The sequence below is a fragment of the Ascidiella aspersa genome, chromosome 4, assembly GCF_963924565.1.
Source record: "Ascidiella aspersa chromosome 4, kaAscAspe10.2, whole genome shotgun sequence".
In the NCBI taxonomy this organism is placed as follows: Eukaryota; Metazoa; Chordata; class Ascidiacea; order Phlebobranchia; family Ascidiidae; genus Ascidiella; species Ascidiella aspersa.
The window spans coordinates 20,486,246-20,774,603 of NC_139450.1; the positions used below are offsets into that span (position 1 = coordinate 20,486,246).

General features: G+C 35.7%; 7 protein-coding genes and 1 non-coding gene across 10 annotated transcripts; 5 read left to right on the top strand and 3 right to left on the bottom strand.

Moving 5' to 3' along the window:
• Positions 1 to 12,129: 12,129 nt before the first annotated feature.
• LOC146148611 (uncharacterized) lies at positions 12,130 to 13,251 on the top strand. Its single transcript, XM_083388074.1, has 3 exons — positions 12,130 to 12,258; positions 12,773 to 12,862; positions 13,198 to 13,251. Exons 1-3 carry the CDS (start codon positions 12,130 to 12,132, stop codon positions 13,249 to 13,251), a joined length of 273 nt encoding a protein of 90 aa, XP_083244200.1.
• A 17,796-nt stretch (positions 13,252 to 31,047) lies between these two features.
• On the top strand, positions 31,048 to 149,635 carry LOC146148612 (disks large homolog 1-like). Its single transcript, XM_083388418.1, has 25 exons — positions 31,048 to 31,209; positions 44,528 to 44,659; positions 45,323 to 45,480; positions 84,587 to 84,706; positions 86,877 to 86,924; positions 86,994 to 87,118; positions 88,109 to 88,207; positions 89,800 to 89,906; positions 95,134 to 95,270; positions 95,340 to 95,553; positions 106,875 to 106,983; positions 107,187 to 107,346; positions 111,770 to 111,872; positions 132,263 to 132,424; positions 134,018 to 134,094; positions 135,796 to 135,921; positions 137,331 to 137,433; positions 139,384 to 139,428; positions 142,264 to 142,308; positions 142,390 to 142,491; positions 142,561 to 142,733; positions 144,834 to 144,943; positions 145,053 to 145,144; positions 147,541 to 147,650; positions 147,862 to 149,635. Exons 1-24 carry the CDS (start codon positions 31,191 to 31,193, stop codon positions 147,648 to 147,650), a joined length of 2,676 nt encoding a protein of 891 aa, XP_083244544.1. The 5' UTR covers positions 31,048 to 31,190; the 3' UTR covers positions 147,862 to 149,635.
• On the bottom strand, positions 32,276 to 33,351 carry LOC146148613 (protein FAM200A-like). Its single transcript, XM_083388419.1, has 2 exons — positions 33,285 to 33,351; positions 32,276 to 32,721 (listed from the first exon to the last, which is right to left on the bottom strand). The coding sequence occupies exons 1-2, from the start codon at positions 33,349 to 33,351 to the stop codon at positions 32,276 to 32,278; spliced, it is 513 nt and encodes a 170-aa protein (XP_083244545.1).
• Positions 33,442 to 34,020, bottom strand: LOC146148614 (zinc finger BED domain-containing protein 5-like). The gene has a single exon (XM_083386762.1). It carries the CDS (start codon positions 34,018 to 34,020, stop codon positions 33,442 to 33,444), a length of 579 nt encoding a protein of 192 aa, XP_083242888.1.
• An 11,158-nt stretch (positions 149,636 to 160,793) lies between the features above and the next one.
• LOC146148615 (ceramide-1-phosphate transfer protein-like) lies at positions 160,794 to 187,783 on the top strand. The gene is made up of 7 exons (XM_083388649.1): positions 160,794 to 161,301; positions 161,359 to 161,393; positions 162,940 to 163,109; positions 178,052 to 178,232; positions 183,704 to 183,852; positions 183,909 to 184,085; positions 187,506 to 187,783. Exons 1-7 carry the CDS (start codon positions 161,115 to 161,117, stop codon positions 187,531 to 187,533), a joined length of 927 nt encoding a protein of 308 aa, XP_083244775.1. The 5' UTR covers positions 160,794 to 161,114; the 3' UTR covers positions 187,534 to 187,783.
• A 16,381-nt stretch (positions 187,784 to 204,164) lies between these two features.
• Trnaa-agc (transfer RNA alanine (anticodon AGC)) lies at positions 204,165 to 204,239 on the top strand. Its single transcript has one exon. It is a non-coding gene; the product is annotated as a tRNA-Ala (tRNA).
• Positions 204,240 to 210,485: 6,246 nt separating this feature from the next.
• LOC146148617 (protein FAM200B-like) lies at positions 210,486 to 210,914 on the bottom strand. The gene has a single exon (XM_083388075.1). It carries the CDS (start codon positions 210,912 to 210,914, stop codon positions 210,486 to 210,488), a length of 429 nt encoding a protein of 142 aa, XP_083244201.1.
• Positions 210,915 to 215,283: 4,369 nt separating this feature from the next.
• LOC146148618 (uncharacterized) lies at positions 215,284 to 278,361 on the top strand. Of its 3 annotated transcripts, none has more exons than XM_083388412.1 (20): positions 215,284 to 215,656; positions 229,888 to 230,168; positions 230,238 to 230,413; positions 230,491 to 230,711; positions 230,787 to 230,944; positions 240,013 to 240,101; positions 240,167 to 240,437; positions 248,000 to 248,287; positions 251,996 to 252,109; positions 252,233 to 252,305; positions 252,387 to 252,565; positions 252,769 to 252,972; positions 253,116 to 253,250; positions 255,837 to 255,962; positions 256,218 to 258,633; positions 259,474 to 259,535; positions 259,836 to 260,050; positions 261,681 to 261,939; positions 262,054 to 262,150; positions 276,599 to 278,361. In XM_083388412.1, the coding sequence occupies exons 1-20, from the start codon at positions 215,395 to 215,397 to the stop codon at positions 277,462 to 277,464; spliced, it is 6,492 nt and encodes a 2,163-aa protein (XP_083244538.1). In that variant the 5' UTR covers positions 215,284 to 215,394; the 3' UTR covers positions 277,465 to 278,361. The 3 variants fall into 3 exon arrangements, with proteins under 3 accessions (XP_083244538.1, XP_083244539.1, XP_083244540.1); XM_083388413.1 differs by having other exon boundaries at positions 256,218 to 258,615; positions 259,456 to 259,535; XM_083388414.1 differs by having other exon boundaries at positions 256,218 to 258,615.
• The last annotated feature ends 9,997 nt before the right edge of the window (positions 278,362 to 288,358 follow it).

Below are 288,358 nucleotides of genomic sequence, written 5' to 3' on the forward strand. Positions count from 1 at the left end.
AACTACAGATTTAAAGCCTGTTTTAACAGTGATTGCTCGACCCAAGCCATGGTAAAAAATTACCGAGTAAAAGTTTGCAAAAGTATAACCATAGGCGTTGAACCATTTTTAGTCTTTAAGAGAATAATAATATTTGCTTTTCAAACACGTAAGCTGGTCAAAATTTAATAAAATGACCATACGCATTATCTACGTAAATTCTATTTATCAAATATATGTTTCGATCATTCCCCAAATTCTACGCCATATTTGAACCCCTTTCGCATCAAAGGCATATTTTAAGTTGGAAGTTTTCGGCCCATATCTGTTTTTGCTTGCAGAAACAAGTTAAGGAAACTAAAAAACAAAATATATAATATAAAGTACCACATACAAAATATTAAAAACAAAAAAAATAAAAAAAATAAAATAAAGTAAAAATTGAAAATAAACACTAAGCCCTGAAAATATACCCCCTGACAAAATATACAACAACCGCACCTCCGTCTAGTTCTTTTTTGGTTTCCTATGGTTTCCTATGGTATGTTTCAGACCGATTTTTTTCCGAAGCTTTATAGAAAAAGTAGACATCGTAGAACCTTCAAATTTTCAGACATGGCGTAGAGTGGTATGTAGGTGTTTGTAAAAGTTTATGAGGCTGCACCCCCAGGGGCCTTTGCTTGGGGAGTAAAAACCTGAAATATTGCGTTTTAGCATTTTGTAGCTAACGACTGCCATCTAGCAGCAGAAAAATTTTCATACCGAATTCGTTCATATTCGCTTGCTTTGTCCAGCTTGTGAAGTGACGAAGCGACTTACCGCCTGCTGGGCTTTATTGTTCCGCGCGTGAGACTTTCATTGTGCGAAGTGGCAGGTCCAAAATTGGGCTCGTGCGACTTGCATTTTAAAACGAGGCTTATCTTTAGTGAAATTACTTAATGCTGTTAAGCAACAACTTATTTTACCGCCGCAAATTTAAATGCAAAATCTGGTGGCAACTCTAATCCAACATATCAACACCAGGCCTACACAACTAAAAATGTGTGTTGACATGTTGGATTGGAGTAACATACTATACAGGTGCAAATAGCAAATATTCTCCAAATACGATTTTTCCAATATTCTCCAAATCGTATTTCATCGTATTGTCGCGGTAATACACAAAGAGGTAAGGCCATGAATAAAGTTTCACCCACCGTACAATTAACGGAAGGGAAGCATTGCGAGTAGAGATGTTCAAAGCAGAATATCGGCGAATCATTTATAATGCTTGCTTTCAATGCGGCGTCGGGCGACCAATTACTTCGCGATAATCTTCGCCTAATAATTAAGTGTCAATAGGGTGTATTTACCGCCGCAAGTTTAAATGCGAAATCTTAAGGCAGTCTACGCCTCTCTGTTAGCACCTGTCGTGCATCTTGCTCCAACCAGCATACTACCAACATCAGGCCTAAACATCTAGCAAAACTTTCGATTTAATAGTTTGCGTATTGAGAACATAATAGTGTTTTTCATATTGTTTAAAACTACAGATTTAAAGCCTGTTTTAACAGTGATTGCTCGGCCCAAGCCATGGTAAAAAATTACCGAGTAAAAGTTTGCAAAAGTATAGCAAACCATAGGCGTTAAACCATTTTTAGTCTTTAAGAGAATAATAATATTTGCTTTTCAAACACGTAAGCTGGTCAAAATTTAATAAAATGGCCATACGCATTATCTACGTAATTTCTATTTATCAAATATATGTTTCGATCATTCCCCAAATTCTACGCCATATTTGAACCCCTTTCGCATCAAAGGCATAAGTTAAGTGGGGAAGTTTTCGGCCCATATCTGTTTTTGCTTGCAGAAACAAGTTAAGGAAAATAAAAAACAAAATATAAAATATAAAGTACACAATACAAAATATAAAAAAAAAAAAAAAAAAAAAAAAAAAATAAATTAAAAATTGAAAATAAACACTAAGCCCTGAAAATATACCCTCTGACAAAATATACAACAACCGCACCCCCGTTTAGTTCTTTTTTGGTTTCCTATGGTTTCCTATGGTATGTTTCAGGCCGAGTTTTGTCCGAAGCTTTATAGAAAAAGTAGACATCGTAGAACCTTCAAATTTTCAGACTTGGCGTAGAGTTGTATGTAGGTGCTTTGTAAAAGTTTCTGAGGCTGCATTCCCAGGGGCCTTTGCTTGGGGGGTAAAAACCTGAAATATTGCGTTTTAGCATTTTGTAGCTAACGACAGCCATCTAGCAACAGAAAAACTTTCATACAGAATTCGTTCATATTCGCTTGCTTTGTCCAGCTTGTGAAGTGACGAAGCGACTTACCGCCTGCTGGGCTTTATTGTCCCGCGCGTGAGACTTTCATTGTGCGAAGTGGCACGTCCTAAACTGGGCTCGTGCGACTTGCATTTTAAAACGAGGCTTCTCTTTAGTAAAATTACTTAATGCTGTTAAGAAACAACTGATTTTACCGCCGCAAATTTAAATGCAAAATCTGGTGGCAACTCTAATCCAACATATCAACACCAGGCCTACACAACTTAAAATTGTGTGTTGATATGTTGGATTGGAGTAACATACTATACAGTAGAGATGTTCAAAGCAGAATATCGGCGAATCATTTATAATGCTTGCTTTCAATGCGGCGTTAGTTTTTTTTCGGGCGACCAATTACTTCGCGATAATCTTCGCCTAATAATTAAGTGTCAATAGGGTGTATTTACCGCCGCAAGTTTAAATGCGAAATCTTAAGGCAGTCTACGCCTCTCTGTTAGCACCTGTCGTGCATCTTGCTCCAACCAGCATACTACCAACATCAGGCCTAAACATCTAGCAAAACTTTCGATTTAATAGTTTGCGTATTGAGAACATAATATTGTTTTTCATATTGTTTAAAACTACTGATTTAAAGCCTGTTTTAACAGTGATTGCTCGACCCAAGCCATGGTAAAAAATTACCGAGTAAAAGTTTGCAAAAGTATAACCATAGGCGTTAAACCATTTTTAGTCTTTAAGAGAATAATAATATTTGTTTTTCAAACACGTAAGCTGGTCAAAATTTAATAAAATGACCATACGCATTATCTACGTAAATTCTATTTATCAAATATATGTTTCGATCATTCCCCAAATTCTACGCCATATTTGAACCCCTTTCGCATCAAAGGCATATTTTAAGTTGGAAGTTTTCGGCCCATATCTGTTTTTGCTTGCAGAAACAAGTTAAGGAAACTAAAAAACAAAATATATAATATAAAGTACCCAATACAAAATATTAAAAACAAAAAAAATAAAAAATAAAAAAAATAAAATAAAGTAAAAATTGAAAATAAACACTAAGCCCTGAAAATATACCCCCTGACAAAATATACAACAACCGCACCCCCGTCTAGTTCTTTTTTGGTTTCCAATGGTTTCCTATGGTATGTTTCAGACCGATTTTTGTCCGAAGCTTTATAGAAAAAGTAGACATCGTAGAACCTTCAAATTTTCAGACATGGCGTAGAGTAGTATATAGGTGCTTTGTAAAAGTTTATGAGGCTGCACCCCCAGGGGCCTTTGCTTGGGGAGTAAAAACCTGAAATATTGCGTTTTAGCACTTTGTAGCTAACGACTGCCATCTAGCAGCAGAAAAACTTTCATACCGAATTCGTTCATATTCGCTTGCTTTGTCCAGCTTGTGAAGGGACGAAGCGACTTACCGCCTGCTGGGCTTTATTGTTCCGCGCGTGAGACTTTCATTGTGCGAAGTGGCAGGTCCAAAACTGGGCTCGTGCGACTTGCATTTTAAAACGAGGCTTATCTTTAGTAAAATTACTTAATGCTGTTAAGAAACAACTTATTTTACCACCGCAAATTTAAATGCGAAATCTGGTGGCAACTCTAATCCAACATATCAACACCAGGACTACACAACTAAAAATGTGTGTTGACATGTTGGATTGGAGTAACATACTATACAGGTGCAAATAGCAAATATTCTCCAAATACGATTTTTCCAATATTCTCCAAATCGTATTTCATCGTATTGTCGCGGTAATACACAAAGAGGTAAGGCCGTGAATAAAGTTTCACCCACCGTACAATTAACGGAAGGGAAGCATTGCGAGTAGAGATGTTCAAAGCAGAATATCGGCGACTCATTTATAATGCTTGCTTTCAATGCGGCGTTAGTTTTTTTCCGGGCGACCAATTACTTCGCGATAATCTTCGCCTAATAATTAAGTGTCAATAGGGTGTATTTACCACCGCAAGTTTAAATGCGAAATCTTAAGGCAGTCTACGCCTCTCTGTTAGCACCTGTCGTGCATCTTGCTCCAACCAGCATACTACCAACATCAGGCCTAAACATCTAGCAAAACTTTCGATTTAATAGTTTGCGTATTGAGAACATAATAGTGTTTTTCATATTGTTTAAAACTATAGATTTAAAGCCTGTTTTAACAGTGATTGCTCGGCCCAAGCCATGGTAAAAAATTACCGAGTAAAAGTTTGCAAAAGTATAGTAAACCATAGGCGTTAAACCATTTTTAGTCTTTAAGAGAATAATAATATTTGCTTTTCAAACACGTAAGCTGGTCAAAATTTAATAAAATGGCCATACGCATTATCTACGTAATTTCTATTTATCAAATATATGTTTCGATCATTCCCCAAATTCTACGCCATATTTGAACCCCTTTCGCATCAAAGGCATAAGTTAAGTGGGGAATTTTTCGGCCCATATCTGTTTTTGCTTGCAGAAACAAGTTAAGGAAAATAAAAAACAAAATATAAAATATAAAGTACACAATACAAAATATAAAAAAAAAAAATAAAAAAAAAAAAAAAATAAAAAATAAATTAAAAATTGAAAATAAACACTAAGCCCTGAAAATATACCCCCTGACAAAATATACAACAACCGCACCCCCGTCTAGTTCTTTTTTGGTTTCCTATGGTTTCCTATGGTATGTTTCAGACCGAGTTTTGTCCGAAGCTTTATAGAAAAAGTAGACATCGTAGAACCTTCAAATTTTCAGACTTGGCGTAGAGTGGTATGTAGGTGCTTTGTAAAAGTTTCTGAGGCTGCACTCCCAGGGGCCTTTGCTTGGGGGGTAAAAACCTGAAATATTGCGTTTTAGCATTTTGTAAGTAACGACAGCCATCTAGCAGCAGAAAAACTTTCATACAGAATTCGTTCATATTCGCTTGCTTTGTCCAGCTTGTGAAGTGACGAAGCGACTTACCGCCTGCTGGGCTTTATTGTCCCGCGCGTGAGACTTTCAATGTGCGAAGTGGCACGTCCTAAACTGGGCTCGTGCGACTTGCATTTTAAAACGAGGCTTCTCTTTAGTAAAATTACTTAATGCTGTTAAGAAACAACTTATTTTACCGCCGCAAATTTCAATGCAAAATCGGGTGGCAACTCTAATCCAACATATCAACACCAGGCCTACACAACTTAAAATTGTGTGTTGATATGTTGGATTGGAGTAACATACTATACAGTAGAGATGTTCAAAGCAGAATATCGGCGACTCATTTATAATGCTTGCTTTCAATGCGGCGTTAGTTTTTTTTCGGGCGACCAATTACTTCGCGATAATCTTCGCCTAATAATTAAGTGTCAATAGGGTGTATTTACAGCCGCAAGTTTAAATGCGAAATCGTAAGGCAGTCTACGCCTCTCTGTTAGCACCTGTCGTGCATCTTGCTCCAACCAGCATACTACCAACATCAGGCCTAAACATCTAGCAAAACTTTCGATTTAATAGTTTGCGTATTGAGAACATAATAGTGTTTTTCATATTGTTTAAAACTACAGATTTAAAACCTGTTTTAACAGTGATTGCTCGGCCCAAGCCATGGTAAAAAATTACCGAGTAAAAGTTTGCAAAAGTATAGCAAACCATAGGCGTTAAACCATTTTTAGTCTTTAAGAGAATAATAATATTTGCTTTTCAAACACGTAAGCTGGTCAAAATTTAATAAAATGGCCATACGCATTATCTACGTAATTTCTATTTATCAAATATATGTTTCGATCATTCCCCAAATTCTACGCCATATTTGAACCCCTTTCGCATCAAAGGCATAAGTTAAGTGGGGAAGTTTTCGGCCCATATCTGTTTTTGCTTGCAGAAACAAGTTAAGGAAAATAAAAAACAAAATATAAAATATAAAGTACACAATACAAAATTCAAAAAAAAAAAAAAAAAAAAAAAAAAAAAATAAATTAAAAATTGAAAATAAACACTAAGCCCTGAAAATATACCCTCTGACAAAATATACAACAACCGCACCCCCGTCTAGTTCTTTTTTGGTTTCCTATGGTTTCCTATGGTATGTTTCAGACCGAGTTTTGTCCGAAGCTTTATAGAAAAAGTAGACATCGTAGAACCTTCAAATTTTCAGACTTGGCGTAGAGTGGTATGTAGGTGCTTTGTAAAATTTTCTGAGGCTGCACTCCCAGGGGCCTTTGCTTGGGGGGTAAAAACCTGAGATATTGCGTTTTAGCATTTTGTAGCTAACGACAGCCATCTAGCAGCAGAAAAACTTTCATACAGAATTCGTTCATATTCGCTTGCTTTGTCCAGCTTGTGAAGTGACGAAGCGACTTACCGCCTGCTGGGCTTTATTGTCCCGCGCGTGAGACTTTCATTGTGCGAAGTGGCACGTCCTAAACTGGGCTCGTGCGACTTGCATTTTAAAACGAGGCTTCTCTTTAGCAAAACTACTTAATGCTGTTAAGAAACAACTTATTTTACCGCCGCAAATTTCAATGCAAAATCGGGTGGCAACTCTAATCCAACATATCAACACCAGGCCTACACAACTTAAAATTGTGTGTTGATATGTTGGATTGGAGTAACATACTATACAGTAGAGATGTTCAAACCAGAATATCGGCGAATCATTTATAATGCTTGCTTTCAATGCGGCGTTAGTTTTTTTTCGGGCGACCAATTACTTCGCGATAATCTTCGCCTAATAATTAAGTGTCAATAGGGTGTATTTACCGCCGCAAGTTTAAATGCGAAATCTTAAGGCAGTCTACGCCTCTCTGTTAGCACCTGTCGTGCATCTTGCTCCAACCAGCATACTACCAACATCAGGCCTAAACATCTAGCCAAACTTTTGATTTAATAGTTTGCGTATTGAGAACATAATAGTGTTTTTCATATTGTTTAGAACTACAGATTTAAAGCCTGTTTTAACAGTGATTGCTCGGCCCAAGCCATGGTAAAAATTACCGAGTAAAAGTTTGCAAAAGTATAGCAAACCATAAGCGTTAAACCATATTTAGTCTTTAAGAGAATAATACTATTTGCTTTTCAAACACGTAAGCTGGTCAAAATTTAATAAAATGACCATACGCATTATCTACGTAAATTCTATTTATCAAATATATGTTTCGATCATTCCCCAAATTCTACGCCATATTTGAACCCCTTTCGCATCAAAGGCATAAATTAAGTGGGGAAGTTTTCGGCCCATATCTGTTTTTGCTTGCAGAAACAAGTTAAGGAAAATAAAAAATAAAATATATAATATAAAGTACACAATACAAAATATAAAAAAAAATAAAGTAAAAATTGAAAATAAACACTAAGCCCTGAAAATATACCCCCTGACAAAATATACAACAACCGCACCCCCGTCTAGTTCTTTTTTGGTTTCCTATGGTATGTTTCAGACCGATTTTTGTCCGAAGCTTTATAGAAAAAGTATACATCGTAGAACCTTCAAATTTTCAGACATGGCGTAGAGTGGTATGTAGGTGCTTTGTAAAAGTTTATGAGGCTGCACCCCAGGGGCCTTTGCTTGGGGGGTAAAAACCTGAAATATTGCGTTTTAGCACTTTGTAGCTAACGACTGCCATCTAGCAGCAGAAAAACTTTCATACAGAATTCGTTCATATTCGCTTTCTTTGTCTAGCTTGTGAAGTGACGAAGCGACTTCCCGCCTGCTGCGCTTTATTGTCCCGCGCGTGAGACTTTTATTGCGCGAAGTGGCACGTCCAAAACTGGGCTCGTGCGACTTGCATTTTAAAAAGAGGCTTCTCTTTAGTAAAATTACTTAATGCTCTTAAGTAACAACATATTTTAGCGCCGCAAATTTAAATGCGAAATTTGGTGGCAACTCTAATCCAACATATCAACACCAGGCCTACACAACTTAAAATTGTGTGTTGATATGTTGGATTGGAGTAACATACTATACAGGTGCAAATAGCAAATATTCTCCAAATACGATTTTTTCAAATATTCTCCAAATCGTATTTCATCGTATTGTCGCGGTAATACACAAAGAGGTAAGGCCGTGAATAAAGTTTTACCCACCGTACAATTAACGGAGGGAAGCATTGCGAGTAGAGATGCTCACAGCAGAATATCGGCGACTCATTTATAATGCTTGCTTTCAATGTGGCGTTAGTTTTTTTTCGGGCGACCAATTACTTTGCGATAATCTTCGCCTAATAATTAAGTGTCAATAGGGTGTATTTACCGCCGCAAGTTTAAATGCGAAATCTTAAGGCAGTCTACGCCTCTCTGTTAGCACCTGTCGTGCATCTTGCTCCAACCAGCATACTACCAACATCAGGCCTAAACATCTAGCCAAACTTTCGATTTAATAGTTTGCGTATTGAGAACATAATAGTGTTTTTCATATTGTTTAAAACTACAGATTTAAAGCCTGTTTTAACAGTGATTGCTCGGCCCAAGCCATGGTAAAAAATTACCGAGTAAAAGTTTGCAAAAGTATAGCAAACCATAGGCGTTAAACTATATTTAGTCTTTAAGAGAATAATAATATTTGCTTTTCAAACACGTAAGCTGGTCAAAATTTAATAAAATGACCATACGCATTATCTACGTAAATTCTATTTATCAAATATATGTTTCGATCATTCCCCAAATTCTACGCCATATTTGAACCCCTTTCGCATCAAAGGCATAAGTTAAGTGGGAAGTTTTCGGCCCATATCTGTTTTTGCTTGCAGAAACAAGTTAAGGAAAATAAAAAATAAAATACATAATATAAAGTACACAATACAAAATATAAAAAAAAAAAAATAAAATAAAAATTGAAAATAAACACTAAGCACTGAAAATATACCCCCTGACAAAATATACAACAACCGCACCCCCGTCTAGTTCTTTTTTGCGTACATTCTAACAGTAACACGCCTTTCAAAAAGTACAGTAGGGTCCTAAGAAAGTGTCACGCAACTTGTGATAACCTTGTCTGTCCTACCAAGTCAATTTTGTAAACAGAAAACGGTTTAAATTAGGACTAGGGGTCATTAAACAACAAATTACACCAAAAGCGTACATTTTTATAACAGGCTTAAATGGAAAAGATGATGTTTTTCTTATTGTGAATCAGACCGTGACGGCGGTCGAAAGTAAAATGCATTGCTTAAAGGCAAACTAAAAAAGGCAAAAGTGAGAGGTTGTCCTCATGGTTATAATCTCTTTGCTCCGACCTAATGAAAATCGTTTATCTGCTCCTGGCACGCATGTAGTCTGCTTTGTTGCCCATAAAGAATATGTAAGAAATATTGTGCAACCTTGGACAACCCTGACTTAAGAAATCAAAATCACTGAAAAGCCCAAACAATTACCAGTAGGAATTTGTGTAAAGCAGTGTCATATGTTATCTACAAGAGAATAAAGTTTCACATTAATTAATAGGCTGCTTACAGCACAACAAATGGTAAAAGGGGGGAAAATTTGAAGGAATTTATTGTGTTTTACTCTTTAAATAATCTGCTCATTCTGTGACCAGAACTTTTTAAGTGGAGGTTCCCAATCAGTTTTCCAACCTGTATAATAGAAAAACAGTGTAACATACTAAATTAAAAATTTTTTTTAAATAAATAAATACTTTTGGTATGTTAATGGCAAATTATGTAACGCACATTATTTCAATAAATGCATGCCAAAGCAGACATCGAGAAATGTTATTTTTTAAACTGTTAAACCTAGGGGGTCAAAAAGTTTAATATAATAAAAGAGGTCACAGCCTGAAAACTTTGGGTAGCCCTAAACTAGATAAACTTTACCCATGTACAGTTAGCAGTTTAAAGTTTTGTTTATAAGTAAAATAAATACTCTGTTCTATAATGGTTTGCATTACACTATGATCTCATTGTCACGATAATCTTACCAGAGGTTTGTTGTATCTTTAAGGAATAGACTGACTATTTTTTTTATTTTCCCAGTGTACTGTTGATATGTCTTTAAGCAATGTCCAACATAACGTCACGCAACTTGTGATAACCTTGCCTGTCCTACCAAGTCAATTTTGTAAACAGAAAACGGTTTAAATTAGGACTAGGGGTCATTAAACAACATATTACGCCAAAAGCGTACATTTTTATAACAGGCTTAAATGGAAAAGATGATGTTTTTCTTATTGTGAATCAGACCGTGACGGCTGTCGAAAGTAGAATGCATTGCTTAAAGGCAAAAGAAAAAAAGAAAAAGTGAAAGTTTGTCCTCGTGGTTATAATCTCTTTGGCCCATATGAAGCGTTTCAATATCGCTTGGACCAAAGAGACTTTAACAAATTCTCTTTGCTTGGACAAGTCATAGAATAGTAATTTAGTATTCTATGGTTAAGTATTATACCCACTGATCTCTATGAAACCTGGATAGCGCAACTATGGTAGGCACTTTATGCCAGTAAATGGGAAAAAGGCACTGATCTCTATAAAACCTGGATAGCGCAACTAGTGGTTGAAAATTGAAGTCAATTAGAACGCTGAAACTCCATCTTGAAAAGGTCCTAAAGTGCGTAAATTTTGCATTACGGCTTATGGAGGAAGGTGCTAGTAACAGCGTTTTCCGACTATTTATTAACATTTGTTACTTAAAATTAATGGTTTCTAAGGCTGCAAGCCATACTCTAATCATTTGGAAGAGAAAAAAACCTAATACTGTATAATTAACGCAAAAATCGGCATTTTTAGAACGACGAAACCTGTGCCTATATATATTCAATATATAGGCACGGCGCTGGTCTAGAATCCTACCACAATTATTAAATCAACGCACAATATTTGGGTTAGGGTGCGAGTTGGCCTTTGGATTTGGGTGGTTCAGGTATTATTATATTCATTATTGACCCACCCTAACCCAAAACGCTAACGCACACCCTAACACAAATTATGTGCGTTCAATTCAATTTTATTATTTTGGCACATAACGTTGATCAACAACAAATGCAATAAGAATATTATGCCAGGAGGCACCGATACAACCAACAGGTTTACCAGTCAAGGTGCCCCATTTCACTATATATAATGATTTTAAATTGATATCAATATTTCCCCATACCACTGGTCCTTAGTAGCCAAGTGATCTCTGCTCTAGTGATGTGTTTGTGCGAGGTAAAAATAATTGCCTAGTATCCTTTAACCTAGTAACATGATCGTGTATATCAGAAATTTTAGTAAAGTAAGAGCTAAATGTGGGAGGTAGAGCATTGCTGTGGAATTTGTGCATAAATTTCCCAAATTCTAATTTATATATTTCTAAAATTTTAAGTAATTGCAATTCCTTAAAAAGTTTTGTCGGGTCATCGTTGTGGTATAGTTCTAGGTCAGTATGATTTTTTTCCCACTTCAATGCCACCCAACCTTTCAGCTTAGTTTTTGATTGAGAAGCTGCTGGTAAAACTCTGGAGTATAGACAGTTACCGGCCAGAAATTTATTAATAGTAATTTTGAGCACAACGTGAACAGATTGGCCATTTTCTGTCTATTTTTTTCTTAGGAGGCACTGACAGTGGCATGTATATAAATACTTTTGAAGTAGCTATTTTTGACAAATTCAAACTAGATGGGTAACACTAATTTATGGAAAGATAAATGGTCGGAACGCTCACAGTATTCTTATTAAATATAATAACACTTGACCCACCTTCACCCAAACGCTAACCCCCACTGTAACCCAAATATTGTGCGTTGGTTTAATAATTGTTTTAACTGGGTAACACTTAAATTATTGAGCATTCCAACATTTCCGACCATTCATCATTCCGTAAATTAGTATTACCCAACTATAGATGGGTAATGAGAATCGACTGCTGATGATAATATTTGAATATGTATTGCAGTTGACCAGTTTTGCTTTAACTATCCAAATAAAGTATAAAAATGCCAGGCATGCAATGCTGTGCGTTTGGTTGCCTAAAGCGCAAACGCAAAAAAGCTAGTAGAATTGACAGTGATGGTAGCTCGGATGAAGAAACAGTCCTAAAGAGAAAATTTCCGAGAACTTTTCAAGTATGATAATTATAATAGATGTCAGAAATATCCAGTTTGAGTGTTGTCTTACTGGTTATAAAACTCATAATAACTGTAGTAGTATAGCCAATCTTTGAAAATGGTTTTCTTGGTCAGTGTTGTAGATGTATTTCAATTTGGTACATCTGTACTATGCTGGTTGATAATACTGTTTTTGACCAACAACGCTTATAATCAGTTGGCCCTGTAAATATACATACTTTTAATAAATGCAGTTAGCTTAGATAGTTGCAGATTGAATATTAGTTTACCTACTCACTTAGCTAATTGAAAATATTAGTTCTTAATTTAGCTTAACTTTCAGTTACTAGTTAACTATAAGCTATAAGGACAGATTAAAGTCGTTAGTATTAGACAGGTTTTAATACTAGTAATTAGCATTTAGAAGTCACATCAATTTCTATATAATTATTACAAATCACTTCCGTAGAATTTTAGAAGTATTTCTCTATTATAAAAACATTCGATGGTGTGTTCCGACCATTTTGCTGAGAAAAAAATAATTCGGACTGGATATAAAGTGCGACTTGCCAGCGATGCGGTTCCGACCAGACATAAAAAATTTCCAAAATACTTAAAAAAGGTAGATATATACATTCTATATATATATATATGTATATAAACATACCGTACTGATAATATCAGAGCTGATAGACATGTCTAATAACTAAATTACTATACTATACTATAGTAGTTTAGTTATTAGAAACCTCGCATCAGCTCCAAAATTACCTGGATAGTCATTCTATGCTTAATTTAAAGAGCCGGAAACCCAACACAGATTATTAATTTATAAATTTCAAATATTCACTAATATTGAATATTTATTAACTAGGTATAAAAAAATTTCAATTAAATGGTTTTGTTTCATGAAATACACATAATAGTAAAGGACCATTTTTCAAATGTGTCCCTCAGGCCCAGGGGGCCACAAAGAAGTCTTCAGGGGGCAACAGACATGTCATATTTTAATTTTTAGTTAGTTAAACCATTTTGTTTTGGTTTGCGGTATGTCCAGAGACCTGACTTATAAAAGGGGGCATGACTTATAAAAGGCTGAGAACTACTGGTCTTTATGTGGCAATATGCCTAATAATATTTATATTTTGTACAAATGTATTGATTAATTTAATTACTTTCTTGATTGTCCTGTAAAATATCTAGCTATTTCTAAATATAATTTTTTCGAACTCATTGATTTAGTTTGTCAAAGTTAGACAAGCCATAAAAATTAAAAGTGCCACTATAGCTGGAGTCTGTTGCAAAATTATTTTCCCTTTGAGGTCTTTGATAGATAGGTGCAAAAATTTTGAAAAACTTTAAATTAAATGTGGAATGACCCATATAACAAATTAGGGTATTACAATGAACGACATTTATAGTTAAACATTAAAAAATACTATGTAAAAAGTAAACATTTGTGACACACCACTGTGTATCCTAAGCAAAATGTATTAAATATTATTTAAAAAAAACGAAAGCACCCTAAGATTGAACATTAACTACATTGTAAACTAAAACACACTTGAAGTTTAAATAAAGTGTAAAACTTTTTTTAGCAAACAAAAGAAAGAAAACTACCAAATGCCAGACTACAAGTGCTAGGATCAACCAACCAACTTAAGATTCCCAAGAACTACATAATACATGACCATCATTACTGCTTGAACATTTATTCGAAAAACGAAGAGAACAAATTGAAAGAAAGCAATGAAAAAATTATACGATTAAAAAAGAAAATGAAAGTTGCAAGACAAAAAGCGAGAAGATTAAAATTGAAGGTCAATTCTTTAAAGGGAATTATTAGAATTTTAAAGGATAAAAAATTAATTTCAACTCTCTGTAAAGACATGTTAAAGCAGTGTTTAGCAGAGGTACCATTTGAACTATTAACAAGAATCAAAAAAACAAAATCTGGCAAAGGATTTAAATATTCAGCAGCTTTAAAATGATTTGCACTTACTCTACAATTTTATTCCTCTAAAGCATACGAATTTGTCCGTAAAAGTTTCGATTTTTCATTACCTCACCAAGCCCAGATACGAAAATGGTACGGCAAAATAGATGCGGATCCAGGATTTACAAAACCAGCTTTTATTGCAATTAAAGAAAAGGTGAGAATCGCCCACAAAAATGGTAACAAGTTATGTGCTCCCTTATGCTTGACGAGATGTCTATTAGGAAACATATTGCTTGGGATGGTAAAAAGTTTTGTGGTTTTGTAGATCATGGAAATGGTCTCTATGATGACGACTCTTTACCATATGCGAAGGATGTTCTCGTTTTAATGGTTGTATGTATTAATAGTGGTTGGAAGGTGCCATGTGCATATTTTTTTGTAGATGGCTTAAGTGGTGCAGAGCGTGCAAACATCGTCAAAATATGTATTCAGCGTGTTTCATACACTGGTGCAAAGGTAGTATCTCTGACATGCGACGGTCTTTCTTGTCATTTCACTATGTTACGAGAACTCGGTGCATCTATGATACCAGGTTGCTTAACAGCAAACTTTAAACATCCCTCGAACAAAACCGAGCGGATTTATGTTCTTCTTGATGTTTGCCATATGCTTAAACTTGTGCGAAATACTTTTGCTGATTGGGGAATTTTGGTAGATGGAGATGGAGGAAAAATCAAATGGCAATACATTATTGCATTGCAAAAACTCCAACAAAATGAAGGTTTGCGTTTGGGCAACAAGCTTAAGCTGGCACACATCAAATGGCAGCAGCAAAAAATGAAGGTAAACCTTGCAGCACAGGCATTGAGGTCTAGTGTGGCTGATGCCATCCAATATTGTGCAGAGAATTTAAAACTAAAGGAATTTAAGGGATGTGCACCAACTGTCAGGTTCTTACGAATGTTTGATCGTTTATTTGACATTTTAAATTCAAGAAATCCCCTCGCCAAAGATTTTAAGTCTGCCCTTCGGATTGCGAATAAGTTTGTATGGGATCCTATTCTTTCAGAATGTTTTACTTACATAATGCAGTTAAAAACAACTGACAGCACTCCAATGCACATTTCCAGAAGAAAAACTGGTTTTGTTGGTTTTTTAGCCTGTATCCAGAGCACAAAAGGTTTGTTCGATAACTTAGTAGGCAAAGCCAAAGCTCCACTAAGTTATTTGTTAATGTACAAGTTTAGCCAAGATCACCTAGAATTGTTTTTCAGTGCTGTCCGAACTGCTGGTGGCTGCAATAATAACCCAACAGCACAACAGTTCACGGCAGCCTTCAAGCGTCTTTTGATGAGAAGCTGTATTAAAGGTACAAATGGTAATTGCTCCAACCAGGATTCAACAACAATTCTGGATGCAATAAGCGACACCTGTAAAACAAATTATACGGAGGTAAAGTTAACTGATGTGGCATTAATTCAAAAATATGACCTCATTGAAAGTCTGCCCATTTCAACAGACCATGATTACTGTGACAGTCCAAACATAAAAATTTTATCAGAATATAAAAAAGCAGCTATTACATACATAGCTGGGTATGTTGCAAAAATGGCAAAAAAACAAACAACATGTTTTACCTGCTCCTTGGCACTTGGTTTCCAGAAAATGATAGCACAACCCAGTTTTTTGACATTCAAAGACAGAGGAAGGAGGTCTTATGAAACCATCAGAAAGTGTAATTAGGGTGTGCTCTGACACCGAAAAATGCTTCTTAAGATTGTTGGCATGTTCTGGTGGAAAATTACCGATTAATACAGGAATTCCAGATGCCATTGCAACATCAGTATTACACAGTATTAATGCATCCCAATTATTTCCTGATTTAGATAGTCACATGTTTGACAGTACAGTGATGGATAATCATGTCTTTCAACTAATCAAAGTTGTATCGAAGTGCTACAGTAAGATAAGGCTGTACCATCTTGGAAAGGAAACCTCTGAAAAAATAGTGGGAGAAAAAATAAGAAAAAAGCTTAGCAAGCTAGTTTTATTTAACAATCAATAAGTTTTATTAATCACATGTTCACTTGTTGTTTTAAATTTGTACTATTTGTTTATTGCTACTGTTGTTAAATATTTTTCAATTATTGCGTTTTTTCCTTTGCTGCAAGCAACCAAGTTACTTTTAAAACCGACTGTGTCAGTCTATAGAAGTATATGCAAAAATATGGCTAACTTTCAGGACATCCAATAAAATGCATCCTTGGGTTTTTTAAATTATAACCTGGTTAAGGATATCCTAGCCGAACACGAGTTTTGTTCCATGTCTGTCTACAAAATAAAATAAAACTTAAATAGAAGCCTTTACATAACAAAAATGCAGAGCATTATTTTAGTAGTATTATAGTTTTAACTCAAAAGTAATCAACAAGCAGAAAGAATTGAACAAAAGATTTAATAAAAGATAAGTATAGTTGAGTGTAAAACTGTCATACTGGTTTAGTCTCGTAAAAAAACACAGAAAATAGGTGCTTTTAACGTTTTTTTATTTCTAAATAGTCAGATATTGGCTTGTCGCTTTAGAAACCACCAACTTTAAGTTATAAGTAGTCTAAAAATAAATGGGAAAAATACACTGGTTTAGTCGTCTTTAAAAAGCAGATTTTTGCGTTAATTATACAGTTTTATTTATTTTTTCTCCTTTAAATAATTGAAGTATGGCTTGCGGCCTTAGAAACCACTAATTTTAAGTCACAAGCATTCCTAAAGAGTCAGAAAACGCTGTCACTAACACCCTTCTCCATAAGGCGTAATGCAAATTTTGCGCATTTTAGGACCTTTACAAGATGGCGTTTCAGCCTTCTAATTGGCTTCAAAAACCGCTCACGCGTGCCGCTAGTTGCGCTATCCAGGTTTCATAGAGATCAGTGGAAAAAGGGCAAGATGACACATAGAATACTTATATTTTTAAGTATTCTATGTGTCACTCTGCCCTTTTTCGATCTTTTTTTAGATTTAAATAAAATATATATTTAAATAAAATACTTACTGTATCTATTGGATCCAATAATTAACATACATAATAGTGACTCGGAATTGAAATGAGTCGGTCCGCCAACAATTTTCAATGCAGCAGACAACATTGCTTTGTTCAGGCCTACCTCTATCGTTTCGCAAGATAATGCAAATAAAATGTATTGAGTACATTACAGCTGATCCTAGATATATACGCATATGCAATTAAAATAATGGAAAAAATACGAAACATGGTAGTCACATATGCCACATTTAGACCATCAGTATTTTGTGACTTTTTAGTGGCTAAGTTTTATTGTAAGGATATATTGTAATAGCTGAACTATTATTTAAAGGTAAGCAGTATAATACCATTTACCACACTTTAATTTTTTTTTGAAATGTATTTCACCGCAAAAGTAAATGTTTACACCTTATCATCAAACAAGTTAATTGCTTTAGAATTATTTATCTTAGTAAAATAAACATGATGTCACACATATCCCACAAAGACAGTTTTATTATAGTCTACTTAACAGCATCTGAAAAAATCAGTCAAAAAAATAATTTGCCAAACGGACACTTGGTAAGTTTATTGCACAAATAAAAAGGCAGATTTTCGAAAAATCGTAAAATATACATACAATGCACAAAAGGAAACAGCACATATAATATTTGCAAATAATACACAATGATGACTATTAGTGAGAGCAACAGGGAAGACCACGTGAAGGATGTCATCTCCTTCCCCAGCATGCAAACAAATATTTAAACAACTCATAAAAATAAATAACATAAATTAAACAAGGTGAAAAGTAACACTAACATGGGATAGAACTTTTTTATGAATGGAAGTGTTCCTTAATATATGTTATCGTATTTGATACACTAAATCAATGTTATTTGCACTATTTATTATTTTAAAATAATTTCATAATAATTTTTTTAATGTTCAAGCCACAGTAGTGACAAAAAGTTAAACAACAATGAATGAAACTGATAATGGTTGGCTCTCAATGAACTCCTAAAAATTTATAATAATATAGATAGACATCTATCGCAAATAAAAATCAAGGGACATGCAACATAACAGTAATTTTTCAAATATAAAAAAATGCAAAACACAAGCCATGCAAAACAACAACTTTTTTGTAATTTTTTTTGGTTACTAAAAAACAAAGAATAACAAAACGTGCTAAAAAACAGAAACCATGCAAAACAACAACTTTTTTTGTAATAACAAAACATGCTAAAAAACAGAAACCATGCTAAACAACAACTTTTTTGTAATTTTTTTTGGTTACTAAAAAGCAAAGAATAACAAGACGTGCTAAAAAACAGAAACCATGCAAAACTTTTTTTTTTTTTTGTAAAACAAAATAAATAACAGAAAAAGTGAATATCGAAAATGTCAGAATAATCTCCCTAAAAGAAATTTGGTATCAAAGGTAAAGGTAATAATCTTAGTATGTCATAGTAGGAAAAAGGTTAGAAATGGAGCTGAAAAAAACACATAAGCATTAGTTCTATTAACAAAATATAGTCCTTCATAAGTTTGTGTATGGCTCCAGTTAGTTTAAGTGCTTACATTGTTTATAGCGGTTTCTTCCATGCAGTTGGGAAAGCTATTACTGGCACATACAACTTCATTGACTGATCTGGTCAAATAAATATTTTTTATAACTCATTGAAATGTTATCCACATTGTTGTCCAGGACATAAAACAAAACAAAAGTGTGTTAATAAAAATACAAACTACTGGTTTATATTATATAAATAGTATTAACTACAGATGTCCGATACTTTACCAATACCCAGTATTCTAAACCAAAGGGAATCCTGATCATCATCAATAGGCACATGGGGGTTCTGTATAGACAAGTAAAAATCCAATCTGAAATAATACATGGTGTTTTTAAACTAATGTAAAATTATGTCATAAAAAACAATGTTTGCTTACTTTTAAAGAGATCTTGGACGATTTTTGTTTTTAAAGTGCTGCTAATTGACATGGAGTGGTTTATAGAAAATTGATGTTTAATATGTTGTTGATATTTGGTTTGATGAAATGGTTCAGATTGTCAAAATGTGTATAGGGGAACTGGTTATTCAATGTAATGCTGAGATTAGTATTTGCAGGCATTGGTATTTCAAGATTGCAGGCATGGAAATTTCAAGATTGCAGACATGGCTATTTCAAGATTGCAGGCTTTGGTATTTCAAGATTGCAGGCATGGAAATTTCTAGATGGGTGCTGGTCAATTCATTCATGATGCAGATTGCAGATAAAAAGAAGGATAGACAAATGGAAATATGAACATTATGTTACATTGTTGTTAGCAGAACACTGGCTTGGTGTTTTCCTCCATAGCAATAAATATAGTTACCACTGCTTCCAAATTATGAATTGTTAAAAAGTATCCTTCCTTTTTTCCAAATTTGAACTAAAAAGAGATTTCCGAATCATCTGACTGCAATTCCTCTTGTATCTACTTTTTTTACACTTTGTTTCGGACTGAAAAATAAAAATGTTTTTATTGTGCAGAGAAGCGCTTTCCAACCAGTTTCTAATGCTGAAGGGTGTCTAAAGATTTTTTTTCTGGGGTGCAGCAAGCAATAAATGTTGGAAACCACTGGTGAAGGGTTTAATTAAGTATGAAGAGATGTTTTTCTACCTAAACTGCTTAACCAGGAATGCAAGATTAAGAAACCAGACATCTACATACCTGATATTGTGGAAATATAGTTATTTTTGATAACATCGCACGAACACTTTTCAAATCGTTTTTGTAAGTCTTCTGGATTAAATTATAACCTTCTGTCTGGTGTATAATGTATGGAGCATACATTTTCTCATCCCAATAGATTTTACTCCTGGAAATATCTGCAAAAATTCAGTATTTAAACAATTATTATGCAATTTTCTTTGTCTAATAAACAAGACCTCAATATAAATATGTACTAAAATGTCAAGAACTTAAGAAATTTCGGATTATGTTACTGCTATTTGCATAACTTTACAATGAACAAACCATATTTTTCCGAATAAAGTAATTTTATTGTTGCTGTTGATTTTGACAACTCATCCAAATGACATCTGGCATTGTGATAGGACTGAAACCACTAAAATTGTATATCATGATAATAATTACAATGAAAACAAAGTACAATATACTTCACAAGAACAATATAAAAATGTGCAATATGTATACTTTATATTTTATATCAGACCAATGCTTGGTTCCTGGTAACAGCCCTGCATGGGAAGCTTCATTGATAGGATTGGAAACCACATTATTTTCTATATAAGGTTTGTTCGGGTCTGGGTGTAGAATCGGGCCTGGGGGTAAAATGGGTCTTGGGGGGTGTTACAGGTGGATCTGGGGTTGCCGCGCGTCCTGGGTGTTTAACTGGGTCGAATGGGACACAAGGTAGTTCAGTTAAGAAAATAGGCCTACGGTGAGGGAGACATGTCCGACATTTTCGATATTCCAAAGGGTCAAATTCGCCCAAAAACATCATTTTGAAAGTTTTCAAAACTTTGTTCCGTGCAAAATTGAACAGAGTATAAGGCTGAATCCCCACCGGACTTCAGACACGACGCAACGAAACATGTCTGTCTGTTGACTTGTCGCGTCGTGCCTGAAAGCGACTCTGTCCAATCCCCACCGACAAAGCGCGCGAAACTTGAACTGGTCAAAGCTAGGCGATATAATTCAGTTGTGATCATGGCGGAGGCAAATAACATGTAAATTTTACTCCTAAAGATAAGTTTCAAAAGTACGCAAGGGTGTCTTCAAAATTGTTTTTTTAACTAGTCAAGCTGGTAAAATCATACATGGAAAAGAAAGATACGAATTAAAAGGCTTTTAGACCTTTCCAGGAACATATTTTTATTGGAATTTTAAAAAAATAACCTGCTTAACCTTTTAAAATAACATTCCTAATATAAAACCCACAAAAACCCGGAAAAAACTAATGGTTTCTATCAAAAAGCATCTTCAGACACGGTTAAAAAGTAGTGCACGCGCTATCTCGCTAAAAACGCGTTTAGTCGTGTCTGTCTGCTGTGCGTAAGATTTGCGTCAAGTCTGGTCGGTGGAGACGCGACAACAAAAGAAATAGCGTTCCATCTCATTAGTCGCGACCAGACTGCTTTAAAGCGTTTTTGTCTAACCGGGGTGGGGATTCAGCCTAAGACTAAGCATTTTCGCGGGGAAAACACAATTAGGCGGCAAAAAAACATAGAAATCATTTAAAAAATATATAAGTATTCTATGTGACATCTTGCCCTTTTTCCCATTTACTGGCATAAAGTGCCTACCGGCAACTATGGCACGCGTGAGCGGTTTTTGAAGCCAATTAGAAGGCTTCTGCGCCATCTTGAAAGGTCCAAAAGTGCGTAAATTTTGCATTACGGCTTATGGGAGAGGTATCTTAAAATTGTCGTTATGGCAATATTTGGTGATTATTTTACCGAATTTTAAGGGATTAGTGATGTATTGGTATGCTTGGTACTATACACAATACTAATAAAGCAGAATAACTTAATTTTAGCTCCTGCTGATAGAAATATACTTCGTTTTTACTGGCACCAGAAAATATTTTTTTTTATTGCAACAAGGCAACGTCAAGTTAGGTAAAATCAACTTATATGATATACAAATCTTTGGAATGGCGTTTTTGATCAGTCTAGTTAATGTATTTATTATGTACATTTAACTATGCTGGTTGGTAACGCTGTTCTGACAACAACATTTCTTAGCATTTATTTTCGTATAATAGTAACAGCAGCAGGTAGTAGTAAGGTTTAATTGAAGCTATATGCATAAGTAGAATCAGGTATTTTATTTAATTGCTTTTAGTATCTCATGGATGTCCTGAATTAGTTGCTGTGTTTTATGTGGTGTTTGTCTGTGTCATCCACTAACAAACATTGGCCACCAGATTCCCAATCCATCACTAACTGGTGTTCAAATGGCAAAATGTAGGATAATATCACATTCCAGTGTACTTTTTGTTTATTGTCGTTACTCTGTTAGGAAAACATATTCGTGCATAAATATCTTATCCATAATACAAAATCTCTGCAAATAATTACTATTTTCCACACAGCAGCAACTCTGTTGTATTACAAATAGAAAAACAACCATAACTAAGGAAAGCAAAGTCAAATGACAATTGTAATTAAACAAGTAAATAAAAGGTAAATTGGTAAAAAGTTTTATGTTGCATTTTCTATAAAGTACCCTTATTGAATGTTGAAAATAAATAAAGATTTAATAATAATGTTAACAAAACGCTATCTATGTTTAATGAGTAATTCATTATATGTCAAACTACAACCTTCGGTGCTTGCAAGTTTATATTAGTTTTAGCCAGTTGTTGGGTGACAATATTGATTCAAAAAATGTAAAAATCTTAACAAATTCTCATGTTTTTGGTAAAATTTATGTTTTTTCTTGTTAGTTCTCATTACACATCACATATTCCATGAGACAAAAGTGGTCCAGAATGTATGTATTATTTTGTGGCTTGTATTGATTCTTGCTCTTTAAATCATTCCGATAAGAATATACCACCGCACGACAGCATTCCATCCTCAAGCGAACTTAAATCATTCCGATAAGAATATACCACTTCGCTGTTGTTCCATGTTGTGGTTTATTGCAGTTTTTTTTTTCACAGTACAAAAGTCTTCAGGAAATATTTACAGGTTAGCACACATCTATATTATTAAATCTAAGTAATCTGAGATACTCAAATCAGCAACAACAATTATATTGTTAGTTTAATATCAAACTAGTTACATGCAAAAAAGAAACTTGCACTGTTATTCATCAATATTATTATTTGTCATAAATTCATGCATTGTTGAAATTCTGATATTTAATAAAAAATAACTATACTCATGCAGTTTAAGTGGAATTACTTGCAGGCTTTACTCAAATGGTTTAGTGATGAATTCCAGTTAAAAAAATCTAGGTGTGTTCCTGCAATCAAAATTATTTGACTAAACCTATTAACAGTCACAGTGCGGACTAAACCGGTGCTGGTGTAGAATCCTACCACAACAAAACATTATTTGGGTTAGGGTTAGCGTTTGGGTTAGGGTGGGTGAGTTTTATTATTAAATAAAGAATATAACAATACTTGACCCACCCACACCCAAACTCGCACCCTAACTCAAATTTTGTGCGTTGATTTTATAACTGTAGTAGGATTCTAGGCCAGCGCCCTAAACCGGATTTGGCTTTGTCTTTCATCGGTAATAAACTAAACCATAAAAAGCCACCAAAATCTGCAGCCAGGCACATCCCAAAAAGACAAAAAATTACAGAAAAGGGCCAATTCATAGTCACCTTGCACCGCAACTCCTGTTTAAATAAACTTGTGGTCCTACATTTTGCCATTTGAACACCAGTTAGTGATGGATTGGGCATCTGGTGGCCAATGTTTGTTCGTGGATGACACAGACAAACACCATATAAAACACAGCAACTAATTCAGGACATCCATGAGATATTAAAAGCAATTAAATAAAATACCTGATTCTACTTATGCATATAGCTTCAATTAAACCTTACTACTACCTGCTGCTGTTACTATTATACGAAAATAAATTCTAAGAAATGTTGTTGTCAGAACAGCGTTACCAACCAGCATAGTTAAATGTACATAATAAATACATTAACTACAGACTGATCAAAAACGCCATTCCAAAGATTTGTATATCATATAAGTTGATTTACCTAACTTGACGTTGCCTTGTTGCAATAAAAAAAAAATATTTTCTGGTGCCAGTAAAAACGAAGTATATTTCTAATCCCTTAAAATTCGGTAAAATAATCACCAAATATTGCCATAAAGACAATTTTAAGATGCCTCTCCCATAAGCCGTAATGCAAAATTTACGCACTTTTGGAACCTTTCAAGATGGCGTAGAAGCCTTCTAATTGGCTTCAATTTTCAACGGGTGGTACTAAATACCGAATGGTACCGAATGGTACCGAATGCCAACCAAACTAAACGTCTGTTTTACTCCAATCTAATTTAATTCTACACTGAAGCATATTTTGTCGCATGAGAGTATTTCAAAAGGGTGGTACTAAATACCGAATGGTACCGAATGGCACCGAATGGCACCGAATGGCACCGAATGGAACCGAATGGAACCACATGGGATCAAATGCTAACGAATGCCAACCAAACTAAACGTCTGTTTTACTCCTAAATCTGATTTAATTTTACACTGAAGCATATCTTGTCGCATGAGAGTATTTTAAAACGTATGAGGCCTAAGGAGGGTTGCAATGAACATGGTACCGAATGAAACCCAAAATAACCCAATGTAACTCGTAGAATAATCACGACCCCAATGGAGCCCAAAAGATTCCAATAGGACCTAATGTAGCTCGTTCGACCCAGTGAAACTCGTAGGAGAATTACCGTACTAAATACCGAATGGTACCGAATGCCATGGTACCGAATGGTACCGAATGGAACCGAATGGCACCGTATTGAACCCAATAAAACCCATTGTAACTCGTAATAGAAACACTAAATACCGAATGGTACCGAATGGCACCGAACGGAACCCAATAGTACCGAACGGAACCCAATATAACCCATTGTAACACGTAATAGAAACCATTCGGTGCCATTCGGTGCCATTCGGTGCCATTCGGTGCCATTCGGTGCCACCCATTTTCAACCACTGGTTGCGCTATCTAGGTTTCATAGAGATCAGTGGTTTAAGTATCTACCGTGCATAAGGCGGCAAAAACATATCCAACTTCGCATATTTTTCACAGATTGGGGGCGCGATCTAACTAAGGAATATGATTTCAGTTTTGGTATTTTGGCAAACGGCTATAAAAAAATGTTTTTTCCCATTTCAATTTTCCGTTGAGATAACTGTTCGCCTAAAGTTCTACACATTACAGAGAAATATGCAAAGTATCATAATAGGGGAATATCAGAAAATTCTGATTGTACTGCAAAGTTTGGCGCTCGTCTAGAATCCTACCACAACGAACATTATTTGGGTGAGGGAGCCGGTTAGCGTTTGGGTTTGGGTGAGTCCAGTAATAGCGTTAAACAATATTAATTGACCTATCCACACGCACACCCAAACACTAACATACACCCTAACCCACATATTGTGCATTGCTTAATATTTATTTCAACGTTGTGGTAGGATTCTAGACCAGCGCCCAAAGTTTTAAGCTTAACGAGAATACTGAAATAGTAGTTTTTTTTACTAATTTTTTTACCGTTCCTATTTTCAAGGTCCAAACCAGGGAGAACAGTTCAACAAACGAAACCTCTCTAAAAATCTAATCTGCAACCATATACTTGTTAACCATAGTTTGCCGAAAACATCTTAATGAACGTCAATATATTAAGTATTGTGTGCTCTGTCTGTGGCACGTATGAAATTTCTTTGAAAGCAGGTTGTGTGCAGACTTGAATTTGGCACTATGTAAAGTATGGCAAGTGCAAAACAAAACCTTAACCCCCTAAAATGAGTATACACCCGATTTTCCCACCCGGGTGCATTTTTGACTGAGTTACACCTGGTCACCTATTTTTTTCGGCCGTGTACCCGCAAGATCTTCTTGATATCTGATATACTTTCCAGATCGGTGAATTAGTAACTTACACATCCAAATTCAACAAAATGGTTAAGTTTGTGCTAGTCTGGAAGGTATTGCAGATCTTGACAATATCTCTGGGGCACGGCCCAAAAAATCCAGGTGACTGGTTGCAACAAAGGTAAAAAAAGTGCACCTAGGATGCACTTTTCAATTTCCGGAAGTACCATGAACACTGGGGCATCATGTCTCTAACCAGATTGGAAACTTTGGATTTTGCAGCTTGAATTGCGTGGCAGTAATAACATTTCCGTCCATATTTGCGTGGCTGTAATATTGTTATTTGTAAAATTGGTACGGCTAAAAATGGAGTACTACACTGAAAACCGTTAGCGCGACATAAATTTTGGCCGTTTGGTCAATTTTTCGCGGCTGACCGCATTTTACGTTGATTTTACATGAAATGCATGGTGATCATGGCCGAGCGGGAAACTGCGCAGGGGATAAACTTACCCTTCCCCTGTGCAGGCCTTACTTTCCAACCTTGCATACTGTAGAGATTGAATAAACACAACTTTTTCGCACTTCGCACAAAAGCTTTGTGACCCTGTCATTTATTTTTACTTTATTTAAGTGACATAAAGAAGTCAGCAGATAATTATACATTTCCTCTGGTAACTTGTTTTCACATTTTGACATACCAGTGTGACTTTACAAATTTGCATTCCCATCAAAGATATTTGGCGTAGATTGCTTTCCCAAAACCACCTCAGTGATGTTATTTGGAGGTATATATCACTTGACTAGTGAATTTGCAATGACAGATAGGCCTTTTTAGCATATATATATAAAACAAAATTAGGGCCAAAGAAACTTTAATGGTTTACATATATATATCGGCCTCAAATTATGAAATGCAGTCTGCCCTTCGTATACAATGGTAAAGTAACATGGAGCTTACCATAAATATACTGAGAATATGCAAATTGTGTGACGTTTCGCTATTCATAGGTTATTTCAGTTTAAAAGCTATTCAACAAATCCTGGAGAGCTTTTGTACTAAGTTTATTCCAGAAACCTCAGAGTAGTCTAACAAAGTTCAGAAGGTTTAGATATGTGTGTGCTGTCCACTTTTAGATCAGAAAATGAATCAATCCTTGGTTCTTATTCAAAAAATAAATAAAATATTTTTTAAGTTTACCCCAGATGATCATCATGCTGTACATCTAATTCACTAATCATGTTGTGTATGTTTACTAATTTTGTTTGAAACGTACATGAGTGCAAGTAAAATTCTTGGTGTAATACTAGGCATGCAAAATGAGCTACTATTGGCTATCATACATAACCATAATTACTACGAAACATAACAGGAACTTACAGCAGGCTACAGGCAAGAGAGTGAAACCCAGAAGTTACTTGTTGCAGTTTCCAACCTTTTGTTTCACCACTAGGTATGTTTAAAGTAGAATGTTGAATCTTTGGATTTGTATCCAATTTTGCTGTTTATTTCTGGTATTTGGATCCAATATAATTTCTTTTACAGTGGTTTGTTGTGTCTAATTGCACCTATGCCAGTGTCAAGTTTGGATAAAGGCCTGTAGCATTGGAGAAACGATTACTGTGCGTATTTTAAATAATCAGCGAGGTTACGAACAGTGTAATTAAGCAAAATAATCTAGCAAAGCTAGCAATTCAGGTCAGACACATTAACCAGATCTTAAAAAGATATATATATATTTCGCCAACTAAGGCATCGTCAGTATATCTGAATAAAAACAAACGCAACAGTATAAGAATGAGTCAGAAACATTAAAGTTTAAATAAAACGAAGTAAAATAACTAAAATATAAAAGCTGTTAAATAGTAATGGCATCCAAGTTGCACAACCCCTGTACAGAAGCAATAAGAACGGGTCGAGAGAAACGCGGCAACGCAAAATAACGGCACAAAAACGGCAAGGCAAAAAGAAAAAATGGAGTAGAGGCGTAAGAAAACGATAAGAACTAGACAACTACTTAATTTGGGGCAGTACCATTTTTTGAATATTGATTCTGGCTTTAATTTCGTTAAGCCATCTATCCTCACAAATGTCTAACATGTGGAACGGTGGCTGGGCAACAAACTGAACAATATAACAGCTAGAAATTAACGGTCTACAATCAAGTATGTTGGGGTGGGATATGGCGTAGTGATGTTGCAGTGCGGTTTTGTCACTTAGACCATCGTGTCGAAATGCGTTCCATAACGAACGATGGGTAGACCAACGGGTGGAAAACTTATTTTTGGTTTGCCCCACGTATTGTTCTTTACACAACATGCATGTCGCAACGTATATGCCTTAATCGCGGCAGGTAAGCGCTTCCTTAAGCGGTATAGCATGGCTGCGTGTGGCTATGTGTGACGTTGAGCTCACCATTGCGATGTGTTTGCCGAAGTGGCCACACAAAGCGCAATGTCCGCACGGGTGGGATCCCGCAAGTAGGGTCGCTTCTTTTTCAACGCCGTGCGCGATTCTTTTATAACCTGTGAGGAGGTTACCAAATGTAGCCGGCCTCTTGTAGGTGATGGAGATGTTCGGTTTGAGGACCAGCTCTTTTTTAGTAGGTCTTAATAGTTGAGGAAAATTGGTAGCCCAAACATCCCTCACAACAGGCTCGTTCGATTGACTTGTTTGCGGTGGGAAGCGTTCTGTCCACATGCTTGCCAGGGTGATGATGTCTTCTGTCAAACCTTTAGGAAACCCAGAGCGCAGTGCCTTCAATTTTAGGTTGTAGAGGCTGTCAAGGTAATCCTGATGTTCCTCGTTGAGGCGTCGCATTCTGACGGATTCTCCATGAACGATAGATTTAAAGATTGACAATGGGTGATGTGAGGACCCCTGTAGGAAGCAACGACCAATTGCCGTGTCCTTGGTGTGATTGACCGTCTTGAATCTAAATTTGGATGTGGTAATCTGATGTTCGACATCAAGGAACACCAGTTTGCTTCCCGTTTTGCTTGTGTTGGTTTGCGCAAAGGTCAGCTCTAAACCAAAAGTTTTAAAAATGTTGGTAAGAGTAGTGATGACGTTAAGCGTAGCTTTGTCACCGAAGCATAAAAATACCATATCGTCAATAAAACGTTTAAAAAATTCTGTGCTGCTTAAGATAACAGTGGCTTGAAGAATGACGTAGTGGACAGCAATGTTGGCAAGGGAGACCGAATGGTTGTCTCCGGTGGCAATCCCGGTACTTTGTTTAAAAAAATTTTTGCCATGTATTATTTTCTAGAGTGAATTGCTAGCTTTGCTAGATTATTTTGCTGTTACTGATCTCAAGGGTCAAGGTGATTTCTATTATTCACATATTCAGTGCAACAGTGTAATTAAGTATTAGATACGCTTTGTTAGCTTCAAGAACTTTGTATTCTCTGCAGTGCATTATCTGACTGCTTAACAGATCAGTTTATAGTAAAGTAGAACAGACACACAACAATACTTTATATAACGGGACTGTATTGCTGAAGAGTTTTTTGTGTTAACTCTTTATGCAAAATATTAGGTTTTAGCAACAACCTGGTATTTGTTTTACGTTAAATTGTTTTGTTTTTTATTTAGTTATACATTACATTCTACACAACTGCTTTAAGTGGCAGTTGTGTAGAATGTTAAACATTTGGAAGATTAGTTTTTTAATTATTTATATAAACACATGTTAGCAAATGTTTTTTTTTTCAGGGTTTAACTTACCGTCCGAAGCGGCAATGTTTTAAATGTAATTAGGTCACGCATCGTAAGCTAATAAGAAACACAAAACATTCCCATTTTGGGTGGATTGTGATTCATGTATTGTAGACGTTTTAAACAGCGATTATAATTAGGTGCCTGGGCCTTTGCAAAATTGTCTTTGTGTTGCCAAGAAAAGCAGCGTTTCACCTCATTGACTAAATGATCAGATTGTCACATGATTTCAATTGGAAAAACACCATGAATTTGCGGTGTTAGAATGTCGTTATACTGTTGCCATCAGTGAAATAAAGAAAGTTTACAGTTTAAACGAACGATTGTATAGAGTGTAACCTAACAATCAATATACTTCTGCCAACAAATTGTATTAATCAAACAAAACGAAACAAATCAAAGTGAAACAAATATTTATCATTTTGGGGGGAGATATGGCCTAGTACCGCTCCGCGGCGCCCCAGGGGGTCCAAGGGCCATGGTTGAGAAACCCTGGTGTAGAATGTCAATTTTACAACTTTTAACACATTTTAGTAACAGCAATTAATTGCAAAAACACTTTGCTAACATAGGTGTGAATAAACATTAAAAATTCAACTTCAAAATGTTTACCATTCTAAACGACTGAAGCTGTGGTATAAACTGCCGTGCATAACTGCATGAAAAAAACAAAACACTAATATTTATGTGAAACTCTTCAGCAATTCAGGCTGTTTTATAAATAATTATTGTTTATCAGTTTGACTCTTTCACAAACATGATCTGTTATGCAGTCAACTATTGTGCTGCAAATAATACAAACTTACCTTGCTGCTAGTAGTGCATAACCAATAATTGGCATTACACTTACATCTCCTTGTTTAATGCCTGCTCGTTTTATGATGAAATGTTACTTTTCAACTTAACCCAATTGAAAATTGCAAATTCTGCTCCTGGCATTACACATTAGTCACTTGCCCAATAACACTTAATTAACAATTGATGATTAGGCAAAGGTTATCAAACAAAGTAATTGTTTGCCCTACCAAACACTTACGCTGCACTACCAGGCTACATTTGAAGCAGGCATTTATATGTGTCGCCACAACTAGGCTTTATCCAAACTTGCCTCTGGCGTATGTATAATTTGGCACAACCTCTGCGTTAAAAACAAAGAAATTATTTTGGTTCTAATTACCTGGTATAAACAACAGAATACAACCCTATTCGGCACCCTTGGACATTAGAAATAGCACCCCAGTGTGCCCTGCAACCTGGTTGGGAACCATTGGCTTAAACACTATAGTTGATTTTAATATTACTTTTAAACTGTTAGTTCTAAAATAGAGGTTTTACAATGAATGTTATTATGCAATGAATTTTATTTTTGTAAAAAAACATCTATGTCATTTATTGTAAATGATGCAAATTATCACCAGCATGTGGTGATCTCTGTGTGGTAAAAATGTCCTAAAGCTTGACTAAGGACAAAATTTCATTCCATATGTTTTGCTTTATTTACCTAATCCCTGACATGATTCAATTACTTTTGCCATATGGGATATTTGTCATATGCAGTGTTTTTAAAGTGGTAAAAATACATTTAGCCAATAATTTTTTGTAACTTCCATTTTTCAGTTATTTATATAAAATATGCTTACAAATTACCATAATATTTGTGACTGATGAGACATACAAAATGCCTGTCAAGAAACAAGGTAGGTCTACACAAATGTGTTAATTTTTCGTCTAAGTAATATCTCTATCTGTGGAACATAGCTTTCCCTAGCGAACAAACAAATTTTCTAATTTTGAACTGTCAAATTTGTCCGAGTTTCGCATTTATAGAATTTCGATTGCAACATTTAGAATAGCATCATGCAAAGTTAACATTTAGAATAGCATCATGCAAAGGAAAAAATAAGATTTGTATACTTTAATAGGTGGTTAAACTTAATGTTATTTGGATTTTATTTTCAATTTCTTTAATTTATTACCATATCCCATGTATAGAACCAATCAATATTGGATATCAGTTGGCAAAAACTTAATGAGTATTGGTATCGGCTCCAAAAAATGATAGTTGTTGATCGAAATAATTGTTTTGTCTAGTTTTTGTGCATTTGTTTTACGTATGTATCTTATTCTGCAGCTTTCCTGATAAAAGTGCTTATTGCACTACACAGATTTTTTTTATTGCTAATTTGTTCATATGCATACTGAATCTTTGGAGTTGTTTGATTGAGGTGATTCAACATGATACCTGAAAGTGATCATTTGTAGTGCCTATTGTTTCTTTTCAGCGAACTTCTATTGGCAAAATTAGCACTATGTTGCATTTATTTTACAGATGTGCACTGAACAAAATGTATAATTTCAACTTTACTTCGTTATAGTTTAATCACTAAACTTCTGCTTACAAATTATAAAATTTCTCAATAAAATGTATAAAAACAGTCCCCTGCATTTTTTAAACCAGTGGTCGGCAAACTTCAGAGCTTTTGAATGCCCACTAAGTTAAACCACTACAGCAAAAGTGGCGGATCAAGGTTTTATTTTGGTTTGGGAAGAACACAAAGTTATAACTTGACATCATGAAACAATTGATTAAAAACATGCTGTTCTTGAGCACATTAGTGCACAAATATGAAGCCTCTATGCCAGGGGTTCCCAACCTTTTTACGATCGCGTACCACTTGGACGCTCTGTACTGCCGCGCGTACCACTTCTTGCTGAACAACTAATTTGTGGAATCATGATTTATTCAAAAGAAACTAAATGAATTTAATGAGATATTTGTTTTTGTTTACTGTCCACCAATTCGTCGATGCGCGGTGTAAAGTTGCTAACAGCGCATCGAAAGTCGTTTCCGGGCGCACCTAGTCGGTTTCGATTTTTTGACTTGATGTTCATCATGACTGAAAATCCCTGCTCGCATTCCCACGTTGAAGGGAAAATCAGTAGCTGTGGAACAGCATGGGAAGCTAGCGTTGAATATGAAGAGGCTATTCTGAGCCAGAAATCTATTGGAGAACATTCCTTGTGTCTGGTCTTTGCTGTCTGGTCCTCTTGAATGTCAATCAACTCCTCTTGCTCTCCAGTCCCAACAGGTAAATCGACTGGCTGAACTGAGAAAGGATCAGTGATATAAGCACAACTTATTACATCTGGAAAGTAATGTGACATTTCAGCATTAAATAATGAGAGATGATGAATAATTTCCTGAGAAAAATCATCACTGATTTCCATTTCTAGAGCTGACAGAAACCTAAACATGCCATAGCGCTTGCTTTCCACATTTTTCTTCCATAGGTCCAACTTCCGAACAAAGGCTTTGAGATGTGAAATAAAGTCAACAACAGTGCAGTTTTTACCTTGAAACGAGAGATTTAAATGGTTGAAAGCTTCGAAAATGTCTGACAGGTATGACAATCTTGCGATAAATTCCTTGTCCTCTAAATCTTTTTGAAAGTCGTGATCTTTCTCTTTGAAAAATAAAAGTAATTCATCCCTCATTTCAAAAAGACACTTTGTTGTGTTTCCTCAGGAGAGCCAGCAAACTTCTTTATGATAAAGGAGAGAAGTGTGGTCTGAAACTAGGTCTTCACAGAGCACCTTCAACAGTTGAGTATTTAAAGCCGTTTTAACAAAATTTACAATTTTGACAACTCTGTTTAAGCACATTAACAACTTTCCAGGCAGAACCCTAGCGCAAAGCGCAAACCTATGTATAAAGCAATGAACACCTGTGACGTTTGGTGACACAGCTTTAACATGAGCTTGAAACCAAGACTTTCGGCCAAGCATAGATGGAGCCCCATCTGTTGTGCATCCAACAAGTTTTTCCCAATCCAATCCATTTTTCTCAAAGAAGTTATCAAGAATAACAAAAATATATTTTCCTTTTGTTGTAGTGGTCACCTCATGGCTCAACAATAATTCGGTTTTTACTATCTTGTTCTGCGTAAAGCAAACGTAGACAAGTAATTGACAGCAGTTAGTGACATCTGTCTATTCATCAAGCTGTACTTCGAAGCTCTTACTCCGGCAATCACTTGGTTGGAGATATCAACTGACATTTCCTCGATGCGGCGTTTCACGGTGTTGTTGGAGAGAGAAACATTCTCTAACTTTGCCGCCGCCTGCTCTCCAATTACTCGTCTGACCAAGATCTTAGCCGCTGGCATAACAAGAGACTCTGCAATCGTATGCGCTTTCATATTTTTAGCCACCAAGAAAGCGACTTCATAAGATGCCTTCACAATATCTGCACTCTGCTGCTGGATCTGGCCAGTTTTATCGATACGCTGCCGCTTTACGTTCTTGCCCAATCGCTGGAAGTAGCTTTGATCTCTGTTCGTTTTTTCAACGTGGTTTGTTTCCAGATGGCGTTTGAGCAGGCTTGGTTTCATAGACGCATTGGACAATGTTTTCAAGCAGACCACACACTGTGGAAGAACTTCTCCATTGTGCTCAATTGAGATGAAACCATATTTTACGTAATCGGGATCATACTTTCTCTTGGGCATGATGCAAGGTGGGGTAACAATTAACAAAACTAAATACAGAATAGCCAAACCTTCAAATGTGATACTCTAAAGTTGGTAACAAAGTGGTAGTTACAACTTTTTCAATTTGTTTCTTGCATTATCGCTGCTCACCTTCCTGTATTATCACCTTACCACCAGTATCGGTACTTTTATATAACTAGCCTAGTCCGAATCATAAACTACCTCTTCAAATGTAACTGTCAGTGAACATTTTATTACGAGGTACTTTTAGCTTACTATTAGCATTATTCAACGCTATTTGCAGCTTGAGTTATATAACAATAGATGATATATCAACAGCAATCATTTGATATAATTAACGCCCACTGTCCCGCAGCGTTGTACAGCTTTTCAAAGCAACTGTGCTCCTTGTTGACAATTCACATGACCTGTATTTTGAAGATCGCATTGTTTCGAAACAACAGGAATAGTACGTAACAATAAGAATAGGCTTCGGGAAAATTTGTTGTAAACAAAACCAGATAAACAAAATATTATAAGTTGTGAATCCAGGTTTTTGTGGAAAAAACGAAAGCTACTCGCGTACCACCTGAAACGCCTTCCTAGTGGTACGCGTACCACAGGTTGGGAACCCCTGCTCTATGCAGTCTAATTGCGAGTGGCACAAAAAAAAGAGTTGATTTGTTTTGAATTAACAACACTTTAATTTAAAGGCATATTACACATAACAAAGAGACTCCAATATTGCTGTAAATAACTGAATTTATAGTATGATTTAACTGGAATTAGACTTTGTAGAGTTTGTGAGTCACATGGTGCTTCATGCCATATAATGCAAAGCGCCAAAAAAAAAAAAAAAAAAATCTAAACTAGAGATATGACAATAAATCAGTTTACTAATGTTATCAGCCAATATTTTGCTCCTACTGATATATCAGAATGGGTAAACTTAGGGTGATTTTGTGACAATATTTTAATATTCTATTATGGACAATCAAATTTTCCCAATTAAGACCTCTGGCCAGCAGTGGAGCAGCCAGTGGATAGTTTTGTTGTCTAAGACTGTCAGCTCATTTTTCCCACTTGGACGATATATGGGCACCATAACACTATGTGGTATGCCGTCTGTTCCTCCGCACCCATTTGTTTATAAATTATGGAAAGCTACCAACCCTTGTTAAGGCGAGGCAGCCCAAAACCTGAAGATGTAGTGCAGGGGCTGGGGCAATAGTGATGGAGTGTGCTAGTCTTGCTGCCCCACTTATTGTTCCATTTTGTGGCCATCCATTCGGCAACACTATTGCTATCACTGTACTACAGCAAAAGTGCAGTCAGTAGAAAGGAACGTTGTGATGGTAGTGTTTGGTGGTGCTTAGCCTGTCTTGTGATGTTCTGTTCACAGTCTTCCCTGAGATGTTAGTTTTTGTAAACTTCAGTACCACCCGATCCGTCAGAAATATGTGCAGTTCTAAGCAAAACGGTCTCTGACAATTTGGGCATCTGAAGGATGGAAAACTCTGACTTTTAGACTTTGAAGTCTTGGACCATGCACTAGTTTGACTTAACAAATCTACTTAAGAAGATTAAATTTAATAATACTTGTCCACCCTAACCCAAACAATGTGCGTAGATTTAATAATTATTTTTAACGCCGGGAAAAATCCCAGGTGGGTCAAATATTATTAATTCTATCTCATATTTTTTTGTGAGTTTTCAGCCAATATTTTCTATTTATGTCTGCCGGGAGTTTACCTAAAGGTCCAATTAGTGCATTGCCGCGACCTCAAGGTCTAAAAGTCAGACTCTCCCACCCTTGGATGCCTTAATTGTCGTACAACTTTTTGCTTAGAACTGAACTAATTTCTGACGGATCGAGTGAAACTAAACATGCGGAAGACATAAGACACCGACATGTAATCATAAAAATTACTTTACAAAATATAAAATATTTATAGCAGTACTTGCGACACCCTGAGAATTTTGCCAGTGCTCTATTTTGGGGGGCGCCTCCCTTTGTTAAATATCACTTTTTTTTCACATATGTCTCAAAACAAACTAATTATAACACTTTTTTGGTCTTACATAGCTCGAATAAAACTAATTTTGGCACCTTTTTGGTCGTACGTAGCTCAAATAAAAGAAATTTGGGCACTTTTTGTCCGTACGTAGCTTGGATAAAGCTAATTTGGGCACCTTTTTGGTCAGACGTATCTAAAATAAAACTAATTTGAGCACTTTTTGTCCCTACATAGCTGAAATAAAACTAATTTGGACACTCTTTGTTCCGTACATAGCTAAAATAAAACTAATTTGGGTACTTTTTTGTCCGGACGTAGCTCAGGTAAAACTAATTTGGGCAGTTTTTTGGTTGTACATAGCTCCAATAAAGTTAATTTGGGCAATTTTTTGGTTGTACGTAGCTCAAATAAAAGAAATTTGGGCCCTTGCTGATCTGTTTTCATAGCATTAATAAAAATCAGGGGATGATTAGCCCGGCGGGGTGAAAATTTTTGGGCTGACTAGTTAGCTAATCTGCCCCTGTTAATAATTCTATATACATTTTGAGTAAAGTTGATTTCGATAATTTGTTGGTCGAGGTGGTGCATGGTAAAAAAAAGGTTGAGAACCACTGCTCTAAATAGTAGCTCACATAGTCCCCATTTTTTTACCAGTAAGCACCTAGAATTACACAAAATTACATTTAAAAATGACTAGATATTTTACAGAAAATCTAGAAAGTATTTTTTGAAAAAATAATTAATCAAATATTTGTACAAATGTAAATATCATTAAGCATATTGCCACATAAAGTTGCCTCAAGGTCTTGCTTAATACCCTAGATATTATATTTTCTATTTCACAAAACGAGACCATTTATTTGAAATTTTTATACCTAGTTAATTAGTGAAAATTAAAAATTGATGAAATTATTGAAAAAAATATATCGAGTTGTCATATTTATGCAAAAATGAAAGCAATTCTTACCATCATCATCATCATTGAAGAATAAAAAATAGTAATCTAAAACAAATATATATATAGATTGTAGAATATTACATCTAGAATCATACCAAAACATTTAAATCTAGATAGAAATAATCTTAAATGGCAGCCATGTGCTTAGGTCAAATTTATGCCGTCCTTCTCATTTGTTTTATTGGTCTCGATATGATGGTATTTGTTATAAACAATTTAATGATATATCAGTACTGTAAAAATTAAAACCTCACTACACTACATGGTATGACCTACACCACACTACCTTCAAACATAAATAACAAAATATATATATTCATTGTATGTCTGTAAAATAGTTGTACGTGAAGAGGCAGAAGGTAGCATATTAATAAATTTTAAAATTTGGCGCTTTTTATTGTATCATGAGGTGCTCAAATTTGAAACTTAATCACCAATTACAAATGAAAAATACCAAGAACCACTTTAGAAATTCCAAACACTATTTTGTCTAAAGATTATTTTGCCAACATAAAAATTGAAAACAAAACTGCAGAGAGCTTAGGAAATGACCCATCTCCGTAAAAAAATGACCCATCTCCACCTATTGGTCAAAAAATTCAAGATGTCATATTTTTGAAACCGCTCATCACAGAACGCTTAAATTTTTTGGCAATTTTATTTTTTCTTTGAGATCTTTAATTGCTTAAAATATGAAAGGATTTAAGAACATGGTTGAATTTAAAAAAATTAAAAAGAGTGCAAATTTTTTTAATTTATTTGATATATAATGACTTGAGGTTTAAACATGTAACAAAAGAGTGCAGTGGCCTGTCAGAGAAACATTTTTTCGGGCCCAAAATATTTTCTCTTCCTGTGTAGCACTGGCAAATGATTTTTCCTGAGGTGTCATAAATAAAATTCATTATAAAATCATACATTTGTCAATAAGTCTGCATATTGTCATATAGCAAGGGTCCTCAAATAGTGGGTTGCGAAAGCCTTAATATAGTTTAATAGTGTCCTATATTTTGTAAGTTTTTAATTGTTTCCATTAGTACACTGAATTATATACAAAGAGCTGTTTTACTTTGGGCGCGACTAGCATTGTCACGGAAGTATATACACTAAGCCCCGTAAAATGTTGTAAGACCTTAGTTTAATCTGTTGTAGGAGAAAAATGCTTGCAATCCAACACTATTTTGGGCCATAACCAAAACACCAAACTAATCTGCTTAGCCGGATCTGGGTTTACTTTGTAGTATGTGTTTTTTAAAAAAACTTTGTTTTACTTTTTGGCCTGTTTTCTTTAACCAAAGCATTGTGAGCACGTTGCATGTTTCTATACAGATCTGGGACACTACTTTGATGATAATGTAACCTATTTATGACAGAGAGAACACATATTGGTTGCTAAATCAAATTTGTCATCCGAATGAAACATCACACATAGTAAAACTTAGACTTCTTTTTTAGTTGTGTTACAAAACCCTTTCTCTTTAAAACCCTTAACACAGATTTGTCTTAATAAATAGAGACACAATAAGTTACTGTGTTTAGTTTTTTTACATTATTGTAGAGTTAAATAACACTGGTGAACAGCAAATTTTAAACGGAGATGTGACCAATTGATTCTTAATGTTCAGGATTTTGAAATATTAACATTTTAATTTTTTCAATGTATTGCTGTATTATTAACATAGGCAAATTGCGCACTGTGACATAATCCAACTATAATGTGACTCACACACCATTTTATCTGTTTTTTGCTGATATCTCTGAAAAAACAATATAGAAAAGATTGTTTATTAACGATTTTTGGAATTAAGTAGTTAATTTCCAAATGTAAAAACAGCGTCTGAGCTGAGTGTACATGTTGTTTGAACAACTTCTCATAGCACTACAGCGGAAAAAATCAAAATGAATAAATGTTAGGTAATGTCAGATGTTAATCAGTAATGTTGTTGTTAAGTATTACGCATTTTGAGCCATGTACTGTAGTCGTTTCGCACCCTGCGGCTTAATTACGTTATTCGCATTCTTGTGCTGATTGCTGATTGATTACAGTGCTATTGTGCTGCTATGCTAATTGATTTCTTTGCTACTTAAACCGTGGTTGGTTTCGTTTCATTGCCTATTACTTCACTGCTCTGATCAAGAATACAACATTGGCGACGAGGATATTTTTGCTTTCATTGTTCGACTCCATGCTATTGGAAATCTTCTTCAAGGCTGACGATGGAAAAGTTTGTCGAATTTATGCAAAAGCAAGTGGAAGTTCAAGAAAGACGTCATCAAGAACAGATGGAAGTTATGATGACGCTACTGAAGAAGACATCCTCAGATGAAAGTTCTTCTTCACCCCGTAACAGAGTGCCCCAAGCCACGCCTAATTTCTGCGCGTTCGATTCTACAGTGGAGCTGTGGCAAGACTATTTGTCAAGGTTTTATACTTTTGTCAAGGCCCATGAAGTTCCCGAGACGAGACAAGCACAAGTTTTTATGACGAATCAGAGCGGTGCTGTATACAAGCTTCTGGCCAACTTGGCATCGCAGAGTTCTTCACCCAAACAGGTTGATGACCTAAAGCTGGGCGAGATTAAAGCTGTTATGGATGAACAGTGCGACACCAAGCGTTTCGTGGTAAGAGAGCGTTTCAACTTTTGGAGCGATATGAAGCATAAGCCGGGAGAATCTATCCAGGAACTTGCAGCACGTATTCGTCAAGACGCTAGTACCTGCGACTTTCCATTTATCACCGACCCATTGGACGAAGCATTACGGACACGTTTCATCTGTTCTGTCAGGAATGAGGCTGTCCTGAAGGCTGTATTCAAGATGAAAAGTGACAAACTTTCGTTTTCGCGACAACCTGTCGTTTTAAAAACTCCAGGTGTAATTTTTGTGAGTGCACAGGACATTTGCAAGCAGTATGTCGCAAGAAGATGCAGATTTCGAGCGTAAGGTCAGTGGCATCTCTTGACTGTCAGCTTATGCCAAAAATTATTTATACACTAGTCGTCGACTCGAAATCGTTCAACGTAGAACTCGATACCGCTGCAGGTGGTAACATTTTGTCAACCAATGTTTGGAGAAGTATTGGGCGGCCGAAGCTTAATGACACAAGCGATCCGCTTCCGGCCATTCTCTTAATATTATCGGTTGCTGGTGTTTGAAGGTCATGTTCCTAACTCAGATGCCACCAGCATGCTCACGTTTTACGTAACGAAGCTAAGCAATTTATACATTCTGGGAAGAGATTCCATTCGTGATTTAAAGATTTCTTTGGACAAGATTATGTATGGAACCACCAAGTCGTTTCCCAGATCAGTGTCTGCAATTGAATCATCCAAAGATTTCCAAGCAGAATGTAAGAGGATTTGCATGGATTTTCCTAATCTCTTTAAAGAACAATTGGGAACCTTACAAGGCTTCTAATTAGAAGTGCAGTTTATGAAAAATCCAACTCCGGTGTATCACAAGCCAAGGCCCGTTCCGTTTGCTCTGCTCGAGGGTTTAAATCAAAGTTACGAGGCAGGAGTTCGAAACGGCACATGGACGCCTGTGCAATTTAATGAATGGGGAACACCGGTGGTGCCTGTGCGAAAGGCGCCATTACCAGGACAGACATCTGGTAGAGTTCGGGTATGCAGCGATTACTCTGTAACTGTGAATCCTCAACTCGAGACACATCGCCAGCCACTACCGTTACCAAGTGATCTAATGCAGAAACTTGGAGGAGGTCACGGTTTCACCAAGATAGATTTGGCAGATGCATACAACCAGAGGTTAGCCCTCAGTACTCATTGAGGCGCTTTTCTTCAAAATGTGTTACCTTTCGGAATTTCTTCTGCACCGGGCTATTTCCAAAAGTTAATGACATCACTCACGATTTACCAGGTGTGGCAGTATTTTTTAGATGATCTTGGTCAGCGGTTCTTCTAAAGAGAATCATTTGCAAAATTTGCGTCATTTGCTTCAACGCCTTGATGAAAAGGGTCTATGTTGTCGGTTGGAGAAATACAAATTTGCGTAGGAAAAAGTTGAATACCTTGGACATGTTCTCACCAAGGAGGGTATTGCCAAAGGTAGTAAAGTCGCTTATGTCATAAATATGACCCCACCAGAAAATGTGTTGCATCTTCGTTCATTTTTGGGCTCCGTGCAGTTCTACCTGATTTTTCAACAGTTGCAGAATCGTTATACCGGCTTACGAAGATGCTTTTAAACGTTTAAAACACTTCCTAATGTCAGACAATGTCCTAACACATTTTTATCAAACTCTGCCCATTGGAATAGCATGCAATGCATCCAGCGTAGAAATTAAAAGGAAGGGTCAAAAAAAAAAAGGAGGCTTTGGCTATTGTGATCGCTATTCGCAAGTTCTTTCAGTTCCTGTACGGCCGGAAGTTCATTTTGGTCACTGACCACAAACCCTTGTTGACAATCTTCGGTCCGAAGAAGGCTGTTGCAACTCTCGCAGCAAATCGTTTGGCGAGGTGGGCGCTTCTTCTCAACCAATTCAGTTATGATATTGAGTACAGGAAAACCTCCGACATTAATAACGCTGACGCCCTTAGTCGACTACCAGCGGGAAAAGATGCCACCTTTGATAAGGAGGAAACTACCGTAGATTCAGATACGGTTTATGCAATCACTACTTTGAGTAGTCAAGTGAAACCCGCTGATGCTATGGCTCTTGCAAAAGAATCTGCAAAGTGATGAGACATACACAAGAAGGGTGGCCACATAAAGGTTTTGATGTTGGAGATCCCTTGTATCGCTACAGTCAGATTGCGGATTCACTAAGCATCAGCTATCACTAAGCATCAGCTACACTAAGCATCAGCTAATGTTTGTTGTACGGCTGTTGACTGGTGATACCTGCTAAACTTCTTAAACCGTGGTTGGTTTCGTTTCATTGCCTATTACTTCACTGCTCTGATCAAGAATACGACAAGAAATGAATCGCTTAGACAACCTACAGTAGGTGGTCATTTTTGCTACAACAGTTGTGCAACCAACTGCATTACTAAGAGACTTAAGTACATATAAGAGCCTATAAGAGAACCGTAAGTGGCTGTAATAAAAAACGTTACGCCTCAAAATTTTTTTTGCTTGAGGAATAGAAAAATGGAGCTCTATGTTTAGCATTTCTCAACAAGTTTTCACTACTAAGCTAAGCAAAACGAAAGGAACCTTGATGGAACAAAATTTAGTAAAATATCAAAGGATGCACATTGTAAAAATGTGGAATTATGCGCTTGGCTGGCAGTTGGTGACAGTGCTAACTTAAGAAAATGCAAATTGCATTATTTTCCGTTCGGTGTTGATGATCTGCTTAGCTTAGCATATAGGCGGGTTATGTATGTCCCTCAAATTTTGTCAGTTAGTGACGAAAAAATTGACATTTTAAGCAATAAAACCCCATCACCAAGTATTAAATAGTTGAAAAGGGGGAAATAGTTGAAAATTCCATCATAGAAGTTCGATGGTGATGACTTGAGTTAAGTGTATAAAAAAGTTTTATGTCAGACGTTTTAAAAAGCCATTTATTACAGCTGTGCATTGTTTTCAATGTGTTTTTTCGGAAAATTTAAATTTGACAATATTTTAAAAATGTGATGTGCTAGAGAAAAACTAAAGGTATATTTGAAATCGGCGCGAAAAATACATCTAAGATGAAATACTCATAATTTTGTTTAGAAAAAAAGTGAAAATTTGTTGACCAGTGTAATTTAACATTAACCTTGGTTTTCTGGCAAACCTTAACCGTGAGTTATCTGTTTAATGATGAAAAACTACACAGTCAAAATTTACAAGAAGTAATAAGAATTATGTTTCCAAAAGAAGCAGCAATATCCATGACAAACACTGCTTTTTTAATTTGTAATGCATCTGTTGTAAATTGGAAGAAATGCTATTTATTATTACCTTCTATGTAACTAGCTAAACTTTGTTATTTTGGAGTGCCCTTTTTGCTGCCTTCATGCTTGTAAAAGTATACCACCCCACTGGGCTGGGTTGTAGGTTATGTCTATTTTGTTAAATATGTTTTACTGAAATTTTGACTTGCGGCCCTTAGGGGTCTGTGGTAACCTCTTGCAGCGGTAAACAGTTTCTCAATTAAAACCTTTTTTGCATAAGGAATAAAATAAAGAATGTTTAAGCACCCCACATTAACCTTTGAACTATTACCTGATTTTGTAATGTTGTCATTTGTCTGTGCTGATTTGGGTCTAGGTCAGTGTTACGCAACCCTTTTAAACTTGCAGCAAACCAACAAAACTTAAACAATTTTGCAGAAAACCTACAAAAAATTTGTTGATCACAAATGGACAACATCAGCAAATATCCTAGGCAGCCAGGAAGAGCGATTTATGATAAAACTTACCAAAGGCACCCGAAATTATACATTTCTTTTGATTTTGCAAGTTGATTAAAGAACAGAGGGCTTTTAATAGCTTCAAAAATATGAAACCTGACATTGGTGCTTTGTACTTTTTTTGTTTAACTTATTTTTTGAAACATCTGCCACCACAAAATGCCAATTATATATTTACAGTGATATGGTAATATATTTACAATGATTTTGTATGTTTAATCTCCCTTTTCATTTGGTGTAACTATATTTTAAAATTGGATTTCTGACGATAGAAGGTAACGTAAGTTTTAAAAAAGTTTTAAATTTTGTGAAGAGTTCATAAAATTACACCTTGATTATTGCTTATGGTATACCTGCTTGATGATCTCATTTTTCGTGTATATTTGACTAATTATTAAAAAGTACTCTTTAAACATGCAAGTAACAAACCTCTGGGAATGTCATGGCTCACCTGGAATGCAGAACACTGGTCTAGATTACAGTTGTACACACACCTGTGAATTCACCCGATCCGTTAGAAATCAGTGCATTTCTAAGCAAAAAGGTCTACGACAATCAGGGCATCCAATGGCAGAAAAGTCTAGACTTTTAGACCTTGAGGTCCTGGCAATGCACTGAATTGGACCTTTAGGTAAACTCCCGGCGTAGATAAATTGAAAATATTCATTAAAAGTTAAGAAAAGATAACAAAAAGTATGAGATAGGATTAATAACACTTGACCCACCTAAACCCTAACGCTAACCCAAATAATGTGCGTTATTTTAATAATTCTTTAAATGCTGGGGAAAAAAGCCCATACTCGGATGGGCATAAGACGGTTTCTCGTCCATTGTATTTAAGATTATTACGTCACAAATTGAGGTATTGGGGCCTGAAGCGTTATAATTATTAAATTATCGCACATTATTTGAGTTAGGGCGCTGGTTAGCGTTTGGGTTTGGTTGGGTCAAGTAGTGTTAAACTTAATCTTCTTATGCACATTTGTCAATGCAAATTAGTGCATTTGTAAGACCTCAAAGTCTAAAAGACTTTTTGATCCTTTGAATGCACTAATTGTCGTAGACCTTTTTGCTTAGAACTGCACTGATTTCTGACGGATGGGGTGGTGAATTACTACTTCTATTGTAAAGTTGTTTTTTTTACCTCCTGCTGTAAAATTCAATACTGACCCTGTGTATTTTAAGATGCTGCTAGAGCACTTTTATTGCTGGAGCAATACTACAACAAACTTGATCGTTCAAGTGACATACCACTCCGTGATGCAATAGACAAAGTAATGGCTATATTCAGAAGCCAACTTTTTCATGCTTTGCTAGGTAAGTTTTTTTTTGTTCTGGCTTAAGGCATATAGTGCAGTTATAATTACATTGACAGACCCACATCCACTAGTGGTAGCATTGCATATTTAGGTGGTATGCAAGAAGCTTTTAAAGTTTTATGAGGAGGCTAATTAAATGAAAGCAAGTCTTCATATTATTGCACCTGCTGTACGTTATGTGCTTTGTTTGCAACATTAAATCAATAAAATCTCAAATTTGCGTCTATTCATTGGAGATGTTTTTTGTAAGGAACAGTTAAATAGCATTAATTGATATGTTGGCCAAAAAGGTTGGTAGCCGCTGGTTTACATGTATCTCACAAGTCGCAAACTAAGTTCACACTAATAAAGGATGCTGTTTTCATATTTTGACAATATCTTAGGATTACTTGTTGACAGGTTGAACACATTAACATGTTTAGCTGTAGTACAATATTTAACTGTTGTAGCTTAATGGTACAAAGTTTTTGTCTTATATTTGTCAAATAACCTGTCTTTTTTATCTTTTGTTGTCATAATTTATTCTGTTTGTATTACGCATTCCACATGGCACTGTCCTAGACCAAATAAAAATTGGTTACCGCATAAGTCCTCATTAAAAGCAAATTACTTAATTTACAGTGTTTAGCTGAACTTATTCACTGGGTGTATAAATTTATAGATATACAAGAATTTTATGAACTTTCATTGAGTCAATCTCACCAATTGCAATACAGCAAGGATGAAGTGACTAAGGAAAAAGACTGGACCACAAATAAAGAATTTTCGTCCATTCCTGTTTTTCCTGCTCAAAAAAACAACAATGCAATTATGGATAAGGTTTGTCATTTTTGCCGTTTTGGTTTTATCCTACACCTGCTTCATAAAGTACAACTGGCTAATATGAACTCAATATCAACATAAAATTGTTTTAATTGATTCCATAAAATTAGAAAAGCTACACCAAATTAAATTTAACAAAACCAAAAACATAAATAAATATTCATGTATGTTAATTGTGCTCTTTGGTTAACTTTAAATCAAATTTTCTACAATATCAGAACTACAAAAAAAACTTTGTTTACCTTTGAGATAATACAAGCTTTTCTAATAAAAGTAATACAATAGTAATTGCACAAGAAATAGTAATTTGAAAACAGGTGCATTAGCTAAGCTTGTGTAAAAATTTATCTTTGTTCACATGATTATTAAAAAAATATATTCTCTAAATAACTAGTTTTTCCTGAAATGTTACATGCAATGATATGCAAGTATTTTGGTTTATTTTTTGTTATATTTACTGTTAAATTAGAATATATCAGGCAATTATCTTATTTTATATTACTGATTTACAAATTAAAAAAAATCTAATTAATGAAATGGGTTGATATTAGTTAAAACCAAAAAATTGCTGTTGATTACACAATAAAATATTTGTGTCAGTTTGCCTTGCCTCTGTTTGTCATTTTAAACCAGAGTTCCTTAACACACTTAAAAAGTACTTAATTATTAGCATCTACAAAATGAGATTTTTGCAAAGACCATCTAGTTATCCCAATTTGACCGCCTAAGCAAATCCGTACTATCTTTTTAATATGTCTATTGTATCTTGAATGACACAAATACTAATTTTGAAACTAGGTAAATCATTTTCCACGTAGTTGCTTTTATGTGGTAAAAAGTGCAGTTTTCATCATGATAAACTACTTTGTATTGGACAAAGGAAGTATTTATGTGTAAAATGGTACAAGTCCCATATTTCTTCATGCCATTAGACTTGTCTGCAGTTGCCGGTTTGCACTTCAGTTCATTGAAGAACATTAAGTGTTTCCAGGATTTAGCCCTCGGAGCAAGATTTAAATCAGGGATCGGCAACCCCTGGCATGCATGCCAATAGTGGCACGCGAGATGATATTCCATGGCACGCCAATTGATTTAATGCTCACGTTGTTATATCACCTTAAGAAAGTGCAACAATTACATCACTACCACATCATTACCACAACTATTACATCACCAACATTAGCGCTAACTAAATGGTTGCACACATTGCCAGTTTATGTCACAAATAAGTGTCTTCTGTTGTATTTAACATTATTTTTTGTGGGTGTTATACTTGTTGTTTACCACTAACCGATGTTGCACTGAATATGTGAATAATAGAAATCACCTTGACCCTTGCAAGATAAATGTCGACCTTAATTCCTGATCAGTAACAGCAAAATAATCTAGCAAAGCTAGCAATTCAGGTCAGACACATTAACCAGATCTTAAAAAGATATATATATATTTCGCCAACTAAGGCATCGTCAGTATATCTGAATAAAAACAAACGCAACAGTATAAGAAAGAGTCAGAAAACATTAAAGTTTAAATAAAACAAAGTAAAATAACTAAAATATAAAAGCTGTTAAATAGTAATGGCATCCAAGTTGCACAACCCCTGTACAGAAGCAATAAGAACGGGTCGAGAGAAACGCGGCAACGCAAAATAACGGCAAGGCAAAAAGAAAAAATGGAGTAGAGGCGTAAGAAAACGATAAGAACTAGACAACTACTTAATTTGGGGCAGTACCATTTTTTGAATATTGATTCTGGCTTTAATTTTGTTAAGCCATCTATCCTCACAAATGTCTAACATGTGGAACGGTGGCTGGGCAACAAACTGAACAATATAACAGCTAGAAATTAACGGTCTACAATCAAGTATATCGGGGTGGGATATGGCGTAGTGATGTTGCAGTGCGGTTTTGTCACTTAGACCATCGTGTCGAAATGCGTTCCATAACGAACGATGGGTAGACCAACGGGTGGAAAACTTATTTTTGGTTTGCCCCACGTATTGTTCTTTACACAACATGCATGTCGCAACGTATATGCCGTAATCGCGGCAGGTAAGCGCTTCCTTAAGCGGTATAGCATGGCTGCGTGTGGCTATGTGTGACGTTGAGCTCACCATTGCGATGTGTTTGCCGAAGTGGCCACACAAAGCGCAATGTCCGCACGGGTGGGATCCCGCAGGTAGGGTCGCTTCTTTTTCAACGCCGTGCGCGATTCTTTTATAACCTGTGAGGAGGTTACCAAATGTAGCCGGCCTCTTGTAGGTGATGGAGATGTTGGGTTTGAGGACCAGCTCTTTTTTAGTAGGTCTTAATAGTTGAGGAAAATTGGTAGCCCAAACATCCCTAACAACAGGCTCGTTCGATTGACTTGTTTGCGGTGGGAAGCGTTCTGTCCACGTGCTTGCCAGGGTGATGATGTCTTCTGTCAAACCTTTAGGAAACCCAGAGCGCAGTGCCTTCAATTTTAGGTTGTAGAGGCTGTCAAGGTAATCCTGATGTTCCTCGTTGAGGCGTCGCATTCTGACGGATTCTCCATGAACGATAGATTTAAAGATTGACAATGGGTGATGTGAGGACCCCTGTAGGAAGCAACGACCTATTGCCGTGTCCTTGGTGTGATTGACCGTCTTACCACTAACCGTTCGTATTACGTCACAATGCCATAAATTTGGCGTAACGTTTACTACGTTAAAGCAGGGCATTTTAAAGTGGTTCTCAACCGCCGGTCCGCGTCAACTTTCCTGCCGGCCTGCCAAATATATTACAAATTTATATCTCAATTGCAAAAAGCAAGATGTTGAAGGCGGCTTTTCCATCAAATTTAGAACTTAGCCAGTGCCGTAGTTTGCAGCATTGTGACGTAACATAGAGTTAATGGTCTACTTTGGACTTTATCGTATGTCACAATGCCACAAGTGTTGCTCCCAACTGTTTAAAAGTAGGCTGCAACTCGTTTAGGTGTTAAACTTTAAGACCGGTTGTATGTGAAAAACTTCAATAGAACCACGTATAACACGTATGATATCAAAAAGACAGCAGGAAATTTCTCATTACTTTAAAGTTTTCGTTATTTGCTTTTAAGTTGCATACTTTTGTCATAAGTACATTTTGGGTTCATTTCAATTTTTAAAGGCCACCGGTCCACAAAAATTGTTTTAAAATTTTACCGGTCCGTAAGCACGTGTGTTTTTGTGCGACTGAGAAACTAACAAAAAGCGAAACTGATAGTTAACACTTCTAGGTATCAGCTTAAAAGCATCAAAGTATATTTTAAAAAAGATACGTAAATTAGATGTCAGATCACAGTAGGGCTGCTGAGTCGGACTCAAGTAAGACACCCGATCCGTTACAAATCAGTGCATTTCTAAGCAAAAAGGTCTACGACAATCAGGGCATCCAATGGCAGAAAAGTCTAGACTTTTAGACCTTGAGGTCCTGGCAATGCACTGATTTGGACCTTTAGGTAAACTCCCGGCGAAGATAAATTAAAAATATTCATTAAAAGTTCGGAAAAGATAACAAAAAATGTGCGATAGGATTAATAACACTTGACCCACCTAAACCCTAACGCTAACCCGAATCCTAACCCAAATAATGTGCGTTATTTTAATAATTCTTTAAATGCTGGGGAAAAAAGCCCAAACTCGGATGGTTTCTCGTCCATTGTATTTAAGATTATTATGTCACAAATTGAGGTATTGGGGCCTGAAGCGTTATAATTATTAAATTATCGCACATTATTTGGGTTAGGGCGCTGGTTAGCGTTTGGGTTTGGTTGGGTCAAGTATTGTGAAACTTAATCTTCTTATGCACATTTGTCAATGCAAATTAGTGCATTATCCAAGACCTTAAAGTCTAAAAGTCAGACTTTTTGATCCTTTGAATGCACTGATTGTCGTAGACCTTTTTGCTTAAAACTGCACTGATTTCTGACGGATGGGGTGAGTAAGACTAGGTAAAACTTACCGAGTCCGACGTGTGCGCATGCGCAGTACCAAATGTTGAAACTGATAAGGCAGCAAACTGTAAATTGTTAAGGTGGAATAGCATATGCTCGTTGCATATTTTCCATGACCCTATGAGTGGATTGCGGAATATCCACCTTAATTTAGTTATGTAAATTGGTGAAATACAGAGGCTGAGTCGGACTCGGGACGCAATGAAACCTCATATTCAGCCGGAGTCGGACTTGGGTTGTTTTTAACCAACTCCGCAGCCCTGATTGCCAGTGCGAAACCAAACATAGAAAAATGTTTGGCACGCGAGTTGTTAATACTTTCACATTATTCATAAACTGGCACACTGCGTACGAAAGGTTGCCGACCCCTGATTTAAATAAACATCTTTTTAGTGTTGTTGGCAATAAAATCTAAAAATTAGTTCCAGATTTTACTTACATGTTTTTGTGGCAGTATTAGTTAGGCTATGAAATGGGAATACAGATTTTTTTCTCCTAATTTTACACCATTGATTATTTCTATAGTAATTTTTATTTTTTTTGTACTCTTTTGTTAATTTTTATTTGGTATATTCAACTTTAGATTTAGCATAATCTTTTTTTTAGTTTCAACACTTTTCTATATAATAAATAGAAGTGTTTTGTAACTTTTGTCAAATCAAATTAGGTTCATAAGTTACAACAGCGTGAAATTATAGACGTCATCTGTTATTTTGCATATCAGTTTGTTTGTGGTTGTATGTGTTTTTTCGATCTCTCTGTATATTCAACTACTATGGAAACTTAAACAGTACTGTTTGATCAATTCACAGATAAGTTTATTTCAAAATGAACATGATGTTTGTTTTGTTTTTTGATGTGACGGTGGTTTTCAACACTGGACTTGCATTGCCTCTGTTCTGTTTTTGTCAAACTTGATTGTTGCATATTAGGACAATATTGGTGTAGACCAGGGGTCGGCAACCTGCGGGCCGGATCCGGCCCAAAATGTAATTCATCCGGCCCGCCGCCTTTTTGACAAACTAGACACGAGTTCATTTCAAATACTTTTTGACTATTTTAACTACGAAAGTGCGAAAAAAATTTTAGGCCTTAATACCACTATTTCTTTTTAATATCTGTGTTTTGGATGGGCCTTATCTATTATGGGCAACCTACATTATTATTGCCATACACTTACTACCCTAATTTACAGAGTGTATTTCTCCTTGTTTCCTTTTCTTGAGTCTGCCTCAGAAATATATGTATATATATATATATAAACTTAGAATCAGTTAAATTAGGGTTTTTTTACACCGTTGCCCCCATTTGAAATATAAAAAAATCAATGGCCCCCTATTTTTTTCGGCAGTTCCCGCGGCCTAACACATTAGTTATGCTTCAAAGGGTTACAATAATTAAATTTGTGACATAAAGTATGTATAAATAAAATGACTGCTGTAAATGTTTTCTGCCAAATTTATTTTCTACCTTCTTCGTTTTATGTTGAGGCACCAGTTGTTCTTTAGGTAGCCCGATTGTTGTTTTGGCAATATTCTTTGACAAATGAGTGGAAATTACTTCAAACTTTTTAATTTGATACATAAGCTACAGGGCCTTTTAATTACTTTATTCACAAACTCCAATATATACTGGTAGGATTTCCTTTCAAAAACTGTTTGCCGATCAAGAGCCATTTCCAAAAAGTTAACAAATTTATTCTGAAAAAAAAATATATAGACTTAAAAAATAGACTTATTTTATGTGCAACAGCTGATTTCCTTGTAAATGCATTGACATTCCTTACTTGCTACCCTCAGAATTAGTAGTTTGTATTTTTTTGACTAATGTTAGCTAAATATACCAAATATTGAATCAAGAGTTTCCCAAATTTATTTCAATATAATCCCTGTAGTCATTGAAGATAACATTTACCCCAATATTTTACGTTGCTAATTTTTAAAAATTGACACTTAATCATGGGGTTCATAAACTGGGCGCCGCAGCACCCTGGTAAGCAGTGATGTAATGGAACATTAAAGCTTGAATAACTACAGAAAAGCAAAAACATTAACATACAAAAAATGGTTCGGTTGGTTTGCATCCATTCTTTCAATTTTTATACAGTCTAAGCAGCTTAATATATTTGATCTTATAAATTCAATAAACAAAAAAATTGTGTCCGGTTTTGCCAATTCTTTAAGTGAAAAAACTCATTGCAAGGCCCAAACTTGATTATATACTCTGTGAGCTCTGTATTCATGGCAGTATTTAACAAGCAAACGTTTAAATTGTTGAATTCCAAAAATAGCTGAATTCCAAAATAGGACAATGCTGGCCATATTGGTTTTACAAGAACAACTTTAAACTGTACATAGGTACCTGATCTTCATTGTACACAGCAAACATGTTAAATATAAAAAAAATGAGAAGACACCAGTTTCACAAGCTTGAGACAACTTTTTCGGCCCTAGAATTTTTGAACTAATATCCGAATTAAGTAATCAAGAATACCTAGTTTCATCAGAGAACTAAAGACAAACTATGCAACAATTGGGACACAAACAACTGGTTAGCCACAGCTGGCTAAGTTTAATGATATTGTGGCGAAGGAACGTAGTTCGCCGGTTTGAAGCAATACAAACTGCTAAATGACAAAGATTCCACCAGAAACAACAACTTATGATTTAATAACAATTAAGAAGGCTTTGTTTGTTGATATCTGTATTTATCTTACTCTAAATCTGGTGGCTCTGTTCCTAGACAATTGTATCACAATGTTGACAAGCTTTCTTACAAATGTGCTTCATAAAGTAGAAATACGCCAATTTTACCTGGTCCCTTAATTCGTCAAATCAACACATTAAATTTTCAGCATTTTTCTGGACACTTTGTGTCATTTGTGGATGGTTACAGACTGTGATCTACTAAGTCAAGAGACAGTTAAAACTTTGTTATAACCAGATTTTTTAGACTTGTACCACATCCTTTGTTCAATAACTATTTGACTATAGTCTACAGATGAGCACTTTGCTACATTCAGATCTGTTTGGATCTCGATGAAAAAACAGCAATTCTGAACAAGCCCACTTTGCTGTTCGAAAATTTACATTTCAAAAACACTAAGTGCAACACCAGAGCCAACATCCACAATGAAGAAGACCTAGTTACGCCCACAACCAAAATGGCTAAAACATCAAACCTATAGTAGTAACATAACACCCAAAGCTCCCAACACATTAATCGCATAAAAGTCGATAATAACCAACAATACAATTTTGGGTCATCAATATCTTCTTTGAAGCTGCTTCTCAGTTATTGGAAACCACGCAATATGATTTCCAGTACCACATAATGTGGGTTGATGCTTCAACCAACAAAAATCTTTAGTTGTTGCAATAGCTTAAAAGAGAAAGGTTAGTTAAAAAAGAAATTCATAATTTTTACAATGTTTTCAATATTCTATTCTAGCCTTCTCAGCCCGTTCTTTCGTGATTGCGCAACACTAATATTTAAAAAAAATGTATATCATATATATTTTTTTAAATGTAATGAATAGTACTCACACGCTGAAATCAATTCCTTGATTAAATTAACCTGAATTTTTAGTTGGTAAACAAAATGAAACAGTCTATCACGCTGTGTGCTCTTTATCACTATTGCATATTACGTTATTCTCCCGTAGGATTAATAAAGAGGCTGTAACGCATACGGCCCCCGACGTATATCGCCTTTAAGTTGCACTACATGGCGATACATGTTCGGTAAATGGAAATTTAACATATTACCAGAAGTCAGTACGCAGCATTTAAACGTAACGAAAATATGAATTTCTCTTGATAAGCTACCAATAACAAACTAATCAGCAAATTTAATAATTACGCGTTATAATTTCTCATTGTTTTAAAATCACTGAGCATAAAAGTCTCAACTTCGCAAATGTGATTGCTTTTATTTTTATTTTTACAGTTACCCAAATGCTGCGTCCAGCGTCAAACAAACCCGTAAAGTAACCCGTTTGACTATTTATTTGCCGCTGATTGCACCCGATCCGCCAGAAATTACTGCAGTTCTAAGCAAAAAGGTCTACCACAATTAGTGCATCCAGGATCAAAAAGTCCTACTTTTAGACTTTGAGGTATTGGACAATGCACTAATTTAAATTAAGAAATGTGCATAGGAAGATCAAGTTTGATAGTACTTGACTCACCCAAATTTAAACGCTAACCAGCACCCTAACCCAAATAATGTGCGTTGACTTAACAATGACATAAACGCTTCAGGTCCCAATATCACAATTTGTTACGTAACAATCCAACATACCCTGGTGGAGAAACTATTTTCAACGAATACTTTAAATTCATCTACGCCGGCAGTTTACCTAAAGGTCCAAATTAGTGCATTATCACGACATCAAGGTCTAAAAGTCAGACTTTTCTGCCCTTGGATGCCCTAATTGTCGTAGACCATTTTGCTTAGAAATGCACTAATTTACAACGGATCGGGTGATGATTGTTTCTGAAACGGTCTAACTTAATTCTTTCTCACAATAAGACTATCACCTTATAAAATAAGGTCTATGAAGAAGCTACATTAAATTGACTGGCGTAGTATGAATTATTATTATCGCTCTTATCTGCGTGACTCAAAAAATTAAATTAAATTTTTCTTTTTGTTAAAACTGCGGCAATAAACGCGGTATTTACCAGTTTAATTCTACGTGGTAAAAAATTATTGGCGTTCTTCCAGCGGTGTAAACCATTTACAACTGCAATAAGCGCAAAAGTTATCTATCTAAATGCGAAATCTATCTAAATTGTGTGTGGTTATGCAAAATAAAGCAACTTGTTATGATGTGGACTGTATAACTATTGCATATAAACAGGTCTGTTTAAGTTAGCTACCCTCATAAAAATTTGTTTGCCTCGTAGAGTGACCATGACTGTGAAAGATAAATGGCAAGTCACATGTAACCAAAAAGGGGTATTACGGATTCGTCAGGGGGGCGACCGGCCTAATAATGTAAAAATATATTTTCAACTAACATAACAGTTTTACTAATACCTAAACGTTGCACTACGTTGCGCTACACGTTCGGTAAATATAAATTTCATTTAGATTTGCATCTGCTCGGTATTACGCAACATACGTAGAATATCATCGCCTAGGTCAGGGGCACTTAACACACACACTTTTGCTCGGCTTGATTAAATATAAGTCTTGTACTTAGTTTAATATCGTCACGTTCATAACCAAAGGGCCTTAGTCATCTTTTACAGATTTTCAGAGTTTTTGCCTAAGTCACTCCTTCCGAAGTCTTTTTTTTGCACAAGCGCATGTGACCTAAAAATGACCTAAGCACAAGGAGTAACTGAAGCAAAAACTTCGAAAATGTGTAAAAAATGACTTAGGCAATTTGGTTATGAGCGTGACGATATATATCATTTATGTGCAACCCGAATCGTTTGTATACACCACTCGGGTTCAGACAGATTCTGTTATTCGAAAGAAAATTCTGTATATAAGTCGTGTAGATTAACAATTTTTACAATAAATGCCATCACGCTCTCAAAGTTTCTAAAATCAGTTGGAATTCACAAAACGAAATATAGGAACTAAGCAGGAATGTATTTTTTAAATGTGACGCCATGAAATAAGCCTCGTTCGCAAATATGCAACAGAAATAAAGATAAATACAGTCATGGGTTCGCGTAAGCTTCCACCCATTACTTATTTCTAATCTATTAGCCTAGCTTGTCAAAACAACGATTCTTTTAAAAGGAATCATACGTTGTATTATGTATATTAGAGATACTCTCGTTCGACACGGCCTGTCAAGACATTTTCTGTTTGTTATGCGGCTCCAGATTGTACGCGCCCGAGAACGGTAGAAAACTTGCTGCTAAGGGGGAAAGTAGTTATTTCGTCACGTTAGTGAGAGTGCTATAGCGATTCCATCCGATTTACCAAAACTCAAGCGTTTCACTGGCTCGGTTGACATGACCGTGGACAGCATGAAGGTATTGATCAGTTATGTTTAAACCAAATATATATTTTTTTCGTACTCGTTCGTTTTTTTTAACTTTAATGTTGTACAACCAACAATCAGTTTTACGTAAGTGTCGCGATTTAGCATTGATCATGTTCAAAAACAATTAACTGCTGTTATATTGCTGCACGTTTTGCCCATCATATTCCTTGTGGCTGATCAGTGCTTTCTGCTAACCAACTCGTCTATAATAAATGACGATCGATCGATCGCCAGCCAAGTTTCTTTTAGCGTGCTTTACCGCCTTGAACAGCACTGCAGAACCTGGTAGCCGTCCGTTGCATATATTATCTAGGTTTGTTAAACCGTACTCAACTACTTATTTTCTTGTTAGTATGATTATGCGAACCTTAAGAAGCAGATAATTAATATGGTTGTGCTAAAAATGGGATTGAATTTATTTTGAAGCGGTAACTTTTAATACGGAAGTTTTTCTTTTATTGCATTTCTTTGATAAACGTCACAACTATATGATGAATTTTCCTGTTGCAGTATTTTTTGTATTTTGGAGTTTGGGATTGCTCTGCGGTGCGTTTGCAATTTTCAATTGTTTTCTGTTTGAGAATGGCCTGCTTTTGTTTTTCGAAGGTAAGTAATACGACTATACTTCTGTTCATACATATAGCCTACTTCCAGTTATACAACTGCTGAAATGTGTACACTTATTTTTTTACTTACGTGTGTTAAGTTGCTAACCAGATTTTATGTTCTTGGTTATTTAATTGATTGCGTGTCACTTTCTATTTCAATGGCTTGTTGTACGTTCCATACGAGTTGAGTGTCCAAAATTGATTGAAAAGCTATATACCTTCGTATAGCTTATAACCAAATGATTATCGTTTGAATCAACTTTGGCTTGAAGTTGATCTAGTGCTTCTACTTAAAGACAAAAGTGTATATAAACGAGATCGGTTAATGACTTTCTTGAGAGTGCAGGGTTACGTCTTGGACAGGTGATAAATATAATGATTGTATTTCCGCAACATTTTTTTGTCGCTGTACTACATCATACTTAGCTAATCATGCCAATACACCAATGTCGCCTAACAAATGTTTGCTGTGTAATAGGCAATGTCAAGCCAAGCATTTCCACGTTGTGGTCTATTAAATTTTCACTTAAATTTAGGCAATTACTTTCGACATGTAAAACAAATTTAATTTTTTTCGTTTACAGAAAAAAGCAAACCCTTCGTTACAAAACATTGTCCTAAACCAGGCAAAATTACTGCTCTCAAACAAAACAATAAACGTAACAAAACAATACGTAAGCAATGCGATTGTTACATTAGGACAACCTTCCCGGCATACGTACACATTGGGAGGCGTGAAATCTAATGCATTGTAAAACGAAATGATGTCACAAACATAATATTAGTTCGAGGTGTTTGCTATTTATCTGTCGGACTCTTATGTGTTCATAATGATATGATTTCTGATATCGCTGTATGCCAAGCTCTGTGGCCCACTGAAAACAGCGTCATGGCCCACTACTGGACCATGGCCCATAGGTTGAAAACCTCTGATTTAAATAATTTTATGTTTGGGTTTTAGGCTTATTATTTATTAGAATAACTTTTGCTTCTGAATATCCTTTTTTATTTTCTGCAGTTTTGTAGGCCTGGATCAAATTGACACCACCAGTGTTTCCGTTAAGTGCATGTTTGGGGCACCTGCGCACTTTTTTCATAGAACTGCGTAGGCAAAAAAATGTAGTGTCATTTGTGTCGTGCACTAATGTCTTCTGGAGCCCAAACATCACTGTTTTTCAAGGATATTTAATGATATTACTTTCAGTCCACTGTTGCCTCTAATTTTTATCCGTGTTGCGCTGGAGCACAAAATCTCCAGTGATATTACCTTTTTAACTGTTGTTTCCTCCATCAAGTTTAAAATATGTGTCTAAATAGCCCTATTTAGGCACTCTATCGTTTTATATTTTGGGAAAGTTTGCACTTATTTGTGCTCCAGCGCAACGCGGTTAAAAATTTGAGGCAGCAGTGGACACCACACAAAGTTATAACAGTTTATCAGGGAACGAACACATTTGTAACGATCTAAATTATCTTTGCCAAACTATTTCCTGTCGTTAATTTTAATTTAGACCATTACACAGGAGAACATTTAAAAGTTTTTATTTGCTAAACTATGTGCATGTGCGTCCCAGAAAGAAGGCCCCCGTTCACTATTTTCCTTGAGAAAATTACCGTCACGATTGGTTGATGTGAATTAGTTCTACACCTACATATTACACTTTTGTATCCAAAGTAATAAAAAAACATTTTTCTAAAACTAAATGACAGGTTTTTTTGGGGTGACGTTCTCACAACTCTGGAATGTTCAACGTTTGGGCTGTGTTGTAAATTAAACATTTTTTCTAGCATTTGCATTAATTTACATGGTACTGATTGCTTAGTCCAAGTCTTTTTGTACCAGGCTATGCATTTCTAAATTTTTATAGCATTTCATTCTAGCAAGGCGTGCAAAACTAGAAAGATTCCACTGAGGTAACTCATGAATAATGTAACCATCTTGTCATTTATAATATAAATAATTCTTCCTGTCATTTTGTAATATAGATAAGTATCCCTAATTCTTATCAAACTGTGGCACTAATTTTACTCTTTATGTATTTATTTGTCTGGTTTTTTTTTTATAACAGGCAAAGAAAACAATTCTTTTGACATAAAATATGGTAATAATTTTTTAAATTTTTCGTTTATTCTGTAGTGTTTTGTTTGGTCCATAAGAAATATAACGGTGTAAATTTTTCTTTTATTTTTCCTTTCTGTTTTTCCACGTATTGTACTATGAGCGTTCGGTGACATTCGTCCTGAAGAAGACGATTTGAGTAGTTTGCCGAAACGTGGGTTAACAATTAAAACTAGAGGGGGGTACGGTTGTTGTATATTTTTTTGAGGAGGTATATTTCAGGGTTTAGTGTTTATTTTTAATTTTGTTTTTATTATTATTATTTTTTTGAGGGGGGGGGGGAGGGGGGGGGGGGATTAGTGGACCATTATAAATAGCGTTATTCATCAGGATTGCTTTTAAATATTATTAATTTGATTGTTTGTGGTTTAGTACAAACGTTGCATGTTCTATAGTTTCCTTAACTTGTTTCTGCCAGCAAAAACAAATATGGGCCGAAAATGACTTAGATGCGAAAGGGATAGTTGCCAGGGTGTCATTTTCTTATACGTTAGCTTGGCAAAGACTATGCAAAATTAATTTAAAAATCGTTTTGTAATCAAAATATTTTATTTATTATATGGGCCGAAAATTTATTTTCGGGACATATCTTGTTTTTGCCGTTATTATATGGGCCGAAAATTTATTTTCGGGACATATCTTGTTTTTGCCGTTATTCTTTTTTGGTTTCCTATGGTTTCCTATGGTTTCCTATGGTTTCCTATGGTTTGTTTCAGACCGACTTTTGTCCGAAGCTTTATAGAAAAAGTAGACATCGTAGAACCTTCAAATTTTCAGACATGGCGTAGAGTGGTATGTAGGTGCTTTGTAAAAGTTTATGAGGCTCCACTCCAAGGGGCCTTTGCTTGGGGGGTAAAAACCTGAAATATTGCGTTTTAGCACTTTGCAGCTAACGACAGCCATCTAGCAGCAGAAAAACATTCATACAGAATTCGTTCATATTCGCTTGCTTTGTCCAGCTCGCGTCGCGACGAGGCAGCTGCTGGCATCCCTGCTGCGCCCTATTGTCCCGCGCGTGCAACATTTGTGTTGGAAGTGGCTTGCCTAGTAAAACTATGCACATGCGACTTGCCTTTCATAAAGAGGCCTCTCTAAGTAAAAAAACCTATTGCTCTTACAACACAAAATATTTTACCACCGCAAATTTAAATGCGAATCCTACAGGCAGTGTACACATCTCTGTTAGCACATGTTGTAATTGTTGCACCATTCAAACATATCAACACCAGGTCTAAGCAAATATAATTATACAAGGGCCGCAACAACAAAAAGCTTAAGTTTAACGCATTCTTAACGACGACGTTACAAAGCTACGTCATAACATGGCGTCATAAATAAATAAATCTTGCGTTTATTGGATTTAAATTGGCAAAACTTTCAATATAAAACGTGGCTTATTAGGCACATAAACGTGTTTGCATATTGCTCAAAACTACAGATTTAAACTCTGTTTCAACAGTGATTGCTCAGACCAAGGCATGGTAAAAATTTACACAGTAAAAGTTGGAAAAAGTATAGCAAACCATAGACGTTAAATCATTTAGAGAGAATGAAAATATTGACTTTTTAAACATGCTAGCTGACCAAAATGTGATAACATGGCCGTAAGCATTATCTACGTAAATTTTTATTGATCAAATGTATGTTTCGATTATTTGCCAAAATCTACGCCATATTTGAACCCCCTTCGCTTCAAAGCCATAAGTTATTATATGATTATACACAACTTATAATTGTGTGTAGATATGTTGGATTGGAGTAACATACAGAACAGGTGCAAATAGCAAATATTCTCCAAATACGATGTTTCCAATATTCTCCAAATCGTATTTCATCGTATTGTTGCGGTAATACACAAAGAGGTAAGGCCGTGAATAAAGTTTCACCCACCGTACAATTAACGGAGGGAAGCATTTCGAGTAGGGATGTTCAAGGCAGAATATCGGCGACACATTTATAATGCTTGCTTTAAATGCGGCGTCAGCATTTTTTGGGGCGACCAATTACTTCGCGATAAGCTTCGCCTAATAATTAAGTGTCAATAGGGTGTATTTACCGCCGCAAGTTTAAATGCGAAATCTTAAGGCAGTCTACGCCTCTCTGTTAGCACCTGTTGTGCATCTTGCTCCAACCAGCATACCAACATCAGGCCTAAACTTATCTAGCAAAACTTTCGATTTAATAGTTTGCGTATTAGGCACGTAATAGTGTTTTTCATATTGTTTGAAACGACAGATTTAAAGCCTGTTTTAACAGTGATTGCTCGGACCAAGCTATGGTAAAAAATTACCTAGTGAAAGTTTGCAAAAGTATAGCAAACCATAGGCGTTAAACCATTTTTAGTCTTTAAGAGAATGATAATATTTGATTTTCAAACACGTAAGCTGGTCAAAATTTAATAAAATAGCCATATGCATTATCTAAGTAAATTCTATTTATCAAATATATGTTTCGATCATTCCCCAAATTCTACGCCATATTTGAACCCCTTTCGCATCAAAGGCGCCGCAAATTTAAATGCGAAATCTGGTGGCAACTCTAATCCAACATATCAACACCAGGCCTACACAACTTAAAATTGTGTGTTGATATGTTGGATTGGAGTAACATACTATACAGGTGCAAATAGCAAATATTCTCCAAATACGATTTTTCCAATATTCTCCAAATCGTATATCATCGTATTGTTGCGGTAATACACAAAGAGGTAAGGCCGTGAATAAAGTTTCACCCACCGTACAATTAACGGAGGGAAGCATTGCGAGTAGAGATGTTCAAAGCAGAATATCGGCGACTCATTTATAATGCTTGCTTTAAATGCGGCGTCAGCATTTTTTGGGGAGACCTATTACTTTGCGATAAGCTTCGCCTAATAATCAAGTGTCAATAGGGTGTATTTACCGCCGCAAATTTAAATGCGAAATCTTAAGGCAGTGTACGCCTCTCTGTTAGCACCTGTTGTGCATGTTGCTCCAACCAACATACCAATATCAGGCCTAAACAACTAGCAAAACTTTCGATTTAATAGTTTGCGTATTAGGCACATAATAGTGTGTTTCATATTGTTTAAAACTACAGATTTAAAGTCTGTTTTAACAGTGATTGCTCGGACCAAGCCATGGTAAAAATTTACCGAGTAAAAGTTTGCAAAAGTATTGCAAACCATAGGCGTTAAACCATTTTAAGTCTTGAGGAGAATGATAATATTTGGGTTTCAAACACGTAAGCTCTGGCCAAAATGTAATAAAATGGCCATGTACATTATCTACGCAAATTCTATTTATCAAATATATGTTTCGATCATTCCCGAAATACTACGCCATATTTGAACCCCTTTCGCATCAAAGTGGGGAAGTTTTCGGCCCATATCTGTTTTTGCTTGCAGAAACAAGTTAAGGAAAATGAAAAACAAAATATGAAATATATAATATAAAATACACAATACAAAATACAAAATATTAAAAAATAAAAAGTGTAAAATAAAAAAATATTAAATAAAAAAAAAAATAAAAAAAAAAAAATAAAAAACACACAAAAAAAATAAAAAATAAAAATTAAAAAATGAATATGAAAAATAAAATTGAAAAAAAATAAATAAATAAATAAAATCAATTTCAAAAAAAAATTAAAACTAAATAAAAATAAACACTAAGCCCTGACAATATACCCCCTGACAAAATATACAACAACTGCACCCCCGTCTAGTTCTTTTTTGGTTTCCTATGGTTTCCTATGGTTTCCTATGGTTTCCTATGGTTTGTTTCAGACCGACTTTTGTCCGAAGCTTTATAGAAAAAGTAGACATCGTAGAACCTTCAAATTTTCAGACATGGCGTAGAGTGGTATGTAGGTGCTTTGTAAAAGTTTATGAGGCTGCACTCCCAGGGGCCTTTGCTTGGGGGGTAAAAACCTGAAATATTGCGTTTTAGCACTTTGTAGCTAACGACAGCCATCTAGCAGCAGAAAAACTTTCATACAGAATTCGTTCATATTCGCTTGCTTTGTCCAGCTCGCGTCGCGACGAGGCGGCTGCTGGCATCCCTGCTGCGCCCTATTGTCCCGCGCGTGCAACATTTGTGTTGGAAGTGGCTTGCCTAGTAAAACTATGCACATGCGACTTGCCTGTCATAAAGAGGCCTCTCTAAGTAAAAAAACCTATTGCTCTTACAACACAAAATATTTTACCACCGCAAATTTAAATGCGAATCCTACAGGCAGTGTACACATCTCTGTTAGCACATGTTGTAATTGTTGCACCATTCAAACATATCAACACCAGGTCTAAGCAAATATAATTATACAAGGGCCGCAACAACAAAAAGCTTAAGTTTAACGCATTCTTAACGACGACGTTACAAAGCTACGTCATAACATGGCGTCATAAATAAATAAATCTTGCGTTTATTGGATTTAAATTGGCAAAACTTTCAATATAAAACGTGGCTTATTAGGCACATAAACGTGTTTGCATATTGCTCAAAACTACAGATTTAAACTCTGTTTCAACAGTGATTGCTCAGACCAAGGCATGGTAAAAATTTACACAGTAAAAGTTGGAAAAAGTATAGCAAACCATAGACGTTAAATCATTTAGAGAGAATGAAAATATTGACTTTTTAAACATGCTAGCTGACCAAAATGTAATAACATGGCCGTAAGCATTATCTACGTAAATTTTTATTGATCAAATGTATGTTTCGATCATTTGCCAAAATCTACGCCATATTTGAACCCCCTTCGCTTCAAAGCCATAATTTATTATATTATTATACACAACTTATAATTGTGTGTAGATATGTTGGATTGGAGTAACATACAGAAAAGGTGCAAATAGCAAATATTCTCCAAATACGATGTTTCCAATATTCTCCAAATCGTATTTCATCGTATTGTCGCGGTAATACACAAAGAGGTAAGGCCGTGAATAAAGTTTCACCCAGCGTACAATTAACGGAGGGAAGCATTGCGAGTAGAGATGTTCAAAGCAGAATATCGGCGACACATTTATAATGCTTGCATTAAATGCAGCGTCAGCATTTTTTCGGGCGACCAATAACGGTACTTCGCGATAAGCTTCGCCTAATAATCAAGTGTCCGCTGCAAATTTAAATGCGAAATCTTAAGGCAGTGTACGCCTCTCTGTTAGCACCTGTTGTGCATGTTGCTCCAACCAACCTACCAACATCAGGCCTAAACAACTAGCAAAACTTTCGATTTAATAGTTTGCGTATTGAGAACATAATAGTGTGTTTCATATTGTTTAAAACTACAGATTTAAAGTCTGTTTTAACAGTGATTGCTCGGACCAAGCCATGGTAAAAATTTACCGAGTAAAAGTTTGCAAAAGTATAGCAAACCATAGGCGTTAAACCATTTTAAGTCTTTGGGAGAATGATAATATTTGTTTTTCAAACACGTAAGCTGGCCAAAATGTAATAAAATGGCCATACACACTATCTACGTAAATTCTATTTATCAAATATATGTTTCGATCATTTCCCAAAATCTACGCCATATTTGAATCCCTTTCGCATCAAAGGCTTAAGTGGGGAATTTTTCGGCCCATATCTGTTTTTGCTTGCAGAAACAAGTTAATGAAAATGAAAAACAAAATATATAATATAAAATACACAATACAAAATATTAAAAAATAAAAAGTATTAAATAAAAAAAAAATGAAAATAAAAATAAAACATAAAAAATGAAAAATTAAAACAAAAATCAAAAAAAACTAAATAAAAAAAATAAATAATAAAAATAAAAACATTAAAAAATAAAAATATTGAAAAATAAAAATAAATAATTAAGTCAATCAAAAATATTAAAAAAAAAATTGAAAAAAAAAAAAAATTAAAAATTAAAAAAAAATAACACTAAACCTTGAAAGTATACCCCCTGACAAAATAAACAACAACCGCACCCCCGTCTAGTTAATTTTTATTTTTGCCGTCTCATAACAAGAGTCCCATTCCTAGAGACAATGACAAACTGGCACTTGACGCCTAAATACTTTACATTCAAGAAAATTTTCAGGCTTTTTTCACGGTCCAATCTGGCGACATAGTTCACGAACGTCATATAAATGAAGCTTCGAGCAATGCTTCTTTTGTTTTTTTGTCCCCCAATTATAGGCGCCTAGGGGCGCGGACTCCTAAACCTTAAATACGCACCTACATATCATTCTACGCCATGTCTGAAAATTAAAAAAAAAAAATCGGTCTGAAACATTCCAACCAAACCATGGCAAACCCAAAAAGACTAGACGGGGGTGCGGTTGTTGTATATTTTTTTTGGGGGGGGGTATATTTTCAGGGTATAGTGTTTATTTTACGTTATTTTAAAATAAAAGTTTGTGTTAGTGAGCCGTTATAGCAATACTTACCAGGGTTACTTTTAAATATTAATGTCACTTTGGTTCATGGTTTAGACATTTGTTGCATGTTCTATAGTTTCCTTAACTGGTTTCTGCAAGCAAAGCAACTTTTACGAGAGTGTCCCCTTGAAATCGACTTCAGTTGTACATTTGCGCACAACTCCCAACGTAATAATATGATCAAATTGCGTGAAATTGATATCCTTTTTTGGACCTGGCCCACCACAACCTTTTATGTTTCTCATGCGTACTGCGGTAAAAAAAACAAATGCTCACCCGGGTCACCCCTACGTTAGACGCTCGCTCGCCCAATAACACCTGATTGACACTTGAATATTAGACGAAGCTTATTGCAAAGTAATTGGTCGCCCGAAAAACTCTGACGCCGCACTACATACCGCATTTAAAGCAAGCACTATAAATGTGTCGCCACAGCGACCGGTCTGCATCAGAACTTGCCACTCGCGTGTTTAAGCGCAACTTTACGCGGTAAACAATAAATTATATTGGTTCCAATTGATATAAACGGCAAAATTGGATACCAATCCAGTTTGGATTGCGGCGGTAAAATATGTTGTTTTGTAAGAGCAATAAGTATTTTTTAGTAAGAGAAGCCTCTTTCTAAAAGGCAAGTCGTACGCGCCCTCCCAGTTCTGCTAACGCGAGCCACTTTGCATAATGAACGTTGCACGCGCGGGACAATAAAGCGATCACTGTTAAAACAGCCTTTAAATCTGTAGTTTCAAACAATATGAAAAACACTATTATGTAAAGTTTTGCTAGATGTTTAGGCCTGATGTTGGTATGCTGGTTGGAGCAAGATACACGACAGGTGCTAACAGAGAGGCGTAGACTGCCTCAAGATTTCGCATTTAAACTTGCGGCGGTAAATACACCCTATTGACACTTAATTATTAGGCGAAGCTTATCGCGAAGTAATTGGTCGCCCGAAAAAAAGCTAACGCCGCATTGAAAGCAAGCATTATAAATGAGTAGCCGATATTCTGCTTTGAACATCTCTACTCGCAATGCTTCCCTCCGTTAATTGTACGGTGGATGAAACTTTATTCACGGCCTTACCTCTTTGTGTATTACCGCGACAATACGATGAAATACGATTTGGAGAATATTGGAAAAATCGTATTTGGAGAATATTTGCTATTTGCACCTGTTCTGTATGTTACTCCAATCCAACATATCAACACACAATTATAAGTTGTGTATAATAATATAATAACTTATGGCTTTGAAGCGAAAGGGGTTCAAGTATGGCGTAGATTTTGGGAAATGATCGAAACATATATTTGATCAATAAAAATTTACGTAGTTACGGCCATGTTATTACATTTTGGTCAGCTAGCATGTTTAAAAAGCAAATATTTTCATTCTCTCTAAATGATTTAACGTCTATGGTTTGCTATAAGTATACTTTTTCCAACTTTACTGGGTAAATTTTTACCATGCCTTGGTCTGAGCAATCACTGTTGAAACAGAGTTTAAATCTGTAGTTTTGAGCAATATGCAAACACGTTTATTTGCCTAATATGCCACGTTTTATATTGAAAGTTTTGCCAATTTAAATCCAATAAACGCAAGATTTATTTATTTATGACGCCATGTTATGACGTAGCTTTGTAACGTCGTCGTTAAGAATGCGTTAAACTTAAGCTTTTTGTTGTTGCGGCCCTTGTATAACTATATTTGTTTAGGCCTGGTGTTGATATGTTTGAATGGTGCAACAATTACAACAGGTGCTAACAGAGATGTGTCCACTGCCTCAAGGATTCGCATTTAAATTTGCGGTGGTAAAATATTTTGTGTTGTAAGAGCAATAGGTTTTTTTACTTAGAAAGGCCTCTTTATGAAAGGCAAGTCGCATGCGCCTAGTTTTACTAGGCAAGCCACTTCGAACAAAAACGTTGCACGCGCAGGACAATAAGGCACAGCAGGGATGCCAGCATCCGCTTCATGACGCGAGCTGAATAAAGCAAGTGAATGAAAGCATTGTGTATTGAAGTTTTTCTGCCGCTAGATAGTAGTAGATAGCTGTTATGAACTAAAACGATGACGTAACACTTTTGTTTTTTGTCCCCCAATTGGAGGTGCCTAGGGGTGCAGCCTCATAAACCTCTACATAGCACCTTCATACCACTCTACGCCATGCCTGAAAATTTGAAAGTTCTACGATGTTCACTTTTTCTATAATGCTCTGGACAAAAATCGGTCTGAAACATGCCATAGCAAACCATAGCAAACCATAGCAAACCATAGCAAACCATAGCAAACCATATGCAACCAAAAAAAAATAACGGCAAAAACAAGATATGTCCCGAAAATAAATTTTTGGCCCATATAATTCCCAGAGGAGCTGTTTTTCATTAACTATATTGGTTAGTTTTTTATGTTTAATAATGTTTATTTTTTGCAGAACTGCAACTTTGTACGAAATAACCAACCAAATATATATGCGTGACAGAGAAAAACAGTGACAACTTTGAAGAATATTAAATCAGTTAATTGTACAATTCGTTTTAAAAATGTTAAGGCTGCCAAACGTAAGTGTTAGGTGATGGTGGACTCTTTATCACTATTGCTTAATACGTTTACCCTTTCAGTTTAAATTTGCTAACCTCGTGTTGTAGCTGATAATTCTTAAAAAAATGAGTGGCAATTTGCATGTCATCAAAAAATATGAAACACAGGCAGCGAGACCATATCAATTAAAAAAAACCTTAACCAGGTTGAGGCCACTACCTTGTCACAATTATGCTTTTGTGTGAAATAAAAAAGACGAAAAACAAAAACCTAACATAGCACAATCATAAGAAAGGCTAGACTCCAGAACACAATCACAGAAGGGCTAGACTCCAGTTGTTAACACACATGCGTGTACATATGTTTCATTGAATAAATGATATGGTACTGTGAATCCCCTTCAATATCAAGTTGCTTCTACTAACAGATTGAGAAAGCATTGGCGTATGGTTGTTTCTCGACTCGCTCCTCTCTGAGCCTGCATAGTTCAGTTGGTAGAACGACGGTCCCGGCTTGACCGGAGGTCGTGAGTTCGAACCGCACTGCAGGCTTGTTGTTTTTGTAGCCTGCTCTGCTTGCATCATTGGTTGACAGATTCGGTGAGTCTGCAATGGCTTTCAGTGTACTATGATATGTAAGCCGTAATCGTTGGTCGAAAAGCAGCTTCAGAAGGGCTAGACTTCAGTTGTAAACACACATATGTGTGTGCATATGTTTCATTGAATAAAATATATGGTACTGTGAATCCCCTTCAATATGAAGTTGCTTGTACTAGCAGATTGAGCAAGCATTGGCGTATGGTTGTTTCTCGACTCGCTCCTCTCTGAGCCTGCATAGTTCAGTTGGTAGAGCGACGGTCCCGGCTTGACCGGAGGTCGTGAGTTCGAACCGCACTGCAGGCTAGTTGTTTTTCTAGCCTGCTCTGCTTGCATCATTGATCGACAGATTCGGTGAGGTTGCAATGGCTTTCAGTGTAGTATAACACAATCATCTTAGTATTGTCTCAGTTTTTGCCTTTTTGACAACAAGAGCTTCTGATATTTTACTGATTTAAATCATTGCAGAGTACTTAAATACTTATAGCATGTGATTCTACTATTATACTGACTCACACAACCACCAAACTGCCTTCAAAACTAATTCAGATAAATCCTCTGTAACTATCCTTGTGCCTTACTCCGCCTTGTAGTTGTCACTCAAAATATACATTATTAACCAGCCCTGAATTCAAAAGTATTTACAATTTAGCATAAACCAATAATATTCCGTTTTAAATGGCATTTTGCATTTACATTAGAGGCAAGGAAATATAATTTCACCAGAAATGTACGTACCAACGTGTTAGAGATCCAGGATTAATTTGGATATAAACATGCACAGGTAAATTTTAGTTTCAGTTTAAAGTTATTCAATCAATGACCACGAACAGTAACCTTATTAAATTTATAACTTCACCCTGCTCAAATTTTGGCGAAACTCGGACAACAGGCGCATTGTTAGGTCATAACAATATTCATAAAAATTAAACCACGTTTCTCGCTTTAACCCCTAATTGCGTTTCCAGCAAAATTAAGAAAAAATAACGAAATAAACATGATTATTAGCTCAAGCTGGCAGACAATTATACACGCGTTACATAATTTTAATATAATGCAGTTATCACATAATTTACTATGTTAAAAAATACATTTTCATGAACGCTTTATCCAGAATTTATATCTCTGTGAATCTTTAAACAATAGTGACGGTTCACCTGGACCAGGTTGAGGCCACTAGAGCAGTTTTCCGCCACCGTTTGTCAGCTAGGCACACAAACAGGTTTATAAAAATTCGGCTGCACGCCTACAAAAATATACACGCCAAACGACAATTGGCACATGGACGACTATTCTAGGCAACCACAGCAAAGCGAATGTATATAATTAAATGCGCCAAAGATAAATTTTGTTCGTAAACTTTTCCCTTAACATTTAAAATTTGCATTTTCTCGGACTTCCTAAATAGTCCAAGCCCTTCAAAGTCGTGGGACTTGCACCGATTACTCTTTACGATAGGATCGACAGTTGGCATTTTTTTTAGAAAATGATACCGAAACTCCGGATTACCCCGCGGTACATCTGGCATGGTCTAGTGCGCCGATTGCGGAGCACTGTCCTAGAGCAAGGGTCTCAAACTTAAAATTGATCTAACGGGCTAGTTAACCCATGTGGATCAACCCGAGTGCCACAATACACTACAAAGTTACTAAGAATTAAATATTTATTTAATTGTTAAGTCAAAAAAGCAAGCATTATCAAAAGTTGTGCACAAATTAACAACCAATCGCGCGAAGCGCTAAACAAACTTTTATTTGGTTAAAATTGTGAAACCCTTTCATTTAAACGAGCGGTTCCTAAACTTTTTTTTTAATTTTGCAAGATTTTTTAACGGCAAAAGTTGCAGTTCGAGGTTTATTTGCGTCATTACGAATTTTGTAGTCCACAAAAAATGTGTCGCGCGCTTATTACGGAGCAATGGAAAATTGACTTTAAATAAACTCGTAAAGAAAAAAAACAAAACTATAGTGATCTTAATTTAAGAAAATATATTATAGTAGTATTTTTAGGTATGATTTTGTATTATCTTGTTTTTCTCTGAATTTCAAGTTTAAAAAAATGTTGTTACATTAAGTTTTTTTGAATGTTACAAACTTTGTCCAAATTGTTGGTCGAATGGCCATCGTTCTAATTTGTATTAGGATTCAGGAAAAATCTCGATCTTTCCGCTTTTATATTTTATAGCAGCCGATGTAGGGGGCACATTTTGAGGTTCAACACACTTCATCGAATTGCTAGCTATTTTCAAGTAGGATTTTCTGTTTTTTAATTAACTGGTTCAACGTTTTACCTGCATCACCATTATAAAAACGAGCTACTGGTTTGTACCAGCAGCCAATGACATCAAAAGAAAGACAATGTAGACGAATAGAATGTTAAGGCACAATCACGGAACCCTTTGTTTTTCTTAAACTAAGTCAACGCTTTCGGTTTTCCTATACCGAATCAACGTGACGTCGTGTCGCATCCAAGTATTGCGTGTAGCAATAACATACTGTGTGATATTTTTACGAGTTGACACTTTACTAATGTGATATCCAAGTTTTTTTTACTGGATGAGTTACTTTTTGGAGCAGGACAAAAATACAACTTATAGGGACTATCCTCATATACGTCGGCGTGGTGAATTAAGAGAACTAGGAGATTTGTATCATCTCCAACTACAATTGTGTTGGTTTCCTTACGTCGTTTGAACAATGAGGACATCAGCACCCCCATGAGCATAAAGAATATATTTTTTCTTTTAGTGAGATGTGACCTAAGCAATTTAATAAATTTTTGTTTGTTTTTAAAATTGTATAAAAAACTTCCTCGTTCACATGTTTACTTAGCATGTCACCACGGAAGTCGACAGTTTCTCCTGTAATTCTTCTGGCGTGTGTTGCCAATTCAGTTTAGAGTATCCCAGATTCGTAACCATCGAAAACAACGAGAACTAACTTATATTTAGTCACAACATATTCCTGATACGTTTGACAAATTTTATCGTAAGTGTGGATTACTGGGCTTCATGGTATTCTGTGAATTAGGGTTCTTCGATCAACCACGTATTGGACTTGTTTCACGTCATTAGGAATATCAACATAATCAGTTTCGACCTTGTCCATAAGGTTTTGCCAAAGTTGGTTTGCATACTTTCTGTATCACGAAAGGGGATCGATAGGGCTGGCGGATGAATGCACAATCAAACTTCAAACACTCTTTCAAAACAACTTAATCTAAGTTCTTCGCAGCAATTACCAAACGATGAAACAATCGTTGTGGATTGATGTGTATTTCATTACCAGCAAGTTTACACATAGACTTATGCCACATAAACCTTAACTGTTGATTTTTCCGAAAAACAAATTCTGAAGCATTTTTCTTCCAGGCAAAGTGACTTTGCTTGCAAAATGTTATTGTCAGCGTATGTCCCAGTTGCAATGTTGCGAAGCTAAGCTGTCGACAGAAAAGGAGATCGGTTTTGACGTTATTATTACGTGTTAGGATCTACCGTATATTTTTCCGATCCTTTTTGGGGGGAGTTCCAGGAACCTTTCTCGATATGATTCAGAAAAAAAAACTTCTGTTGCAATTAGTTCTAGGTTTGAGCCTTTTTTTGCCTAGATTTCACGGCCTATTACCCCATTCATCTACAACAATGGTTCCAAAACTTTTTGAGCTCGATTCAAATCTGAGTTTTATGAACATCCCGCGACCCAAGTTTCAAACATACAATTTTTTTTTTATCGTTTCACTCTAGAATAGGTGATTTTCGGATATGTAGGGAAAAGACAAAACGCAGACAACTAGTTGAAGTGTAACAGTAATTTGAAACAATGGTTTATTGCAAAAAAACATTATTGATTCAGTGTGATTTATAAACTGAAATTTTTTCTTCATTATATTTTTAATTTACGGATCTATTTTTCTGAGACCAGTACGTAGATCGTCACCAGGATCGAGGCGATTGCGAACCTTTAATAACAGTCAGTGCTGAAAATAAAATTCTTACTCGCACAGATACGTGGTCGAAAACGGGAGCAGACAAGTCTATGCTTCGTTACTAATTATTGGCTTTTCTTTTTTATCCGAAGTCCAGAATTGTCCAAGTGATGGTTTAAAGTTATGGATATAACTGGTCGTGGTGCAGGTCGATAAGCTCTTCTTATAGTCATGCAACATCCTGTGATACGTCGTGAGCCTTTCAGAAATGGTCAAGCCCACAGCCTGTGATAAGTCGTGGGCCTTTCAAAAACGGTCTAGCCCACAGCTGAGATACTAGATTTATATCCGGGATATAGCGATCGAACTCAAAGCTTAAGGTTTTCAAAATTCTCCATAAAGATTGATTGAATGACATTAAATGTTATAATTGCTTCACTCCTGTAAATATTGTTTATGTAACATACTTTGAACATCCACCTTTTTTTTAACTGAATGGCATGACGATGTTTATTTCATTGAACTGTAGCTCTGTTCATAAATCTTCTAGATGCGCAAGAGTTATCAAAAAGAAAGCCACCCTATATTGGAGTAGAATAGGAGACGATGTAATTGAGAACCGAGGTCAACACACTTCTGTTCGAACATGCGAGAATTGATAATATTGACTACACCAACAACCTCCGAAAGATCATTAGAGATTAACTTGTTTGAATCGTGCAGTCGAGCAGCAAGTATCGCGGGAGCACCGTCAGTGCATAAGCTGACACAGCTTTGCCAGTTAAGGCTTTTTTTGGTTGGAAATTGTCCACACCGGTTGCCATTGTTGTCAGTGCTGTACAAAACAGAAACTCTTCATGGAAATTCTTATCACCCGTATACCTCGCGTAAAACCCTGTCCATGTCAATCTCTCTAGCTATACATGGCGCGACTATGTACGATGCAAGCGTGGTTTGCTTTATTGTTAGAAGAGTTGGTTATATTGCTGTGTACAATCGGCTTTGTCCAAGTTCCAGTTCTCCATGCTTAAAAATAATTATTTTTTTTTACCAAATGTCTTTTTAATTTGTTTTTCTTCAGAGATTCGTTCGACAGCAATGCATAAAACAGCACAAATTGTGGTTTCGCAGCACAATGATCATTGATAGAATTTAATCCTAAATCCAAAAATTCTTGTTGTAGAAGTAGGTTTGGGATTTTGCACTCGGCCGCTCGCCAATGCGAATGCTCATTGACACTTGAGAAGTAAGGTTACTTATGAATCTCATTAGAACACTTTGCCTCGGTGAAGTTACCGAACTCATCAAGATGGGGGCAGAAGTTGTCGAAAGTTATTCATATCACTGTTGTATGATTGTGATACATGTCCACACAAGTTTGTCTAGGTATTAGGAAGCGAAGCATTTTATTCATTCAAAGCTCTTGCTTATAAAGGGGTTTTTGGGAGAGAATTCTTCATAATAGAAAGGCAATACAGGTAGCATGATATATTACAAAATCAATATCTATCTTATTTTAATATATTGCGTAGGCATAACACGTGATACGTGCGAGGCAACTTAGCGTTTTTCTTGACTCTCTCTTGTACACGGAAATATAATTTATATCCAAATATGGTAAAATTCTACAGAGGCCTCCTTCTCAATAGGTGCGGATGTCTGACCTGGCGATTACACATTTAAATGTTTACAGTAAGTCCTGTATGACGGAAACAGCTCAAAGCAAAGGGAACTTGGTCGGCTTTTTAGCTCAGCGGTTGTGAATTATATCTTACGACTCGTTTCGCAAGGCCGAAAGTTTTTGGTTATAAGCAGTGTTTTGCAAATTTTGCAAACTGCCTGTTTAGCGAATGTAGTAGGGCTGTAGTTAGGGGTAAGATGGCGCTTGCTCTGAAGACGAGAGCCGACGGATGCCTAAGTCTCTTACATGTCCTTGTATCTGATTCCAAAGGATCAGCCCGCTAAAATACCTGTCCTTAACCACTTCTTGTACTGAGACAAAGTCACTTCTCACTCAGTTATTGCTTGTTGAGTATATTCACAAATCTCAGAAATACACGGTAAGGTAAAGCGGGAATTCAATCCGCTAGTCTATAAGATGTATGAATTAGAATGAATGCGAAACGTTGAAAACCCACAGTTCGGCGTTTGGTCACACGTCAGTGGACAACGGTCACGTTCATAGTGACGTCAAATTAGGCAAAATCGAGAATATTGCATGTTAAATGCTACAGAATCCCCCTTCCAATGAACAAGCCAGACGTAGAAAGGGTTGTTCAATAATGAAAAAAAAGAGATCTGGAAGTTTGATCTTAGGATATGGCTTTGGTGCGTGTCAAATAATTGTGGGACATAAAGAGAAATAGCATGCAAAAGGTAGCGAGCGAAACACTTATATGGCGATATAATAAAACTATATATTTTAACTCATCAGAGCAACGTTTTATGGGTGTTTTTATAATTTTTGGGGGGGCGAATTTTGTTAAGATTTTTTCTGCAACTCATAAATGTGTACACAAACGGTTTAAAAATACAATACAGAAAGCAATAAATAATCGGCTGTTGATTCTATGACCACAGAAACTCAAATGGCGGCTAAAGGCTGTCTGTTTTCTTAGCATTTGGCTTATATTAGCGCTGTCAGACACCAACTCTGTCAGCAGTAACGCTGCGAGTATTAGTAAGTTAGTAATGGGTTTGGGTTCCTTAGAGGAAATAGGGTTGTTTGTGTTTGTGAAGGCATAGGGGTGTGTCGTCTAGCAAATATGTGTAGTCGACTTCTTGCTGGAAGAATCTCCAGAATTGTTTGAAGTTTGCGTCCCAGGCGGTTAAATAATATTTCAGTAAAACGACGTGAATTTTTTATAGAATTCACTGGATAGTGCAGTAGGTTGAACTTCGCTGCAGTAAATGTGTGAAGTACAATCACATCAGCTTGTTCTTTGAAGTTTAATGTAATGTTTACGAAGTGCATTGTGAGCGGCGTCGTTGGAGTAATCGCGAATTCCAACTGGTATAAATCTTGTGTGTATGAAACGCCGTGGAAATAGGTAGACTCTCGAGGACGTCCTTCGGGCTCATGGTTCGTCTCGAATATCTTATCGTCACCGATATTCCACTCGATATTTTGTCATTTAAAGTCTTAAGAGTTCAGCGAAAGTGGTTTCTTTCGAATCAGGAAGAATTTCGCTGCAGGGTTGACGCGCTAAAACGCTTGCGTTGTCAAAGTTGCACTTGTACGATGGCGCTCAGCTGTATTGGGCTTAGTAAGATTTGGACTTTGGCCTGTAGGTTATTGAGATCTCAAAGTTGATGCAGCCTTGGGTTTTAATCTCTAGGGGAGATCGATGTTTTCGGTGAAACTGAAGTAAGTCCACCAGGTCGCAAACAAAGTCGTTGTTTTGATACATTGTAGGAAACGATCGATCCTGCTTTATAGTCGCAGGGCTCCGGTGTATTGATGATCTTGGTTTGCGAAAAGTATGCCTTGTCACAAAAATGTAGATTTGTTAGCAGAAATGTGTTGTTTGTTGTGCAGAAGTGGCTAACGGCAAAAAGTTAAAAACAATTGAAGCACAAACAAAAATGCCGGTGAAGTCGTGGTCTGATGAATTGTTACATTAACTAATTACGATATCTGGCTGGGAGGCGAACGTTGCGTCCTCTCGATGTGGTTTGCTGCATCTGAGGTAGGCAGCAGCTGTCTTCATCTTAACATCTGTTAAAACGTCGTCGTTATTTAATGGCTGTCTTTTGGACAGTAGCGTAGGCGGTTTTCAAGCGGTCATTGGAAACGTTGTCGGGTTTTCCATTTTTGTCCAGCTTGAAATAATTGTCGCTTCTGGCAAAAACTTTATGTGGGCCATCTTCATATAGCGGGGGCAGGCTTGGTTTTGAAGCGTTTTTCTCACGTAGACGTGCGTGCAGGACTGCAGGTCCACAAAGCCGTGTCGGCTTGTATCGCTCTTTGTCCATGAAAGCGCGAATTTTCCTAGAATACTTCCTGCAGTTACCTCGCTTTCTGGCTGCGTAGTGGCAAAAACATCATTGGGCAATTTTAGTGTTTGCCCGTAGAGAAGTTCGTCTGGCGAGCACTGTAAATCTTCTTTCCACGTTGATCGCAATTGCAGCATGATGAGCGGCAGGTTGTAAAACCAGTCCTCTGCTGAAGTCTGTGCTCTTACACTTGATTTTAGAAATTATCGATTTGGCCGTTGCTTTTCTTGGATGAAACCAGGTGGTTGTTTTATGTTGTATCCCCAAGTATTCCATTAGTTCCTTCCACTGGTTTGATGTGAACTGAGATCCGCGATCTGTGGTCAAAGTGCAGCATATTCCATATCTTGATTCTTGAAATCCAGTTGTGTAGAAAAGCTTCTATCACGGTTTCGGTTGTTATGTCTTTCAGCAGTTGTTTTCAACCTTTTTCATACCGCGACCCATTTCAACAACCCAATGTAACTAACGACCCCCTTCCAAAAAATTGATTTGGGAATATGTAATACATTTGTGTATGCGCAAAAGGCAATAGAACAAAAAATGTAATTACAAATAACATAAATTATAACACCACTCTGTTGAAAAAAAATACTCATTTATTAAATTCATCACCAGCATCAGTGAGATGACTGGTGTTGCATCTTTGCGAGAATTAATTTTGTCTATGCGTGGCGCTGTTGTTGCCAGAGCACACCTTAGAACTGGCTCTACTTGTGGCATCATACCCAAATATTTCTCGTAATAATAATCGTTAATGTTATGCAATAACTAGTTCGTGACAAAACGGTTAATAGTTATTTTCCAGGACAGTAAACACTTGTTTAATATTGAATCTGAGGATAAACATAGCGCAATATAAATAATTGCAAGAATTACAGATTAGAGTTTTTACTTCGTTGTACAAGTTCTTCAGTAAACTGAAAAGTGTTGACTGTTTCAAAAAAGGTTACAAAAAAGCACGGCCGTAGGCTACCTATGATTGATAGCGGGAATTGAATAGCAAGCCTATCACTGTTAAAGTAATAGTTTATTTCGCAACTTGCTTCCTGGCTCCTCACTGTTTTAACATCCAACTTTTATTCAACTGTTTGAACTTAACTGTTAACAACATTCACTAATATCATTACAGATGTTTTTCAATGGTAATTAATTGGCATTCCTGAAATAGTGATTGGTATTTAATTGTCGTCTTCGCGACCCCCAGAGAAGAGGCAAACGACCCACCCGGGGGTCGCGACCCCCAGGTTGAAAACCACTGATCTATAGAGAATCGATCTATGATGGTGAGAATGTACCTGTAGCCTGCTGTTGTTTAACGGTCCCACAATGTCTTCGTGCACACATTCAAATCTCCACTGTACTTGTTGGAATCGTTCGATTGGAGTGAAATTGTGTCGTGTCACTTTGCAAGTCGCACATTCGTGGCATTGTCTGGCCCAAATGCGAATATGGTTCATAGCGTTTTGCTATCAATTCAATGGTGGGTTTGATTCCTGGGTGGTTCACGGAGTGTAGAATCCAGAAGATTTGATGCCGAAACCCTTGCAGTATGTAGCCTAAATTATTGGCACTGAGCCTGACGTGTCAACCATAATTCCGTGTTCATGGATGGTGGAGTTTTTGTAATGACATGCCAGTGCCATTGTCCAGTAAGGCTTTTAATTCTGGGTCTGATTCTTGCGCTTCCGCCATGGCTTTCCAGTCAATCGCTTCCGTGTTGAGTTGTACGTGATTGAGCGCGTTTATAGACAAGTGGTCGGCTAAGACGTTATCCTTTTCTGCTACTTGTTCCATAGATCTGCCGAATTCAGCGATGAAGGCCAAGTGTCTTGCTTCTCTCCAAATAATCCGGTCCGCATTTGACGTGAAGGCGTGAACTAGAGCAAGATGGTCGGTGAAGATCGTTGTTTCTCTGTTTCACCGTTAGATAAATGCCGAGTAATTCGCGTCCAAACGCGGAATACTTTTGTTGAGGGCCTTTGAGAAAAATGCCAAAGGTTCCCATTTTTGTTCTACACCTCTTTGTAGAACCGCACCGCATCCTAGGTTAGAAGCGTCGCTTGTTATCGACAGCGGTGCATCTAACAACGGATGGCATAGTGCAACGGCGTCAGATAATTTGTCTTTAGAGGCTTAAAATGCCTGCTTCTGTTCTTCGCTCCAGGTTAGAGCTTGTTTTGTTCCTTTCCGTTTTAGCATTGCATACAAGGGTGCTAGAGTTTCGCGCATTTCGGAGGAAACGATTGAAGTAATTTAGACTTCCTAAGTGCTGTCTTAGTTGCCTTTGGGTTCTCGGTAGTTAAACTTTTTGCAGCGCTTGAATTCTTCGTTCTGGTGGTCGAACTCCTCTGCCTGAAATCACATGTCCGAGAAATTACAATTCCCGTCTTGCGAGCTCACATTTCTTCGTGTTGACATAGAGGTTGTATTTGGCAAGTCTGCCAAGCACACGACGTAAGTCGGTTTCGTGCTCTGCGTCGGTTGTTGAAAATGATAGGATGTCATCTAAATATACTAGGCAATTTGGTACATTTTTGAGCATCACATCGTTCATGAATGTTGGAAAGCATCCTTGTGGAAGTCTCGTCCAAGCAAATGGTTTTCTGCCTGGTGCTATTGTGGCTGTCTTGTGCTGGTCTTCGCGCCTTACGTCAACTGAATAATATGCGTCTTTTAAGTCGAGTTTCGAGAATATTGTCGGTCCTCTGAGGAAATCGGTGCAATCCTGCATCATTGGGATTGCTTTGTTGGTGCTCAAATTTGTTGTGGCTAGGTTCAGTTTACGAAAATCCACTGTGACGCGATATTTGCCGTTTTGTTTAGAAACTAAATTTAAGGGGCTCGCTCACATTGACTCGATGGTCTTATTAAACCTTGTTTTTCCCAAGTGTCGAGTTGTTTGTTTAGGCCAGGGACTTGTACTTTTCTCGGTGTTAGCACCTTGGTTTTCCTATAAATGGTTTTCCAGTAGTTTTCTGCTTGATTTAGTATTTATGTATCGGGGGCTTGAGGTAATCTGGCTGGGAAGTCATCAGTTATGGAAAAGAACTGAGAATTCTGGCAAATCGTCGTTCGACCACGCTGTGTTGTTCCAGTTGGTCTGTTTGTATGTCAATGAGTTTATTCATCGATTTGTTACGTGAAATCGAGTGTGTTTTTGGCCCAAAAGTCACATCCAATAATTTTAACCCGATCCGTTAGAAATTAGTGCATTTCTAAGCAAAAAGGTCTACGACAATTAGGGCATCCAATGGCAGAAAAGTCTAAACTTTTAGACCTTGAGGTCCTGGCAATGCACTAATTTGGACCTTTAGGTAAACTCCCACTGAAGTTGGGAGAGCTCTTTTCTTTTAGCCTTTTGTCTTTTGTTCTAAATCGTCACTGCTGTCGCTGCTTATTCCACTGCTGTCGCTGCTTATTCCACTGCTGTCGTTGCTTATTCCACTGCTTTGATTGTTCCACTCGCGGGATTCCTTGCAAAGATGGTCAGATTTCAATGCTCTTCCCATTAATCCAGTGCTTCTCAACATTTTTTCGCCGCGACCCAAATATTAAGCGTAAGTATGACGACTGAGCTTTGGCGACCCAATTGGTTTTTCTTGTAAGCGAAATAAAAACTAGCTTCTTGTAAGCGAATAAAAAATAAGCATAAGCATAAAGAATTTCGAATTTTAATAATTATTCTAAGTAATCTAAGACATTATTTGTATTGCTTCCTTTATTTTCTTAATTGATAAATTTTGCTCAGAACCAATCTCAATTAGTATAAACATGTGACTACTGCGGTCGCGACCCAACCAAATCAAACAGCGACCCAAGTTTGTGTCGCGACCCATAGGTTGAGAAGCACTGCATTAATCCTTTGGGTTCGTGTTGGTTATGACTGCCCGTTGCCATATTGGGATTTCGTCTGTGAATTATCTGTTGACTGAAGCCATTATTTCTCGATCTTTAATTCGTCCTCTCCTCCTATCATGCTGATGAGCCTTTCAGCAAAATGGGATGGCAGTTCTTTTCTATGCTTTCTGTACATCCATCCTAATTCATCCTCGAGGTTATAAAAGCTTCTAAAGTTGCTTTTTTTTAGTGTTCCGTACTTGCCAGTTATTGCCTTCCGGCTTTCTTTATTTGATGTACGAGTGTCGAAAACATAAAACGAGGCATAGCTTCTGACAGTTCTTTGTATCGCTTTGCGTCGATTAGTTTGTGTTGGTCAAATATGTCGTCCATGAGGTCAAACCATTGGCTTACTTTTCCTTTGTTCATATCGAGCACTTTGTATTCAGGTTTTCGTTTCCTCTTGCGCATTAACGGCTTCTTGCTGGTCTTTGACTTCTCGTCACTCTCGTCAGATGAGGCGTCTGTTGTGTTGCACCTTTCGTGGGAGGTCTGTTTTTCAGGCATCAACTGCTCTGTTCGACTGGCTTCGTCTGTTTCAAGGCTTGGTTCTGCAATATTCTGCAGTCTAGATGTGCTTGATTGGTCCTTAAGGATTCCACCAAGTGTGAAGAAGCGGTTTAGAAAAGTTTGTGTCCGCTTTACTGCCAGCAAACTCTTCTCCATTAGTTCGTCCATCCGCCGTAACATAGCATCGGATTCTTTTCAAAGTTGGTCTCTTTCGATTTCTTCGAAGTTTGCCGTGCTTTCTCCGCTTGCTCTTCGCGTTCTTGCATCTGCGTTTCTGATTGCTTTACATCTTGGGGATTCTTGTCCAGTAACCGGATTTTTGTCTGTAAAGCCGCCTCCTTTTTACGTCACATCAGTTGATGACTGGTCGCTTGTTTTTGACAAAGTGTGTGTGTGTGTGTGTGGAGGGTAAGTAGGTTTAATTGCAAAAATAGTTAGTTAAGGTTAGGTCAGAGTTCGATTTCTGACAGAAAACAGAGGGCTTATTGTAAGCTACAGCGTTTTTAAGCCGGTTTAAGTTCGCGCGAACAATGCCATGAGAAACCAGATGCGCTTTTCGTGATAGCCAAAAGTCTGCTGTGCTTGCCTTAACAATGATGCTTAGTATACAACAGGACGCTTAATATACAGCAGTGTACTAAAAATATACAGTGCCAACACAACAATCATACAGCACAACGTACAATGGTCTTCAACTAATTATTGCGCAAATTACTCAATACTTTTGCAAAAAGATTCGTAAATTTATATTTAAAAATTCGAACAGCAAATGGTCCTTCCTGAAGTGTAAAGAAGCCATGTTTTTGTTGCACGCTGTTGTTTTCCAGGGCCGCAATGTTGTGATCCAGTTCATGTTGAAGGAAGCTTGAGTTACTTTAGGTTGGTGTTTGAAGAGTTGTCCAGCTGACAAATATTGACCGTATCCAATCTTTGTCGTTAAAATGCCAAGAGCTTAGATTTCTGTAAATTCGTGACAAATTCTCTGTGTTAGTTAGTTCTTGAATTGTGTCATTTAAGCTGCTCCTGTTGAATTTGGCATCTATTAAGGTCCTTGTGGTATGCCATGCACCATAGTAACTTCTATAAAACCTGTGGCAGAAGTGCAAACATATCATGTTGCCTTTTACTTGATATTCAGTGTTGTCTCAGATTGGAGCGTCCGATTTTTGACATTTTATTCCGATACCGAATTAATACTTTTGACAAAAACTATTGTGATCCGATCTGCTGCCAAATAATATCAAACAAGCAAAATAGATTAAATTGAAACGTTCAAATCGATTTTTGTCCATGATTTTAGGCCAAAATTTGCCTCACTGTTTAGAAGTTTAATTACTAGTTGTTAATCTATTTTTTTTTTTGATGAATTTATCTTTTAAGATGAAAATTACTGCCTTGGATCCCAATCATTGCTGATATTTGTATGTATCACATCAGTACCGATACCACACTGGTATTAGAGAAGTACTGATGGTAAACTTGGCATCGGGTGTCAGCTCTGATATTATATTTTTCTTTAGTTATGAGTAGGGTGATTATTTTTTTACCTAAAAAATAAGAAATTTTGACCTAAAAGTAATTTATTTTGACAAAATTTGACCTGTTATGAATACATTGATTTAAACAAGCTAATGTTCTTGCATTAGTGTCTTCGCGTTGTCAACCACACTTTTTCGATGTTTTACTGACTACCGAACACAATAATCAGTTCATTTTTTGGGGTTAATGCAAAACTCATGAAAATCCTTAGTTGATATTTTTGTCATTTTATAAAGATGAACAACTATAGATATGCCGAATTATAAAAATGTGGTGTGAATGGCTGTAAAATTTTTGATAAAGTTGAACAACGAATTCAAAAAGCTGACTATAGTTTTTTTTTAATTTTGTTAACGGCTTATGTGCCTTGTTATTCGATTCTGACTCAAATAATTTTGACAAATTTTGACCTACTGTGTAAATTTTGACAAATTTTGACTTTTTTTGACAAGTCAAAAAATAATGGCCCTAGTTATGAGCTGTAAAAATTCCAGGTTTGATTTAGGAAAGAAACATGATTACATACATTTATTGCAATGCAACCTATTACATCCCATTCCTAAACAGGTGGCCCATATGCCCTTGCAATTATGGTATTATTTGAAAAACAGGCCATATGATAAGCAGCAAAAATTGTGAAAATAGCTAAAGCTTCCAACTTTTTTTCGAATGCCAATAGTATCATTCGCATTGGTTCTTTTAAAAGAAGCTCAAAATGCATTTCATCCAAACATGACATACAAAAAAACATCTATTGAAAGTAATATATGTTCATTGTTGTGTCTGGAAGTTCTTATGAGTGAGCAAAAAGAAATCAAGTGCAAAGGTGCTTTGGTTGAATTCCTATGGGCACCGACAAAAATCCTAAGTTTTTGATTTACATAAAACAACGTATGATTAAGACCTGCAAAAATAAAAAACATCCCTAGCACCAGAAGGGTGTGATTCACCCTTCAGTATGAATATAAAAAACAATATATTCAAATCACAAGTTCCAAAATTTTAATTAGAAGGATTATTATTGCAATTTATTCAATTAAATGCAGATGTACATGTCTTCAACCTTATTGAATTTATTTTTACAAAACAAAATCGGATTGATTTAAGGTTTCAACCTCCATAATGGTTCCCGAAGGCACTTGCCACTCAAAAAATCAAAATATTGTTGTTTGAGTGTTACAACTTTTGTCCTATTTCTTAGATAAACATAATATATTAGCAAGCTTCACCAGAAAATCTACTTATTTAAATTGTTAAGGTAAGCCTCCGTAAGTCCTAAATTATCTTCCCTAGCTTGGTTTATGCAAAACTCGTCACAAACAATCACCACTCAATTCAATTTTTAAATTATATTGCATGATTTAACATTATTTTACATACTTATTGCTTAGTAAGTCAGCTGTTATACTCACAACACTATGCTATTACATTTCCAATATAGTTATCTGATAGTAGGACTGACAACTAACAGCCTAATGTTCTTGCATGTCAATTTTATACAAACATCATGTGGAGCAGCATAGCCATAACCTAACCATGTAAGTGTGCCACAGCAAGCGGGTATGTAACTTTGAGTTTCAAATTAGTTCATCAATTGGCTGTTATTTCCAACAGTACTTGGTGGCTCAATGTGGCTGCTCTTACAGTCGTTAGCTCAACATTTGAAAATAGCAAGCTTAAAAAAATGTTTTACTCAAGAGACCTAAAGTTGACCAGAAAGCTAATCTAAAAATATATTCCCTTAATAAATATTTACTAGCTGACCCGTATGTTACCATAATAGACATGTTGAAATGTAGTTGCAATGTAACAGCCTTTAGAAAAGTTACATGGAAATTGTAGTACTACCCTTCCCGATAATAATTTGGCTAAAGCTTATTTTTACTGTGTGTTTAACTACGCAAAATTTAGACAGAGTTTGCAAAATATCTCTTTTATTGTAGCAGTTTTAACAGTAAGCAGTTTTTCATTTTCAAATGGGATTTGCTTGAAGATTACAACTACCACAAAGGCAAAATCTCTAAGGTTTTACGTTTGTTAGGATTTGCAATTTTTAGGAAAATTTTCGTTCCATTTGAGAAACAAAACAAAATTGCAATTAGGTACATGTTAAATAGTCACAATTATTCATTAAAATCTTCACTTATACCACGTGGCTGCAACAAAGTTACACATTGCTGGTACTATGCAAATTAGTGATTGGAAAGCCACAGCTTGGTGGCTTGGATTAAACTAGACCGTGTGCGCTTAAAAGCTACGGTCGCACAGAAAATATAAGTTATGTTTGAAAATATTTAACGCTGCTACGTCATGGGGAGTTTATGACGATTAAATGCCGCTTCCACATAGGTTGTATCATTATAAGGTGTTGCTTATGTTGTTGCTGTCAAGCAGATTAAAGACGACCGGCATCATTTCTGTTTTACAATGTAAACATCTGTATTTTATGAAATATTTATTTACTGAACATGTAGTACAACATTTAGGCATAAGTACAAATGCTATGCCATTTGAAAGAATTTTTTTATATTATTTAGCCCTCTGACAAGGATGTTACCTTATCTGTAACATTACTTTTTGAATTTACACACTTCCAAATAAAAGCTTTGTTTAAGGACTTTTAAGAAAGTACTATTGAATAAATACCTATGCCATATCAGGCCCAGCAGTTGAAAAAATTGTTCATTTTTTTATGCTTTTATCTTTTAATGAACAGAATGACAGAATGGAGAATTCTCAACCAATTAGTGACTTTTATATATTTATGATTGAACTGTCACACAACACAACAAATTGTTATTAAATAGATACTACAAATCTAATGCAATAGAGTCGTTTCATACACATGTGTTAATATAGCTGTAAACTGAGCTTGCATGTTTTTAATAACTTAATTTGTAGAGCAGTGGTTGTTTATTATGATGGACATGAGTCAATTTAAAACCAGTTTGCAAGAAGTTGTATGATAAACATTATAACTACCAAAAGTTGCATGTTTTGTTAAGATTTAACAACTTATTGAAATCTCTGTTATAGAAATTTGAATATAATGAAGAACAAAATAAAGAAAAGACTGAACTTTCTATATCCCCACCCAGTGAAATTTTTGATGCGAGTCATCAAGATCAACACAACAAATCGCATTATTCCCGCAATGTAAGATAATTAATATTTTGTTTGTTGCTTTTTAATAAGTCTGATGTATAGTTCTCTGATACTATTCTACAAACCTAACAATTTGATATACATGGTGTTAGGTTGAATGAATCCATAAAAAATAGGATGGCAACCTTTTTTCTTGTCTGATTATTACATAGGGCCGAAAAATGTTATTTAATGCTTGATGCTCAACCAATCATAGACATTATTAATAAATATGGCTTTATTAAATGAGCGGATTTTTTGTGGATTTAAGACAGGTTACACATTTCATACATGATGTAGGGTGGTATTTTAGTGAATTAGAAACCTGCCCCCTTTAGTGCCCATAATGTGGTCCAACAAGTGTGCTGGTTTTGAACCGCCCTCAATCACTATTTAGCGTTGGCAATATGTCCTAAACAAAAGTTGTTATACATCCTGTATAGACTCCAGCCATAAGACCGAAATAAGAACAACATCAACGTCGGAATAAAACACAGTTTGAAATAAGACCAAAATAGGACTAATATCTAATAGTGGTAGTCAGTGGCGTATCTAAGGGGGGGGGGGGCGGCAATTCTTTTGTGGGTTCGGATCCCCCCTTTTCGTGAGTGATATTACCGTTTTTTATCGTTTTTGTCAGGGTTTAACTTACCGTCCAAAGCGGCAATGTTTTTAATGTAATTGGGTCACACGTCTTGAGCTCATGCGAAACCATAAATCAAATGCAAAACGCTGTTTTTCATCTTTTGTTTGGTCGACCGTAAACGCAGGATGTTTTTTTCTCTTTCGATGTTTCGTTATTCGTTCAGGTTGGCTGATTAGCAAGGGTGTATGTGACAAATGACAACGCTAAGTCAAGCCTTGAAACGTAAATCGACGAGTTAGTTTAATGTTTCTCGCAGTTCGCTGTCTCCGTTAATATTCAATGTTGGTGTAACAATAGCATTTATTTAACTGAAGCAGATTCTCTTAAACATATGGTCTAACTTTGGCTGTTTAAAGTCACATTTTTTATGCAAAGATAGTTATCGCAAAATTATTTTCTATAAGCATAAAAATTAAAAGACCATGTGTTTAGTGTGTAATTGACACAACTTTTCTTTCCGTTAACCACAGCTTGTATTTTAGCTGACTTGGCATACTGCTCGGCGCAGATGTTGCGCTAATCGTGCATAATAACACCCGGGGAAAACAATCTTCGCTTGGTATTGCAGGTGTCGAAAGATGTGTTTGTAATTTAGTTGGTTCCCACACAATGAACTTAGAAAACTGTGCTGAAAGAAACAAGATTTTACCAAAATCAATCACATATATTTTACGGTCTTGGTTTAGTTTTTCACCTGAAGTTAAAGATCGCACACTAAGCGGTTTCAACGCATGTGTTTGCTTTGAGTCTGACATAAATCGCATGTGTCTGATTATTTTTTATTACACCATTACAATCACTCTATATACTTCATTTCCATCACTATTTTATGACGTCATTATGCATTAACGTCAGACGAAAAAAGGGGGAATTCCTAAAGTTGAAAGTTCAGGACCCCCCTTTTTTGATTTTCTGGATAGCCCCTGGTCGTAGTACCGTCTAAATCGAAATAAGTCCTAAACCTGTCAGAATAAAACCCAAATGTTTTTTTTTTAACTTTATTTCTCTTCTGTTTAACGCAACAGTATTTTAAATCAGTGCGATAGCAATTGCTTTGCGGGTTGGACCTCAACCAAACAGTCAGTCAATCAAAAAAACTTCTGTAAAGCTTTTAGGTTTAAATAGTAAGTTTACACAACATATCGAATGATGCAATGTGTTTTGTGTGCAATATAGGTGGTGTTAAACCACTGAGGGACCTTTGCACAAACCAGTCAGCAAAACCAAAAAGACTATTCTTAGATAGTTTGACTTTTTTGTTTTGCTTGAAGCAAATGCCGAGATAAATTGACCAATAAAATATAGATGTTACTATTTTTTATATCCTTGTATATTTTAATTATTTATTTTTTTATGTGTAGTTATGTCGATTGCTTTTAGTAGCCACCTAATAATTTTTTTCATAGCTTAAAGCCCAGCAGTAGAACTCATAATATGTCGGTGCTTATCTTTTCTATTGTAGCTTTGTTTTGTGTTAAAAAATAAGTTGTGCTATTAGTTACCACTATACCATTTCACAAAATGCATTTTTTTTAGATATTACCATTGGCAAATTATATATATGAAGAAATTTCATTGGAACGGGTAAGGTTAAATTGTTGAATAACATTAATTCATCAAAATATCATATTTTTTTCCTCAATTGACCTACAGGGAAATTCTGGGCTTGGATTTTCCATAGCTGGTGGCACAGATAACCCTCTTGAAGGAAGTGATGTAAGCATTTACATCACAAAAATTATTAATGGTGGGGCAGCTGCAACAGATGGTAGATTGAGGTTGGTACATGTACATATTAATTATTTTTGAAACTAAATGATAGGTGATTCTGATTTTTAATTTCAAGAAAGCCCTTTTGTTTTCTTGCACTTAAAGGATTTTGAGATGGTAGATTGTGCAATGCAGCGTAATCAGAAAGTGAAATAAAGCATAAAGCATAAAGCATTCCATCTATCATTGACAAATACTGTTGCTAAGCACTGTTTAGAAAGAATATTTTTAAGGACTGTATAGGAAGAGTATTTTGCCAAAGTTTTTGTAAATGTGTATTGAGCAGTTAATTCTAATTGTAGATATTGCTCTACAGCTAAGTATGAATGTTCTTTAAACAAGACCCAATAAAACGAATTCCATCATGATGCTTATTTGCATTTACCTTTACAGACAGGTTGGATTAAGTTTTGATCCATATAATATATCTATTCCATTATGTTTTTCCAAATTGATTATGCAAGATATCATATTTGAAACAGTAATGGTTAAACAGAGACAAAATCTATTTTGTAGTAATATTGGTTGTGGTCTGCAATCGTTGCTATAAGTATTTAATCCACTTTTGAAAAACCAGGTCATGTGCAATTGTATACAGAAACATACAAACTAAAGTTAACATACAAACTAAAGTTAACATACAAACTAAAGTTTCTAGTCAAGGAACTCTGTAAACTTTGAACCAATTACAGGGCATTTTTGCGTCATATATTGCACCGTTTCTCCTCATGAATCGTTCCACATATTTCTTATTTTTAGCTGTACAAATTTTAACGGCAAAAACATATATGATAGTAAATATAGCAATCCAATCACATAACGACCGACGGTGTAATTGGATTTTGTAGTAAACTGGCTGAAACAAATACTTTATTTGTGAGGCTCATTATTGTAATAGTAACTTTTATTTGAAAGATTTTATTTGGAACATTAATTTGACATTAAACATGAGTTAGTTAAATAGTTTCTTGCTAAGCTAAGTTCCTTCTCTTGAACAGGGCAAATGACGCAATTGTTTCTGTGAATGGGGTGGATACTAGAGCTGTTTGTCATTCTGATGCAGTTGCTGCTCTAAAGATGGCGGGTTCTGTAGTTGTGTAAGATTTGATGTTATATATTATGAATGAAACCTGTTTTTGTAGGATTAAACCACTAAATTGCTTTGGTGAGTTTTTTTTTAATTTGCACTTGCCAGTCAAGCACATCGCTACAAATTAACACTCGGCAGGACAAAAAACACTAACCAAAGTTTTTAATAGACACCCTCTACCTGTGGCGTATCCAGGGGAGAAGGTTGGGGGTTCATATTTTTGTATGTTATATTATAGCTTTTTATTTAACTCACTGTCTGAAGTAGCATTGTTTTTATTGTACTTGGGCCATGTGTATTATGCTAACGCGAAACTAAAATCAAATGCAAAACGCCATTTTTTGCGTCTTCTTTGCACTAGTGTCTACCATAAACGCAGGATATATATTTGTTATTTTTCGCCTTTTTCAAATTGGCTGATTAGCAAGTGTCTATTTGACTATGCCTATTCAAGCCTTCTTTCATTTTTGGCTAAAAACATTGAGTTAGGCGCAGCTAATGTTCCTCGGTGTTCACTGTCTGCGTTGATATTCGATGTTTATGTAACAACAACATTTTTTTAGCTGAAGCAGATTCTCTTAAAAGGTTGTCTAACTTTGACTGCTGTGCGCATTTCAAAGTCGCCATTTTTTATGTAATGATATTTCCCGCAAAAATATTCTCTGTAAGCATATTCTAAGACCACATGTTTAGTGTTCAATTTATTTTCCTTCAACCGCACCTTAAATTTTTCTGACTTGGCACACAGCTCGACGCAGATGTTGCACTAATTGTGACATAATACACTGGGAAAAAAGATCTTCGTATATTATTATAGGTGGCGAAAGACGTACTGGTAATTTAGTGTAGTCCCGTACATCTAACTTAGAAACTGCGCTGCTGATAGTCGAAACATGATTGTTTAAATCAATCACACAATTTTCGCTGGAAGTTTGATTGCACCCTAAGCGGTTTTGCAGCTGGCGCCTTGAAGGATGGTCGATGAAGCACGTATTCGCTCACTTTTGCTTGAGGTTATTGGTTGTTTCTAATTAGTTTTTTTTCCCTATTCATGACGTCATAGCATCACTATTTTATGACGTCATACCATCACTATTTATGACATCATTATAATTGGGGATTTCCCCTAAGTTTAAAATTTGTAACCCACCCATTTTGGATTTCTGGATACGCCCCTGCCCTCAGTCCTATCTAAGTTTCCCAAAAAAATTAATTTCTCATGTTTACATAGTTCTTGCATGGTTGGCCTCTATTGTTTACTCTGTTATTTGTTTACATTTTTTAATTTGCAAAACCATGTATCATACTGGATTTATGCAACAAATCGGCCTTCAGTTTTTGGTGTTTTACATAATTAAAAAAAATGGACTGGGTTAGTCTGATAACAACAATTTTTGCTTACCGGCACTTGCTAGTTGACAAGTGCATGTAAATCAGCACTCGTACAGAGCAAATTGCGCATGACGAGCGGGTGAGTGCGAAATGTCAACCATGTGTATGGTTGTTTTAAAGCTAGCATCAGAAAGTTTACTACCTATTGATATGCTCTGTGAAATATGTTTGTTGTAATTTCAGAGTGCAATATTTTTGGTTTCCTAGGTTAAAAATTAGAAGACAAGCTGAAGACAACAAAATTGATCTACAGAAAATGAGTTGTAACTCAAATGGTTCTTTCATAGATATTCAACTGGTTAAAGGAACAAAAGGTAAATTATGAAAATAACAAACGTTTTATTTAAAAAAATTGCAATATAAAATAAAAAAACAACAATATTCTTTTCTTAATTTGTTTTAATTGTTTTACAATAAAGACACCATAGGGATTTAAAGAAATTAATAGCAACTCCATAGTACCCTAATCGTTTTCCCTAAATAACCAATGCATTTTGGTTTGGTCATATGATACAGTTCGTTGCATATAAAGAAAGCCTTGGTTACGTCTTAGTTACGCATTATTTTTCATTTGAACTCATCGGCGAATAAAATGTTTAAATAGACCACCTTGTTTAATAAAATGTTTTGATGGTTTAGGTTATCACCACTTTTTTCAAAATGAGCAATGTTAAGGGTAGTCCTGGTTCTGAACGCAGTTGAGGATGAATTTTCTGGAGATGCGTGATAAAATTTGAGAGTGAGAGTGTGGAGAAGATCTATGAAGAATTGTTAGTGGAGGAGATAACGATCTGGTGGAGCCAAGTTAGGGAAGAAGATTTAGAGATATCCAAGATAAAGTGGTGTTGGAATATTTTTTAAATATTTTGAAATCAAACCCAGACCGAAATTTGTTTCTTTTAAAACAGTGGTTCCCAAACTGTGGTGCGCGTACCACCGGTGGTACGCGAGAGTCTTTCAGGTGGTACGCGACTAACTTCAGCATACGTATAAATTTCGAAAACGTTCAACTTTTTAAACTTTCAGATTGGGTAATTTGCCGTGCTGCGTTTTAGTTACCTTTAACTTGAGGTTTCGCACGTTTATGACGTAACACTTATCTTGTTCAAGATAATAAAACGCTAATTGTTAGCTGGTTTAATATATATGTAGTAATAAACTAATAGTGAGCGGTGTAGTTGTAGTATGTATCGACCAGCTGGTGAAGAAAAAACAACTATCGCATTGAACCTTGGGTTTTGTTTAATTTATGGCTTCTTTGTCTTCCTGGTATGGCGTTTGGTAAAGTTTAATTCTGCTTACTTATTTTGTATAATATGCTAAAATAGTTAAAGCAGCGGTTCGCGGTTCTTAACCGGGGGGGGAGGGTGGGGGGCGCGCCCCCCTAGGGGTGCGCCCAGGAATTCTAAGGGGGGCGCGAGCTCGACTTTATATATTTTTCATTTTTGCAGTGATTTTAATGGTTTCGTTTGGGTTAGGCATAATTCCTACATACAAACTCTGTTTTTTGCCAACTTTAACATTAAAACTGCAAAAATTTTCGCGCTGCGCGCGAATCTTATAGTTCCCTTTTAGAAAATCCATGGTATCACCGTCCTATTGAATTAACTTATAGATAAACGATAAAAGCTATCGCCCTTTCGGACTATTTTTCATCCATATTTTATATATGATAACAGGCTATAGCAACAGGGGGAGTCGAACTTTTTTTGCGCGAAACTATATTGTTTTTGCAATATTGCCGTTGTATTGTGTGTCGTTACATCTTTTGAAACACGATAACGCAATGTTTAATATTTGCGCTTGACATTTTTTGCGCTCGACATAATAACTCTTACAACTGTGGAGTAAATGCCCTCGCAACACGTTTGTCAAAATCAGCTCGATAAAATCAATGTGTCGAGCTCGCGCAATTTGTTGCGTGCCCAATGCGAAACGCCTCTTCGGTTGCAGTTTAGCCAATTCGACCAACTAAAACTCAAAATTTTTCGCGCTTCGCGCAACCAACAATCCCTTCCTTCACTATTTTCCTGTTAATTACTAAATTACCAAAGGGGGGCGCGGCTGAAAAAAGGTTAAGAACCACTGAGTTAAAGTTTGAGATATTCTGGTAAGGTGTAACTTAGGTGGTACATCAACACTGTATAAAAGCTCAAAATGGTTCGCGAGAAAAAAAGTTTGGGAATCACTGTTTTAAAATTTAGCATAGTTGGAATGTTTGTCTTTCCTAACCTCATCCAACATTTATTGAGAGACGGCAGTTTGTATTCAACAAGAAAACTGTTTGATGAATACATAGCAAAGTTTGAGCAGTTAGATCTGGTTACAAATCAAAACATAAATTCTATTACTGTTGATGACCATTATATTTTAGTTAGAATAGATTGGTAGGTATATTTTGCACAAATTTCCAAAGGCATGCAAAAAAAAGAGTTACATTTACAGAATATTGAAGATCTCAAAAGACCCAGAAGCTAATTTTTCAGAATGTTTACTTATTTTAGCACTAGATAATGATACATATGGAATGCTAGCGGCCCAAAAAACATGCGTCACAGATCTTTCAGCCTATTTTGAAGTTCAGTTTTGGCTCAATTATAACCAACATAATGGTTTACTGAAAATTTAAAATCTTTTGAACTGTAACAATGTTAATAGAATTATGCTTTCTCCTTTTGTGCAATTTTGCATTAGAGGTAGCACCATCTTTCTAACTAATGCAATGATGCACATTTGAACCCTCAAAACTGACTTAATCTGTTTCTGACATTTTATTGCTGCGACCAAGCTGTCACATTTTTCCAAAATAGGCCTCCAACGGATCTTGGTTTATTTTTTTGTTTTGTTATTACATATGAATTTTTAGGGTTTGACAGAATAAGGAACTTAACTAATTCAACCATACTTTTTGTTGACATGACAAGCCTTCATATGTTTGTTGGCTCAAAAGCATTTTTTATTTATTATGATGTCATGTCGCTCTTACGTCCTTCAATCCACTTTGTTAGCTCTTGGAAAAATTATTAGTTATCATGTACTGAACAGGAAACACACAATAAGACCTCAAGAGCAATAATACCTAAAGCAGAAAAATCTATAAAACTATAGTATTAAGACCAACAAAATACTAAAGCCAAATGCGCAGTAATATCCAGTACAGAATAAGATCGAAATCGTATGAACTGTGTTTAATTCCGACATTGATGTTGTTCTTATCTTGGTCGTATGGCTGAACTCCACTGAACGATATGGTTGCAAATCTTTGTTACACCCTTGACCTAAGCTATTATTCATAAGGTCGAACCTTTTATTCATTAATCGTGCAAACCAAGCACTACCTTTCATTTTTTTTACTCTACTTCTGCTTTCGATTAAGTTTGCGAAACTACCAGACAAAAGCTGAACAGCATAACAAACTTGCATTTTTGCATATGTCTGACTGGAAAATTGGCAGGTGTTAACTTGCAATTCATTTCATCTAAAGAAAGAACAACATATCGCTGGTGGTTTTCACTTTTTTGACATTCAATTTATGCATAACGTGCTTTTGAATGCCAGGCTTTGTCTGAAAGACATTCCTTAAAAATATACCTACCTTTAAATACACTGACTAACATAATGAAATAAAAACAATATAAATATAGTTTTATCTCTTGCATTGTTTTGGCTTTCAACTAATTTAATTGCTGTTACCTATAAAATATTTATTTATTGTTTCTTAAAATAAAGTTTAATATAGTACCTGTAATCATTTAAAAGAACTTGGCAAACAAAGTAAGCCAGATTTTGTCTGCTTCTCATAGGCAGACTTGCTTTTGATTGCAAGGCTTAAGCAGAATTTATAAATTTATGCCTACAGATTACTATACTACAAATTATATTTAAAGATAATATGTGAGTGAAAAATGCCTACTTACCTAATAATTTTACGGGTTAAAAATCTCTTTTTACCTTTTTATCTTTCAGTTTGATTTGTTCATTCTGATAAAATTTGACAAAACTCATCTAGTTCATTGTTTTTGCGTAATATTGAAAATATTAGATGTTCGGTTTAAAAATGAACAAAAAAATTGAAATCAGGATGTGTTTACACCACAACCCTAAGTGAAAAAAGAGGTTTTAAAAGTTTCTCACACTTAATTGGTGCACAGTATGCTAAATCAATCTTGTATAAAAGACACTACATGTGTTTAAAAATATAACTCACTGCTTCATCTTCCTGTCACACCTATATACACAACAATTAAACAATATCTTTTCTAAAAAAAGTGTAAAACATTCTTAGATGTTCCATGGAAATGTAATTACATTGCAAATTAACACTTTTACCTTTATCCATTATTATTTTGAAATTGTAAGACTAGTTTTCTCCAACTGTAACTAATTATTTTTCCTTTTCTTCTGGATTTCCTCATGTAAGCTTCTAATTCTATACTTAAAATACTTCAGTTGTACCCTCTCATTAACAAAAATAGTGCTTTGTTCTGGTTTTATTTTGCTTGTTATACCTAGCATCTTTTACATTTATAGTGCTCAGACCTGAAGGAAGATTGTGACCATACTGGACACGCTGGACTGGTGTCTTTCCAAAATTTCTTCGCTCTCTGCATTGTTTTTTTTTATTATAAATCAACCTCTTTGCAAGATGAACACTGGTCCACACCTTGTAGAAAAACCTTGCATACAGAGGTTCTTATAAAATATCAGTCTAAATATTTTATACTCAGAAAAAGAGCACAAAACATTGTTAATAGTGTTTTTTGTAATATCAATAAGTGTGACATTACTCTCTTATAATGCACTTCACCCATATTATCTGGCATATTAATTTAAGATTATGTAAACTTGAACATAAAACTTTTTTTTTGTGCATGGGGCATGAAAAAGAGACACAGCAGGTGCTGTATTGTCACAATTTGCCAAACAGCACATTTGTGACATACTTTTTTTATTTTAAGATACAGTCTACTGATAAGTCCTGTTGGTACAACAACATTTATTTGACAACAGGGCCAGGATACATTTATTTTTGATTAGGTACCTAGTCAACTTGAGGGATTTATGCGACAAACTATTAACATTTATTGGAATAAACAGTTTATTAAGAAAAAACTTGGCGCTGGTCTAGAATCCTACTTTGATTTTTTACAGTAACAAAACGAGTAGTCAAAAATTAAATTGCAAGGAAGAAATAAATATCGGGTAACAAATATAATAATAATACTTTACCCACCCAAACACTAATTCGCACCTTAACACAAATAATATTAGTAATATAAACCTCCGGACGAAAATTTGGTAATTCTGGCGTACGAATAAATCAAAAAAAAAAAATTGTTCAATCTTTGGCAATCACAAATTATGGAATGCCTTTTCTTGCTTCTTCCTATGCATCTGACTGTGACCTACGACCAAACAAATCTGCCTCTTTCCTGAACTTTCCACTCATTGGTTTAAATCTTGTTTCTGTTTCTGTAGTTTTGTTTTTCGTGATCCTTGTTTGAAATTATTTTTAATTTGACAATTAATGCTTTTTTAAAGGATTAGGTTTCAGTATCGCAGGTGGTGTGGGCAACCAGCATGTACCAGGAGACAATGGGATTTTTGTCACAAAAATCATTAAAGGAGGAGCTGCTGAAGCAGATGGCACTTTGCAAGTTGGAGATAAAATTTTATATGTATGTTTAATGCTTGTTAGTGATCTTGATGTTGTCTTGTTTCTAATTTGGTAGTTATTTGGTTTTCAGGTTGATAATTTGGCACTCTTTGAAGTAACTCATGAACTGGCAGTGAATGTGCTCAAATCAACGTTGAATGTTGTTGAAATTCGAGTATTACGTAATGAGCAATCTTGTGGTACACCGATAGAGATTGATTCCTCCTTTTGTACTGGTGATGTGATACCTATTGTGCTTCCGCCACCTAATGATGAAATGCTTGCAGATGAACATTCATTTGCAGGTAGTATTCCCGACAATATATTTGGTTAGTAGTAATTGTTTTTAATAAAAATATGTTTGTTTGGGATTTTGGGTTTAAAATAAAATTTGATAAGGTACGAATTTTGTCTCTATTTTTGTGTTTTTTTAAAAGTACCATAATTTCACTTTTAAATTAAGTTTAGTCAATAAAAGTTAGACAACACTGGTGGGGTTGAAACGAAAATGGTACACTGTACACCACCTGAAAAAATAGTGACATATTTTAATTTTGTCAATTGAATTACCTCAAATTCTGTATGTCTAATTTTTTAAATCTTGCAATAATTTCAGTGAATGTTTCTTATGTATAGAAAATTATTCTTTATGTTATGCTTATTTGGTCATTTTTGGTAAATATATTTTTATGCAAAATAATGCTTATAACTAGTCTATACTTTGCATGGAATTTTTAACTTTTCCAATTTGTTTTCTAATTATACTGCAGATGACCAATTAACTTAGTTAGTAGAAATACTAAAATGGTTCTGAAGAGTCAGCAGGTTTTATTCACTAAAAGGAATTGCTTTGCACATAAAAAAAATTACTAGATTTTCGATTAACTTAAATTTTCCTCCTTTTATGTATTTTGTAGTGCCTGAACTTTTATCATCCAAAAGTTTTGATGTAAGGAATTCAGCATTTCTGCAGTATTTTCTTTAGCTTTAAGGATATCTGTATTATTGTGATTGGAATTTAGTTGGTATTGGTAGCCATTTGGATTTATGATCAGTTTTAAATAAGTGAATTGATATATACTTGCTGTGAATCATCCGTTTCTCCACTAGGGATGAAGGTAGAATCCCAAGGTATTTTAGAATAACAGATTTTGCATTTGGAATAGGATATACAAACTAAATAGAAGTAGATATCTGTGAAGAACTAAAACGATTCTGTCACACTATTGTTTTTTTGTCCCCCAATTAGAGACCCCTAGCACCCGATCCGTTAGAAATTAGTGCATTTCTACACAAAAAGGTCTACGACAATTAGTGCATCCAAAGGATCAAAAAGTCCGACTTTCAGACTTTGAGGTCTCGGACAATGCACTAATTTGACTTAACAATGTGCTTCAAAAGATCAAGTTTAATAATACTTGACCTACCTAAACCCAAACGCTAACCAGCACCCTAAGCCAAATAATGTGCATTGAATTAATAATTACATAAACGCTTTAGGCTCCAATACTTCAATTTGTAACGTAACAATCCTATGGTACCATAGACGAGAAACTATCTTATGCCCACCCGAGTTTGGGCTTTTTCACCAGCATTCAAATAATTATTACATTAAAGCACATTATTTGGGTTAGGGTTCGGGTTAGCGTTTCGGTTAGGGTGGGTCAAGTGTTATTAATGCTATCTCACACTTTTTGTAATCTTTTGTGAATGTTCAGCGAATATTTTCAATTTATCTACGCCGGGAGTTTACCTAAAGGTCCAAATTAGTGCATTGCCAGGACCTCAAGGTCTAAAAGTCTAGACTTTTCTGCCATTGCTGGTGAAAAAGCCCAAACTCGGGTGGGCATAAGATAGTTTCTCGTCTATGGTACCATAGGATTGTTACGTCACAAATTGAGGTATTGGAGCCCAAAGCGTTTATGTAATTATTAATTCAATGCACATTATTTGGGTTAGGGTGCTGGTTAGCGTTTGAGTTTAGGTAGGTCAAGTATTATTAAACTTAATCTTTTGAAGCACATTGTTAAGTCAAATTAGTGCATTGTCCGAGACCTCAAAGTCTGAAAGTCGGACTTTTTGATCCTTTGGATGCACTAATTGTCGTAGACCTTTTTGCTTAGAAATGCACTAATTTCTAACGGATCGGGTGCCCCTAGTGATGCAACTCTTAAACCTCTTATACACACCTACATACCATTCTTGGCCATGTCTGATGCCTACTTTTTCTATAAAGCTTTGGGACCAGACAATAAATTTTTGGCCGATATAACTAGACGGGGGTGCGGTTGTTGTATATTTTGTTGTGGGGTATATTTTCATGGCTTAGTGTTTATTTTATTTTGTATTAGTGGGCCGTTATAAATAGCATTACTTACCTGGTTTACTTGTGAATATTATTAATTTCATTTTGGTTTGTGGTTAAGTATATTTGTTGCATGTTGTTTGGTTTCTTTAACGTGTTTCTGCAAGCAAAAATAGATAAGGGCCGAAACTTTCAGTCTATAAAGGGCTAGTTGCCAGGATTTCATTTTCTTATGCTAGTTTGGTAAATAAAACTATGCAAGATTAATTTTAGAATCTTTTTGCAATCAAAATATTTTATTTATTTATTTATTTTTATTTTTGCCACTTCAAACCAAAAATCCCATTCCCAAAGACAGTGACAAACTGGCACTTGACGTCCAAAAGCTTTACCTTCAAGAAAACTTTCAAGCTTTTTTGAATTATGGTCCAATCTGGCGACACAATTCACGAACTTCATATGAATGAAGCTTCTAACAATGCTTCCCTTTATTACATGGCCTTGCCTCTTCATGTTCTACCGCGACAATAAATTCAAATACGACGAGATATTTGTGGAATGAGTGAAAAATATATTTGATAAATAGAATTTACATGGATTATGCATACGGCCATGTTATTAAATTTTGGCCAGCTAACATGTTTAAAGCGAAGTATAGTGATTCTCTTAAAATGGTTTACTATACTTTTGCAAATTTACTCAATACTTTATTTAACATGCCTTGGTCCGTGCAGTCATTGTTTAAAGTTTAACCAGACTTTAAATTTGTTGCAGGTGCTAACAGAGAGGTATACTTTACCACCAGATTTCGCATTTAAATTTGCGGCAGTAAAATATGTTGTTTTGTTAAAGCAATGAGTTCTTATATTAAGAGAATTAGTATATACGTTGCATGTTCTAAAGTTTCCTTAACCTATTTCTGCAATAAGAAACAGGTTTGGAATGAAAATTTCTGCTTTAACTTATGGCTTAGATGCAGGGTTTCCGCTAAGCACATTTTTGTTTTTAAATTTTGGGTACTTGCAAGTCAAAAAAAGGAATATAAAGTTGTTTTTTTTAACTATAAATCAATCTCTAGATCAGTGGTTCTCAACCGGGGGTCCGCAAAACGTTTTCAGGGGGGCCGCAAAAACTTCTAAAGATACCTTTAGTAAAATAATCAACGCTGGGAAACATGCTTAATCACAATTTTGGTAAGTGATAAAATCACACTGTAAAATGTTATAAATCGCATTGTGACGTAACAAATCGCACTGAGTGTGATGTTACACTTGTAACACAAATAGATTGTTAAATGAATGGCAGGATTATTACAGTTCCATGTACTGGATTTGGAAAAGATGACATGCAATAATCTATTCTAGCATTATCTAAAACACAACCACGCATTTAAAGACTGCCTCGGAGATGCAGCAGAAGAAATCACATTAAAATAAACGTGTTATAAAGTAATTTGGTGTTGTCTATTAATTTATTCAACATAAGGTACACTATAGGCAGATATACTGAATTATTAAAAAAAACTATAAACGCAGATATTCCACCAGAAAAATGTAAGGGGTCCGCGAACATTTGAAAGCATCAAAAAGGGGCCACGGCCCACGGGTACAAAAAGGTTGAGAACCACTGCTCTAGATGTCTCCTGGAGCCCACATGATTACTATTTTGCAAGGGTTTTATACCTTAAGTCCCCCATTTTTACTTATGCACTAAGCATTCTTTTTGTACTATTGATGCAAATAAAGCATTTTCATATATTTTATAGTAATTGGCTCCATTGAATACACTAAAGCATGGGTGACCATTACGCAGCTCTTCACCTGCTTTTATGTGGCTTTTTTGTTCATTTTGTATTTCAGTTATTGGAAATATACAGTGCTTATTTTGTTGACTGAAGTTCCAGATTACATAGGTCAGTTAACTTTTTGCAGAATGAAGATTTTAAACACTACACCATATTATATTTATTTAACAAATCAATATAAATAATAAATACCAATCTAAATAAAAACACCAGTGTTTCTCAAAACTTTTCCTTGCGCCGCCTTTAACGATAGGAATTTAACTAATTTTATTTTTATGATAACTCGGGCAATTATTTTTAAACTAAAGATGAAAAATTCCGACTTGAAAAATTAAAATTTTGTCAGAAAATATATTTTTGAACAACATTTTTACCTTTTAGGAATACATTGATTTAAACCAGTGGTTCTCGAATAGGGGTCCGCGAGACAATTTTCTGGGACCGCGACGCACCTAACAAAAAATCAGCATGACGCTTCTGAAGAAGAAAATTTTTTGTGCAATAAAATTTTCAGGCAACTTAAGTTTTCCAAGCCAAGCTTAACAAACACAATAATAATAATTATGCCGTACACAGGCTAAATTGTGGGACAAAAAAAAAAGCCAAACGAAAGAAAGAAAGTCCGGCTGGACCTATACGCGCAAAGTGACATTACGCTAGCGTAATTCCAACGTGTTTTCGCTCGTCATTACAAGCTACGATTAGTTGTTTATTCACATGATTGCATGCTTTGAGTTGAATTTGTGCATTGTGACGTCAGCTTGCTGCACTGCCACTGTGGACTGTACAGTAATCGGTCACGGTTTTGAAACTGTTCGTGATTGCTTCACTCAAATAGAGTGATTTTACTATACTAAATACTGTATCAACAAAACCAAACATAGCCGAACATAGTCCCTTTTATACCATTACAAACAACGTGTTATTTTGTGTTTATTTGTGCATATTTTTAAGGGGCCGTAAGCAATTAAAAAAATTGTTAGGGAACCGTTGAGTAATTTTTTTTAAAAAGTTTGAGAACCACTGATTTAAACAATGCATTATTATATGAAGTACTAAATTAGTGTCTTGAAGCTGTTGTTCAGTTGTTTTTATGTTTTACTCGTGAAAGGTGAAACACGAATTGCAGTTTTTTTATTTTTGGTTATGTAAACTCTTTAAATGTTTAGTTGGTAATTTTTGCATGTTAAAAAAACAAACAACTATTGAAATATAAAAGAAAACAAGACGTTGGTTATTTTAGAAAATTGTTGAACCAACAGTTTATTTACAATACTAGTTATAAAGATAGCAAGAAATAACAATAACCTAGCGTATCTTTAAAATAGGAAATTGGAATATTGCAAATCACCACCAAAGTAAGACACAGCAAATACTGTTACATTTGTCCAAATTGGAGATACACAATAAAAGCACAAACAAAGAGCTGAGCCTAATGCTGTCAACCTTGCCTGCTTACTACTCTGCTGGCTCGCTTGTAATGTACAATATTAAACTAAATGACAATTTAAAAAAAACTCATAACAGCTTTTGTTAAATTTAGCTTTTTTCCATCAAAAAACAATGCCCAAATGATAACTTTATACCATACCATCAATCTTAATAAAAGCCATTGTACAAGCTAACATTCTTTAAAAGATGATTACCTTCAGTTGTTTATGAGTTCTTATATTAAGAGAATTAGTATATACGTTGCATGTTCTAAAGTTTCCTTAACCTATTTCTGCAATAAGAAACAGGTTTGGAATGAAAATTTCTGCTTTAACTTATGGCTTAGATGCAGGGTTTCCGCTAAGCACATTTTTGTTTTTAAATTTTGGGTACTTGCAAGTCAAAAAAAGGAATATAAAGTTGTTTTTTTTAACTATAAATCAATCTCTAGATCAGTGGTTCTCAACCGGGGGTCCGCAAAACGTTTTCAGGGGGGCCGCAAAAACTTCTAAAGATACCTTTAGTAAAATAATCAACGCTGGGAAACATGCTTAATCACAATTTTGGTAAGTGATAAAATCACACTGTAAAATGTTATAAATCGCATTGTGACGTAACAAATCGCACTGAGTGTGATGTTACACTTGTAACACAAATAGATTGTTAAATGAATGGCAGGATTATTACAGTTCCATGTACTGGATTTGGAAAAGATGACATGCGATAATCTATTCTAGCATTATCTAAAACACAACCACGCATTTAAAGACTGCCTCGGAGATGCAGCAGAAGAAATCACATTAAAATAAACGTGTTATAAAGTAATTTGGTGTTGTCTATTAATTTATTCAACATAAGGTACACTATAGGCAGATATACTGAATTATTAAAAAAAACTATAAACGCAGATATTCCACCAGAAAAATGTAAGGGGTCCGCGAACATTTGAAAGCATCAAAAAGGGGCCACGGCCCACGGGTACAAAAAGGTTGAGAACCACTGCTCTAGATGTCTCCTGGAGCCCACATGATTACTATTTTGCAAGGGTTTTATACCTTAAGTCCCCCATTTTTACTTATGCACTAAGCATTCTTTTTGTACTATTGATGCAAATAAAGCATTTTCATATATTTTATAGTAATTGGCTCCATTGAATACACTAAAGCATGGGTGACCATTACGCAGCTCTTCACCTGCTTTTATGTGGCTTTTTTGTTCATTTTGTATTTCAGTTATTGGAAATATACAGTGCTTATTTTGTTGACTGAAGTTCCAGATTACATAGGTCAGTTAACTTTTTGCAGAATGAAGATTTTAAACACTACACCATATTAAATTTATTTAACAAATCAATATAAATAATAAATACCAATCTAAATAAAAACACCAGTGTTTCTCAAAACTTTTCCTTGCGCCGCCTTTAACGATAGGAATTTAACTAATTTTATTTTTATGATAACTCGGGCAATTATTTTTAAACTAAAGATGAAAAATTCCGACTTGAAAAATTAAAATTTTGTCAGAAAATATATTTTTGAACAACATTTTTACCTTTTAGGAATACATTGATTTAAACCAGTGGTTCTCGAATAGGGGTCCGCGAGACAATTTTCTGGGACCGCGACGCACCTAACAAAAAATCAGCATGACGCTTCTGAAGAAGAAAATTTTTTGTGCAATAAAATTTTCAGGCAACTTAAGTTTTCCAAGCCAAGCTTAACAAACACAATAATAATAATTATGCCGTACACAGGCTAAATTGTGGGACAAAAAAAAAGCCAAACGAAAGAAAGAAAGTCCGGCTGGACCTATACGCGCAAAGTGACATTACGCTAGCGTAATTCCAACGTGTTTTCGCTCGTCATTACAAGCTACGATTAGTTGTTTATTCACATGATTGCATGCTTTGAGTTGAATTTGTGCATTGTGACGTCAGCTTGCTGCACTGCCACTGTGGACTGTACAGTAATCGGTCACGGTTTTGAAACTGTTCGTGATTGCTTCACTCAAATAGAGTGATTTTACTATACTAAATACTGTATCAACAAAACCAAACATAGCCGAACATAGTCCCTTTTATACCATTAAAAACAACGTGTTATTTTGTGTTTATTTGTGCATATTTTTAAGGGGCCGTAAGCAATTAAAAAAATTGTTAGGGAACCGTTGAGTAATTTTTTTTAAAAAGTTTGAGAACCACTGATTTAAACAATGCATTATTATATGAAGTACTAAATTAGTGTCTTGAAGCTGTTGTTCAGTTGTTTTTATGTTTTACTCGTGAAAGGTGAAACACGAATTGCAGTTTTTTTATTTTTGGTTATGTAAACTCTTTAAATGTTTAGTTGGTAATTTTTGCATGTTAAAAAAACAAACAACTATTGAAATATAAAAGAAAACAAGACGTTGGTTATTTTAGAAAATTGTTGAACCAACAGTTTATTTACAATACTAGTTATAAAGATAGCAAGAAATAACAATAACCTAGCGTATCTTTAAAATAGGAAATTGGAATATTGCAAATCACCACCAAAGTAAGACACAGCAAATACTGTTACATTTGTCCAAATTGGAGATACACAATAAAAGCACAAACAAAGAGCTGAGCCTAATGCTGTCAACCTTGCCTGCTTACTACTCTGCTGGCTCGCTTGTAATGTAGAATATTAAACTAAATGACAATTTAAAAAAAACTCATAACAGCTTTTGTTAAATTTAGCTTTTTTCCATCAAAAAACAATGCCCAAATGATAACTTTATACCATACCATCAATCTTAATAAAAGCCATTGTACAAGCTAACATTCTTTAAAAGATGATTACCTTCAGTTGTTTATTTGCATTTTGGCTGCGCATTGGCATTCTCAGTTTTATCCATATATAACTAACTGTCCCAGCCCTTGTTTGTTGCTCACCAAAGTAAAACAGAATTTAAGAAACGTGATTCACAATCAGATGTTACGGTTTTTTAATACACATTTTTACTGCAGTTAAGTTTGAATGGGAAACAAAAAAACTCTTGTATGATGCTCTTGAATAATTTAAACATCACACCAGGACGTCATGGTGCAGCTTGAGAAACTCTGCCTTACTCAATGTTGATTGTGTGCAATATCTAATGTATACTTTTGTGGTTTGTATTTCGTTAACACCAGGTGATTGATGAAAGTATTAGTACACTGACAACATGTAATTTTATATGTAACATTCTTACTGGTTATATCTGTGTTGAATGAAATTGGAATAGTGTTGGGAAAATATTTCATTCATTGAATTTGTCGGGACAATGCCAGTAGTCCAACTTGAAAGTTAATTTAAACCAATTAAAAGGCGACATTTACCTTTGCTTAATGCCATATTAAACCGGGGCAATGTCAGTTTTATTTCACTCATTTTACACTAAAAGTAGCTAAGTAAAGATTTGTGCGGGAATGGGAAAGAAGCATAGTAATACTCTTTTCTGTTGACGTGTCAGGCATGGCTTTTTGCTGTCAACCCAGTAGAAAAAGCTTCTCTTTGTCTCAGACTGGTTGCTCGCCTCTGCACCAGGGTCTGCTGCCAAACTTGCATTGCCCTTTAACTATACTTTGGTAAACAGAGGTGAATGGAGGATATATGTTGGCGATGGTATGGCATGTTTTAGAGATGAGTCATAAAAACATAAGGTTGTTACTGAGTTTTGAAAAAGTTAGCTAAGTAAAAGGTTTGCAGGAATTGAATGCTCAGTCATTGCAAGAACTGCCATTAAACTACAATTTTAGGTTAAAGTTGGCCAAAACTTTATTTTAGAACAGTGGTTTTTAAACTGTGTGCTCTGCACAAAATCCTGATTATAAGCCTTTCCACATTGTGTATATAAGTGTATTTTCACAGATGGCAACTGTGTCTTAATATGGCCTTTTTCCTCAAAATGGGATAAGACATGCTGGGAAACTAAATTAATTTATTCTTAAATTTACATTGTGTGCAAAAAATAGTTTAATGGGTCCATGGCGTGCTGTCCTCCTTTTGGCGACTAATGCAGATAGAAAAGCATAGCACTAGATCAGGGTTCGGGAACCTTTTTAGCTAAAGGAGCCATATAAGCCAAATATTCTTGGTTGTATTTCCATGAGAGCCATATCATACTTTTTTCTCTAGGTATAAGTTGGCAAAAAATACTTAATTGAGAACAGCTGTTTATTTTGTTCTTATTTAAAGGACAGAACATAATATGCACGAAAAATGAATTAGCTAAGTTTGCGCAACTTTGATTACAGAGTTCCATTGAAAGAATCGGGCCTTTTGTTAAGAAGAGATTCCTCGAATGGGATCACAGTTTCAAAAAAAGTAGGATTCATGTGAAGCCCCGAAAATTTGCTGTTAGGCTATGTGTAATGAAAAAGAGGAAAACTAAAGTTAGCAAAGCAGCCGTGGCCACATGGAGTTTTATTTGAGATCATGCTCTGAAATAATAGCTTGGATTTTTGTGCAAGCAAGATTCGTTCATCAAAAGAGCCATATGGTGTCACAAAAAGAGCCATATATGGCTCGCGAGATATAGGTTCCCGACCCCTGCACTAGATAAACTAAAATTTAGTGCAGTTACTGAAATTATACCAGGAATGCCAAAGTGATTGAAAAGCCAATTTGTTGCAATCAGGACAACGGCGATAGACTAGTATCAACACAAAACATTTTTTATGGTGGAAAGATTTATTAGTGTTCTACTTTGTTGATGTCTTTCAACATGATTTTAGGTTGAACACTGCCCTTAGAGTTCATTTAAACTTTTATCTCACTCATCACATACACAATCAGTAGTATGTTTATTTTGATATAATAAATTTTGTCAATGTTAAAACTTACCTTGATCAATATGTTTATTATAAAAATTTGCCAATTCTGCTCAAATTTTACTCTTTTAAACTCCAACAAGTGTTATGTGACCTAGTACAGAGTATAACTTTTCCTAGTGATAAAAATTAAAGTGAATATTTGAGATAAAATATGAGTTGCAAGACATTACACGAAACCAATTTTGTCCAGAGGCAATAATATGCCGCCCTAAAACTTCTATAAAAATATTCCTTACATACTGGTGCCATCCGGGCAATGTCAAGTTATATTATGTTGTACCTTCCCTGTGTAAGTTTGCTGAAGCTACTTGTTACAGCGCATGACATAAAATATTTGTAGTAATTTGACTTCAACCAAAAAGTTGTGTTACATCTTCATAATCATTAGTTGCCTGGCATGATATCAAAAGCATTGTTTGGGTATATTCCACAATTAAAAATATCTACATATTTGTTAAATAGGAATTTTATGTCTAGTGATTTTTTTAGGTTTGTTGTACCCTGTCCATGTAAGTTTGCTAATGCCAATGAAAGTAGGTTTTACCTGTAACATACCAGTGTAAAGTTGATGAATACGCTTGTTACAGGTAATGACTTAGAAAATGATTGTGGCAATTTAACATTAACCGAAAAGTAGTGTTACAAATTGTGTCTAATGTGGGTCGACTAAATATCTTTAGCTAAAACCTCTAAATCACTATTACATATTATATCAATCACTATTAAAATTATTATGTCTATCCCAGAGTAATTTCAAGGAAGCCCAGGCTATAATGAGTTGCAACACAATAAAACCTTCATAAGTAAAATCCCAAACAAAGGAAAGCCCCAATCTGCCCTTTTTCCTAATTTAATTATCTCTTTTATATTTAAGTATGCGAGATGAAAACTTAACGCTTATTCTAATTTATCTATTCTCTTTTGCTATTTGAACAGAATGCCATCTGGTGTGGCGTCTGTCTGGCTAAACTTAAAACTTAGCCGAACTTATTTATAGATTAAATTCAAAGTTAAATATTGAACATCCTGTCGTAAGTTTTTCTCATTTAATTTATCTGGTCATTATTTTTTTCTACTTGTACAGAATTCCATCTTGCGTTTGGCGTCCGTCTGGTTTGCAAACTGAGGCAAATAAATTTATAGAGTTCAATATTAAATATTTTTTTACATTTTGTTTTTGACACACTTTTTTCTAAAGCCTTCTCAACGCTGTGTATTATGTATGGGATTTTGTTGTTTCATATAACAGACACGCAAAATGAGTTACCACCACCAAACTTTGAATCAACCCTACACAGCCAAACATCAAACACCACTGATAACATGAACTCTCCAATTGATACCAACCAGATTACAAGGTATTTTTTTATTCTGGTTATCTCTATGAAAATATTTCACAAATATATAATAATATTTTTTAGAAATTACAAATTTCCCAATCCTTTCTAACAATTGCAACTTTATTTCTACAGCCATAAAGAGTAAATATTTAGAGTGTGTGTACAACTGCTTTTATCAAGGTTGCTTAACAATCTTCCAGGCAAATTTTGATTTCTGACAGGGAGAAAAGGTTAGTACTACTGCACAAGGTGGGCGGGGCTGGATTGGGTTTCAACATTGTTGGTGGAGATGGGTCAGAAGGTATATTTATCTCCTACATACTAACTGGTGGAATTGCAGATTTAAGCGGTGAACTTCATCGAGGAGACCAGATTCTTTCAGTAAGTGAATTTTTTTGGACTCCAGCCATAAGACCAAGATAAGAATAACACCAACGTCAGAATAAAACACAATTCGGAATAAGACCAAAATAGGACTAATACCTATGGTCCTATGGTATTACCTATGGTATTAGTACCGTCTAAATCGTAATAAATCCTAAATCCGTCGGAATAAGACCTAAAAGGTCAAAATCAGGCCTAAACAACACTTTAACTAACCCCAAACCCCACCCCTAAGTACATCACTAACTCCCCTAAAAGTTTCAACACTAACCCATTTTCTAACCCCACCCATTATCCACCAATAACCCCAAACAGGACAAAAAATCCGGTGCCGAAACAGCGGCGCCCTGATGGCGCCGGTCAGACTAGGGCGTCCAAACGTAGTCACCAAAACGGCCGATGCCAGACCGATGGCCCCCCATCGTCCCATACCCTCTACTTACAGGTTCGGGCGTTATTCTGGCCATTTTGGCCTTCTTTCGATGAATTTAGGCCTTATTCCGATGAACTTAGGTCTTATTCCGATGAAATTAGAACTAATTCCGATGAATTTAGGCCTTATTCCGTTGAATTTAGGCCTTATTCCGATGAATTTAGAACTTATTCCAAAGAATTTAGGCCTTATTTCGTTGAATTTAGGCCTTATTCCGTTGAATTTAGGCCTTATTCCGATGAATTTAGAACTAATTCTGATAAATTTAGGCCTTATTCCGACATATTTAGGTCTTAGTCAGACGATTTTGATTGTATGCTGTACTGGATATTACTGCGTATTTGGCTTTATTATGTCGTTTGTCTTAATACTATGGTTTTATAGTTTTTTGGGCTTTATGTATTGTTGCTTTTTAGGTCTTATTGTGTGTTCCCATTTTTTTATTGCATAAAATAAACCTGTAAACAGCCTCCTAAAGTAAATCAGGAACGAATTAGTGTGGAAAGCAGATCTAGTGGTATCTCCAGCAGGTACTAAATGGTTGTCTATTTTGATAAAAAAACAAACATTTTTTTGAAAGATTAAATGTATATATTAAATGTTGGTGAATATAATTATTCTCCGATTTGCAAAAATTGTTGGTTGTTTAGTGTTCATTTAGACATATATCAGAACTTGGCATCTGTGTGACACGAAAAAACAAAATACACATAAGGCAAATGCAAATTGCTTTACAAACAATCTGAAAGGAAAGGATAGACCTGGGATTTTTGTTTTGATGGGTCTATGCAAAATGTAGCCTAAATTGTAAAATAGCAAAGGCGCTGGCGCCCCTTTAGGTGTTTGACGCTTTGTCTGACTGAAATGAGTTAACTAAATTCTTCCCTACATTAGAGAAACACTTTAAATGGATACGGACTGCATGAATTTAATCTACTGGCGTAGTATACATATCACAACTATCAACGTGACCGTAAACAATCGTATTACAGTCTTTGTCTTTTAGCTCTTATTAAAACAGTGTGCAATGCAGAATTAATATATAGCCTAGAAAGCAATGTTTTATGTTGTGTCTGAAATAGATAGAACCTGAAGTGCCATTGTAAAGGGGGAAGACATGAGCAATTGAGCATGCAGAGTCTAACGTTAATCAAATCCATTAGGCTGTGACCTTTTAATCACTGAGCCTGCTTACATGGACATTTTAAACAAAAGAAATAGGAAAAAGCCAGAAAATTTGTTCAAGTTTTATATATTGTACATTAAAAAAAAATAAGACAAAATGAATTTATTAGCTGCTTAAAATCGGATGAATAGCCGCAGCCGCTAGTTGGCCAACCCTGATCTAGATAAATAATAGTTTTTCCTTGAAAAAGTTTAAACACCTTTTCCAGGTGTTCATAGGCTAAAAACTGTGCTTCATGTGAATCCTTTTGGAGCCTCACACATAATTAATCTTAATGTAGAAGATGACATTTCAGTTGCACATTAGCAAATTACTTTGACTGGACACAGACTAGGTCTATAAGTCAATCGTTTCATGTTGTCTTCTTGTGACATAATTTTGTGACGTAATCAGTATTTTTTTTATTTTTCTTTGCGTCTAGAATCAGCAAAGTTGATTTACCAGCCTAGTTGAATATATATTAACAAAAAAAATAGTGGAATATATAATAAACGCTTGAGAAGCGCACCGCTCCGAACAAAAATCAGTCAGCAAGGTCTAAAACTTTAATACAAATATGTATTTCACCATATAAATGGCATCATCAGTTTATTTTAATTTTTTTGCTATTTATTTGTACAGACAAACTGATGATGCCATTTATATGGTGAAATACATATTTGTATTAAAGTTTTAGACCTTGCTGACTGATTTTTGTTCGGAGCGGTGCGCTTCTCAAGCTTTTATTAATAAATTTTAGAACTTTTATCGTCGGCATTATGTGTTCTGTTGGAGGGCCAGATTCTGTTGTTAATACACATACAAAGCTTGGAATATATAATAGCACAAAAGACTAACAAAACTTGAGTGATATGCTTCTTACATTACCAATGTGTATGCCGGATCAAAGCTAGGATATAAAAAAATAAAAGGGTAAACAGATTAGGTGAGGATTAGTGCATGCTAAAACTGTTAGAAGAATATGATTTTTTATACGTTTTGATTTTTTTGAATGCTCTGAAGAAGTTAGGCTTCTGTATTTTTAGGCAAATGCTTTTTTAGCGCTGGACGTGATTAATTCAGTTTCAGTTGTATAATTGTAAAACTGCTTTTTCAAGAACAGCATACTTAAGATTAATTGAAATGTGACGTTACTTAGCTGAATTTTTTTACAGCAAAGGTATTAATAACTTGTTTGAGGGGTACCATGGAAGAAAGGTCAAAGAGGACTGTCACTGAAAAAATTTCAATTTAGTCCACTTATGGCTACATTTGGTAAATGTATTACTTCTCATCTCTATAAAAGTGGTTTCAACCGAAAATATCACATTGTGAATTGCAGATTGACAATTAGGTGACTCACATGCTTTTTGTTTTATTACTATTAATTGATTTATAATTTACATGCGCATATTTATATAATTGCATATTCATAACTATGAATAATGTTTTTGCTACCTGTTTGTTCTAACCGCCAAAATTTTGAGTTGTATTTTGTTAAAAAAAATTACAGGATATGAAAAAACTTTTATGGTTCTTTGTTGATACTCTGTTTGCATTTGTAGCGGCATATTAACAACTTATCAAATAGACCTTGGTTAGCTTGCACCCATAGATAGAAGTAAAATGCATAGCTGGATGACTGGATATACAAGGAATGTAAATATATTATGCACCACAAACAATAATCACTGAAGCAAATCATATAATCATAGTATCCTTAGTCCTTACACTACGTAACACTACTTTTGATGTCCCATAATGTTTTTTTTAGTTTTTAAAGTTTTTTTTACTTCTTTCCTGCTTAAAAACTGACTCCGATTGTACCATTCTGGCATTAGTGTTACCCTTTATTGGATCTTCTCATGGTACTGTGCATCAGCTTTACTCTTTCCACAACAAAGTAAAACATTAAGTCTAAAAGTTCTTTCAAACATGTCAGTTGAATTTAGCATAGTTTTTTAGCAGTAGTTGCTTGACACAGTCTTTTTTCAATTATCTAAGCAGGAGTTACCAAACTACGGTTTGTAAATCCTCTCAAAATATGGCGTATTGCCCTGATTAAGATTAAATTGTAAAGTCATGCACCAATCTACAATACAAGTATTGTTTTAAGTAAGTAAACCTTGAATTAAACAGGCTCGGAAAATCTGAAGACTGAAAGGTTAATCAGAAGAAAGCTTCTAAGATTGCACTTTCTTTGATAACTATTCTAACTGTGTAAAAAAAGACAGAACAGTATTGGTATAAGAATAATTTATTTCAATGAAATTACATGTAAAGATCTTTGGCACAGTTTTTTTTTAAATGCTGACAGTTCTATTATCTCTACTGCTACAGTTAATCTTCTTTATCCTGAAAAAAATCTGTGTCAAATGCCTCCACTTGCAAGCCTGTCAACACCGTATATTTGATGTCATTGTGCTATTTGGTGGGAAATAATTCTAAAAAGGCCTGGTAAACACACAAATTGACTTAGTGACACAAAGATTGATAATTGAAAAAAAAGAAATGACTAAAATTTGAAAAACACCTCTATGAAATTTTGTAACGTAGTTTTATAGATTACACAAAGTTATGGTAATATACACTGTTTATTCACTGCTTCATTTCCTAAAGCCATAAAACGGCACCAAAATCAACATTATACATAAGCCTTTATGATAGAATTTTGGGTAACCTTAATCCTCATGGATAACAAAATGGAACCAGACTCGCAGTATCCCACTTTCAACATTTAAACTCGATGAAAGTTCACTCATAATAACCAAATTTAATTTAACTTTGTCATCGATGATGCACATGGCTTTTTCAATTTTTAGGTAAATGAAGAGGATTTAACAAGTGCATCTCATGAGATGGCGGCACATGCACTAAAAAGTGCTCCAAAAACAGTAAAAATTGTGGCACAATTTAGGCCGGAAGGTTAGTGTGACTTTGTATTAATTTTTTAATTAGTCAACAAAACATATATCAAACTGAAAATTTGTCAAAATATATTAGCGCGCTATTTGTAGGTAAATTTCCGGGCTGACTTCAGATAAACATAGAGTAAAGCAGTTCTTCCCAACCCACTCCAGTGGGTCGCGAAGCATTTCGAAATGTTTCAGTTTTCTATTAGATCGGGAAATTATTGCTTTATTATTACGTAACATTTATGTAACAAAAACGTAACAATTAGATGTGTTGGGTCGCATTAACTATTTAAGTACGCACGCCAGTAGTAAAGATGCAGGTTTTATGTAAATGTTAATCTTATTTCCTGATTAATTTGTTTTTTTATTCGTTTAGTCACACCTCACAATAAAACTTGCATTAAAAGTGGTTCGCGAACTAAAAAAGGTTGGGAAGCACTGAAGTAAAGTATTACTTTATAAAAGGTGATGTGTTCTGTTGGAGGGCAAGATTCTGTTTAACTTTAGAACAAACATACTAAGCTTCATAAAAGGTGTTTATTTTTAAGGTAAATATTATATAATAATAAAAAAAGCCTAACCATCCATCCATCTTATTTAAATTGAAAATTTCAATCAATGTCTCGACTCACAATTGTTTACTTAGCCTAAAAGGCGTTTAAAATTTGTTGACTGTACATGTTATGAAATTTTAAAAGCTACACGTTATAAAACCACGAGACGAAATACCCGATGTTGCAAAGGTGAAGTAGATTTTCCTAGTTCAATTTTAAAAATTGTTAGGAAATTTCATAACATCTGATGTGTTTTTTGATAATGAATTACAAGCCAAAAAGGTCGTAGATTGAAATCATTTTGATTAAGACATTTCTTTTTCTTTTTTTCCTTTTTTTAAAACGTTTCGATACGATCTTGTATTATCTTCAGGTAATGTGACTGAGAAGCAATACAAGCATCACTTATAAAAAGGTGGCGCGGAATTGTTATCACTCTGAGTTTCTATAGTTTGCACATTATTTAGCAATTTCAGGTGTTAATAAGGTTGTCAACTTTCAATTCTGGGCTGCAACCTTGGATAGATAACGACTCAGCCGCAATCTAGAAACGTTTAAGCCCCTCCGAGGGCTGGCAAAAAATAACCTTATTGTCCTAATGCTGCAGAAGATGTCTACGAACCTCTGATTTTAGTCTTTTCAGAGGTTTGCAGGCATCTTTTGCAGCATTCATGGCATAAGGTTAATAGACATCTTCTGCAGCAACAAAACCGCATGTTATAACCGATGATTTTAAAAAAATTGTGGCAATTTGACATGCAACCAAATTGCTATGTCGTGTGTTGTTTCTGAAATAGATAGACTAAATCATCGGCTATAGCACACCACATGTAGCTAAGCATGTAGTGAAAACGTAAACCTTGAAGCAGCAATTGCTCGACTTGCCCGTTATTTAAGCAAATACGTATTCCAAACTGCGCCAAACGTAAAAAAATCCATTTAGAAAATAAAACTTACGGTTGAACTTGAAACTTCTGCAATAAACGCAATATTTTGCAAACTGTGCCTAAATTTTGCGTGGTTAAGAACTCTGTAAGAAGCTATTATGTTTTGGCCGAAATTACTATCAAATTATTCCCGGGTAGGGTTGTACGATGTCTGTGTAAGTGTCCTCATGCCTAATGAAATAAATAATAATCCGTCTTATGGGCGTAAGGCTCGATTCAGTGGAAACTATCAAGGAGAACTCTCGGAGTTGCGCCGTTCCGCAACCTGTGTGCCGCGGCATTCGGGAGATTTTTACTGTTTGTTCAAGGTACTGTCTATAACCAGTAGAACAAACATAAAACACTGCTTTACAATATTATTTGCAAAGCGTTATGTAATATAATTGTAAAATTATTGGCATTTAGTGTGGCGGATCAAGTGTTTCCTAAAGTAGGCGGTAACCACCCTTTCGATGTTAAGGAGTCATAAGGGGCGTTGTGAACTTTTCTTGATTTTAAGGGGGTGAATTGGGCCGCTAGACCCACATTAGGGGCTTTACAACACTATTATCATATCACAAATTATGCTATGTGAAACATTTTATAAGCTGCAATTTTTGTTTAAGAAACACTTGCACTAATATTTAGTGTTGTTACAAGTCTTTGAAAGTAGGAACACTAAACACGGATCTGTTCATAATGTTCAGTAGAAAAAGAGTGGACCAAATAAATGATAAAAGAGTCATTCTTTTATTTGCATACGTTTCGGCAAGTGCTGATGCCATCTTCAGTGCGGTAAAATGAGGTTGAGATAAACGCGAATCATTATATAGACACCTGGACTTTTAAAACGCTTTAAAAACACAAAAAAAAACGAGGTATACAGGAATTAACAATAAATAAAAATAAAAAATCGACGATGAAATGCGCGAATATATCATTTAAGTATTCAACAAATACAAAGGGACTGAGACCGTGTCAACATTGAGAGTGGGCTTGTGCTGCTGTATGAGCACTGAGCAGCGACTCCAGAAAAAGGAGGCGGTAGTGATCTCGTGCCGAGCCCCAAATCTTTGGGGTAGTGAAGTCCACTCGGTGGCAACGACACTGAATTGATTTAACGGCTTTTGTCGGTCTTTTATGCTGTAGAACTGTCCTGACAACTTTTGCGGTAGGTCGATTACCCAAAGACGTACTTTTCCATCCGTGGTTCGGAGAACGAACCGCGACAATTCCTTCTTGATGTGGTGGTTGATATTGCCAAGATAAACAAGTTTTATGGCAACATATCGCATGGCATTTCCATAGGTTCTTTCTCCGTTGTGCCACAGTGTAAAGTGTAAACGATTAAGGATTAAATCGATAGGGTAGCCATTCCTCAGTAAGATGTTAGTGATATTCCGGAACTCGTCGGCATCTTTGCATACGAGCTGGCAATCTTGTTAGCGCGTGACATAAGTGTACGTACAAGTTGCACGTTTTGGTGGCGTGGTACGAAGCTAGACCACCACTTGGTTTAAAGTCTGCTAAACGTCGGTTTCATGTAGGTTGTTGTACTCAGTCTATCACCAGAATGTTCCACTAGGACGTCAAGGAAGGTAATGTGTTGGTTCTCTTCTATCTCCTTAGTAAATTCGACGTTGCGGTGAATGTTGTTAATGGCTTGATGGAAAATCTCCATAGATTTACGACTGGGAACACCATAAAGAGATGGTCTACGTAGCGACAGAGGGTCCTTGGACGGTGTTTCTCTGGAGTGGCCTGCAAAGCCTTATCTAAGACGTAGTTCATACTGACGTCGGCCATCAGGGGTACTAATGGCGAGCCCACCGCAACCCCGCGGTCGAATGAAGCAGTTTCTTTTAGACCACGGCGATCTAGCTCATTAAAAGAGTCATTCCCAAATCCGAAAGATTTGCGATAGGATTAGTTCAATTGCAAAACTGACTGGCTCGTTCGTGCGTCGAATGTTGCCACGAATGTATTGGCATAAGAGTCATGTTTGATTCTGGTGAAGAATCCGAATGTGTCCTTGACTAAGTTATCATGAGTCCGCAGCGATAGCGAGTTGGAGAGCCATTTAGCACAGTCGTAATCGAAACTTCCTGACGAATCAAGGATTGGGCGGAGGGAAACGCCTGCTTTGTGTATTTTGGGAAGGCTAAATAGCGTTGGTGTTCTGGCGAAAGTTTTGTGCATTAGCGTGTGATCTCGGGTGAAAGAGCATGTTTTTTGAGCATCGGAGGCAAACTTATAGTCTCTCTGAAGTTCTTGATGTTGTCATCGAAGGTGGTGAGCTGAAACTTGGTCTCGTCGCTAAGTAAGGTATCCATCTTATTGAGATAAGAGAGGCGAACTCATCTGTTGTCATTGCGGAGTTGTGGTTCCTGCGTTGAAGGTCGTCAGAAAATGACTGTAAAGGTTCATTAACTTTTGTTTGAACTGGGTACAATGAAGATGTGAAAGAGTAAGGCGTAATTCGTGGTACATATATATATTCAAACTCAACCTGCATGTTGGTAATGTTGATCCTGGAAGGAAAGTACGAGTAGTCGAGTCCCTTGTTGAGCAGTGTTACCCCTACCGCAAAAGTTGTCAGGACAGTTCTACAGAATAAAAGATCGACAAAAGCCGTTAAATCAAGTCAGTGTCGTATACCGCCTGAATTGTTTATGCGGCCATTCTTACATCGGCCAGACACGACGTAGCCTTCGAACCCGTATACATGAACACCAGCGTTTGGCGTCCTACGAAATCTGCAAACATTTGCAGAACAATCCTAACCACCGAGTGGACTTCACTACCCCAGAGATTTTGGGCTCGGCACGAGATCGCTACCGCCTTCTTTTCAGGAGTCGCTGCTCATACAGCAGCACAAGCCCGCTCTCAATGTTGACACGGTCTCAGTCCCTTTGTATTTGTTTAATACTTAAATAATTAATTCGCGCATTTCTATCGTCAAGTTTTTATTTTATTGTTAATTACTGTTTGCGCGCGTCTGTTGCTTCCCATTGACCTCATTGTTTTATCTTTGCCCTACTTTCGCCTTGCAGGTGCACTTTTCAGATGTAGTCTTATCACCGTTACTTTTCGACCTCCTTTTTTTCTGTTTTTAAAGCGTTCTAAAACGTCCGAGTGTCTATATAATGATTCGCGTTTATCTCAACCTCATTTTACCGCACTAAAGATGGCATAAGCACTTGCCTAAACGTTTGCAAATAAAAGTATGAATCTTTTATCTTTGAATGTCTTTTAAATAATTTACGTTTTAAAAAATTTTCAAAAAAACCCTAAACCTAAGTTTTATTCAAAAGTCTATTCTTTGAATTTCTTTTATGTCCAGCTTAAGTTGTAAGTACAGAAAGTGCCGTTAAAAAAAATTAAAAATATTTTTAGTTATGGAGCATAATGGTTGGAGGTTGTAGTAAAACGTAATAACATGTCAAAGCCTTACAAAATAGGTACTTTTTAAATTATGTTGACCATGAAATTATACTGTTTGTTTTTGAATTATATGTTTCGTTTTTGAATTATTTAAAAAAACGTCAAACTATCCAATTTTATGTCTTTGAAAACCAACAAGTTTTCTTTGTGATGTCTTTTAATTTTTCACGTAAAATTGTGTAGAACCCTAATATTATTATAATATGTAGTATTTAATCTTGCGTGCCGAGATTGCCTGCTAGTAAGACATCTCAAGAGACTTTTTTGAACCTTAAACGTGCACTATTAACTGCAAAAAGCCACACAGTACACATACATTTTGGCGACAGCTTTAAAAGATGCGCACTACAGTGTGCCACGCTTATCACGGCAATAGGTTTTTCCAAACGCTTAAAATTGTTTACTACAGATAATTTATCAACTCAAATAATTTGATATCATTGGTTCGAAAATGAAATTTTGGACCGTAAAACAGGGCTGCTTGAGTTGTAGTCCGACTCGGGATTGGCGTGTTTCGTTGGAGCCGGACTCCACCCGAGTCCCGAATCCTAAATACGCATATGAACAGTACCAAATTTAAATCACATAACGCCGCAAACTGTAAAATATTATGCAACATTTCCAATCACGTATTGTAGGTTGGTGTGTTGTTTGACACCACAATAAGTGGACTGCTGATTAAGCGTATAACATCCTTTGGTAACGTAAATTGGCGTAATACAAACTGTATTGTCGACACCAGACTCGAGACTCGACAAAATCGGCCAATTTGTCGGATTAGCATTGTAGTTATGTTATGCTATTTTTGTAAAAATATCCTGTCGACCAAAAAAAATTGCTCTTCATTCGACAATAATATGTTGTTTTACGTAATTTTAAACTCCTTTATAGGGACTTTTAGAATTGCCCGCTATCGGTTAGGCGCCCGATTTATTTTTTACTGAAAAAAGGGCAAAAATTTAAAAAGGGCAAAAACAAATTGTCGTACTGAAATATAATTAATGCAAGTCGTGTGCCTCAATGATTTTGGTTGTAGTATAAATCATTTATCCATTTCAAAGTCAAGTAATTTGAAAAACATAACTTTACTTTATTAGTCAAGTCATAAAGGTATTACATAGGTGTCGGCAACCTTTCGTAAGCAGTGTGCTAGTTCATGAATAATTTCAAAATATAAACAACTCGCGTGCCAAACATTTTTTTTGCTTGGTTTTGCACTGGCAACAAGGGCTCCGCAGTCTGTTAAAAACAACCCGAGTCCGACTCCAGCCGAATGTGCAATTTCGTCGAGTCCCGAGTCCGGCTCAGACAGTCTGTGTTTCACCGATTTACGTAACAAAAATAAGATGGATATTCAGCAATCCACTCATAGGGCTTGTGGGAAATATGCAACCTGCACATGCCATTCCACCTTAACTATGTACAGTTTGCTGCCCTACCAGTTTCGAAATTTGGTACTGCGCATGCGCACACATCGAGCTCTGGTATTATATGGGCCGAAATTATATGGGCCGAAAATTTATTTTCGGGACATATCTTGTTTTTGCCGCTATTCTTTTTTGGTTTCCTATGGTATGTTTCAGACCGAGTTTTGTCCGAAGCTTTATAGAAAAAGTAGACATCGTAGAACCTTCAAATTTTCAGACATGGCGTAGAGTGGTATGTAGGTGCTTTGTAAAAGTTTAGGAGGCTGCACTCCCAGGGGCCTTTGCTTGGGGGGTAAAAACCTGAAATATTGCGTTTTAGCACTTTGTAGCTAACGACAGCCATCTAGCAGCAGAAAAACTTTCATACAGAATTCGTTCATATTCGCTTGCTTTGTCCAGCTCGCGTCGCGACGAGGCGGCTGCTGGCATCCCTGCTGCGCCCTATTGTCCCGCGCGTGCAACATTTGTGTTGGAAGTGGCTTGCCTAGTAAAACTATGCACATGCGACTTGCCTTTCATAAAGAGGCCTCTCTAAGTAAAAAAACCTATTGCTCTTACAACACAAAATATTTTACCACCGCAAATTTAAATGCGAATCCTACAGGCAGTGTACACATCTCTGTTAGCACATGTTGTAATTGTTGCACCATTCAAACATATCAACACCAGGTCTAAGCAAATATAATTATACAAGGGCCGCAACAACAAAAAGCTTAAGTTTAACGCATTCTTAACGACGACGTTACAAAGCTACGTCATAACATGGCGTCATAAATAAATAAATCTTGCGTTTATTGGATTTAAATTGGCAAAACTTTCAAAATAAAACGTGGCTTATTAGGCACATAAACGTGTTTGCATATTGCTCAAAACTACAGATTTAAACTCTGTTTCAACAGTGATTGCTCAGACCAAGGCATGGTAAAAATTTACACAGTAAAAGTTGGAAAAAGTATAGCAAACCATAGACGTTACATCATTTAGAGAGAATGAAAATATTGACTTTTTAAACATGCTAGCTGACCAAAATGTAATAACATGGCCGTAAGCATTATCTACGTAAATTTTTATTGATCAAATGTATGTTTCGATCATTTGCCAAAATCTACGCCATATTTGAACCCCCTTCGCTTCAAAGCCATAAGTTATTATATTATTATACACAACTTATAATTGTGTGTAGATATGTTGGATTGGAGTAACATACAGAACAGGTGCAAATAGCAAATATTCTCCAAATACGATGTTTCCAATATTCTCCAAATCGTATTTCATCGTATTGTCGCGGTAATACACAAAGAGGTAAGGCCGTGAATAAAGTTTCACCCACCGTACAATTAACGGAGGGAAGCATTTCGAGTAGGGATGTTCAAGGCAGAATATCGGCGACACATTTATAATGCTTGCTTTAAATGCGGCGTCAGCATTTTTTGGGGCGACCAATTACTTCGCGATAAGCTTCGCCTAATAATTAAGTGTCAATAGGGTGTATTTACCGCCGCAAGTTTAAATGCGAAATCTTAAGGCAGTCTACGCCTCTCTGTTAGCACCTGTTGTGCATCTTGCTCCAACCAGCATACCAACATCAGGCCTAAACTTATCTAGCAAAACTTTCGATTTAATAGTTTGCGTATTAGGCACGTAATAGTGTTTTTCATATTGTTTGAAACGACAGATTTAAAGCCTGTTTTAACAGTGATTGCTCGGACCAAGCTATGGTAAAAAATGACCTAGTGAAAGTTTGCAAAAGTATAGCAAACCATAGGCGTTAAACCATTTTTAGTCTTTAAGAGAATGATAATATTTGATTTTCAAACACGTAAGCTGGTCAAAATTTAATAAAATAGCCATATGCATTATCTAAGTAAATTCTATTTATCAAATATATGTTTCGATCATTCCCCAAATTCTACGCCATATTTGAACCCCTTTCGCATCAAAGGCATATTTTAAGTGGGGAAGTTTTCGGCCCATATCTGTTTTTGCTTGCAGAAACAAGTTAAGGAAAATGAAAAACAAAATATATAATATAAAGTACACAATACAAAATATTAAAAAAAGAATTAAAAAAAAAAAAAATTAAAATAAAGTAAAAATTGAAAATAAACACTAAGCCCTGAAAATATATCCCCTGACAAAATATACAACAACCGCACCCCCGTCTAGTTTATTTTCGGGACATATCTTGTTTTTGCCCGAAAATGTTTCAGACCGATTTTTGTCCGGAGCTTTATAGAAAAAGTATACATCGTAGAACTTTTAAATTTTCAGACATGGCGTAGAGAGGTATTAAGGTGCAATGTCGAGGTTTATGAGGCTGCACCCCTAGATGCCTTTGACTGAGGGGCAAAAACCTGAAATATTGCGTTTTAGCTATCTGTAGCTAACGACTGCCATCTAGCAGGAGAAAAACTTCCATACAGAATTCGTTCATATTCGCCTGCTTTGTCCAGCTCGTGAAGTGACGAAGCGACTGACCGCCTGCTGCGCTTTATTGTCCCGCGCGTAAGACTTTCATTGTGCCGCGTCCAAAACTGGGCGCGTGCGACTTCCATTTTAAAAAGAGGCTTCTCTTTAGTAAAATTACAAAATGCTCCTAAGAAACAACATATTTTACCGCCGCGAATTTAAATCTGGTGGCAATATACACCTCTCTCTCTTTGCACCAGTTTAGCATGTTACCAATCCAACATATCAACACCAGGCCTACACAACTTAAAATTGTTTGTTGATATGTTGGAATGAAGCAACATACGAAACAGGTGCAAATAGCAGATATTCTCCAAATATGTTTTTTCAAATATTCTCTAAATCGTATTTCATTTTATTGTCGCGGTAATACACAAAGAGGTAAGGCCGTGAATAAACTTTCACCCACCGTGCAATTAACGCAGGAAAGCATTGCGAGTCGGGATGTTCAAAGCAGAATATCGCCGATACATTTATAATGCTTTAAATGCGGAGTCAGTGCTTTTTCGGGCGACCAATTACTTCGCGATAAGCTTCGCCTAAAAATCAAGTGTCAATAAGGTGTATTTACCGCCGCAAATTTAAATGCGTAATCTTGAGGCAGTCTACGCCCATCTGTTAGCACCTGTTGTGCATCTTGCTCCAACCAACATACCAACATCAGGCCTAAACAACTAGCAAAACTTTCGATTTAATAGTTTGCGTATTAGGCACATAGTGTTTTTCATATTGTTTGAAACTACAGATTTAAAGCCTGTTTTAACAGTGATTGCTCGGACCTAGCCATGGTAAAAATTTACCGAGTAAAAGTTTGCAAAAGTATAGCAAACCATTGGCGTTAAACCATTTTAAGTCTTTAAGAGAATGATAATATTTGCTTTTCAAACACGTAAGCTGGTCAAAATGTAATAAAATGGCCATGCGCATTATCTACGTAAATTCTATATGTCAAATATATGTTTCGATCATTCCCCAAAATCTACGCCATTTTTGAACCCCTTTCGCATCAAAGGCATAAGTTAAGTTTTCGGCCCATATCTGTTTTTGCTTGCAGAAACAAGTTAAGGAAAATAAAAAACAAAATATATAATATAAAATACACAATACAAAATACAAAATATTAAAAAATCAAAAGTATAAAATATAAAAAAAATAAATAAATAAATAATTAAATAAAAAAAAAATAAATAAATAAAAAATGAATATTAAAACATAACAATTGAAAAAAAAAACTAAAATCAATTCAAAAAAATAAAAAAATTGAAAAAATAAAAATTGAAAATAAACAGTAAGCCCTGAAAATATACCCCCTGACAAAATATACAACAACCGCACCCCCGTCTAGTTTAACCTGGTCTTACTCGAGTCCCGAATCCGACTCTTCATCCCTGCTGTGATCTAAAATTGAATTTACAAATAATCTGATCTCTAATTTAAGCATCTTATGAGACGCCGTATTACACCTAATTTCATAAGTTAAATTATGTAAAGATACCCTCACTCAGCTGAAAAAAAAAAACGAACTGTCACGAACACAATACTTTGCCCGCTATTTTTAAAACGTACTTTGTCTCTTTTCAGCCCATATCTAGAAGTGCTAGCTATCAGTTACGCATTTAGGTTGGTTTCTCATTCGCATAAAAACACACGTGATCACTTTTAATGTAGAATGCCCTGCTTTAACGCAGTAAACATCACCCCAATTATTGGGTATTGTGACGTAATAGAAACGGTTAGTCGTAAACAGCAAGTTTTACGCCCATCAAAAATAATCTACAATAAAAGAGAAAGTTTGTGAGATGTGTGTGGCAAGATGTTCACCCAGTCGGTGATGATGATAATATGAAATTCAAGCAGTTTAACGTTGCCCCGCTTTAGATCAGTGGTAGAGAACTGGTTTCGTGAAAAAGGTCGTGAGTTCAAACCTGACTGGTGGAAAACTGTTTTAATGCTCACTTTCAATTTACAATGGTTTGCATTACAATGTTACGTCACACTCAATGCGATTTACAAAATGTTTTTACAAAATGTTACAATGTGATTTGTCACTTACCAAAATTGTGTTTAAGCACGTATCCCAGGCCCCAGCGTTAGTTAATTTAATATAGGTATATTTAGAAGTAAAGTTTAAGTAAAAGATAGTCCAAGTTTAACGTATCCGCGCAACACTTTTTTCAAGCGCAATTACATGCCGGGAAATAAAAAAATAAAACTAAGTATATTTCCTTAGTGAAGTAAAATTTTAATGTTTCCAACTAAGACTATTATGTTTAGGAACTTATTGATGCCTGTTACCGCGTAAAATTTAGGTAGAGTTCGCAAATTTACGAAGAATTGAATTTTTATTTTTAAGCCGTTTGTTAGCCAAAGCCTAACGACTTCTTACAATGTGTTTACCCACGCAATACGTAGCAGAGTTCGCGAAAAAAAGCTTTATTGCAGCAGTTAACAGTAAGCATTTGTTTTTTCAATTAGGATTTTTCTCACGTTTGATACTAAAGTTTAGTTTGCAAATTTACGAAGAATTGAATTTTTATTTTTAAGCCGTTTGTTAGCGATAGTGATTTAGCCAAAGCCTAAAGACTTCCGCAATACTTAGGAGAGTTCACGAAATATGCGTTTATTGCAGTAGTTAACAGTAAGCATTTTTTTTTTAATGAGGGATTACGTGTTTGCTTAAACATGACGCTATCAAGCAAGTCTAAGCAATTGCTGCTGCAACCTAAAGTTTTACGTTTGTGAGTTGTTCTCAATTGACAAACGCCACGGGTTTTCGTTACTTAAAAGATGTATTGCATGCTTAGCCAAGTGTTGTGCGCTATAGTTTACCGACTTCAATCACATGATTTGAAATTTCTATTTAGTGACTAGTAGTTCAAACGTTTAGGCATAAGCAAATTTGTTATGACATTTAAAAAAATATGCTTGCATTATTTATGTCATTTACGAAGATCTTACGAATAATCGGTAAATATTCTATTTAACCTGGGCAACGCCGGATATTTCGTCTAGTGTTACATACAACAGTTAAGACACTTGTTTGTGACACCAGGGTTGCCAGATTGTAAAGGCAACAATATACCAAACTTTGAATTAAAATATACCAAATATATACCAAACCTATTTTTTTTCATCAAGAACCTTGAAAAATAAATGTTCGAACCTTGAAAAATAAAACGATGCATTGATATGAATGGAAAACTTTAGTCAAGTAATTCAAACTCATTTCCATCCTCATTTTCTAGATCATACATATTATGTAAATTAGAGTTTTCGAACATTCGTTGGGTAACATCAAATTTCTTACAGCATTCTCCTTTCATAATTAAACAATGCCTTACTCTCAGAACTGCTTCTAGCATTGGAAGTTTAAACCTATTTCGGAATTTAGTTTTTACACAAGTGACGTGGCTAAACATCCTCTCAACAATAGCGTTACTGACTGGAGTAGAACGAGTTTCGTTGACCATCATAACGTGGTTTTTATTTCCTTGATGCCATTATTATTCAGTAACTTCAGTCCTACACTCTACTGTTACTGTTACTGTTAGGGTTGCCAGATTGTAAAGTAAATCTGTGGTAGAAATTCAGAAACAGTTTTTTTAATTTCAAAAATATACCAAGAATATACCAGTTTTCCAAAATATACCAAACAGGTTTGAAATATACCAGATTTCTAGAATTTGGTATATAAATATACCAGTTGGCAAGCCTGTGTGACACAAACTGGAAATGTGTGCAGCCATGTAGTCAGCGCTGGTGTTTGTGATGTAATAATATTAATGTTAATGGTGTGGTAGTGATGTAATGGCTGCACTTTCTTAAAGTGATTCAACATGCGCGTTTAATCATTTGGCGTGCCCTGAAAAAGTATTTTGTGCCAGGGGCTGCCGATCCCTGACATACAATGTAGTAAAAACCGGGAAGTCGGACCAAAAGTAGAACTTTCGGTTGCAGGGTCAATTTTTCCTAAAACCAACCAAGCCTCAACCGTTTTTTGTCAAATTTCAAGTCAAAAAGTATTCTTTATATGTAAAGTTTGTAACTGTTGTTCATCAATCTCATAAGAATCGTGCCTTCGAGACCTGATTTATATTTTCACCGATCCGCAAGTGTCAAAAGGTCAAGAAACCTTGGTGTAAAGAATTAAGTTTCATCATGCCCGAATTTGCCATCAAAATATTTATCAGAGGCGTTCATAAAAATAGTACAAGACAGAATAAAACGTAGGCTATATCCAGGGGCGGATTCAGGATTTTTGTTTAGGGCATGAAATTTTTTTAAGAACGACGTCACACAAGTCATGACATGACGTCAGTAAACAATTAACATTAGAATCACCTGTTGTCGAGCGAAATCGTGCGCAAATTGCAACTGAATCCAGTTTAATCGCTTGAAGTGCAAAACAAATTTGCGTTTATTTGGTGTAAATTGCGCTGCAACTGCGCAAAAGATAATGGTAACACAAAGTATATTCATCAAGCATTTTTTTATTCAGGATTTTTAAAAGTAGCGTTCAGGGCTGCCACTCCTTTGGATTTTTCCCAAGATCTTGGGATTTCAGCCTAGACCTTGGGATCTGGGGATATCCGTTCTATATCTTGGGAATTTTAATTCATTAGCAGGTTAAAATTACAAATATTTTTTTTAATAATATTTAAGGATCAATTTCATAAAAAGAATAAGGAAGTGGCTATTTGCCTGGCTCGTGCTGGTACGCAAACACTCGTTAGTGATTATAGGGTTGCGATGGCCGCCTCCTAGATGTGGAGTACAGGAGCGTTAATGGCGAGTGCGAAGTTAACGGTGTTCGTTGGAGAAACCTTCTGCATTTTGCTCTGGTCGAGCGACTTGAATCGCTCATGTGCGTCACGTCGGTGACGTAAGGACATATGCGTTTTGAATTAATAGCGAAGGTGGTAATGCCACCTCAAGAACAAAACCTTTTGGGTTCGTGCGACGTTCTTGACGAGCGTTGAGGTGGGGGGCTAGCCCAATTAGTTAAAATAGTTCTTAATTGTAAAGCAGACTGTGTCCTTAGTGACGTAATAATGTAATGCTTATGTGACGTAACAATGCTATTTACTTGCTTGTGTGACGAAACAGTTCATTTACTAGCTTGCGTGACAAGTAAATGCTCCAGACCCAATCAACGATGATAATAATGAGAGCTGTTAGAGCTTCCATACACATGGATGCACATCACTAAGTCCACCACAGCCTCTTGTTTTACATTTTTAAATCTTGGGATTTTTAGACAAGAAACCTTGGGATAAATTGAAAATCAGAGTGGCAGCCCTGGTAGCGTTGTCTCGTATCTCACACCACAGCTGCTTGTTTTTTAAGCTTCATGGGGCATATTAAATACGAGTCACAATTCTATAATTATTCTATGCATTACAATTATGAACGCAACTTGTTGAGCCCGAACTAGAGCTAAACCAGGATAAAATTGTTCAAAAGTGCCGTGCCGTATTCTGATTTAAAGCTTTAACTCAAACAGAAAATGTCAAACGTTTGGACCTCCTGGTAAAAACTGACGTGTACCCCAACTTTAAGCCATTTAACTGCTTTTGGCACCTTTCAAAAACAATATACTTCTACATATTTAAAAATGCGTTTACCGTATCGGGGCCTTTAGTTCACAGACCCTCGTTTAGTGCTGACACTCAACGATGTTTTATTCAGCGAAAAATGCGTGTGCCCGCACACACATTATGCTCGTGTCGTGTGTGTTCGCACAACAACGACTGCCGTGCTTTTGCTTACAGGCATTTTCAGTCAGCCAGCAACTTGGTATTCGTTATTCGTTACTCGTTGTAATTTGCCGTATTCGTGTAGTCAAGAAGTAAAAGAAAAAAACATACATTGTACTTTGCTTTTTTCTTAATCTAGTAATGTTATAAACTAAACTATTAAGTTTAAAATCAAAGCGGACATATTATTCCACCCATCTAGAAATAGGCAGAGTCGGCCATAATATATCTCAAAACTTGATGCATCAAATGTATACCATTTTGAACACAAACCAGTTGTTTTAGTATAGTATCTGAATAAATATTCCTATATTTTAATATATTTAAGGGAGTCATATATTAAACTTAGAAGAGTTTGTTAATTATGGAATCAAGTATCTGGTGATTTTAGCTGGTTAAAGGTGACTCTAATGCATTGCAAGGCTGTTTATTTAGATTTTTCTATTCCAAAAGATGGTATTTCTTGCAAGGTTGGTGTTGGTTGTACTTTCAAACCAATTTTAAATTTGTTCAGATAATACAAAACAAATATATATTTCTAATTTGACACTTAATTGCAAATAGAATTAAATGAATCCTTTTGTAATATGTACCAAATAATATCAGTTTAAATTTAATTTTAAAAGCAATAGTAATCTTAACTGGGTCTTGCTTTTTTAGGATTTGCCCCATGGTTTGACATACAATTAAACTATTCTGCAAATTATGTTATGAATGAAACTTTTCTAATGACTTGCTTTTTACCAGACTTGACTGTTTAGGACCAATCTTAGGTATTTTCGCTGTAACCTATAGATACCACAGGGTGTTAAATTCCTTTCGTAAGATCTCATAATTAAACTGATCCCAACTTGAATGGAAAAGCCATGGTAGACTGACTGCTTTGCGCCAACCTCCACAAAACCTTACATTTTCGATTATTCATTTATGTTGTACAGGGTTTTGCATAGCCCTGTGCTAAAATAGAAAAATAAGTTTAGTTTTGCTACTGTAGTGATCACCTAAAACTGTTATCTGCTTTGGAAAGAACTTCTAGTTTATAGTAGACAATAGTTAAGTATTACAACAAAAGTATTACAACCAACACCGATAAAACTGAACTATTTTGTTCAAGCAAATATGTTTGGTGAATCTATTGTTAAAAATGTTCAACTTTTTTTTTTCCCGGTGGTGCCAAAGTGAAAAAAGTAAGGTGGATATTTTACATAAAAATTGACAGCAATATTTATAATAAGTACAACATTTACACATATTTGGGTTTATTTTTAACAGACACCGCAGCCCTGCTTGTGGGCGTGAGAATTTTCAATAAAACCTTGGTTAGCGTGCACTACTTTCTATTTCTCCATGCATGCATATGAATAAACATATTTTGTAATTTAAGAACTATCCGCACTCAAATGGTAAGGGCTAAATTATTAAAAAACAATTTGGTAGGACGGAAATTCTTACTCGGCATGCCAGCATTTTTGTCAAGTGTTCTTTAGTCAAAGCAAGTGCTGGTTGGTATACAATCACCCTACTGGCAAGTGCAAATTTTTATTTAATGGCAACCCTGTTATCATAATTTTTTATACATATTTTTAATTTTTTTTTTTAATAGTAAGCCATATTATAATTAAATTCGACTCCAATTTGCAGAATTAGTAAGATATCAACTCCGGCATGTAGCATGACCGTTTCAAAAGGGGGGTGTCACATGATCAGCAACCCAAATCACTTAGGGGTCTTGATGTGTGGTAGGAACACCCCTTTCGGGTACGGATTGAGCCCGAAAAATTTGACATTTTGTGTATTTGATACGTTAAAAACGAGATTAGGTGTTTCTGGCTGATTAAAATGGTCGGTTTGACGCTAGAAAAACGCAACACCTTGTTGATGCATTCAAGTCACATGATTTCAATTGTGCAAAATGCTAAGGAATTGCAGTCTCAGAACAGCCTCTTGTGTCGTATCAATCAATCACAAACTGTTGCACTTCTTGTCAGCAAAATTAACCGTGCTTATCAACAAATTTGGGGATATTTGTAGTTTAATTTCGCCGATTGTATAACAGTGCAATGACTCTGCCTGGTAGAACTGCGGCTGCCACTCCTTCTCGAGAATAAGACTAATGAAATATGTTCAACAGAGCGGCGCAACCGGCGCAGCTGGCTTAATGCTAATGACTGTACACCGGGATATTAACTACTTCGTGGATGATATTATGCAAGAGTTCATATAAAAAATCGAGAAGAATAAATTAATTTTGTTATTCATTTCACTGTTCATTTCACCAATAAAATATCTTTTCGTTATCAGGCATGTTTGAGATTAGTTGGTGGCAGGCGAACTGATAAATGAGACAACGATAACGAGCGGTGATTAGGCGGTGGCGGCGATAAGCACTGACGTGTTTTCCATGCCAGGTGCAATGCTATTGATGTACAATCGCAGCAATCATGTTTTTCTTTTTGTAATCATTATTTACTGAGATTTTAAATTAAAAAAAAAAAAAAAACCACACCCCCCTCATGTGATGCCCCTGTATCAACTACTAAAAAAAGGATTGTATTATTTGGGCTTTATATATAAATTTCGCCTGTATCTGCTGCAATTACCCTGTCATGGAAATAATGACCCCCATTGAATTGTTAAAACAAATTTTAGCACAAAACAAATTTCAAATATTGGGCTTTACTAATATACTAAACAAAAACTGCGGTGGTAAACATTGTTTTCGTATCTACAAATAGGATTGAAAAGACAAAAGGTTACTTAAGTTTTGTTCTGCACACTATCAACCAATGAGTCTTACCGCTAAGCGCAAATTTTTTTCTCATTTATGCAAAATTATGGCACTTGCACACTTATTTGACCGAAGTGCGCAAGAAAAAAAAAATAATTAAAAGTTGTATTTTTACTAAAATTTTATCTCCAGTAGTCTCCTGGAACCAGTGTTCCCTCTAATTTTTTACCATGTGCGGCAGGTGCCCAAAATTTTGAGCACTAGGCGAAAATAAGTGCCCAAATTGGATAGGCGGAAGACCTTTTTTTTTGGTCTTTACTTTTTTTAGTCTGTTTTATTCAATTATTTTGGGCTTGCTTTGTCCATCGGGGGATGTTTTCATTGTCAATATGCCGCGGGAGAGCACGAGAGGCGTTGCAATAATCTTAATTAATTTCTGCTAGACATAAAAATGCAGTATTGCGCTCGCTTGAGACGCGATTTCGCTTGGTAGTTTGTGCGGCGGACTTAGTCAAGCGTAGCGCTGTGTAACTGCCCAATGGTCAAGGTAAATTGCACGTAGTGCAGCGGTTTTAGCAGAAAGCATTTTGTACTTTTAAACGGGTTACACATAACTTTAATCAAAATAAGATTTTCCCCCCGCGTCTTTCCTGTTTATATTGACATAAATTCAAGCCACTCCTTTAGTTGACACAACATGCTTTTAACCGTTAAAAAACAGCATGAAAAGTTGTTTTTTGCAAATAAAAGCATATCGCAGATAATTGCAATAATTTCGTTTGAAAAAGTTTAAAAACTATTACAACGCAAGGTTTTTGTATATTAAGCAAGTACTTTTCGGTAACGCAAAACACACAGTGCTAAACACAGATACCTTGAGCTAAAATATATCTCCAAATTAGGACAAAATAAAGTTGTAAAACGAAAGATTCGCGCGTATCGCAAAAACATTCCAGTTACTGAGAACAATGACCTGGTGTCCAAGCTGTATGCACAACTTAGATCCCTGTCAACTGTATTACTACCTTCTTGTGACAAACTAAGCCCAAACCCGTCGTAAAAGATGCAAATATGAGTTAAAAGAGCTTATAGACACAGAGAACTAATCAAAATAATTAGCTCAAAAACTTGCCAATCACAAAATCACAAACCAAATTTCGCAGTTACTTAATTGCCACCCGTTCCGTCAGAAATTAGTGCAGTTCTAAGCAAAAAGATCTACGACAATTAGGGCTTTTATAGGATGTAAAAGTCTGACCTTTAGATTTTTAGATAAGTCTTGGACAATGCACTAATTTGACTTAACAAATCTGCTTAAGAAGATAAAATTTAATAATACTTGCCCACCGGAACCAAAACGCTAACCAGCACCCTAACCCAAATTGTGTGTTAATTTAAATAATTCTAGAAAAGCTTTCGGTCCTAATACATCAATTTGTGACCGAGAAATTATCTTATGACCACCCGAGTTAGGGCTTTTTCCCAGCGTTCAAATAATTATTCAATGCACATTATTTAAGTTAGGGTGCTGGTTAGCGTTTGGGTTTGGGTGGGTTAGGTATTATTAGTTTTTTGTGAATTTTGAGCGAATATTCTCAATTTATCTATGCCGGGAGTTAACATAAATGTCCAATTAGTGCATTGCCGCGACCTCAAGGTTCAAAATTCAGACTCTCCTGTCCTTTGATGCCCTAATTGTCGTATACATTTTAGCTTAGAACTGCACTAATTTCTGACGGATCGGATGAAACTGCACATGCGTGTAATTTCAAAGTAAAGCATAAGACATCGAATATAAGCAGAAATCCCACCAGGCGTAACATGTAACCATAAAAATTATTTCACAAAATATAAAATATTTATAGCAGTACTTGCGACGACCTAAAAATTTGCCAGCGCTCTATTTAAGGGAGCGCCTTTCGTAGTTAAGAAACACTTTTTCGCGCGCGTAACTTATTTGGGCACTTTTTTGTCCTTAAGTATGGGCTCAAATAAACTAATTTGGGCAATTTTTGTTCCGCACTTAGCTCGAATAAAAACTAATTTAGGCACTTTTTTGGTCGTACGTAGCTCTAATAAAACTAATTTGGGCACCCTTTTGGTCGTACTTAGCTCGAATAAAACTAATTTGGGCACTTTTTTGGTCGTACATAGCTAGAATGAAACTAATTTGGGCACTTTTTTGGTCGTCGGTAACTCAAATAAAAAAAATTTTGGCACTTTTTGTTCCGTACGTAGCTCGGATAAAACTAATTTGGACACTTTTTGTTTTGTACGTAGCTCGGATAAAACTAATTTGGGCACTTTTTGTTTTTTTTGGGACTTTTTGGTCTGTACGTTTAGCTCGGATAAAACTAATTTGGGCACTTTTTCGGCCGTACGTAGCTCAAATAAAACTAATTTTGGCACTCTTTTGGGTCGAACGTAGCTCAAACAAAACTAATTTGGGCACTTTTTTGCTTGTACGTAGCTCTAATTAAATATTAGCTTAGCGGGAACACTGCCTGGAACCTACATCAGTGTATTGCGGCGGTAAAACATTAAGTTATATCGGTTCCAATTAAACGGCAGAATTGGATACGAATCCCATTTGGATTCCAATCCAAGGATTCGATATTCTACTTTGAACATCCCTTAGTCATTACAGTAGCTGTTGCACACAGGCGAAACATTAAATTGTTGTTGTCTGGGTGTACAAGCCTTATAAAGCGAACAAATTAACCTCCATCTTTGACTTGAAATGCAATTAATGCTCAAAATGTTTATTAAGTGTTCTTGTGACTTTTTAATGAACCAGTTGATCGCGAATCTCTAAAAAATATTTCAATCGATTGCAATCAACCATAAGTTGGCTATACCTTCTATATAATACTGTGCCCAGGGTGCAAACCATAGGCACATAACTTTAACAATTCCATGGTGTTATTTTCTAACCAACACAAAATTGCTTATAATTATATAAAAAATGTGAGCTCTTATAACTGTTTTTGCACTGTTACACATTATCAACGAAATAAACCGTTAAATTTGGTAATGATTATTTTATTCAATTTTTTTGCAACAGTAATTTATTTTATTGATAACTGCAATGTTTAGAATACAATCGGTTTGAGGATAAGATACAAGAATTGAGGGAGCACATGATGAGTCTATCTGTTAGTAGTGGAGGCAGTTTACTAACATCCGAGAAAAAGACTCTATATGTTCGTTCCTTGTTTGATTATGATGCATACCGAGATTCGGGACTTCCCAGCAAAGGTAAGTTTTATTGCTTCCGTATGAAAGTTGGTAATACAATAATATTTAGTATACCGGTTGCTTACAAAAAATGCTTTTCAACAATTTTTTCTAATGCACAGGACATGCAAGTCGTTTCAGGATATCATTAGTAATACACACAGGCGCGTAGCGTTACCATTTCAAAGGGGGGTGTCCCGAATTTTCAACTTAGGGAATTCCCCTATTTTCTGTCTGACGTTAATGAATAATGACGTCATTAAACAGTGGCGGATGTGACGTCATAAAATAGTGATTGTAATGACGTCATAAAACATTCTAATCAGAAACAACTAACGTCCAGCAAAAGAGCACGTGCGTCGTCGACACACCTGCCAGGCGAAAAACTAAACCAAGACCGTTAAATACGTGTGATAGTCGAGTTTTTACTTTTAAGCAGCGCAGATTCTTAAGTTCCATGTACGGGACTAGCGTTAAATTACCGACACGCTTTTGGCCATCTGCTTTATGCCAATACTAAACGAAGATCGTTTTTGCCTGGTGTTATTATGCGACGATTAGCGCAACATCTGTGCTAGCTGTGTGTCAGCTAAAATACAAGTTGCGGTTAAGGGAAAATATGTTGTGTGCACTGCACACTAAATATGTGGTCTTAGAATATGCTTATAGAGAACAATTTTGCGTTAACTATCATTAAATAAAAATGGCGACTTTAAAACGCGCACGATAGTCATCTATACCACTTTTTGAGAATCTGATTCAGTTCAAAATAATCCGTTGTTAACCAATATCTAATGTTAGAGCAGACAACGAACAGCAAGGAGCATTAGCTGCGCCTAACTTCGACTTTTTAGCGTGAAAGAAGAAAGACGGTTTAACTTAGCGAACTGTTAATTGTCGAATTCACACTTGATAATTAATCAGCCAACCTCAACAATTATCGAAAGAGATAAATTATATATTGCGTTTACGGTCGACCAAAAAAGACAAAAACGGAGTTTTGCGTTAGATTTTGGTTACAATAGTTTTTTTTAAACCCCAGCCCCCTGGATACGCCACTGTGTCACATAATGAGTAACCAAAACCAACTAGGGAGCCTGGGGTATGGTGTGAACAAACTCCATCAAGTACGGGCGAAGCCGAAAAAGTTTACGTTTCGTGGTTTCTAGACGCTAAAAACGGCGATTATTAGGAGCTTACGGCTGTTTAAAGTCGTCTATTTGACGTTAGAAAAATTGCAACACCTCGTTGTCATATTCACGTCCGATTGTCAAGTGATTTCAATTGCGCGTGATACGCTATGGAATTGCGGTGTCAGAACAGCCTCTGTGACGTAATAATCACTAACTGTTGCACTTCGTTGTCGGCAAACTTAACGATGTTTATAATTTCGCCGATGGTATGAAGCGTGGCTTCAAAATCGCCGACGTGTTTTCAACGCCAGGTGCAATGTTTGCGATGTAACATTGCAGCAATCACGGTTTTAGTTTTGTGATAATTGTTTACTGAGATTTCAAAGGGGGGTGTCAAGACTCCTAGATACCCCCCCACGCTACGCCCCTGAATACACATTTCACCTTACAGGTTCAATATCCACCTAATTTGTACTTTCAGGTTTGCCATTTAGATATGGTGATATCTTACATGTTATCAATGCAACAGATGACGAATGGTGGCAAGCGAGAAGAGTTGTAAGATTTAATATATTTTTGTTTTATGTAGCTACAAATTTGTTTTAAAAAGAAATGAAATGCCTAATTTTTGAGCGGGTGTCTGTAACACATCACCGTAATTAGGGATGTTCAAAGTAGGATATCGAATCCTTGGATTCAAATCCAGATGGGATTCGAATCCAATTCTGCCGTTTATTTCGGGTAATTGGAACTGATAAAATTTAATGTTTTACCGCCGATTGTTGCGCCTAATTGTAGAAACGCCTGTGGTAAGTTGGCCTGTCGCTGCGGAAACACATTTATAGTGCTTGCTTTAAATGTAACCTGATAGTGCAGTGTCATCGTTTTTTCGGGCGACCAATTACCGTGTCTCGCGATAACGTTCGTCTAATAATTAAGTGTCAATCAAGCATTGTTGGGCGAGCGACTAACATGTAATGTCTGGTGTGGAGTTCGCAATTGCCCTAAATGCGTTAAGTTGCAAAAGTAATATTACGTTGCAAAACGTGCTGGCCGTCTACAAAATGCGCTATAGGGTTACTTAAGGTCAACTTTAGGCCAATATTCAGCGAGGTTATGCAGTTATGCACAGCGTAATTGTCAAGAATTTGTTATGTCAATAGTAACTTGGTATTCTTTGCAGTACATTATTTGACTGCGTAACAGATCATGTTAGTCAAAAAAGAAGCACTAAATCCCAACAATGCTTTAAAAAACAGGACCGAATTGCTTAAGACTTCTGTGTGCAGTGTTTCGTTGTACTCACTATTGGCAAAAATATAAGTTTGGGCAGCAACCTGGACAGTTGACATAATACAGTTTACAGAACTGCTTCAAATGACAGTTGTTAAGAATGTTAAACATATGGGAGATTTTTTTATTATAATGTACAAATGTTAGCAAATTGTTTGGGCGATTTATTGCTGTGATTTTAGGCCCTGTGGGGTAGATTAAGATTAATCCCTTCCCCAAACAAAACCAAGGTTAGATAATTTAATAAAAATATACTAGGATTCGCTATTCTGGATTCGTTATTCTAGATTCGAAACCTATTATTCCAGAATACCTTGGGATTCTACTTTGAACATCCTTAACCGTAATATGTTTTTCACCAGAAAGGGGACAATCTAAATGTCAGAACAGACATGGTTCCATCAGCTTGCTACAAGCACCTGCTCACTAATTACAGGCAATTTGTCTTTATCAGTTAAAAATATTTTACTTTTTTCTTCAATATTTTAAGCACCTTAAAAAACCCAAAATGTTTAAAATGTATTTTTTGCCCCCTAAAATACATTCCAACTCCACTTTTTTTCTTATTGACTGAAAAAAAATAATTATTCAAACAAAAACGACATGCTCCTCCCCAATTGTTTTTCGCACACTTTTTAATGCATGAGGTATGTTTATTAGATACTTTTTTTTAATTTATCCCCAGTTAGCAGCTGTGCTAATTGTTTATTTGACAAACTCTATTTTATTGGTGAAGTTTTAAGTAAAAAAAATCTGTTTAACAACCGTAGTATTTTTTGCATGAAACATGTTCAATGATTATTTGCTCTGATAACAAGTTAATTAGTAGGCATGTTGTGCAACATTTTACTATGAAACCTGTAGCTAATGCCTAATTTTTCAACTAAAGTGTTACTTAATTTTATTTGTAAAAATGAAATTTATACCTTAAAACATTCTGAAATTCTAAATTTAATCTCTTTTCAGGAAGGAGGAAATGACAGTGAAGAATTTGGTGTTATTCCAGCTAAGCAAAGAGTTGAGAGAAGGGAAAGAGCTAGACTAAAACAAGTGAAATTTACACAAATAAGACCCTCATTAATTGACAGCAAGGTTGTTATAGCGTGAACTTTAATCTTTGTTAATTTTTTTTCCTGCATACTTTACAAAAGATTAAGACTTTGTCTTTGAAATCCAGAGTAAATTCTTTTCTTTGAGTACTGAACATGCAGTAGAACTCACATAACAAACATTCTATACATTTTTGTTATACTTATGACTTTATCAAAGGTGAGGACTTGTTTTTTTAAAAGTCTTTATCGATGCTACTTCATTATCTATTGCTTAGTACCTTATTATATAAAAATCAATGTTATGTTTCTACAGCTCACTAAGTATTCATGAAGTCTGTCATAATTTATGTAAAACGCCACCAAATTAAAAAAAAACATTTTGACCAGTGGTTTTCAACCGGGAGGAGCAAGCACCATCCTAAGACTAACAATTGTATTAATGACATTTGCCCTGGTTCACAGTTATGTTTATGATGCCACAGTTGCTTTTGGTTTCAATGAATTGCAGAAGTCTAATAGACTTATCTAATATAATAAAGTGGCCATTCAAACAACGATGATCTGGTTTGTGACACTTATTAAAACTCTATGTAACAACATTTTTTGTCCATTAAATTATCTGTAGCAACATTTTTTGTGTATAAAAAGTCAATGTGACGCAAAAAAAAACAAGAAATGTGAACATTGTGCCAAATTGTGTATGATGATTATAGTCTAGTTTCATACCCCAAATAGGAGGTCGCATGGATTTTTAAAAATTGCAAAAGCAGTGGCAAGAACAAAATGGTTGGGAACCACTGATTTAGACTGTTTGCCCACTTCTTTTTTATAAATATGCTGTTGCTACCAGGCATAGTATAAACTAAACATAAGATCTGGTATTTATTTGTTTGTCCAATGTTTCGGCTAACTACCCAGATAGCCTTGTTTTTATTCTTTTTGACAAGTACTGAAACAAACCAGTACTGCAAATGATACTAAGTTTTCTTAGAATGCGATACATTTCATAATTTTTAATTTTTTGCCAATTTATATTTTATTAATGTATTATAAGCTTTTATATTTTTAGTTTATCATAAATCATGATTTGGAAGAACTATTTTTGTTTAGGTTTTTACACTTTACAGCAAAATGTGTAAAATATTATAACACAGGAATTTCTGAAACTTGATGATTTTACTGCAAAACATTAATCTTAATGAGTGATATAAAAAATAGTATTTTTTTTACTAATTCTTTTGCAATATCTGTTTTAAGGGCAAAACCACGGAAGTAGTTTGATAAACCTAACTTTTCAAAAAATTCAAAATTTGAACAACCCTAATGTGAGTTTTAAATGTTATCACTCTCCAATAATGCAAACAGACAATGTTTACTACTTTAACAGTTGTATTTATGTCAATAAAACACTTTCAATCTCAAATTCATTTATCATATTCATTATTTTAGGAGTCATTCAGTCAAGTAAAAAGAAAAAAAAGCATGATGTTCAGTCGCAAATTTCCATTCTACAAAAGCAAAGAAAACTTGGATGAATCTAGTGATCCAGAAAGTAAGATTATTTTTAATTTAGCTATTCACCTGGGATCAGCCACAGAATTTGCACTGATCCTCTAAAATAAGTGGCGACCAGGGATCTGATACAAAACAATAAATTTATTATTCTGACTAATTTTCATGGACCGGCTGAAAATATCACTGGGTTAACGCGATATTTATTCGCTATTACATGCACAAGTTTTGGTTGTTTTTTTTGTTGGTATTTGCTTTTCTTGATGTGCAATAATAAGTTTTTTATTTGTTGTTTAATATCACTGGTCAACAAATTTTCACTTTTTTTTAAACGAGAATGTGAGTATTTTACCTTATGTATTTTCCATGCTGATTCCAAATATACCCCTTAGTTTTTCTCTAGCACATTACATTTTTAAAATATCGTCACATTTCAATTTTCCGAAAAACGCATTGAAAACAATGCACAGCTGTGACACATGGCCCGTAAAAACGCCTGACAATGAACTTTTTTAAACACATAACTCATGTCATCACCATAGAACTTCAATGATGAAATTTTCATTTTCCACCTTCTAAAATCCATGGTAACCGTGTTTTATTGCTTAAAACAGGGGTTTCCAACCTGTGGGCCATGGCCCCCTAGGCCCTTTTCAAGGGGGCTATGAAAGAATTAAAAAATAATATGTAATATGTTTTTTCAGTTTATTATTTTAAAGTCTAATAAATTAAATTTAATGAACTCTTGTAGCCGCAAAAGGAGACGGCACCTCGATTCAGCTTTGAGAAAGATAGTTTTGCGACATTTTGGGCAAAACTACCCTAAGCTTAATGAAATTTGTACTGCCATTGCTTTTGCCTTTACCATCAACATATCATTGTGAATATGGGTTTTTAACAATGCAACTTCAACGCAGCGCAGTGTCTTGGATATTCAATATGACATGCGGTTGGCTCTTTCCACCACTAGACCAGCAATTAAGACATTGTCAGAGCAAAAACAAGCTCAACCATTACATTAACTGAATATGTAATAATTAGGGCGATTATTTTTTGACTTGTCAAAAAAGTCAAGATTTTGTCAAAATTTTTGTGATAGGTCAAAATTATTGCAAGTCAAAATTGAATAAAAATGCACATAAATTGTTTACAAAATTAAAAAAACTATAGTCAGTTTTTTAAATCGTCGTTCAGTTAAAATTTTGTTTAACAAATTTAGTTTTGCATTATACTCAACGACATTTTAACTGTATTATATCTTCATCAGAGCAGTATGCGATATACGCGAACCAGCAGAATTAACCACCAAGGCCTAGTTTATTGCAATCGGTTCAGCTTAAATTTTATTTTTGCTTTGTATGGTTGTTATCTCTGAGCTGGACAAATGAATTGACCAATATTTGCTGTCGTCTCTTGTGATTTGCAATTTCCCATTTTCTATTTCGATAATATGCTCAGTCTTTGTTAATTTTCTGCAATTATTTTTACCTAGTATTTCATCTGTTTTACACAGCATTTTTCTAAAATAAACAGCGTCTTGTTTTGCATAAACCCGAAAACAAAGCTGATTTAAAGCGTGTGGTTGACAACGCCAAGACACTAATACAGTACTTCAATATGGTGTTTAAATTAATGTATTTTTAATAGGTCAAAATTTTGTCAAAAAAATATTTTTTTTACATGTCAAAATTTCTTATTTTTTAGGTCAAAAAATAATTGCCCTAGTAATAACTAATTAATGTACTATCATGTTTATTGCATGTTGTATTTATATAATTTTATCATTCTTATTACCAGTTTCTGTATAAATGATTATTTTAATTAAAATGTTGTTCCTTAATTTTTTCAAAAGGTTGAAAAAATAGGGGGCCATTGATTTGTCAAAATTTTCGAAGGGGTTGCAATTAAATATTTATTGTCTTACTTTGTTTTAGTTGGTCAACAAGGTTATGTAATGTTGTATATAATTTTTCTTTTCATTCTTCTTCAGATCACGTTGGTGCCAACAACCAAAGTGACAGTGAGAACAGTGTCAGTAAGTATTTTGGAAAATTGAAATACTATAGAACACTATATACGGATCTATTCATAAGTTTAATGGTGAGAATAATGGCATGAGTATTTGCCGAAACGTTTGAACAATAAAGCATGTCGCTTTTTACTCTATTTGGGCCGCTATTTTCACCATTGAAATACTATAGTTCTAGTAGTAGCGGGGAGAGAATATTGTGGTGTTTAATCCACAATTAATCAGATAAACATCATTAGGCAATAATGCCTTGACGATTTTGTTGTAGTTAGAATGCTACAAAAAAAGTATTTATTTGTATGTTACTTTATTTAATGTACTTGCTGACACCTTTTTCCAAAAGGCAATTTTGTGATAAACAAACCTTTGCTATTAGCCATAATATTAATCAAAATATTTCCTCTGGAAATCATGTTTGAATCTAATGCTTTTTAGCGGTGGTTCTTAACCTTTTTTTTCCCCGACAGACTCCTTGTGGTGCCAACTGTCACAGATTTACCCGAATTTTTTTTTTAAATTGAAGTTACTGAGATATGCATTATTATATCTTTGCACTTAATTAAGATCTTTTTTTAGTACATTATACTGTAGTTAAGATATTACAACATAAAATGTAGTTATGCTTTGGCAAGGCTACTGGAATGTTGTTATGATTATACAAGGGCCACAATAAACAACGACAATAATTGCTGGCCATACACTAAATTTAAATGTCAGAGATGACGTTACAAACATGATGTCATAAAACAATAACCTCAAAAACAACTGTTCAACGTGCCATATGCGTAGCGCTTTTGGTCTGAATAAATTTTCTTGAATCAGATTTTTAAAAAACTCAAAACGTAAAAAGTAAAAAAAAAATATTTACAGAGTAAAGGTTGGCTGGAAAAATAGTTTGGTGGACCTTGGCCTGGTGATCTCTCTCTGGATCTGTCCCTGTTTGTGACCATTTCTTTGCAAAATAACCATGTTGTGGCCCACTTAACGATATTTCATGTACTCTGGACATGTGTTAATCCACTCAATGCGACACATTATTAAAGTACTAAAATAATACTCAATGAGCTGAAAAGTTTCACTAAGTTATTTTATGCCTGTCACTTCAACTATTATGCGCATAACTAAAGTAATGCGCATTGTTGTTTTCGCAAACATTACAGCATTTAAATGATAACGCCAAACACAAGCAAGTCCGCACTGATTTAAAATAGAAATATTATGCCACAACATTTTATCACTTAGTTCGCCACAATAATCTCACAATGTGGCATTTTTGTAAACAATGTATTCAGCGAAGCGTATAACTAATTGCAAAAAAACAATTGTGGTGCTTGATGATATTCATGTAAGGCATCCATTCATGGCTTCATACAAGGCTTTGTACGATGAAGAACATCCTCAACAGTTTGCAAAAAAGCTAGTCTGCATTTTATGAACAGCAATATTTAAAATGTTGCTTTAAATAAATATGTTTGCAAAGGCAGCAGTTTATGAACAGCTAGTTTATATATGGTTGGGTACTCCTTTATTGCTTTTATCCAAAAATTACAGAATTTTTTGTTGGAAAATGCGGGTTGCAAGTTTCTCCCTCTGAAAAAATGGACATGTAATGAATCTAATGACATTTGTTTGGCACCTGAGAGTTCAATGTTGTGTGGTTTTAGTATTATACTTTTCTTTTTCTTTTTTTTCAACCGGGAAGTATATTGTAAACTGTGTATAAAGACAGTTCTAATGATTATAAACCTTTACAATCGATTATAAAAAAAAAGTTGTCCTTTAGTAACCCTGTATATGGATTTAGGATAAAACGTTACATCGCAATTCCGAATATAAACAACAAAATTGCATTTAAAAGTTAAGGATCCAATATTCTACTTTGAACATTCCTAGCTGCGAACATTATCACGCTAAGATGACATTCATTTGGATGCAAGTGCCTCATGCAATAAGTAAAAGTGACTCATTCATTTGCATATATTTTTTCACCTTCGCAACTAATCCACTGTCGCTGTGCCTGCACTAACTGTACAGACTACAGAACATTTTCATTTTAATCCTACATTTATCTTCACCTCTGGCGTGGCTTTTTGAAAGGAAGACAAAAATGCATTTCTTTAACACTTACTTTCTTTATGAACATGCCGCACATAAGAGTACCGGTTGTTCGAAGTTTGATACTGTTGTTTCGTCAAGCTGAAAGTTTTACTACAAACGAAGCAAACATATTTCTCCACTCGATTATTGTCATATCAAGTAAACCTGTACTGCAAAAAAGTTTCTTTATATTCTTTTCTTTTTGACAATTCAGTTTTTTTTGTGTGCTTCTGAAGTTTTCACACGAGTCTAAACCAAACATGTAATTTTAGACCAGTTTTAGAAGGCTAATTTCCGCCTAAAGTCAAGGTTGTATCAAAGTACAGTCTCCAACACTTGTGTTTTCTTAAACATCTATAGGGCTGCATATCTCAGTAACTTCAGTAACTTCAGTTAACAGTTCATGCATTTGGTGTAAATCTGTACATGCTTGCCAAATTTTGAAACAATCTCTCCAGAAATGTGAACATTTTGACAAATTGTATATGACTGCATAATCTGGTTTATGTGTAATACACCAAATTTTGGGATCGCACCGGTTTTCAAACTGAAAAGCGGTTCAAGGCAACAAAAAGGCTGGGAACCATTAATCTAGAGATAATGGGTAACACCTTTCTACCAGCATGAAATAAGTTGCAATGAGCATCCAAAAATTAATCCGAAAGTATTTTTTTTGTCAATAGCATGGAAAAACAATTTGACATCAGTGTAATCTTTCTAATAGTTGGTTATTTTACTTTTTAGAAGAAGACCTCATTTTATCATACGAGACTGTAGTGCAAAAGGAGTGTAAGTCTTTTTTTCACTACATTAATTTTTTATTTTTTATTTTTTCTGGTTGATTGTCACTTACTGTTTTAACTTCGACAGTAACTTACACAAGACCTGTGGTTATTTTGGGTCCTTTCAAGGATCGCATAAATGATGACCTCATAGCTGAATATCCGGACAAATTTGGGTCATGCGTACCTCGTAAGTATGGTCATTAAGGATTGTGTATTAAATATAAATATCATTTTTAATATTTTAATTTTGTATTAGACACTACACGAGAGCAGCGTGAGAATGAAGTTGATGGTAGGGATTACCATTTTGTTTCCTCCCGAACTAAAATGGAAATGGATATTCAAAATCACTTTTTTATTGAAGCTGGCCAGTATAATGAAAACTTGTATGGAACTAGTGTACAGTCTGTCAAAGATGTTGCAGAAAAGGTAATATGAATTCCCAAATCGTTATTTTTAAACTACAAAAAAACAGGAAGCTGTCTCACTCAAACTTAAATCTGTTAGTTGTTTACCGTAATGGTATTGCGGACTGTTACGTGTTTACTAACAAATTAAACACCTAAATCGATTACGATCAATTGCCATAAGCCAAATCTCATGAGTTCTTGTTATCATTGAATTGTTTTAGGAATAGATAATAGGGTCTTAGATTAACGCATTCTGGCTTTCTCATTTTTAAATGTTTTATTTGGTTACATACTAAACTATTTTATGATGAAGGATTTGTGTGCCGTTACGATTTCACCTAAAGTTTGACAATTAATTACAGAATAAGTTTTTGTTAAGTGCAATTTATTTATACATAGGCTATGTGTTAAGTCACTGCGTTTCCAATCTGACCGTTTAATTTGTAATCTATAAACAGTCCGTTGTGTAGGCAGTGGTAATTAAGGTACGTAATGGGACCCACTCCTTTTTATATAAATATTTAGCTGGCCTTTAAAGTACACACGGCTGGCAATATTTCCTGCAAGACGCTTACTAACGCTTTAAAGAGACCTTTATTAACTCTTAAGACCACTACCGTGACCCTTTAAGAAAATCCCTATTTGCTCGAAAAAATTAAGAAGTAGGTCGATTTTGTGTATAATATGCATGAAATTTCTGTCCATGGTTCAGTTGATTTTGGTCAGGTTTCGCAGTTAGTTATGTTTTCCAACTAGAATTTAAATAACTTTTGTTTAAATTGTAGCTATTGTCTAAGGTGCATTTATACCTAATAAATTTGTATACTGGGTTAGCGTAGTGATTGTCCAGATATTGCTTTTACTATTAAATTAATCTAGAACCCGAAGTAAAATCTCCCATACTGCTTTAGTTTAAGTAATTTTTGTAACAAAAAACCTAGTTAACAAATAAGTCGTGACACAGACTTTAAAAATATTATAGGCTTTAGCACAAGGGTGGGCATTGGGCAACCTCTTAACCAGTTGCGAGGCAAAACCAAACTCAGAAGGTCTTGGTGGGCCATACTAAATTTCACTAAAAGTTTATTTCAAAAACGTTTAAGTTGAGTGATAAATACCTCAATTGGGGGATAATTCGTGATTTTTATGCAATTGTAAAAAGTCTAATTATGTTCAAGAAACAAACAAAAAAATTGAAACCAATCAGGCATAATTACTTTTACGGGTGAGGTGATAAAAGCCTTCATTCATTAGAATTGAATGTTAGAACACAGCCATGAAATGCACAGTTTGTTTGTGGTTACAAGATTTCTCAAAACTGGCTAAAAGATAGCATTTTAGGAGTTAAAATAGGCCCAATGTAAGGACACAAGAATTTACGTTAGACTTCCTAAAAACTAAAAAAAAAAATTTCATGCTTTGCACGATTAGACTGGATTTGAGTTGTATTCAGCGCAAGCTCGGGAAAACAGAGATTTTTTGTTTTATGGAGTCGCATATAATGTAACTTAATGATTCCATTCATAAAAATTTGCATGCCCCCTATAAACAGTAAACCTGTTTATTTTTCCCTGGTCGCCCTAGTAGTGTGTCTTTTTTTGTTTTTGACAGATGGCCCTGTATTAATTTAGTTTTGATTTTGTTGGGACTAGTGTGTAGCTAAAAAACCTAAATACACACCTTATCAAACTAACTAAATGCACTATATATATGTTTAACTAAATTAAAATGTAATTGGTATTTGAAGCAAATTTTGCATCAATTCAATAACATGGCTAGCTAAAAATTAAAAAGAACCCTTTGGCAAACACAAATAATTTACCAAAACGTTTAAATGTGTTGGGACCTACAATTGGTTGTACATATATAAGTTTTTATAAATTCTTACTTCACCTTATATAGCCAAAGTTTGTTTTGGCATTAAGGAGCCTAGCTATGAATGTTAATTTTTAATATCTGGAAAAGTTTCCTTCAGTGTAAAACAGTGATTTGCATCGCTAACCTTAAACCGCTATATATCAGAAACTGACCCAGTTTTTTGAAAGCCTGTGAGCTATGTTTGTGCTGAAAGCTATCCTATTCTATGTTTTCATAAGATTTTTTATTGTATTTTTAGCAGAGGAAACATTGCATACTTGATGTGTCCGGGAATGCCATCAAGAGGTTACAGGTAGCTGGCTTATGGCCAATTGCCATTTTTATCCGACCGCAATCAGTTGAGTGGCTCATGTAAGTTTGGTTTAAATATTTCTTTTTTAGTTTAAACTTCATCTTTACTGTGATTTTATTTCGTAATATTTTGTACTTTGTGTTAAAAAAATGCTCTAATGCTTTTAAGTGATCTCAATAAACGACTGGTTGAAGAGCAGGCGCGCAAAATATATGAAAGGGCTTCCAGGCAAGAGCAAGAATTTGGAGAGTATTTCACAGGTTTGCTATTTGTTAATAAAACATTTTCAAGAAAATAACTGACTTATTCCGAAGTACAAATCAATATCATAAATATAAGACCTTCTGATTGTGTATATTGTAAGTTTTGCAGTATATGTATTGTAAGTTTTACCAAGCACCATGATACTATGTAATCTGCAGGCAGCAGGAGCCAGGCCTCATTTGTTGACCAATGTCCTATAGCACCAAATATTTGTTGTCAGCCCCCTGAGACAGCCTTAATCCTGGTTGTTTGTTGGAAGGAGTGGGGCAATAGTGGCCAATTCTGCAAGGAATATAAATATTGCCCATAACTAAAGCATCATCAAAAAAATCAAAAACTTTAGATTACCAAAGAAATATTTAAATCAATTGGAAACCAAAATAAACTTTTAAGATTCAGGTAGCAATAGTTAGTAGCAATTTTCAGACCTTTATATATATAACAGCTATATATACAAAAAGATAAAAAAATGTTAATAATACTGCTAAGAAAAATTACTACCAATATACATTTGAAATGCAGACTTTAAACTCAAACAAGACATAAAAAATACTCAATGAAATAATAAAAAAACCTAGACCGCAGTCACAAATTAATTAATTATGTGATGAAAATAATTTAACTACAAATCACAAACTAATATCAGAAGAATTTAACAATTACTTCAATTTCCGCAACAGCATGTTAGAAACTCATTTTATTTAGGCAGATTGTAGAAGAGGAATTAACTTGAGTAATTGCACGTTTGAACCAATCCAAATCACCAGGACCACACGGCGTCCTGATTAAGGTTGTTAAAATTGCTGCACCATGTAACACACCCATGTTATGCGCTCTATATAATTCATGTAAAAATTCGTCAATTTTCCAAAAGTGCCTGAAATAAACAAATGTTTTTCCAGTTTATAAAGGTCGAACTTAAACCATAAAATCAGGGGCGTATCCAGAAATCCAAAAAGGAGGGTCCCGAATTTTCAACTTAGGGAATTACCCGTTTTTCCGTCTCACGTTAATGAAGTCATAAAAAAGTGACAGATATGGCGTCATAAAATAGCGATCGTAATGACGTCATAAGTATTAAAAAAATCATCAGAAACAGCAAATTAACGTCCAGCCAAAGCGAACCTTTAGACGCAGGGCGAATACTTGCGTTATCGACACTCCTGCCAGGCGCCAGCTGCGAAACCGCCAAGTGTGCAATCGTTAACTTTAGGCGAGAAACTAAGCCAAGATCGTGAAATATGTGTGATTGATCCTAAAAAGTCAGCTAAAATACATGCAAGAATCAGGCGGGCCTCGGATCTATTTGGCACCTTGAGACGTGTTTAATTACAAGGAGGCAGGAAATGTTTTGGCACAAATGTTAATCTAGTTGAGTGTTTGTTAACCTTTTTAAGTCTGGGCGAGCGAAGCGAGCGCGATTTTTTTTCGTATAACGGCATATCGTTCAAATCTTGCAAGTTTTGATAACATTGCGCGAAAAATTTTCGCACTTACGTAGTTAAATGGTCAAAAAGTATTTGAAATGGACTCGTGTATAGTTTGTCAAAGAGGCGGCGGGACGATTCGGCCCGCAGGTCGTAGGTTGCCGACCCCTGTTTTACACAAACATCTGATACTAACGCGGACAGCAAACAGCGAGAAACATCAGCACCGCCTAACTCGACGTTTTCAGAGAGAAAAAAACGGAGATTGCTTGATTCATTGTTATTAATTGTCGAACACATACTTGCTGATCAGCCAACCCGAACGTATATAATGAAATGCGAAAGAGAAAAAAGTATCCTGCGTTTACGGTCGACCAAACAAGAAACGAAAAACGGCGTTTTGCGTCTGATTTTGGTTTCGCATTAGCTTACGACGCGTGCCCAATTACATTAAAAAAACACGCGGCTCCGGACAGTGAATTAAACCCTGACAAAAACGAACAAAAGACGATAATGTCACTTACAAAAGGGGGGGGGGCGAAAAGATGCATCTAACTGGTTTGCAACTTTCTGGCGTTTTGCTGGCTCATAGCCACTGGTTTGTGGATAAGTTTCATTTATTGGAAACACATCTTGTGGAGATTAATGACTCTTTTACCTTTGTATATTTTTCTAAAGCTCTAAATGAACTGTTTTGGATAACCTATTATATATTGGCTTAAATGTTTGACTAACTTGAACCTGTATTTTGACAACTACACGTGATTTAGTAAAGTTTATGTATGATATGTATTTTCCTCTAAATTCATCAAAGTTTAAATTAACGCTGACTGGTCTGCATAACCAATGTGCAATATTTAAAACAAAGAAGATTTTGGTAATATATAATCATACCTTTCAGTTGCTTTCTAAACCCGGTAAACTGCCACCGCTAAAAGGGTTCATAATAAAAATATTTTTTTTAGCCGTTGTTCAAGGTGAGTCACTTGAAGAATTGTACAACAACGTAAAACTTGTTGTCAAAGAACAATCGGGACCAATTGTGTGGGTACCTCTTGTTAAAGATGAACTTTAGGTAACTAAAACAAAAACTTAATTTCAATTTTTTTAAGTTATGTTTTAATTATGTATTGTTTTATAGTAAGTAGTGCAGCTATTACTTCGGAAAACAGTCTAGCTTTATAAAAACCTCTTAAATGTTTACAGTCTCAGTTTTCTTCTGACAAGATTCTATTCTTTATGACACATGCTTAATACATACTGTGATTTTAATTTTTTTGATGCAGGACTGATGAGTTTCAGCTAGCAACGTTGCTTTTTGCACCTGTCGGTACACGCGAGGAATTGCCACGTTACATAATGTTTTTGTCCCGTTGCATTCTATGAAATATTTACGAAATCAGCACAATTCGTTTGTTAACTGTATTATTTTATTTCTCTAAGCAAGTGACTTGTCAGAAGTACATATTTTATGTTATGTTTAATTTTATCATTTTAGGCCACTATGCCATGGCCGTTTTCATAACTAGAGACGGTTTGAAAATGTAGTATTGATGAATTATATAACTTCTATGGCGACTTAACAAATTAAAATCACTACTTATTTTTGTTAATTCGTTGGAAAGTGGTGCTTTTATGCAATGGTAATTTTTCGTAATGCTGTTTTCTCATATTTTCTGCTGTATTTTTCCACAAACTGCTTTGTCCTATTAAACGCGTTTTTCGCGATCATTTTGATTATCGTCCTATGTTTTCGCAATTCATAATTGTGTATTGGTAATAGACATCACCACATAGGTTATATATAGTCTAACACTTAGAGACGTGAAAATGATATTTCAATTCACTACAATGCGAACCATTCTACTGCCGGAAACTTTCATTGAATTACGGTATTCTCACTGCCCTAAATTCCTAATCATTTGATGAAATACAGCTACCATTAATCGATTAATTTAAACAGATTAGCGAACTCCTTGTTTTTTGTGTAGTATCCTCCTAGTATATTTCTAGTCCCAGACGATTTATTTTATTAATATTGTGTTTTTAGGTGCTTTTTTTCAACAGTGTAAAAGTGATACGATGTTTAATATCCATAGCAACTTATTGCTGGAGGCTTGGTAAAACAAGCTTCTTTTTGATTGTGAAAGAGCCTTGTTTTCTACCTAAATGTGAGCATCTTAATCGTTTAAAAAGGAGCTGCCAAACACTAATCCGTAAAACCGTTCAAATTTATTTCTAACGACGCGTAGTATTTTGACATTTTGCTAATAATAAAATACGCTAAACTAATTTTTTGTTAGCCAAATTTAGAGACTGTGTGTTGTCCTAAATTATGTTTGACAATGTAACTTTGGAGCCAAAGGATTTTCAAAGCAAGATGTTTTAAATGAAATACGCCTTCCGCAAAAGAAGGCCTGCACAACTGAAAAATCTGCCGCAAGAATTTAAGAGACTGTTTTTGTCGGTTGGCATAATGTCACGATTGTAACGTGCGCTGTAACAATGTTGTTATAACTTTAGTCACTGTTTATAAATGACTTGACTTGTAGCCTACTTAAATTCATTGAGTCAAATTCGGTTTTATTATAAAATTTAATTTTTGCACGTAAAACAATTTGTTTGCTAAATGTGGTTATTGTTTAGTTAAGATATTGCTATAATCGGACGAGTTTAGGCTACGTACCAACTTTATTAGTTAATCGTTTTTTTTTTATATCGGTGACTTGACTGTTAGTTCGTTGTTTTTTGTTCATCTTGTAAGTGTTGCAAAAGCATGCTTGTTCAAGGGCCTGTAAGCAGGCCTAGTCCAGGGGTGCACAAGCTACGGCAGCATGCGACCATTGTTTTGTTTTGCATTTTTTCTCCATGCGCAAATATAAAGCGTCTACACAAAATAAAATCGCGAGCTCCAATGTTTCACAAAGGTGGATGTTCGCTTTTGACGCTCGAGGAGTGCGCACCTCAATGAAGAAGGCGAATTATGCGCAAGCGACGGTGAAAAGCGCAGGGAGTGCGACGAAGCGCTCAAACTGTCTATCATTTAGAGCAGGGGTCGGCAACCAACGGCCCGCCAATGTAAATCATCAGGCCCGCCGCCTGTTTGACAAACTAGGCAGAGTCCATTTCAAATACTTTTTGACTATTTTAACTATACGTAAGACTCGTAAGTGCGAAAAATATTCCGGTATACAAAAAAAAATCGCGCCTGACTTAACTATTAAAGTTATCGCGTTTCTTCAAAGTAGTTTTATTACACTTTTCATTAGTAGTTCGGATGACAAAGTGTGGACTTGAATTTTAAACCAAACAAACGCTTTTTTTCGCGCTTTGCGCCAACACTTTACTGCCTCCTTGAATTTAATTGAATAAGTTTTCAAGTGCAATAAACGATTAACGAAAACTGCCAGAGTCAATATTTGTTTGCTGATCAGTGACTAACGTCGAAAACACATTTGTGGCCAAAAATTAGGCAGATTCGATTTTGCACAAACCAGAGAGGGCAGAAAATGTGTTTTGGGGATATTGATGTAAGGAAAGCGCAGTAAAATGATGCGTTTGTTACTAAAGTTCAAGTAAAGACGAAGTTACTTTTTTACTAAATAATTTGTAGTTAAGGGTCTGTTTATTAATCCGAAACAGTTGGCTTTTTAAGTTGAAAGATTTTTAGGAAATTTGGTTTTCATGCGATAGATATTGTTGCGGCAAAACGACCCCTCACAAGTTAATCCGTTATTACTAGCGTATAACTGAACTTAAAACTGCACGGTTTCTTTATTGATTAGCTTTTCAGTAAGACATTTTGAAACTGGAAAAAAATTTAATAATATAGCATTGTTTTATATGTTTAGATCAGTTTTGCAGGAAGGCCAAACAATCAGAAATTTTATCTATTTATATGTTGTAAAAAAGCTCGATTGCTATTTGTTTTAATACTTATAAGTTGGTATAGATCAGGGGTGGGCAAACTGCGGCTCGCCGGCATGTTTTTTGTGGCTTTTCTAGTCTAATCGTAAAATTCCAAAAATAATGTAAAGGCTACCATGACGTTTCTCTCTTTTCATTTTCTTTCTGTAGGCCAGCGTTTCGTTTATGATGTAAGACTATAGGCATAGAATCCGAAGAGTTAACAGCAAGTCAAGGCAATTTAATTGCTAATGTTTTAGAGATTAGCAAATTAAACAAAAGACTGATATTGATAAATATTGTGCGGTCATGTTTTGTTATTACCGTAATTATTATTATTATTGGTTAATTATTACCGTTTTGTTATGTTACAATTCTGTTATTACTGCTGAACTTACATTATTTACTGTTTTTGTATTGAAAAATTTTGAGGCTCTCTGGTACTTGTATTTTTTGGCAAATGGCTCTTCCGTTGAATGCATTTGCCCACCCCTGGTATAGATTAAGAGAAATATAGGGCAGTTTATGTACGGCCTATTTATAACCATGTAACATATTTATAGTTGCCACGCTACTTAGCATATAGTGCTATTTTGGTTTTCGTGTAGGCTTATGTTTTGGCCTATTTTGTAAAACATTTTCAACCTATAAGGCGCCATGTAAACCATCACTTAAATTATGACGTCACCTTGTGACGTAACTTAATTGTGACAATATCTTAAAAGAAAATTTTTATGCGCCCCTTAAACACAAAATTCTTTATCCGGCATTTCCACACAACAAGGCAATTAAATTATATTTTATTAGTGGGGTCCGTTTTTCCCCGTGTCAAAATCGACTACAAAGGTTCATTTAATCAGAAGGTATGCTTCTTTCAGTTTTTTTTTAGCGTCGGAGTAACTTTCTGTAAGACCTTACAGTTGATACCCTACTCATTAAAAAATATTTTGTGAAACTCAAAATATAGCATTTATCTCTTAAGGGGTCCGTTTCGCCTTCCCCTACATGCCGAGAAAACGTACTAGAGCTCCAGAACAAGCTTGCGGAAGTGTCTTACTTACGAAATTTGCGCATTTTCTAGAGTGACGTGATTAATGTGGGTATCGGATGGGTGCCAATTCTTTTCTCTAGTGAACGCATTGAAGAAAATCTAAATTCGCATTTTGGCGAGATGAAAACGATGACTCGTACAATGGGGCTACCATATTTTCAGCACCCAAAAAGAGGACATTTTTTGCCGGCAAGTAAAACGAAAATATAATTGTTACGTTTGGGTTTGATGATGTTTTACATTTCCTTGGTAGTTGCAGGCAAAAGTTACAAAAACAGACACAAAATCAACAAACAAATTTCAGATTTCAGCCCATGAATAAAACTAATAGACTGTCTCTTATCTTTAACAGTTTACTAGACATTTCGTCGGTTCTGACATGCTGGAAATATTACTGGACATAGAGTGACACTGATAGTAGGCTAGGCCTACAAAACTCACACCTTTGCTGTATTAATAAGCCTTTTGTGAGGTTCTGTTGCAATTTTTCTGCCGCAATGTTGGCAATAACAATCAAGAAGGTAGGGCTTGTAGGGCAATTTGTTGGAAAACCTTTTTAAAACCAGTAATTCAGCATGTTTCATGGCTACAGTAATTGGAAATAAATACAATGACTCGCCTAAAAGTCTTGTTGAAAGTATAAGCAACTAACTTGAAATGCGAAAAAAGAGAACATTTTGGCATTTTTGAGCGTCCTCGGAGGACCATTCAGTTTTCTTGAGAAAAGAGGACAAATCCTCCTAAAAGAGGAAATATGGTAGGATTGGTAGGCCTATCATACAAAACATAAACAGGTTTGAAATGATAATTTCAACAATGAATAAAGCAGATGTAGGCTACAAGTAAATCCCATTTCGAGCTACATTTACGTGGATTGGTTAAAATTTTATGTAACCTACCATGGGTAGCAGTTTACATGTAAATGCTGTGGGAAAGCTGCACAGTGCACACAGACCAGCATAACGCCTGGTCTGTTTTGATGCAAAAGCAAACCTGCAGACCAGACTTGCGCTGAGAAGCATTTGCAAAACGGACAAGCCGCTCCAATGAGCACTGATAATTAAAAACCTACACCTGGAAGCTGGCGTAGGAAAAAAAGACTCCCAACAAAATTCAAGCAACGAAGCTGTATCCAACAAGACAATGTTTCCACCAACGAACTTCAAGAAACGTCTACGCACAGGCCTTTCAGCTTTCCCAGATAGCAAATCTCGGAGTCTCTGCGAAGACACCATCTTCGACTTGCTCCAAATGTAAAACGGAAAGCGTATTGGCTCTAAATTCGAAGCACTTTTCTGTTACAAATGCAAGAGTGATTTCAATATAGTAAAGGCCTATTGCGAAGATTCTATCTAGGCCTACCTGGTCCCGGCCAAGCAAAGGAAATTCTGCTGTCTAAAATGTCACTCTAGCATGCGGTGGATGTCATGTTGCCAGGAAATCCTACCGGAATTTCAAGTGAACGGAAACGTTTTCGAATGCTTCCAGTGGAAAAGGTACTTTATTGCTTGTTTATAAAAAAAACCTTAATTCGGTTCCAAAGCTTAACTACGAACGAGGAATGTACTAACCACCTGTGTAAGTTAAAACTTGACTGTAGCTGTGGACAAAAGACAGCACAGCTAATTGAACCTAGGAGCCCATATAGAGGTGCCTGTGGATTTGAGTACGAATGGGATATCGACTTAGGAGTAAAGAGCGGGTGTAAACTCTTTTAGATGTAAATGTTTAATTTGTTTAATTTACTTATGTCTATTAACATTGCTTTAGTGTTGCCGGTATTCGCGATGACATTAAACGTAAATCTTTTCTTAATTTCATGACAGACAAAAAGTATCATGTTACGTTGCTGCAGCAGACACATTGTTCCCCAGCGGACAAAAAGTTATGGCGGATGGAATGGGGCGGAGAAGGCATATGGGCACACGGAACGAAACGTAGTAGAGGTGTAGCTATTTTGTTTTCCAAGCGCCTAACGTCTTCAGTAACAGAGTTAATCGCCGACCCACTTGAAAGGGTATTGATAACCTCGCTTATATAAACTGTTGCTATCAGGCATAGTAATACAGATAAAAAAACAGCTCCTCTGGGAATTAAAGTAAACCTCGCTTATAGTCGGGGATAGAAGAAAGATTACACTAACTGATGGTCCAAATGCTGACAGTCCAACATTCTTTGACAGCGTATTTTACAACCTAAGGTCATCAAGCAGCCCTGGCCTTATAATATGTGACGATTTCAACGTTATCATAAATGAAAAGTTAGATAAGAGTACCGGTACAGGCCCACAGCACGCAACTTGCAACTCACGCTTTACTATAAGAGCGCAATTTTTTTTTTACTAAACAGACCTTATCTTCTGTTTCTGTTTTAATCTCCCACTCTATTGATTTTTTAGTAAAAAGTTTTGCTGCTGACAAAAAATGATCCAAGTGATTTGTACAAAACTTTTTCTAATAAATTCTATTTTTCGGAACTTTCCTTGTATTTGCATTATTTTTGAGCCCTTATAGGCATATTTAATGTTGGCAGGGCACCATTAGAAAGAAACTTCCGCTTTTTCTGAAATAAATGGCAACGACTACCATAAATTGTCAATTCTACACAATATATGTCAATTCAGTAAAAAAAACTTACTTTGTGCAATAGCGTCTTCCTTGAAGTGCCTTAAACATATTTTTACATTATCTTTTTTTATATAATTTTCCAAAGCGTCTGTATTTGTTATTTACTGTGTTCGTTGTGCGTGTGCTAAGGGCCTGTAAACGTTCTTGCGTAATTCCTTTCCCATGCATCCTGCTCGTTAACTGGCGAGTTAATCTCCAACGCATTCGCTTTTACTGCAACGTTAGTCGTATTCGAATTCTACTGAAAACCAGTCAACGATGCATTCCTTACTGGCAACACGTCTTTTTACTGCGCTGTAAGCCATTTTATTGAAAGCTAGCTATACTGAATTATGTGAATGTAGGGTGCAATAAATCTATAAGCGACCTGACAGTATGCACTTTGAAATGCTACGACAGTTTGTTTAGTTTCGATTTAGTGGAGTTCAGATAGAACGGTGGTCATGTCCCCCTGTTAAAATATACAAAAGAATGATGCACAATTCCATTTTGGTAGCCCATTCCTGTTTCTCACCAGTACAACAAGATTTCGCTGGAACATTAAATAAAACATCGACAACCAGAAATGCAGCAGTGTTTCGACATCTCAAGTAGTAAATAATATTTTATCTGTCTTGGGAATCTGCAAATAGTTTTATAGACCATGGATTATAATCTCTTCCTAAACCTTTTAGCCGCTGAAAACATAACAAAAGATACCACTACTAAATTGTCAATAAAACGTACCGGTAGGCTACATTGAATAAGAATTTGCGTGTAAATATATACCGGTACCGGTACTTAGAAACATATCATAAAAACAACCACATTTGAGCGATCAAGGAAAAGTATACTGTCAGATTATAGATAGGCACAATAATCTTGCGTCTACCCAAAACAACCGGTCACGTTTTCTTAAACTTGGCCCCCCAGTGGTAAACAAGTAATATGATTGTGGTCTGATGTTGTGGCGAGGGTTTTTGGTCCAACTAACGTGAAAAAAGTTTGCGCTTTTAGGCCATCTTTTCCTAACTTGTTGTGGCATTCTTCTCCTCATGACCTATGTGCCAAATAAGGTTTTTCCTTGCGATAAAATGGTTTTGACAATTTTCAACCTTAAAATTGTTTATGTTAAAGAAAGATATCAATATGCAACATTTAGAAGGTTTTGCAAGTACCAACTGTCTAAATACAAGTTAAATAATATTTTTACCCCCGCAATAGGACATTAAACATATCTGTATTTATTAAAATATCAACAGAAAAATAGTCATGAAAACAACATTGTCAGGTTACATATAATTACTTCCAGTAGAAGCGTCACTTAAAATTGGAAAAAATCTCATTTATTAAGTTTTTGCAACTTAAAGGCGCTTTGCGCGAATCGATAATATCTTTGTACTGTAACATTTGTATTGAAAGCCCCTCTAGCCTAAAACTTCAACAAAATAAAGGAACTGTGTGTAACTTTTTTTATGATGTCACGTTTCTATATTACTTTGTGACGTCACGTTTTAACGAACTTTCTCACGTCACGCTATAACGTAAATTTCTGACGTTATCTATGGAAAATTATCATGCCCACTCCAAACAAAAATTCTGGATCAGTGACTGCCTTATCCATAGCATATATCACGCTTTTTTGCAAGGAAGACTTTTTTAGTGTTAGAAGTATATCCATGAATTGCGAGTTATCGGTAAACAATACCAAAGTTGGTGAAATATTTAACGAAATCAGGCAAATATATTCGCAAAACGCACATATTTGCGTATATTGGTACCTTTAACTATAGGCTTGTCATACGTCCCGGTTTAGCCGGGACAGTCCCGTTTTTAAGGCTTGGTCCCGGTGTCCCGCCCGGTTAACCAATTTGTCCGGGATTTTTTAATTTGAGATTTACAAAAAAAAATTAAAAAATGTAAAAACTCTTCAGTTGGCCATTTGGCAATTCTTTCTCAAATATTAGCAATACTTTTCACTTTTTTGTTTGTAAGGCTGTCAAGCAAATATTTTTAACTCCAATTAATTATTTTTTCAGCGGGTGTTAAAATTTTTTTTTTCTGGGGGTGAGGTTGCTGGGGCTAGTTTGTCTTTTGTGTGTGGTGAGTAAAAAAATTGAAATGGATATTATCCGGCGGGTGCTGGTAGATATATCTTTTTGAGGATGGTAAGCGAGCGCCGTCGCAAAACGGTCACCGTTAAGCAATTTCAAAGGATTTTTTTTACGTATGACGCAGTTTTGGTGCCGGTATTATTGGCTTGAATATTACGCAAATTCTGTTACATCTTAAAGTGTAACGTTTGTTACTAATTCTGGATCGATAAATGTAGCAGGTTTTCAACATTACAAATCAAATTAAAGTCATAATACATACTGATCGCCTTAATAGAAATAAGTTTTAATGTTACCAACTTAAGACTTAGGCCTAGGCTATATGATTACACAAAGACAAAGAATTGAATTAGTGTCTTTAAAAATTGCTTTTTGGTTACATACTTCGTTGCATTGTTTAAAAAACTTCAATTACCTGTGTGGAAATAAAAATTAAATTAGGTATTTCGCCTTAATTAATTACTTTTTGGTTTGAGAACTTCTTGAAGTATGTTACCGTGCAAAACTTCGCAAAACATTGCATTAAATGCGGCAGTTTTAATCGTAATCAATTTTCAGTTTCAAACGAGATTTTACTTACGTTGGACGCAGTATAGTACCAGGATTACGTATTTGCTGAATATCACGCAATGCGAATAATGGCTGCTCCAACTTAAGGTTTTACGTTAGTGAGTGGTTTCCTATCGCTATATGTCACTGGTTTTCGTTACGTAAAAGATGTTTGACGTGCTTAGCCCAACGCCTATCTATAGGCGTTGCTTAGCCGTTGGGTATTTAGTCGTTTAATTTCAAATAAGCACACATTATTTGCATTTTTGTTTCAACAAAATGTAAAAATTTTAGTTTGCGAAGACGAACAATTAGATGTTTCACAGTCAAGCAGATAAATGCGATAGTTTATAACACCCCATTCGATTAAATGCTGCTTCCACACAGGCTGAAGAATGTGACTCCATTTTTGGGGAAGCATTTAGTTATCCCATTTCAGGTACAATAAGCAAAAGAAAATAGTCAAGATACGACCAACATATATGCTGTATAACAATTAACGATTAGAGAAATTAAAATGTTTTATTTGGAAAAAACTAAAATGTTTACCACTTTACACACAATTTAGCACTCAAGCCAGGATTATACGCTATCCGTAAAATTACTTTTTAGTAACATGGTAAATTACCTTTTTAAATCATCGGCAATAACGCACGGCTCAAGCAAATGACGCAGAGTACAACATAATATGTAATAGTTTTTAGAGGCCAACTTGATGGAATCTTACATTTTGTTTAACCTATGCTTGAGAATAATTTTGGTCCGGGGAACACGAATTTGTTATGGACACAGCGCCTTTGCCAACATGTAGCCTACGGCATAATGTTGTTGCTGCTTTCACGAGGGCCGCATCCTACTTTAATTGTAGAAGTATTTACTCGACTTATTTTATTCACAATACAGAACATTACTTTCGGTTACAATTTAAATTACTTAGACAAACCACCCTTAACCCTTTGCGGTCCTCTTTTTTTACAGTTTTGGTCACCACAGGCCCTATTTTTTTAATGCATTTTTGGGTAGTTTTATATGTGTAGATTACGTTTGTGGATTTTTTTTGTCAAAATTTTTTTCATTTTTATTTTTTTAGCGTTTTTATAACAGAAAGTTTTCGCATTTATTTGCATCATGGTTTTTTTAGACAAAAGGTATTGGAGCAAGTTGGTTGATTATGAGTTCTCATTAATGTATTTGCCTGATGAATCGCCAACTTCTCCAATGGGGATTGTCGGATTCTGAATACAAGACGCAGTTTGGTTGGCTGGTATGGGCAAGCCGGCCAGCTTGCCGGCAAGCACAACCGCTCACTGTGTTAACTAGACAAGACTGATGTATATTCACATAACGCTTCTGCTTATATAAGTGAGAATTTGTATGAACAACAAAAGGGCGATACGGAAAAGCGGAAATGATTCAGAACCCGGAGCCTTTCTGGCAGCCGGGAACTGTTACAGCAACGCGTTCACACAGGTGAAATACTTTTATCTATAACGGAAATATGTGTCATACAAACCATGCCGTTCACATTCACAGGCAAAAACGGACAAACCCAAAGATTGAGATTCTTCGTGACAAAGACAATAGAACGCTAAAAGTTGTGCATGTACAATAAATATTCCATTACACGTGATTATACATTAATGATGCTACAGAACACTCGCACACAAAATTTGTTGCCGTTGTGAATATAACACGACGGCTGCTTTTCGTAATATACCCGAAAGGTTGCTATTTTTTTTTAACTCAATTGACTTTTGTTAGAAAGTGCTTCATCGATTTGAGCGAAATGAACATGAACAAGCCAATGAGTCACACGAGTGGTAGCTTTTAGCAACACGTTCAACAACAAGCTGTTTTCTTCTGTCGACAAGTCAACGAACGACGGTTTGTTGTTGTGTCTTTGTCTCGTTCACGTCCTTCCGTCATACATGGTGAAAAACGTGAAACTGTGAAAAACATGAAAGAAAGGAGGGGCAGTTATTTGTTCGGAATTGCATTCTATTGATTTTTAACATTTAGCAACATCACCTTATAAATTAGCAATTTTTTTTTTTAGTTTGCATAATTCGTTCAATGTAAGTTTTAAACTAACGACGCATCACAAGAAAATACGCTTTGAAGTTGCTGCTTATTCACTAATGCTTTCAACAAAAGGCAGGAAATGGGGTGTTCCTAAAGTGTATTTGAAAGCTAATGTTTCGCGTGTGGATAAATCATTATGCTTGATACGAGGTATTTAAACTCGTGTGTAAACGCGGCTGCGCATGATTGATTTCAAACTATTGAGCTCCAAGCACAAGAAGTAAGCTCTTTTAAAATGTACCAAAAGATCCTGCGATCGGCGTTTCAATTTAGACTTTATGGATATAGACTATACATAATTTGCTACAGTATCACTTTCAAACTTTCAAACACTTCTGACGTAGAAATGAAGTTTTTCGTTATACTTCCACGGGTTATGGGTGCAGTGGTTGGTTCCGGCGACTTTACATGTAGCATCCAATGTATTTGCAAAAAACGCCTTCGAGAAAATACATCAAGGAAAATATTCAGTCCATTTTCTACTGAAGTAGGCCTAGTCCTTTATCTCAGGTTTTTCTATCAAAGCCATCTGCAGTACAACTCCGAGATAAGCCTTTAATTCAGGCAGATTCTTTGCAATTCTTCTTTGGCTTAGTCGTATAGTTGCATATGCATTTGTTGCTACCAAAATTTCCATAAACATCTCATCTAAATCTCAACACTGTTTGCATAGCTATAATTCAACCAAAATATGCTTCATGAAGAGAGCTTACAGCTAGCATCTGTGATAGGGAAGCATTCCGATTTCAACAAGTATAATGTTGCCTTCAAGCTAGTTACTCTAACTAGCCAATATAGTTTGCCTTATCCTTTAGCTGTTTATAAAAGTATTGAAAAACTGCAGTGAAAGCCAATCAGTTAAACTGCAACTGTCGTCTGCAAGCTAGTGTATATTTCAACAGGTGAGACATGACCACCGTGCTATCTGACTCCACTAAATCGAAACTAAAACAAACTGCCATTGTAATTTGAGGAGCATACTGTCAGGTCGCTTATAGATTTATTGTACATTCACATAATTTAGTATACCGGTAGCTCGCTTTCAATAAAATGGCTTACAGCGCAGTAAAAACACGTGTTGCCAGTAAGGAGCGCACCGTTGACTGATTGTTTTGTAGAATTCGGATACAACTAACGTTGCAGTAAAAGGAAATGCGTTGGGGATTAAAACTAGCCAGTTAACGAGCAGGATGCAGGGAACAGGAAATATGCCAGAAAGACTTTAGCACACGCACAACAAACACAGTACTGCAAATAACAAATACAGACGCTGGTTGCTACAGTACGGCAGTACTAAAATACAATAACAAGCAAATTTGATTATTGCTTAGTGCAAGAAATGCTCCTGGTTACCACAGTTTTACTAACTGTTTTCCAGTTCAACCTTAACCTCAATTTAACCTAAAGTTATGGAAAAAAACCTAAAAAAATACAACCTAGTCCTAGAATGTACCTAAACCGATAAAAATGTTCTAACATTCATAGGATGTAGGTGGACCTGTAAAAACCGCTGTACGCAAAAATCATCACAGGGATGTAGTTGGAACGCATAACATAATTTTGTTTATTATCCCAGGAATGTAGGTGGACCGCAAAAGGTTAAAAATAGGGCCCTGAAAACCCCCCCCCTGAAAAAATATAACACAACCGCAACCCCGTTAAGTTAATTAAGTGCATTAAATTATTTTGTCTTAGGTCCAAATTAAGTTTATTTGCAGTTTTCTATATGCGTCCCGGATTTACGTTTCTAAAAAATGGCAAGCCTACCTTTAACAACACAACAAACAGCTGTTTACGGATCTAACTAGAGCGTGAAGATGCAGATGAATCTGATTGGTTAACGCCGTTCTGTCCTATCTTGGTATTATAGTATCATTGGTTAACCTATGATATAGTCTAAGTTCGCAAAATATTGTGTTCATTGCAGCGGTTTGAACACTAAGCAAATTTACTTTTTAAACAAAATTTTATTTCGTTGGATGCAGTATAGCTCCTAACGGGATTACGTATTTGCTTGTCACTAATACAAAATAAAAATACCGATGCTCGCTCGCTATAAATGAACACCGCAGTTGATCAAAGTTCATATGGACGATCTTTGTCAATAACAATTTGCAACGGGTGGTTTTCGCAATAATGCCACAAGTTTACAACTCTCAAGCTTGCTGCCTGGAAGCTGAACGTTCATGAAGCTGTGTTTGTTTTAATGTTCAAATTTGTATACGCATCGAATGGCATATTTTCTTGGAAATTGTATAAGACAAGAAGGACAAAATATCGGTTTCGTTTTAGCATTGGGAATTAAAAAGGCAGTTTATCTGCGTTGTTTAGAATATCGTAGGATGAACAATCTCACAGCTTATGGAATACTTTTCATGTTGGTATTTGTTGTCATCTTTTCAGCATATAGATGTTCAGGTAATTGTTTTCTTTGAAAAGTAAAATTTCAGCTTTGTTTTCTCTACTTTTTTTCAGAAAATAATGTGCATCAGAATTTGCAACCTGAAGTGGTAAGTTGTTTGTTATGGTATACTATTTAACCAGTGGTCCGCTGAGTCGTGCCGGTCTGAGCGTCTGACAACTGTCAAGAAGCTAAACTAATTTAGTAAATTGTGCAGTTGGCAAGTTTACTTTAATTTTTTGACAACTTCAAATGCAATTTTTTTTTTAATTTTATTTGCCTTTTAAGTGTAAAAGTAAAAGTTTGTGATTGTACTAAACAAATGGTATGAAAATAAATTTAAGACATACCAGATTGTTTCTTTATTGTTTTGGTTTGTTATTTTATGTGTTTATGCTTTGCCACTCATCAGAAATGGACGCGCTGGTGTAGAATCCTACCACATCGTTCAAACAAAATTACTGAAACAATGCATAATATTTTGGTTAGGGTTTGGGTGAGCGTGGGTCAACTATTAATATTTAATAATATTGCTTAACCTACCCAAACCCAAATGCCACACCCTAACCCAAATAATGTTCGTTGTGGTAGGATTCTAGACCAGCGTCAAAATTGGTTTGATTAACCAATTTGTGTTGATGCTTTTTTCCTCTTTAAAGCAGAACCCTGGCCATCGACGCTTACACCAAAAGACTTGCAAGCAATATGCCCTATCAATAGCATTGAAATATGATATATCTATATATATCAGATAATTGATTATCAATAAAATTATCTGTCCGACAAACATATATTTGCAGAAAATGAACAAAAACCTAGTTACCGAAATAGGAAATTGGATAATTGCAAATCACAAGCAAAAAAAAGACAGCAATACTGTTTAATACATAATTATGTTCTTCGAGATACAAAACTATATAAAGCCAAAACAAAGTTTGAGGTTAACCTTATGCGATTAACTAGGCCTGGGTGAATAATTTTGTCAGCTCGCTATATACCATACGTATATTCTAATGAAGATGTAAGTTATAATACAGGGAAAATGCACTTTTTTTTCGAAAAAATTTTACCTAAACAACAATTTCAAAAAAGATTACCATAGTTTTTTTTAATTTTGTTTACGATTTATGTGCATTTTTAATCAATTTCGACTTGAAATAATTTTGACAAATTTTGACCTAATGTGTAAATTTTGACTTTTTTTTACAAGTCAAAAATAATCGCCCTAGTGATAATTATTACAATGCCTGGCAGCAACATTACATTTAATTCTATCAAGAAGCGAAAATTATTCATGATTATCCACCCATTTGTTTTGGTGTTTTAGTGAGCACTGTGCTGCATTTGCAAGATTGATGGAATTTTCGCCTAATATCTTGCTAATCAACAATTTTTGGCTTAAGCTGTTGGTTTGGATTTAAGTTAGATTTCAGAACCTAAATTGTGTAAAAAAACGCATGATTTTACAATTTAGAATTGGGCGCTACATAACCGTGTTTGGTGAATGTGACACAGAATGCAGAATGGCCTCTGTAGCTACTTAGGTTCCCAGGTGTTAACATTCATTGTTGCTAGAGGTATTACAAGTTACAACTGTGGCATAAATTTGTATGTTTAATCAGTATATTGTTTTTATGCTTCTTTGTTGTTTATAGATTAAGCAAAGTAAGACAAAAAAGTTAAGTGGACAAATGGATTGTTCAAGTTCAAATGGTCATTTTTCTGTATCTAAAATGGCCATCACCTTCCAGATATTGGCCACATCAAATCATGCCAATCAAGTTGAAATGGATCAATATTTGGATGCTTGGGAGGAATTAATTAGGTTTGTTTTTCATACTGGACCCTGATGCAATATACCTGCTTGTTCCGGGTTAATTGGGTAATTGATGGCTTAAAAAAGTAGCAACCTTTGCGATAAGCGCAATATTTCATGTACAATACTCTGATTTTGTGTAGCTGAAAAAAGTCGGAGATCTGATAGATCGATTCTTTAGGTGTTTTTGGCGCTGATTCTGAAAATGCCCTCATTTTTTTCTAGCACATTAGGTTTTGGAAATATTTGCATTTTTACTGTTTTAATGTTTTGCTGTATTATTATTATAGACACATTGCTCACCGTGACGTAGTCTAACTTTGGTGTGATTAACGCATCATTCTATATGGTTTTAATGACATCTCTAAAAAACAGCATAGGAATGTTTTTTTGTTTTTTTATCAATGTTTTTTTTGTAATTAAGTAGTTAATTTCCAGATGTTAAAACAGCTTCAGGGCTGAGTATTAAATTGTTTAATAAAGTACTCTGCAGCATTACAACAGAAAAAATCAAAATAAAGAAATGTTCATCTCAGATTTTAATCGCTAAAAATGTGATCAAAGACAAGCAATGAAGTATCATTTTGATATCAGTAAGTTGGACAATTGTACTTAAGCTGTAAATTTAACAAGGAGACCTGAACACCATAATGCCCCAATGCGTGTTTCACTTCCTTCTCATGGAAGTCTTAAATTCACACTGATAAAGTTTCAATGTTGGTGAATTGAGTTAATAAGAACAAAACAAAAGTTCAAAACCAATTCTGTTTTCCAGACAGTTTTAACAGCCCTACAAGAGATTTGTCTCTTTCAAAAGAAAAGTCAGAAGTGCTTGTTTTAGGATTAAAATATAAAAACTTGCTTGGGATTGATGGATTGACTTGCTTGGGATAGTAATAAGACATTACGGATTTAAAACTTGGACCTACAGTAGACATTTTTGCTAGAACAGGAGTGCTACCAACTATATTACTTTAGAAGAGCCTATAAGAGAACCGTAAGTGGCTGATATCACAAATGTTACACCCCTTGCTCAAATAATAGGAAAGTGAAGTTCTCTATGTTTAGCATTTCTCTACAAAAAGTTTTCACTACTAAGCTAATCAAAATGAAATCAATCTTGATGGGCCATAATATTAGTAAAATTTCAATGGATGCACATTGTAAAAAGATGAAATTGCATGCTTGGCTGCAGTGGCGTATCCAGGGGGGGGGTTGGGGGTTCGGACCCCCCCCCCCCCCCCCTTTCGTAAGTGACAATATCGTTTTTTCTTCGTTTTTGTCAGCGTTTAAACTCACCGTCCGAAGCTGCGTGTTTTTCAATGTAATTGGATCACGCGTCTTAAGCTAATGGGAAACCAAAATCAAGCGCAAAACGCTGTTTTTCGTTTCTTGTTTGGTCGACAGTAAACGCAGGATATTTTGCTCTCGCATTTCCTTATTCGTTCAGGTTGGCTGATTAGCAAGTGTGTGTTCGACAATTAACAACAATAAATCAAGCGGTCTCCACCTTTTCCTTGCTTATAACGTCGAGTTAGGCGGTGCTGATGTTTCTCGCAGTTTGCCATTTCATATACTTTTAGACTATTTTAACTACGTAAGTGCGAAAAATTTTCGCGCTTCACGCGAATCACTTTTATACGTCCGTTTTGTTTACAATTTAATGCTGTCTTTTGAACAGCGCTGCTTTACCGTTGCGCCGTGGAGGGCTGCCAAGTGCGTCGCGGACAAATGGAAAGCGGGGGAATTCCCCAAGTTGAAAATTTGGGACCCCCCCCTTTTAAAATTTCTGGATACGCCCCTGCTTGGCTGGTTTTTATGACTGTGTGCTAACTTTTTAGAAAATGTAAATTGCATTATATTCCGGAAGGTGTTGATGATCTACTTAGGTTTGCATGTTATTGGGTTATGCATGTCACTCTAAATGCATTTCCTGCATTGTTACCTAAAATTTTTTCCAGAAAACCTTGGTTCAGTTGTGACGAACCAAAAACGAGATTTTAAGCTATGAAATGTTGTCACTAGGGATGTTCAAAGTAGAATCCCAAGGTATTCTAGAATAATAGGTTCGAATATAGAATAACGAATCCAGAATAGCGAATCCTAGTATATTTTTATTAAATTATTTATCCTCGATTTTGTTTGGGGAAGGGATTAATCTTAATCTACCCTACAGGGCCCACAATCACAGCAATAAATCGCCCAAACAATTTTCTAACATGTGTACATTATAATAAAAAAACTTTCTCATATGTATAACATTCTTAACAAAGCTCTGTCATCTAAAGCCGTTCTGTAAACTGTAATATGTCAACTGTCCAGGTTGTGTCCAAAACTTATATTTTTGCCAAAAGTGAGCAAATGCAACACTGCACATAGAAGTCTTAAGCAATTCGGTCCTGATTTTGAAAGCATTATTAGGTCTTATTGCTTCTTTTTTGACTAACATGATCTGTTATGCAGTCAAATGATGTACTGCAAAGAATACAAAGTTATTATTGACATAACGAATTTTTGACAATTACGTTGTGCATAACTACATAACTTCCCTAAATATTGGTCTAAAGTTGACCTTAAGTAACCCTATAGCGCATTTTGTGGACGGCCAGCACGTTTTGCAACGTAATATTACTTTTGCAACTTAACGCATTTAGGGAAATTGCGAACTCCACACCAGACATTACACGTTAGCCGCTCGCCCAATAACGCTTGATTGACACTTAATTATTAGGCGAACTTTATCGCGAGACGCGGTAATTGGTCGCCCGAAAAAACGCTGACAGTGCACTACGAGGTTACATTTAAAGCAAGCACTGTAAATTAATCGCCGCGGTGACAGACCAACTTACCACACGTGTTTGTGCAATTATTAGGCGCGACAATCCGGGTAAAACATTAAATTATATCGGTTCCAATTACCCAAAATAAATGGCAGAATTCCAGATGTGATTCGAATCCAAGGTTTCGATATTCTACTTTGAGCATCCCTAGTTGTCACCAAGGATTTTTGAATGGGGGAATAATTGAAAATACCTCATATTTTTTACCAAAATGTAATGTTACGATTGCTGGTTGTTTTAAATCGACGCTGTAGCCCTGGTTAGTCACAGTCAGGGTAAATTTGTATCAGGACTAGGTTTTTATTAAAGGCCAGATGCTAGAGACAAAATAGGATGTAGACTGTAAAGTGTAAAGTGGCGCCATGGCATTGCTTCAGAACATAAAATTTATTTTTTCGCACAATTTATTTTGTGTGTCTTAAATTTACTGAACTACCCTCTTTAAATAGTTTATCTAAATATCTGTCAAATTAGTTGTATGCTTGTTGGCTAAGTGTGTCATTCCCTGATAAAGGCGTTCAGAATAGTAAGCCAAAACTTTGGTTTGACAAATATATACCAGAAGAACTTATTTTTATTATAGTTGTATGTCTATTTTCTCTTTATTAAGAAATGCTTATCTGCACTAAATAAGTAATATAGTCTTACTCAGTATGACAGAAAACTTGCGACTATGACCCCCAAAGAATTAGCTAGAAAACCCCCCAAAATTGTTTTTCTGCACATATTTAATCACATATACTTTGGAAATGCAGATGTCGCAAACTTTTAGGTTAGATATCCTAAAGTTGCCTGTCTGTGATGGCAAACCTAACACTGGCACAGCAAAAACTTCAGATGTTTTCTTAGCGTACTTTATGTAGAATGACACGCCATGCCTTGCCACAAAGTCACGTCAAAACAACCGGTTACTTCAGGTCAACTGGCCGCAAGATAATATATCACAATAGGACTATTACGTCACAGTGGTCAATGACAGATGGCAGTGTAACGCAATGTCTGGGAATATAAAGTAGTTTTACAGGTATAACGCAATTTGTGACATTACCCCCCTTTTAAGAGAAATCTTGCACTTTCGAACCCAAAACAAATACAAAACATTCGCTTAATCCAGCCTGCCATGTAGTCGGCACCGACGTTATTGGCTCCTTTTATACTTTCGTATTTCATACGAAAGTTTTGCAGATATCGCCCAACACGGTCATTCGCGAATTTTGCGGAAGACAGATAAGTGATCGGCTGGTGATCCGTCTGGAAAGTGCACTCGGCACCGTACAAGTAAATCTTGTACTTTTTAATTGCCCAAACGATAGCAAGGCATTCCTTCTCGATGGTCGAGTACGACTCCTCCGCCTTGCTCAATTTCTTGGTTGCATAGCTTACAGGGCATAGAGTCCCATCATGATCTTGTAGCAGGACACATCCGAGACCTTTGTTTGACGCATCTGTGAGTAAAACGAAAGGCTTGTGCACATCTGGGAGGTGTAGCATTGGTTTACAAACCAATTTATCCTTTAGCTGACGGAATGGTTCTTCTTGTTTAGGACCCCATACTACCTCCATCGGGAGCCCCTTCTTTGTTAGATCAGTGAGAGCCTTGGCTATAGACGCGTAGTTCGGAATAAAATCTCCTCGTTCAGGCCTATTACGCCTGACTTAACGTTATGTCCAAGAAAATCCACATTGTTGGCCCCAATTATGCACTTCACCGGTTTAACGGTTACGTTGGCCTCGGCTAATCGCAGAAACAACTCGTTTAGTGCCACGTGTTTGAGTGTACTAGGATATCGTCAATATAGCATTCAACGTCGCTTAGTAGCGCATAGCACGAACAAAAGTCGCTCCCGAGTTAACCGTCTCGAATAGCATTTTGACAAATTCGTACATACCGCAGTGCGTAACAAAAGCCGTTTTGTGAATGTCCTCCTTAGCAAGTTCCGGATCGAACAGGGACATCTTGTTCAACTTTCTAGAGTCTATACATATACAGTTAGAACCATCTTTTTTTTTCACGACAATCACAGGCGATGCGTATGCTGAGTGGGATCGTCGTATTATTCCCACTTGTAACATCTCGTCGATCTCATGCTTTAATTTGTCCCTCATGTGGTAAGGAACGGTATATAGTTTTGACCGCACCGGCCGATTATCCGTGAGCTGAATACGATGTTCGAGAAAACCAACATTTTCTGGATAATTTCTAAAAATGTTGGACCCAACGCCTCTCCCTTCTGTTTCAAACTGTCCTCCTGTAAAGTAGTTTAAAGGGTGAAAATCTTGTTGACTCTTGAGGAACTTCACGATATGCAAACAACAAAGCACTTAGAAATCTGTTCCATTGTTTTGGTTGGTCACAAAACACTCTTTTAAGCATTTTCTTTAGAGTCCTGTTAAATTTTTCTACCAGTCCGTTACACATAGGGTGATAGGGACTTGTCGTCAGATGCTTAATCATTAGAAGACGGTTCACTTCTTGCATACACTCCGAAACAAATTGAGTCCCTAAGTTGCTCAACACTTCGTCAGGAATTCCTAATCGACTATACATGTCGACCAGTGCCTCTGCCACGGTTTCAGCTGTTATATTCTTTAGCGCTGTCGCCTCCAGGTATCGCGGCGCGTAATCCACCAACGTAAGTATGTATCTGCGTCCCTCTTCACTGGGAGGGTGAATAGGGCCAACAAGATCCACAGCAACTAATTTAAAAGGAACATCGATTTGTGGTGCTGTATGTAAAGGGACCCTCATCACACTGCCCTTGTCCACGGACAAATGTCACAGGATCTACAAAAGCGCTTTACGTCCTCATGCATGCCAGACCAAAAGAAGTTCCTCCCGATCCTGTGGAGTGTTTTTTAAATACCCATATGCCTGGCCATAATGGAATCATGGGCAACCTTAATAACTCTTTCCTTTAGCTTATTTGGCACAACAAGTTGTTTCAACCATTCTCCTCTGCTGTGTTTCGGGTGTTCAAACATCCTGTATAACAGTCCGTCTTCCTCCACAAATTTGGTTACCTGTTCCCCCCCTTAACCATTATGTCCGCTGCCTCCCTCAGTTTAACGATTGACATGTCTTCTCTCTGTGCGCTTTTGAATTCGGCCTTGTCCGTCACAGGCCATTCATCACAGTCATTTTGGCACCACCAGCGGTTTCTCTTTATCTTTCTTATGTCTCGTTTGGAAACGCGTTTGGACAGCATCCGCTTCTTCCCACAATGAATCGGGATCTTCCGCTCCTTAGCGCCCCGAATGTTTCCGATGCACAGCTCATTCCAAAGATCAATTAGATATAAAGCTTCTACCTCGCCAGTCCAATCTTATTACAGTCACCATTTTATTGCCAACTAAACCTTTCGAGAGAGGAAAGTTAAATCCATAATCCGACTGTGCAGCATTCCTTGGTGCGCATGCGGTCGAGATTGAGATTTTCATCAGCCTCGGTGGCATTGCGCGCGAATTTCAATTCTTGGCTAGATGCCCCATCTTATCGCATATAAAGCACCTTCTCGTCGGTCTGTTGTCAGCCTTATACCTATGACAATTCTTGGCATTATGTCGGGCCTGCTTGCAGCTAGAACAGAATTCGCGCACTTCACACTGACGCACGGCAGAGTAACACAATGTCTGGGAATATAAAGTAGTTTTACAGGTATAAAGCAATTTGTGACAGCAGAATATGTTAAAATATTACATACTACAATTGGCAGGAATAAATTTTGTTGTGCAATTCAAAAAAAGTTATGGAAGTGTGATTCCACATTGTTTTGTGTGGAAAACCCAGTATGGGGCATATGGATTGTTTATTATTTTTAAAAGTATTTAATGTCGATCATAGAATCATTGCTTGCAGTTTTACTATGATTTAGCAAGTGCGATTTTGAGCTGTATGTTTGTACACAAGTTCACCCCAAAACAGCTTGTCGATGTAAGGGTGGGTTCAAACTAGATGCATTTTGTGTCTGACGTTAGCATCTTGCACAAAGCACTAGCGCCATCCAGCCTACACAACATTTATCTTTAGGGGTCCAACAAAAAATTAGGACTGTCGGACAAAACTGCTTGTCACCAGAAGGTTTGCAAGAATACATCCCTAGTCAGTTTTAGATTGGTTTTGTCCATCGCCCTGCATCTTCAATTTACTGAGTAATTGTTTCTTTATTGTCCACTCTATTTGGTAATATGATGCCCACCTTATGACTTTATATGTAACAGTTTAGCTTTTTTTTTATAATTTCATACGACAATCATATTTTGTGTTTAGTCATTTTATGTTTGGGTAAACTTCAAGAGGGTAAAATGTAAGCAGCAGAGGCATTTTTATTCACAATTATATAAATCAAGCTATGTTTCAAAATCTGATAAAATTAATGGCTTAATTAGCATTTGCATAGGTGAGCACTTAGTCAAATATAGAAATCCCCAAATCTTTTCCTTAACTAATGACAGCCTCAAGTTAATGTTGCATTGAATGCAACATATTTAAAATTGCCTTCATATTTGCAAACAAATGTTTACCTCAGCTGCTTTGATTTTAATTGGTTGACACAAAAATATATCGTTATGTACCATTGCTATCAAAAAGTAAATATATATACATCTTTTAACGTTTAAGTGAAATGCACTTCTGGACTACTTTATATTTTACTACTTTATAATTTTCCTTGTAGTGAGGGCGACGGCGGCGGCGCTATGTACATTGGCATGCTATGCATGCGATAGTTAGACACAGGATTTTTGGCAGAGATGTTCATTTTGGCATTCTATTTTGATTTTTGCAAAGACCCAAATTGATTTTGAAGTACTTCTTTAAAAATACCCCCCAAACTCTGAAATTTAAACTAAAGCGAAATACGCTCTTATTTCACTCAAACAAACCAGAATTACATTTTATTTCTAAAAATATATTTTTTTTAAATTTTAGGGTTTACAGTTTTCAAGTTATTACAATTTATAGCTTTGATGATGTCATCCTTTTAGTATCAGTTTTTGTTTATTACTCCCAATTCTAACCTACTCAATTTTTTTTTTTGATTTGCGTTTTTTATAATTTATTCGGATTAAATTTTCTGTTTACTGGTAGTTTTGGGGGTTCGGACCCCCCCCCCATTTGTAATTTTTGTTCGATTTTTTTAAGGCTTATTAAACTGTCCGAAGTGCCATTGTTTTTATTTAATTGGGTTGCGCATCTTAAGCTAATTCGAAACCAAAATCAAAAACAAAACGCCATTTTTTGTCTTTTGTTTGTTTGACTGTAACTCAGGATATTTTCTCTCTTTGGTAGTTTGTTCAGGTTGGCTGATTAGCAAGTGTGTATTCGACAATTGACAACGTAAAGTCAAACCTTCTTTCTTTATTTCTCACGAAAACGTTGAGTTAGGCGCAGCTAATGTTCATCGGTGTTCTCTGTCTGCGCCAAAATCCGATGTTGGTGTAGCAATGGCATTTTTTACCTGAAGCAGATTCTTAAAAGGTGGTATAATGGTGACTGTCATGTGCTTTCAAAGTTTTATTCTTTATAAGCATATTCTAAGACCACATGTCAATTGACCCAACTTATTTTTTATCAACCGCAGCTTGTATTTTAGCTGACTTGGCAAACAGCTTGGCGCAGGTGTTTCAGTAGTCGAGGCCAGTGCTCCCTTCAATTTTTTACCATGAGCGCAGGTGCCCAAAATTTTGCTCAAAGGTTAAAAATCAGTGCACAAAGTGCCTAAATTCCTAAACGAAAAAGTGCCCAAATAAGATATGTGGAAGACCTTTGTTTGGTCTTTACTTTTTTAGTCTGCCAATATATCTGCGCTATACCTGTGACTTCAGCAATGCGACAGAACCTAATCACTGATAATCTTGTTCTTCCTTTGACGTTATGAGAATTCACCTAACTTGGAAATCCTATAAAAAGTATTCCTAACCGCAAACAAATAAAAATTAATTTTAAAACTTCTATTTTTATTAACTTTTAAATATAATCTGTTATTATTTTTAGCTTGCTTTGTCCATCGGTCCGATGTTTTCGCTGGAAAGGAGAGAAAGCACAAAAGGCATCGCAATAATCTTAATTAATTTCTCCCAGACATTAAAATGAGTCTCTTTATTTGGAGTATTTCGCTCGCTTGAGGCGCGTTTAGCTTGGTAGTTAGTGTGGCGGACATACTTAAGTATAGCGCAGTGTAACCGCCTAATGGTCGAGTAATTATCTCGCATATGGCGGCTCGTTTAGCAGTAAGCATAATTTTAACTTTTAAACAGGTTTGTATTTATTTTTCGTGAAAAAAGTGCGCAATTTCCCAAAATAGCAAAAAAATTTGCTTAGCAAGAACAGTGGTCGTGGCATAATAACACCCGGGAAAAATATCTTGGTTCAGTATTGCACTGTGGCAAAACTAATGTAGCTAGTCCATACATAAAACTTCGCTGCTGATAGTCGAATTATGATTCTACCAAATTCAGTCCCATATAAATCAAATTTTTCGCCTGAAATTAACGATTGCACACTAAGTAGTTTAACCAGGGTTGCCAGATTGGCTTTTTTGACGCTAAATGTTATAAATCTGACTCTTTTTTAACATGGTTGGTGTCAGGAAATTTAGTTGCATAATCTTTATAGTTCTATAACTTTTTTAAGATCTGTAGGGCGAGGGGACCTTGCCTGACTATCAAAAAATAATAAATCGTTAACGCAGGTCTTGAGGCCGCAGTGTTTCTCAACCCATGGGCCACCAACCTGTTCGATTTGGTTGATTAGCGGTTAGATTCATCAAGATTGACATTAGTTCTAAGCAAGACATTTTACACATTTGGGAAAATTGAGAGCATTACAAAAAAAATGGCTTATATTTTTTGAAATTTTTATGCTAATATTTTTTGTTTGAGTTACCAAAGCTCCACTTTATTACTTTTGGGTGGCAGCCCCAAAAGGTTGAGAAACATCGCTTTAGGGTGAGCTCATCAAACTCCACTATGGAGTATGGCCAGTGCACCCACGATTTTTTTTCAACAGACCTGGACCCTTAAAAAAAATAAATATATGCACCCAATTTTCCCATAATGTCATATTGGCGTGGTACACCTGGTCACCCCAAATTTTTTCGGCCGGGTACCCGCAAGATATCGTTGAGAACCTAAGTATTTTTCAATTGACAATTCCAAGAAATATTACGTTTTTAGCCTAAATATCCTAGGATAACTGAGCTTTTCCAAATATAAAAATTTCTATTTTGGTTTGTATGTTGTGAACATGTTATGTTTCTCATATCCCCACACCACGCCAGTTTGAACCTTAATGGTTATTTAATATCACACAACTCAACCTATAGTGTTATTTACAGCCTTTTATGTGTTTTGAATATAAAAATTTGTTTAATTAATGTTTGGTTTTATCTGGCTTTTTTCATATATAGTTTGGCTTCTTTTCAAATATTTAATCTGGCAAACCTGAGCAGTTTGTTCGCTAGCGCCTGGCAGGAGTGTCAACGACACCCGTGTTCGCTTTGTGTCTTAAGGTTTGCTTTTGCTGAACGTTGTCTGTTTTAGATTAGTTTTTTTAAGACGTCCTTATAATCACTATTTATGAAGTTAAAATTTCAGGATCCCTGTTTTGATTTTCTGGATACGCCCATGGGACCATGATTCTTATGGTATTTATTTTGTATGGTATTAATTTTCTCGTGTCTTAAGCTAATGCAAACCAAAATGAAATGCTAAACGCATTTTTGTCTCTAGTGGTTGACCATAAACGCAAGATGTTTTTTCTATTTTGCCTTTTTATTCGTTCAGGTTGGCTGATTGGCAAGGGTGTAGTCGACAATTGAAAACGCTAAGTCAAGCCTCTTTTCTTTTTTTTTCGCTAAAAATTGTTGATGAATTTTTGTAACTAACATAGATTCTCTTAAAAAGTTATCTAACTGCGACTGTTCAAATTTGCCTTTTTACATAATGATAGTTACCGCAAAATAAGGATATCCTAAAACCACGTGTTTAGTGTGTAATTGACAGATCTTATTTTCTCTCAACCATATCTTGTATTTTAGCTGACTTGGCACACTGCTCGTTGCAGATGTTGTGCTATTCGTGGCATAATAAAACCTGGAAAAACAATTTTCGTTTAGTATTGCAGGTGGCGAATGACGTGCTTGTAATTTAGTGTAGTCTGGTACATGGAACTTAGGAAACTGCGCTGCTGATAGTCGAAGCGTGATTCTACCAAAATCAATCACACATATTTCACCTTCTTCGTTTAGTTTTTCGCCTGAAGTTAAAGATTGCGCACTAAGCGGTTTCAACGCGTATTCTTGCTTTGCGTCTATAAGGTTTGCTGTGCAGGACGGTAATTGGCTGTGTATTATTTTTTTCATGACGTCATTACAATCACTATTTTATGATGTCATACACGTCTCTATTTTATGTTGTCATTGTTCGTTAACGTCAGATGGATAATAATGCAATTCCCTAAGTGGAAAATTCGGCAACCCCCTTTTTGATTTTCTGAATACGCGCCTGGGAACAACTGAATGTTCTTTTAAAACGTATTTTAACCCTGATAGCTCTGTTATTAAAAAAGGGCAAATGGTACATTTAGGTAAAATATAATTGGTATGGAGAAACACTTATAGTGCTTACTTAAAATGAGTTCAGTAAGGCGTTAGTGTCTTTTTCTGCAACCAATTTGTCTCGCCCAGTGGTTCTTAAAGTGGAGCTGCGACACTGCTAACCAATGAGGGAGTTTAATTTTCAGGATGAATTTGTTTTAGGGCAGGATTGGGGAGGAAAAAAGTAACGTTCAACGTAATAAATTCCATGTAAGATTCTGTACACTTGTTTGAAACTGATTGGTTTAAAAGTTATTTGTTGTAAAAGGTGAAATAAAAGTTGTTTTGTTCCTTGTGGAATGCATCTGTAGATCAGCGGTCGGTAGGGATGTTCAAAGTAGAATCCCAAGGTATTCTAGAATAGTACGTTTCAAATCTAGAATAACGAATCCATGAATATTGAATCCTTATGTAATATGTTGAGTAATTTTAACTATTTATGAATATTTGGCATCTGTATGACAACACAGCAATTTAAAGGACAACATTTGATTTAAAATAATTGAATATTATTGAAAAAAAACAAGAAAAAAAAAACATATCAGTTATCCTTCTGGTAAAGGTGGCTCTACTGGGCAACTCAAAACCAGGAGCCATCTCTTTTATCAAAATTTAAAAATGTTCCCCTGCTACAAGGTTTATTGGTCGTAAATCTCCAACAATCACATTTGTTCTTAGTTTTGATTAGGGGTGACTTTGGGGCGAATATATGGGGTCAATCTGGTTTGTCTGCTTGTTGTTTGAATTGATTCTTTTGACCTGTGAAGTCAGTACAATGATTTTCTTACACTTTAACAAAATTACCAGCGGATGTTTTTTTCAAGTGCTTCAATAAACGGCCAGTGCTATTGCAATAGGCAAGCTATACATTACAATTTGTAACTAGATTTTAAAAAAAAATGTGACATCATTTTGTTGGTCCGGCGCAGTAAAATGTTCCCAAACACCTGAAGACCTTGCACTGGCATTTCTTTCTCCTTAGTCAAAACTTTGTCTGTGCTTTTCAACCGCAATGATAACAAATGGTGATACATGCCTTAGCACCAACACGAAACGTTAACATGCAAAGTCAGCGTATTTTACCGTTACCGGTACTGTGAGTCCAGAGTCCAACCACGCGGTCAGTCCAAATACGTCACATGCATCCTTCCAAAAAGCGCACTTAGGAATGAAATATATGCAGCACCAATGTGAAGTGAAACGTTAACATGCAAAGTCAGCGTATTTTACGACTGCCGTGAGTCCAAAGTCCAATTGCGCGCTCAGTCCAAATACGTCACACACGGCCTTCTGAAAAGCGCACTTAGGAATGAAATTTATATCGGTCCCATTACCCGATATAAACAACAAAATTAGATCCGATATTCTACTTTGAACATCCCTAGTGGTCGGCAAACTGTAGGCCGCAACCAAAATGTGGACCCTTTAGTATTTGTTGTGGGACACTGTAGACTTCCTATAAATTCAGTTTCTTCCAAATTATATTGAGTTAATGTAGCTTTCTAAGCTGCGGACCGGAATAAATTTCGCAGCATGTTGCCCAGGTCTGCTCAAGATTAACAGGTGTTTTAAGAATATTTGTGGTATTATAAATATCTGTGAAAGATTTCTCCAATATTTGAAACAGTGTCAGAAGCAGTAGGAGGACGTAGCTGCTATAAAATTTAATTCAAACTTATTCAAGCAAATATTATAATATTTAGTTTGCTCTAAAAGATTGAAGTGAAGAAAATTGGGTGCAAGACTTGGCTGTTATAATTACGCTTAGTTTTGGAAAGCTGTTTAAAAAGGTTGAGAAATAATACGCTGGTTGTTGAATAATGATCATCAGAAAATCTTCAACTAACACAAATAAACATGTCAATTAAATTACTGGTACTTTCTTTGATTTATCAGTTTTAGTGTGGCCAAATTTTTAAAATATTAAGTATTTCCTCAGTAGGTCTGGCTGTATTAGGAAATAACTACTATGTCATCATTTTAGTAGATATTACGCAACAAATATTATTACTACTAACTACGTGCAGTTAGAAAATCATAGTGAATTTAACTTACATTTTTAGCAAAATCCAACTTTTAAAACTCTGGAGCACACCAAAATCAAGTTGGGTTTGGGCAAAAATAAAAAAGATTGCAAAAATGAAAATCTGTCAAAAACCTTATGTCCTATCGTTTAGATGCCAGAAGTTTTTTGCCACATAGCTTCCCCACCATGTTGACTTAGCCGTGAGATCTATGCTAGTTTATCTTTTCATGAGCATATTTGTACTTTTTTACCACTATGAGCTACTAGCCAAAGTACCCAGATATGTTTCCATATATATAACAGTTTGAGTTTGAATTTGTTTATTTGTATAATAACAAGATGGTCTCTAAAATTACTAGTGAAATTGCATAACTTAAAGACTCAACCTGATCAAGAAGAGTGGGATTGATTTTCGGACTCATTAGTCTATTACAGGGGTGTCCAACTCAAACAGACCGATGTGCCAATTTTCATCTTATAACTTCTCCCATGCCAAAGTTTAGTAAATAATTCTTTCTAATATTAAAAGTGCCTTTTTACAAAAAATAAAAATGTTTATTTACATGAAAAACATTTGTTTATTTAATCAAGCAAAGCATTCATATAATTGTCCACAACTGCTTCGCTTGCAAATGTTTGTTTTAAGCCAAACTCTAAAGATAGATTGGCCTTTGCATCTGTGTCCGTCAGTGAGCTGACTTTTACTTGTTTCTTCACACCAAACTATATAATTATGTGAATGTTAGCCTCCACTACAGTATAATGTTAGTTGTTGTGATCGCCGCGATTGTTTTATATTGTGAATAAAACAATAGCAATTGCCTGTATGCAAATTTCTTATTTTTTGCAATTGGCTAAATAACAAATTTAATATTTTTTGCAGGACTTGCGTACATAAAAAAAGGATGCTGAAAAATACGCTACAGTCATGTGCCGCTTGTTGTACACTCATGGTCTATTAGATACCTTAACCCTGATGCACTAAAATGCATATGGGCCATGGTAATCCTTTTTATTTTTTATTTTCGGAATTGTCCATATTTTATGGATCTTTTTTGCATTTTTTTTCACTCTGGCAATACTAAACAAGCTACCCAACAGAAATATCAGGCAACCCAAATTTGGTATGTCGCTTATAAGCCTGGCACACCTGTCAGGTTATAAGCCTGGCAACACGTGTTAGGGTTGAAAATAATTTCTGTAAAACTGAGAAAATGTTAAGAAACGAGGGGATTCACATCACTGAGGAAAATAGATTTAGTTAGCCTAGTAAGCATCATTATACATGCAGGACACTGTAACTAAATGTAAGAAACGGGGAAAAAGATTCATCTTACTTTTTTTTTCAGCGAGTCCCTCGCCCCACAGAAAACAAAATATTATCTGGTATAGTTAAGGGTCAAAAAGCTCCCTGTGATGTGAATAAACTTAAAACATATTTTGTATATTTGATATTAAAAATGTTTTAGCCAATAATATTATTACTTGTAGGTTTTTAGGGTCTATGGGAAAAGCTTTCAAATTTGTTAGTTCTGATGTAGAAGAAAAGATTGGGATTTTGCATGATTTTAGAAAGTCTGCAAATGGAAGACATTATGACACAGTCGAAAACATGATTCTTTTTGAAAAGGACAATGATGTCATAAATTACAAGGATGCTCCTTCTAAAAGGGTTTGTTTTGTGTAGCCACATAAAATACTGCTTGAAAAGAGTTTTATTACAATCCACATATTAATCATTTCAGTACAAAAAAACGGTTTAAAGCAATGATTCTGAACTGTGAGAAATATTGTTTATATAAGTTATCCAAGAATAGTGTTGGCTGATAACAACCAATTAGCTTTAATGGTGGACTATAAAAGCAGTAAAAATATCTCTTGTCATTCTGTCCTTTGGCCTGTTAAAACAAACATTCAACATGACCAAGCTACAGCAATAAAATATCCCATAAAATTAAATATTGTGTTGCAACTTTTGCGCTATTTTTTAAATATACCCATTATATGTTAGTAACTTTAACTACAAATTTTAGCTAATCAAATTGTATATTTGTTAAGCTATATTAAATGCATTAAACTATATGGGCACTTTCGTTTAGCAAATGAATGTTATACACATCACACAATGCTATTGCCGCCAAGATACTGGATACTGATAGTATAAGGAACATTCTTATGCTCTAAATGCAGTATATTTATACACAAACCATGTAAAACAGCGCAGCCCAAACCAAATCTAATAAGTCTTTCATAGGGATTGTGTTTGAAACCATACCCCAAAAATTTATTTGGGAGAATATCGCATAAATTGGTAACATTTAAAAAGTACTCAATGGAAATTCATTATTGGCCAAGTCGTATGTGACCAATTTATAACAGACTATTCATGTTGTGATGTAACAGCAATGTGTAGCCTGCCATTTCACTTTTCTGTACTACACTACAAAGCTTACTTTATACCGGGTAAATCCATACATCTATTCAATAGATGTATGTTCTTAGTGGCCATGAAACACTTCCACAACTTAAAACCAACAGCACAATAATTCCCCATCAAATTTTAATTGATGATAATATAGATACTTTTTGGCCTTGCCAATTCATTAATTATCAAGCTACATTACAGGGTCGTGCATAGTGTACCTAAATTCTTAAGCAAGTAGCGACTATATCTGGGGATGGTATAACATGATAGCAGTGAATTGGACAATATAATAAAGATCTCTGCTAATCCTTTGTTTTGTTATCCACCTAAAACTAGTTGAAAAAGTATTGTGAGTATTAACTTATTCTGTACAAAGTTATACTATTTGACCTAATTTAAACTTTTTAAGGGGGTATGCACTCAATTTTTTGAATGACAGAAAATATTTCAGAACATTCTTTACAATGTGGATTAATAATTTTTATAGGATATTTACCCTTGAAAGCTGGGGTCGGCAATCTACAACTCGCGGGCCGGATTCCCCACCTTTTTACAAATTTGACACAATGCTATTTCCCATATTTTTCATTCATTATAACCCTATAAAAAAGATTTTTTTTACTGATAGTGTTTCAGGGCATCTTTGTTGCTTAAAGGCGCCGTGCAATCGCTGGAAATATTGCGCTTTGCATTGCGTCTACTGGCTGAAGTACTTTAATTACACCTTTTCATTGTGATCATGGGTGTGTAAACTCTAAATTTAAACCAAACAAACACATTTTTGCGACGCCTAGACCCATTTTCAATTACAAATGATGTTAAGTTCGCCCTCGATTAACAGTTGCAATAAAATGCTTAAAATTTATTGAGGCCCGCTGGGACCTTTCTCAGTTAGGTTTTCGCTCGCAACCAGGAAAAGATTGTTTAAAGTCATGACATTATTGGAATACAGAAGAAGACAACAGAAAGTTATTAGCAATGTTCAAAACTCTAAAGTAATTCTAATAAAATCAACATTTCAACTCTAAATAGCAGGAAAAGATGATTTAGAGGAGAATTATATAACATTTAATGAAAAGTATATAACCTTTAATACAATTTGTGCACTTTTTTGTCCGTACGGAGGTCAAATAAAATAAATTTGGGCCCTTTTTGTTGCGTACGTAGCTGGGATAAAACTAATTTGTGCACTTTTTTGTCTGTACGTAGCTTGGATAAATCTTATTTGGGCACTTTTTAGAAACTTTTATATAATGGGGTTTTTTAAGGTAATATATGTAATAATCTTTGCAAAATAGTGATAATGTGGGCTTTAGGAGACAGCTGGAGGTCGAATTTTAGTAAAAAAAAACAACTTGTAATTTTTTTTGCCTTGCGCACTTCCGTGAAAAAAAGTGTGCAAGTGCCCGAAATTTTTCGCAAATGCGCCATAAAAATCTGCTTAGCGGGAAACTGCTGGCAATACATGGTCCTTAATCTCTCCCAAAAAATGCACTTACAAGTTTTAAGATCTTACTCTGCATTGTTCTATTAACTGGGGGCATCCTGACTAACACCAGTATGGCAGAGTGCTGGCGACTTGGCAACTATGATGGTTGAAGAATCAGTCAGAAAAACAAAGAAATTGGTGCAAAAAAAATATATATATTACCTGTTTACATTTTTTGTTGTTATTATTATTTTTGAAAGATCCATTTTACAAAAAAAACATTGTTGTTAATTCCACAAATATGCAATCTAATATTTTTTTAAGTATGGATAGGAAGGAACACTCCACACTACAGTTGGCGGAAATTGATTTTGTTGCGCCATTATAACAAAATAACTGGAGTAGAAAGCACATTGTTTAGTGGGAAAAAAGGCAATGCTAAGCCGATAGATTGTTTAATATAATGAAAAAGTACTTCATTTCAATGGTATAATTGTTGTGTGCTTGTAGTTCTACCTCGCTTAAAAGTACTTCTATATTGGCTTAAAAAAGCAATCACGATAATTAAATAGAAAAGTACGACATTCCCATGGTGGGATACAGGGGGTACCAGGCCATTGCTTCTCCCCTTAAATCATCTATGTTTGTGTGTGTTTGAATTATGTAACTGATTACCTTTATTTGTTTATTTATTTATTACCTTGTTTATAAGCTAAACATGGCAAGCTATATACATGCGCTAGGCTAACACAGCATTTAACTTTATAGATGAGTCCAAAAAAACGAAGAATTTGGGCCCAGTCACCATTATAACACGTTTTAAGAATCTGCTTTAGTTAAAAAGAATACCGTTGTTACACCAACATCGGATATTAATGCAGATAGCGAACAGCGAGGAACATCAGGTGTGCCTAACTTGCTGTTTTTTTGCGAGAAATAAATAAAGAACTTAGCGTTGTCAATTGTCAAATACACCCTTGCTAATCAGTCAAATACACCCTTGCTAATCAACAAATAATGAAAGAGAAAAATTATCTTGCGTTTATGGTCGACCTAACAAGAAACAAAAAACAGCTATTCGCTTTTGATTGTGGTTCGCATTAGCTTAAGGCGCGTGGCCCAATTTTTCCACCCCTGGACACTCCACTGTTTGGAACGCTTGTCACCGGAAGGCTAACACCTTCGCAGAATGACACGCATAATGAAGTGGTAGTGCAACTTGAGGTACCCCTAAATAGGCAGGGTTTTCACCTATGTTAATAAATCTAAAAATTGTTCAATAAAAAACTGTTTACCATTACAAAAACTAGTTAAACATAGTTTACTAAACGTTACAAGAGGAATAAGTTATAAAATAAAAACTGGTTGTTGGCATTTTAAGTTAAACACCCCTTCAATCATCAATAGCTTAAGAAGCCCACCGCTGCGAACAAAAATCAGTCAGCAAGGTCTTAAACTTTTAATAAAAATATGCATTTCGCCATTTAAATAATAGGCATCATCAGTTTATATAGTAAAAGTATTAAAAAGTAAAATAAATGAATAAAATACATCCAAGACTAACATGGACAGAGACAAGCTGCGTATAACGCCAGCCACTAAAGTAAAAAGAATAAGAATCGAAATACGTTAAGTGGCACGCAGAAAGCCACTGATAAAACACTGCCCAGAGGGAAGCGGCACGTGAATCAGTGACATATCAAAACACGGTAGATAGGACAACGGATGACAGTGAAAAGGCACAGGCACAACGGCATACAACTACATCCCGAAAAAATAGAACGTTATAACGCACAACGAAAACGGTAAACACTAAACCGCCAAACAAAAACAAAAACACTACCGAATTTGGGGTAGTATCATTTTTTGAATGTTAATTAAGGCTCTGGTGAGTTTAAGCCATTTAGCCTCGCATTCATCGAGCTTGCTGGTGTCTGGCTCTTCAACGAACATGACCGTAAAACATTCGGCAATATGCGGTTGTTTCTTTAATTTCTCGTAATGGGGGAGCTGCGTTGTTGTTGGTTGTAGTGGGGTTTAATGTATTCCATTGTCTGCAATTGATAATGAGTTATCGAGTAAAAAGCACAACAGGTTACTGGTCATCTTAGGTGCATTTTACAAGAGAGGCACTTTATCATGTTGATACGTTGTTTGTTTTAATGAATAATACCTAAGCATACATTAGTTGCATTTTCTTACAAATGGATTTAAACTTCTTAATTTTAAAATCAAGCATTATACATTTTCTATGATACATTGGCTAAATATATGCCCCAAACGTTGAAACTTTGTGGTGTCTGCTCAGTTACTTTAAACAAAACAAAATAGTTTAGTTAGCTTGTTGTTTGTCAAATAAATCCTATTACCTTATCACATAATTTATATCTTAGTTATAGGCTTTCTGTCAGTGTAACAATTTTTTGTACATTTAACCAAGACTTCAATACAAAGCCATGATACTCTAGGTTGGTTAAAAAGCAGAAATTAAACCCCTTTTTTTGGGCCCACACAAAACAACCTACTGTTTTCTTTCTTGTGTTAGGATTTCCGTATTAAAAAAATAACTATAGTCAATTTGAATAAGTCTAAAGCAGTGGTTCTCAAATTTTTTTCAAAAAAAAATACGCAACGGACCCCTCGCAATTTTTTAAATTGCTCACGGTCCAGTTACAAATATACACCAAATAAAATTTTGTTTTTTATGGTGTTAAATGGGTCGGCTGTACTTGGTATCAATGGGGCGGGTGCACTTGCAGTCTTAGACAGGCTTGTTGATACCTATTTAGTATTGTAACGCTAACTAATCACTTTATTTGAGTGAAGCAATCACAAATAGTTTTGAAGCCGTGACTGTACAGCCCAAAAACGTAATACGCATTAGCACAATGCAACACTATGACGTCACAATGCACAATTCAACTCCAAGCATGCACACACGCTGGAATTAAGATAGCGCAACGTCACTTTGCGTGTATAGGTAGAGCCTGAGTTTGGCTTTCTTTCTTTTGTCCCACAATTAGGCCTATGTACGACATGGTTATTATTATTGTGTTTGTTAAGCTTTGTTTGGAAAAGTAAGTTGTCTGAAATTTTTTTTCCACAAAAAATTTTCTACTTCAGGAGCGTTGTGTTGATTTTTTGTAAGAGGTGCCTCGCGGTCCAAAAACGGACCCCAGTTTGACAACCACCGGTCTAGAGGCCTATACGTAGCTAACTGATATACCATCACATACAGAGCTTTGACAATTTTTAATTTCATAATTCTCAACATTATTTTTGGGTTCAGGTAAAAGCTAGTGGTTCAAGAACGCTTTTGAGATTGCACCGAGCGCTTAAATTCTTGTTGATCTTGATTGGCAAACTAGCTAAAAATGATGATGATGGAAAGGTTTCTGTGATGGGTTATAATGCTTATCATTCTTCACCCATGTCCAAGTAGGTACTGCTCTCATTGTGCTCTTTTTAAAGCAAACATGAGAAATATCCTTTAGATATCATTCATGGATTATCCGAAAGGCGGTTGGTGTAGCAGTATACATGTTACCAGACCGCGAAACTTTTATTGAGCAATTGTGTCAGGACATGTCAAAGGACGATTTGACAAAAACAATGCAATTTTGTTCTGAAAATATGGAAAAAGTGTTTGAATATTCTGAAGCGTTATATAAGTAAGTGCAAATGATAAAAACAGTATGGAAAAACATTTCTTTATAGCTAAAATGCGGACTTCTTTTTATTGTAATTCAGTTAATTATGGCCACGCATGCATTGTTTTGGTTAATACCTTAGTAACTAATATCTAATCAAAACAGTGATAGCGTTTATGCTATAGTTTTTATTTGATGTATAGGTTTATATCAATGGCATCAAACCTGCGTTTTTTTTTCTTTAATCATACAATGCTGATGTTTAACCAATCAGCTTTTTTGTACGGCTGTTAGCAATATGACATTTATATCTAAATTTTGTTGCCTCAATTTATTTCCTAGCAAGAAACTTTTTAATCAATTCAATACGAGATTTTTTTTAGTATATACGGCAAGCAAAAACTGTTTTTTGGTCCATAAGAACTATAGTTGTTTTAGAGTTGCAGGAGTATAATACTAAACTTTATGATGTATTAACTCGTGTACCAATGTATAAAAGTGAAAAATTTGCAAATCTGAAATAAGCGATTTTTCCAAAAGATTTTTTTTAACATGTTTCCTTCTAGAAGAATCTGTTCTAACAGCTATATTAGTTAGCGAAAAAAGAAGTGTTTAAATTCGCTTCAACAAAGTTCATGAATTGCTTGGTGTATAAGCAATCTATTTAGCCTTAACTGTTGTGCTAGCGACCCAAAGTTTTTTACTAGGTGTTTATTATTGTTAGTACTGATAAAATGGATTTTGTGAGCCCTATGTATAATTTGTAATAAAAATCCACACCCAGTCACCCACATGTTAAACAAATGATAAAGCCGGATTGCAGTTGTTTGAACTTATTCTGATCACAATAATGGAATTTTACTCTCTAAGAGTTTAAACAAGTGTAACATGACCAATAGTATTACAATTTTTTTTTGAGAGTTTGTTTTTTAGGATATTAATGTATTCTTTTTTTCCGGATTTGCTCTGGTTTTTGAGATATTAAACAGTTTCAAGAATCACTGTCTTATACGACACCAACCAACAGTAATCATCCATCATATTAAAGTTCCCTGACCTTGGTACAGGATAAACTTTTTTCTCTATCTGACGTAGCTTTATCTGGCCTTGTGTTGAATTTATTGTCTTTTGTTCCCATTTGCATACTCTACCTTACTCTCTTCTCCTTGGCCTTTTACTTTTACTACTCAAAACAGGGCAAATAAACCAAAAAATGCCCCCTGCTAAACAGGCTTTTTACATACTGCTTCAATAGCCCCAGCTTAAAGTGAAGAGGTGGTATCAATACTTTATAGATGTTTTTCTCCGGAAGTAATGTGTTTTTTCTTGTGTCATTGCCCTTGTCCTGTGCTTTGTTTTAGCTCCAGTATTCCATAGACATAAAAAGCATGGATTTTATTTTATATTTTACCCTCTAAAAAGAGTAGTCCAAGTTATGATGTCATCAACAATAAATTGCTATAAATTATGCAAATGTGCAATTTAGCGCAAGTTCGTAGGAGTGGCCACATATGGTCCCTAAAGCCCACAAGCATCCAATTTTAATTTGGTGAATTCGTTAATAAGGCACTTTCTTTATTTTTCAGTTTTTAATATTTAAAATATAAGTAAATAAAATTACCACTGATTATATTTAATGAGAAAAGTAGAACATCATAATAATCATACCAGTTTGTGCCCGGCAAAGTGCAAACTATGCTTTCTTTAAATAGGGATTTTTTTGTTTGACGTTAATGATTAGTGACGTCATAAAATAGTGACAGGTATAACGTCATAAAATATTGATTTTAATGATGTCATAAGAGAAAACCCTAATCAGAAACGGCAAACTAACATCCAGTTAAAGCGAACCTCAAACACATGCCGGCGTGCCAATTGTTATCTTTTACCTTCCTCTCGTGCCGAAGTTTTGTAGATAATTCCTTTTAGTCTTAAAATCCCTTGTTTACAACAAATAAAAACGTTTATTTACATTGCCGCAATTGTTTTACATTGTGGATAAACAATGGCAATTGGCTGTTTAAATTTTTTTTGACAATTGCCTTAATAACAATTTTACTATTTTGGGGGGCCTTGCGTGTGGCACGCGTGCCGCGTGTTGGACACCCCTGCTTTAGACGCATAACGAATACATGCGTCGTCAACACTCGCGCTGCGAAACCGCTCAGTTTGCAGTCGTTAGCTTTAGTTGGAAACTTAAACCGTGAAATATGTGTGATTGATTGTGGTACACTTTTAATCCCACTATCAGCAGCGTTGTTTCCTTAGTTCCTTGCACAGACTACCCAAAATTACGAGACGGCTTTTCGCCAAATAAACACTTGCCGATCGGCCAACCTTAACAAATAGAGAAAGGCGTCTACAGTCGACTTAGATGCTAACAAGAGACGAAAGACAGCGTTTTGCGTTTGTTTTTAGTTTCGCATTAGCTTAATAGACCTGGCCCAATTACATTAAAAAACATTGCCGCTTCGGTCAGTGCGTTGAACACTTACAACTACGAACAAAAAAGGATAATAGCACTTACAAAATGGAGTGGTCCCCTGGAAACGCGACAAGGCCTGCACAACTTACAATGGTACACGGACCGCAACGAGTAAAGATTACATAACTATTGTAACGTGCTTATAGTGTTCTCAAGCGAACTCGTGCGCAAATATGGGGCTTAACCCGCCTAATTGTGCGAACCGCAAAAAATGCTTTAGTTCGTTTGTATTGGCAAACGTTTTAATTTAGAAAGATAAGTGATGCATTTTAGGCACATAAAAGTGATTTGCAAATCGCTTGCATTTATAGTCTAATTTAACTTTTGTAGAGTTTATGCAACATATTTTCCCTCTTGTATCTGCCCCCGTTTGTGACCATGTTTTACAAACTCCTTGTGCTGCAAGCCCTAAAACAGATCACTCCACGTGTTCTGGCAAAAATCCTTGTTAGTTCACTCTATGTTATTCAGTAACTGGAATCATCTAGCCAAGTCATTGCAGAGCAATTATGTGTGAGCAATACACAAGCAAGTCCGCACTTAGTTAAAATAAAACCGAAAAATGTTAATAAATAGGCCTAGTGGGCCGCATAAAAGGGGGCGCGGGAAACAGTGAAGGGACGACCAGCACCTTGGCAATTTTACAATAGCTTAGCACGTTTCCGAATAGCGCGATATGCTTAAAAGCACATGTTTTAAAATTTTCTGTTTACCGAACGTCTAGCGCCAAATAGCACAACGTTTAGGCGTAAAGTAAAAATGTTATTCCTTTTCAAAAATTATTTTCTTATCAGTAGCCTATCATTACTTTTAGGTTACATGATAATTTTCACGTGTATTTTCTATAATCATCGGCTAAAACGCGACGCTAGCAAATTTATACGGATATATTACAATGTAATATGCAAGTGATGAATTATGGATTCGGGTTAAAAAAAACTTTTTGTTTTTCGCAGCAAATATGAAATATCTGAAATTCCTTGACATTGTGGATGACGAGTGAAACAGCGTTGCCGTAAAAATAGTTGTTAATATGCCATAGCGTACAATTTTGTTTCTATTTCTATTCTTTTCTCGTGTTTGTATTTTAATGGTAGAAACATTTTGTGTAGTTTTTACTGCACTCTTTGTTCCTTTCGTTATATTTTTGCAAAACTTTAATTTATCAAGGTTAGCATGATTTTTATGTTTAACAGTGTAAAATGTTTAAAAGTGTAAAGATGTTTATTTGAGACCTTTTTGAATGACAATGTTTGTTTTTTTAGTTTGGCAAAGGGTACGCAGATAGTTTGAGAACCACCTTTTAGTTAATACATTTTTAAGCTTTTAGCTATATTGTAATAGTTATTCATAAAATAAGCAAATCCTGTATAACGATAAAAAGCGAAAAACTTATTCGTAGGCCTATCAGGATCTTCAGGCAAAATACAAGATAGTTGCTATTTAGCAGTGTTCCAAACGTATGGGTCGTCTATTAAAAACAGAATTATAGACAAAGTTGACACCAAACAATTAATACTAAAATAATTGTAAGCGTCACGCTTGACATACATAGTTATTACCTCATAGTTGCAATCTGTTCAACAAATAAAATACTCCATTTATTAAGCTTCAACACCTGTGGGACGGCCCAAGGAAAAGAGAGCCATGCCCCACCAAACTACATATTTATATGGGCAGAAAATTTATTTTCGGCACATACTTGTTTTTGCCGCTATCCTTTTTTTGGTTTGCTTGATATTTTTCAGACCGATTTTTGTCCGGAGCTTTATAAAAAAAAGTATAGGTTGTATGATTTAAAAAAAATCAAACATGCTTAGAATGGTATGTAGGTGCGTATAATAGGTTTAGAAGTCTGTACCCCTAGGGGCCTTTGATTGGAGGACAAAAAACAATAGTGCGACGTCTTCGGTTTAGTTCTGTACAGCTATCTACTCCTATCTTGGGGTAGAAATATTGCAATGCGAGACCCGTTCATATTCGCTTCTTCGTTTTCCTGGAGAAGCAAGGAAGCGATTGGCATCACGCTGCGTTTTGCGTTTTATTCTCCCTGGGGAAATAGCCACGCGTGCAACGTTCTTTGTGCGAAGTGGCTCCTTTTCACATAGGATACTAGAATTAGATGAAATGTCGGCGTTGCCCAGGTTAAATAGAGTATTTACCAGTTTAATTCTAACTTGAAAACAGTAAGCCCGTTTATATGCACGTTTAAGCCGGATTCGAATCTGATTCGTTAATTCATTCTCTCTCGTTTTGGCGCTGGAATGAATTAAGTTCTCTCGTTTCCTAATCTGACAAAAGGAGTGGTTTTCAATCCGCTCTCCGCTTAATCTGTTCGTTTCGCTGACGGCCGGAATTGTTTGATGTTGAATGACCTGCTTTAACGCAGTAAACATCACGCCACTTTTGGGGCATTATGACGTAACACGAACGTCTAGTCGTAAACAAAACAAGTTTAGCGCATAAGGAAAGAAAAATACATACACTCGTTAGAATCAGATACTAATTTGTGATATAGGCGCTGATCAAGAATCCACAACATATAACATTATTTGTGTTAGGATGCGGGTTTGGGTAGGTTTAAATAGTAATAGTTGGCCACCCTCACCCAAATATTGTACTTTGCTTTAATAATTGTCTCAACGCTGTGGTAGGATTCTAGGCCAGCGCCAAATACAGTTTTCATTAATGTTTGGTATATTTTATCACCTTCTTTTGTCCACTTTGCCTTGTATATAGCGTTGGCCAGCACAAACAAGCTTAACTTTCCTGCACTTACATTCTGTGTGCCAGGTAAAATGAAGCACTATACAGACAGTCAAAAACGTACTTAATCGGCAAACCTAACTCAAGTAATTCTTGTTTTTTTTTCAATGTTAGGTTAATAAAAACGAACAAGCAGCAATAAATTGCTACCGCAAGGAGTAGCCTAAGCCGAAAAATTGGTTGTGCGTTAGAGGTTTACTGGAATATTACGTAATAATGCATACCAGTGCAGTTTGTGCACTCAAGCTGGCTTGAATTTCGCGCCATGTAATTACGACGCTGAAACGGATTACTTTTCAAGCCGGCTTGAACCTTAATCTAATCTGCCTGAGAAAGGTGCATATAAACAGGCTTAGTGTCCCCTCTTTTTTTTACCACGTGTGCAGGTGGCCATAATTTTGCGTAAGAGCCAAAAATCAGTGCGCACGGTGCCCAAATTATTTAACGTAAAAGTGCCCAAATATACTCAACGGAAGACCTTTTTTGGTCTTCACGTTTTTTAGTCTATTAATTTCCGCGCGCTTAGATTCACCCGAAACGACGGGACAGATCACCCAATCACTGCTTACCTTACTTGCCGATGAACATCTTGTCTAACTCGTAAATTCTAAAAATCTTGTTGCCAAATGCAAAAAAAAAAGTTATTTGGCAAGCTACTTATATTTTTATTAACTTAAATATAGTTTGTAATTATTTATGGTTTGCTTTGTTCATCGGACGAATGTTTTCGTTGCAATAGATAGACGAAGCAATATGCGCGGGAGCAATTTTAGCTTTTAAACGCGTTACGGATTTTTTACGTTGATAACATTACCATCAAACTAATTTCGGCACTTTTTTCATCGGACTTAGCCCAAATTAAATTAATTTGAACACTTTTTGTCCATACGTACCTCGAATAAAACTATAATTTGGGCACTTTTTTGGTCGTACGTTTGCTCAATTAAAACTAATTTGGGCTTTTTTTGACCGTACGTAGCTCGGGTAAAACTAATTTGGGCACTTTTTTGTCCGCACGTATAGCTCGGATAAAACTAATTAAGGCAATTTTAGGACGTACGGGCACTTTTTCGAAACTTTAGTGAAGTAAAAATGGGGTACTTAGGGTAATATATTTAATAATCCTAGAAAAAATATACATAACATATTTAATAATCCTTAAAATAGGAAGTAAATGGCCTACAACTAGTTTGAAAAAATATTTTGATAAAAAACATAGACCAACAAACAAAACTTTTTTTTGAGAGCCAAATATATTATAGTCCCAAGAATTTTCTGGCCAATTTTAATATATAAGTGAAAACAACCGGTGTGTGTTTTGCAATTTAAATGTTGAAACAATTTCTTATGTGTTATTCTTTTGCGAACATGTTGCAAAGTTTTGGGAAGAAGTCACTGCTTGGATTTTGAAGCAGGATGGTTTTATTGCAAGTCCCATTAAACTAATTTGCCTCGACCAATCAACCTCACTATTACTTCAAGGTATTGTTGTAGTCTGATTACAAATCCACACAGTTTTTGTTGGCTATTATGGGCAAGCCGGCAAATGCCGGCAAGCACAACCACTCACTGTATTGACTAGACAAGACTGGTTATATTGATAAGCTTTCGCATATATAAGTTGAAAGTTTGCATAAAAGAGGAAAGGCGACACCAAAAAGCGGAAATGATTTATAACCCGGAGCCTTTTTGGCAGCCGGGAAATTTAACAATAACGCGTTCACACAGGTGAAATACTTTTATCTGTTACGGAAATATGTGCCACGATATAACATTTATCATGTGTGAAACAGCCGAATGCTCTGTTCTCAGAATGACAGCGAGTGTTTGGTAAAAGGCGTGAAAAAGTGACAAATCATAAATCGTAACATATTTGATAAATACACAATACAATAAATTCCAAATTATCCACTAATTATTAGGGGAAGGTTGCCCATGATGGGACACGTTTTTTCAAATGATTGTAGTTCTCAGACATAACAATAATGTTGAATAATATTATGCCTATTTGTTGACACCCCTGCCCTTTACGCTTAAAAAACACTTATAACTTTGCCTCTACCGTTCTAACTTTAGAAAAAACGTTGTTGTGTCCCGTCTTTAGAAACCAGAGTTTTATATAATGGGACAGTGTGATTCGCAAGATGGGACAGGAAGAATCCGTTGTTTTAAATTGATCAATTTGTACCACAAGCATTAAAAACAACTTTAACTCCACCTGCTACACTTACATAAGTTTAAAACTAGCCTGTTTAACACAATTTCACAAAATCTTAGAACGAATTTGATGTCGTAAGCGAAAATTAATATTTTTAAATTAACAGGAGAAGTGCGTGGCAAAGAGTGACTGTCTTGGAACTTTAGTTTTGTTGTGTCTATACTTTTACATTGAATACATTATACAAATATTCTGCCTGTGTTGATAGCTCTCAACACGAACGACCTAGGCCAAATCTTGTCTGTTTGCTCGTTTGTATTTTAGTGGACTTTTAAACAATAATTTTGTTTTAATTCGAATAGGTATGGTTTTTGTTAAGTGAAGTTTTGCCTGCATTTGCAATATTTCTTACAAACATGTTGATACGGTGATCCATTTTAACCTGGTGCATTTCTTAACGTATTTTATGGATAGGGAAACAGTATAAAAGGTTTTACGTCATACATAAAAAATTTAAAACTAACTATATTGAAATTTGTTAGTTGAAAACTTTTAAACTATAACAAAATGTTAGCTTCTAAAAAAGAGGTAATGACAAGTTCATTTTTTTGTCACAATAACCCAAATTGTAGGTTGCAACAAATAGTTTCTCACTTGGGAACGGCCTGTCCCATCTTACGCACCCCACATCACCATATACAGAAGATATACTGGCTGCTTATAGGTACAAGATAATATAAAAAACTTACCTGTATAAGTAAGCCTGGTAAATTACCCATATATTGGTAAAAAATGAATTTTATACAACTTCAACAAATATGAAATAACTCAGATATAAAAATAATAAAACCAGCAAGAAAACACCCCTATTTTCTTTAGATTGATATGTTGTAAAAACGCCGTCAGCCTACTGAAATGTTTTTGTGTTGAAATGATGGCTACCATTGGGTGCTTCATAAAATAATTAAGAATTGGCGCTACCTAATGGCACGTTGATGTAATCCCCAAGTCCCGACTTAGGCAATGTCCCATCTAGGGCAACCTTCCCCTACTTATGACGCTACAATTTCATCAAAACCTTTTATATCCCTACAAACCAGGGCTGCGGAGTCGGACTCGGGACTCGAGTAAGACCGCGTAAAACTACCCGAGTCCGACGTGCGCATGCGCAGTATCAAATTTTTGAACTGTTAAGGCGGCAAAATGTTAGTTGTAAAAGTGTAATAGCAAATGTGAAATATTTTTAAACCATGTAATGCGGGTGGATCAATTATGACACCAATATGAGTGGATTGCAGAAAATCCACCTTAATTTAGTTGCGTAAATGGGTAAAATACAGGTTGTAGAGTCGGAGCTGGACTCGGGACTCGACAAAATCTTACATTTGGCCGGAGTCGGACTCGGGTGTATTTTTTTGGCCAGAGTCGGACTCGGGTTGTTTTTAACCGACTCCGCAGCCCTGCTACAAACCATTCCAGTAATTGTTCTGTTTGGTACTGTAATTGAGAAAGATTTGCTAAACTGTTTACTGATTTGTTCTCGCTTTGTGATTTATCGATGTAAATACGGCAAAACTTTGCCTTCTTTAATAATGTTCAGGAACATGGTTAAATCAGTGAAAAAAATCAGAATACTGTATTGCGCTAGGAAATACGAATCTTGCTGCTTTTCGAGTTAAATGGACCGGTCTATGAACGTATACCTATCGCTTCTCAATAAGTGCTATCCATCTTTTATCTCTCGTGCGTCTTTTTCTTCCGCCGTGTAATTTATTATCGCTTAATAAAGAACAAAAAAAGAAAATCTTTTAGAATGGTTATCCGTTGTTTTAATTATTTGTTTTTCGCGCTTTATTTTTGTAGAATCTTTTTTAAAGCTAATTATTTGTTTTGATTTACCCTTAATTAATGTAAATAATTAGTTTTTAATTGTAATTTATTTAAATACTGCAAGCGAGAAGTCCTTAAACATATAGTGTTACAACTTTTATTTTGTACTTAAAATAGGGTTTAGGACTTCAGGTTAAAACCATAAAGCACTTGCTGCAACTTTAAATTGTAAAAAAATATCATTACAATATTTAAGGCCAGCAAGTTGTGAACAAAGCTAAAAACAAGCATTTTTAGGAGCAAATATTGCAGGCCAGTAAACATGAGTGAAAAATGCTCAAACCTAGAACTAATTGCAACTGTATTTTTTTTTTGCTGAATCATATCGGGAAAGGTCCCTGGAAGTCCCGGAAAAATATACACTCCAACACGTCATAACGACGTCAAAACCATAAGCATGTCAATGTAGGCTAAAATTTCAACACCTCGTTGGTCAAAAAGCAGCTTTAGAAGGGCTAGACCTCAGTTGTTAACACACTTTGTGTGCTTACTGTGCATGTTTCATTGAATAAATGATATAGTAGCCTACTGTGGATCCCCTTCAATGTGAAGTTGCTTGTACTAACAGATTGCGCAAGCATTGGCGTATGGTTGTTTCTCGACTCGTTCCTCTCTGAGCCCGTATAGCTCAGTTGGTACCAAGCAAACAATTTACCGTTGCGAAAACGTTTTTTATTGGACTATTTAAACTACCAATAACGTTTTTCCGGACCGTTGTTTTGCCGTAAAGTGCAGCCCCCAGCATCGTTTTTAAAACGACATATATTACGTCAATTCTGACTTTCCTATAACGTTGCACAGAAATGTCGTATGGAAGTAATTGTGTAGACTCTAATTACCGTTTGTAAAACGATAAATATTACGTCAATTCTAACTTTCTAAAAACGTAAAACACAAACATTTATTACTGACTTTCCTATAACGTTGTACGGAAATGTTGTATGGACGTAATTGTGTAGACTCTAACTACCGTTTGTAAAACGATAAATATTACAAACGTAAAACGCAAACTTTTATTACTGACTTTCCTATAACGTTGTAAGAAAATGTTATAAGGACGTAAATGTGTAGACCAGTGGTCGGCAACCGCCGGTCCGCGAGGAGTTCGTTACCGGTCCGTAGCAGGGTTGCCAGATTAAAATTTTAAACAAAACTCAAACCGTACATAAAAGGCCGTAAAAAAAACAAAAAATCTATTAAATGTATTTTTATATTCAAAACACATTAACTTTCGTTGAAATATACTTTATGGTTGATTTGGTATTATAAAAAAAATCCCAAGTATCAAGCACTCGTGAGGTGACCATATGAGTTAGCCTACATAGCACGTTTACAACATCCAAAAATGCATTTTTATTATAAAATTTAACTCCTCGTACACACAATATATCGAAAACGGATCACATATAATTTGTTTTTGATGTTCAAGCGTGCCCACCCCAAAGTGCAATAGAATCAAATCATGCAAACAATGCTTATAAACAATGGAAATTTTTCGAAAACCGCATGCATTTTAATTAGGTCATTGAAAAAAATTGTTGTAAATTTCCTTTACTGGATATTTGTGGTTTTTAAGGCCGGTCCGCGACAAAATTTCAATTTTTAAGGCCGGTCCGCGACAAATTTTAACCGGTCCGCAGTGTAAAAAAGGTTGCCGACCCCTGGTGTAGACTACCAGAAACGTACTCAACAACGTTGTGTTTGCTTAAAAATTTTATTACAAATCAAAGTTGAGAAAAGTAAAGAAACAGTAGAACCCATATTATTCGTGTTTGGATGGCATATTAGATGACATCTGACGTAAACTAAAAAATGTTAGTCTCGCCCCATCTTCATCAATGGCATATTCAATCGGATTCATCCAACGTAGGGGGTAGCCTACTGCTGTGCAGGATGAGGACATGTCGCTGCTGGATACTGGCATCTCGATGTTCCTAAAAATAACTCTGTGTTATAATGGAAATGAAATAACGAAATTCTGAAATATATATCTGTTAGATATACATTTTTGTATGATTACGATTTATTTGCTTAAGTCAGGGGTGCATAAGCTTTTAGGGTTAACGGCCCTATTGATAGTCTTTATTTTTCTCACGGCCGCCAGTAGAATATTATTGACGTCATAACGTTGCGTCATTTTCCCGGCTTAAGTAATAAATTGTTTAAATAAAAAACGCAATACTAAAAGCTTGCAAATATTTGATTACATTGGAATTGCGTACACCAATTCGCACAAAAGCATTGACAACTGTGTATAGTTGACCTTAAGGAATATATTTGGGTTGAATGTTCTCTTTTTCAACCGCAAATAGTTGATTTTTACTGGTTTCGGAGAAAGATAAAAAAATTAGTTTTAAAACACTTTAAACTAAAAGACTGTATGTAAATATAATATTCAAAAATCCTAATGTTTACTTCTGGATAAAAGTTAAACAAATGTTGCATCCTTCACGCTTACATTAATAAATATTTTAAAAGAAGTAATTTGTCATAGTTTGTGAAGGCATCCCATTATTTCTATCATGGTGACATTTTATGCCTGTTACTAAAAATCGAAGCTTGGAACCTCCAAATAAAGAAAAGTAAATGCAGTAGGGATACTGTGTGGGTAAAAATTTTGGACGTGCAAAATTCTGAAAGGGGCAATGAACATGTGTCTTATAACAGCGGTTTGGGCACAACTCAAATATACGAATAAAGTCTTAAAAGTGTAAAAAAAAACTCTGTTGCCCATATAAAATGAACAAAAATCATTCAGGTTATGTAATAAATTTATTAAGTATGCTATTTAAGCAGATTAAAATTAAAAAAAATTACAACGTTACCTTGATTAGCAGCCGACTTAATTAGGAACATGAAACTAGTCTTCAGATTCCACAGAATAGTCTTTATTTAATGACACTTTATGCCGATATATCCATTGTCAATATCCCAGATATGCAAACTTTTCAAAGATTTAAAAAAGCTTGTTTCAAACGTTGGATATAGTTGCAATATTTTCATAAACATCACAAAACCCATCATATTTAATAAACACTGCACCATTTTACCAATAGAAACCTGTAAAGGAAGCTACGGAAATACAACTTAGCCTATTAACCTAAACACATATTTGATAATAAAGTTTAAGTTTAAGGCGAATAAGATAAACTGCTGACAGCAAACTCCAGCGCAAACTGCCCTAACTCGCACTTTCTCAAAGTTTAAATGTTCGCGCAAAACGCATTCAAACTCGATTGTGATGATGTCATCCGCATATCGGCCAATCGGACGTCGTATGGAGTAAAATTATATGCGCGGTAGCGAAGCGGGACGGGGTGGGAGGTCGTTGCGAGCCAGCAGGAAGCCATTGATGACAATAGCGCTGTTTCCCGCGGGGCACAAAAAATTACAAGCGATTTGTGTGATGTCAAGGCAAGGTTACTTAATATATTTAAATAGATCATCCTATATATATTGTCAGAATATTTAAATCTCTTTGTTGAAACGCTTTGAATAACGCATTTTTTTCGAAACCTAGACGTTTAATCATATACGTTAAATAGGATCACAAGCAAAACATACAGTTTATCATACGTTAAAATGAAGCTAATCTATTTAAATGTTTCCTACTTTTTTGGTCAAAACTCCAACGTTTAATCATATTCGTAAAATAAGTTCAAGTAAAACGTTATATAAGAGTGACTTTATTTTATACATTGATAAATTACATGTAAACGTTTAGCTAACGGTATTTCATTCACAACTTAAACGTTTAAATAACTCCGTTGAAAGAGTACGGATTTTAAACGTTATTTATAATTAAAATAATATTACATTTTTAAACATTACTCAGCAAGGTTTACGTAACGTACGTTTTTTTCAAACTTTAACGTTTAACGATATGCGTAAAATAAGTTCATAAGTAAAACGTTATATAAACGTGACTTTATTTTCTAAATTTATAAGTTACATATTAGCGTTTAAGTAACGGTATTTTATTCACAACTTACTCAGACGTTTAAATAACTTTGTTAAAAGGGTACGGATTTTAAACGTCATTTACGATTAAAACAAAGCTATATTCATTTAAAGTTACTTATCAAGGTTTACATAACATTTTTTATAACATTAACGTCCAATTACATACGTTAAATGGGGTCTTTAGTAAAACCTATAGTGTGTTACTTTTTTTAACGTTATATAAAATAAAAACTTCTGTTTATGTGTTGCTTTATAGCGTTGACATAACGTAATTAAATCCTTATCGTTAACGTATGATTAAATACCTTTGAAATGTACGACTTTTAAACGTTATGGAAAAAATGTTAAAAAATTTGCATTTAAATGTTGCCTATTAAAGTAACACTAACGTCATAAAAAACGCAACGTTAACGTCCTAACAAATGTTCAGGACTTACGATTTTTAAACGCTTGTTTTAACGTTACATAAACGTTTGTAGTTTTCGGTTATTTAAAAACTTCATGTTTACGTTATAATAACGTTTGAACATTAGTTTTAGCTTGGTAAACAGATCAACGTTCGGGAAAAACCAAGATATAACATTTTACTCTGTTGTGTTTCGACGTATTACCACTTTACAACCAATTGGTAACGTTGTAAAATGGTTGTATAACGTTTTGTGTTTGCTGGGTATAGAGCGACGGTCTCGGCTTGACCGGAGGTCGTACGATCGAATCTCACTGCAGGCAAGTTGTTTTGCTAGCCTGCCCTGCTTGCATCATAAATCAACAGATTCGGTGAGACTGAAATGGCTTTCGGTCTACTAATTATACATAAGCCGCAGTCGTTGTTCAAAAAGCAGCTTCAGAAGGGCTAGATCTCAGTTGTTAACACACTTTGTGTGCGTGTTTCATTGAATAGTTCTAATACCTTGATATTAGTCTCAAGAAACAAAAAAGTAAATTAAATAAAAGCAATTAGACGAGCATATGACGTCATAATATGGCATCACAACTGTAAACTTTAAGGCAGGGGTCGGCAACCTTCGGCCCGCGGGCCGGATACGGCCCGCCGATGAAATTCATCTGGCCCGCCGCCTCTTTGACAAACTTGGCACGATTCCATTTCAAATACTTTTTAACTATTTTAACTACGTAAGTGCGAAAAATTTTCGCGCTTCGCGCGAATGATCGATTTCCATTCGGTTTGTTTAGGTTTTGACGCTGTCTTTTGAAATATAGATCAGCGCTTCTTTACCGTTGTGCCGTGGAAGGCTGCCAAGTGCGTCGCGGATAAACGGAAAACGTATTCACAAATAATGGACATATGTTTTTTAGAATTTTTTTTATTTTTTATTGTCGGCAATGTAAGCTAATGAAAACTTGCAAGAAATGGCGTTATGCCAAAATAAAATCGGGCACGCTTCGCTCGCCAGGTGTGCCCCAACTTTAAAAGGTTGACAAACACTCAACTAGATTAACTAATGTTATTGCGTTTCCTCAAAGTAGTTTTATTACACTTTTCATTAGTAGTATGGATGACGATGTGTGGACTCGGATTTTGAACCAAACAAACGCATTTTATTCGCGCCTTGCGCCAACACTTTATTACTGCCTCCTTAAATGTAATTAAACACTTTTTTAGGCGCAAAAAAGATCCGAGGTCCGCCTGATTAACAGTTGTTCTTACATTTTAATAACATAATTCTTAGTTAACATTTTGTGCGGCCCGCAGAGACCTTTCTGAGGTTGGTTTTGGCCCGCGACTACAAAAAGGTTGCCGACCCCTGCTTTAAGGCAACAGTTGAATTACCAAGGGAAAATTTGAAATTTAACAATACATTTGGAAAACGTATTACATAAATGCTACTCCCTAAAACTCATCCGGACATTTATACGAAATTTAAAGATTGTTTCCACGTGGTCAGAAGAAGCGGTAAAGTTTTGGCTGGACTTTCAAACGATCTTTTTATAGAACAAGTTCATTTAAGCGTAAAATCAACTGGTGGCTCGACTAACGACCGTGGAATGGCGGAGCAACAACAAATAATTACATGTATTTTATCAATGCCAACATGTGCAACATTGAATAACACTTTTCAGTATTAACTGGTGTCACTTACGTAAGCAACGAATAGCATATGGATCTGTCAAATGTACGTGAAAATCGCGATACGCTCGATACAAACAAATTAATTTCTTTTTTTTAAACCGAAATCCTTTTGTGTCGAAAGCTGAGCTTTGTTACTTGGCCTGAAAATCCCACAATTAATTACCTCGAAAAATGCTTCAAAAAAATCAACAGGTTAGGGTTATGGCGTCCATGTGTTAACTTGATGGTGATGAAATATACATGAATCCACAAGTATTGTTTTAACGTTTGGTAATTACTGCGAAGAACTTAGATGAAGATGTTTTCAAAGAGTGTTTCAACTTTAAATTTTGTACTCATTCGCCAGTCCTTTTCGAATCTCTTTTCGTAATACGGCAAGTATGCAAACCTACTTTGGCAAATGCGTTATGGAAATATACTTGGATGCGACACGACGTCACGTTTTTTTCTGTATAGGAAAACCGAAAGCGTTGACTCTAATCTTTACGAAAAACAAAGGGTTCCGTGATTGTGCCCGAACATTCTATTCATCTGCATCGTTTTTATCGATGTCTCGCGGGTACAAAGCAGTAGTTCTCCTTTATTATGGTGATGCCGGTGGAACGTTAAGTCAGTTAAGACACAGAAAATCATACTTGAAGATAGCTAGAAATTCAACAAAGTGTGTTGAATCTCCAAATTTGCCCCCTGCATTCGCTGCTATAAAATTTTATAGCATGCGTAATTGTGTACGTATACTGTCAGGTTCAAAAGTTGAAAGATTTGCCCTGAATCCACAGGACTGGGGATGGAAAAACAATGAATGGAACTTTAAAACCCATTACCACAGATTTAAGAGCAGCTTCACATAACCTCATTTAGGTGATACGATGTAATTGTACAACGACATGCACAACCGTAAAATGTACGTGCAGAAAGCATAATTTGCAATGTACTTTTGAATGCGGTCAATCAACGACATATAGGCTAAAGAGTTTCTTTGTCGTTGGGTCAATGCATGGAAATGTCCTGTAAAAATGTTGTTGTCCAATCTTGGGCGATAATCTATAAGTGACAACTGATTAGAGGTTACTGTTCGCTGACTGCTTGACAGGCCCTGATAGAGGGTGTAGACCAGCAGGGGTTGGCAACCTACGTCCCGCCAGAGAAAATCGATACGTTTAACAACAAATAACACAGGTACATTTTTAGATTTTGTTAGAGACTGGCTGCCAAAAGTAAAACGTGGTATTTTGTTTTTAGAAAATGTTTACCAAACAGCCCCATGTTTACAAAATTATGTGCTGAATTAATTGCAAGAAAAAGTTTAAACATGGCAGATCATAAAAGACTTCTGGTCATTTCCATTGACAAAATAAAACGTGTTTTTGCAGTTGAGAATATTTTAATGGCAGCAATACATCAACATTACATTATAAAATGATAACAGTGGTAAACTAATGTGTAGTTACCAAATTCTATACCAGGGGTCGGCAACCTTTTTCAGGTCGCGGTCCTGACCCAAACTCAGAAAGGTTTTGACGGGCTGGGATAAATTTAAAGTGATAATTTGTCAAATTTGATAGAATTTCATTACAATAATGTTAATAAGGGACAGACCTAGGTTTTTGCATTAAACAATTGCTGTTACAACTTAAAGTGTAACGTTTGTTACTAATTCTGGATCGATAAAAAGGTTTTCAACATTTCAAATCAAATTAAAGTCATAATACATACTGATCGCCTTAATAGAAATAAGTTTTAATGTTACCAACTTAAGACTTATATCAATAAATATAAATCGCTCTTCTGGTGTAAACGAAGTATAAACCGACGTTTCGGCAGCCGATACCAGCTGACCTCATCAGGGTTAATAATTAAAACGAGAGTGCGTTAGCCATCTTATATACTGAGAAGTAAAAAATTGAAAAAACGTAGATTAAAATTAATAATTCTAGACGTCACTGAAGTATGCGATAAGCTGTGACGCGCCGGAGTCATCCGGTGCAGAACTGCGCCGTCGGACAACGGGCAAACTTGGTTATGGAGGACATCGAACAACAGGCCATGAATTCATTCCATACCCCCTCACGAATTTGGCGAAGATACGTGGATGATACGTTTGTCATAATAAAAACAAACTTGATACAGCAGTTCCTGGACCACTTAAACAGCTTGGAACCTACCATTTAAATTCACTATGGAAACAGAGAACAAATGCTCAATTTCATTCTTGGACTCATTAATCACTCGTAACCGGTCAGGTAAATTATCTTCCAAGGTATTTAGAAAAGTAACACGTTCAGATCGCTACTTGAATTTCAGATCGGACCACCCTTTACAACACAAACGCTCGGTTGTGAGTTCCCTACTACACCGAGCTTCAAAACTTTGCAGTAACTATCAGGACGAAGGCAACGAAATTAAACATGTTAAGAAGGCCATGAGATTAAACGGATACCCCGATTGGTTGCTCAAATCTCGTAACAAAACCAACCATTTAACATCTAAACCAGAATCTAAAGGTCTGGCCATTATTCCCTACATTCCAGGTCTGGGAGAAAAATTAAAACGCATTTTGAAGGGCCACGACATCTCTACAGCTTTTAAACCAGCCAGAAAAATTGGAAACATTTTACCTTCAACTAAAGATCCAGTCAAACCAGAAAAACGTCAAGGGGCTGTTTATGAGATTCCCTGTGGAGGTTGTTCAGCAACATACATAGGGGAAACTAAACGTTCCTTTCATACCAGGAAACTCGAACACATGCGTGACGTCCGCCACGAAAAGGCATCCCGGTCAGCTCTGGCAGAGCATGCGGTTGAACTCCGACACGGAATTGATTGGGATAACTGTAAAATTCTAGACTGGGAACCGCACTATTACAAAAGACGGTTCATTGAATCATTCCGGATTGACAAATCTCCTAACACCATGAATAAAAAGGATTCATGGTATCCGGCAATCTACTCGTCGTTGTAGCTATACGCAATAGCTGATAAATGCCCGTTGTCCGACCGGATGACTCCGGCGCGTCACAGCTTATCGCATACTTCAGTGACGTCTAGAATTATTAATTTTAATCTACGTTTTTTCAATTTTTTACTTCTCAGTATATAAGATGGCTAACGCACTCTCGTTTTAATTATTAACCCTGGTGAGGTCAGCTGGTATCTGCTGCCGAAACGTCGGTTTATACTTCGTTTACACCAGAAGAGCGATTTATATTTATTGATATGTTGCCTGGTGGAGCTAACTCTATTTTAAGACTTATATGTTTACACAAAGACAAAGAATTGAATTAGTTGCTGTAAAAATTACTTTCAGGTTTAAGAACTTCTTGAAGTATGTTACCGCGCAAAACTTAGGTAGCTTTCGCAAAACATTGCATTAAATGCGGCGGTTTTAATCGTAATCAATTTTCAGTTTCAAACGAGATTTTACTTACGTTGGACGTAGTACCAGGATTACGTATTTGCTGAATATCACGCAATGCGAACAATGGCTGCTCCAACTTAAGGTTTTACGTTAGTGAGTGGTTTCCTATCGATATATGTCACTGGTTTTCGTTACGTAAAAGATGTTTGACGTGCTTAGCCGTTGGGTATTTAGTCGTTTAATTTCGAATAAGCACACATTATTTGCAATTTTCTTTCAACAAAATGTAAAAATTTTAGTTTGCGAAGACGAACAATTAGATGTTTCACAGTCACGCAGATAAATGCGATAATTTATAATACGCCATTCGATTAAATGCTGCTTCCACACAGGCTGAAGAATGTGACTCCATTTTTTCCATTTCAGGTACAATAAGCAAAAAAATAGTCAAGGGACGACCAACATATATGCTATATAACAATTAAAGATTAGAGAAATTGAAATGTTTTATTGAGAAAAAATTAAAATGTTTACCACTTTCCACACAATTTAGCACTCAAGCCAGGATTATACGCTATCCGTAAAATTACTTTTTAGTAACATGGTAAATTACCATTTTAAATCATCGGCAATAACACACGGCTCAAGCAAATGACGCAGAGTACAACATAATATGTAATAGTTTTAAGAGGCCAGACAAACCACCTTTAAAAGTAGGGCCCTGAAAAATCCCCCCTGAAAAAATATAATACAACCGCAACCCCGTTAAGTTAATTAGTTGCGTTAAATTAGTTTGTATTAGGTCTACATTAAGTTTATTGCAGTTTTCAATATGCGTCCCGGATTTACGTTTCTAAAAAATGGCAAGCATACCTAAAGTAACAAGATAAACTTAATCTTCCACTCTGGTCATTTAGATATTTCCAGCGAAATATGTTTTCCGTAGCCCATTCATGTTGAAAAACAAATAAAAATTAAAGTTGAGGGTGTACATTGGATAGAATTTTTGAAAACTATCCGAACAATAAAAATTCCTAAAAATCGCTACACAACTACTGAGAAAGTACACCTGACAAGATAAGCTTATTAGTCTCCCATTCTGGTCATTCAGATATTTCCAGCGAAATATGTTTTCCGTAGCCCATTAATTTTGAAAAAACAAGAAAAATTGAAGTTGTGGGTGTACATTGGATCGAATTATTTAAAACTATCCCAACATTAAAAATTCCTAAAAATCAATACACAGCTACCAGAAAGTATCAGGGACGTGCAGTCAGGGGAGGCCAACTTCTGGCAAAGCAAATGTTATATCACAGTGTAAAGTTGCTTGTACTAACAAAATGTGCCAGTATTGGCGCATGGTTGTTTCTCGACTCGCTCCTCTCTAAGCCTGCATAGCTCAGTTGGTAGAGCGACGGTCCCAGCTTGACCGGAGGTCGTGAGTTCGAACCTCACTGTAGGCCAGTTGTTTTTCTGGCTTGCTCTGCTTGCATCGTAGATCAACAGATTCGGCGAGTCTGCGATGGCTTTTCGGTGTACTATTGATACGGAAGCCGTAATCGTTGGTCATAAAGCAACTTCCGAGGGGCTATATCACAGATGTTATTAAACACATATGTTTGTGTGTGTCTTTCATTCATTATATCAAAGAGATGGTTATCACAGAATATATATTAGGCCTACTTGCTAAAGTATAGTAAACATTGCACGTTTTGGGTGCTTTAATTTGTATGAATTGCTGTAGTCGTACTTCCTCTCCCGCAAATTTTACGTTTCTATACCTAAAGCGTGCTTTATTTTTTTTTCAATTCCTGTTGCGTTATTCATATTAAGCGTTCACGCTGTCAAAATCGTTAAAATACGCAGAGGCAGCGTCAAGCCGTGCCTCTCTTCAGATCACATAATTAAGTGCCATACATTGCATTATGCGTGCCTTTTTCTTTCGCAGTTTCTTATGGAAAACATATTTTGGCGTCCCAACTAAAATGGAGGAAAATTTAGTATCTAAGCTAAGATATTTTTTAAAAATAAACTTTCATTCTAAAGTTGAAGTCATAAATGAAGGCCTGTTTAGGATTTAAAAGGTTTGCATCAGACGACTGGACAAAAAAATACCACGCAATTTCAAAGAGATTGGTAAAAAAGGAGTGGATGTGTGGGTGTCATGGACGTAGCTAGGGGGGGACCATGCCCCCCCCAAAAAATTATAAATATTGTACTCTTAATAATAATTTGTTTTGTAGCATTAATGAGCAGTACCACAACAGTCGATCACAGGCATGCGACACCTTCAATTGTCATGCACTGTTAGGTCATAAACGATGTACCGGTATAGTTATTATTACGTTTGCTATACTTATTATTGTAGTTTTACTAGTTTTTACTCATTTTTTTGCTCTCTAAATGGTTTTTGAGTGTTACGCTAAAACTCAGTCAGTTGCTGCTCGAAACGGTTTGCTAGCATATATATTTGTGTTCGATGCGCAGTTCATACATTGGCAAAAGCTAAATCAACAAAGTTCAAACTTTTTACCCCCCAAATTTTCGGCTGGTTACGCTACCGTGGCTGTGCTTTAAAAAAATCACCTTTTCTACTTTCCTTGTTTCTTGTTTTGTAATTTTCTAATAAACGTGAAAGCATGCTGCTAATATTTTTATTTTGTATTAGTACAATACCTTTTTTGTGGTTGTTAAAGAAAAAACGTGGCTTGAAAAAATTAGTGCCTCACCATCAAGAAACCTCACCGCACGTTACGGAAAGTATACCTAACAAGATAAGCTCAGTCTCCCACTCTTGCTGTCGGGATTGGTAGGATTTTCTTACTCGACCACCACGTAATATTCAAGTGTATGACTCTCAGCATTTGGCTATCAATAGGACGTCCAAGCCATGGACATGGCCGTTTCCCAGGGGACGAAACCGCTCCCCGAGAAAGATTTTTTTCTCCTGCCGAACGGAAGTAGTGAACAAGATGCCAGACAAGAAATTAAGAAACTATGTATACAGCATCCTGAAGCTAGTGTACTTCGGGCTCTAACATCTGGAGAGCATTGTTGAGTGAAAGGGTGGATATACCGAATTCACATGCAAAACTGAAGAGAAGGCAGAGGAGCTGCATGGTATCCAAGTTGTCAAACCGACCAGAAGTCGAACTGGTCAGAAAATATTAAGGCAAGTTTACTAGTGTGGAGATTTGCCACGTACCACCCCGTTTCAGCATCGATGTCCTCATCAAGTACATTCAGAAGCACCATGGTAAGGCCCTGATAGAAGTGCGAAGGATGAGAAACCACATCGCCGGCCTTGCCGATGGCCGCATCAAGGCGACCCATACCGGAGTCAATGAGATGCGAGGGCCTCACCTTCCCCGTCAAGTACCTATTATGGTCAACGAAAACAATGCATTCAATGCAGAGGACCCGGCCACATCCGGGCAAATTGCCCGACACCCTCACCAGCGCAGCACCAACCGGATGGGCAACTCGACCCTACGACACCAATGGAGAAGCAACTCGTAGCGGACATCTCGTCAGAGATCGAGGAGGAGGCGGAGGAAGAAGTTTAACCGGAAGAGGCAACAGCCTCCAGCGCAACAGCAACAACAGCAGATGACAACACAGCGGCAGACGAAACCTGCAAACGGCCAAGGAGCCAGGACAAAACCCCGCCAGCCAACGATCGATCGGAAGAAAGCTCAAAGAGCAGCCATCACCAGAAGATCCCTCCCAAACGAAACGCGTTATGTCATGCCAGTGCAAAAGGTTACTCCTGTACCCTGATGTTGACACGCCAACTGCCTGCGACGGTTGCAATCGCATTTACCGTTTGTGCGAAGGATGCGACGTCGCACATTTTTGGAACCCGATGAAGCAAAAGTTCTGCCCCTTCTGCAATATTCCCTGACAGGCCGCCTCTCGCAAACCCTACCGGGTTAACAGACGTGGTCTGGAGTGGGGATATTTAGAAGGGTTCATAAACCCGTTACATTGTACTTAATTTGCATATTATTGTCAGTTTCAATTGTTTTATTTGCATAATCTCGTATCACATACGTATTTTTAAGCATAAAGACATTGTTTTTTTTTTTTTAAAAAGGCTGACATCTCAAAATATGTTAGCACGCAAGACAAGACGAGGCGCCAATATGGATTTTAGATACAACATGGCGGCCAACACTTCCTGTTAGATTACCCACTGGTTTTCAGTATTATTGCTGCAGTCTAATTATGCCAAGGCAATGGCATAGTAAAATATATTGGTTTGGTTTGTTTGACGTTGTGATTTTATGATCTATGTCAACTGTCTTTCGAACAGCGGTAAAAAATAAGGGCTCTGGTCTAGAATCGTACCACATTTATTTTAGACTAACGAAATGAATTGTCAAAGTTCGAATTGCAAGGAAGGGGGAAGGCATATTATAAATATAATAATTATGGGCGCTGGTCTAGAATCCTACGTCACACTTTCAGGGGCTCATCCTTTTTTGTACGTAGAAATAATGCAAAACCAAACGGTCTACAAATATAGCAAACCGCAACGCACATTATTAGGGTTAGGGTGTCGGTTCGCGGTTTGGTGGGCCAAGCATTATTATTATTAATAAATATAATAATGCTTGGCCCACCCAAACGCTAACCTGCACCCTAAACTACATAATGTACGTTGCAGTATGCGGTATTCCTAGAACTTTTTTTGCGTTAATTTCAACGTACCAAATTGAAGGAGTTCCCATTTTCATTGGGGGATTTATGTTGCTAACAATATTTGGGTTAGGGTGAAAGTTAGCATTTGGGTTGGTCAAGTATTATTATTATATTAATTCTAACATATTTAAGCCTTCCTTGCCATTTCAATTTTGACAATTTGTTTTGTTACTGTTAAAATAAACGTGGTAAGATTCTAGACCATGTTTTTTTACCTTAGTGCCCTGTGCTACCATGCAAAGAGTGCAACCACTCTGCAAAAATATAAATATTTGCAAAGTACAATTTTATGCTATTCTACAAAACCTATTCCTGTAATTAGTGAGATTATTACCTAGCCTAGATGAATAGGAGCACAATGGCTGAAGGTTGTTGTACTGTGTAGGTAAATATAGAATGGATATCAAAACTTAGGCAGAAGAAAAGTCTGGTTGCTGGATAAGATGTGTCTGATTAAATAATGTGTGAAAATTTTGACTGAAAATCTTTGTTGTTTTTTGAGTTATGGGGCTTTTAGCCCAATTTAAATTTTTTGACGTTTATGTGTTTTTGAACAAATATTAATAAGCTATCCCCGAATAATTTTCGGTCAAGTCATGGCTATTTTTGAAGAGTAGACTAGTAGATATCACTCTTGTGATTCACTTTGGACACTTTTGAATTATTGTAAGGCTGACTATGTCTGAATATTAGTATTCATAAATATGAATATTAATTATTTTTCGATAAAAGTCTGATTGCTAGCTAAGTGAGATTGCTTTGAATAATGGGAAAAATTTCTGATCAATATCGTGTTTACTTCCGGAGATATTACACAATGAAATATCGGTCTGTGTGCATCCCTTTGGTAAGAAGCAAGTATTTTGTGAATGAATGACCAAATCTTTAGTGGAGTGCTGCAAGTAAATAAAACTTACATCACTGTCTTACTTGCCATTTTTTAAAGTAATTTTTGTGCGCAGTTGAATTGGTAAACTGGCCAGAATAAGGCCTATACAACCTTATACAGACAGGTGTTCCCCAACCGACACATACCCACTTCCTAAAGTTTGAAGTGTTATTTTGTCCATTTTGGCCTTTTCTGCACTAAAATGTGAATACCACAACTTGTGGTAACATCTAACATGTTGTCCGGGTCTGTCTGAGGATGAGTATAATGTCTTGTCTAAGTGAAATAATGCCTTACCCGGGTTCTGTATTCTTTGCAATTATTAAGCGGTGGGTGTTTTTAAACTAATCCAAACATTAAAATCAAAAAAAAGATTACAATGCGGTAAGTTAGAGTAGAAAGTTAACAGTAATTCAAACACACTAGTACAGCATAAATCACAGTTAAAGGATCTTAAGATTTCAGCAAATAGTATACACAAACTGGGTGATTCATCATCACTTGTCAAATCAGAATTTCAAGAAATTGCACATCAAGCACCAAGGAAAAAAACTTAATAATACGAGATATGCATCCAGAAAATACTGTGGTTGACCAAGTTGAACATGTAAAGATGCTTTTTGAAGATAGGGTCTGGGTATAAAAAATTGATTCAAAATAAAGAATCAAGTCGCAACATAAAACCAATAATGATTGTCAAGCTTTCAAGCAAAGCTGATAATTATGAAGTTTTGCAGAATCAAACCAGCTACATAAAAGTTCCATTACAGTGAAGTCTTTTTATCTCCTATATATATATATTCGAGTGCGCGTTACATATACATCACAATACAATGCACGCGTCACCATACATTGCACTAGCATGTATAGTTATTAAGCACCTTCGTGGAGCAATTTCAATTACTTTAGCTAGTTGGAGTGCAAAATCTCAACACTGTTTATTCAACATCAATATTTCGTTGTAAGATTCTTTAAAATTTATGTGTTTTAAACTAGATAATTTTAAAGTTTTGCTCTAGTACAGTGGGGGGACCATGGCTCACAAGCTGTATACATACAACATTTCAACCTGTTTGATGCGGCTCTTACAAGCAGGTTTGAGTTTTCAGATGTTCAGTGTAAATTTCCTCGTACCTAATTTTTTGCGTTTAAATTTTATCCACTTAAATACTAAAAAAACAAACAAAAAACACAACTTTCGTGGAATATTTGCACACAAAACTTATTTTAGAGCGCCTTTTACAATGCCCCTCTAACAATATTATGAGATCCAAACCTGCTCAGACCCTCCCTATTCCTGTTGAATAAAAGTTTGCTTAAATGTGTGAATGAAAAATATCTAAATGTAGCCTACAAAATATTTTTAGTGTGCAATAAATCTATCTGAGAAAAGATATATATATATGTACAGGATTAGGATTTTCTCGCTCGCTCACCAATTTTGTGCAATTCATTCAATGTGAGTACTGACTGACACACACTTGCCCGACTGGCGAGTGCCAAAAATGGTTTGTTGTATCCAGACCCTTATAAATTTGTTTAAAATATTCCTCAAGAGAGGTTTGGTGTTGTATAAATCACATGACAAAAGCTCAATAAAGAATAATGGTTTATCAAGACTGATTAAATTGGATAAAAACCTACCCGCAACAGGCCAAGATCACTCTCTACATCAGTGGTTCTTAACTTTTTTTCTGTCACGCCCCCCTTTTGTAATTGTTGTGGGTCTCTCGCCCCCCTCCGATATTTTATAACTATCATACAAAAAGCAACGTTTTTGTGTTGTTTTATTGAATAAACGTTAATGAGATACTTGAAACTGCTTTCTAGCAACTAAATTTTTGATGCGTGGTTTAAACTCAGATAGCGCACAACGTAGGTCTCCTTCAACTCTCAGTCTGTTCCTATACTTGGTCTTGATGCCAACGTGAGCTTCACAAAGATACGTTGATCCAAATATTGTCAAAATTCGAAGAGCCCGAGTTGAGATTAAAGGGTAAACAGGTTGATAATACGTCTCCAGTTCTAGTTCTATGAAGTCTTTTTTGGTTGTAGAGTTAAACTTCAACTCAAGAAATTCCTCTTGTCCTTCTTCGAAAATATCTACCACTTCACATTAAAATGGGTGCACGATAAACTTCCAGGTCTCTCGCTTTTCGTCTATATCTGGAAAGTATTTAATAAATTCTGCTTTCAAGTCATGGAGGTGAGTTGATATTTGTTTCTTCAACTCATGGTTAATGTTGCCATCTGTGAGAGCAGAATCAAAGTTACTTAAGCTTGCTAGGTTTCCTTGTTCAATTCGACTCTTCCAAAGGTCAAGTTTTGCTATAAAAGCTTGAATGTGGTCATGATGCTTAACGATGTTGGTGTTTTTTCCTTCGAGCTTGAGGTTGAGCGTATTTAATGCTTCGAATATGTTCACAAGGTAAGCAAGTGCTACTTGAAAATCTTTCGCAAGAAACTTGGCCAAATATTTAGACTTCTTTCGTGATGTTAAAAATATTGTTACTTCTTCTTGTAGTTCATAAAGTCTTTTTAGCATGTTACCTTTAGATAACCAACAAATGTTTGTATGGAAAAGAAGGGCTTCGTGATCAGATTGCATATCCTTACACAGAAGCCTAAAAAGACAGCTGTTAAGTGCTACACCTTTTATAAAATTGACTACCTCGATAGCTAAGTCGAGTACATTTTTCATTGTAGGTGGCAGAGTTCTGGATGCTAAGGCTTCACGATGAATTATACAATGAATACCGGCAATAGATGGATTTTTTTCTTTTACTCTTTTAACGAAGCCAGATTTCAACCCAAGCATTGCAGGGGCTCCATCTGTACATACCTGTACATGAATTCCACGAAAGATTGTGTTCTTCAAAGAACTTTGAAACTACATTAAATATATCTGCTGATGTTCTACGACTTTCCATTGATTGGCAGAATAACATCTCTTCTTTCATAATGTTGCCTGACATGAAGCGAGCATACATCAGTAGCTGAGAACAATTGCTAATGTCAGTTGTTTCGTCACATTGGATAGAGCAAAAAGGAGATTCTTTTACCTGGTTGAGAATTGATCTTTAATGTCCTGAGACATTTCATCGATTCTACCTTTAACCGTATCGTTTGATAGTGAAATTTGAGAAAATTTGGTTGCCTTATCTTTGCCCAAAACTAGTACGGCTGCTACAAGTATGCTTGGTTTTATGAGGGCCTCTCCGACGCTATGATTTTTCTTAGCTTTCAGGATTAACATGGCGATTTCATAAGAAGCCTCTGTAACGTTCGAAGATTGTCCATAAAATTCTCCACTTTTATCTAATTTAGCTTTCTTTAATGAGTGGCCTTTATTTACAAAGAATTCTTTAGGTTTATCAGCTAGAGCGGTATGCAAATATGTCAAATGTCGTTTCAATCGTGTAGGGCGCATTCCATCATTGCTAAGAGTTTTGTAACATATTACACATTGAGGGACTTTTATGTCATCTTTTTGCATAGATACAAAACTAAATTTAATGTATTCGTCAAGATACTTTCTTTTTTTTCCATCCATTTTGAATTAATAATGTTAACAAGCACACAAAGGATATGGCTAGCTGTCTGCTACTGCGACTGAATAATCATATACTTAACCTAGTAGGTTATTTTACTAACACCGCAAAACTAAAACAAAAGGCAGCCTAAGGTATTTAGGCGCAAAACTAAACGATAGGCAAGTCTTCTTATTGTGACGAAATAAAACTCGAAAAACCTTTTGTGACGTAATAATTAGGGATGTTCAAAGTAGAATCCCAAGGTATTCTAGAATAATAGGATTCGAATCTAGAATAACGAATCCAGAATAGCGAATCCTAGTATATTTTTATTAAATTATTTAACCTCGATTTTGTTTGGGGAAGGGATTAATCTTAATCTACCCTACAGGGCCCACAATCACAGCAATAAATCGCCCAAACAATTTTCTAACATGTGTACATTGTAATAAAAAAAACTCTCTCATATGTTTAACATTCTTTACAAAGTTCTGTTATCTGAATCCGTTCTGTAAACTGTAATATGTCAACTGTCCAGGTTGTGTCCAAAACTTATATTTTTGCCAAAAGTGAGCAAATGCAACACTGCACATAGAAGTCTTAAGCAATTCGGTCCTGATTTTGAAAGCATTATTAAGTCTTATTGCTTCAAGGATTCGATATTCTACTTTGAGCATCCCTAGTAATAATAGCTTACACAGGATGTTAAGTCTAGAAAACAAAGGATGTTACATATAAAAAAGGATAAAAGCAAGCTAATCGCGAAAGCAATGGATATTAAAGCCAACACAAAAAATACTGTTGTGAACCCCACGCCCCCCCGATAATTCGCTCGCGCCCCCCCCGGTTAAGAACCACTGCTCTACATCAATATGGTCTATTTATGTGAGCAAGATCGCTCTCTTCAACTGTCCAATTTTCTCTTCTCATTTTTAAAATCAGATTTTTTGAAGCAAATTACAACATATGAAGAACGATTTGAAAGTAATTTTTTCTTTTTGAGCAGTCGTTTTCGAACTGGGGGTCGCGATCCCCGGGTGGGTCAGTTGCCTTTTCTTTGGAGATCGCGTAGATGACAATTACATATCAATCACTATAACAAGATACCTATTAATTATCATAAAAAAATTAACTGTATTAATATTAGTGAATGTTTAAACAGTTCAATTAAAGTTGAATGTTCAAACACTGAGCAGTCAGAAGGCAAGTTGCGAGATAGACCTTTTTGAACAGAACACACTCTTATGTTTACTGAAGAACTTGTACACACCAGTCCTCGCAATTTGTCAAACAACTAAGTTAAAACTCTAACCTGTAATTCAAGTTGCAATTATATATATTTCAGTATGTTTATCCTCAGACTCATTAAAGACAGAAATCACAACCTAAACAAGTGTTTACTGTACTGCAAAAAAATTATTAACTTTGTGACTAGAACTAGTTATTACCACAATAACTATTATTATATCAAGAAATATTTGGTTATGATGTCACAAATAAAGTATAGTATCCTAACACTTTTGGTGAACTAAAAGACTGGGCTACAGGAATTAATTTTGCACATTTGTTGATAAATTGGTCAAACTCGAAGGACGCCCTGTTAAAAATCCAGGGCCTTAAAAATGCTCTGCACATCCACGTTCAGCGCCTTGATTAGAAGTAATGAACTGTAAAATGTTATTGCGTCGTGGGTCAGAATAAAATGTTGGGATCAATGCAGACCAATTGTTGTATAGGCTTTCATCAAAAAATAATTTCACAAAAAAATATTCTAGAAGTTTATATTAGTTCTGCTATTATATGCCACTGGTTCCACGCAATAATTAGAAAAGCAGTATTGCAAGCAAATCACATTGTTTAATTAATTCCAACAAAATTTATGAAGTTGGTTAAATAAAAGTGGAAACCAGCTGGCTGTTATTGTCTGTCAGGGTATTACAGTGTTAAGCACAGTGACTTAATTTTAACCATGGGAGCCATTTTCCCTAAACAACTTTTATCAATATTTTTTAAATAAATGCAGCTAGTTTTTTTTTTGAATTCTCCATAGAGTTCATACAGATTTTTGGTGATGTTATTGCCTAAATTATACGACCAAAGTTCTTTCCATGATTTTCTTCAATAAGAGTAATGCAAACTGAGTATAGATTAGTGGTTCTAAAAAAATTTACACTTGCCAGTCCATAGTGGTGAGCGTTTTCCGATCAGCACTCGAAAATGCTGGCTTGCCGTCTGCAAATTTTCATCGTACTAAATTGTTTCCAATAATTTACCCTGCCTTGCTATTTCGCTGTGTGTTTTAAGTTTTTAAAAGGCAAATCAGAGTGCATATTTACATGCATGGATGGATAAATGAAATGTAGTTAAGTGCTTATACTAACTAACATTTTAATCAGAAATCCTTACACCCACAAGTAAACAAGTAGACTAATTTAACTACTTTGAAGTATAATTCAATCAATATCTGTTGACTAATCCTTGACACAACTAGTAGATTTAAGGTCATTACAAACAGACTGGACAAAGTTTTAAAGATTATTTTTTTCTGCACAGTTCATCCTGTTGCAATACCAAAAACACTCTAAAAGGGCGACTTTTAAATCGATGAGGCGTTGGTAATTTTCTCAAAAACACAAACAAGAATTGTCTTATATGCATGTAGTGTTTTGTAAACAAGTCATTTCAAAATGACCTAAGACCCAGTCAAGTCATTTGTGAAATAACAAATCAAGTCATTTTAAAAAATAGCAAGTTAAGTCCCAGTCCGAGTCCTAAGTTGCCCAAGTCAAGTTCCAGTCAAGTCATTATTACAGCAAGTCATCTCCAAGTCAAACCACTATTATAATAACATAATGATAATTATTAAAAAAGGTATACTTGTCCGATTATAGGCAATCATTCAGCTTAAAAGTAACAAAAAAAGGGGGCGTCTCCAGATAATCAAAGGAGCATCCTGAATTTTCAACTTAGGGAATTCCTCTATTTTCCATCTGATGTTAATGAATAATGACATCATTAAATAGGGTTTGTAATGACGTCGTAAAAATATTCAGGCACAGCCAATTGTCCAGCAAAAGTGAAGTTTAAAGTCGTGAAGCAAATATTTTTTTTTACCATGTGCTATATGTTTGGTAAATTTAGTTGTGCACAAGTGTATCATAAGCCATTTAACGAAATATAATTATGAACAACCTGCAAAGAGGAAGAGTGATAAATCAACTTGCATTGCCTGTCCTATTGTTTACATTTAGTTACCATTGTAAGGACATTAACATGATTTTAAAAATTGCATGTTCTAATGCCCCAGGTTTTTTGTTAAGTGAATATATTTATTCTAATAAGTAATTAGGTATTCTTGCTGATTTCATGGTATTAGTTATGTGTTAGTAATATATATGAAATTGCTATTATAAAAATCCTGAATTCCTGGCTGAGGCCTGATGACAAAGGTGAACAACTATCAAGTCCACCGGAAACTTAAGTGTTTTTGTAATGCTGCCAGTAGTGGTAAAAGAACAGACAAAAGCATTATCCAAGCCTAACTATGAATCCCATGATACGATTGATAAATCGTCTGATGAAAATCAACTGGATCTTAATTCAAATCAAAATCTTGACCCACAAACTGAAATTGTATTTAGTCAAAGTACTTCCAAAGATTTCGGTAGGAAAATTGCCACAGGAACAGTGAACAATGAATCAGAAGAAGCTTTAAATCATAATACAAACAAAAAAGTAAAGTTTCTGCATCAAGGTAAATTACATGATATAGTTATTTTAAGTAAAGATATCATTTTATGGGTTGTTACTAGGTATCTTCAAAGTATAATAATCCCACAGTATTCTAGAATATTAGGCTTCAAATAACGAATTCAGAATATCGAATCCTAGTATATTTTTTACTAATAATTTATTATTAAACTTGTTTTATTGGGATGGCGGAAATTATTCATAATTTATATACCCTATATTGACAGCCAGGCGCGTAGCGTGACATTCTATAAAGAGGGGTGTCACACTATCACTAAACCTATTTAGGCAGGGGCTGTGGATGGGTCTAAAACAGGGTAGTGCAACCTTTCATAGTGCCGGGCCAAATATGTGTATTCGGATTAGACCACGGGCCACTTAAATATATCTCGTCGACTATCTGTTAGTGACTCTCACTAAAAGAAAACCGTTACGTTTTTAGTTTGTTACGAATCAACGGAAAATATTTTAAAATCAATTTAATGTTAGCTTTGAAGCTGGCTTGCTTTTCCAATCACCCTATCCAGGTTAACCTAAATTGAAGTGCTGGCAACCCAAAGTACATATTCTCCAGGTGTACATTAGTCAGTTCTGAGTGATGAGGGACTTTCATAAAAACCCTAGTTTGGAAAAAACACATACGCTAAACCAAACAATGCCATCTTTGAAACGAATTTTCTCAGCTGTGGACTATTATTTAGATTGAGATGTTGGTGGTAACAAAACTAGTTTTTAGCTGGGCAGAGAGAATTTGTTTCTTTTTTTACAACTCACATGAACATTGAAATTGATTGAAAAACAATTACATTTCAAACGACCGAAAAAGATCAAAAAGTAATTTTATTTTTTATTTTTTGTGCGGGCCAAAAACCAAAGCTCGCCGTGGGCCACATATTTTATGCGTCCCGCAGGCCGCAGGTTGCACGCCCCTGGTCTAAAACACCCCCCCGGGCAAAAAAATTATGTATTGTCTACTTGATGTGAGAAAAATACAACATTTCACCTGTCCGATTGTTGCATAATTTTAATTGTGCATTAAACACTATAATATGCCGGTGTCACAATATTTGATGTGAACCTTAAATCACATTAAAGGTCGTTAAACTGTTACACTTTGCAGTGGGTAAAATCAAGAATGTTTAAACAAATTGCCGATTATATGGAGCGTAACTTCAAAATTGCCTATTTTTTGAGATATCATTAGAGACATTATACGGAAAAATATGTATATATATATATATTGCTGCAAATAAATTGTATATTTTGTGCACAAGCTCAAAATAAGTGCGCAAAGTGCCCAAAATTTTTAGGTGCTCAAAATGGATATGCGGAAGACTTTTTTTGGTCTTCATAATTTTTAGTCCATTAATATGTGCGCTTTTTCACCAAATTCACCTAACTTGCAAGTCCTATGAAAAGTTGTTACCCTACGCAAACAAATATTAAGTAGTTTGTAACTTCCGTTTTTATTAGCTTTTAAATATAATCTGTTATTATTTTTGGCTTGCTTTGTCCACCGGACGGATGTTTTCTGTTGCAATGGAGAGGAGCAATATATACGCGAAAGCACGGGAGGCATCGCAATAATCTTATTTGTGTTGCGGATAGTGCTCCCGCTAAGCGCATATTTTTGGCGCAATTGCGCAAAATTTTGGGCACTTGCACACTTTTTTTCACGGAAGTGCGGAACCCCCCAAAAATTAAAAGTTGTTTTTTTCACTAAAATTTGACCTCCAGACGTCTCCTAAAGCCCACATTATCATTATTTTGTAAAGATTATTACATGTAATACCTTAGGTGCCCCATTTTTACTTCACTAAAGTTTTGAAAAAGTGCCCAAATTAGTTTTATCCGAGCTACGTACGGACAACAAAATGCCCAAATTAGTTTTATCCACGCTACGTACGGAACAAAAAGTGCCCAAACATTTATCCGAGCTACGTAAGGACAAAAAAGTGCTCAAATTAGTTTTATGCAAGCTATGTATGCACAAAAAAGAAATTAATTGTATTCGAGCTACATATGGAACAAAAAGTGCCAAAATGAGTTTTATTTGAGCTATGTATGGATAAAAAAGTGCCCAAATTAGTTTTTTCCAAGCTACGTATGAAACAAAAAGTGCCCAAATTTATTTTATTTAAGCTACTTACTGAACAAAAAGTGTTCAAATTAGTTTGCTTTAATATATACAGGCGAAAAAAGTGGTTCTTAACCAGGGGATGCGCTTTTCTTAAATAGAGCACCGGCAAATTCTCAGGGCGTCACGAATGTTTTATATTTTATGCAGTAAGTTTTAAGGTTGAATGTTACGCTTGGTATGATTTCTGCATATATTCGGTGTGTTATGCTTTACTTTGAAATTACATGCATGTGTAGCCCAAAAGGTGTATCCAGAAAATCAAAAAGGGGGTCCCGAATTTTCAACTTGGGGAATTCCCTAATTTTCCGTCTATCATTAATGAATAATGACGTCATAAACTAGTGAAGGGTATGACATCATAAAATAGTGATTTCTAATGACGTCGTAAAAAATAATCAGACAACCAATTAACGTCCAGGAAAAATGAACTTTTACGACGCTAAGCGAACACGTGCGTCGGAATCGCTTAGTGTGCAATCGTTAACTTCAAGCGAAAAATAAACCAAGACGGGGAAGTATGTGTGATTGATTTTGGTAGAATCATGTTTAGACTATCAGCAGCGCAGTTTCCTAAGTTCCATGTACGGGACCACGCTAAATTGTAAGCATGTCTCAAAATAAGAAGGCTTTAGCGTTGTCAATTGTCGAATACACCCTTGCTAATCAGCCAACCTGAACAAATAACGAAAGGCGAAACAGAAAAAGTATCCTGTGTTTACGGTCATCCGAACAGGAGACGAAAAACGATGTTTTGTGTTTGATTTTGGTTTCGCATTAGCTTAAGACGCTTGACCTAATTACAATAAAAACATTGCCGCTAGAGCGGTGAGAAAAATTCTGACAAAAAAGAACAAAAAGTGATAATATCTCTAACGAAAAGGGGGGGGGGGGGGTCTGGACAGCCTATACCCCCCTGGATATGCCACTGGTTACACCCGATCCGTCAGAAATTAGTGCAGTTCTAAGCAAAAAGGTCTATGACAATTAAGGCATCCAACCGCCCCAAGAAAAGGTCGCCCGAAGAAATGCTGCAACTGTACTAAATCGCTACATTTAAAGTAACCAGTGTAAATGTGTGGCGTTTATTGAAACTTGCCACTCGCGAATGAACAATTAGGCGCAACAATAAACTTAAATTATATTGGTTCCAATTACCCCAAATAAATGGCAGAATTAGATATTCTACTTTGAACATCCCTACCAAGGGCAAGAGAGTCTGACTTTTAGACCTTGAGGCCACAGCAATGCACTAAAAATTGGACCTTTAGGTAAACTCCTGGCAGAGATAAATAGAAAGTATTGGCTGAAAACTCAAAATAATATAGAAAATATTGGAAAAAAACTATGAGATAGAATTAATAATACTTGACCTACCCGAACCCAAACGCTAACCAGCACTCTAACTCAAATAATGTACGTTAATTTAATAATTATTTAAACGCTGGGAAAAAGCCCAATAAGATAATTTGTCGTCCAGGTTATATAGGATTGTTACACACATTGATGTATTGGGGCCTAAAGCGTTTATATAATTATTTAATCAATGCACATTATTTGGGTTAGGGTGCTGGTTAGCGTTTGGGTTGTAGGTCAAGTATTATTAAATTTAATTTTCTTAAACAGATTTCTTAAGTCAAGACTTCAAAGTCTAAAAGTCAGACTTTTCCATATCCTTTGGATGCCCTGGAAGTCAAAAAAACTTATAGAAGTCTGCTGGTACAGCAATGCACACTAGAAGCCAATACATAGACAAATAATTTCACTCAATGTATGCGAAAAATGCCAATAATTTTAATGATTTGCGACTGAAAACTTTATGCACAATCAGCGCACAATACTACTTATACTAACACAGAGGAGGATTCTATACGATGACAAAGAGAACTAGACAGGGTGTGCGGTTTTTGTATATTTTGCTAGGGGTTATAGCGCAGTTCTACTATATTATACCAGGGGGGGTATAGCGCAGTTCCACTATACTTTACCAGGGTGTTATTCCTTGGTTATTCTATATTCTTTCAACGGGTCTTATTTGTCAGTGGCCATATACTCCCAATGTTGTGCTTCCAGTTTCGGTGCTTTAGCAGGCAAAAGCGGATGTGGCCCGAAGTTGCGTGTTATAGGTTGGACATGGTGCACTTTTACAAGATTGATTGGCAGTGGTCTTAATATGTATTTGGCTGCGAAGCAAACCTATAACTTGTCTTTATAATTGAAAAATATTTGACAACTTTTTCTTGCACCCCTATACGCCTCTAATTGGGGACAAAAATCAATAGTGTGATGTGTTCGATTTAGTTCTTTACAGCTATCTACTCTAATCTAGCGGCAGAAAACCTTCAATACAGAATTTGTTCATATCGCTTGCCTTATTCTGGCCGCGAAGCGGCTGGCTCCCTGCTGTGCTTTTTTTGTCCAGCGCTTGCAACATGCATTGTGCAAAGTGTCTCGTCTTAGTGAATTAACTTATTGCTCTTACAAAACAACATATTTTACCGCCGCAAGTCTAAATAAAAAATCTGCCAGGCAGTGTACACCACTTTGTTTGCAATTTTTTTTCCATCAAAAAATCACTTTAATTTCTATATTTTTGGTTAATTATTTTCCCCCATGGGTTAATTATTTTGAGTTGAAGGTCAAAATTTTGCTGTGAAGCAACTATAATTTGTCTTTATAATTGAAAACTATTTAACAATGTTTTCTTTAGTTTTTTAGACACCTCTAAACACAAAAATGGCCGAATTTTAATTTTGCCCCCCTAAAATACTCCCCTATTTTCAAGAGGTAAAATGTTTATGTTAACATCAGCTTTAAATGGTTCTTTAACATTTGTGAAATTTTCAGATTTTTATGTCATTTCCTTCTAGTGTAAATATATCATTGAAATTTCCTTAAGTGTTGTGCATTTTGACCCCCCGGATAAACAGTTCAGGGCTAATGTTCAAAATTTTGTTACTTAGCATTGTATATGTCATGTATCCATCATCCATAAATATATCAGATTTTTTTTACATTTTTTCATCTCTGAAAAGTGCCGAAAACCAAAATTAACAAAAAATGACAGTTTTACCCCCCTAAAAACCACCCCTTAGAACCTAGGCAATTTTTTCTTATATTAGAAACAACATTGGGAGGGTATTTAACAGTTGTGAAAATTTCATGTTCCAACTATGTTTTTTTCCTTGTCAAAAGTGAGCCATAAAAAATAGACTGAAAAAAAAAAAAATAAATAACTAGACAGGGTGTGCGGTTTTTGTATATTTTGCTAGGGGGTTATAGCGCGGTTCTACTATATTATACCAGGGGGGGTATAGCGCAGTTCCACTATACTTTACCGGGGTGTTATTCCTTGGTTATTCTATATTCTTTCAACGGGTCTCATTTGTCAGTGCCCATATACTCCCAATGTTGTGCTTCCAGTTTCGGTGCTTTAGCAGGCAAAAGCGGATGTGGCCCGAAGTTGCGTGTTATAGGTTGGACATGGTGCACTTTTACAAGATTGATTGCCAGTGGTCTTAATATAGATTTGGCTGCGAAGCAAACCTATAACTTGTCTTTATAATTTAAAAATATTTGACAATTTTTTCTTGCACCCCTAGACGCCTCTAATTGGGGACAAAAATCAATAGTGTGATGTGTTCGATTAAGTTCTTTACAGCTATCTACTCTAATCTAGCGGCAGAAAACCTTCAATACAGAATTTGTTCATAGCGCTTGCGTTATTCTGGCCGCGAAGCGGCTGGCTCCCTGCTGTGCTTTTTTTTGTCCAGCGCGTGCAACATCCATTGTGCAAAGTGTCTCGTCTTAGTGAATTAACTTATTGCTCTTACAAAACAACATATTTTACCGCCGCAAGTTTAAATAAAAAATCTGCCAGGCAGTGTACACCACTTTGTTTGCAATTTTTTTTCCATCAAAAAATCACTTTAATTTCTATATTTTTGGTTAATTATTTTCCCCCATGGGTTAATTATTTTGAGTTGAAGGTCAAAATTTTGCTGTGAAGCAACCTATAATTTGTCTTTATAATTGAAAACTATTTAACAATGTTTTCTTTAGTTTTTTAGACACCTCTAAACACAAAAATGGCCGAATTTTAATTTTGCCCCCCTAAAATACTCCCCTATTTTCAAGAGGTAAAATGTTTATTTTAACATCAGCTTTAAATGGTTCTCTAACATTTGTGAAATTTTCAGCATTTTATGTCATATCCTTCTAGTGTAAATATATCATTGAAATTTCCTAAAGTGTCGTGCATTTTGACCCCCCGGATAAACAGTTCAGGGCTAATGTTTAAAATTTTGTTACTTAGCATTGTATATGTCATGTATCCATCATCCATAAATATATCAGATTTTTTTTACATTTTTTCATCTCTGAAAAGTGCCGAAAACCAAAATTAACAAAAAATGACAGTTTTACCCCCCTAAAAACCACCCCTTAGAACCTAGGCATTTTTTTTAATATTAGAAACAACTTTGGGAGGGTATTTAACAGTTGTGAAAATTTCATGTTCCAACTATGTTTTTTTCCTTGTCAAAAGTGAGCCATAAAAAATTGACTGAAAAAAAAAAAAAAAAAAAAAAAAAACTAGACAGGGTGTGCGGTTTTTGCATATTTTTCCAGGGGGTATAGCGCGGTTCTACTATATTATATCAGGGGGTATGGTGCGGTTCTACTATATTATACCAGGGGGGTACAGCGCAGTTCTACTATACTTTACCAGGGTGTCATTCCTTAGTTATTCTATATTCTTTCAACGGGTCTTATTTGTCAGTGTCCATATACTCCCAATGTTGTGCTTCCAGTTTCGGTGCTTTAGCAGGCAAAAGCGGATGTGGCCCGAAGTTGCGTGGTATAGGTTGGACATGGTGCACTTTTACAAGAATGATTGTCAGTGGTCTTAATATAAATTTGGCTGCGAAGCAAACCTATAACTTGTCTTTATAATTAAAAAATATTTGACAATTTTTTCTTGCACCCCTGTACGCCTCTCATTGGGGACAAAAGTCAATAGTGTGAAGTAATCGATTTAGTTCTTTACAGCTATATACTCTAACCTAGCGGCAGAAAACCTTTAATGCTGAATTTGTTCATATCACTTGCTTTATTCTGGCCGCGAAGCGTCTGGCTGCCTACTGTGCTTTTTTTGTCCAGCGCGTGCAACATTCATTGTGCGAAGTGGCTTGTCTCAGGGAAACTAAGCGCGTGCGACTTGCCTTTTAAAAAGAGGCTTCTCTTAGTAAATTAACTTATTGCTTTTACAAAACAACATATTTTACCGCCGCAGATTGAAATGAAAAATTGTGGAGGCAGTGTACACCACTCTGTTTCCAGTTTTTATTCTATGAATGAAATCACTTTAATTTCTATATTTTTGTTTAGTTGTTTTCCCCCATAGGTTAATTATTTTAAATTGAAGTTCAAAATTGGCCTGAGGAGCAATCTATAATTTGTCTTTGTAATTGAAAACTATTTAACAATGTTTTCTTTAGTTTTTTAGACACCTCTAAACACAAAAACGGCCGAATTTTAATTTTACCCCCCTAAATTACTCCCCTTTTTTTCAAGAGGTAAAATGTTTATTTTAACATCAGCTTTAAATGGTTCTCTAACATTTGTGAAATTTTCAGATGTTTATGTCATTTCCTTCTAGTGTAAATATATCATTAAAATTTCCTAAAGTGTTGTGCATTTTGACCCCCCGGATGAAAAGTTCAGGGGTAAGGTTTAAAATTTTGTTACTTAGCATTGTATATGTCATGTATCCATCATCCATAAATATATCAGATTTTTTTTACATTTTTTTATCTCTGAAAAGTGCTTAAAACCAAAATTAACAAAAAATGACAGTTTTGCCCCCCTAAAAACCACCCCTTAGAACCTAGGCAATTTTTTTTTATATTAGAAACAACTTTGGGAGGGTATTTAACAGTTGTGAAAATTTCATGTTCCAACTATGTTTTTTTCCTTGTCAAAAGTGAGCCATAAAAATTGACTGAAAAAAAAAAGAAAAAAAAAATTATTCGGACAAAAACAACATGTGTCCAAAAAAAATTTTTTTTTTTCGGGCCACATAATAATTCGGATAAAAACAACATGTGTCCAAAAAAAAATTTTTTTTTTCGGGCCACATAATTCGGACAAAAACAACATGTGTCCAAAAGAAAATTTTTTTTTTCGGGCCACATAAATATACTATACAATGTTAAGTACAAGTATATATGTATATTGGAAGACACCTCATATTCAAGTAACATACTACCAAGAGCTTAAATCTTTCGCAATGTTATTGCAAAGCACCGCCCTTCCTTCAGTTACACAATAATAACTGCACCATATGTTCCAAGTAACCCTTAGTACTAAGTAATAACTAATAATACATCTAAAGATCTATCACTTATCAAGGTTGAAAATTTGATGGAAATAAACTTTGGTTTGATTATAAATCATGACTGAAACTAGCTGCAATTCACTCTGCTTCAAGTTACAAAAACTTATAAAGATGTGTGAGACCAGTCACACCACTTTTCAAAAAACAGGCTTCCATCAGACTTGGAGATTTGGTATTGTCCTCTTGATGTTAACAAAACATGACATTCAATCTGGCACAAAACATTGTCCAATGGAAAAAATATTGGTCTTGCCTTTGAGGCCAGTAAAAGGATTGAGCAGGTGTTTTTGGACGCATGCAGTAACAACTTGACATATATACCATCATCTTTAGCAATAGAGACTATGCAGCCCATGTACCAGTCATGCTCATATACAAACTAGTGAATCATAAGCAACAGGAGAAAGCATTGGCATTTAAGGTGGTGTAGTGCTTTTACAAATTTTAGATTGCGCAGCAAATTCAAGGTCACAACTTGTCCTTATGTCGTATAACTCCTTCATTCAGTGGTTCAAATAGTGTAGTATAGTACCTTTCAAAGTCGGCTCAGACTAAAACCTATCTTGCAAATGGGAAGAAACTGATTTCATGTCCTTCGGAATCACTTCAAAACTAATAGTTGAAAAAGTTTGGCAACAAAAACACATATTACTGGCCTCAAAAGCAGGACCAATACTTTTTTCCATTTGATCATGTTTTGTGCCACATTGCATGTCATGTTTTCTTAACATTAAGAGGACAATACCACATTTCCAAGTCTGATTTTAAAAAAGTGGTGTGACTGGTCCCACACATCTTTATAAGTTTTTGTAACTTGAGGCAGTATGAATTGCAGCTAGTTTCAGTCCTGATTTGAAATCACACCGAAGCTTATTTCCACCAACTTTCAACCTTAATGAGTGTTAGATCTTTAGATGTATTATTAATTAGTACTTAGTAATAATGGCTGTTTAGAACATACTGTACAGTTAATATTGTGAACTCAGGGGTCGGGAACCTGAGTTATGTATGGTTCTTTTGGTAAGGCCATATGGCTCTTTTGATAAAAGAATCTTGCTTGCAGATAAATGTAAGCTATTATTTCTCAGCATGATCTGAATAAAATTGCAAGCGGCCACAACCGCTTTCCTAACTCTATATTTTCTTTTTATTACTCATAGTAGCAAATTTTTTTCCTTCTTCTAGCGAATCTCTTTATATTCGAAAGGCCCAATTCTTTTAACCGAACTCCATAATCAAATTTGTGCAAACCTAACTAATTAAATTTAATGCACATTATGTTCTGTCCTTTAAATGAGAACAAAATAAATGGCCTTGCACAATTTACTAGTTTTTGCCAACATATAGCTAGATGTTTGTGGCTCTCATGAAAACACAAAAGTATATTTGACTATTATGGCTCCCTTAGTTAAAAAGGTTCCTGCCCCTGGTGTAACTGAATGAGGGGCAGTGCTTTGCAATAACATTGCTAAAGATTTAAGCTCTTGGTAGTCTGTTACTTGAATATGAGATGTCTTCCAATATACATATATACTTGTACTTAACATCGTATAATATCTTTCTCTTTGTCATCGTATAGAATCCTCCTCTGTGTTAGTATAAGTAGTATTGTGCGCTGCCTGTGCATAAAGTTTTCAGTCGCAAAACATTACAATTAATAGCAATTTTGCCATACATTGATTAAAATTATTGGTCTATGTATTGGCTTCTAGTGTGCCTTGCTGTACCAGCAGATTTCTATAAGTTTTTTGACTTCTTGGAAGCACCAGACAATCACATTTCATAATTAAATATTATAATAGTGCGTCATAAAGCTTTTTCGGAATCTATTACAAAGCAATGAAATTTTGTAATTTCTACTTAAATATCCCACTTCATATTTGGAAGCTAGAAAGCCAACAAAATTACCTTTCATTTAAGCTAAGTTGCAGAAAAATCGAAGTAGAGTATTTTTCGCTATAACCGATCAAAGTTTTGTCATGCATGACTGATCACAAATAGTCATGTGTGAAACTAGCCACTTGGTGGCCTGTACTGATACAAAAACAAACAACAATATATCTTTTTAGAATCTGCTTACTTAAAAAACTGATATGCGTTGGAATTTTTTAGTTACCATTTAAAACACTTTCATAATAGGTCAAACAAAATTTTCAGTTAAATTTTACGCATGAGCGATCACGAAAAAGCCTAAAAAGGGCCAATTTTCAGTCGCTGATATCTCAAAAAGTACTTGACCAATTTCGGTAAAATTGATATCACTCTTCATTGAATTGCAGAGAGATTATACATATAAAATTTAAAAAAATCTATGACATAGGGTGCCACCACTGTACCAGTAGCAATGGAATGACCCTTTAATTAGTTCTCGGTGTCTAAAGGGTCATTTAACTCATATTTGCATTGATTACGACGGATTTGGGCTTAGTTTGTCTGAGCAAGGTAGTATAGTTGACAGGATTCTAAGTTAGGCATAGAGGTTAGACACCAGGCCTTGTTTTTTAGTAACTGGAATTTTTTTACGATACATGCAAATCTTTCGTTTTACGAGATATATTTTAGCTCAAAGTATCTGTGTTTACCACTGTATGTTTTGTGTTATATATAGGAAAGTACTTGATTTATATGAAAAGCCTGGCGTCGTAGTAGCTTTAAACTTTGAGGCTCATTGTTTTGGTACAACAGTGTACAATGCAAAGTTATAAAATACCCATAAAAAACAATGTTGTGTGTTGTGTCAACTAAAGGAGTAGCTTGAATTAATGTCATAATAATAAACAGGAGTCCGGAAAGACCCGACGACGAATCTTATTTTAATCAAAGTTATCAACGTAAGAAAAATGCGTAACCCAGTTAAAAGGTAAAAATGCTTACTGCTAAAAGTGCTGCAATACATGCAAATTTGCTTACGCCATTGCGCGGTTACACCTCGCTATGCTTGAGTCGCGTCTCTCGAGCACAATACTACAATAAAAAAAACTAATTTTTATGTCTGGGAGATTAAGATTATTGCGACGCCTCTAGTGTTCTCCCGTACATATTGCTCTGTCTCTCCATAGAACAAAGCAAGTCAAAAATAATTACGGATTATATGTAAGAGCTAATAAAAACAGAAGTTCCAAACTAATATGGCGGATTTGTCCAAACTAAAAAAAATTTAGGCAACTTTTTTGTTAGAAATTTTGGGCACTTTACGCACTTATTTTCGGCTTGTGCGCAACATTTTGGGCACTTGCGCAAATGGTAAAAAATTAGAGGGAACACTGGTTGCGGACGTAGTATAGCGCGGTGCAGCCGCCCAATGGTCAACATAATTATCGCGCGTATTGCAGCAGTTTTAGCATTAAGCATTTTTAACTTCTAAATGGGCTATGCTTTTTTTCGTAAGTTGATAACTTTATTTAAAATAAAATTTCACCCTCTCGTTTTTCCTGTTTATATCGACATAAATTGAAGCTACTCCTTTAGTTGACACAACATGTAACAAAGCTTTTTTAGAGTATATTAAATTTTTGCATTGTACAGAGTTTTGCCAAAACAATGAGCCTAAAAGTTTTATCTTATGAAAGTCCCAACCTTTTAAGCGTTAAAAACAACATTTTTTAACTTATTTTTTGCAAATAAAAGCATATCGCAGATAATTGTATATTTCTTTAATGCAGAGGTCGGGAACCTATGACTTGCGAGCCATATATGGCTCTTTTTATGACGCCACATGGCTGTTTTGATGAAAAAATTTGCTTGCAGAAAAATCTAAGCCATCATTTCTCAGCATGATCTGAATAAAACTGCACACAGCCACGGCCGCTTTCCTAACTTTATATTTCCTTCATTATTACACATATATATAGTAGCAAATTTTCGGCGCTTTGCTCGAATCCTATTTGCTTTTGGAGACTGTTATCCCGGTTGAGAGAATCTCTTAAAATCGAAAAAGGAAGATTCTTTCAACGGAATTCCGTAATCAAAGTTGTGCAAACTTACCTAATTCATTTTTGGTGCATAGCATGTCCTGTCCTTAAATGAGAACAAAATAAACAGCCACCAGGATATTAACTACTCCGTAGATGATGTCATACAGGAGTTCATATCAAAAAATCGAAAGAATAAATCAATTTTGTTTAAACTGCACAATGATGTAGCTTACACTCCTGTTTCATCTATGTCAGCGTTGTCCAACTTCTTTTCATCGCGGGCCAAAAACAATTTTTTTATCTTGCGGTCCAATGTTTTCAAATAGCGATTCTTAGGCTTATTGCTGGCAAAATATAGCTTATGGAATATATACTAACTGTATGAAATGTGTACCTTTGTTCAGCTACGTTAGTTGTGAAAAAGCAATCACGGTTTAAGTTTTGTGATCATTGTTTATTGAGATTTCAAAGGGGGGTGTATAGACTCCAATTTGGGCACTTTTTGGGTCATGATAGCCTGGACATAATTAATTTGGGTCCCTTTTTTGGTTGTAGCGCATATAAAACTAATTTGGGCACTTTTTTTACCTGTGACAGAGCTTGGATAAAACTGATTTGAGCACTTTTTTGGTCCAACGTAGCTCAGGTGAAACTAATTTGGGCACCTTTTTGTCAGATAGTTAGCTTAAATAACCAAAAAAATAACGCGAAACTCCTTTTTTCGTCGCTTGTTTGGTTGACCGTGAATGCAGAATATTTTTTTGCCTTTTGTTATTCCTCCAGGTTGGCTGATTATCAAGGATGTGTTCAACAATTGACAACGCTAAGTGACTTTTCCCTAAAAACGTTATCTACAAACTGGTCACTGTTGCTACATAATGTCCTATACTATTAGCTAAACCTAAAATGTTAAGAAGAAAAATATTACAAATTCTGCCTATTTAAATGTTAACAAAATATCTTTAGTACCCACTGTTTACTTCACCAAAGAAAAATTTGTGTCCAAAATAGTCTCCTTTAGTACCCATTGTTTACTTCACCAAAGAAAAATTTGTGTCCAAAATAGTCATTTGGGCACTTTTATGTTTGATATTTTGTATACTTTGTGTACTTTTTTTCGGCATAGGTGCAATATTTTGAGCAATTCACACATGAAACAAAAATTAAGGAAACACTGGTCTTGGATAAAATATTTGTATAACTTTTTTGTCTTTTTTCCTGCTCATGTGTTGTCTCTTGCGAGTGGGGTTGTTCTAAGTAGAATGTTGTCTCCATAAATTCAAATCCAAATTGCATTTGTATCTAATTCCGTCATTTATATTGGCTATTGGGACCAATATAATTTCTTCTTTTTACCTCAATGGTTGTGCCTATTTCTATATACGCGAGTGGCAAGTTTTTCACTGAACGTGCTATTTCTCTTAATCATTTTTTTATGTGAGATTTTTCACAAAATTCACAGGATAGGGGCCTTAAAATTTATTCCCAGAGAAACAACATAATAGTTTACATGAACAAAGCTACAGAAAGTTTATCATTGCATTACTGTAAAAAATTAATCCATAAAGTTTATTTAGATTTCAGTTGTTAACACACATATGTGTGTACTATATGTTTTATTCCATAAAGTTTAGTAACTTTTTAGAAAAGTTAGGCTGTCCACTAGGTAAGATTACGTTAATTGCCAGGAATATGCTAAGAAATTATTTTGTGTAAAATATTTGACGAATTAATATATTCATTACAATAATATTGTTCCTTTTACACCAAACCCTTTTATTTTTTAGACTTACATAAAAGCCAAACATCGGAGAATAATGCTTTACCACAGGTGCCCTTTGCAAATTTTACTTCGGCAAAGGCACATGAATCAGTTTCAACTGAGTCAATTGTTGATGACCATTCTTCAAATAAACCTGAAGTTGAAGATGAGGGAAAAGCTATTGGAAATTCTCCAGATTTGCGTTTTTTAAAGTTTGACATTGAACTGGGAAGGGGAAGTTTTAAAACTGTTTTTAAGGGTCTTGATACTGAAACTGGAGTTGCAGTTGCCTGGTGTGAATTACAGGTAGTGATGGATACTATTTACATTTTATTTAAAATTTATTTCAATTTACCTATTTAAAATATAATATAGCACCACAAACTGTCCAAAAATGAAAGATTACGGTTCAGAGAAGAAGCAGAAATGCTGAAAGGATTGCAACACCCCAATATAGTTCGCTTTTATGACTCTTGGGATTATCAATCACCAAAAGGCAAAAAATGTATCATTCTTGTAACTGAGTTAATGACTTCGGGAACATTAAAGACGTAAGTGTTTGTGGTTTAGGATGAATCTATTAGTATTTGGTTTTGTGTATAATAATTAATAAATTGAACTGTTTTAGGTATTTAAAACGCTTTAAATCTGTCAAACCCAAAGTCTTTCGAAGTTGGTGCAAACAAATTTTAAAAGGATTAAATTTTTTGCACACACGCAACCCACCAATTATTCATCGTGACCTAAAGTGTGATAATATTTTCATAACTGGTCCAACTGGCTCAGTCAAAGTTGGTGACTTGGGTCTAGCAACTTTAAAACGGACCTCGTTTGCAAAAAGTGTTATTGGTAAACAATTTTGAATTCATGTGTTTACTTTCTTTTGAAATGGTTATTGATTTTTTAAATACCTTGTTATTATAGGCACTCCTGAATTTATGGCCCCTGAAATGTATGAAGAACACTATGACGAAAGTGTTGATGTTTATGCTTTTGGGATGTGCATGCTGGAAATGATCACTGGTGAATATCCTTATTCAGAGTGTAACAATGCAGGCCAGATCTACCGAAAAGTAACCCAGGTGAGAGAGCTTTGTTTGTTTTAAATTTAAATGCAATAATTATTTTGTGCTTTTTAGCAACAATATTGCTGTCTACTGAATAATGCTTACAATCATTAACCTTTGTAAATGAGGCATATGTATGGATGTTCAACTAGAATATCGGTTCCTTAGATTCAATCCAAATTGGAATTAAATCCAATTCTGCCGTTTATATGGGGTAATTGTAACAGATAGTTTGCGCCTAAATGTACATTTGCGACTGGCAAGTTTGGATAAGGCCTGTCGCTGTGGTATCACATTGATAGTGCTTGCTTTAAATGAAATTATGTAGTGAAACCTTAGAAATCATTCAATCAAAGATACACACACACATGTGTGTTTACCGACTTTGATCTAACCCACATGTGTGCGTATGTTTCTTTGGTGAATGGTAGTATAGATCCCCTTCAATGTGAAGTTGCATGTACTACCAGAATGTAGCAGGCTTTGGCGTAAGAATGTAAGTTTGTACCTCATTGCAGGCTAGTTGTTTTTTAGCCTGCCTTGCTTGCATCATTGATAGACAGATTCAGTTAGTCTGCGATGGCTTTCAATGTACATATTTAACCTATAAAGAAAGGACATAAAACTCTACAAAATTCACAAACGTTAGCGAATCATTTAAACTATATAAACAGTTTAAAATTATTTAAATATTTAAACTTTATTACTCGGAATATCAGGTGGTATTTTAGGGGTCAAAAAAAATAAATTTTATACATTTTTGTTTCTAAGTGCCAAAAAGTTTTAGAAATAAGAGTAAAATATTTTTGAATGAACTTTTCGGACATGGTCCACTCGCAACTTACCTTGTGAGACTACACTATGCCTAACTGATTACATGCATCTTCCTTTTGGGCCACATCCACTTTTGCCTGCTTAAGCTACAAAACCGCAAACAACATTGGGGGTATATAGACACTGTTGCAGACTAGTTTGGGACACAATTCCCGAAGTAGCTGCTAAAGATAAGAATTGACTCTACTTTCTGGAACAAGACAATTATTGGACAGTAGGACAATCAGTATGAGGCAAACACACAGGCACCCCAAGTGCTCTCATTAGGCTACAGCTTGTCTCTAACCACTAGATTGCAAACTGCTGTTAAAATGCGTCCAATCCGCTTGGTATCCACTGGACAAATGGCAATCCAAATAATGCAACACAAACAAAACTGAGTATTATAGAAATCATGCAGCGCTGATAAAAATAAGGCTGCAAAATTCACGCATTTGAAAAATAAAGAGGAAAACCAAGTGGTGGGTAGGCGATGCGAACTGCGGTTCCTGTAGCCAACTTTATTAGAAGGCACAAAAGGGCTACAATAATTAAATATGTGACAGACGGTGACCAATAGGACCCGTTGAAAGTTTTTGGGGTGTCCCGAATTTTCTACTTAGGGAAATCCCTTATTTTTAGTCTGACATTAATGAATAATAAATTACAGGCACGCTTTTCGCCACTTGCAATACTAAACGAAGATCATTTTTCCCGGGTGTTATTATTCCACAATTAGCACGACATCTGCACCGAGCAGTGTGATGAATCAGTTATAATACAAGCTGATATTACTTGAGTCGGTGACAGGCGACTGCTAAATGAAACAATGATAACAAGCGGTGATTATAGGCGTTGGCGGAGATAAGCACCAACGTGTTTTCAATCCCAGGTGAAATGTTGCCGATGTAACATTGCAGCAAACACGGTTTTCGTTTTGTGATATTTGTTTACTGAGATTTCAAAGGGGGTTGTCAAGACTCCTAGACACCCCCCCACGCTACGCCCCTGTGAGAAGCGTAAAAAAATTCTTCAGGTTTTGCAGTTGCAAAAAGTTTTTTGACAATTCCTCCTTCTCGTCGTTCGTCATTTGTAGCGGGACAAGTTTTGCATTGATAAAAAATGTTTATGTGATCTGAACAGATGGGTTATGATGCTATTTTTCTTTTTTTTTTTAGTTTTAACACATTTTGGCTTAAAGCTAGCATTGGAATTGATGCACCAATTAATGACCTAAAGCTTTTCCATTTAATGCTGGCTGCCTTTAAATAATATTCATTGTCACCATTGGTATCTTGTTAACTATCACATGTTCCTGGCATTTGTCCAAAAACTTCTTACAACGACAAAACCTGAAAAGTTTCACCAAGATATTCCGGTTTAACATCATAAAATTAACAGTTATACCACTTTAGAGGATTTGCTTGGCCCAGATTCCTGGTTTATTTTTTACGCTATGTGATTGGCTTAGGCATTCTCCAGAATCATGGTTCTCATTATTATGGCTACAACGAATTTAAGTTGTTTGTACGTATCCTACTGTTAAAGTTGTGAATGATGCCGCAGAAAGAGGGGTAAAATTAAACACTGATTATGCTGCTATATTAACTGACAATCCTCACAACGTGCAAGCGCTTGGTTATTCATTGATGTTTCCTTGCTACTTTTAATCAACTGTGACATCGTTATACTTGTGTTATATTGCTTCTTTATCCACTGTTAATTAAAATACTTTGCTTTTCAATTAACAAGTCGTTAAAATATATTTTATTGTATTATGTGAATGTGATACTGATAAATTAAATCACAGCTCTAAAGCTGGGGTAGAGAAGGGCTTTAAGAATATATTTTAAGCTACATAAAATTGGAAAATAGATTAGTAATGCTCTATTGGCATTGTTTGACATAAAAATTACAAGGTTTCTGTGTTTTTAAAGAAAAACACATTTTATCATGTTGGAGGAAGTTCCCGATTTTAGCAATTTTAGTGTGGTAACTTTGAGGCGTCTGCGGGACCCCTAAATGTGGTCCGATTGTTCTGAAAATTTATGAAACTGATTTTTATGTGACACATAATGGGAAATCAAGCAGACAACATAAATTAAAAATTTAAATCTGAACATCCCTAACACCCAGTCTAGTTTTATCATGTGATATAGTGGCCGGAATGTCCTATGTAGAATATCTGATCCTTAGATTTGAATCCAATTGTTACAATTTTTAGGGTAATTGGAACTGATATAATTTATTTGTTTTACTGTGGAAGGTTCTGCCTAATTGAACATATGTAAGTGGCAAGTTTGGATGAAGGCCTGTCACTGTTGCGAAATATTTATACTGCTTGTTTTAAATGTAGCCATGTAGTGTGGAGTCAGCATTTTTTCATGCTAAAAAAATACTTGCAGAAAACCTTCGCCTGATCATTAAGAGAATGGCTAATGTGTCATGCCAGGTGCAGAATTTGTTATTTTCTTAAATGCGTTAAGTTACAAAAGTAACATTATTTTGCAAATCATGCTGGCCTTGGATTAAATGCTATACATGGTTTCTCAAGATGAACTGAAGGCCAATGTTTAGCAAGGGCACACTGTTATTGTCAAGTAGTGGTGATGTATCACTAGCTGTAGTAATTTTATATTCTTCGGCACAATAGATCATGTTTGTAGTAAAGTAAAACTAAAACACAAAAATGTTTTATAAAATCAACTGAATTGCTAAAGAGTTGTCTGGAATGTTAACATTTTAGAAAGCGACTTTTTTATACAATAAACATATATTTTTATTGTAAGCAAAGATGTGAGCAATGATATAATAAGACTAAATGAGCAATAATTTATATGACTGAATAAGGACTAGAATCTTCGGAGAAAGTACTAAATCCATTGGAAAAACAAAACAAAAAACATGTAAATAAGGACTATATTTAATATCAAACTCACCAGAATTTTAGGTTGTATTGCTGGAGTGCAATTTAAGAGACTAAAGAGACTCAACAGTCAGGTAGCACTGTTTGACAAGAATTTATTATTGCATTGCCAAACTTTTTGTTACAACTATATTTCTTTAGATCAAAGTAAGAGTAAAAGCATTTGAAATCACAAAATAGAGGCTCAAGCACAAAGTGCCATAAAGAAATAAAATGTAGTTCTCGGGTTTCCTAACCGGTCAAAAGGAGTGGTTTTCAATCTGTTCGTTAAAGTTTAATTATTTTTAAAAAGCAAATCTTGCACTAGTTAGGCTGCTGAAGTAAATTGTTAGTCTTATTTTTATCACATGGCTTTAGTGGATTTGTCCACTGTATCTGTCTTGAATCCTTACATCTGAAGAAGCACAGCCATGCGAAAGCTTGGCAATGTTATAATTCAATTTGTCATTCAATAGTGCTACCTTAATTTTAGATCTTTCTAGTCTCTCCTTGCATGCCAGCAACCGATAAAAATAGGGTAATGTAAAATAAAACCAAATTCAGATTGGCTATAATTGGACCAAGTTATACTAAAACCTATATTTAAAGAGCTTGTAACTGTCTTTACAGTTTTATTATATGTATTGTTTTTGTTCTTCTGAATTTTGGTATTTAATTTTTACAATCTTATTGAGGTAACAAGCAATTCTATACATATTTTCTGCATGTACTCAGCCTTCGGATCAAGTATCAAAAACTCAAATTGCTCTACTTCATTGCCCTCACCTTGGGTCACAATATTATGTGTGTGTCCTTCTCAGGCCTAATACAGTGGGTTAGCATTTTTACATTTAGGGAAATCTAATTGCGAGATGTACAAACATTGTTTGCGACAAATGAAGAATTGAATAATTAAAAAAAAAATTTGCATTGATTAATTACATTTTTCATAGGTGAACGGATTACAAACAGCTGAAAATGAAAAACGGATTACAAACAGCTGAAAACTTATATGGCATGACAACAAAAACAAATATAAAGTATTTTATAGTAACCAAAACAACATTAAAGTATTTGTGAATTTACAAAATCTCCCAATTATGCTTTTTGTTATTAGTAAGGATGTTCAAAGTAGAATATCGAATCTAATTCTGCAGTTTATTCCAGGTAATTGGAGCCGATATAATTTCGTTGTTTTACTATGTATGATTGCGCTGAATTGTTTATACGCGATTGACAAGTTGGGGTAATGGCCTGTAGCGGTGGCGAAACAATTATTGCTTACTTTAAACGTAGCAATGCAGTGCGGTGTCAGCGTTTTTTTTTCTGGGTGACTAATTACTTTGCATATTGCGACAACTTCGCCAAATAATCAAAAGTTAATCAAGCATTATTACCGTGTAATGCCAGGTGCAGAGCTCACAATTTCCTTAAATGCGTTAAGTTGCAAAAATAACATTTCATCGTAAAACATGCTGCCTTGGACAAAATGCGCTGCAGGGTTACTGAAGGTCAACTTTGGGCCAACATCTAGCAAAGCTACACACAGCGCAATTGTCAACTATTGGATAAAGATTTTATTTTCCCAAAAGTTACAGCAACAAATCCTACTAGCATGTTATTACTGAACTAGCTAATGAGCTAACAAACAACCTTTCACTGGACCAAGCAACATTGACCGCCCTCTTTGCCTGCATTTATTTCTTTTCATTTCACAAATCGGTGCATCATTTGCTTTCTGCATGTAGTTATATGGAGCAATTCTTACTGGTGCAAATCACTTAACGACTTGTACAGAATAATTTAAAAGCCAACCCTTGAGTGTTTATGTTATTACGCAGCACTATGACTCAAACTTTCACAGAAAAAGGAATCTTTATTGCCTTATTTATGATGATTGCAATGACTATAAATCTATTTCCAGTTTAAAGATAAATAATTAAAAAAAAGAAGATGGGGTTTTAGTTGTTGGATATTTTGTCAAGGGTTTTTTTTCAGGGCCTTATTTTCATGGGTGGTACAATAGATGGCTCATTGTAACTAGGGTTATCCAGGGTATATATTAAATTGTACTTTCTCTTGACTTCTTTCTGCAAGCAAAAACAGATATGGACTAAAAAATCCTTGCTTTCACCTATGACTTTAGGGAAGTGATACATTTCTGTCATCGTTTTTGTAAAGCCTATGCAAAAATCATTTGTTTAAGTCCCCAAAAGCTCTTTATAGACAAAAATACACACCCTAAAACTTTTCCTTGGCTTGTTTCTGCAAGAAAAAACAGATATGGGCTGAAAATTTCCAAATATTTATTGTTCTAACGCCCCCCCCCCATCCAACCAATAAAACAATACAACTTATTGTCCGAAAATTAAAACCTCATTCTGGCTACAGAATTATTATAACTTTTTTTTACAGCAATTAAATATTTCATTCGAACAAAAAATTTACTCTGGTGAATTAAAAAAATTGTTTGACCCAAAACAACAACAAAAATAAAATCTAGCAGCTCCACTCCCAACAAAAAATGAAATAAAGAGATAAACTTTAAACAATAATAACATTCTCCACCTGGGATTAAATATTTCATTTACAATACAATGTTTTTGAAAATCCCCTCTTTCCTTCAAAGAAATTCAACCCTTGAGCACAAAGCATAAACATGTACAACCTGATAATAAATTGTAAAGCCAAAAAGGTCGAGTAGGTCGACATAATCTTGATTAAGACGTTTTGATACGAGCTTGTATCATCTTAAGTTAACATATATTTGGTAGGTGTGCCGCCGATTTGTTTAAGCTCTGTTGGAGTGCTGCAAGTGAAAAAAGGTTGCGGAGCACTGCTCTATGACACTGTAAATCAGGGTGGGTAGGAAATGACAATCCTCTAAGTCGAATGCTGTATATCCAGTTATCCACCTTATTTTAACTACGTCCTTATTTTTAATTACAGATGGGTTAATACAGGGCTGTTGATCAGAGTGAGACACAGGACTCAAAGGGTCGCATAATTTGGCTGGAGTCAGACTCATAACTTAAAAGTTAGACTCGAGATTACTCTTTCCGCCTAGGTCATTTAAAAAAAAACCGACTCCGCGTCCCTGTAAAGGTCTCTATTTGGATAGATTGTATGATAAATTACGATACACCGTTTCGGTCCTGCAAAGCATCTTAAAATTCCTAGGTATGATGATAATTTTGTTCATGGGTTCTTAACCTTTTTCCCCCTATTACCCATTTCTGTCCAGATCAAAGTCTCACTACCCAAAATATTATTTGTTTATTTATTTTGCTATTTTACCGTACTAAATATATAAAAAAAAATTATTAATATGACGAAACAATTCCAAAACTGATGCTTGTTTGGTTGTTTTAAAAGAACTCAAAACATAAAAAAGGTGTAAGTAATAAAGAAGCTTTACCACTTACCCTGTGACATTGTTTGTTACATCCATAATTCTAAATATTCTGGTTCAGCTGATTACTCACCTGTTATCCTGAAATTACCCACATGTGGGTAATTACCCATAGGTTAAGAACCGCTGATTTAGTTATTAGTGCCAAACTGACTTATCCATGGTGTAGTAGTATGTCCCTGGAAAATGTTGGACAAAATTAGTTTGAAAGTTATACTTGAATTTGACTTGGAATATATTTGTATTATCAATTAAAGAATATGTTTCTCATAAACTCAAATGACCTAACTTTGATTATATTGCTTGTAAATATTAAACTTTGCGTTTTGAGAAAAATCAAAGTTTGTCGAAAATTACATGTTAGGTCAAAATTTGTTAAAATTATTTCAAGTCAAAATTGATTAAAAATGCCCATAAATCGTTTACAAAATTAAAAAAACTCTATCGTTCAGTTAAAATATTAGCAAGAAAATTTAGATTTGAGTTATATTTAACGACATTTTATCTGAATTATGTTTTCATTAGAGCAATATACGGTATACCCGAGCTTGCAGGATAGTTATCGCATTAGACTCATCTCGAACTTCGTTTTTGCATTATAGTTGTTTATCTCTGATTTGGACAATGTTTTCGAAGCTCTTGTGATTCGCAATTATCTCATTTCCTATTTCGATAAATAGATCTTCGTTAATTTTTTAGGTATTTTTACGTTGTAGGCCTATTTAAACTGTTTACACAACATTTTTCTAAAATAAGCAGCGTATTGTTTGTTCGTCTTTTTCAAATGACAAAAATAACAATAAGCATTTTCATGAGTTTTGCAAGAACTCAAAAATATATCTGATTTGTGTTCGACCGGTATAGTCAGTAAAACATCTAAAATGTGTGGTTGACGACGTCAAGACACTAATGCAGTACTTCAAACAACAAAATGTTGTTTAAATCAATATATTTCTAATAGGTCAAAATTTTGTCAAAAATATATATTTTTTCAGGTCAAAATTTCTCATTTTTTAGGTCAAAAATAATCGCCCTACTAATAACTAATATGCATTCAAGTCTTACGCTTACTCACATGTCTGTTGGAATAAAATGAGGTTATTTTTTTAAAAAAACAAAAATTTCTGCTATTATCAAACGAGTTACACTGGTTTGCTGCGGCACACCGTAAAAAACTCCTGTGGAACTTAAGCTTGATATGATATGACAAAAAAGCATCTACACTAAACCTTTCTGTGTAACTGCATAATAATGCGCTCAACTGTGAAATGTCCGTGTGGAAAGCATTGTTTGTAGTACATGCCACCATTGTATGTGGTTATATGCAAACATTGTTGTCCAAGAAGAAACTTAAATTAATGACCTTTTTTCAAAACCTTGGTGACGTTGGTGAAGAAGGGGGTGAACAGTTTGAACAAGACCTCAAGAAGGGAACCAGGATTGATTGGATTTTTCTTTATAATTTTTGAAAACCCCTGCAGCTTTATGCATAATTTTGCCCAGTGAGGTCACCAACAAAAATTAAATAGAGAGAATTCCACTCAGATACACGTCATATTGCATTTTGAGAGTTACTTTTAGGTCAACAAACATTATATAGAAATAAAATTGGTAGTTGTATACATTGCCTAACATTATTTTATGATTCATTGCAAATACAACTTCAACGTACAATAACTGCAAAAATTCTGACAGCATTTGTAATTTTGTCCTGTGATTTTTTACAACTCTAAACAATAGTAAAGCACTTGAATAACAATAAAGCAGTTAAATAAAGGAATTTGAAAGATCTCCTAGGTTTATATTTTAAATGGTTTACTTGATGTTTTTTATTGAAATATAATTTAGAATGAGAGTGCCTACCTGTGTTTTTTATTTCCTAATTTTATAGGATTTACATTATATGCATGTATTGTGCAAGATATTTTGTTGTGTACACCTTATTTTATATAGGGTATGCCACCAGCCAACTTTGACAAGGTGCAAGGAGATGAAGAGAAGCGCATTATCTCAATTTGCATTAATCGGGACAAAACAGCTAGGTATATTTCCATAACAACTTCAAACTCTTCTTAAATGCTGTATTACCTATATTTCTGTTTTAAAGGTATACAGCACAACAGCTACTTAATGAACCTTTATTTATGGAAGTTACTGGAATAAAGGTTGAAGTGGCAGCTCGTCCTACAAAAAACATGTCTGAAAATGTAAATGAGCAAGAAAATAAGACTCTTGATGTGTCTGCTTCAGACACTGTAACACTTAGACTTGTTGTTGAGGATTCACAAAAACTAAAACAAAAGCACAAGAACGATGAGGCTGTTGAATTTGAGTTTGACCTTACAAAAGATATTCCTGTAGATGTGGCTAAGGAAATGGTATGTGATATATGTATTGTGAGGTTTATATCACTTTTAATCATTAAATGTGCAAAATAAACTATATGCTTAACAAAAACTTCAAATGGCGGAAGCCAAGTACTTCTTTAGGTAAAATTTATGTTTTAAAAAAATTGTTAAAAAAATTAGTGAGACGCTTCGGTGTGGAAAATAAATTTAATTTCCAATCACCAGTTTGCCATTTTTACCAATCAGTACTTCCCAGGGTGAAATAACAATTGCTCAAAAAACACTATGGTTATTCAAAAAGACGACCACAATATTTGGACCTTTCTTTCTTTTTTACTCACCCTTTTATTATTACTCACCCTTCAACAATGATAGTGCAAAAAATTAATGTTGTTAGATCAACTGGACTCATTTGTTGATTTGCAATATTATGTAAAACGCTTGCAATATTATGTAAAGACCATACTCTGCAATTCCATAATTGAAATAAACAATTGCATCAAACATTGTCAAAAGTCCTATGCAAAACATTGAGGTACAATGAAAATTTGCGGGCTAATCATTTTGGCAAACACTTCCGACTGACAAATGCAAATTGTAACTCAATATCAACCCTGTATAAATGTAATAGTGTGGACATGTGCAGCATTGTAGAGGAAGGGAATTCCCAGGAAATTTTTGAAATTGAACTCAATAATTAATTAACCAATTGTTATCTATAGACTCAGGGTGTCAACTGTTACTGACATGTAATGTTTTGTTATGTGGCACATGTGAATTACTGCTATTACTTGACTATTCAATGGCAAACAAGTATAATGTTATGTTCTTATTTATAGAGTGACTTATGACATGCCTTCTGAATTATATTTACATTGATTTGCATCCCCAATAGATTGATTTGTACCCCCATAATGCATTCTTGGTGCATAGCAGAGTATGACCGATCCATTTTGTGCCACTAACTTTCATAGGCATTGCAGCACTTCCAAGGTCTTGATCACGGGTGTGCAACTGCTTATACCAATGGGCGAAATAAGTGTATTAATCAGACAGCATGTCAAATACATGCATTAAACCACTGCCCAAACGCTTTCACCGACCAGATACACCTTCCTAGTACAAGCAACCTAAAGTGTATTACATAAATGCCCATTTTTCAGTACTGATCAATAAAATAATTTTATAAACCGATAGTTTATAAAGAAGAAATGTTTGGTCACAGGGGCGTATCCAGAAATCCCAAAAGGGGGGGTTACAAATTTAGAACTAAGGGAATTCCTCGTTTTGCGGTATGAAGTTAATGCTGTCGTAAAATAGTGACGGGTATGACGTCATAAAATAATGATTGCAATGACGTCATAAATAAATAAAAAACTAATCAGAAATCCATCAAAAGCAAAAATTTAGACGCAAAGCGAACAGGTGCGCCATCAACATTTCTGCCAGGCGCCAGCTGTTAAACCGCTTTGTATGCAATTGTTAACTTTAGGCGAGAAACTAACCAAGACGTGAAATATGTGCGATTGATTTTGGTAGATCCATGTACGGGAGTACGCTAAATTGCAAGCACGTCTCTCGCCACCTGCATTGCTAAACTAAGATCGTTTTCCCAGGTGTTATTCTATCATAGCACAACATCTGCGCCGGGCTGTGTGCCAAGCCAGCTAAAATGCAAGCCTGTCTTGCAGACTTACACCAACATCGAATATTAGAGCAGACAGCGAGGAACTCAACGTTTTTAGCGAGAAAAAACGAAAGACATTTGTTTATTGTTTTTAGTTGTCAAACACACTTGCTGATCAGCCAACCCGAACGAATAACAATAGAGAAAAAGGTCCTGCGTTTACGGTTGACCAGACAAGAAACGAAAAACGGCATTTTGTGTTGATTTTGGCTTCACATTAGGTTAGGCGCGTGGCCTAAATTTTACTTTAAAAACAATGCCGCTTAGGACGGTGAGTAAAACCCTGACAAGAACGAACAAAAAAGATAAGATCACTAACGAAAGGAGGTGTCCGGACACCCATTAATAACCAACTTGATGAAGCAAATGGAAGCGGGGGCTGTGATAAAAAAGTTTATTCTTTACAGCAAAAGAGCGAATACATGTGATACATCCCTCCATTAATTTTTTTAATTGATCTTTGTCGGAGTGATCAACCAAAATGAGACAAAGAGCCATGTTTTTACTTTGTTAAACACAATATGTTCATGAATAAACATTACAACAGTGTTTTTTCTGCAGCTAGACTTACTGTAATTGTGGTTTCTGTGAGAGCTAAACAAAACACACAAAAATATGCAATGCTAATAAAAAGGCAGACAGTCCGACAATAGCAAAGACTGGATTCAGCCAGAAATTTTGAAGAGAAGGCCCCACCTATCCGTCTGGTACAGTTTAGCTTAAATTAGAAGTTGTTTAGGAACATTTTTTGTTTTTATCAAGCTTGTGATTCTTGGGTTAATGCATTTAAGCATTTATACACATCTTATGTGCTTTGCATTGAAATTTTATATTAGTGACCAGGGATGTTCAAATTAGAATATTGAATCTTGATGATTTTAATTTCAAGGAATCTAATCCAAGTTTTTTCATTTTTAGCAGTTAATTTAAACCGCCTTAATTTATGTGTTTTACTGCAGAACGTTATTCTGTTGTGGCAATCTCAACTTGGTGCATACCCAAGCTCTATAAAACATTTTTTTGTAAAATCTGTAATCCATTCGATAATCTCAAACTAAATTATTTGTTAATAAAACAGGAAGGCTATAAGTTAAGATAAAGTTTAATATAATCAGTGTTGCCTAACATTGTAAAGATAGAATTTGCCTTATTTGTCTATGATAGCCATAACGTTATCACAAGGGAGCAATTGTTTCCCAAAATACTCAGTTAAAAGCATTGTGAATCACCTAGATTTACAAAAAGCACCAGTTGAAAAGAAGAAAAGAAAAGTTCAGCTTTTATTTGAAATTTGTCTCGGGAGAGAAATATTTAGTTAAGCAACAAATACCTTGTTAGACAGTAGTATGACAGATAAAGTTTTGAACAGAAATATTAATATAAAGTGTTGATATAACAGTCAGAAATGAATAACAACTAGTCAATATGTTTGAGACGAGGACTTGTAATATAATAATTGATGTGAAGCTTAAAATAGGTTATTCAAATAAGTTCATACCATGGTGGTAAATTACCAAATTGGTTTTAATGCGTTTTTGAAAAAATTGATGATGCCCTTTTCGGTGTAATTGAAGCAAGTTGTTTTTGAATAATGTTGTTTTAGATCTTTTTTACCTCTTTGGTTCTTTTTGGATCTAAAGTCTATTAGTTCACAATAAGGCTGTACGTATTTTCTCATTTCAAACAAAACTTAATATTTAAGAGGTAGAAGGGGTAAATTATACAAATATGTTGATTTGAAGGTTAGCAGCCTGCTTTACAGAGGGCCAGTTTTGCCAAATTGACTTTTATTATTTTGCTTATCCATTAGAATAGTTTGAAAAACACTGTCCATGCTTATTGCAACTTTAGTAAAAAATTATGGGTTTACTGTATATTTACATTTTTGGCAAACTATTTTTGAGGAGCATTTACCCCACAACTATATTAGACAAATCACATAAAAGCCAAAGCGAGTATATTTAGATTAGGTTAGTAAAACTGCCTTTTTCAAAAGGTTATTGGTGTGAACAAACATGTAGTTTGTATCAAGAAACATTATATGCAATTTCTGCAATTAGGTTAATAAACTAGCAAACCAATATAGCTTTGAGACATGGTCTAAAAATGAAACATACTATTTTACCAGAATGACTTTCTGACTTATTTCCTTCATTAAAAAAATCTGAGTTCCACACTATTAGTGACCAAATTTTAAATGCAAAAAAATTATATTCCCCAAGGTTTCAATAAAATAATAAAACACACAAAGGCAGTTCACGCTTAATGCAACTTTGGTGTAAAATTGTGGTTTTATTAGATACTGATGAAAATCAAAAGCAGAGGTAATTGTAGTTAACTTGCTAACAAGAAGAATAGTAAATTTTAAATAAATACATTTTTTTTGTTGGGAAAGCTAAATCTTAAATATTTTTCATGATAAAACATGTTATGAAGTGACAAGTAGATTTTTGCTAGGTACTTCTTTTCAGCAAATCTTATGCGTTTTCAAGGCAAAATTAAATTTAATTACACATTTGAAGAGATGTTCCCCAATTCTACATAAAATTCGACACTTTAACTAGATGTCTGCCCCTTCTGAAAGCCTGATTTTAATTGTAAATTTCTACACTGCAAAACAAAACTTACTAGGCATTGTAACCTTTCCCAACCTGTTTTTTAGAAAATATAAAGAAACTGTTTTTGAGCAAGTTAAAAATCAGAAAACTATAGGGGTTTAATAAGATTCTTTGTAATATTTGTGTTTAAAATATAGGTCAGATAAAAGTTTGTCTTGATGGATTTAAGTATGCTAAAACTGAGCATGTAACATAGAATATTTTTGTAAAATTTTAACATGTCATACAAAATATATTCTACACTGTAAATGAAACCGAATATTTCAGCTCCAGCTGTGTATGTCACATTTTACCTAAAACTTGTTTATATAAAATCATTTTTACATTTTTGACAAAATAAGTGATTTGATAGAACATAGGCGTCCAACCATTTTAAATCAAGGGCAAAATTTTGGTTTAAAAAATTTTTCCGGACCATAATTTAGCAACATACAGGGTCGGATGCAGGATTTTATTTTTACGTTTTGCTTTCAATTTGAAGGATTTGTGACACATTAAGCTGCTAAGCACATATAAATGACTCATATACTGCTTGAAACAATGTAAACAGAAAAAACTACTAAAAAAGTTTGCAAAAAAATTGCATACAAATTTCGCAAATCAATTAATTTAAGGGTGGCCATAGCCTGGTGCACCTATCCCTATCGCTTTGGTTAAAACAGACCTACAGTGAAGCATACGAAAATAATCTTCATCTTCGCTTGCCTGATTTAGTATAATTGCTTAAACCATATGATTGGGTCAAACTATGGTCATTTTGAAATTACCGAATTGGTTTTAATGCGTTTTTGAAAAAATTGATGATGCCCTTTTCGGTGTAATTGCTGTCTGGCCGGTTGTGACGTCATATTGCCTGCCGATGTGAATATTTGAAACTGTTAACATATTGTTAGAAGTGCTTGGTCAACTGTCAAAATTTTCCTGTTTTTGTTTTGTGTTTAAACCATGTTCCGAAAATGAATTACCGCCATCTGGAATGTGTTATTAAAGTGATGCCATTTTATGCCAAAACGAGGAGTCTCATAATAATGTTTAATCATGGAGTCTGATCTCGCACGTTTACAGAGTTAAAATTATTGAACTTTTAGTATGTAAAACCCAAAACTGATTTACTGTTTGTTTATTCGTAAAACATAACTTTCATTGTAGTTCGCACCTACAAGCGCACACATATAATTGCACAAGGCTTTGTCTGTGGTTTCGCCTGAAAAGTTACTCAAAACCATTTGCAGACAGCTTAATGTTGTTAAAACAGCTTCATTTACCACTTTTGGTGCTTTTTATGGAGGCCATGACAGCTAGTTATTTAGTATTATCACAATACAGGCACAAAAATGGAATGGTTTACACTATGTTTATGAAAGGTGAATGAATAAAATGTCTCCACCTTTTGATACAACGCTCATATTACTTGAAATCCTTATTCAAACTGCTTTGTTGCACATAAACCTAAATATAGACCAGCCTTTGATTGAGTGTTCCTTGCCATATTGTATTAAATTGATTAAAAAGTTCCTTCATGAGATATATATTGATATGACACAATTTTAGATTTAAACCTTATATTTCTAACAACCACCTAGAAAAAACTAATTTGTTTGAAACAGGGCTGTGGAGTCGGAGTCGGGACTCGGCGGAGTTGGTTTGTTTTTGCTAGAGTCAGACTTGAAAAATAGGACTCGAGTAAGACTATCCAGAGTCTGCTATGCGCATTACCGAATTTCGAAACTGATAAGGCAGCAAATTATAAATTGTTAAAGCATAAGAGCAAATGGTGGAATATTTTCCAACTATTTATTGTGAGTAAATAAATCATATAACAACCCTATGAGTGAATTGCGTAATATCCACATTATTTTAGTTATGGGATCCGGTGAAATGCTGGCCACATGTTGAATGCCCATGTGCTAGAGCAGTGGTCGGCAAACTCTGGGCCATTTTTAGTGGGCTGCAAGTTACTTAAAAGTCTACTGTTTTCATTTAGTTGTGGGCCACGTGATAGCCGTACATTTATAGCACTATATTTTAAAGTTGGTGTGGCTAAGATTTTTTATATTGTCTTAGCGTGGTTCATGCTATATTTTTTGCCAACTTTAAATATATGTAAACGCCAAATTTTTCGCACCTCGCATGTATATTCTTCGTTTTATACTATGTTTTATATTACGCCATGTCAGTGTTTTCGGCATCAAGGCCGTGTAATATTTTACCTTTTTTTAAAGTCAACAGCCTAACTCTATGTGGAATTCATGCAATTTCTAACAAATTATATCTATAGTTATTTTCTATTCAACTTTGTAATATAGCTATTGTATCATGAGTAACATTTATCCAAATTGTAAAACAAGATTAACGTAATGTATTCCATTTATGTGTTTCGTGGCAACTTTTTATGTGATTGTGGGTGCCGCCATTCAGGTGTGGAGATGATATAGTGTTAATCTTTTAAGAATTTAAGTAGGCCTACTAAGATAAACGATTTGACAACTATATCCAAATAGACGCATTTTTTTGTGTTTCCCAAACTTGCTTTAGTTCCATAATACCACACCAGTTTGTTCGAGAACAATTCTTTTCTTAAATTAGTTGAGCTAGGTACGACGTTAGGCCTACTTTTTGGATTTTTATGTACTCAGCAAAAGCGATATTCTATGATTTCTTGCGTCGTGTGACTCATAACTGTCCAGTCCAATTTCTGTTAAATTTTACTATAAATGCCATTATTTCATGCAATATTAGAATCCTTTTATGTGCCATATGCGTCGCGTAACCTTTCAATTGAAATTTTGCCAATTTCAAACCAATTAACCATTTTTTTATATGAACAATTAAACTTGATTTTTTTTGTCATTCTAATGCCTCCAACTTAATACAAATATCCTGAATCCGCCACTGTTTATGCTGTTGGGGTGGCTTTACGTAGTGGGCCTTCAATAGCTATGAAAAGAGTAATTTGGGCCGCAACCAAAAAAATTTGCCGACCACTGTGACAGAGGTTTGAATGAGTTACCCAAATAAGTATCATTGTCCATGGATGGAAACAATTTAGAGAAGTCCTGGATTAAGCTGACCATCTTTGTTTTGTGTCATCGTAATATCATTATCTTTCAAATAGCCATACATTAATTATATTGATTTGTTGTGTACCTGCACTATTAATTCTAGGCAGTAATTTTAGTATTCGTATAAAAAATATTTAAAGTCTGTCAAACCAAAAAGGCCCCATAAATATTCATTTAGAAAATGATTTATAAGTATTTAAATAATAAGCAATGTTCCTAAATTAGGTGCAAAATGGATTCCTTCATGATGACGATGTAAATGTTGTAGCAAAGTCAATCACTGCCTGCCTCTCCAATGTTCAAAGGGACAGGCGACAGAAGCACGAAGAAATAAAGCAACATGAGCGGGAAAACCTGGAGTTTCAACTGCACCAAATGACTCAACAGCAGTATCAAATGCAACAACAGTATCAACAAGTGCATAACATTGCAAACCAACAACAACAGCATAGCTCAATTAGCACACAATTAAGCCAACAACAGTTACTGCCAACAACTCAACTTCAAGTTCCTGTAAGTTATACTGAGTGTTGTTTAACAGAAAATATTTCCTGTAAACTTACTTTTTACCTAGACATTACATGTAAAACAGTGGTTCCCATCCGTTTTCTTCAAGATCGCATCCTCCTTTTCAGTTTAAAAAAAATAAGTGCCCCCTTATTTTATATATATACGTTCGACTTTGTTGTCTGAGTCAAAATCAGTCATTTATAAGTTCTAGTTTTTAATAGAGAAATATATTTCGCCAATCCAGCATCATCAGTCTCTGAAAAAACAAATACAACATGATGCAAACTTGTAAACTAGGTGGTAGAAATTAAAAGTCATGGGAAAATAATAGTAGAACCAAGAGCAACAAACTACGCGACTAGGCATAAAATCAAAGATAAAAGTAATAGGTATATTGCTAACATTCAAAGTCATTGACAGTGCTTTAGGGCGAGGAGATATCTTCTTTTTACATATTCAGTTTGCCCCCTTATTTTACTGTGAAGTTTTAAACTAATTCGACTTTAATATAAGTATCTTTGGAATTTTATAGCCATAACTTACTATCATTATTAGCCTATATGGCCTTGCTTGCATGAACTTTGTGATTAGGTCGAATGATTTCCATAAGCCTTTCTAAAGACATCATGTGTGTTCTATGTGCTATTTGTACAAGAGTCACTACAAGAGAGGCTTGATCACCGACATTGTGTATACAGGATTCGCCTTGAATTAAAAATTGCACTTGCGGGTCGGACATAATATTATTTTCAAAAACAAACAATTTTTTTAAAATAATTTAATATTTGTTGCAATGCACGTTTTTTGAACTACCAATCAGCATACTTTATACATTTACATTTACAAATGAAAATGTAGTTATGTGCTCAATACTGACTAACGTTAATATCGAAAATCGTCACACCTTCAAGTGAACAAGTTGAATAAATAAACAATAATTTAAACTATCGATCAATCCTTGAAACCAACTTAAGATTTAAAGTCATTACAAATGACCTGAACAAGGTAATAACAATTCATTTCCTTGTGACAGTTGGAGTGCTGCCATAATACCATAAACAATCCAAAAAGGGTGACTTTTAAATCATTCTTTTTGAAATCGGTAATTTGCTTGAAAAAAATAATTGTCCCTTTAAACTGCATAAGTAGCCCAAACCATATTGAAGTACCACTAGGGATGTTCAAAGTAGAATATCAAATCCAATTCTGCCGTTTATTTCGGGTAATTGGATCCGATATAATTTAATGTTTTACCGCTGATTGTTGCGCCTAATTGTACAAACGCGTGTGGTAAGTTGGCCTGTTGCTGCAGCGACCAATTTATAGTGCTTGCTTTAAATGTAACCTGGTAGGGCAGTGTCAGCGTTTTTTCGGGCGACCAATTACCGCATCTCGCGATAACGTTTGTCTAATAATTAAGTGTCAATCAAGCATTATTGGGCGAGAGACTAACGTGTAATGTCTGGTGTGGAGTTCGCAATTGCCTAAATGCGTTAAGTTGCAAAAGTAATATTACATTGTAAAACGTGCTACAAAATGTGCTATAGGGTTACTTAAGGTCAACTTTAGGCCAATATTCAGCAGTTATGCACAGCGTAATTGTCAAGTATTCGTTATGTCAATAGTAACTTTGTATTCTTTGCAGTACATTATTTGACTGCATAACAGATCCATGTTAGTCAAAAAAGAAGCACTAAAACCCAACAATGCTTTAAAAAACAGGACCAAATCGCTTAAGACTTATGTGTGCAGTGTTTCATTGTACTCACTATTGGCAAAAATATAAGTTTTGGCAACAACCTGGACAGTTGACATATTACAGTTTACAGAACTGCTTCAAATGACAGTTGTTAAGAATGTTAAACATATGAGAGATTTTTTTATTATAATGTACACATGTTAGCAAATTGTTTGGGCGATTTATTGCTGTGATTGTAGGCCCTGTGGGGTAGATTAAGATTAATCCCTTCCCCAAACAAAACCAAGGCTAGATAATTTAATAAAATTATACTAGGATTCGCTATTCTGGATTCATTATTCTAGATTCGAAACGTATTATTCTAGAATACCTTGGGATTCTACTTTGAACATCCCTAAGTACCACGTAATAAATCTTTTGTCTAGCGAAAAAACTATTTTCTATTCCACAAGAACGTTTTGATTGTTCAACTAACTTTTAAAAAGGTAGCACTTTGTACCATGTGCTATGTGTTTGGTCACTTTTGTGTTGTAGTTGTGCAAAAGTATATTGCAAGCGATTAAATGAAATGATTGACCGTCAGTTATTAAAATTAAACAGAATTTGTTATGGATACTTATGAACTTCGGTAGGTCTTAAAACAACAACCAATCTTTGCTTAAGGGCACTGGCCAGTCAGGCGAGTGGGTGTCAATCAGCACTGGTCCAGAATAAATTGCACTCGCATTGGCCAGTGCAAAATGTTTCTGTTGCTGAAACAGATTTTTTTTGTTTAGAATGCTTTTAAACCAACGCCCAACAACTTTCAGCGTATACTGATTTAGACATAACAAGGAACTTGAAATCAACAACTGTATAAATACATTAAAGTTAAACTAACAAACCGGTTTGGTATATATTTTTAATCCACTGTAAATAATTTAGATCAGTGGTGCACTACAATTTAGCTATTGATGGCCGCATAAACATTTTTCTCACAGCAACCAGTAGATATGCCTATAATTTTGGATTGGAGACGATGTCCCATGTCAAGTTTTACTTTAGGGGTATTAGGCCAAAATCGTTTTTTGTGTCAAATAATCTGCAAAACTGGTTTGCCATTATGCAATAAACTTACGTTAATTGCATGAGGCACAAAAACAGGTTAGAATGGTTTTTAGATGGCATTTCTTTGAGGGAAACTTGACACTTTGAGAACATAAAAGGGTGAGCACTCTTAACTCCTCAATTGAAAGGGTGTATTAAAATTACATGAAAAGTATGCGCCAAGTGCAAAAAATCATACCGTGCAGTAATATTGTTTAAAGTTGGATTGGTGTTGCTAAATTGCCTTTTGCAAAGATGTATATATTTGCTCCTACAGCAAAAATCGTGTTACCTTGCTAATTTTGCAGTTGCGTTTTGTAGGGAGTTCAAATCCACATAATGCTAGACTGTGGATTCATAAAAAAGATGACAATATAACATGAAGCCATTAGGATGAATAGTGTCATAAGGCTTTTTGCTTTGTCCTATTAATATTTTCGCATCGCTTTCCCACACTTATCTTAGCCAATCTAGACCAGCAACTGGAGACTGTTGTCTGCTTGGCCAATAACATAAAAAATCCTGCGTACTTTAAGACCAGTTTCAAATGTGAAAAAAGTTGTTAAAAAAAAGTTTCTAGCAATGTAGGGCCACCAGCATCTCAACATGTATTGTACACTGCCGCATCAATAACTTTTAAAACCACATGCAGCCGTCCGGCCGCATGTTGTGCACCCCTTGTTTAGATAAAGAAAAAAATAGTTCGAAAGTTTTTGCCAAATGTAACCCTATTGTAAATTCTATTAAAAATTGGGTCATTGTTATATGATTATCACTATTTTAACAGATTGTAATAAGTTCCTAATAATCAATTTGAAATACACAAAATCTGTTTGGACTATCTGTTCTTCCAGATTATCATTCTCATTAGTTAGGCAGATACATATGTCTAAACTTCATATATAGTATGTAGTGTTGTTGTACAGACAGCTAACTCAAAACAACAACATCAACCACAACCACAACCACAACCACCACCACTAAGTGAAGGTTATGTGCAGCCACGGCTAGCAAGTCAAGGAAACCAAAGCATCTACCCGGTAAAATTCATACATATTTTTGTTTCTGATATACCTACAAACCGTTAAAGGCATGACAATATTATAGCTCTGTTTCATGCATGTTTCATATTTATTGTTAAATGTATGATTTTTGCATTATAGCAAGCGACGGCCTATGAAACAACTACCAGAAATGATGAACTCATCACCCTTGATTCTTCAGTTTCTGTCCAAGGTTGATAGTTGCCATATTTTCTATACAGTGTGGATAATGACATCGCTTGAAAGAACATTAATAACAGGCGAAAATTTGCAGGTCAGCCATATTTTGACGAACTTGCTAAGGCTGGTTCTGATATGGGAGGAGAATCAAATTCTGTAAAGGAAGTTGCTTTACTTGGAGATCGATCACGCAAAGAACAACGCATCGAGAAAAAACGGCGTCCTACTAAAAACAAAAGTCGTCATGAAAAATTTAGAGTACTTCTCTTACAGGTACGCATTCCTAGTTCCATACAGACAACTTTACATATATTTACTGTTTAGCCTGAGTAGTAAACCTTGCTTTACTGGAGTTCTTCTCTAGGCGGCTTTAGATTTCTGCTGTTGACAACTGCATGTCATTTTAAACTAGAAAACTGCAGATAGTTGTATCATGTCATTTTTTATAGGTAGTAGTATCATGTCATTTTTTACAGGTAGAAGGCGTCGACAAAAAATCACCACCTACTGCTCTGGCCTTAAAGGAAGAATCTATAGAAGAGGCCTTATCACAAGTCGTAGAAGACGTTCATGCAGGACCTGCTGTCACTTCTTTAGAAGAGAGTTCGGGGGAGGAGTCAAAAACTGTTGATGAACCTCAACATATTTGCATTGAGTGCCAGATTGAAGTTCAGGGAAATGTAAGAGTGTTTAACGGGTTTCTAACAAAATTGTTCAGCATTTTCTTGTATCTTTTATTTTGTCATTTTTACATACCCATTGTGAATATGACACAATTTTTAGTGTGTAATGAAAATGCCTTAAATGTTTTTTCGTTCTTTAGTTGGAGAGCGTTTTTAAGGTGGACGCTACAATGGAAACAGCATCTGAAACTGCGACTAAACTTATTGACGAAGATAAATTGAACCAAGCTAATCGTGATAGTTTCATAGAACAACTTAATGGAATTTATAATAGGGTAAATTAATTTCTTTATAAGTAAAATACAATATTGTTACTGACAGCTTATTAACATGTACCCAAATTAGGACAGACCGAAAACAGCTTAAAATTTTCCAGAACAAAATTGTTTTTTTATGATGGTAGTCAACCAAACAAACACAAAACTTAGATAAGAACTACAAAAAATACTTTTATGACTTTATCGAATAAATTCTAGATCTACAACTGGCGCTTTATATTATTATTATTGTTGGTTTACATGTATTCACTAAAAAACACACTATTGCCAGTTTAAACAATATTTTCGCATTATTTAGCCCTCTGGCGAAGATGATATACTCCAGTGATAAATAGCGTGATTGATTCTTACGTTTTGTTTAATAACGCAAAGTTCAGGTTGATTTTTCAATTAATCTCGCTTATTGCAGGGGTAGTTAACTTACACCGCCGGCACACCGGCAGTAGTCCTTAATGATAATGACAGTCAATATACATCTTGACAAGCCCTTCAATCAAAACAATGTTATCTTAAAACACGGAATGCATTTAGTTTTTTATTTGGGCGCAAGTTAATCAATAACACCTCTATAATGTATCATCACTAATCCTTACACCCATTTCAGTATACAATTTTAAAATATTATTTATATACAGCCTAAAATGTTATATGACATTTTTGGGTGGGGACAATTTTATATGTATGTTCACAATCACGTGTCAATATTATAGCGGGCTGGCAGAATCTTGCCAGCCTTCTGTTCACAAGCGTTTTGGGCCCAAATTAATCTTTTTTTATGTCTCGTCTCTAGCTCTGTTTGCCTAACGAATGGATAAACCGCGTCATGTTTAGGCGATAAACGCAAAATTTTTTGTGATATTACGTAATACATAATGTGTATGCAAAATGTCTCCTTGTTTTGCTCGGACACTGTTTTCATAGACTCGTGTGCAAACCTGCAGCTCAAAACCAGTTTAATGCGCGAAGCCCGAAAAAAAGTAGCGTATTTTGTTTAAATTGACAGACATTTTTAAAGTGACATTTAGCCATATAACAGATTCTCATATTGCACAAAATAATAGTACTTATAGTTTAATTGAATGGAAATTGAATATAATGTTGCTGCCAGGCATTGTATTAATTGTATATTGTACTTTGTGAAAAACTGTTAATGGAAATTGTTTGCCAAGATTGTGAGTAGCATAGCGCAACATGCCATAGTAAGTAGTACACATCGCGCTTTTCTGCTGATTAGATTTGCCTAACACAGAGACAGGAACATAGCAAAAAAGTTTGCGCGAATGTCAAACAGTTTTTGCATTAACGTAATTTAAGCAGACAATCAATATAGTATCAATATAGTGGAGAAGTGTGGCCTGGTATCCCTGAATCTGCCCATGCGAATGTCATACTCGCTATTTAACTGGAATGGCGACAATCCTGATTGCTTTTTTTAAGTCAATATAGGAGGATTTAAGCGCTGACACTCAAACTAAAACTTCAAACACACACCAATTCTATGATCGAAAGTGAGTACTTTTTAAAATACTGCTTATTTGTTTCAGTCTTACGAACCGCGACCCCTAAAAAGCTCCTTGAATAGACAAAAACATACCCCAAAACTTTTCCTTAACTGGCTTCTGTTAGCAAAAACTGATGAGTCGAAAAATACCAGCCTTTTTACCATAACTTTACTGATGCGAAGGGGACAGTTTGCTAACGGATACAATTTTATTAACGGTATTTAGGTAAAAACTAAGTATAAATACTTAATAGTAATAGTAACAATATTAATACGTAACAAAATAATGTTATTTTCAGCGGTTATTGAAACACAAACCCACTACACTACTACAAAATTAAGAAACGAGTCCTGTTTACAAAATATTGCTACCGCTCAAATTATTTTTGTCCACCTAAAAAAATAAAAATTTTACCTCTCTTAAAAATATCTCCCAGCATCCGCCGGGTGATTATCCCTTTAGTTGTTTTTTACCCACCACACACAAAACTAAGCCGTGCTCCTTCCTATTCCTGTTAAAAATTATATTAGATTGAAGATGTGTTGAAACAACAACAACAAGGTTGTTTGGTTAAGTGTATCCTTTTTCTCTTATACATGTTTTTTTAAATACAAATTTTTTTGGGAATCATTTTCTTCGGTTTTCTCGCCAATTCGCCAGCAATCTGCCATACTGTACTGTAGCAAAGCGACTAAATAACACTACTGAGTAATGTGCCTCCGCCACCCACTATACGATACGACCTGGAAATAGTAGTGTCACTCACTGGTTGTATTATTTTACGATTTTATGTTTGTGTAGTCATTTTTTATGATTTACCACAATTTTAGTATTTGTGCACCAAAGAATACAAAATATTGTTTACCTACCTTAAAAAAATTGAAAGTGGTAATTCTCTGATATGCAAATGATTCAATGTTGAAAGGTGTCGAATAACATTTTTGAAAGTTTTCTGCTGTGTTGCTATAGTTGGTTGTACTTTTTGTGTGTTGTATTCAATACGAAAAACAATTACAGTGATTTCATTGCTCAAAATATATTAAAAGAATAACTTTCCGCGTTTAACTAATAATTTGTACAGGTGAGAAAGGGTGAATACGACGGAAAACCAAGGTTGACTATCGTTAGTTTGAAGAAAAACGATGAAGATCAGTTTGAAATCGAATGTCAACTAACCACGTACAACCTGAAAACAGTCACTTTTAAGGTACTAGTGGTATTTTTCGTTTATCTATTATTTTTTTCGGTTTGTATGAAACGTGATTCAATACCGGGTTCGTAAGCATTCTGTTAAAATGGTAAGATGTAGACTTACATAATTTATATAAATACTTGTTACGTTCAGAAAATTATAGTACTAGTACTTATTTGTAAGTTTATTTTCTATTTTTTTTTATTATATCAGATTTTTGTTGAAATGTTTTATAATAACCATTGTAATGGTATTAAAACTGTGTTTTAGTTTATAATCGATGAGGACACGCCAGCCGAAATCGCAGAAAACATGAACCAAGCGAACTACTTAAAGGAAAAACATAATGAGGTCTTTAAAGACGAGGTCCGGATGGTCGTTAACAAAGCAAAGTCTCATATAGAGTCCGTTGACTTCGATATCGACAAACTTAAACTGGAAGTTTCTTCATCTGAAACACTCCTTCCCCTATCAGATTCTGTTTCAACAACATCGCTGCCAAAATTAGACACTGCGAAAGAGAGCGAAGCTATCAGTGTTACTTCAAGACTAGATGAAATTGGAAGTGATGCAGGTTCAGTTGTGGACTCTCCTAGAACAGATCAAACCGGGGATCTTACCGTAGAACAACAGCTAGAATCGGCTTCCAACTCACCACATACTGTATTGCAAGTAAAAAGTCTTGAAGATGAAGTGTCTGAAATAGTACCTTTAAACGTATCTGCACCAACAGCACAGTCCGTCATTAGCGGTGTTGCCGCTTTCGCACTTCATCGATCACCCAGCGGCTCAAGTGTAACAAGCTTGGGAAGTATTGGAAGCGCAACCGGTTCTACCAATTTACAGTCGTCTAAGCAATCTAACGTGCCACAAATTAACGAAAAGTTAAAGGAGGCAGAAAGCTCATTTTCTACTTCAAACAAGCACATAGCAACAACCGACAGTGTACACATACTGGAACACGTTGTAACCATTCCGTTGACATCTGCTTCTACTTCAACTGTAACAGCCAATAGTGTGTCAACAAATCCAGTCAACACAGACGCAGTAGTCGATACAATATCAACACACACTCAGGCAATGTACCATGGATCTTCCATGTCCGATAACTACACTACAGTTAAAAGCTTACCTGAATTCGATCAAGGTAGTGATAGCGGAGGCAACGTTACTTTGGACACTAAAATTCTTGCTCCTAACGACTTGCAGCAGGCAGAGAAAATGGTGACACAACCCCCTACCACAACTAGTTGCATTCCTATTTCTTCACCCATCACCGTCTTCCCTATTGGTCAATCAGTAATTCTACCTCAAGTTATTATGGTACCACATAAGGAAAAACCTAAGATCATGAACACAGTGGATCTGGATAAGCAATTAACAGCCATATTGTCGCACGCACAGTCCGGTATCCTGCCTAGCAATGAAATCGGGGTTGTTCCTGTAGTTATTCCCGTGGCTGTTACAAGTTCATTTGACGGACAAACAACGAGCGTACTGAGCAATGAAGCCGAAATCGCTGTACCATCCCAATCTAATAATACTGTCTTATCACAACATGAAGATGGCTCGGACAACCAGCCCACAGTTTCTACTGCCACGTCGTCCCCGCCTCCAAGCGAGGAAGATTCAAACGTGATAACCCCTAGTGGTTCTATCATTATGGTCTTACATTCACCAAATGTTCAGTCGATTCTCAACAGCGACCTCCAGCGACAGACCAGCCTTGACCACAGTGAGCCTACAGAACCCACGTCACACACCAATGTGGTGCTTGAAGACACTACATGCGAAGTTGTAGGAACGTCGGACGAAGAGAGTTTTGGTGGTGGATCCTGTTCGTCGCAGGTTTCCGAGAATGTAAATCCGATCGAAGATCTTCAGCAAAGCACGGAAACACATATTGATTTGCCAACCCAGTTTAGTCGCTTTCAAGTTACCAAAGTTAACGACGTTTGCAATACAAATATACATCCACTATGTGAAGATTTGGCGGACGCAAATAGTCCAAATTTTCAGCAGAATCAACCCCAGCTTACCAACGCAAGTAGCAAGGTGGTTCCTCACAACATACCAATTTGTGCATCAAAATCTGTTGGTAGATTTCAAATTATACCCGCAAACACTCGTGATGATGATGCAAACTCAGCGACAGATGCCGCCACTCAAAACATCATTGCACATCGTCAATTGAGTTTTGACTCGGACAAACAATCCACTCCAGCAAAAGCTCCTAAGCCCGCCAACGATGCGGTTCGTCATGAAGAAAGTTATCTTGATACTTCGGAAATATCGGAAAGTTCTTGCCAAACTTCAGCTGGACTAATTCCGCAAAATCCTCTTTTTGAAGGCAACCCCTTGCAGCAAATAAACTTTGCTCCCTATGCCGAAGCCAACTTGCCATCTTCAAACGTTCCTGCGAACCAGTACAATCATCTCTTATATGGATACTCTCTAAACAATAGCCACCATTGTGCTTCGACTATAGAACATTTACAATACGGTCAGTCTCTACCCACCAGAGGCTGCAGTTTAGCACCACCAAGCACTTATCAAACGCATTTGATGAATGACGCGATGGCTGAGAATCGCTTTTACCATGACACTGCTCCACAACTAAAGCCTATTGGTACAAGACAACGAACTATGAGCAACAACAGTGACAAAAGTAATTCCTCTTTTTTAGGTTTGTAGCACTTGATAAACTTGTTATACAAACCACACTTTTTATTAGAAATTATTTTTTGACTTCGCAAACAAGCGATTTTTTTTTTAATTTGTCAAAATTATATTAAGTCAACAGCGTTTACAAAATGCACTTTGGCTGTTTTGTAAATGTAATGTTGCCGTTGACCTTGTTGTTAACTAGGTAATTGCTAGCATCTCAGTAATCAGTATAGCCCATTTGTATATAACGCCGGATCACTGTAAGGACTGACGATTGGGCCCGAATTACTAAGGATTGACTAACGCGGCCGGATTTAGTTTTTGTTATCGTTAAACAAAGGAAATGTATAATTATTTAAAAAAATGTAGTGAGCTTTTTGAAAAGGGTGTTTAGTTTATGGTTAAAAAAATTAAATTGAATTTCAACTGTTTACTTAACATTTTTTTAAATATCAGCATGCTGTTTTCGAAAATAGGCTTGAACGCCTGTTTGTCCTTTTGATGTGCTAAAAATGTCAACTAAGCATATTTGGGAGTTTTGTATATCCCCCCCAAAAAAATGATTCGCAGAACGCCGGTGTTTAACCACCAAAATAATCTCTTAAAGGTCAACTTATGACGCTAAGACACATATATGTATAGCCCTTCGTACAACAATTAGTAAAAACTTTAAAAAGATTTTTAAGACAAAATGTGTCAAAATTTCCGAATTTTTAGGTCCAAAAGTTTTGTTTTATGTGCGACTAAAGGCTCACACACCGTTTTTAATCACCCTTTAATGAAATAAAATGTCTGATTCTTTCACTGTTGCAAGGTCTATATGTAAATTAACAATTTTTAGACTCATTTTGTTTAATAGGTTCTGACCAGCCATATCTCCCTGAAGCAATGACAGAATTACCTTCTGCGTCAAGACCCAATGTAAGTTGCGGTGCATCGGCAATTCATTTTTTCAGTTTATGATCGCACATTTTGTATTTTGTGAAGGCGCTGTATAAATTTCGTCAGAACCTCAAAAGTATCCCTTGTTATAATAACGACTAAGGATACTGAAAAACAAAACAAAGTGTTGGCATGAATTTACTAAAGACCACGTAAAAGATTGGTTGTTTTAAATGTATTTAGGACGTAGTGTGCTTACATTGAAAAAGGTTGAAAATTAGTGAGTATATATTTAAACTACTTCTTTGTAAAGTTTTAAATTTGCTTCTTTGTAAAAAGGTTCAACAGGAAAATTCAACCGTCCACAGTGGAAAGTTAATCCATCGATCAATGCATAGTAGACATCCGCAACATATCTCATGCGAGGAAAACAACAAACATAAATATCCTCTCACATCTCCAACCCACTCCCAATATGGTGAGTTGAGTGAGGATGACACTGATGGAGATGGAATGGAGGAAGAGGACATTGACTTTAAGGACCTTATCAAAAAGTATGTGCCTACTTTAACTGAACGATTTATGCTGTCAGCAATGACTGAATAAAGTTGGGCTATTTTTATTTTAATGTCAATAGTTAATGTTAAATATAGGTTTGTAGCGTTTATTTGATTGCTGCAATGTCTGTAAAAGGCAAGGGCTGCCACCTTGTTTGAGTAAGGAACAAATGAACGTTCAACTTTTTTAAAAACTTTTTTGATAATTTTTTTGAAACTTTTTTGAACATGGCGATTATAACAAATTACAAATATCGTGCTTTATTCCTAATCTAAACGTCAATGCGCAACTTTACCACAAAATCTTAAAATATTCGTCTCGAATGACGTGGTTGTGAAAATACACAGAGGTCATCCAGGTAACTAATTAGTCTCCCAGTAGGTTGTGAAAATACGCAGAGGTCATCCAGGTAACTAATTAGTCTCCTAGTAGGTTGTGAAAATACGCAGAGGTCCTTCAGGTAACTAATTAGTTTCCAAGTAGGTTGTGAAAATACGCAGAGGTCCTCCAGGTAACCAATTAGTCTCCCAGTAGGTTGTGAAAATACGCAGAGGTCCTTCAGGTAACTAATTAGTTTCCAAGTAGGTTGTGAAAATACGCAGAGGTCCTCCAGGTAACTAATTAGTCTCCAAGTAGGTTGCGAAAATACGCAGAGGTCCTCCAGGTAACTAATTGGTCTCCAAGTAGGTTGTGAAAATACGCAGAGGTCCTCCAGGTAACTAATTAGTCTCCCAGTAGGTTGTGAAAATACGCAGAGGTCCTTTAGGTAACTAATTAGTCTCCCAGTAGGTTGTGAAAATACGCAGAGGTCCTCCAGGTAACTAATTAGTCTCCAAGTAGGTTGTGAAAATACGCAGAGGTCCTTCAGGTAACTAATTAGTCTCCCAGTAGGTTGTGAAAATACGCAGAGGTCCTCCAGGTAACTAATTAGTCTCCAAGTAGGTTGTGAAAATACGCAGAGGTCCTCCAGGTAACTAATTAGTCTCCCAGTAGGTTGTGAAAATACGCAGAGGTCCTCCAGGTAACTAATTAGTCTCCAAGTAGGTTGTGAAAATACGCAGAGGTCCTCCAGGTAACTAATTAGTCTCCAAGTAGGTTGTGAAAATACGCAGAGGTCCTCCAGGTAACTAATTAGTCTCCAAGTAGGTTGTGAAAATACGCAGAGGTCCTCCAGGTAACTAATTAGTCTCCCAGTAGGTTGTGAAAGTACGCAGAGGTCCTCTTCTGCACGGACATAGATCTAATTATTTAGCTAGTTTCACACTAAAAGTCAGCGTATTACTTTGAAGAAGGGCATCACATTTTCTCAAAACTAGACGTTTATTTTTAAAGTGAAAAAAATCGGTTTTCAAAATTATTATATTAGTTCTGAAATGTGCACGACTAATCCAACGTACTTTACAGTAACAAAGATTCTACGTTTGTGCTACCCAAAAAATCGTAATTGTTGAGCCTTGATAGCATAAAACTAATCGGTTTTGTTACACCAGAAAAAAATGTAACAAGTTTAGCGGGTCACTTTTAATCATTTGGCGTACCACATGTGGCCCGAGGGCTGCAGGTTGAACGCCCCTGGTAAAAAGGTGTTTGAGCAAATTAAAACAATTTTGTCTCCTATCTTCCCAGACACCAACGTGAAATGGAAGCGTTAATTCGCAAACACCGAACCCAGCTCGATAAGCTACGTAAAGCCAAGAAGAAAAGACATCGCCTGAAACAACTTCAGCAACAGGCGTCAACAATTACGCAACCACCAGCCAACAGCAACTCTAATCAGCACAAAAAAATACATGAGCAGGAAACTTGTGTGTCCCCTGAATCTACCGTCACAAAAACGATGGAAATTGTCGAACCAAGTGATAGAATAATCGATTCAAGTGTATATGTGAGTCAGCAATTTTGTTTTTTTGTTTTTATTGTTTAAAATACATATTGCCTATACAAAAGCATAAGTACTGCATTATTTTCGTGTTGCGCGACCCATACTTATGTTTTAAAGAATTCATATGCTGCGACGCCATCAGACGTGGTACAGCAAGCGCTGCCTCTCTCACAGGATACAGAGTCTGTTAATGCATCGGCTCGCCGTTCTTCAGGTAGGTGTTTCGGGCTGTAATATTTTGTCGGATGTAGAAAAAAAAAATTTTTGTCTTTGGAAAATTAGTTACAGCGTTAACTGAGTATTAGGCCAGTAAACATGACGAAACATCAAACAAAGTTCAACAGAATTGTTTTTCTTGATTCACGACAAGAAAAGTGCCAGAATCTGTAAAATTCCCGGAAAAAGATCGTGTCTAAGATGTGATCTATAACTGTAATGGATTACAAAATTTAAAATGCAGATGGACAATCTAAATCGGTTTCATATTAAAGAGTGTGCTAAAAGTAAAAAAGTCAATCGAACCAAATCGATTACTCCACGTTATGAAATCAATAAAAATTGTTACAACTGATGTAAAGTGCAATTTTGCGTAAAAACTTGGTGAACACATATGTTGGCTGTGAGCACAAAACAATAATGTAAAATACAGTGGAATATAATCATCATTGTTTATACTTATAGTTATGTAGTGTTAAAATTGATCAGGCAACTTTATAATATATTTATTATCTGTGCCACCAAGTCTCGTATAACATTACGTCTTGAACAACATCTATACTCTATAGTAAAATGTAAAACATGCTTTCTACAGGTACATTTTATTGTTTTAGGCGTCCTTAGACAATTCTTTTGTACAAAGCGAACCACCCAACCTTGCCTATAGTTTAATTAGAGTATTTATCAGTTTAATTCCAACTGACAAATGACTAATGTATAGTTGTACCGGCTATATAAATTAATTACACCTGCAATAAGCGCGATAATTTAAATTAACCTGGATTTTGTGTGGTTAAACAAAATGAAATAATCCATCACGCTGTGGGCTTCTCCACACTATTGCGTATTGCGTTACTACTCTCTGGTAGGTTTAATAAAGAGGCGGTAACGCAAACAGCTCTGCATGACCGAATTTTATGACGCCATGTTATGACGTAGCTTTGTAACGTCGTCCCTAATAATGCATTCGACTTTATGTTTTGCTTGCTGCGGCCCTTATACAATTTTAATTTGTTTAGGCCTGGTGTTGATATGTTTGATTGGAGTAACATGCGTAACAAGTGCAAATAGACAGGCGTACACTGTCACCCGATTTTGCAGTTAAATTTGCAGCAGTAAAATATGCTGCTTTGTAAGAGTAGTAAGTTATGGACATATCTTGTTTTTGCCGTTATTATATAGGCCGAAAATTTATTTTCGGGAGATATCTTGTTTTTGCCGTTATTTATATGGGCCGAAAATTTATTTTGGGGACATATATCTTGTTTTTTCCGTTATTATATGGGCCGAAAATTTATTTTCGGGACATATCTTGTTTTTGCCGTTATTTATATGGGCCGAAAAATTATTTTCGGGACATATCTTGTTTTTGCCGTAATTATATGGGCCAAAAATTTGTTTTCGGGACATATCTTGTTTTTGCCCGAAAATGTTTCAGACCGATATTTGTCCGGAGCTTTATAGAAAAAGTATACATCGTAGAACTTTCAAATTTTCAGACATGGCGTAGAGTGGTATGAAGGTGCAATGTCGATTTATGAGGCTGTACCCCTAGGTGCCTTTGACTGGGGGGCAAAAACCTGAAATATTGCGTTTTAGCTCTCTGTAGCTAACGACTGCCATCTAGCAGCAGAAAAACTTCCATACAGAATTTGTTCATATTCGCTTGCTTTGTCCAGCTCGTGAAGTGACGAAGTGACTAGACTAGACGCCTGCTGCGCTTTATTGTCCCACTCATGCAACTTTCATTGTGCGAAGGGCCTGTCTTAGTAACAGTGGGCGCGTGCGACGAGGTTTCCCTTAGCAAAATAATTTCTTGCTCTTACTGAACAGCATATTTTACTGTCTCAAATTTAAATGCGAAACCTTAGGGCAGTGTACACCTCTCCGTTTGCACCTGTTTCATATCTTACTTCAATCAAACATATCAACACCAGGCCTGCACGACTTGAAATTGTACAAGGGTGCAGCGAGCAAAATACTCAAATTTATTGCATTTTTAGCGACGACATTACACAGTCACGTCATAACATGGTGCCTTACAAAAATAAGTCTTAAGAACACTGCGTTTATTTGGTCTAAATTGGCAAAATGTTCGATTTAAAAGGTGGCGTATTAGGCACATTAAATAGTTTTTCCTATTGCTCGAAACAACAGATTTAAAGTCTGTTTAAACGGTGATTGCTCGGACAAAGACATTGTAGAAATTTCTCGAGTAAAAGTTGGCAAAAGTATAGGAAACCATAGGCGTTAAAACATTTTAAGAGAATGATAATGCTTTCTTTTTGAACATGTTAGCTGGCCAGAATGTAATAACATGGCCGTATGCATTATCTAGGTAAATTTATTTATCTAATATATGTTTCGATCGTTCCCAAAATATTACGCAATATATGAACCCCTTTCGCACCAAACCTATAAGTAAAGTGGGGAAATTTTCGGCCCATATCTGTTTTTGCTTGCAGAAACAAGTTAAGGAAAAAACTAAAGTATTAAATATACAATACAAAATATAACATAGTAAAAATTAAAAATTAAGTAATAAAAAATATTAAAAAAAAAAATAAAAAAAAAAAATCAACACTTAAGCCCTGAAAATATACCCCCTGACAAAATATACAACAACCGCACCCCCGTCTAGTTCTTTTTTGGTTTCATATGCCTTGCTATGGTTTGCTAAGGCATGTTTCAGACCGATTTTTGTCCGAAGCTTTATAGAAAAAGTATACATCGTAGAACCTTCAAATTTTCAGACATGGCGTAGAGTAGTATGTAGGTGCTTTGTAGAAGTTTATGAGGCTGCACCCCCAGGGACCTTTGCTTGGGGGGCAAAAACCTGAAATATTGCGTTTTAGCTCTCTGTAGCTAACGACTGCCATCTAGCAGCAGGACAGAATTCGTTCATATTCGCTTGCTTTGTCCAGATTGTGAAGTGACGAAGCGACTGACCGCCTGCTGCGCTTTATTGTCCCTCGCGTGAGACTTTCATTGTGCGAAGTGGCTTACATTTTAAAAAGACGCTTCTCTTTAGTAAAATTACTTAATCCTCTTAAGAAACAACATATTTTACCGCCACAAATTTAAATGCGAGATCTGGTGGCAACTCCAATCCAACATATCAACACCAGGCCTACACAACTTAAAATTGTGTGTTGATATGTTGGATTGGAGTAACATACTATACAGGTGCAAATAGCAAATATTCTCCAAATACGATTTTTTCAAATATTCTCCAAATCGTATTTCATTGTACTGTCGCGGTAATACACCAAGAGGTAAGGCCGTGAATAAACTTTCACCCACCGTACAATTAACGCAGGAAAGCATTGCGAGTAGGGATGTTTACAGCAGAATATCGGTTTTCGGGCGACCAATTACTTTGCGATAGGGTGTATTTACCGCAGCAAATTTAAATGCGAAATCTTGAGACAGTGTACGCCTCTCTGTTAGCACCTGTTGTGAAAGTTGCTCCAACCAACATACCAATATCAGGCCTAAACAACTAGCAGAACTTTCGATTTAATAGTTTGCGTATTAGGCACATGATAGTGTTTTTCATATTGTTTGAAACTACAGATTTAAAGCCTGTTTTAACAGTGATTGCTCGGACCAAGCCATGGTAAAAATTTACCAAGTAAAAGTTTACAAAAGTATAGCAAACCATAGGCGTTAAACCATTTTAAGTCTTTAAGAGAATGATAATATTTGCTTTTCAAACACGTAAGCTGTTCAAAATGTAATAAAATGGCCATACGCATTATCTACGTAATTTCTATTTATCAAATATATGTTTCGATTATTCCCCAAAATCTACGCCATATTTGAACCCCTTTCGCATCAAAGTGGGGAAGTTTTCGGCCCATATCTGTTTTTGCTTGCAGAAACAAGTTAAGGAAAATAAAAAACAAAATATATATATAATATAAAAAACACATTACAAAATACAAAATATTAAAAAATAAAAAGTATAAAATAAAAAAAAAAATAAATAAATAAAAAGTATAAAATAAAATAAAAAAAATTGAATCGATTGAAAAAAATCAAAAAAATTAAAATAAAATAAAAATTGAAAATAAACACTAAGCCCTGAAAATATACCCCCTGACAAAATATACAACAGCCGCACCCCCGTCTAGTTCTTTTTTGGTTTCATATGGTTTGCTATGGCATGTTTCAGACCGATTTTTGACCAGGGCATTATAGAAAAAGTGAACATCGTAGAACTTTCAAATTTTTAGACATGGCGTAGAGTGATATGAAGGTGCTATGTAGAGGTTTATGAGGCTGCACCCCTACCCGTCTAGTTCTTTTTTGGTTTCATATGGTTTGCTATGGCATGTTTCAGACCGATTTTTGTCCAGGGCATTATAGAAAAAGTGAACATCGTAGAACTTTCAAATTTTCAGACATGGCGTAGAGTGATATGAAGGTGCTATGTAGAGGTTTATGAGGCTGCACCCCTAGGCACCTCCAATTGGGGGACAAAAAACAAAAGTGTTAGTCATCGTTTTAGTTCATAACAGCTATCTACTACTATCTAGCGACAGAAAAACTTCAATACAGAATGCTTTCATATAACTTGCTTTATTCAGCTCGCGGCGCGGGGAGGCGGTTGCTGGTATCCTGCTGCGCTTTATTGTCCGGCGCGTGCAAAGTTCATACAGTGAAATGTTTTGTCGTAAACTAGGCGCATGCCACTTGCGTTTAAGAAAGAAGCTTCTCTTAGTAAAAAAAATTATTGCTCTTACAACACAACATATTTTACGGCCACAAATTTAAATGCGAATCCTGGAGGCAGTGTACACCTCTCTGTTATCACCTGTTGTAATTGTTGCTCCATCCAAACATATCAACACCAGGCGTGAGACTTATTGTCCGAAGTTGCTTGTCTAGTAAAAGTGGACGCATGGGACTAGCCTTTTGAAAGGAGGCTTCACTTAGTAAAATAACTTATCACTCCTACAAAATAACATATTTAGCGTCGCAAATTTAAATGCGAAATCTGGTGGCAGTGTACGCCTCTCTATTTGCCACTGTTGAGCATGTTACTCCAATCAAACATATCAACATCAGGCCTTAAAAAATTAAAATTGTACAAGGGCGCAGCAAGCAACACATAAAGCTGAATGCATTATTAGGGAGCACGTTACAAAGCTACGTTATAACATGGCGTCATACTAAAATAAATATTAAGAACACTGCGTTTATTGGATTTAAATTGACAAAACTTTCAATTTAAAAGTTGGTTTATTCGGCACATAAACTTGTTTTATATATTGCTCGAAACTACAGATTTAAAGTCTGTTTAGACGGTGATTGCTCGAACAAAGACATGGTAGAAATTTCCTGATTAAAAGCTGGCAAAAGTATAAGAAACCATAGGCGTCAAACCATTTTAAGAGAATGATAATGTTTTCTTTTTGAACATGTTAGCTGGCCAGAATGAAATAACATTCTTGTACGCAGGCGCGTAGCGTGACCGTTTCAAAGGGGGGTGTCCCGAATTTTCAACTTAGGGAATTCCCCTATTTTCCGTCTGACGTTAATGAATAATGACGTCATTAAACAGTGGCGGATGTGACGTCATAAAATAGTGATTGTAATGACGTCATAAAACATTCTAATCAGAAACAACTAACGTACAGCAAAAGAACACGTGCGTCGTCGACACTCCTGCCAGGCGAAAAACTAAACCAAGACCGTAAAATACGTGTGATAGTCGAATTTTTTTACTTTTAGCAGCGCAGATTCTTAAGTTCCATGTACGGGACTAGCGTTAAATTACCGGCACGCGTTTGGCCACCTGCTTTTTGCCAACACTAAACGAAGATCGTTTTTCCCTGGAGTTATTATGCGACGATTAGCGCAACATCTGTGCTAGCTGTGTGTCAAGTCAGCTAAAATACAAGTTGCGGTTGAGGGAAAATATGTGGTGTCAACTGCACACTAAATATGTGGTTTTGGAATATGCTTATAGAGAACAATTTTGCGTTAACTATCATTACATAAAAATGGCGACTTTAAAACAGGCACGATAGTCATCATTATACCACCTTTTAAGAATCTGATTCAGTTCAAAAAAATCCGTTGTTAACCAATATCTAATGTTAGAGCAGACAACGAACAGCAAGGAGCATTAGCTGCGCCTAACTTCTACTTTTTAGCGTAAAAAAGGAAAGACGGTTTGACTTAGCGAACTGTTAATTGTCAAATTCACACTTGATAATTAATCAGCCAACCTCAACAATTATCGAAAGAGATAAAATATATATTGCGTTTACGGTCGACCAAAAAAGACAAAATCGGAGTTTTGCGTTAGATTTTGGGTACAATAGTTTTTTTAAAACCCCAGTCCCCTGGATACGCCACTGTGTCACATGATCAGTAACCCAACCAACCAGGGGGCCTGGGGTATGGTGTGAACAAACTCCAGCGAGTACGGGCAAAGCCCTAAAAAATTTACGTTTCGTATATTCTAGACGCTAAAAACCGCGATTATTAGGAGCTTACGGCTGTTTAAAGTCGTCTATTTGACGTTAGAAAAATTGCAACACCTCGTTGACTTATTCACGTCCGATTGTCAAGTGATTTCAATTGCGCGCGAAACGCTATGGAATTGCGGTGTCAGAACAGCCTCTGTGACGTAACAATCACAAACTGCTGCACTTTGTTGTCACCAAACTTAACGATGTTTATCAAACAAATTTGGTGATATTTGTAGTTTAATTTCACCGATGGTATGAAGCGTGGCTTCAAAATCGCCTTTTAAAAACTCTGTATAATTAGTAAATTATTCAGCTGAAACTGAGCAAGGAAACCACACAAACCTGGCTTATTACTGAAGTTACGGTAAGACGGCCATTTATTATCAGTTTAGCGGGAAGCTATAGTTCGCCGACGTTTTAATCTATGTTTCGAAATGCGACGGCCAAGCGCTCTTTTTCGAGATTGAGCCTAATTAAAAACATTTAATAGAGCGACCTGCGGTGAAGACGTTTGCTGTACCAAAATGTTTGTCCCAACAATAAAAATATTTTCGTTATTAAGCTTGATTAAGACTACTACAGTACTTGAGTTGTTGACAGACGAAATGCTAAATAAAACAACGATAACGAGCGGAGATTAGGTGTTGGCGGAAATAAGCACCGCCGTGTTTTCAACGCCATGTGCAATGTTTGCGATGTAACATTGCAGCAATCACGGTTTTAGTTTTGTGATATTTGTTTACTGAGATTTCAAAGGGGGGTGTCAAGACTCCTAGATACCCCCCACGCTACGCCCCTGCTTGTACGCATTATCTACGTAAATTCTATTTATCAAATATATGTTTTGATCATTTCCCAAATACTACGACGCCATATTTGAACCCCTTTCGCATCAAAGCCAGAAGTTAAGTGGGGAAGTTTTCGGCCCATATCTTTTTTTGCTTGCAGAAACAAGTTAAGGAAAAAATATATAATATAAAATATGCAATACAAAATACAACATATCAAAAAATAAAAAAAAAATTTAAATTTAAAATTAAAAAAAAACACCAAGCCCTGAAAATATACCCCCTGACAAAATATACAACAACCACACCCCCGTTTAGTTATATGGGCCGAAAATTTATTTTCGGGACATATCTTGTTTTTGCCGCTATTTATATTATATGGGCCGAAAATTTATTTTCGGGACATATCTTGTTTTTGCCGTTGTTTTTTTTTGGTTTCATATGGTTTGCTATGGTTTGCTATGGCATGTTTCAGACCGATTTTTGTCCAGAGCATTATAGAAAAACTTAACATCGTAGAACTTTCAAATTTTCAGACATGGCGTAGAGTGGTATGAAGGTGCTATGTAGAGGTTTATGAGGCTGCACCCCTAGGCACCTCCAATTGGGGGACAAAAAACAAAAGTGTTACGTCATCGTTTTAGTTCATAACAGCTATCTACTCCTATCTAGCGGCAGAAAAATTTCAATACAGAATGCTTTCATATCACTTGCTTTATTCAGCTCGCGTCGCGACTAGGCAACTGCTGGCATCCCTGCTGTGCCTTATTATCCTGCGCGTGCAACGTTTTTGACATAAAGGCGTTAAACTACCATAGGCGTTAAACCATTTTAAGTCTTTAGGAGAATGATAATATTTGCTTTTCAAACACGTAAGCTGGTCAAAATGTACTAACATGGCCGTAAGCATTATCTACGTAAATTTTTATTGATCAGATATATGTTTAGATCATTTCCCAAAATCTTCACCATATTTGAACCCCTTTCGCTTCAAAGCCATAAGTTAAGTGGATAAATTTTCGGCCCATATCGGTTTTTGCTTGCAGAAACAAGTTAAGAAAAATAAAAAACAAAATATATAATATAAAATATACAATATAAAATATATAATATAAAATAGGCAATACAATATATAAAATTTAAAAAAATGAAAAATGAAAATAAAAAATAAAACACTAAGCCCTGAAAATATACCCCCTGACAAAATATACTACAACCGCACCCCCGTCTAGTTATATGGGCCGAAAATTTATTTTCGGGACATATCTTGTTTTTGCCGTTATTCTTTTTTGGTTTCCTATGGTTTCCTATGGTTTGTTTCAGACCGACTTTTGTCCGAAGCTTTATAGAAAAAGTAGACATCGTAGAACCTTCAAATTTTCAGACATGGCGTAGAGTGGTATGTAGGTGCTTTGTAAAAGTTTATGAGGCTGCACTCCCAGGGGCCTTTGCTTGGGGGGTAAAAACCTGAAATATTGCGTTTTAGCACTTTGTAGCTAACGACAGCCATCTAGCAGCAGAAAAACTTTCATAGAGAATTCGTTCATATTCGCTTGCTTTGTCCAGCTCGCGTCGCGACGAGGCGGCTGCTGGCATCCCTGCTGCGCCCTATTGTCCCGCGCGTGCAACATTTGTGTTGGAAGTGGCTTGCCTAGTAAAACTATGCACATGCGACTTGCCTTTCATAAAGAGGCCTCTCTAAGTAAAAAAACCTATTGCTCTTACAACACAAAATATTTTACCACCGCAAATTTAAATGCGAATCCTACAGGCAGTGTACACATCTCTGTTAGCACATGTTGTAATTGTTGCACCATTCAAACATATCAACACCAGGTCTAAGCAAATATAATTATACAAGGGCCGCAACAACAAAAAGCTTAAGTTTAACGCATTCTTAACGACGACGTTACAAAGCTACGTCATAACATGGCGTCATAAATAAATAAATCTTGCGTTTATTGGATTTAAATTGGCAAAACTTTCAATATAAAACGTGGCTTATTAGGCACATAAACGTGTTTGCATATTGCTCAAAACTACAGATTTAAACTCTGTTTCAACAGTGATTGCTCAGACCAAGGCATGGTAAAAATTTACACAGTAAAAGTTGGAAAAAGTATAGCAAACCATAGACGTTAAATCATTTAGAGAGAATGAAAATATTGACTTTTTAAACATGCTAGCTGACCAAAATGTGATAACATGGCCGTAAGCATTATCTACGTAAATTTTTATTGATCAAATGTATGTTTCGATCATTTGCCAAAATCTACGCCATATTTGAACCCCCTTCGCTTCAAAGCCATAAGTTATTATATTATTATACACAAATTATAATTGTGTGTAGATATGTTGGATTGGAGTAACATACAGAACAGGTGCAAATAGCAAATATTCTCCAAATACGATGTTTCCAATATTCTCCAAATCGTATTTCATCGTATTGTCGCGGTAATACACAAAGAGGTAAGGCCGTGAATAAAGTTTCACCCACCGTACAATTAACGGAGGGAAGCATTTCGAGTAGGGATGTTCAAGGCAGAATATCGGCGACACATTCATAATGCTTGCTTTAAATGCGGCGTCAGCATTTTTTGGGGCGACCAATTACTTCGCGATAAGCTTCGCCTAATAATTAAGTGTCAATAGGGTGTATTTACCGCCGCAAGTTTAAATGCGAAATCTTAAGGCAGTCTACGCCTCTCTGTTAGCACCTGTTGTGCATGTTGCTCCAACCAACATACCAATATCAGGCCTAAACAACTAGCAAAACTTTCGATTTAATAGTTTGCGTATTAGGCACATAATAGTGTGTTTCATATTGTTTAAAACTACAGATTTAAAGTCTGTTTTAACAGTGATTGCTCGGACCAAGCCATGGTAAAAATTTACCGAGTAAAAGTTTGCAAAAGTATTGCAAACCATAGGCGTTAAACCATTTTAAGTCTTGAGGAGAATGATAATATTTGGTTTTCAAACACGTAAGCTCTGGCCAAAATGTAATAAAATGGCCATGTACATTATCTACGCAAATTCTATTTATCAAATATATGTTTCGATCATTCCCGAAATACTACGCCATATTTGAACCCCTTTCGCATCAAAGTGGGGAAGTTTTCGGCCCATATCTGTTTTTGCTTGCAGAAACAAGTTAAGGAAAATGAAAAACAAAAGATGAAATATATAATATAAAATACACAATACAAAATACAAAATATTAAAAAATAAAAAGTGTAAAATAAAAAAAATATTAAATAAAAAAAAAAATAAAAAAATAAAAATAAAAAACACAAAAAAAATAAAAAATTAAAATTAAAAAATGAATATGAAAAAAAAAAATTGAAAAAAAAAAATAAATAAATAAAATCAATTTCAAAAAAAAATTAAAACTAAATAAAAATAAACACTAAGCCCTGACAATATACCCCCTGACAAAATATACAACAACCGCACCCCCGTCTAGTTCGTTTTTGGTTTGCTATGGTTTCCTATGGCATGTTTCAGACCGATTTTTGTCCGAAGCTTTATAGAAAAAGTATACATCGTCAAATTTTTAGACATGGCGTAGAGTGGTATGTAGGTGCTTTGTAGAAGTTTGTGAGGCTTACACCCCCAGGGGCCTTTGCTTAGGGGGCAAAAATCTGATCCCCAGGGGCCTTTGCTTGGGGGGCAAAAATCTGATATATTGCGTTTTAGCTCTTTGTAGCTAACGACTGCCATTTAGCAGCAGAAAAACTTTCATACAGAATTCGTTCATATTCGCTTGCTTTGTCCAGCTTGTGAAGTGACGAAGCGACTCGATGCCTGCTGCGCTTTATTGTCCCGCGCGTGCGACTTTCATTGTGCGAAGTGGCTCGTCCAAAGAATAACAAATCCAGAATGTTAAATCCTAGCATACTTCAATTAAATTATTCAACCTCGATTTTGTTTGGGGAGGAATTAATCTTAATGTACCCTACAAGGCCCACAGTCAAGCAATAAATCGTATAACTACAATAAAAAATAATGTCCCAAATGTTTAACATTCTTAACAACTGTCATTTGAAGCAGTTGTGTAAACTGCACTACATGTCCAGGTTGTTGCCAAAACTTATATTTTGCCAATATAGTGAGTACAACATTACGCAATGAACTGTTTTCAGCAATTCTGTCCTGTTTTTTAAACATTTTTGTTTATCATTTCTACTTTTTTGGACTAACGTGATATGTTAGGCAGTAAAATAATGTACAGCAAAAAATACAACGTTACAATGACTAAATATGCTGTTGCTACCAGGCTTAGTATATTTAAAATAGGTTCGTCTGGCATATATTTCTTCAACCAACGTTTCGGCTTACTATACGGCAAGCCTTCGTCAGGGACTGACACACATAGCCAACAGGACGCAAAATAAAATGACACAAAGAACAATGACTGTAACCAATACTTGACAATTGCGCTGCGTATAACCTTGCTGAATATTGGCCTAAAGTTTACCTCGAGTTGAGTAACTTTGTAGCGCATTTTGTCCGAGGCCAGCACGTTTTAGGGAGAATGTTACTTTTGCAACTTAACGCGCAGTCAAGGCAATTGCTCTGCACCTGGCATTACACGTTAGTCGCCCGCCCAATACCGCTTTGATTGACACCATTGGCATTCCCGAACGTTATCGCGAGACGCGAAGTAATTAGTTGTCCGAAAAAACGCAGACCCGCACTAAAAGGCTACATTTAAAGTTACCACTATAAATGTGTCGCCGCAGCAACAGGCCTTTATTTAAACTTGCCATTTCCGTTTGTACAATTAGGCGCAACCATGGAGGTAAAACATTAAATTATATCTGTTCCAATTACCCGAAATACACGGCAGAATTCGATAAAAAGTACGCAATTAGTTAATAAAAAAGGTTAGATTTGTAGAAACATATTGCTATCCGAAATCCGAATCACTTTGCTGCTTTGGTGTTGGTATAAACCTGTTTCGCTTGGAATTAGTTATTTTGATGCCACAATACAGTTTCTTGATGTCGAAGTGCTAATTCAAGTTATGGGACTTTTACCCTATTGGCCAGCGTTTTTTAACCGGTGCGCCGTGCAAAAGTTGCCAGATGCGCCTCCGGAAAATGAAAAAAATATTAAACAAATTCTGTCTTATTTTTATTTAACTAGTGACAGAAAGTGGATTCCATCAATAAGGCCAAAAATAGAATATGTCAACGTCGGAATAAAAAACAGTTCGGAATAACATCGAAATAGGACCAATAGCTAGTATTTGGAATAAGACCTAAACGGCATAAAGTAAGAAATAAACAACGTTTTACATAGTCCAACCCCCCTGACTCCACTTCCCATAATATTCTACTCTGTACCCCAAATTTTACCCATACCCATTACAAACCCCAATCCCCTATCACACCTACCGAGGGCAAACAGTCCGGTGTCAAAATAGCGTCCCCGAACGCCGCCGTATAACACGTAGCACGTCGACCCTAGAACGGCCATGCCACGGCGGCGGCATCGTCTAAATGTCCCATACCCATTCACTGCGGTTTTGGATATTATTTCGTTGTGTTTTCCCCTGAAGTATGTGTTCTCCAAATTTTAGCGCTAAAATATCTTTTTACCTTTTTTTAAGGAAAATCTAACTAATTATATGTGCAGGATCTTACTAATTATATGTGGAGGTTGTAAGGTGTATTACAGGTTGTACATATGATTTGTTGTAGTCATGATTGATAGTAGGCCTAAATATAGCGGTACAGTATTTCTTTTGAAATAAAAGTGCTCGCTAAAGATTTTAAAACGCCGTCTGCGCGTAAATGGCCAGAATAAGACGTTTACAACCTTTTACCTAACTCCAAACGCCACCCCTAACAATTTCGACCCTAACCCAAATTTGAATACCAGCCATTGCCCGCCCCTTACCCCAAACAGGGGCAAACAGTCTAGTGCCAAAACAACGGCGCCGTTCAAACTAGGGCGCCGAAATGTCGACCCCAAAACGGCCTATGCCAAAATGGTGCCCCCCAACCTCTATTCCCCCCAAAACCTCTATTAAAGTTTTGGGCGTTATTTTTTCCATTTAGGCTTTACTCCGGTAAATTTAAGACTTATTCCTACATATTTAGGACAATTTTAGATCGTATTCTAACGTGGTTATTACTGCATTCTTGTCTTTATAATGTCGTTATTATACTGTGTTAATATATTAATACTGTGTTAATATGGATTTTTAGGATTAAGATGTTGTTGCTTTTGTATGCGTGTTCTCTCATCTAGTGGTCGTAGTGTAAAGATCCGGCATAATGAAATACCGGGATCACACAATAAGACCTACGAACCATCAATATCGAAAATAGGATAATCTATAAAGCCAAATACGAAGTGATCTCCACCACAGAACAAGATCTAAATCGTCTAAATAAGGCATAGAACTGCCGAAATAAGTCCTAAATTGATCCTTATAAGGCCTAAATGGCCAAAATAACACCTGAACAGCGGGGAGAGGGTAGGGTACCATCTGTCTGGCATCGGCCGTTTTGGTGCCGACGTTTGGGCGCCCTACTTTAAACAGCGCCATAAGGACGCCGCTGTTTTTGCACCGGGTTGTTTGCCCCTGTTTGAGGTCAGGGTAGAATAATTGGTGCAGTTAGAAATTATGTTAGGGTTGAAATTACTAGGGGAGTTGGTGATTTACTTAGGAGTGGGCTTGGAGTAAAAGGTTGTATAGGCCTGATTCTGACCGTTTAGGTTATATATCCGATGGGTTTAGGACTTATTCCGATTTAGACGTTATTACAACTAGTTATTAGTGTTAGTTTGGTCGTAATCCGAATTGTGTTGTATTCCGACGTTGATGTTGTTCAAAATAAACTTACTAGCAAATCGCAAGAGATATAACAAGATAACCAGAAAAAGTTTGCTCTCGCTTTGCTCACCGGTGCGCTGCAACATTTTAGAGGTTTAAAAGAGCGCCCTGCGGTAAAAATGATTAGGAAACACTGCTATAAGGCTATAAACGACAAGGCGAAACGTCTTTTTTAGCATGTATAGTATAACTGTCGCACGCGCATTGTTTGATGTTAATTTGCATCAAAACAAAGCATGTTTGTGTGATATCCAGGCATCCTGCGATTTAGTATTTCTAAAGACGTAAAATAACATTTTGTTTTAATTTGTAACGTGTTTCAGATAATAAAGCAACGGAACCTGGATTTTACATTATTCCATCTGCTCATACTGTCGGCAATGTTCCTGGTTATGTTAAAATGAACGCTAGTGTGAGTGGTGCCACGCAAGCTCCGTCAGCTCGGCCCAGGTTTCATACGATGCAGCCGGGTGCTTTTTATGAAACCCGCGATCACGCAGCTATCGGGCGAAACAACGTTAACAATTCGTCTTTTTTGGGTCGATCCTGGAATCATCAATCCAGCGGATACCAACATGCGGTTACACATTCTCAGCAACAGCAGATATCCAAGGAATTTAATGGAGCTGAACCCCAGCCAGAACAAAGTCGCTCACAAATTCAGGCTCGTAATCTCGTAGACCAGAAAGAAGTAGGGCAAGCGATTCGCAACGATAGCGGCTATGAAACGTGGACTACTACTTCATTTAGTTCGAGAGATTCGCTATTGAGTGAGAGTAACGGACCAAGGAGGCGTTCTGTAGGCGCAGAGGTGACTGGTCAGCACATTTACAACCAGGCATACATGATGCCGGTCACGTATATGCCATACAACAGACCTGGTAGTTACGGGCCTGGCCCAGTCGTAGTTTCCCCACAGTGGGCAAATCACTTCATTCGTCATCCGGTTGCGATGTATCCACCGATGGAGATGGCTTCGCTCAATCAACAACATCAGGTACCACCTCAGCGCCAATCGCGTCAACAACATCCCAATGAGCAACGCCCTTACGGTCTTGACCTTGCTTCACATGGTGATGTTACAGTGACGCCACCAATCAGTCGCGCACCTCGTGCAGCTAAAGACTCACAAGAGGAATGGGAAACATTTAGCAATGCTTCAGATCGGTCAATACATAGACCGGTGTGACGCATCTCTTTTCTATTTGCAATCAATTCGTAGCGCTTTGATACAATGATTGTTTTCCGAAAAAAATGTGTTGCCTGCTGCTACTGTTACCAGGTCATAAAAAGCTGTCATGCAATATGCTTATGCTGTGTTTCACCGCTTCTATTTTGTTTAATTGATCTGCTGCTTGGTATGTATTAACACCGACACAGTAATATTACAAACTTTTCACGAGAAACCGAGAATGCTATATTTAAGTTTATTGTATGTTATCCTCTCATTTGTCGATATTAGCCCCAAGATATATTGTTTGTTGAAGTTTTAATATGTTTCTAAGTTCCAGTTGACTGCGTTACGGCAGACATTATTTTAAATTACCTTCTTTGCAAAGTCGGAAATTTTTTCGTCATTTGACATTCTTTAGACTATTTAGTCGGACGTTTTTCTGATTAAATGAAACAGCAGTTAAACAAGCTACTCGTATTACGATTTTCAAATAAAATATAAAAAATATGTTGGATGAAATTCATACTTGTCAAATACGCGTGTTTTGTACAAACTTTCCGCTGTGCCAATACCAACGCTTTTCTGTGAACCCATTAACTGGCATTTTTGTCCATTCAGTTCAATAATATGAAATATGTAATGCGTAATGCGTCGATGCACATTTCTAAAATTCCTTGCCCATATCGTAATTTTTACAACCAGATATTAACTACAAACCTGCAAGATTTTATTTTCTTTCTCTATACTTTTGTTGATATTGTTTTATTTAACTTTAACTTCAATGTTTACTAATTTCCCATTCCCCACTACGAATATGCGCTAAATAACAAGGAAAAGTATTGTGACAGTTATTTTCGACATAAGGATCTTTCGTTAATTTAGCGCATTATTACGCGTGTGTTAAAAAAAGTATTATACTATGGTTGTGCATTTCATTACGTATTATGAAGGTTCAAGAGTTTCGTTGAATTAAGTTAGTGATATACAACTGATCAACTATTAGGATGGTACCGCCCCCTTTGGGCATTTATGAGTAACAATTGGGTTGGATAATGTTTTCTTCATTCGTGAAGCGTTTGATGTGCATAACATAACTTAATAACTTAAACGGCCAGAATACGAAGAACATTGTATCTAACTCCTAACCCCGCCTATTACACACCCCTGACCCCCAAACAGATACAAACAGTCCGGGGCCAACGGCGCCGTTCAAACTAGGACGTCCAATTGTCGATACCAAAACGTTCAATGTCGGACCGGTTGCCCCCGATCGTACCATACGCTCTTCCAACTGTTTTAGGTCGTATTTGGACAGGATTAGGTTTGGTTCCGAACATTTTAGAGCTTGTTTCGTCATATATATTACTAAACATTTGGCTGTATTAGGTCGTTAAAACTGTGGTCTAAAAGCGCCTTTGACAACTATAATAATCGTAAAATATAGCGTTTAAGCTTGCATTTTACGCGAGCAAACCAGTCAAGAGATCAATGGTCATATTTGAAGCATACTTTGATAACCACCAATAGCATTGCAAACATGGGTATATTCGCGACGACTTTTACATAAAGAGCTGCATGTGAACAACTTGTCTATATGCCTATAATCACTGGTTCACGGGGCGCTAAACTCCATCACAGTATTTAAATTTATAATCATTTTGTTGATCCTATGCTGTATGTGGCATCAGGATATTTAAAATAGGTTCGTTTGGCATATATTTCAACAGGATACCGCTCGGGACAGACTTTACAATTATATAATTATATGTCTTGTTTTTGCCGTTATTATATGGGCCGGAAATTTATTTTCGGGAAATATCTTGTTTTTGCCGCTATTATATGGGCCGGAAATTTATTTTCGGGAAATATCTTGTTTTTGCCGTGATTATATGGGCCGAAAATTTATTTTCGGGACATATCTTGTTATATGGGCCGAAAATTTATTTTCGGGACATATCTTGTTTTTGCCGTTATTATATTTATATGGGCCGAAAATTTATTTTCGCGACATATCTTGTTTTTGCCGCTATTCTTTTTTGGTTTCCTATGGTATGTTTCAGACCGAAACTTCCCCACTTAAAATATGCCTTTGATGCGAAAGTGGTTCAAATATGGCGTAGAATTTGGGGAATGATCGAAACATATATTTGATAAATAGAATTTACTTAGATAATGCATATGGCTATTTTATTAAATTTTGACCAGCTTACGTGTTTGAAAATCAAATATTATCATTCTCTTAAAGACTAAAATTGGTTTAACGCCTATGGTTTGCTATACTTTTGCAAACTTTCACTAGGTAATTTTTTACCATAGCTTGGTCCGAGCAATCACTGTTAAAACAGGCTTTAAATCTGTCGTTTCAAACAATATGAAAAACACTATTACGTGCCTAATACGCAAACTATTAAATCGAAAGTTTTGCTAGATAAGTTTAGGCCTGATGTTGGTATGCTGGTTGGAGCAAGATGCACAACAGGTGCTAACAGAGAGGCGTAGACTGCCTTAAGATTTCGCATTTAAACTTGCGGCGGTAAATACACCCTATTGACACTTAATTATTAGGCGAAGCTTATCGCGAAGTAATTGGTCGCCCCAAAAAATGCTGACGCCGCATTTAAAGCAAGCATTATAAATGTGTCGCCGATATTCTGCCTTGAACATCCCTACTCGAAATGCTTCCCTCCGTTAATTGTACGGTGGGTGAAACTTTATTCACGGCCTTACCTCTTTGTGTATTACCGCGACAATACGATGAAATACGATTTGGAGAATATTGGAAACATCGTATTTGGAGAATATTTGCAATTTGCACCTGTTCTGTATGTTACTCCAATCCAACATATCTACACACAAATTATAAGTTGTGTATAATAATATAATAACTTATAGCTTTGAAGCGAAGGGGGTTCAAATATGGCGTAGATTTTGGCAAATGATCGAAACATACATTTGATCAATAAAAATTTACGTAGATAATGCTTACGGCCATGTTATTACATTTTGGTCAGCTAGCATGTTTAAAAAGTCAATATTTTCATTCTCTCTAAATGATTTAACGTCTATGGTTTGCTATACTTTTTCCAACTCTTTTACTGTGTAAATTTTTACCATGCCTTGGTCTGAGCAATCACTGTTGAAACAGAGTTTAAATCTGTAGTTTTGAGCAATATGCAAACACGTTTATGTGCCTAATAAGCCACGTTTTATATTGAAAGTTTTGGCAATTTAAATCCAATAAACGCAAGATTTATTTATTTATGACGCCATGTTATGACGTAGCTTTGTAACGTCGTCGTTAAGAATGCGTTAAACTTAAGCTTTTTGTTGTTGCGGCCCTTGTATAATTATATTTGTATAGACCTGGTGTTGATATGTTTGAATGGTGCAACAATTACAACATGTGCTAACAGAGATGTGTACACTGCCTGTAGGATTCGCATTTAAATTTGCGGTGGTAAAATATTTTGTGTTGTAAGAGCAATAGGTTTTTTTACTTAGAGAGGCCTCTTTATGAAAGGCAAGTCGCATGTGCATAGTTTTACTAGGCAAGCCACTTCCAACACAAATGTTGCACGCGCGGGACAATAGGGCGCAGCAGGGATGCCAGCAGCCGCCTCGTCGCGACGCGAGCTGGACAAAGCAAGCGAATATGAACGAATTCTGTATGAAAGTTTTTCTGCTGCTAGATGGCTGTCGTTAGCTACAAAGTGCTAAAACGCAATATTTCAGGTTTTTACCCCCCAAGCAAAGGCCCCTGGGAGTGCAGCCTCATAAACTTTTACAAAGCACCTACATACCACTCTACGCCATGTCTGAAAATTTGAAGGTTCTACGATGTCTACTTTTTCTATAAAGCTTCGGACAAAACTCGGTCTGAAACATACCATAGGAAACCATAGGAAACCATAGGAAACCAAAAAAGAACTAGACGGGGGTGCGGTTGTTGTTTATTTTGTCAGGGGGTATACTTTCAAGGTTTAGTGTTATTTTTTTTTTAATTTTTAATTTTTTTTTTTTTTCAATTTTTTTTTTAATATTTTTGATTGACTTAATTATTTATTTTTATTTTTCAATATTTTTATTTTTTAATGTTTTTATTTTTATTATTTATTTTTTTTATTTAGTTTTTTTTGATTTTTGTTTTAATTTTTAATTTTTTATGTTTTATTTTTATTTTCATTTTTTTTTTTATTTAATACTTTTTATTTTTTAATATTTTGTATTGTGTATTTTATATTATATATTTTGTTTTTCATTTTCCTTAACTTGTTTCTGCAAGCAAAAACAGATATGGGCCGAAAAATTCCCCACTTAAGCCTTTGATGCGAAAGGGATTCAAATATGGCGTAGATTTTGGGAAATGATCGAAACATATATTTGATAAATAGAATTTACGTAGATAGTGTGTATGACCATTTTATTACATTTTGGCCAGCTTACGTGTTTGAAAAACAAATATTATCATTCTCCCAAAGACTTAAAATGGTTTAACGCCTATGGTTTGCTATACTTTTGCAAACTTTTACTCGGTAAATTTTTACCATGGCTTGGTCCGAGCAATCACTGTTAAAACAGACTTTAAATCTGTAGTTTTAAACAATATGAAACACACTATTATGTTCTCAATACGCAAACTATTAAATCGAAAGTTTTACTAGTTGTTTAGGCCTGATGTTGGTAGGTTGGTTGGAGCAACATGCACAACAGGTGCTAACAGAGAGGCGTACACTGCCTTAAGATTTCGCATTTAAATTTGCAGCGGACACTTGATTATTAGGCGAAGCTTATCGCAAAGTAATTGGTCGCCCGAAAAAATGCTGACGCTGCATTTAAAGCAAGCATTATAAATGTGTCGCCGATATTCTGCTTTGAACATCTCTACTCGCAATGCTTCCCTCCGTTAATTGTACGGTGGGTGAAACTTTATTCACGGCCTTACCTCTTTGTGTATTACCGCGACAATACGATGAAATACGATTTGGAGAATATTGGAAACATCGTATTTGGAGAATATTTGCTATTTGCACCTGTTCTGTATGTTACTCCAATCCAACATATCTACACACAATTATAAGTTGTGTATAATAATATAATAAATTATGGCTTTGAAGCGAAGGGGGTTCAAATATGGCGTAGGCAAATGATCGAAACATACATTTGATCAATAAAAATTTACGTAGATAATGCTTACGGCCATGTTATTACATTTTGGTCAGCTAGCATGTTTAAAAAGTCAATATTTTCATTCTCTCTAAATGATTTAACGTCTATGGTTTGCTATACTTTTTCCAACTTTTACTGTGTAAATTTTTACCATGCCTTGGTCTGAGCAATCACTGTTGAAACAGAGTTTAAATCTGTAGTTTTGAGCAATATGCAAACACGTTTATGTGCCTAATAAGCCACGTTTTATATTGAAAGTTTTGCCAATTTAAATCCAATAAACGCAAGATTTATTTATTTATGACGCCATGTTATGACGTAGCTTTGTAACGTCGTCGTTAAGAATGCGTTAAACTTAAGCTTTTTGTTGTTGCGGCCCTTGTATAATTATATTTGCTTAGACCTGGTGTTGATATGTTTGAATGGTGCAACAATTACAACATGTGCTAACAGAGATGTGTACACTGCCTGTAGGATTCGCATTTAAATTTGCGGTGGTAAAATATTTTGTGTTGTAAGAGCAATAGGTTTTTTTACTTAGAGAGGCCTCTTTATGAAAGGCAAGTCGCATGTGCATAGTTTTACTAGGCAAGCCACTTCCAACACAAATGTTGCACGCGCGGGACAATAGGGCGCAGCAGGGATGCCAGCAGCCGCCTCGTCGCGACGCGAGCTGGACAAAGCAAGCGAATATGAACGAATTCTGTATGAAAGTTTTTCTGCTGCTAGATGGCAGTCGTTAGCTACAAAGTGCTAAAACGCAATATTTCAGGTTTTTACCCCCCAAGCAAAGGCCCCTGGGAGTGCAGCCTCATAAACTTTTACAAAGCACCTACATACCACTCTACGCCATGTCTGAAAATTTGAAGGTTCTACGATGTCTACTTTTTCTATAAAGCTTCGGACAAAAGTCGGTCTGAAACAAACCATAGGAAACCATAGGAAACCATAGGAAACCATAGGAAACCATAGGAAACCAAAAAAGAACTAGACGGGGGTGCGGTTGTTGTATATTTTGTCAGGGGATATATTTTCAGGGCTTAGTGTTTATTTTCAATTTTAATTTTTTTTTTTTTAATTTTTTTTTTAATATTTTGTATTGTGTACTTTATATTATATATTTTGTTTTTCATTTTCCTTAACTTGTTTCTGCAAGCAAAAACAGATATGGGCCGAAAACTTCCCCACTTAAAATATGCCTTTGATGCGAAAGGGGTTCAAATATGGCGTAGAATTTCGGGAATGATCGAAACATATATTTGATAAATAGAATTTACTTAGATAATGCATATGGCTATTTTATTAAATTTTGACCAGCTTACGTGCTTGAAAATCAAATATTATCATTCTCTTAAAGACTAAAAATGGTTTAACGCCTATGGTTTGCTATACTTTTGCAAACTTTCACTAGGTAATTTTTTACCATAGCTTGGTCCGAGCAATCACTGTTAAAACAGGCTTTAAATCTGTCGTTTCAAACAATATGAAAAACACTATTACGTGCCTAATACGCAAACTATTAAATCGAAAGTTTTGCTAGATAAGTTAAGGCCTGATGTTGGTATGCTGGTTGGAGCAAGATGCACAACAGGTGCTAACAGAGAGGCGTAGACTGCCTTAAGATTTCGCATTTAAACTTGCGGCGGTAAATACACCCTATTGACACTTAATTATTAGGCGAAGCTTATCGCGAAGTAATTGGTCGCCCCAAAAAATGCTGACGCCGCATTTAAAGCAAGCATTATAAATGTGTCGCCGATATTCTGCCTTGAACATCCCTACTCGCAATGCTTCCCTCCGTTAATTGTACGGTGGGTGAAACTTTATTCAAGGCCTTACCTCTTTGTGTATTACCGCGACAATACGATGAAATACGATTTGGAGAATATTGGAAACATCGTATTTGGAGAATATTTGCTATTTGCACCTGTTCTGTATGTTACTCCAATTCAACATATCTACACACAATTATAAGTTGTGTATAATAATATAATAACTTATGGCTTTGAAGCGAAGGGGATTCAAATATGGCGTAGATTTTGGCAAATGATCGAAACATACATTTGATCAATAAAAATTTACGTAGATAATGCTTACGGCCATGTTATTACATTGTGGTCAGCTAGCATGTTTAAAAAGTCAATATTTTCATTCTCTCTAAATGATTTAACGTCTATGGTTTGCTATACTTTTTCCAACTTTTACTGTGTAAATTTTTACCATGCCTTGGTCTGAGCAATCACTGTTGAAACAGAGTTTAAATCTGTAGTTTTGAGCAATATGCAAACACGTTTATGTGCCTAATAAGCCACGTTTTATATTGAAAGTTTTGCCAATTTAAATCCAATAAACGCAAGATTTATTTATTTATGACGCCATGTTATGACGTAGCTTTGTAACGTCGTCGTTAAGAATGCGTTAAACTTAAGCTTTTTGTTGTTGCGGCCCTTGTATAATTATATTTGCTTAGACCTGGTGTTGATATGTTTAAATGGTGCAACAATTACAACATGTGCTAACAGAGATGTGTACACTGCCTGTAGGATTCGCATTTAAATTTGCGGTGGTAAAACATTTTGTGTTGTAAGAGCAATAGGTTTTTTTACTTAGAGAGGCCTCTTTATGAAAGGCAAGTCGCATGTGCATAGTTTTACTAGGCAAGCCACTTCCAACACAAATGTTGCACGCGCGGGACAATAGGGCGCAGCAGGGATGCCAGCAGCCGCCTCGTCGCGACGCGAGCTGGACAAAGCAAGCGAATATGAACGAATTCTGTATGAAAGTTTTTCTGCTGCTAGATGGCTGTCGTTAGCTACAAAGTGCTAAAACGCAATATTTCAGGTTTTTACCCCCCAAGCAAAGGCCCCTGGGAGTGCAGCCTCATAAACTTTTACAAAGCACCTACATACCACTCTACGCCATGTCTGAAAATTTGAAGGTTCTACGATGTTTACTTTTTCTATAAAGCTTCGGACAAAAGTCGGTCTGAAACAAACCATAGGAAACCATAGGAAACCAAAAAAGAATAACAGCAAAAACAAGATATGTCCCGAAAATAAATTTTCGGCCCATATAATAACGGCAAAAACAAGATATGTCCCGAAAATAAATTTTCGGCCCATATAATAACGGCAAAAACAAGATATGTCCCGAAAATAAATTTTCGGCCCATATAATAAAGTAAAAATTGAAAATAAACACTAAGCCCTGAAAATATACCCCCTGACAAAATATACAACAACCGCACCCCCGTCTAGTTATATGGGCCGAAAATTTATTTTCGGGACATATCTTGTTTTTGCCGTTATTATATGGGCCGAAAATTTATTTTCGGGACATATCTTGTTTTTGCCGTTATTCTTTTTTGGTTTCCTATGGTTTCCTATGGTTTCCTATGGTTTCCTATGGTTTCCTATGGTATGTTTCAGACCGATTTTTGTCCGAAGCTTTATAGAAAAAGTAGACATCGTAGAACCTTCAAATTTTCAGACATGACGTAGAGTGATATGTAGGTGCTTTGTAAAAGATTATGAGGCTGCACCCCCAGGGGCCTTTGCTTGGGGGGTAAAAACCTTAAATATTGCGTTTTAGCACTTTGTAGCTAACGACAGCCATCTAGCAGCAGAAAAACTTTCATACAGAATTCGTTCATATTCGCTTGCTTTGTCCAGCTTGTGAAGTGACGAAGCGACTCACCGCCTGCTGCGCTTTATTGTCCCGCACGTGAGACTTTCATTGTGTGAAGTGGCACGTCCTAAACTGGGCTCATGCGACTTGCATTTTAAAACGAGGCTTCTCTTTAGTAAAATTACTTAATGCTGTTAAGAAACAACTTATTTTACCGCCGCAAATTTAAATGCGAAATCTGGTGGCAACTCTAATCCAACATATCAACACCAGGCCTACACAACTTAAAATTGCGTGTTGATATGTTGGATTGGAGTAACATACTATACAGGTGCAAATAGCAAATATTCTCCAAATACGATTTTTCCAATATTCTCCAAATCGTATTTCATCGTATTGTCGCGGTAATACACAAAGAGGTAAGGCCGTGAATAAAGTTTCACCCACCGTACAATTAACGGAGGGAAGCATTGCGATTAGAGATGTTCAAAGCAGAATATCGGCGACCCATTTATAATGCTTGCTTTCAATGCGGCGTTATTTTTTTTCGGGCGACCAATTACTTCGCGATAATCTTCGCCTAATAATTAAGTGTCAATAGGGTGTATTTACCGCCGCAAGTTTAAATGCGAAATCTTAAGGCAGTCTACCCTCTCTGTTAGCACCTGTCGTGCATCTTGCTCCAACCAGCATACTACCAACATCAGGCCAAAACATCTAGCAAAACTTTCCATTTAATAGTTTGCGTGTTGAGAACATAATAGTGTTTTTCATATTGTTTAAAACTACAGATTTAAAGCCTGTTTTAACAGTGATTGCTCGACCCAAGCCATGGTAAAAAATTAACGAGTAAAAGTTTGCAAAAGTATAGCAAACCATAGGCGTTAAACCATTTTTAGTCTTTAAGAGAATAATAATATTTGCTTTTCAAACACATTTGATTTTCAAACATTATCTACGTAAATTCTATTTATCAAATATATGTTTCGATCATTCCCCAAAATATACGCCATATTTGAACCCCTTTCGCATCAAAGGCATAAGTTAAGTGGGGAAGTTTTCGGCCCATATCTGTTTTTGCTTGCAGAAACAAGTTAAGGAAAATGAAAAACAAAATATATAATATAAAGTACACAATACAAAATATTTAAAAAAAAAAAATTAAAATAAAGTAAAATTGAAAATAAACACTAAGCCCTGAAAATATACCCCCTGACAAAATATACAACAACCGCACACCCGTTTAGTTCTTTTTTGGTTTCCTATGGCATGTTTCAGACCGATTTTTGTCCGAAGCTTTATAGAAAAAGTAGACATCGTAGAACCTTCAAATTTTCAGACATGGCGTAGAGTGGTATGTAGGTGCTTTGTAGAAGTTTATGAAGCTGCACCTCCAGGGACCTTTGCTTTGGGGGCAAAAACCTGAAATATTGCGTTTTAGCTCTTTGTAGCTAACAACTGCCATCTAGCAGCAGAAAAACTTTCATACAGAATTCGTTCATATTCGCTTGCTTTGTCCAGCTTGTGAAGTGACGAAGCGACTCACCGCCTGCTGCGCTCTATTGTCCCGCGCGTGAGACTTTCATTGTGCGAAGTGGCTCGTCCAACACTGGGCTCGTGCGACTTGCATTTTGAAAAGAGGCTTCTCTTTAGTAAAATTACTTAATGCTCTTAAGAAACAACTTATTTTACCGCCGCAAATTTAAATGCGAATTCTGGTGGCAACTCTAATCCAACATATCAACACCAGGCCTACACAACTTAAAATTGTGTGTTGATATGTTGGATTGGAGAAACATACCATACAGGTGCAAATAGCAAATATTCTCCAAATACGATTTTTTCAAATATTCTTCAAATCGTATATCATCGTATTGTCGCGGTAATACACAAAGAGGTAAGGCCGTGAATAAAGTTTCACCCACCGTACAATTAACGGAGGGAAGCATTGCGAGTAGAGATGTTCAAAGCAGAATATCGGCGACTCATTTATAATGCTTGCTTTCAATGCAGCGTTAGCTTTTTTTCGGGAGACCAATAACTTCGCGATAAGCTTCGCCTAATAATCAAGTGTCAATAGGGTGTATTTACCGCCGCAAATTTAAATGCGAAATCT

Coding starts and splice junctions, on each gene's coding strand:
- LOC146148617 (XM_083388075.1), bottom strand. CDS start 210,914: ATGCTAAAAAGACTTTATGAACTACAAGAAGAAGTAACAATATTTTTA.
- LOC146148613 (XM_083388419.1), bottom strand. CDS start 33,351: ATGGATTGGATTGGGAAAAACTTGTTGGATGCACAACAGATGGGGCTC. Junction 32,722..33,284: donor CCATCTATGCTTGGCCGAAA/GTCTTGGTTTCA, acceptor TCAGTGATGATT/TTTCTCAGGAAATTATTCAT.
- LOC146148615 (XM_083388649.1), top strand. CDS start 161,115: ATGGCATATTTTCTTGGAAATTGTATAAGACAAGAAGGACAAAATATC. Junction 178,233..183,703: donor AGGATGCTCCTTCTAAAAGG/GTTTGTTTTGTG, acceptor TTTTGGGTTCAG/GTAAAAGCTAGTGGTTCAAG. Junction 183,853..183,908: donor CATTCTTCACCCATGTCCAA/GTAGGTACTGCT, acceptor AATATCCTTTAG/ATATCATTCATGGATTATCC.
- LOC146148611 (XM_083388074.1), top strand. CDS start 12,130: ATGCCAGGCATGCAATGCTGTGCGTTTGGTTGCCTAAAGCGCAAACGC. Junction 12,259..12,772: donor AATTTCCGAGAACTTTTCAA/GTATGATAATTA, acceptor CATTTTGCTGAG/AAAAAAATAATTCGGACTGG. Junction 12,863..13,197: donor TTCCAAAATACTTAAAAAAG/GTAGATATATAC, acceptor TGTGTCCCTCAG/GCCCAGGGGGCCACAAAGAA.
- LOC146148618 (XM_083388412.1), top strand. CDS start 215,395: ATGCTGCCAGTAGTGGTAAAAGAACAGACAAAAGCATTATCCAAGCCT. Junction 230,169..230,237: donor TTGCCTGGTGTGAATTACAG/GTAGTGATGGAT, acceptor AATATAATATAG/CACCACAAACTGTCCAAAAA. Junction 248,288..251,995: donor CAACTCAACTTCAAGTTCCT/GTAAGTTATACT, acceptor GTTGTTGTACAG/ACAGCTAACTCAAAACAACA.
- LOC146148612 (XM_083388418.1), top strand. Junction 135,922..137,330: donor CCTCATTAATTGACAGCAAG/GTTGTTATAGCG, acceptor TCATTATTTTAG/GAGTCATTCAGTCAAGTAAA. Junction 142,309..142,389: donor GACTGTAGTGCAAAAGGAGT/GTAAGTCTTTTT, acceptor TAACTTCGACAG/TAACTTACACAAGACCTGTG.
- LOC146148614 (XM_083386762.1), bottom strand. CDS start 34,020: ATGCCCAAGAGAAAGTATGATCCCGATTACGTAAAATATGGTTTCATC.